We start from the raw sequence: 288,358 nt of genomic DNA, 5'->3' as shown, positions 1-288,358 counted from the left end.
ATAGCGAGTAAAGCTTCTCTTTGATCCACCTCCAAACTTTATTGATTGGCTACAAACGGAAGAGATTATTCTGCCCTAACAAAAACCACAGAGAGAAGGAAGTAATCAACAGAGGCAAATTAAGTGAGCAATTAGCCTGAAACCCTTCAGACCAGCTTTACCTTCATGCAAGGTCTCACCCGCACAATGCTAATGCAAGGATCTACAGCAGTCACAAGGTAACCCAGAAATCTGTAATCTTATTCTGCTCTAGATTTAAATCACTGTGGTTTATTCTCTTTTTCAAACTGAAGGGTGACACTGAGGACATCTTACTGCTGTGACAAAAAGAGATTGTGTCATGGGGGCTGGAGGAGTCTGTAGTAAGCAGGTGATCTTTTACTTTCAGTAATAGCTCAGCTTTCCTTACACCAGGGAGATTTAATGTGAGATCCTGAAACAGCTTCTAGGCCAACTTTTTTGTTTATTCACAGACAGATGCACAAATAGATAAGAGGCAAAGCCTGGACAGTCTGCTTAGCCATGACATTATGCTGCCTGGTTTTACTGTCCAAGCTTTATGAAAACAGTAGTTGTTGCAGATCCCTCTGATTGACGTTAATGGGAGGGGTGATGGTTGTAGCAACAGGACAAGGGGTGATGATTTTAAACAGGGTGCCCAGAGAAGCTGTGGCTGCCCCATCCCTGGCAGTGTTCAAGGCCAGGTTGGACACAGGGGCTTGGAGCAAGCTGTTCCAGTGGAAGGTGTCCCTGCCTGTAGCAGGGCTTGGAAATGGATGAGCTTTAAGGTTCCTTCAACCCAGCCTGGGATTCTGTGATTCTATGTCATGCACAGTATCTCTATGGGAGCAGCATTTCAGAGTTGGTGGTATTCCTCATACAAACATGAGTATGGATTTGGCTTGGCTTTTCCCCTATAGGGTTGTATTTTCTTCAGTCACTTGCTTTTTTCTAATGCAACCTGTGGCTACACAGATTTTTCACTATAGCTCCATTTTGAGTTAAGCATGTTGATGCAAAGAGAGGAGAGCCTGAAGTGCAACATCTAAGACTTTAGATACAAGCTCCTTTTATTTCTGAGAATGTATTGGCAATTTATTCTTTAGTTTATTAACTGAATGTCACCAGGGTACATCCTGTGACTCCACTTTTTTTTTTTTTTCTATAGAAAAAGAGCTAGAATAGAATACAGTAATGATTGGAAATCTGCATCACACAGCAAGCTGGAAACAGGGCTGCGTGTGTCTGTGGGGCAGCATCAGTACAAGGTCACACCTGAATCTGACTTGAGCACTTGATTTTTATCCCTTTTCCTTTACAGTAATAAGCTGTGTGATAGTTTTAAGCTTCTACAAGAGGAATATTATCATAGAAGCAAGAGGCAGGAGACCCCCTTGAAATTCCCAGCCATGCCACAGGCTCTCTAACCGATATGAGGTGAATTGTTCCCCTCAGTTTCACTGACTTGACATTAGGCTCATGATTTATCCTTGCCTCACATACTTACTGTTAAAGAAAGCTTCATTCATCATTTTCAGAAACTGCATTCTTGGATGAGGGTTTGGAACCAGGCAGCATTTCTGTGGTAACATAATGTTATTTGCACAAAGCAAGAAATGGTATTTTGGACACCCATTATCTTTCCATCTAGCTGTTGGTCATTCCTAGCTATTTTCTTATGCGGTGGCTGAGGGTTTTTACAGGAGTTAAGCATTCCACTTCTGGAGGCAGTAAAAGAAAAGGTATAACCTCCACTCAAGGAACCTGGTCTCATTTACCCTTTCTGCTAAAGTATCCCTGTGTGTCCTATGGCAAACTGGTTTGGGGTTAGGTAAAACTGTGTGCTAGATGTGCTACAGCATGATGCTAACATGCTTGTTCATGACAAAATTAGATGCCATAGACAAACACGAGGTCAAAACTCAGACACCCAGGAAGCTCATTGCCTCGAGGGATACATTCAGGGTTTTGATGTCAGATTAAATTCTGCCTTTTGGATCTGTCCCGTGCCTCATCTTGCTTTGGTTTCCAGTCTGCAAAATGGCAATAGCAGAATCTATCTCACAAGGAAGCTGTCCAGGTAAGTTCACATTAGAGATGGTGAAAGACTCAGATGTCATAAATGGATCTAAAATAAACACGCTGGGTTTCAAAGTTACACTGCAACCCGAATGTCTGTTGGCTTTCTCTTTCAGGATGGCCGGTGCTGGTGATGAAGGTTTCCACAACATGGCAGTTTCCAAGGAAGAAGGTGTTTCACTCTCCTGTTTGTTTTCATTAGCATTTAAAATTAGTTCTGCAGTGTTGGTGTGGTGACTGTGGTGACACTGCTGAGAGGTGCCAGGCAAAAGCAGTCTTATCAAGCATGAAAGATTAGCAGAAACTGAGTGTTGCATGGGCTCAAAAGGAATGAATCAGCCATGTTAGACCTGTTTCTATTGAGGTTTAGAGTGGGAAGAATGGTGGAAATAAAATGCTGTTGCAGCAGAAGAGAGTGTGGGAGACTTGAAGGCACAGGGGTGGATAGGGGATGTAAGACCTATCCACCAGGGAGTGAAAAAAATTCACTCCTTTAAGTTTGGAATTAAATCCAAGAGCAAAAAAGGATAGAAGCAGATTGAAAAGGGTGGAAGTGGATGGAAAGTGCTGTCTAGACAGGGAATAAGATTCATTCAGGATCCTGCTGTCTCTTTACTGTGAGTAGGTAGATAATATAAGGAGTAACTTCGTGGTCTGACAGTGCATGGCAGACTTTTCCACCCTCAGATCCATATGGCTGGGTTTCAGTCTCAGACCTGAAAAGCAGTTTTGCTTTGTACCTTGGTAGATAAAGAACCATCAGTTAATGAACTGATCTGTGATATTTGAAAGAAGTAGTTCCCAGGTATGCCTTTTGGATCGCTCCCTTCCCTCCATGGTTTGCAGCAGAAGGACTGGCAGTATTTGCAGCCTGTAGCAACCTGGGGTCATTTCACAAAAACTTTAGATTCTTAAAGCTGTTTGTTGGCAGAATTCACCTGTGATTTCCATACTCTCTTCAAGGTTCACCACCATCTACTTATGACATTATCATGGTGTCTCTCAGTGGAAGCCTCTTACTGTTGGTTGCCATCAGCGTAGCAATAAGTGTTCTCCGGAGGTGAGTGTTTGGGCAGTAGGAGAGGACCCAGGGCTGCCAAGGAAATGTGTGCAGTGAAGAATTCCTGCAGGAGCCAAGTGTTGTCAGGGATCCCACGGGAACAGACTGCCAAACCCTAGTGCTTCTTGGACTCCTCCAAGGCTCCTTCTCCATCAGCCCATCTCGGGGTGCATAATGGTGGCTCGAGAACTGCTATGGTGGTTGCTTGGGGAATATCAGTTTAAGGCAATGACATTTGGTTTTGGTTTATATCTGGTCCAAATTCTTTTTCCCGTTCCCAGACTTTATTTATATATGTGGACTGAAATTTTATTGAGGAGAAATAAGAGACCCAAGTCCTTCATTTCTCATTACTGCCAACATTTTCTGTTTGTTTTTTTTTCCAAGAGCAACCTGAGCTCACTGAAGAGAGATGTTCCCTGAGATAATTATTTCTATCATGAAAAATTATGTTTTGAGAAATCTCAACAAAAATTCTGTTCAACTTTAGTATGAATTCATCCAGGCAAATGGAGAAGAACAATGGGGTCATAAGACATGTTTTATACTAAAGGGCGGAAGATTGAGGGAGAAAAAGATCATCTCCATAATGACTTAAATCAGCTCTATCCCAGCTGCCAGTTCTGTGCTGCCAGTTCTGTACTCCCATTAGTTATATCCTATTATTAACTGAATTGCATCCGAAATACAAGCAGCTCTTCAGGGCTTGTTTTGCTCCGTTTTTGCCATGCCAGGTGCTGCACGTCGAATTACTCATCCAAAAATCTCAGTGCACCTGCGGTGGTGGAAAACACAACAGTGGCAAACAGAAGCTCTGATAAGATTTCAACGGTGGATTTCACTGGCCCCGTGTGTATCAGTTACATTTCTGGCACGAGAACTGTATCCCCGGCTGGAGTTTGCCATCCATGAAGGGATAAGTTCCATTGGTGAGCCATTGTTCTCCTTTGCTGTCTCAATTATGTGCCCCAATTCAGTGCCAGAGCAGTGATGACCCACAGCTTCTTCCACCTGTAGCTTTCTTCTGGAGACAAAAGGACTTTGGGGTGTATGCTGCGGAGCTGAAGGACTGACACGACTCACCATAGATTTGGACTGTGAACTTGTACTGCACCAGTATTGGAAAATGCAGGAAAATGGAGTTTTTTAATCAAAGTGGAATTTTTTAATCAAAGTGGAGAAAAAGCTGCCTAAGTAAATTGTGGCTGCCCCATCCCTGGAAGTATTCAGGTTGGACAGGCCTTGAGGAACCTGCTCTAGTGGAAGGTGTCCATGCCCATGGTAGGGGTTGGAATCTTTAAGGTCCCTTCCAACCCAAACCAGTCTGGGGTTCTTTTCTTTCTCAGCTGCCTTGGCACTAGGGACGCTCTCCTTCTTGCCAAGCCATTTAGTTTTCTCTTTCCCTCCATCTTTTTCCTTTTGCTGTTCTTCTGCCTGACAAGATCAATAAATTCTCGTTGTAGCCTTTGCGAAGAACAAAGGGCTGTAAAACTGTAGTGCTTTAACTTTGTTATTTGAATGCTTTTCCCTCTTCTGTACCTTATCTCTGTGATGTGTGGTGTTAAAAATTTACCATAAAGACATGCATCTTTCCATATTATCTCTTTCTGGGGGATGAGTCATGAGGAAAAAAAAGACTGGGGGGATTTCTGGTAATTTTTACAAAGATTTCCCAATCCCTCTGACTCACAGGTGAACCCCTCACGCTGTGCTGAGACCGAACCTTTTGCATATGGTTTCCTACTACGTATACAACTAACTCTGTGGCTGAGCCGAAGTTATTGGACAGACTCCAATCTCTTAAGGCACCAGGTCTGTGGTTTTGTTTTTGTATCTGCCCACTTTTACGGCCTCAAGGAAGGTGCTATCTATTAATCATTAAACTGAGCGCTCCAACCTTCCTGGCACCGATGACCTCTGCCCCTGGTGTGGCATCCGCTTGCTAAGGAACAAGCCAGGCCGTTCTCCCTGTCCAGGTGGCAGTTACAGGGAGCAGGTTAGTCTAGGATCTGGTATGGAGAGGAGTAAGTGTGCTCCTTGGATCAGGCCAGCCTTGTCCAACTCATCATAGAATCAGCTGCGATGGAAAACACATCTAAGCTCATCCAGTCCAACCATTGCCCAGCACTGCCAAGGCCACCACTAACCCATGGCACTGAGGGCCTTGCCTAAACAGTGTGTGAGCACTTGCAGGGACGGTGCCTGCAGCCCTGCCCTGGGCAGCCTGTTCCAATGCCTGAGCACCCTCTGAGGAAGGAATTGTTCCTCAGCTCCTTCTAAACCTGCCCTAGTGCAGTTTGAGGCCGTTTCCTCAGACACCCCTTCTCTTTGCTCTCCTTAATACCCCTGCTTGCTCTTCAAGCTGCTCACTGCACAGAGACAAAATCCCCCCTTTCAGAATTCACGGAGCTGTTCCCTCATCCTTCTCTAAATCCCTCCTTAAGACCTGCTGCTGCCTCAACGCCTGCAGATCCTGACTGCCTGCCAGCAGTGAGGCAGGGCAAAGCAGAGGCTTCTAATTCTCTGACAAAGTCTGCTTGGTTGGCCTGCTTTTGATATCCACCATCTTCCAGCTGAGACATGGTCTGGAAAATACCTACTCCTGTCATCTCGGAAAGGTGTCTATATGGTACTGAGCACAGCAGGCTTTGTTCCTGGACTGGCGTGTTCCACCATGAGCGCAATGCCAGCAGTGACTGGGGTGAAGATGCCAATAATCATAGTATAATATAACATAACATAATGTAATACTGATCTGTTGATTACTCCAAGATGAGCAGCAGTGTGTGTGCAAGCACATGCACTAGACAGTAAATGACATTTTAAGGCTGTTAATGTACAATAAACTTAGGAAATGACATCAATAAATGCAGGTGTAAATTCAGGATTTTGTCTTTGTTTTTCCCTTGTTCTTCAATCCCCAGGCAGTCCTTTTGTGTGTGAATTAATGTCCTCTGAAGGCACAAAGCTGGCAGGCTGTGTTGTGGAAAGGAATGGCTATTCACTGTCCAAATTAGGAAGGGAAGAGAGGGTACTGCACAGCATATTTAATGGCACGAGTAATACACAAATCTTTTCTGTAGCTGCTCAAGGATAAAAACCAGATGTACTGGTTCTTACCCCACACTCTCAAATGTACAAAATATGCTGCATTCCCAGTTTTGATAATTAAAGCAAACAACTTGACATTCAGTTGTTCTGTCCTGGTTACATACTCAATTTGTGCTTGCCAAAGATGCCTCATGTCTGTAGGATACATCATTAACCTTTGCAGTGGTTTCACAGTGCAACAAGTATGATGAATAAAGGATGACAAAGGCCTTAGTATAAGTGGGGCTTATTTATAACACCAAATTGAGCCACAGAACCAAAATTTTTGACATACACAGAGTTTTTCAGTTAATGGGAGTTTTTCATGGTAGAGATTGTTATGTGGAAGGCAGTTTTAAGGATTCTGTTCCTTGATTCAATACAGTTCCACAGAGTACAATGGTTCGTGACTGTTCACAGACCCATTAAGGTAAAACCACAATAGAGTGAGCTTCTTTCTGGGCTCTGAGGGTGGGTATTTTAAGTTTGCTGATTTTCAGCTATTGAGGGATGACCAGGGCCACTGGCAAGGTTCATCTGGACACACACATTTTTTAGCAACCAGTTAACGTGAAGCACTGAAAATAGTCTAATGCTGTGTTCCCAGTAAAGAGTCTTTTCACTGGTCATTAGAGAAGTCAAATAAGGGTGAAAGAGTTGCCACCAACAAAACATTTTCAGCTTGGGATGGGTTGGGCCCATTTCCAGCCTTTCCTGTGTCTTACAAACAATATTTGGCTGATAGTAGGCCAACTGCAGGGTCCTGCCCTTGGGCTGTGGCAATCCCAGCACAAACACAGGCTGGAGGAGACTGGATGGAGCAGCCTGAGGAGAAGGACTTGAGGGTGTTGGGTGGTAAGAAGCTTCCTATGACTTGGCTTCAGGGAGCACTTGAGCCCAGAACCCCCAGAGCGTGAGCAGCAGCTCAGGGGGGGGATCCTGCCCCTCTGCTGTGCTCTGGGGAGACCCCCCCTGCAGCCCTGATCCAGCTCTGGGGCAGCAGCACAAGAGGGACGTGGAGCTGTTGGAGCGAGGCCAGAGGAGGCCATGGAGATGCTGCGAGGGCTGGAGCAGCTCTGCTCTGGAGCCAGGCTGAGAGACCTGGGCTGGGTCAGCCTGGAGAAGAGAAGGCTCCTGAAGGGGAGACCTTAGAGCAGCTCCAGTGCCTGAAGGGGCTGCAGGAAACCTAAAGAGGGGCTTGGGACAAGGGCCTGTAGGGACAGGCCAAGGGGAATGGCTTGAACCTGCCCGAGGGGAGACTGAGCTGAGCTCTTAGGCAGAAGCTCTTCCCTGTGAGGGTGCTGAGGCGCTGGCACAGGGTGCCCAGAGAAGCTGTGGCTGCCCCATCCCTGGCAGTGTTCAAGGCCAGGTTGGACACAGGGGCTTGGAGCAAGCTGCTCTAGTGGAAGGTGTCCCTGCCCGTGGCAGGGGGCTGGAACTAGAACCCAAACCATTCTGTGAGTCTATGGTTCTATAATAGTGCCTGTAAAATATCTCAAGGAGCAAATTGTCAAAGCCAGTTCAGAAGACAAACTCAGTAAGATGGTGGCAAGTGAGGTACAGGGTGTAAGGATTGATGTCATGAGGATACTTCCTTTGATATTTACTTTCTTTGATATTTACTCATCAAGAATAAACTAATCTAATCCTGAAAACTTGCATGCAACAAGCTCGAGTCTTGTTGTCTGTAGAGGACGGTTATACCCGAGGAGCTGTGCTCTGTCTGGTGCTATGGAACAATAAACAGAGAATAAAATAATACCGAGGTCTTCACAATCCTTCAGCAGCCTGAAGTTTAATCCTTTGACATCTGTAAGGTGGGTTAAATCTCTCCTTTATGGTGATGGACTGCACTCTCCACATGACACCACAGGAATTTACTGCACTGAAATGTAACATCTTAATGAAGGAAAAATATAATGCTTTCTTTCTAATGCAAGCAACTCTATCTGGTTTTGCCTTCAACCATGATTCAGAGCTCCCGTAACTCATGATTCAGAGATCAGGCTCATGTGGTCGTTAAGTTGCCATGATAGATTTTACAATGGGGAAAATCACGTCAGGTTTATGTAAGCTTGATAGCAGCTGCTCTTTGGAAATACATCTTAATTATGGGTAAAAATACTGAGCCATAACTTGTATACTTATCTTAAAAACCTCATTTTTTTATCTCAGGGCTATAATTTTAAACATTAGCTCTTCACTGGGGTTAGTATTTATTTATAGTTGGATACGGTAAGGAGATAGCCCAGGAAGTGCTGCTTGAGGATGGTGGTTTTTAGATGTGCCTGTTAGTGACCCGTCATATTTATCTGTATTTAATTATAGAATTACTGCCATAATGCCCTAAGTCATGCCTGAGAGCAAAAGACAGCTCCATTTGTGAGACCACTATCTGCCAGCGCTCACAAGTCCTTAAAAACTGTAATAACCTTTGGGATGAAATCTTTCCAATATCGACTTTCTCTGCATGTAGGGGGTTTGGTAAAAATCAGGATCAGGTTTTCTTTCATGTATAGATACACAGAAAAAGATGGTTTGAATGGTTAACAAAAGCTTTTTGTAAACTTTGGGGTGAGCCTGGGTAAGTAGAAATGGCTCCATTTTGAAGTGTTAAGATGACAGGATTTAGCAGGTTTGTATCCATATCAGATTTAAAAATCTAGATGAGAAATACAGAAGTTATTTTGGTATTCCTGAGTGTGTGTTCATGGTGCTGGTGTGCTCGAGTGTTCCCTCTGTCGGCATGAGTTAAGTCAATCCTACACAAAAGTGTTTACAGAATCAGAGCCAACATTTGGGAAAGTTTTGAGCTTTCACGTAATAAAAGCCTCATCATATGCTTAAATAATATTATCTCAGTGGAATTGCAATAGATATTTTACTTGCTTCCCTGAATCGAGTTATGTTCCTTTTTGAGACTGAAATGTTAAATAATTTTGACCAGGTGACAAAGCTTTGATGAATAGGTTTGATTGTTTGTTTTCTGTTCAATGTCTCTTATTTAACTGTAGTAATTTGGAGGTAAGCTAGTACAGTAATATATGGTATGGGTCTGATGATCGGGTACCACTTTCTCTTGCTTCCAGTTCCAGCTGTTAAAATACAATGTTATTTGATAGTAATGATAATTTAGAGGCATCATACTACATCATCAGCTATATTATATCATTGACCATATTATGTCATCAGCTGTACTAAAGGAAGTGTTCTGGAAAGGAAAGAAGAAGACAAGAAGAAGCTGAGGCCTGGGTTACTTCACGGCTAATTTGCATGCTGCCTGAGCATCTATTGATCCCAATGCTTAATTAATCACTGAAGTATCAGGTCACCTCATGGCTGCTGGTGAGTGGAGCTCTGAACCCAGAGCTGAAGCACAGAGTATTGATAAACTGAATAATTTGCCCACATCATATAATTATGTCAGAAGTCTTTGGCAGAGGGAAGAACTGAGATGGGGCCTCCAGTACACCACATTAAGCACAAAGTTACCATTTCTATCATGGTGATGAGCCCAACAGCCATCACAGCACAGTGGTTATACAAATATTGTAGCCTGATGGAGTCATAAAAGCCATGACCACCAGGAGTTTGCATAGTGTAAGATCACTGAAAAATTAAATCAGCGTGATCATGCAAATTTCCACCTTCAGCCAATGGGGCTGAAAGATACAAGGGAAAAAAATGTGTATTTATGCATTGATAACTATACAGTACCCTGAGTTCCAGTTATTATTGTTATTTGGCCACAGGAGCAATCAGAGGCCCTGATCAATCCAATAGAAAATAACTGTTTTCTTTGGGATTGTGCTAAGAATCCTGACTTCTGCTGTCATGATGTTTTGGATTAACAACAGTTGGGATCTGAGGTAAACATGTAAAGGAATATCTATAGAAAATATACAGGGGAAAAAAACCTTGATATTGTCCATATGAAGTATATATACACACTATATATATAGTATGTATAGATGTATCTATACACATATATAATATATAATATATATATTATGAAATACAGTATAGGATCATGTAATCCCCAACTGGTTTGGGTTGGAAGGGACCTTAAACCAGTTCCAACCCCCTGCCATGGGCAGGAACACCTTCCACTGGACCAGGTTGCTCCAAGCCCTTCCAACCTGGCCTTGAACACTGCCAGGGATGGGGCAGCCACATAAACACATATAAATAAAATATGAGAAATACAACTTATAAAATATCATAGAATCATAGAATCAACTATGGAAAAGGTTGGAAAAGTAATTTAAGATCACCAAGTCCAACCTTTATCCCAGCACTGCCAAGTTCACCACTTAAACATGTCATTAAGGGCCTCATCACAGTTTGTGAACACTTGCAGGGACGGTGACTCCAGCACTGCCCTGGGCAGCCTGTTCTAATGCCTGAGCACCCTCTGGGGAAGGAATTGCTCCTCATCTCCATCTAAACCTCCCCTGGTGCAGCTTGAGGCTGTTCCCTCTTGTCCTATCAGTAGAATCACAGAACCATAGAATAGTTAGGGTTGGAAAGGACCTTAACATATCCAGTTCCAACCCCCCTGCCACGGGCAGGGACACCTCACACTAAACCATGTCACCCAAGGCTCTGTCCAACCGGTCCTTGAACACCGCCAGGGATGGAGCATTCACAGCTTCCCTGGGCAACCCATTCCAGTGCCTCACCAACCCCTTCTCACCTGGGAGAAGAGACTGACCCCCCACCTCAGTATAACCTCCTGTCAGGCAGTTGTAGAGCAGTAAGGTCCCCCCTGCGCCTGCTCTTCTCCAGACAAATATGTGTGCATGTACATATTTACATATTTATGTCCATAACGTTACATATTCATAGAAACATACAAATATGTAAATGAGAATACAAATGTAAAAATATATCAATGTGTAAGAATGTAAAAACGTAAATATATAACTCTACAAATACATAAAGATAACACCCTGTCTCCTCCAGCGGCTCACGCTGCTGACCATCGCTGTCGGGTTCGCGGGAGGACCCAGCACAGAGGCCCCGCCCCGTCCGAGCCCCCGCCCCTTCATGGTTCCCGCCTCCCCGCCACGTCGGTCGGCGCGCCGTGGCGGCGCTGGGCCATGGCGTTTACGCTGTACTCGCTGCTGCAGGCCGCGCTGCTCTTCGTCAACGCCGTGGCCGTGCTGCATGAGGAGCGCTTCCTCCGTCAAGGTGAGCCCGGGCGAGCGGGGCCTCCTGCGGGCCGGCAGCGCGGCCCCCGCCACCGCCCGGCCACCGCCCATGCGCGGAAAGGCCTCCGGGCTTGGCGGGGACCCCTGCCGCCTCACCGAGCCGGTGTGGGCATCAGTTGCGCGGAATGCCGTCGGGGGTTTGGTCCTGAAGTCCGGGCGGTGTCGCTCCTGTCGTTATTTCTTTCTTTCTTTCTTTAATTCCATTGTTTTAGAGGGTTTTTTTTTTTTTTCTGTGGTTTTAGATCCTTCCGCCCTTATCTGCGCCATACATCGCGATAGCGTGAGAGGGTTTCTTTCATCCTGTCGTTGCCCTTCTCTTGATGAGATGGCACTTCTCGGTCTTGGCACCCTTGTGCTTCCGCGGTACTGGAGAAATTACTGAGGCTGCGCATCCTCATTCTCAAAACAAAGCCCCACAAAGCACACAAAAGCCACGGACACAGAGATCTGCACAGCCCCAGGAAAAACGACCTGTGGTCCAGGGTTTCAGTTTCCTGGTGGGGAGAGTCCTGACTTCCCCAAGGCTTGAGTGAGGTTTTTGGCAGGAGTGCGGACAGTTATCCTGTTGTCCTGTTCCCTGGAAGGATTTGCAGGGAGGGATCTGCTCAGTTTGTGTTTCGGGTTTTCTTGTTGAGCAGCAGTTCGATGAAAAGGAAGATGTGGGGATTGGCAGGATGGGTCAAGTCTCTTGTGGGCCCCACGTGATTTGGGAATAACAAGGGAGATGGGAAAGGGAGAATAAATCTCTCGAATGTTGTCTGTGGAGAAAAACACAGAGATTGTGAATGGCTTGAACCTGCCAGAGGGGAGACTGAGCTGAGCTCTTAGGCAGAAGCTCTTCCCTGTGAGGGTGCTGAGGCGCTGGCACAGGGTGCCCAGAGAAGCTGTGGCTGCCCCATCCCTGGCAGTGTTCAAGGCCAGGTTGGACACGGGCTTGGAGCAAGCTGCTCCAGTGGAAGGGGTCCCTGCCTGTCACAGGGGCTGGAGCTGGATGAGCCCTAAGATCCCTTCCAGCCCAAAGCAGCCTGTAATTCTACAAATGTCAAAGGCCTCTCCCAGCTCTGTTCCTGAACATTCCCAAATGGTCAAGGGACTCAAAATTCCCTGGACCTGTTGCTGGGACCACATGCTTGGCCTTCCTGCAGCAGGTGGGGAAGGGCTTCTCCCTTGAAGGGCTTTGTAGACCTGCAGTAGCTCGATGTCCCTGTGAAAACCTCCCAAGTAACTGTATCTTTTTTTATTTAATAGTAGTCACAAAAATCACTGTCGTGGTTTGGAATTTGTGCTGACCCTTTTCTGTCATGTAGCTCCTTCCTCAGTGCTGAAGCATCATTTCATGCCCAACAAATATTTGCTGTTTTATCTTCTAGTAAAGAACCAGGATGTAGTTTGGTTTTATTTTGGAGGGTATTTTTAAACCCAGATACACTCCTTTGTTCTTCTGGCATGAAAAGCCTGTTAAAAAAGTAAGGGTTTCCTTCAGAAAAACATTGATCTGTTGTTAGTGTTACATTCATGAAAATGTTTTTTAAGGTTTCAGTACATTGTATGAAATTCCAATTGTAAACTAAAACTAACTGGTTTACATTAATTAAGATGAACCCTATTCAAGACAGATCACCCATTAATATTGCTGACAGCATTTGTTTTGTGGTTTGGTGTTTTTTTTTTCTGACGTGTCTGGCTGGACTTACGTGACACAGTTGGCTGGGGAAGCGATCAAGGGATTGGAGGATTCGGAGAAGAACCAGGAATTAAAGCTCAGCTAACGAACCTCATTCGATCCATACGAACTGTAATGAGAGGTAAGGCGTTGGTTTCAGATATTACTGGCTGTGAAGTTGCTGTGCTTTAATGAAATACCATCATTGTTTTCACTCTTCTACCAGACAGCTGCTATTTGTGCTCGTCATTCCAAATCTGTCCTTCCTTCATGTCTGGATTCTCTGTAGAAGGGCGCAAGTCCCAGCTAAGGTGCCCTAATTTGGATAAAGTTTAAAACATTCCCTTATTCTGGCTTGTGGTGCCACTGCTGTGTCTTGTCTTTCCTTGGAATTTGGGAGCTTGCGGGGAGGATCAGTCAGAGAGTGCAGTTATCTTCACCATTTGAAGTGCCTGGTGAGGGAAACGTAATTCCTGGTATTCTTAAGGGTAAGCCAGGCTTATATACCTCAAAAGATGAGGAGCAAAAAAAGAAAAAATAAAGATTCTTTAATTTGTAAGTTACTGGTGGTTTTTCCTATAAAGCACACCAAAAATTCTTTTTAAAGGTGATGATAAAGAGGAAGTAACAAATTATTTTTTTTTTTTGCCCACACAGAGTAAAAACTGATGCATTTCTTCTAAATCAGAGCAAAGCCAAGGCTGAAAACTGACTTTGAGATGGTTTGGTTTCATTTGGCGAAGGGGTTGTTTGGGTTAGAGTTAAAACATGATGGGCCACAGAAAAAAATTAATGATGTTGCTTCCTACTGATTTTTGGCTTCCTAAGTTTTGATCCTGGCTCCTTCCACTAATCCTGGATTTGGGCAGCAAAATTAAGTGCATTTTCAAGATTTTGATTGATTTTGCTCCTTAGTCTCCTGAGATAATGCAAAGTTCTGTCACTGGGATATGGAAAAGGAAATTTTCACAGTTACTCCTCTTCTTTCCCCACAGTGCCACTCATAGCAGTGAACTCCATTACAATCGTTCTCCTCCTGTTGTTTGGTTGAAGACACCCAGGGAAAAACATTTTGGATGGCCAAAGAAGCAAGTTATGAACCATCGCCACTGAGTTTTTGGGGATCCGGCACGGTTTAGCTGTCAATCTGACATTCAACTTAACATAATAAAGACACTTACTTCTATTTATCCTATTTTCTAATTGGAGTTTCATTACACAAGATACGGGGATCAATGCAACAACACTGCAAACATGTTGGACTATGACAAGTTCTGTTGCTGCCTGTTCATAGCGCTGGCTGTTGGTGTGCGCGTTGCCGGGTGTTGCCGCGGTTGTCGATCATATGCGGTTTTTAAATGTCTCATTCCTCAGGGATGAATTTCCTTTATTATCCTTCACAATTTGTTGTTAAATTAAAGTGGGTTTTATTCCACTTGCTACCACAGTACTGTTCAAGAGAATGCGAATTAGGCTCTGAAAACTATAAATCACTGAGGTCCAATTGTGATACTGAGAGATCAAATGTTACAAATTCTGAATTCCAGTTTTATCCCCCTCAATATTACAAAATGTTATAAATTAGTGAAGTTCAGTTGTGATACAGAGAGATTTGTGATATTGAGAGGAGATAAAGCATGTCATAAATTACTGAATTCCAGTTGTGATGTTAAGAGGAGATCAAACATGTTACAGATTTCTGAATTCCAGTTGTGATATTGAGAACAGATCAAACTGGGTAAAATCCTAATTCAGTTTACATTGGAAATCAAATTTTCCTGGTTTGATTGAGACCAGGATTTTCCCTCTGTGTTTCATAACCTTTTCAAACCAGTAATGGTGGCAAAGTAAGTTGAAATTGGGTGCAATTGCTATGCAAAACCTAAAAAAGCTGTACCTGGAGCTGGGTTACTGTGCTGATTTAGACTAGCGAGTGATATTAGTGACTAGTGTTTGTTACTGCTCTGTTAAGGATTATTATACATTTCTTAAAATGTGTGTTAAAAATTGTTTGTGGTGATTAGTGTGCTGGAAGTGGGGAACCATTTGTATTCTGAGCTTGGGAGGGGAATACTGTGCCCTTTTCAGATGCAGTTTTCGTTTAAAACCAGCGTATTTGCAGCTTCTACTGTTACTGCTGCTTCTTCCCTGCCCTCCATCTTCATTAAAGAAAAACTTGGAAGTTGAAACTGAGTGTGATCTGGCAGTTCTGTCGAAGAAACACTGCTAACTGCTTTGGTACAGACCTTGTCTGAGTTAAGCCTGTCAAGTTAGGTCCGATGTTAACAGAGCGAGTGTGGAATTAAGAAGGCCAATTCTCCTGTACCTTTTCAGAAAAGCTAGAACTCTTACATCTGTTCCTGTGCTGAAGTGGTTTAGCTATTGTAAAGCAGTTTATCATCTCTTCTTCCGGCGCCTTGATGACTAAAGCATATGCTCTTTGTATACAAAGATAAATCTGTGAAATGTGTAAACGATCTTCAATCTCAGTGATCTGCAGAGTAAAGATTATCCAGGAGGAGAGGTTTATGTTGTTTCCTGTTTTTAGTGAAAACTTGTCAATAAATTGTGAATTTCTAAATTAAGCACTCTTTCATAACTCACTTTATATCTGTGTACAGTGGGAGTACCTCAAAACTCAGCTCCATCCTCTTCCAGATACCAGACATACAGTTCTTACATAAAATACTCCTCTTTTTGTTTTTCCTCATGCCTATGGCACTTGCAACTATCATCACTATGAAGCTGTATATTGATTTATATAGCTAATGAGCCATAGTAACATTGGCCTGAGGCAGAATAGGATCGTGCTAGTCTTTAAAGTAGATCTATTATGAAGTATTTATTTGTAATAATCCTTGTGTAATTCAGTGGCAACGAGGGTACAGGCTCAATCAGTTATATCTGTCATGGAAACTGGACAGTTTGTATGTGGAGCAGATAAAACATGGAAGGTATACAAGCATTTTTGTAAAGTCATTGTAGAAAAAGCCATGGTAGATGTTTCCATGGTGGATGCACTGGATTGGAGCACTAATTTTGAAGCAGAGCTTGCATTCCATTTCCTTTTCATGCATACTGACTTAAAGGACTAGCTTGTTCTAAAACAAAGCCAGTACTAGATTACAGCTTTAAAAATGGATGAAAAGCAGTTCCCCCATCTTCCTGTCCTTTCAAGAACACTAAAGCGTCAATTTTTGTCTGACAGCACATGGGCAGATGATTTCCGAATCTATTAGGCATGTGCAGTATGAAGGAGCAGTGGCTCTGCGCAGCAGCAGTCCTGCGTTTGAGGCAAAACTGGGACACGTTTCGCGAGGCAGATGCAGTACAGTGATTCAAAGTGGGGCAGCAGCTGAAGATCGGCTTTCCCAGCTAATGAGCAGGAAAGAGGTCAAAAGGGTAGCGAGGAGAGAGGCGGGGAAAGGGGCGTAGAGAGCAACTGCAAGGGAGTAGCTACACTGCTGGTAGTGGCTTTGAGCAGGTCTGAAGCAAGGCTGCTGTGATGGAGTTCAAACAAGGCGAAGCAGCTCAGAGCTGGCTCTTAAGCAGGAGCATGCAGGAAGTGAAAAGCAGCCTGTGCTAATGTCATTTCGAAGCACAAACAGCATATTACGACTCGCACCTGGTGCAGGAATCACAATAACCAGAACGTTTTAAAGCTCAGGATGAGGATGGATTTTTGATGTACCATCACAATATAAACCCATGTGTACTTAACTCATCGATGTCCCTGCCCGTGGCAGGGAGTTGGAACTGGATGAGCTTTAAGGTCCTTTCAACCCAAACGAAAATACCCACAACCACACACGACACCTCTCGAACCGGCCCTACCTCCCTCCCTCGGCCCCCTACAGTGCAGCTCCACCCGCGCCGGAGAAAGGCCCCCGCTCTTTCCGCCCGCCCCTCAGCGGGGCGCCAGCCGCGTTGCCTGTCGGGGACACGGGCCCTCGGCGGCTGAGCTGCGCCGCTGCTGCGGCTACCGGCACTCGCGGGGCCAGTCCCGGCTCCGCGAGGACCCTGAGAGGCGGAGCGGCGACGGGCAGTGCGCAGGGGCGGCGGTGGGGCTGCTGGAGGCAGGTTAGTGCCGGGGAGAGGGAGTCACCGCCACACTGCGCTCCCCCCCCCCCGCCTCGTCCGAGTGGGCCCGCCCAACTTCTTCGGGCGTGAATGGGCGGGCGGAACGATCGCGTCACGGGAAAGGGGAGCCCGGCTGGCGCGGAGACTCCCCTGCTAGAGAATGGACTAGTCCACCTGCCCTTTGGGAGCTGGCGAAAGAGGCGATACCATCTCATTGTCTGGGGGTGGGGAGGGTACATGTAGCGTTTGTGGCTTCATAACCTTTCCAGTATGCGAGGGAAGGGAAAGGCAGCCGTCGTTGAAGACGGTGTGAGACAAGGGACCGGTCGCGGGGAGCAGGGAGGTCCATAGGAGAGGCTCTGTGGGGTGGCCCTGAAGCCTGCAGCTCCATCCCCTCAGGGCAGCCTGATCCTGACGTGCGTTATGGTTCGCCCATGGCTTTAGGGGATCCTGCTTCACTGCTCATTGTACGGCTGTGTCCTGACCAGCCTGAGTTACCGTGTGGCTTCATCCTGTGTGGCGGAATCCGGAGTGGTTTGGGTTGGAAAGGACCTTAAAGCTCATCTAGTCCCAACTCCTGCCACGGGCAGGGACCCCTTCCACTGGAGCAGCTTGCTCCAAGCCCCTGTGTCCAACCTGGCCTTGAACACTGCCAGGGACGGGGCAGCCACAGCTTCTCCGGGCTCCCTGTGCCAGCGCCTCAGCACCCTCACAGGGAAGAGCTTCTGCCTAAGAGCTCAGCTCAGTCTCCCCTCGGGCAGGTTCAAGCCATTCTCCTTGGCCTGTCCCTACAAGCCCTTGTTCCAAGCCCCTTTCCATTTTTCCTGTAGCCCTTTTAGGCACTGGGAGCTATTGCCAATGTGAAGTTCCACCCGTGTTAGGCTGCCGTTGTGAAAACTGAGGTATTGAAGGGTTTTTAATAAAAACTGCTGTGCTGTGAGCTCTATACTTAAAATTAGTCCATTCTGAAAACTGGCTCTGAAAATAACTTTCATACTGCCCAAATAAATGTACTGTGGAGACCCAATGGAGATGGATGGTAAAAGAGGTGTAAACCTCCCCCCCCAACTTTCTGCTAAGCTAGGATATTCTGTCCCCATCTGTAGCTGTGCTGGCCATGCAGGCATGGTGCATTTGCTCTGCAGTCATTGTCTTTAGCTAGAGAATTTATGTAATAACATCTTGTTCAGTTCTTTCTCAGTCCTCTTTTCGTCTCAGCATCAAAATTCCCTGTGCCAGGGTATAAGTGCCTGAGGGAAGAGAGGTTTTTTGTCATGGAGATAATGTGGAGTCATGCAAATTCCATTCTGTCTAGGCATTAAGTATTTTATCAGAGAAGATGTCTTAGAAACCTGGTGCCCTCTTTTCCCAAGCAATTGATAAAGATCCCTTAGAAGTTCTGTTACCAGCTTTATATCATAGATGTTTAACCTTGGACTGTGTAGCAACAGACAGACAGGAGAAAAGCTTCCACAGTGGGCTTTGGCTGAGAAATAGCCCAGCAGACTTGCTTGTGGAGTAAAATACATCCCTTGCAGCACACATAAGGAGAAGTACTAGTTCTGAAGACAGCTTTTTAGCCAGCTGACTTGTGCATGACCTCGCTGTTTTCTTCCCCAGTGCCTTTGCCCTCTGAATGCTGGCTTCAGCTTGGGGCTGAGTCTCATGGACCTATTTATGTGACTGTAGAAAAACTGCTTGACTGTCCCCTTTACAAGAGGAGGGGGTAACCGTTTGGGGTGCTGAATATCCCTGAGCGCTTCCAGTCTGACAGTCTGCAAAATCCATGCTGCCACATACACAGTCAACCATCAGATAGCCTGAGGTAGCTTACCCAAATTGTGTGGTGGGCTGCATCACCCTACGTCTTGCTTACAAAATTACAATTAACAATATCCACTTTTGCAGAGCATTTTGAGCTATACAGTTGGAACAGTGTATCATCATTTAGTAGCATTGCATTCATTTTCACTTCAACAGCGCTGTTGGTGTCAATGGGACTTGCTGGAATGTGTTTGCTGAGGCCTTGAACCAGCAATACCAGACCTAATGATCCTCTTCCCAACAGTCTCAGTTGTTTAGAGAATTTTTGACATGCACAAATAAAGGCACTTTAAAAACAAATAGCACCTGATTTCCATATATAGAGTCTTTGGGAAAATACCACCCCATCAATTATGTTTTTTTTTTAAACACTGCCTTTTATTTCTCTGTCTAAAGGGGCCCATTTAATACTGCGAGTAATGTTCTGAGTAGTGCCGGGCTTGGCACAAATGAGGCGCTTAACTGAGTTCCTTATTTTTATTATCCATTGTCTGCTAACCAGTTTTCTGTTGTTTCATTTATTTGCCCTCTCCCTGGGGAAGGAGGATGGCAGCTCGGCGTGCACTGAAAGCTGTCTTGGTGGATCTCAACGGCACACTTCACATTGAAGACTCAGCTGTGCCAGGCGCTCAGGAAGCTCTTAAAAGGCAAGTGACCTTTTTAGATTCCCTCTGATAGGCTATGGCAGCACTGTTTGCACAAAGATGCTTCTTCAAGTAGACAGGCCTGAAGCTACTGTGCTTTTTGTGCTTTCGTGGATAAGCAAACGTGGCCAGATTCTGCTTCTATTTACACCTGTATCAGTACCAAGAGAAATCACTGAAGGGCACTGAAAAGTTGCCTGAGCCCCTGCAGCTTTCCTAAGTTGTTCCGTAGGTCTTGTAGTTCTGAGTTTTGTGACGTGTCAGGTTAGATATTGTCCTTTCCAACCCAAATGATTCTATGATTTTACAGTATTCAGAGGCAGTACAGCCTCAGCCAAAGTGGAATGTAGTTCAGTTAACCCAAATCATCCCACGTACAGCAGTTACCTCAGCTGATCTGTTCCTTGCTGCTTTGTTTAATCACAGGAGTCTGTGTCCTTCTGTGTGTGGTAAGCTAAAGTGGAATAACAGAATAACTTGGCCTAATGAACAGAGCATCCTTTGCAGAGTTCTCATTTCACTTGGTCTTCCAGCCAAAGCTTTGCTTTATTATTTGTTAAGTTTCTGCTAGGTAAAGAGCCTCAGTTTGGGAAACATCTGATAATACAGCCCACCTTTTGTAGGTATTCCAGGGTGTTAATGAACAGGACAGTTTACTACCTCTTTTTCTAGTAATGAAAGGGTGTTTAAAGAAACTGAGACATAGTAAAATGACTTCATCTGGCCAAGTCAGTGTGGCACGATATCCAGCCCCAGGGATCCTTGTACCGTGTTATGAGACTGTTGGCCTGGAGAAGACATCTTGCAATAGATGAAGTAAAACACAAAGTGATTTATACTACTGTGGTGAGTGAGGGAGGATGCCTTAAGGTGCTGGGATCAGGAGAGAGGAATAGGGTTCACTTGAGGATGAGAAAGTTTTTACTGGAGTTGTATTGACTGCTTAGAGTTTTTATAAAGGTATTGGTCGGAGGAATAGTTCACAGAGGGGTTAGGAAACTCTGCATTTCTATTCACAAGTAGCTCTGTGGATATAGTTGTCTCGTGATGGTGTCCAATTGCAAGGAAGTAAAAACTGCTGAAGTCCTGGGTACTTATTCATCACTCATTCACGGAACCTTGTCTGCTTGGTGTTTTATGCAGAGGGACAACTTGTGCCAGGTGAGAGTCAATGTTCACAGAAATCCATATGTGTGTATATATATATACACACATATATATATATGTATATAAGTTGTCATATATCGAGAAGAGCTTGGTATCTGTTCTGTCTGCTGCTACTCCAACCCCTTAGGCAGTAGGTTGGACATAAAAAATGGCTTCTGTAGAATCAGAAGACACACTGTTCTCTAAAGTCCCTAATTCTCCTTTGTCTTTTGTTTCATTCCTGCTGAGACATGCCTGTGTGGGCCCTGTAATGGATTTGGCATGTGAGGGGGTCAGAGAAGATACAAGGTGCAGTCTGGTGCTGTTTCTCAGCTTCAGCCTGTTGGCACAAGTGTGGAGAGGGGGTGCCATTGCACTGCAAGGAACGGGCAGATCTTTTTGCATAGAGGTTTGAATAAAATATTTTCTCATATTCTTTTATGCTAATTCATGTCACTGTCCTTTCTAGAGAGAAGCCGGAATGTTTGGCGGGCAGGGAACAAATAGGTACATTCCATTTTTAGAGCTACTTTTCAGTACTGAGGTCCAAAGGAAGAAGAAAATTACAAATTTTTATTTTATTAGCAACAAGGAGACTTTTTTTACTAGTTTGTTTGTCTGAAGGGTCAGTGTACCTGAGAAACAAGAAGTGGCAGGTGCAAGCAAGTCTGCAGTATTGACCAACTTTATCCTGATGTTCTCCATGCAGCCTTGATGCTGGGATTTGTTTCTATAGCAACAAACAGAAAAGTGATGGTGGGGGAATAATTAAAGGGAACGCTGTTGAAACTGTCACTTAAAATTATTTGATTGTTTGGTAGCATGTACTGTCAGTGTAGGGCAATAATGTGGGTTTATGTGATAGCGGTGTTCCTCATTAAAGGGAGAAAAGGCTTCAGAAGCTGACACAAAACCACCACAAGGGTAAGGCAGGCTCCTAGAGCATCCTGCATCTCTGAATGAGACACAGTGCTGTGAAATTCACCCAGTAAGTGGAGTTCAATACATTAATTTAGCAGCAAGATTCTTTTGTGTATTTACTTTGGTTCAGGATGCTGCAGATCCAGAATACAGGACTGTTTTTTCATAGTGGCTTTCCAGTATTAAAGGGCCTACAAGAGAGCTGCAGAGGGACTTTTTACAGGAGGAAGTAGTGGTAAGACAAGGGGGAATGGCTTTAACCTGTCAGAGGGGAGACTGAGATGAGCTCTTAGGCAGAAGCTGTTCCCTGTGAGGGTGCTGAGGCGCTGGCACAGGGTGCCCAGAGAAGCTGTGGCTGCCCCATCCCTGGCAGTGTTCGAGGCCTGGTTGGGCACAGGGGCTTGGAGCAGCCTGCTCTATTGGAAGGTGTCCTTGCCCGTGGCAGGGGGTTGGAACTGGATGAACTTTAAGGTCCTTTCCAACTCAAACCATTCCTTGATTCTATTATGATTATCTAGCTTGAATTAAAAGGCTTTTCATACTAGTTGTTGTTGATCATAGATGTGTTTGGTACTGCTATGAAAATGGAGTTTAGAATCACCATTTTTTTCCAGACTTCTCCTGATAGAAGCAATGCAGGGGAGGCTTGGTCTTGTTCTGTTAGCTATAATTCTTGCCATCTGTTTCACATTACCCTCCAGTCCGCAGAACTTAACAACCTCATGGTTCTGGTGTGGCACCGTTAGTCTGGGATGTGTACAGTCTTTTCACCTGCATCCTTTAGATAAACAGTCCCTTTTCTGTCCCAGATTGATGTATGAGTGTGTAAATAGAAAGATGCTGTGGCCAATATGCCTGTGCTCCTCACCTATCAGGCTGCGTAGTGCTCCGGTTACCATTCGATTTGTGACGAACACAACGAAGGAGTGCAAGAGAGAGCTGCTGGAGAGGCTGACGAAACTGGGCTTTGACATTGCAGAAAATGAGATCTTCACATCTCTGACTGCAGCCAGGAACCTTCTGGAACAGAAGCAAGTGCGGCCACTCCTCCTGGTGGATGATAAGGCCCTGCCTGATTTCACAGGTAAGGTGATCAGAAAACAGTATGGAAGAAGTCACGGCCAGATGAGGAAACATAGTGCCCTCTGTTTTGTATGGTGACAATCATATATGTACTACTGGCCATGATGAAGCCTGAAATAAGGAACTCTCCAGAGTCATAAAGGTTCTTTCTTCTTTTTAAGTTACCGTAAAACATTCTGAAGTCATAGCTTCTTTGAGGAGTTGTGGAAATAGCAGCCAAAGCCTTCAAAAAGTTAGAATTTGTGTAAAACTTGATGGTTTTTATTACTTTACAGTGTAAAAAAACCCAAACTTATCATTAGATCATTGGAGATACATTGCTTATTTGTTTTATAGCAAGGATGTGTCAATTTGTTGGAAATAAACTTTCCCTCAGCTATTGTACAGAGGTTTTGCTCATAAAGAGCTGAAAAGCCAGTGTGTAGGCACACAGAGGAGGCTATTTCTTTCTTAATAGGTTATTATTAATCGTGAAATCTCAAAGTAATTATTGTTACTTACATTGTATTGAACATCTAGGTCTCATTCCATGTACTTTAATACCTTAACTGGTGACAGAACGTTCACCATGCTGACTTCTTTAGACTCTCCTCCCTAAAGACCTGGTTAAAATTCACTTTACTTGCAGATGATCCCATTTCACTCCCTCAACAATAAGGGCAGTAGAAGATGATATATTCTAACTTGGACAAATCTGGCAGGTGCCTGAAGCAATGGCAATTAGTCCTTGCCTTAACCACATTGTTTCAAGAGCAGTGAAGATACCCACATTTTTAACACACTCAAAGTTGAAAACTGTGCTAGTCTTTCATTTAGCTTCAAAAATGTGAATGGTTTACCGCTGCTCCCTGCCTCTTGCCTCATGAACTGAAATCCTTGTGGCAATTTAACTTATGTAAAATCTAATCATGCTAGGAGCCGGACATTCCCTATGAAATTTTAGTGCCATAGGCTAGTTGTTAATCTTCAGAAAGGTAAATGTTGAGGAGAAAAGCCTGTGTGGGCTCTGTGAGCAGTGAAACCTTGATAATATGTTCTACCTAACATGGCATCCAGAGAAATATGCCCCCAGCAATATTCTGTGTTTGTGTTCTTGGGAAGGCTTTCCTGAGTCAGAAACAGCAGAGACAGCAGCTATTTCACTGGAGGTAAATCAGTTTAATCTCCATGTATTTGGGATCTTTCCATCAGTTTCAGAGTAGCTAGTGCTAATTTTGTAAAAGATGGCAAAGTACACTGGTGGCATTATCTGTATTGCTGGGTCTGGAATGGATTATTTTGTTTCTTTTTGCTCTAAGCGGTTTGGCTCATATTTTCTCAGTGCTGCTCTTGAAACATTTAAATACAATGGAGAATGCTTTAAATTCCTCTTAATGGCTGCTATTGAACTATTCTTGGCTAATCTCTCCATAAAGTTGGTCACAGATGGATGAACGTAATCCGTTCTTGGTTAAGGAACCCAGATGCTCTTGAGTGGTGTCACAAACCCACACGGCATCTCTGCATGTACGTTTTGCTGCCTAAGTTAACTGCAGGACAGACAGCAAGAGACATCAGCTGCAACAATGCTCTCTGGAGACCCAGGAGCTCTACCTGTCCCAGTAAAGGTGTAGAGGATATGCTGTGTGAAGGCAGAAACCCGATGAAGTGCAGGATGCAGCTGATAACCTGTCATAAATAAAACTCTCTGGTAATCCTGTGTTCATGGTGAAGGATGGCAGAGTCAGTTCCACAGATGCTTTCCTCATTTCAAAAAACCCTAAAACTAGCCAGTATGAAGTGTCTGTGTCAGAAAATGGTCATGTTTCCTGTAAAGTGATTAATTGCTCTTGTTGACTCTATTGCTAAGTATGAATAACATTCAGTTCACTTCGAGTCATGTTTTGATTTTCCAGGGATAGCCACTAATGACCCCAACGCGGTGGTGATAGGACTGGCTCCAGAGCACTTTCACTATGAGATGATGAACAAAGCATTTCGGTAAGTTGAATGCCAGCCTGACTTGCGTTGGAAGCGACCATAAAGCTCATCCAATTCCAACTCCCTCCCAAGAGCAGGGGCTCCTTCCACTAGAGCAGGTTGCTCCAAGCCCCTGTGTCCAACCTGGCCTTGAGCACTGCCAGGGATGGGGCAGCCACAGCTTCTCTGGGCACCCTGTGCCAGCGTCTCAGCACCCTCACAGGGAAGAGCTTCTGCCTAAGAGCTCATCTCAGTCTCCCCTCAGGCAGGTTCAAGCCATTCCCCTTGGCCTGTCCCTACAAGCCCTTGTCCCAAGCCCCTCTCCAGGTTTCCTGCAACCCCTTTAGACACTGGAGCTGCTCTAAGGTCTCCCCTTCAGGAGCCTTCTCTTCTCCAGGCTGACCCAGCCCAGCTCTCTCAGCCTGGCTCCAGAGCAGAGCTGCTCCAGCCCTTGCAGCAGCTCCATGGCTTCCTCTGGATTCGCTCCAACAGCTCCAAGTCCCTCATATGTGTTTGCCCCAGAGCTGAATCAGCACTTCAGGGGGGTCTCCCCAAAGCACAGCAGAGGAGAATCCCCTCCCTTGGCCTGCTGCTCACTGTAGGGGTGTAGCCAAGCACATGGCAGGGTTCTGGGCTCAAGCACACACTGAAGCCAGATCATGAGGAGCTTCTCCTCACCCAATACCTCCAAGTCCTTCTCTGTGCTCTAGAAGTGCTTTTTAACTATGCTGTAGAGCCCAGGCTGAGTCATCACCTTGTAGGCAGCTACTGGGTTGATATCCAACATTAGATGAGGTAAATCTAACCCAATATGATTCCCATAACAAGAGACGTAGAGTAAGGCCATTCTGTAGGCTCCATTTGAAGTGACTGGGACTAAATTTCTCTTTTTGCATACATGGGAATTTGATGTCACATTTAAAAGAATTCTCTCAGGTGAGATTTTTCTTTAGGCACTGGAGCTGCTTTAAGGTCTCCTCTTGAGGAGCCTTCTCTTCTCCAAGCTGAACCAGCCCAGTTCACCAGCCTTTCCTCACATGCTGCTCAGTCCATCTTTCTGACCCTCCTCTGGACCCTCTCCAGCCCATCCACATCTCTTTGCATACCAATGTATATCCCTTGATCATCCTTGTGGCTCTCCTCTGGACTTGTTCTAACAGTTCCATGTGCTTTTTATGTTGAGAACGAATGCTAGATTTTGTTACCATTTGGGCCTTCATGAAAGTCAGTGGGAATTTTGTATTCAACAGAAGACTTCAGCTGTAAATTTAACATAGCATTTGTACTTTGCTCTTCGTTCATTCTGTAGGCTGATTTTGGATGGGGCTCCTCTTATAGCTATACATAAGGCCAGGTATTTCAAGAAAAAAGACGGCTTGGCTCTGGGGCCTGGACCTTTTATAACTGGGCTGGAATACGCGACGGACACCAAAGCAACTGTGGTGGGGAAGCCAGAGAAAACCTTCTTCCTGGAAGCTCTGCGGGGAACTGGCTGCACCCCAGAGGATGCTGTCATGATCGGTGATGTATGTATGTGGGGTATGAGTGCCATTATCACCTGCATTTGCCTGCGTTGTGTGTGGAGCCTCCCAAATGCTGCAGAGAGATCTTTCTAAAAGTGCTGGGATTAAACAAGGGGTGAAAATGGAACCATCCAACCTCGTAGGATTTTATTTGTAGTCCATGGGGGTCACTGTCTGATCAGGCAAAAGGCACTTAGTAATTCATTCCTTTGACGCTTTGTCTAGTAGGTAGCCAAAAGATTTGAGTCAGTATAGCTGCTGGAGAATGTTATGGAAAACTTTGTTAAGAAAGTGACCACTAACAGCTGATTTCCTGTTCTGCCCCAGGACTGCAGGGATGATGTTGGAGGTGCTCAGAAGGCGGGTATGCTTGGGATTTTGGTACAGACTGGTAAGTCCTCCACAGATCAGTTGTTTCAGGAGGCAGTGGTGCATTCCATCGTCTCACCCTGGGCGCTGGCACCTACTGTCCCCAAAGATCTGGTGCTTGTGCTTTCCAGACTCCTGCCATTGCTGTGGGTGAGTCAGGATCAGTGGGGGTAGCTGGTCTTGCAGATGTGAATTCTGTGCTCTAATGACTGTAAATCCCGAGCACTAATCAAAGAACAGAGAGAACTGTTACTGCGACATCTTAGATTGCCAAAATCAGTCATAGCAAAGTAACTTCTGATCATTCAGGAACTCTGGTGACATTCCCTAGTAATTACACTAGTGATTATAGAAGTAATTTTGCTTCAGAAAAAAGTGGAACATTAAGGGACTGACAGGTATTATCAGTATTAGTGATGGTACTGGGGACAGGGAAGGGGCCTTTCTGAGGTGGCAGCTGCTCATGCCACAGAGCCCATTACATGAATAATGGAAGCAAGTAATCCTACTCTTCCTCATAAAAAGCCAGAAGGAAAGATGGTAACATTATTATTTCAAGAACCTAGAAAATGAATATCTGAATACTCAGTGAAAGAACAGTGCCAGTACAGCAGAGTGAAACGGGTGCATAAGTAATTCTGAGCTAGAGCCACCACTGGAGAGCTCCTCAGGAAGACTCAGTCTTCATTTAGGGAATACTTTTGTTGGTGTATTTGTTGCAGAACCTCAGATCACAGAATCATGGTTTGCATTGGAAGGGACCATAAAGCTCATCCAGTTCCAACTCCCTGCCATGGGCAGGAACACCTTCCGCTAGAGCAGGTTGCTCCAAGTTCCTGTGTCCAACCTAGCCTTGAACACTGCCAGGAATAGGGCAGCCGCAGCTTCTCTGGGCAAACTGTTCAAGAGTTGGACATTTCCTCCTGCTGTGTCTGGCTGTTACTGATCTGAGAAGGCTGTAATGTTTGGGGGAAGAAAAGGATACTCACGGTACCTTGGTAAATGCATTACTTTGTTAATGTGTTACAGGTAAATATCGACCAGCAGATGAAGACAAAATCAATCCAGCTCCTTACTTAACCTGTGAGAGTTTCCCAGAGGCCGTGGAACATATCCTGGAGTGCCTGCTATGAGAAGCAGGGGGGTGCTATGAGGAAGGGAACAGTTAGTTTGAAGAAACATCTCTTTCACATAATTTCCTTTACTCTTGCTTCATAAAATTGTCACAGGATCAATGCATGCCTTTCATCAGAAAACTAGCTGTGCGCTCCTTCCACTCTCATTGTGAAAGGGCAGACGATCCACAAAGCCCTTCTCCTGTAGTAGTTTCAGGAGGATGTGATAAGGGACTGTGGACACTCACAGGGGAGACAGGCTGCAGCCTCCTGAATGACATGGGGAGCACTGCAGAGAGTTCTGTTTATTTTCAGTTTTCAAGAAATAACTGATGAAAAGCCCTGTCTGGAAAGTGTCATGGTTCTGCTGCTGAATGAGCTAAACTGAACTCCCCCTCACTGGAAGTACTCATGTAAATAAACCCCAAAGACTAACAGAGCCTCAGTCAGCCTGTATTGATTTCACTGAGGATGTCCCTGCTCTGCTCTAATTTAAAGGTGGAGCTTATGCACGTTTAGAAGTGACTTGAAAATATCACCATTGTTTAATAATAATTACTGTTGATATCTTTCCTCTCATTAAGAACAGATCCTGGGTTTTTTGTTTTGGAAATTTGCCGTAAAATTAAAAACTGTCAGCATTTTACAGATGTTTTAATTAGATGCTGTTATTAAAAAGAATGATACTGAAACAAAACCCTGGTATTAAATGCCTTTGAGACTGTGTCTTTTAAAATTAGACTTCATCGGGGTCCTATCGATGCTACAGTTGCAAAATGTCACTGTTGTTGGAGGGTTTTGTTTCTTTTTAACATTATGGTAAAAATCCCTCACAAGCCATGGGGACAGATTCCAGTTTTTACACAGTTGGTTAGCAGGAAACTGAAATTTAATTCTGCAGTATGCAGTGCTTCTCCTATGCATCAAATCCCCCAGTACGAACCAACTTTGTAATGATGGTAAATAGCTTTTCTGGTCCATTTGCAAACCACAATAATCCAAGTCCTTTGCAGTTGTTTTACAGTGCTCCCGAGTGTTAAATTATCAGATTTGTAATTATACATTACTGGATTATTAACCTTATTGAAAAATACAGTTTTGTGTTAATGAGCCATGCTTGTTCTTGTTAAGAAAAATCTTCGTGATGGATGAATTTCCTTACGTGACTGAGTGTGTGGCTGCAGTTGTACGTGGTGGATGGTTGCCTACGCTCACATTTAATCTCCCTCAGAGACAGGACACGTGAATGGAATACACTTTGCAGTGGAAACATAACTGATAAACCTTCCCACCTAATGACATAAGACATCTTTAGATACTGTTTGTGTGCCCTCATAAATTGTTAACCTACGGTTTTGAGTAAATCCACACTTCTCGTGTTCATGCCAGCAGTTCTGAACCTGTGTTGGTTTCTGCTTGGAGTACCGAAGGGAAGTCTGTGGCTTGCAGAACGAGATCCATAAGCAAAGTCCTGTGAACACATTTCTTATAAAGACTTCTGACAAACCAACTGGAAAGTAATACGTTTGGCACATCAAGGCTTTGATCTCGGCTGAAAACAATGAACTAATTAAATTTCCAAGGCACTGCTAAGGTGTTGAACTTTACTGAAAGCAGTTAACATTTCATTGCAAAGATGTTCTAGTGAGTCTCAGAAGTGGAGAATTCCACTAATACCACAGAATCCCAGACTGGTTTGGGTTGGAAGGGATGATAAAGCTCACCCAGTTCCAACCCCTGCCACGGGCAGGGACACCTTCCAGTAGAGCAAGTTGCTCCAAGCCCCTGTGTCCAACCTGGCCTTGAGCACTGCCAGGGATGGGGCAGCCACAGCTTCTCTGGGCACCCTCACAGGGAAGAGCTTCTGCCTAAGAGCTCATCTCAGTCTCCCCTCTGGCAGGTTCAAGCCATTCCCCTTGGCCTGTCCCTACAGGCCCTTGTCCAAAGCCCCCTCTCCAGGTTTCCTGCAGTCCCCTTAGGCACTGGAGCTGCTCTCTCTCGCTGGAGCCTTCTCCATATCGTACTGTTTATATATTATCTAATTATTTTTAAGTGTTGTGTTCCTTTTTTTCTACCCCAACCCTTCAACAACTGTTGTGAATAAGACGGAGAAACAATCAATTTTCTAAGTTTTTATACATAAAATTAAGGCTGGAGTCTTCATTACATAGCAACTGCCATTACATTAATTCCATGAAGAATGTTTCTGGAATGGTAATTAAAAATAGCTAATAAAAAATAACCAACACCAGACCTCCCACCATTAAAAGAAGGTTTCAAAAAGGTTCACCGGTTTTGAAAGCAAAGATTTTCCCCTGACTTTTGTGTCTGCATTCTCTTTCCTGGAAACAACAGCACTTGGATAGCAGAAGTCTTGGAAGTTTTCAATCTTTGGGTTTGGTTTTTTTTCCTTTTTAAACTGACTCAAATTCTCTCTGCCAAGCAGTGTACTTCTGGCTTAGATTCTTTGCTGATGGCTTGGTGTGGGTGATCACATCCAGGAAATCTGCTGTGGTAATCGTGTCTAATTGGATCACGGGTAAGTTACGGTTACCTGAAGAGAAGAGAATTGATTAAATACTGCTGTTATTGCCAGAAGACATTCTTTTATGTCCCTGCAGGTATTGGGTTTGCCTGACAAGGTTTTGGTAGTGGCTGGACTACAGCAGCAATACCTCTGGGGTAATGTGTTTAAAGAGGGGAAAAACCCCTGTGTAACTGCAGCTCAAGAGAGGAGTGAGAACATGTGAGAGGAACAGCCCTGCAGAAAGCATGGTCAGTGAAGGAGGAGGTGGGAGCTGCTTTAGGCTCTCAGGCAGAGGCTGTCCTGTGGTACAGACTGTGGTGAGGCAGGCTGTGCCTCTGCAGCCTATGGAGGTCCATGGTGGAGCAGATGTCCCTCTGCAGCCCATGGAGGCCCACACAATGGAGCAGGGGAATGCCAAAAGAGGCTGTGACCTCGTGGAGGCCTGCACTGGAGCAGGCTCCTGGCAGGACCTGTGGCCCATGGAGAGAGGAGCCCACACTGCACTGCGTTTGTTGTCAGGGGCTGTGATCCTGCAGGGGATCCACATTGGAGCCATCTGTTCCTGAAGGATGCACCGATGGAAGGGACCCCCGCTGGAGCAGTTCATGAAGAACTGCATCCTGCAGCAAGGACTCCTGTTGGAGAAGTTTGCCCGCGCTGGAGCAGGGGAAGAGTGTGAGGAATCCTCCCCTGAGGAGGAAGGAGCAGCAGAGACAACGTGTGATGAACTGACCACAACCCTCATTCCCCATCTCCTTGTGCTGCTGGGGGGGAGGAGGCAGAGAAACAGGGAGCAAAGATGAGCTCAGGATGGAGGCCGGGGTGAGGGAAGGATGGTTTTTAAGATTTGGGTTTATTTCTCATTACCCTGTTCTGAATGGTAATAACTCAAGCTCACATCCCCATGTCAACTCTGTTTTGCCTGTGGCAGTAAATGGTGACTGATCTCTCCCTGTCCTTAACTCAACCCAACGATCCTTTTGTGATGCTTTGTCTGCTCTGTCCAGAGGAGGAGGGCAGTGATGGAACAGCTTTGGTGGACACAAGGCCACCAGCCAGACTCAACCCACCCCACTACCTAATGCAGCACTTCCTATAGGAAAACAACAGAATAAACCCAGTGACATGAACTAAAAATTGTATCTGTGCACAGACACTGACAGCTTTAAACAGAGCCCTGGTTTTCAGCAAGGTCATCTTAGGTAGATGTTTAGAAATCCAGGGTTTACAATGTCTCCACGCAGATGACAGAGCTCCACCTGCTGGGGTTAACGGTAGCATCTCTAGAGTTACAGAGCTACGGCAGCACCTCCCAGAGTGGATTCCCTTCTCAGAGCTTTGGTACCTGGCTTATGATTTTCTAGAGCATCGAAGATTTTCCTCACAGGTCTCATGGCTGCTTCCTTGCACACGAGTTTTATGTCAGAGCCGGAGTACCCATCCGTTTCCTAGGATGGGATCAGAAGGGTACATTACAGCTTACAGATGTATAAATCGGACAGGAATGGGGCTTACGCTTTACATAAATATACATAAAATATCTGTAAATTATATTGTCTGCAATATATATCCATGTATATATATATATACACACATCTATATTTTTATGTGTACCCTCCCTTCAACATCACGTTGCTTGTTCTTGTTTTGAATGCTCACAGTACCTTCTAAGAGCAAGGAAAATACTGGAACAGGCTTCACTGGCACAGGCTGACAAAAGAAGTGATAAATGCTCCATTCCTGGCAGTGTCCAAGGCCAGGTTAGACAGAGCCTTGGGGGACATGGTCTAGTGTGAGGCGTCCCTGCCCATGGCAGGGGATCTGAACAACATAGAATCATAGAATAGTCAGGGTTGGAAAGGACCTTAAGATCATCAATTTCCAACCCCCCTGACATGGGCAGGGACATCTCACTCTAAACCATATTACCCAAGGCCTCATCCAGCCTGGCCTTGAACACTGCCAGGGATGGAGCATTCACAACCTCCCTGGACAACCTATTCCAGTGCCTCACCACCCTAACAGGAAAGAATTTCCTCCCTATATCCAATCTAAACTTCCCCTGTTTAAGTTTGAACCTATTACCCCTTGTCCTACCACTACAGTCCCTAACGAAGAGTCCAATCCCAGCATCCCTATAGGCCCCCTTCAGATACTGGAAGGCTGCTATGAGGTCTCCACGCAGCCTTTTCTTCTCCAGGCTGAACAGCCCCAGCTTTCTCAGCCAATCTTCATATGGGAGGTGCTCCAGTCCCCTGATCATCCTCGTGGCCCTCCTCTGGACTTGTTCCAACAGATCCATGTCCTTTTTATGTTGAGGACACCAGAACTGTACCCAGTACTCCAGGTGAGGTCTCACGAGAGCATAATAAAGGGGCAGGATCACCTCCTTGGACCTGCTGGTCACACTCCTTTTGATGCAGCCCAGGATATGGCTGGCTTTCTGAGCTGCAGGCGCACACTGCCGGCTCATGTTCATTTTCTCATCGACCAGCACCCCCAAGTCCTTCTCCTTGGGCTGCTCTGAATCTCTTCTCTGCCCAGCCTGTAGCTGTGCCTGGGATTGCTCCAACCCAGGTGTAGGACCTTGCACTTGGCACAGTTAAACTTCATGAGGTTGGCATCAGCCCACCTCACAAGCGTGTCAAGGTCCCTCTGGATGGCATTCCTTCCCTCCAGCATATCAACCGAACCACACAGCTTGGTGTCATTGGCAAACTTGCTGAGGGCGCACTCAATCCCACTGTCCATGTCAGTGACAAAGATGTTAAACAAGACCGGTCCCAACATTGATCCCTGAGGGACACCACTCGTAACTGGTCTCCAGCCGGACATTGAGCCACTGACCACAAGTCTTTGTGTGCCGCCATCCAGCCAGTTCTTTATCCACCGAGTGGTCCATTCATCAAATTGATGTCTCTCTAATTTAGAGACAAGGATGTCGTGTGGGGCAGTGTCGAACGCTTTACACAAATCCAGGTAGATGACATCAACTGCTCTACCCCTGTCCATCAGTTCTGTAGCCCCATCATAGAAGGCCACCAAATTGGTTAGGAAGGATTTCCCCTTAGTGAAGCCATGCTCGCTGTCACCAAGCACCTTGTTGTTTTTCATGTGCCTTAGAATACCTTCCAGGAGAATCTGCTCCAAGATTTTGCCAGGCACAGAGGTGAGACTGACTGGTCTGTAATTCCCTGGGTCATCCATTTTCCCCTTCTTGAAAATGGGGGTTATATTTCCCTTTTTCCAATCATCTGGAACTTCACCTGACTGCCATGATTTTTCAAATATGATGGCCAGCAGCTTAGCAACTTCATTCGCCAGCTCCTTCAGAACCTGCGGATGGATTTCATCAGGACCCATGGACTTGTGCACATGATCTTAAGGTCCTTTCCAACCCAAACCATTCTATGATTTTAGTACTGGGTATTTTCTTTCTAAAGGGAAATTTGCTGTAGGTTAAATAAAACCCACCTTTCTGTGTCCATTCCTGGCTTTCCTATTAATATAATACCTGTGTTTCCTTATTAACATCTGTGAAAGAAAAACTGAGCAGCGTTGTGTCTGTGAACAGGCATGAAGAGGGCCAACTGAGTAAGCTGCAAGGTATTTTCAAAGAATCTAGGATGTGACAAAGGGCTAAATGAAGAAAGCCTGGGTATCAAGTGAATCTCTTCACTGTCTAAATGCTCTTTTCTCCTGCAGCAGTGGAGCTGTGGCAAACCTTCCCTATACAATTAACTGTTCATTACCCTGATGAATTGGAAGTGCTCCCAGCCTGGTGAGAAGAGTAATAAAATATACTGCTACTGGAAGTCTCCCTGTATTTAAGGCTGAAAAGCTGGCCCGACTGAGGGGTTCAGAATACACCACTTTGCAAGCAGGGCTGTGAGAAACTAATGATCTCCATGGGCAGGAACATGCCTGTGAAACACTAAGTGGTGTGCCTCACCCTTTGGCTGGAGCCTCAAACTGAGCTGAGGTCCTTCCCCCATCTCCATATGTCACAGATGTGTAATTCCATCAGTGTGGATGATGAGTGTCACTTGCACATGGTTCCCACCCAGGAAGACCTGAAGCATCAACCCTAGCTGCAGTGCTGTCTCACCTGGCCCAGCAAGCTGTAGTCCAGGTCTGTTCTCAGCTCCACTGCTCCGCTGTTGCTCACAGGGGGCAGCCAGTGCTGGATCATCACCTGCCGTGCCTCTTTGCTAGGGAGGTCTACCAAAATCCTCTTCTCCAGACGCCGCAGCATGGCAGAATCCAGCTCCCTGCAAACAAAGGAGGAGAAGAATTGTCTCAGTGCATCTTATTGTGGAGACATGGCTTCGGCAGCAAGCTACTCGCTGAAGGGACTGACATTTTTGAACCCCACCTGCAACTGTGTCAACCTAATTTGGGGAAATAAAAAGAAGGAAAAAGAAGGAAAAGGTTAATTATCCAGTGTATTCCTCTTCAGTCTGTTAGTAAAGAGATGCTGGCTTGCAACAGGCTGAACAATAAGAAAGAGAACTTTTAGTTATCATCCCTGGATCTGGTACTCCTATGCAATAAGTCTAGTCAGTAACAACCTCTCCCTTTCTCCCTCTGCTATTAATTGTCTGTCTGGGGCACTGTCAGGACTAATTACTTGCTTAGTAGGTATAAAATACAGACTGGAGGTGTTGGATATGAGGGCAGTGTTTATGACAGAATGAGACGTCGATCTGAGACTGCTCCTGCAATACAGATTATAACTGATAAGCCAAAAGGAAAATATCCTTATAAAAAGGATGAACAGGCTGCATAAATGTGTCAGTGAGCCAAACCCCATGATGCTGTTAACATCAACACTGATAAAGGTATTTTACAAAAAAAAAAAAAAAAAAAAAAGGTAAAACACAAAAGACTGGGACTACTCTTCATTTTTGCTTGCTTGTGATGCACGAAGGAAGCTTGAAAGAAAAATGAATGTTTTTCTGTTCTTTTCTCAGTGTGTTTCATCACCATCCATGAACAGTCCTTCGGGCCAGTGTCCACAGATTCCACCAAGTGTCAGGAGTCCTGGTACACCCGGCATGCCAACTTCGCTCAGACACACATCCAAACAGTTCATTTTAATACATTTTTTTCCCCACAATTATTTTCAGTTGTTTGCACCTAACAGTAACACAACCAAACAACTGAATACAAATTCCTACTCTGGTTCATCCCTTGCCACTTGTGTAATGGGAATGGTCTATTAGTACTCCAATCATCAATACAATTTTCAACAAGAAATAGCTGTTAGTAAATATTTACTCAGTTATAAGTCTCCAGTGCCTTCCAGGAGCTGCTCCAAGCTAGTACCCTTCCAAGTGCTGTACCCGTCTTTCTCTATTGGCCCCATTCAGTCACAGGCTTGTTATTTCTGTTTAAAACACAATTCAGTCCTCACACCTGCTGAGAAACTCATCAAGGAGAAACTCGCTCCAATGTGTCTTGTGCAGACAGAAAACCGGGAGCCCCAAGCACCATTTCCACCCTTGTTGGCTGAGCAGGAGCAACCAGGGAGGGTTGTGTCTGTAGTCTGTGACTGCAGATTCACATAAATAAACCTGCCTCCACATACCCCAGTTCCCTGGGTGAAATCTTTTTGCCAGCAAGGCCAATATTTAAGCAACACTTCTTGTATGGAACTCCTCTTTAATTTACAGGGAGCTTGAAGCCAGGTCAAGACGGATCTATAGCACACCAACAGAACTTTATTTCTGTCACCTTTGGTGATTTGTCCTTTTTTTTTAATGGCAAATATTTTCTACTGGCCTAGCACATGATAAAGAAAACCAAAATGGGCTTCCAAATCTGCATATGGGTGCCTGCATTCCACAGACCTCAGCATGGCCAGCTCTCAGATCAGTGCAAGTAGAAACATTTTCTACTGTGATGTGGCAAGGCACTGGAATGGGTTGCCCAGGGAGGTTGTGAATGCTCCATCCCTTGCAGTGTTCAAGGCCAGGTTGGACAGAGCCTTGGGTGACATGGTTTAGTGTGAGGTGTCCCTGCAGGGGGGATGGAACTGGGTGATCTTAAGGTCCTTTCCAACCCAAACCATTCTATGATTCTATCCCTCTTCACAGAAAGGACCTCTTGGTTTGGGAAAGCTTGTTCCATGTGTGCTGAGCCAAAAGCAATGAAAGCAACAATCAGAAAACCAGATCAATAGAAGTCAGAGGACAACAGGAATTCACTCAAAACCCCAGAATTAAATACCATAGTTTGTTAATCAATGGTTGTTGGTATACTATTATTGATTTTTTAAGATGTTTAAGATGCCATCCAGCATTCAGTGCAACATGTCTCACACAGGGTCCCACCCAGAACAAAGAACCAGGTTAGTCCCCACTCTCCTTAAAAATGTATTTTTCAGCTCAACTTCTCAAAATTGCTTTACTTGTCTGGAAATAATTACTCTCTGGCTGACCAACCCCTTGGCTTATTTATCCATATTATCATCCTCTGCATAAACAGAGTAAAATTGGAAACTTTCTAGGTAAAAGAACAAATTCTGTGTATCAGTGCGTTTGGTGAGGGTGCTCATGAAACTGTGATCTTGGGGGTCACCCCAGGAGTGCTCTGAAGCTGCTTGTTGGCTAAAGAGAAAATTAAGACAGAATATTTTTATCTTAAGTGTTTAGGCTGTTGCTAAATTGTTTTGTTAGGAATCAAATGCACGGTTAAAGGACACTAACGAGAATACAATAATAAGCACTAAGCCAACCAAAATATTCTCTCAAACAACAGCCAACAGAAGTATTAAGAAATGCTCATGAAAAGACACCTGTAAAAGCAGGTGACTTTATGGAGCTTTCCCAGATTGACATCAAGAGGCATCATGCTACTTTATCACTCCCAAATTTCATGAAGATAAGCAAGATAAACATCTATTTTCATTTCCAGAAAGAAAAAGCGTAACAAATGTATCTTAGGCAGAAATTAAAAGACCTCAAGAACTCCAGAGATGAAATCCAAAATGGTAAAAGAGCTGACTGGTCCATAATTACTCCCTGCTTAGTGCAATCATCACTGCAGTGCTCTAGATGAAAAGGCACCAGGAACAAGGGAACTTCATCCCTCCTACTTCCCACCCTCCTGTGCAAATGGCCTGAGCAGAATCCACATAAACTGAGGGCTTGGTCTCACTCCATGTCTTAGGGCTTCCCCACACCATCCTCTGCTCTTCTTCCTCGCTGTCCTCCACCACACACCGTGCACTGCTAAAAGCGAAGGAATGGCTTTGTTACGGTGTAATCACAGAATCATAGAATGGTTTGGGTTGGAAGGGACCTTCAAGATCATCCAGTTCCAACCTATCTGATTTGGGTTTCACAGCCCACCTCTCCTTCTATCCATCTTGGCCACGTGCTCATAGCTCCAATGGGACTAGGCTCAGACAGAAGCAGAGTCTATCAGCCTGCTCCAAAGTTTCACCCACCATGAAGGTGAAGGAGAAGAAAGCAGCACTCCATGGAAGTTGAATTAAATGCACTAATACCTTAGGAAATATTCACTGCATGGTTAAGGATCACTATTTCTTTGTTAATGAGGCCTTTATTTAATTACATTGAACCATTTCAACAAGTAATTTGTCAATAGAAAGTGCCTTGCTGATGAGTAGCAGGAAGTGGGACTGGGCAGCAAGCATTGGCTGAAGGGGAAGATCAATAGCTGTAGCTTAAAGACAGAATAAAGAGCTTTGTTTAGGCTTCTTTTCATTCATCTAAAAGCAGCTTGGCACTAGTTTTTTTCCATGATCAATAAGTATCCAAGTTAAACAAATCTCTTGAAATCCAGCTTAATACCAAATGTTTGCAAGAACACAGGGCTATTCTGTGAAGCCACAATCTCAGACTGTGGTACTAGGGATTCTGAAACTTCGTTATGAAACATCCCTATGCAGCTGAAGTCTGCGTGTTACAGCAGGACTGAATGTCACCTAACGTACACAAAAATAATCTGTAAGCATATAGTTGATATCTTAAAAGGGGTTCAAACCCGTCTGACCTCTCTGGGAGCAGATACTCCCAAATTCCTCAAGGTTTAAGCTTCAATGACAATGTAAGATGCTCATGGCTTTCACTAGCTTTCCGTCCCCTAAACACCTTTCTAAGGATGCACACAGCCACATCTTAAAGCATGTTCTCTGCAGCAGGGATATTTATGCCAGACAGCCTAGTTTAAGAGAGGGCAAAACCCAACCTGCCCATAAGCAACACTGTGAAAGTCCAAAAGGAAATTCTAACCTCTCAGGTATAGAACTGTGAAAAGCCAGACCTGGCTTCTCACAGTGTCTCAGCTGCCACCCTCAAATCAACACAGACTGCTTTCTGTGGGAGGAGAAATCTTGTCATTTTGGGTCTTTCTTAAAACAAACCCTGTGTCATTTTTGATGTTTCAAAGAAGCAGTTTTGCAGAGTTTAGCACTTCAGAATTGAAAAAGGGTCCAAAATCAAATGTGTAAACCACTCCAAACTGTATTCTACACTTTCTGCACGACTTTCCAGAAAGAGTTTATTGATTGCAGAAGGCAGACACATGGTAACAACTCAAGCACAGGAATATCTTTCCTCAGAAGCAGAAAGAGGTCAGCTCCATGTTTCATTAACACATCTCCAAGATCCCTACATCTAGCATTAGCCACACGCTGACCTTCAGACCCTTTGCTGTCTCTGAACTCTTCTTCAGTGGGTTTCAAATACCCAGTTTTTCCTTTCAAACCGATGTGCAGGAGTAGAAAGACATGAATCCTCTAAAGACATCTGATCCTTTTTAATACTGCCATGCTGCAGCATCACATGTGAAGCTTTGGTGCTCACAGGATAATTTCAGAGACAACAGAAAGGTGCAAAGCACTGCTCAGAGTTTCTCTTTTTTAAAGGGTAGTGATACTACAGTATCAACATCTATAGCGTAAAAAAAACCCAATTGAGTTATTAATGTATTAATTCTCTTTCAAACTTAAACAGCTACTATGTGTGTGAACAGTTGTTTTTCAGCATTTTGTTACACAACTAGAATGCAACTGAGTCAAATTCTGCTCAGTTCCTTTCATGTAGATACTGTAACACAAAATGGGGTGGATTTTGTACTGATCTAAATTCATGAGTTTGTTCAAGACATAAATCCCCCAAACCAACACACAGACTCTGCTATTACTGCTGTAAGAGCCAGTGATGGGTTTGTATTCATGCTGTTGGGTCAGGGTAGGAACCACCCTAACTTGTACATTTAATTCCTACATGAATTTTAGGTGCCCATATAGCTATTCTCCAAGTTAAAGGGCCTGTAAGCCCTGGGCAGGCCATAGAAAGTGGCAGATGAAAGCTTCTGGTTATGTTGCCACTTTGGCACTTGAATTTCAGCAAGGGCTGTCGGAAGCACTGCTCTTTGGCTCTGTGGGAAAGTAAGATTTTATATAAGGAAGGAAAATGTAGAGGGAAAGGCAGACTTGTAGAAGGAGGTAGACTGGCTGTCCTCCCATGACGGACAGAAACTCCAGCCTTTACATTAGAGAAGAACTGTCTAATTCTCAACTGAGTCTTAGGTATTTATTTCAATTTGTCTAATTTTAATGAGGGATACCGAAGGGTTAACACACTGCCTGTTTTTATGCAGCAACTGTGTCTCTGTGCCTAGAAGACCATTTCCCTTTGGCTTTCTTACGTTCAGAAGAGAGAAATAATTAAAATTACCTTCCTGGTACCTAGATGATTAGTGAGCTACAAATCAGATTGTTAAAACTAGCTGTGCTTAACCAACAGCCATTGTTATTCTCATGTACCAACTGCAACCACTGGGGGTCGGACTAGAGGGTGGGCGTTGGACTAGGTCATCTCCAGAGATCCCTTCCAACCCTAACAATCCTGTAATTTGATGATGTTTTGTATGAAAGAGGAAGATATTTTACAATAGTTCAAATGAATGACCAAGTCAGATAAACATGCTGGCTCTGGCAGTGGCCATGGCACATGAGCTGGCCATTTTTTCCTGTATGTTGGATTCCCCTGAGCATCCACAGTTGTTACACTACAAATATTACCTTCTCACCCCATCCCTTCCTGTGTCTTGCCCTCAATACATGGCCTGCCCATTTTCAGTACAATGCGATGAAGTGCCATAGTTCCAATCTTAAAACTTTTATTCTTTTATTCTAAATGATGTTAAAGAAACTGGACCATTTTGTCCTTCAACTTTTCAAAGTCGCATTTCACACAAATAAAATCCAACATTCCTACTTATGGAATATCCTAAGTACTAGATGTTTTAAGCACCTTACAGTTCCAGGCTGAAACCCTTCTTAACTTAAACATAGTAAATAACTTGCCTATAAAGTCAAATACTCCATTTTAAATATTAGCAGCTGGTAAGACTAGCATATGTTGACTTTATTATGGATTATTCTCATGTGACACAAATAGAAAGAATTGTAGAGTTTAAAAGTAAAAGCTCCAAATTAATCTTTAAATGCTTTAACCAAATATCAAGGCTTTTTCTGCAGAAGTCTAAATAAAATCTTTATCTGTGCTTAGAAGCTCATGCAAATGTATTCAAAATGTACTCTCTGGATCTCTTACCATGGCAGATTGGAAGCTGCTAAAACAAATACAAGATCATCAGATCGGGCCAAGCCATCCATCTGCACCAGTAATTCTGTTTTCATCCGCCGACTTCCTTCATGTTCACCACTACCAAGATTCAGAGAAATATTATTTGCTCAGTGCATTAAAGTAATCATCTTTATTTATACAGTGTCATTCACAGCAACTGAGCCCTTGTCACAGTTTTGCCCCACTACAAAGCATTATTAAGCTCCATTAGCTAACATCTAAGCATTAAAAATCAAGCTTTCTAATGATTACTTAAATGGACTCTCTTCAGTGCATTAAAGTGAGGAGAATTCACTAGAATCCACAGAAAATATTTATTTTTTTATTCATATAAATCTCTACACAACACTGACATTTACTGGAAAACAGCTAAAGTTTGGTTGATCTATGTAAGGGAACATTTTTAATATGATAGTTGCCATTAAATAACTAACACAAGGCAAGCATAGGGCAACTACTGGCATTTTTCTGTGAGTTAATGCTAAGTGGCCATAAGAAGATTTTGAATTCAGTATTTTGCAAAATGTTCTATCAAAAGCGAACAGAAAAATATGTTATATTTAAATTAAAAATGGGGCAGACACCACATGGAAAGGATCCTTCCTCAAAAACAGAAGGGGAGCTTAAGCAAAGTGGTAAGAACTCTGGCCCTGATCCAGGTAACTGATTTTGCAGGAAACTGGTTTGAACTCTTGGTCCCAGATGTGGAGCTCTTGGAAATTCTGGGATCAAACCCAGAGAAAACATCCAGAGTCTTACATGGTAAAAGCTACAACTCAGGTTTAATGGCTTACTTCTGCAAAAGCACAGACACATTAGTGCCAAGTCAGTATTTAATAAGGATCTGTAAAAACAACTATATAATCTTGGATAAAAATCCTTACTAAAATACATAATCCAGTGATGGTTAAAAGTATTTATGAAGGCAAAATCTGGCTCATAATTAATAGCAATTAACTAACAATTATTACATGTTGTATCTTTACAATATGGCATATTGTGTTTATAAATCTTTGTGAGTATATAATTTACAGTACATGAAATCCACTGTAATGGGCTTCTAATGGATATAACAGTATTTTTATATTTCTCCTGCTTCTTCCCCATCCCAAAGTTTTTCAATCTGTTTTTAACAATAAACTGTCTATGCCCTGGATGACAATAATGACATCCTCCCATTCCTGCATCTGGAAGTCACAGCAACGCCGCTTAAATTTGTCCCATTAATGGAAATGTCATTCCACTGTGTACACCCATCTTACCCTGTTACACCTAAGCTTGTCCAGTGTCACAACATCAGCTGCTTCTTACTCACCTCAGACAAGTCATCTGTTGTTTCCTCCCCAAATTTCCACTTCAAATCCCTCATTTTGAAACACAGCACCACTGGTTACACACTCTTGCACTTCCCTTGTGCTACCAGTCTCGCTGAACCCATAGTCCCTTGCTAATCTGACACAACCTTTCACACTTGCGTTTCTACTGATCTCATCTATTGTGAATGGAACAACCACTACATCTTGCTCTTTAAATCCCCACAGCATATGCAACATTTCCATGAAGCAGTACTTTCAGAGCTGATTGACAGGCATTCTGACAGTAACACACTGTGAGGCTCTGACAGCTGACAACAGAACAAAAGAAAAATTGCTTAATAAAAAGTCAAGAAAATTAACCATTAGCACTCGAAGTAATTATAATGTCAATAAAGTCTAAAAGACATGTCTTCCAGAGACACAGTCATGCTCCTGCTGAAGTTGATAGAGTAGCCTCAGGCTCTAGTTTAGCTACGATTTATCTCTAACAGGTACACTCTGTGATTAAACATTGGTCAGCACCTGGACACACACAGAGTACTGAAAAGATGCAGTAGAAAGGGGAAAAATATTATCCTAAAGCCATAGGAAGTAGTCTCATCAGTTACCCAGAAGCAGTGCCTCTTTGACTCATAACTGACTCCAGCTCATCCAAGAAAATTGTGGAAGGAGCATGGTACCGGGCAAGCTCAAATAATACCTGTTTAGAGAGAAGAGTAAATGTGAAAGAGAAGATAAACTTACACAAAAAGGCATTAAGGACACTGGACAGAAGATAAATTTAACAGCATCCATTTTCTAAATTCCTAGGACAAAAGGGGTATCTGCTGGGAAAAAGCTCTGGGTAGGCTGAGGGTCCCTGAGTCCTCTCAGATTCTCAAAGGTCTGTAAAGGAAGTATAAAGAACACAGCCCTATAATCGTCTCTATATGTATATAGAGATAATAAATGCACTCATGGGACCTCACTTGGAGCACTGTGTACAGTTGTGGTGTCCTCAACATAAAAAGGACATGGAACTGTTGGAATAAGTCCAGAGGAGGGCCACGAGGATGATCAGGAGCTGGAGCACCTCCCATATGAAGACAGGCTGAGAAAGTTGGGGCTGTTCAGCCTGGAGAAGAGAAGGCCGCGTGGAGACCGCACAGCAGCCTTCCAGTATCTGAAGGGGGGCTATAGGGATGCTGGGGACTGTAGTGGTAGGACAAGGGGCAACGGGTTCAAACTTAAACAAAGCAAATTCAGGTTAGATATAAGGCAGAAGTTTTTTACTGTAAGTGTGGTGAGGCACTGGAATAGGTTGCCCAAGGAAGCTGTGAATGCTCCATCCCTGGTGGTGCTCAAGGCCAGGCAGGACAGAGCCTTGGGTGACATGGTTTAGTGTGAGGTGTCCCTGCCCATGGCAGGGGGGCTGGAACTGGATGATCTTAAAGGTCCTTTTCAACCCTAACTATTCTACGATTCTGTAAATATTTCTGGATAAATCCTATCAGAGTATCCTGTGAATAATGGGACAGAAGAAAATGATCATCAGAGAACTCTGGGAACCCCTCAATTGTTACGAGATTAAACATGTATCTTTTGTTGTTGCTCCATTTGTAGTTTGTTGTTGTTTTTTTTTGATATGGATTTAAGAGAAAAAAATACAAGTCATCTGAACCATAATGAAAGAAAATGGACTGGTTCTCTTGATAAGAATCAAGAGTTCTTTTGTTTTTCCTGGTGAAAGCAAACATAATCTTTAATCAAGATTAAAAAATAGAGCATAAAGCTGATACAAAAAATCTGGGTCTGCCATTGGAGAAAGAAATTTCTTCTATATTTCTGTGGACAGGCTTATATTAGAGGTAAGAGCATACTGTCAGTTCTTCAGTGAAGTATTCTTAGGGTTTTTAAATGAATATCACTAACAATATATATTAATTGAGCACTTTCTAATCTGAACACTTAAAAAAAAATTAAAAAAGATAAAATGCACCTTCTACATGTTGGATATGAAGCACAAGGTTTAAATTATTTGCCCAGTCTATGTTTTTATTACAAATCTGAAATACAAAAATCACATCAATACAGCTGAGAACTGAGGAAAACCCGTTGAGTGGACATGCCTACAAATGACTACAAAAGCTCACTTATCCCTCACACAATTTCAGAAGACTCCTGCTCCAGCCTCATGTGATTTTAGGATATAAATTCACACAATACTTCTCTTAGAGCTGTCCTGATCGACAATCTTATTTCATTGTTGGACTCTGCCAAAAACTCAACTAAAGGTAAAATGCTACAAGTTCAGTATCGCTGCAAACGCTGCAGCATGTTCACAAAAACCTTTTTGGATGATGGTGTCAAAAAACAGACTGTCCCTTCCCTATTCATGCCAGAAGGGAAACTTCTAGGAAGCTACTGAGACAGATTTCAAGAGAATCAATAACATAGTAGGTTAATGTCAGAAGAAAAATGTGCTATTTTAAAGGACAAAGGACATATGAAGAGTAATTATGTTGCAGACATTGCCTAAAATTCAAGAGAGATTAACAATGCTTGCAATGCTATTTGCCAAGTGCAATCTGTTACGGTTATTCACTCTCAAGAGCTCTGTATCCATCCGAAGTGCAGCCAACGAGATAAGCGTAAGGGAAGGCAAAGAGCTTAGAGATTTCTTACACCAAAATGGAGCACATTTATAACAGAGATGCTATATTGGGCAAGGATGCTACACTTGAATCCTTGAATGTTTTTGTACCACAGTAGAGCCATGCATGCTAATTGCTAGGCTATATGCAAAAATACATCTGCCCATTTACCATCAAACTACCTTCTTTTAACTATCATCACATCTGCATTTGACTGTAAGATCTTTGTGACACAGGAATTGTTTGCCAATTCTGTGCCCTAAGAACTAAGAATAGTAGTGAATTTGGGAATCCAGATAACATTTTCTAAGGAGACTAAGAGCCAACCCTTGCAGAAAGGATATGAAGTGCTTTGAAACGGTCGCTAAGCAGACATTACTCTACTTAGGAGCTCTGCTTGCCTGTCTGTTATCAGTAAGTCAAGAATAGAATCACAGAATCATAGAATAGTTAGGGTTGGAAAGGACCTTAAGATCATCTAGTTCCAAACCCCCTGCCATGGGCAGGGACACCTCACACTAAACCATGTCTTTAATGAAAACATATAAATATTGGCTTAGTAAAAACCAAGGCCCTGTCCAACCTGGCCTTGAACACTGCCAGGGATGGAGCATTCACAGCTTCCCTGGGCAACCCATTCCAGTGCCTCACCACCCTCACAGTAAAGAACTTCTTCCTTATATGCAATCTAAACTTCCCCTGTTTAAGTTTTAACCCATTACCCCTTGTCCTATCACTACAGTCCCTAGTGAATGGTCCCTCTCCAGCATCCTTGCTGTGTTAATCAGCTTCATCTTACACTACAGAACTAGAATTCCACAGCAAGAATCCATTGTGAGACACCTACAGAAGTGATGTTATTCCCATTTGAAGAACAAGATACGTGCTGTCCAATACAGGAGAGAGCATGAATGTCAGATGAATACTCCACTGTCCAGTTCTGTGCTAAACTCCAGTTCTTCAAGTGGTAACCTGATGTTTGTTATAGTACAATAAATGACAGATTAATTCTTACCCGGACAAGTTTTTCTGAATCACCCCTCCATTTGCTGACAATGGTGGATGCTGATATGTTGAAAAAAGTTGTATTGCATTCTGTGGCAACAGCCTTAGCAAGCAAAGTTTTCCCAGTACCTACAAACAACAGTGTTGAAGAAAGTCTCTAAAGATTTGTTTAGACTCTAAAGGCTGTTGATTCAGTCTCTAAAGAAATACAATGCAAACGTTTGAATAATTCCCCTCATTATACTACCAGTCAGATAGAAACAGTAAAATAGAAGTTATAGAAACATAGAATGATGTGCGTTGGAAGGGAGCTTTGAAGATCATCTAGTCCAATCCCCCCCAAGCTGATCATGACCATCTTCAACTCGATCAGGTTGCTCAGAGCCCCATCCAAGCTGACCTTCAGTGTTTCCAGGGATAAAGCATCTACCACCTCATCTTTACCACCTGTGCCAGTGTTTCAGAGTCATTCACTAGCCCAAATCTCCCTCCTCTTAATTTAAAATCATTACCTTTTGTCCTATCATACAGATTCTACAAAAAGCCTCTGTCTCCATTTTATTGTAAGAACCCTTTAAGTAGTGAAAGGCTGGAATAATGTCTCCCCAGAGCCTTCTCTTCTCCAGGCTGAACAAGCCCAGCTCTCTCAGCCTGTGCTCACAGCAGAGGTGCTCCAGCCCTCAAATCATTGTGGCCCTTCTAGGATTGCCTGGAGAAACTCAGGTAATACAGTGGTGGAAATGCATTCCTCAAATTCTGAAGTACTACATGCTGAAATGGTTTCATGCCTTTGCTGGCAAGTACATCTAAAGATTCACAGGAACAAATGGAGTTTACTGCAGTGACAGTCTTTGCAACCTGGCTCTGGAGGTACTTGTGCCCTCTGTCACTTTCCAGTCATCCTCAAGGTGATAATGCTTGTGTCAGAGTGGAGCATAGGGAGCAGAGAAACTGTGCTGACATGAACAACACTCAGATAGCACAGCAGAGAGCAAGGCTTCCACCCCATTTCTAAAACAACCCCCAAACACAAAAGAAAGAAAGAAAGGACAAAGGACACCTCCTCAAGGAAGTGAGTCCAGATTTATTCATATTTCATAAGATCAGGTCAAGCCAAACTTGATTACTATGGTCCAACCTGAGTGAAAACAGAGATATGAGTTCTCCCTCCTCTGAACCGTTAGTGTAAGTACTCGTTTTGGAAGATTAAGGTGTAGAAATGATCAAGGGTTGTGAGAAAGGAAAATGGACAGGTTTGAGTGCCAGAGATAGACATAATCATCTAACACGATCTCCTTTTATTTAATATTAGAGAACATGTTCTTCATTAACACGTTTGATTTAATTAGCATCAATGATTTATCCATGGGACAAAGCCAGACACAGTGATAAACAGGTGGGGTATAAGGCTCTCCATACCTGGTGGTCCATACAGCAATAATCCTTTCCAAGGAGACAGAATGCCAGTAAACAGCTGGGGGTACTGTGGAAATAGAAAAGTAGTTGAGGATTAAAAACCTATCAATTATAAAAAATGCAAGGGACTCTAACCCTACCTCCACTGCTCCTAACGTGTTCAGGAAATGTAAGAAATTTGAAGAGAGGGGAATAAAACCCCTCCAAAACAATTTGTGTTTGCTATTTGAAATGTGGTTTAAGTGAATTCTTCAAATGCAATTGGTTTGAGATACTCTTCAAGTCATTTTCCACTGAATCAGCCAAATCCAGCACCTCTTACATTACCAAAGGTGCCAAAAAACAAAACCCAACACTAATTCTAATATTGAACGGCCATTTTCCTGTAGGAGAATGGGTACGCCATTGTCAGATGAAACAGGAACAGAAACAGTTTTAACTGCCTACAAAAGCACTGAAATAGACAACCCTAAAACACCACTGTAACTACAAGGAAAATGCTAATGAGACAAACAGTGGTTTTCTCAAAACTATTTAGCTCCTTACCCTTATAGGATAAACAACTGCTTCCTTGACTAGTCTTTTAGCCGCATCCAGCCCAATAATATCATCCCACTTCACATTTGGATTATGGAGATAAATGTCCTGCAACATACACCACATCCTGTTAGTAAAATTTCTTCTGCATTTGGATAATAACCTCTAGCAAAGTAAAATAATTGACTCAGCTATAAAGAGTGCTATTAAGTTATAGAAACTGTATTATTTAACCTTATGTCCCAGGGACCTCCCAAAAGGAAAGCATACACAGCAATCATTTCTACAGAGCTGCTACACTGTGCCTTGTTTCCCCTCAAGCCCCTTGTTTCCCTAAGAGTATATATACTGCTAAATGTATATGCTGAACAGATCTGTTTCTCAGATCTGTTTTCTGACAGTTGCTTTTAGTAACTAACTAACACATGAAGAGCTACCATGACATGAATCTTCACCAACCCTAATATTTTGTCTCTTATGCTGGCAAGTACTGGATGTTTAAAAAGAAGTGTAAGCAACAGGAGTGACATGTTGGTTCATATTTACATTCACCAAAATCTGCAACCAAAGACTTTGATAATTAAAATTACATCTTAGTCTTTGAATTCAAACACCCTCTGACATTCATTCTTAGGCGAATTTCTCTTACCTCTGTTTTGAACATGTTACTCTGTAGTAACAAGTTCCACAGTTCAATCATATGCAATATGAAAATACTTTTCTTTGGTTTAAACTTGACACTCAGTAACTTTACGGCTTATATTCTTACAAGTAACAGCGAAAAACTGCTATTTACTCATACTATAGAAGACTTTGTATGTTGCAGGAAAAGCTGTGAGAAACTCTTAACAGGAGGAAAATATTCCCCTAAGCATTTATCAAAAGATAGTCGGTAATTAGTCTATGCCCTGAAGCACTTACTAAATTAATTTCATTTAATTCATCAAACTTTCAAATCTTCTATGAATCTTTACATTTGCTTTACCAATATTTTGTGGCTTTGAGTTCCAGAGACTAATTGTTCTGCACAGAATATCCTATCCTCAATACAAATACTTTGGATAAATTCTGCTCTCCAATGAAAACAGGCAGTCCCCAGAGACTGAAGAAAAATTATGTGCTTATATCCAAGGGGAAAATATGATTTAATACAATTAGGGAAAATATTTATATAGATTACACTTTCCCTTTTTATTAACAGCAAATGAAGATGAATCAAATTTCTGCTACTAAGTAGAGACTTCCATAACTGTTTCCAAATTAAATTAGATTGTATTGTAAAATAGATACCATGTGCTATTTATTTTTATTGATTTACACAGTGCTGATTACCATAGCAACTAGAAACATACTAGCGCAGTTTACAAAACTTACCATAATGGAAGGTTTAAAACAATTTACAAAACATACCATAATGAAGGCTTAAAACAAGCCTGTTGCTTTTTTCTAAGGTAGCAACAAGAACAATGTTCTTCTAAAGGTATACCATTAATTAAATTTTATTTAATTAAATTTAATGTAATGAGAATTGAATTGAAATTAATGAGCATTTTCTTACTTTAAGGTTGGAAATTTCTTAAGAGGTCAATTCTACTAAAGTGCAAGTGCAAAACTTGCAGACCAAGAATTTCAGCCATACATAGCTATAAAAAACAGTCAGCAAAAGTTTTACAGCTGGTTTTAAGTATGTGTGAGCAAGAGCGGATACCATTTCTGATGCTTATAGAAAGGAAGAGTCATAACACTATCAGATATTGTGATACTCCAAAGACAAGTGCCTTTTGGGTTTTGGAAAGTGATGCATGCAAAACATTTACCTGCTTCATAGCCACTGACCCCCAGTAGCCCAGGGCCTGTTTGCTAGACTTCACCTCAACTCATGAGTGAAATGAAAAGAGGCTGACAATATTGGAATTCCTTCCAGGTACATTAAATAATAGTTGATATTAGCTAATATATTTAAATATCTCTTTTCAGTGCTGTATATAGCAGTAAGAACAAAGGGAAAAGCTATGATAGTCTCATGTGTACAGCATGATTAGATTACATGTTTCCCATTAGAAAGGAATGGGCTTAATTACTTCCTCCCATCGGGAATCAGAAAGAAACATCATTACATAAAGAAATGACCTGCTGGGAGTTGCATGATAAGAAAACATCCTGCACATTCAAGAATAACCACTATCAGTGACAGCAGAAAGAAACAAACAGAATTCTCAGATGACAAAGACAACCACGATCTCTATAAAACCAAAATGGAGATCCAATCTTACTTTGCTTACAACTGTTGCAAGTTCTCTCATCTCACCAGTCATGCCAATAAAAGCACTAAGGGGTTTTAATAATCGTTCCTAAAAAGAAGACAAATGTAAGTTCTTGTCAGACTTCTGTTGTTTTTAAATAGATAAACTATGACATAGTTTCAAAAAAGCTGAGACATCATTATATCTACTTTGAAAGCTGGAAAAATATAGATAATAATTAAGATTTTGAAGTGAGCTATACCTGCAGTAACTCTTCTCATCTGAAAGAATCTAATCCTGAAGTAACATTAAAATGAGCAGTTCTGTTACTGCACACATAGTCCTAAATATGACCTACATATATTAAGAGTGAAAAATATCACTAGGGGTCACTGCATCATCACATTCTGTGTATTGACAGTCTGCAGACTGCCACCACCTAAGTTGGATGCACCGTCTGAGAACCTATGGCTTGTTTCAAGGAGTTATCAGTGAAAATTTCTCTGAACCACCCAAACTCTGTTCTTATCTCAGACAAGGTGGACACTAAATAACATATTGAATTCAAAGGAACCAGTATTTCACCCTCTGTTCTGCAGGTTTCTGCAGTATGTTTTTGGGATGAACCCAGGGGGGTTGGAACTAGATGATCTTAAGGTCCTTTCCAACCCTAACTGTTCTATGAGTCTATGATTCGTGTTTGTTGTCTTCTTCCATGTTCAATGACAACGTTGTTGTGGTATTTTAGTTTGCTCCTTGTTATGTAAAACAGATGCTCATATTCATTGGAAATACAAATAGAAACACTTACTGATGGATCCGGATCAGAGTTAAGGCTGTTCAAGACTATTCCATTTGATGATACTTTGACAGCATCCTGAATCATCCCATGGAAGTCAATTACCTGGCCCTAAAGGAGAAAATAATGTTGTGATAGGCTTTACAATGATGGTAACTATGTTGTTAAAACTCCACTGGTCCAAATTTTGCTTGCCATTACAGCAATGAGTTTCCTTACTTCATATATGGTTTTAAATATGGAAAAAACTGCCCCTGGAATCTATGGTAGCAATGGGAAAAGAACACGTATCTCAGTCATACAACCATTTAAGTGCTGAGCCTCCTATCATCTCATTCAGGAATTTGAAATTTATCTTCAACTTTAGCTATTATCACTGTTTTTTTAAACCAGAAATACTCCTCCCTCTTGATTATGTTTGAAGTACTATTTAATACAAAGAATTAATGCCCAAATAATAAAATTCACCCTTTGGCTAATTATATATGAAAATTTTATATAAAATTAAGATACAAAAGCTGGTATTAAATATTTGTGAAAAACTTTAAGTTTCTATAAGCATATTTCCATCATAAATCACATACTAGTTTTCCACCAACCCTTCTTGTGTGAGTGCCATCTCCTCCACTTCTGCTGATTGCCGAGATGCTTAAGCCAAAGTCAGATTGCTCCAGAGTAACTGCACTGTCATTATTCTACAGAAAAATAAATTTTAAACCAGACACGTTACCAAGTAGATCAGCTGCAGCCATTCCATTATGGGTATTATCTCATCTCTTCGTACATGCCCAGACAAACTGTATCGTTACATGGAAATTGCAAGAGTAATCCTGTATTTGTCAGACAAACACCATTGTGCATTAGTTAGACTTCATCTAACTGGTGACCGCAGTGGTGAAAACTGTCTCTGGAGCTCAGCATTCAAGCTATTTCATGCATGCAGCTCCCAGTTTAAGTTGCAGGTATCTGCATTTTACATAGCTATGAGAAGAAACACAGTGGAAACGACATCCATATATAAGGCACGGCATGCCAACTCAGAAATGAAGAGGTTTTTTAGATTCTAAGTTATTTTGACATACACTTCACAGCAGCTATTGCTGTAAAATAAAAAATCTAATGCTTGTTTTTTTTAATCTTATTTTTGAAGAGTGAAAACTGGTTACAGATGAGGTGCTCTCCATGAAGGAATACAGACAAGGACTTGAAAAAAACCCAGAGGTTGTCCTTCACCTAGTTCCTCAAAAGCTGTAACAGATATGGTGCTCGCCCACCAACCTGCTGTTCCTGTTCCATCCTCTGTAAAGGATGATAATAAAATAGTTTTGACACAATCTTACAAAAACGAGACTCAAAAACCTGAAAATTAGAAAGCCAAATTACTCCCCCAATCTCACACACCTTATGCACTGTGAAGATGCTTATAACTGACAGCAGACTTTCTACTTGCTTGGCTTGTCCTGCTTTCTGGCACTAAAGGATGAATCTAATGGGAAAACTCTGGTTGCTTTCCATATATGGTGGATTATATGACTCTTTTTCCTCTAATTTTTGCTTGTGACATGCTCCCCAAATCCCAGCCAGGAAGCATATTCTCCTTGCATTAGTCTTGCATTTATAATCCTTAAATTACGTAATTAGTAAAAGGTATTAATAACATAATTATTAATTGAGAAACTCACACCCTCTCGCTGCCTATAGCCTCTCAAAATAAAGTCACATTAATTTCAACAATAACGGTGCCAAGATAAAACACATGTAAACCTGGCTGGGTCTCTCCTTGGTGGAAGATCTGAATTCTGTTGCACTTCCAGATGAGGTTGTTAACAACGGTTGTTGCACTGTCAGATGTCTGAGCCTTGGGAGGTTCTGAAAAGAGCTTGCTGCCCTAGAATTAAAAAAAATAAAAATAAAAAATAAAATAATGAAAGACTTTCATAACTTTTTTTTTCCTTCAAAATACCAAGATTAAAAGGCAGTTTTCAAATAAAGCAGTATTGAGCTACCTTTGCTCCCACTGAAGTTAAAGCATCCATTTCAAAAACAGCAAAGTTCAATCTTACTGCTCTCAAATACGCCACCCCACCTCAGCCACACTGCAAAACCTCTGTAAGTTGTCTGGATCTCCATTTGGGAAATAAGTCTCTGCTTTCCTCTAGCAGATACAGAAAAAAGTACCACCGAGTCAGCAGTGTGACTCTACACTTTAGTATTCCTGTGGTACCACAACATTATTTTAACCATGCTGCATATTGCTTTTATAGGAAAATTTTCTGCACAGGAAAAAAACCCACATATTTCTCTTACCTTCTTGGTCTTCCCCTAGTTCTCAGCTGTTGTTTATTTTCTGCTGTGGCAAAATTAATATTAAAATGGAAAATAATTAAGGATATAAAAAAGAGCAACTTGATTTCCTCACCCCATTCAAACATACTTTTGAGCACACATTAATGACTTTGGAAATACTGCATAAACAGGAATAGCATGATTATAAGCAATACAAGCTTACAAAAGTGTTTTGAAAACAAACTGATATTGGAGAGAGCAGTTTGGCTTCAGGCTTGTTAAATTTTAGGTTAAATTCAGTCTTTGGTTTCTTTCCTTACATTTTAAAACCAGTATCATTTTCACTGTAAAATGGACACTACCAGAAATTAAACACTAACTTAAACTAATTTAATATATCACATGGAACACCTATTTAATCCTAATTTTTTTTTCATTGCCGAATTGGGAAATAAGAATTTGCCTTACTTGTCTTAATACTGATTTTATCATGGTTCAACATACCAAGACAGTATAAACACCACATTGCAATGGTGGTTATCAAACTATGTTTCAAAATCATTTCACCTATACAGGAAATTTTTTGTGTTTATCAAACATTTCATTTACCTGTGATCTGAAAGTTGTTGGAAGCCATATGAAACAATGACAACTGCTCAGAGACGTTCTCTGGTCAATCTTCCCCTTCTCTGATAACTTATATTTTTCTTACAAGACAAACAGGTACAGATGTTGGTGTTTTCTGTAGCTTTCAAGCTTTTCAAAACTGATTCTTACACAGTAGTTCTTATGGCTTCTATAAGTTACATTTTGTGCTCAACTACAAAACCACTCAGGCTCTCAGGGTCATAACAGAATGCTCATATTCTGATTTGCCTTATTCTGTATCATTCATTAATAACTCAGACTTCAAGTCCTATGGAGCAAATAAACCTACTACTTTTTTGGCACATTACGTTTAGGATATGAAAATGTGCAAAAGAGATGGTTAATGAGATGAGTGATGATAAACTTTTAAGCAATAGCTTGGATGAGCTAAGTTATAATATTTCATTGAAGTGGTTTAATTTAAAAATTAAATCCAAAATACAACAGACTTACAATTGCCTTCCCAGGAAAGGAAAGTGAATACATCCATGCCACAACACTTCGTGCTTACATGGCATTTTCCATGATCAAAGCACTTTTAAAAAGACAGAAAAATACAACCTTCTTGTTCCTCTATAGAAAGAGAGAAGAAAGAGCAGAAGAGCTCAAAGCCCCATGTCTCAATTCTTACATCATATGTGCTAGAACTATAGCTCTGTAACTGTAAGAGTTCAAACATTAAATGCTGATATACATGAGAATTCTGGTGAGCACATCAGGCAAATGCACATTTTAGGCTTTGGAAACAGTCTTTTATTTTGGAACACAGCCACATACCAGTGTCCAGGACCTTTTTGGTAATTTTAGGATACTTCTGAAATTTTACAAAGTAATAGTTTTCATATTCCATCAAAATTGTCTCAAGATCAATGTTGTCACAAACTTCAAAGCCACGTAAACTTAATTTCGTCTCTTGTTCCAAAGCATACGCAGCATCAACGTACCTGGTAATTAAATAAAAACAACAAACAAAACTGACAACTGTGACTCATTATCTTATTCTGATTGTTGAAAAGAAAAAGCAAACAATGACATTAGTATGCGTATGGTATTTTTAACCTGTTCACAACTATGTTTATTATAAAAGCATGAAGTTCTTTCCTGTAAGGGTGGTGAGGCACTGGAATGGGTTGCCCAGGGAAGTTGTGAATGCTCCATCCCTGATGGTGCTCAAGGCCAGGTTGGACAAAGCCTTGGGTGATATGGTTTAGTGTGAGGTGCCCCTACCCATGGCAGGGGGCTTGGAACTGCATGATCTTAAGGTCGTTTCCAACCCTAACTGTTCTCTGATTCTATAAACCCCATTAAAAAAACGCTTACTTATTTATATGAAGTATTTTTAAATTATATAGGATATTTTTGGCCCAGAAACTGGAATAATTTAGCAAAGTAAAGCGCCAAGATATATAATAGTAGTTTAACTCTTCCTCATATGAAACCGAAAGGCCATGCTGTCGACTCACCCAACAGAAGACAGAAGGACACATCACAAGAGGTCAAACATGCACAAACCTACAAATGTAGAACATTATTCTTTAAAAATAACATACCCTTTCTCCATTAAATAATGCAGAATTAGAATGAGGATATTTTTTCGACGAGCTTCTGTTCGCATCTCATCCTGTGAATTAACACAAAGCTCTAGATCAAATGTAATATTCTCTTTATTGCTGTAAACAGCATCTAAATGTAGCCTGTGGAAACAAACAAATTAAGACAACAGCATGCAAGAACTGTAAAACAACTCACTGTTAATAAACACAAGGAAAGCTGTTTTCAGTGTAATTTTTCTTACACATTATCAGGGCTACTGAATGGGTAGAAACCTTTTCCTAGGGAAAAGAACGTTACTTTCAAGTTGCAAAAAATAACTTACTTCCCTTACTATGGTTGTGGATCTCCAGCATGTCCAGGCTGCTGCGGATTTCAGGGTAAGACTCTTGCGGACCTCATGCACAGTGTCTCCAAGGGCTGTGCAAGGAAACCTCATGCTCCAGTTTGGCTGTGTCCTTCTCTTGCAACTAGAAACACATCTTCTGAGTGCTTGGAGAAGTGTGGATGGAGAACAGGCCTGGGATCTGCATGACTACACTATAAAGACCAGCTGTAATGCTGCCGGCACCTCCCATTTCACAGGCCTTGATACATAAGCACATGTGAAATAGAGCACATGAAGAGTTCATAGTCTGGGGTAACATCATGCTTGCCTGATTTTAACATATGATTGAAAAAAGTCAGGTCCCAACATGCAGAAATTTTAATATGGAATTAGTCCTGGATTTCTCCACACTGATTGGAGAATCCAAAGTTATTCACAAATGGCTCAGTGTTAAAACAAGGCAGCCTGAAATACCTCCGTCATCATTCAGAGAACCCACATCTGGGGAAGCATAAGTGCAATCAGTATTGAGTACAGAAAAAGGGGCAGTGGAAACAGAAATCTTCCACGATACTAGAATAAAGCCTTAATCTGATGAAACATGCCATATATGCCAAGTGTCTGCAGAGAAACCCTGAGACTTTAGGGTTGCAACTGAAGTTGCTATAAGGAGAGCTCCAAAAATCAGTGTATTTGCTTCAGTCTGCCTCATTGGGATTTGAAGCTGCGACCACAGGAAAAGCAGGTATGGCCAAAACCACATTTAGGCCAATGAATAACTTCCTTTCCCTTTTAGGGTGCTGGCATTCAGCACTGGGAGCTGCACTCAACGATCCTTACGGGTCCCTTCTAACTTGAGATATTCTATCATTCTGTGATTCTGTGATTACTTATAAGGACCCAGTGTGAGCATGAAAGGGTTTAGTGGATAGGGAAAGAGCAGTAGTTTCTGTTGGCTGCAGAGCACATATATATTCTTGATCACATTGCACAGCAATGCATACACAGACTCCCAATTTCACCCAGTTTCCCTCTCTTCTGTTCCAAATCGATCAGTGCCTGCATCCATTCCCAAGAAAAAGCCTAGCCCAAATGTTAGGAACCTACAGGTGACAAACCCACAAATCTTTGCCCTCTTCATACTGGAAGCAGAGCCCCAGCATCTGTAGCAATGGCTTCTGCTGCTCTCTGCCAATGCCTGGCACACAAACAAGCCAAAGAGTTAGTACTGGGCTTGTTTTTAAATCCCACAAGATGCCTAAATGAAATATTCACATGGAAAGACAATTTCTCTATCCTTCCTGGTCTCATTATAGCAAATTGCAGATACTGAAGAATTAAGGTGCAAAGGTGCTTTTGGGTGATGTAATTTGCTGCAAAACCAACTTTCATCTTTAGCATGCTTCTCCTTTGTCAGATTAGACCTACCTGCTCCCTCTGCTCTGTACACAGCAGTGGATATCATATAGTGTTCTGCTGCCAATTTAAACACTTGAGATAGCACAATCAGCGCTTATTTTATTTTAAAACTAATAGCTCTCCGTGTGTTTGCCAACCTGTAAGAAGCACGGGGCAGAGCAGGCAAAAGTTCTCACTGTCTAGCAGGTATTTTCTGGGATGTCTGCTTCAGACGTGGGGCCATCTAGTGACACAAAGAAGAAACGGATGGGGTTTGCAAAACCAGTGTTTCCTGGGAAGTGAAAAGTGCATTTGCATTTCACTTACAAATAAAAAGATTGGTAGAATCTTCATTCTGGTTTTCTAGAGATAAAACTCAAACTAGATGCAGAAAAGGGAAGAAATCATATCTCACTTCTAGCCTTTGCGACCTTTGATACCCCCTTGATGAAAGTTATGTGGTCACTGCTTCTGACTCTACAAGACCATTTACCTTTCAGCAGTTGTAGAGATTATTGTTTTAAACCATTTGGGGGAGTAAGAGTGCCGTGTAAATGCTTGAGTGAACTAGATAGGCTCATGAGAGGTGCTGCAAGAAGAAACGAAGCAATTCTGAGAACCATCATTAGCAAAGAGAAAACATTTATTCCTGAGAAAGGATCTTTTCCTTCCTACTGTTCTTTGGTGTTTGGAAAACAGATTTCGAATTGTGGACCTTTTACAATTTCTCTTGGATGATCTGAATCTTCTGAAGCAGGGTTGGAGGTGCTAGAAGGAAGCTGGAATCATAACTCCTGGAGAGTCCCACCTGTATGTTCTACATGCAACTGCTTCTGCTGTTCTATGCTGAGAAAAATTAGCTGTTGTGTTTACTCACATATCAAAGGGCAAGATCACAACTACCTCTGAATATTTAAAACAGTGTGTGAGAACACAATGGTTGCAACAGAAGACAAACACATCAAGCGATCAAGCGTTTCATGTTTAAGTATTTACATTAATACTCTGACAAGAGATGAACTGCATCTGCCTGACAGGGCTCACAATCCATGCTTGGAACTTTCCTTGAATCTGTATTCTGGTGTATCCTCCGCTGCTGTTCATCCAACTAGGTTACTTCTGCTATCCCTCAGGGCATTTGAAATTACAGTGATGGGCAGCATCTCAAATACTGTAAGCACAGATTTGCTTTGGGTATAGGATAATGCTGTGCCTATCTATGAGCAATCCACTTCAACCTTAACCTGGTAATGTTCTTGTTCTGTTGACCAAGCAGAAACAAAAGTGAACCTTTACATCAAAGAGACCCATCTAAAAATCAGAACAGAGTTTAGACAGAGAGGTTTGTTCTGTCTTTATCTCTTGTTAATAAGAATGCAAACAACAATGGCTAATTTTGAGAGGTCAGATATGTGTTCAAAGAAAATTAGCTGGATGTTAACCTGTTGATAACTGACAAAGAATTCCATGAGATTGGATGTGAAAAAGAGAACCAAGATACAAGTATCTCCAGTCCCGGTTCTGTGAGGTTTCTATAAAACAAAAAATTAAGGGCCTTTCAACATGTAACTGTTACAAAATTATAGGTCTTGTGAGTCAGTGGTGCTTGACCAATCCCAGAAAGCCACCTCTCCCAGCCATTCACCACTCCTACTTTACCATGGATTCTTTCCACGAGGTAGATGAACTTCTGCATGTGTCAGTGCCACCAGTAGCTTCAGCTGCCCACTCAAAAGACCTCTCTGCTAATGAGATAGGATCTCCTGTCCTGACTCCAGTTTATTCTCTAGGGACTGAACCCCACTGCAAGTATGTCCACATAACAATGTGCCTGAAACACTGGATGAGACCCTTAGTGTCATGGCTTACTGGTGGGGAGCCGGCAGTGCTGGGGTAACGTTGGACTTGATGATCTTGAAGGTCTTTTCCAACCAAAATGATTCTATGATTCTATAACACTGCCCAGGACTTCTGCTGTGCTTAGAGAGGAAATGGTAAATCTTACACAGCATGAAAAAAAATAGGAGCACTTAAAAGTGCAAAGTTACTTAAAATTCTGTTTAGCTTTATAGTGATTTAGCCTTCCTGTTTAATTAGTATCTAGAATTGCATGTTGTTTATAGCCACTGGTGCTTCAATAGATGTTTAAATGTTTAAAGTTTAATAAGCTTCCATTCTTAAAAGAACAAAAAATGTATGTAATTAAATTTTCAATCACTACAGGGGATTTTGGGGTCCATGCAATTAATAAAAGCTTAAGGCACTTAAGTGTGATCTTGTTTAAAAACTAAACAGTTGAGCACTTAACTAATTAGCTCCAACACTTATAGTATATTTTAGTTACTTCCAGCTTAACAAAAGTGTATATATTCCTTTCTTTGAGCTGTTTAAAATTAAACTCTATTAGAGATATGCATCTTTAAATGCCATTGTTTGCATAGTTTTTCCCATACCTTTTACTAAAACGCATTTACATTATAAATCAATCTGGTCTCCTGTGTAATTCCATTAAATACTGAAAGATTAATTTAACCCTATAATGCTTTATAATAATTTGATTCTGTATTTCTGCATTAATATATTGGATAGAATGAAGAAAAAAATTACAGAGTAAGTCATGGTGTAGGAAGCTTGGAAACATGAACAAGAAGAAACCTGAAAACGGGCTTTGGACAAGCGCCTGTAGGGAGAGGCCAAGGGGAATGGCTTGAACCTGCCTGAGGGGAGACTGAGCTGAGCTCTTAGGCAGAAGCTCTTCCCTGTGAGGGTGCTGAGGCACTGGCACAGGGTGCCCAGAGAAGCTGTGGCTGCCCCATCGCTGGCAGTGTTCCAAGACCTGGTTGGACACAGGGGCTTAGAGTAACCTGCTCTAGTGGAACGTGTCCCTGCCCGTGGGAGAGGTTGGAAATGGATGAACTTTAAGTTCCCTTCCAACCCAAACAAGTCTGGGATTCTATGTTACTGCAGTGCTGTGCCCTTGTACATCCAACTGCTGCAGTCAGATGAATTCAGAGGGATCTGTGGTTAGGAATTCAGACAGGAGGCAAGCAGTTAGCTCTACAATCACACAGGGTAATCTAATAATACATGCATCCCTTTCTTCTTTTGCCTTTGAGATCCCCAGATAGCTGCAAAGTATAGGCTTCCTCAAACTGGCACCATATCAGGGTAGAGAGAGTCACTGAGGCATGATGGACTTTCATAGTTTCCCACAGCTTTCCCTCTCCCCTAACCCCTAATATGATGTCTTTGCAGCCTCGCCAGGCTTCTTTGAAGATTGATGTCCAATTATTGTTTGGATTGCTGACAGTATTTCTTGAGAAACACACGCAGAGAAGGGAAATGGTGAGTTTTGGACGACATGTAACTTGGCTGCCAGTGAACAGAATTGCCCAGCACAAAGAAAAGGCACTTTTTTACTTTCTTCTCTCTTCAAATTATACAAACTTGCTATAAACAATAGAGTTGGCAGTTTCTCAAGAAGGATTACAAATAGCTTTCATAATTAAAGATGTACAGAAAGTTCACACAGATGTTACGGCTGTCCTAGTAATTACACTAGGATGCATATGGGAGGTGTTACACTTAAAGTGTAAAGATATTTACAGTCTGAGTTTGGTGTTCTGAATAGCAACCTTCCAATTTGTCCACCCATTCCAATACTTACATGCCATCTTTCATTAAGTCATGCTTCAATGCTAAAAGACATTCACAGACCACTGTTATCTCCCTTTTTCAAGAGGAACATTGCTGAAGCCAGGTTTTACGCTGTCAAGACTTTAGTAATTTGAAATGATACATGTTATGAACACATAAAAATTAATTGACATCAAGTATGGTGAATTATTAAACAATACAAATTAAAGATGTTGAATTCACAAATTAATTAATAAGCATTAACTCTCCCACTCATTTGTAACACTGTACTGCAGTTCACAATAGTATTACTTGTCAAGACCGATTTGCAGAACATATGAAATATTCAACAGTGAAATGCCTCATAAAAAAGGTTTCTTTGTAAGACTACACTGGATAACTGTAACCAGCTATATAGTTTTATAAGAATTTATATTTACAATGGAATTTATTTTTTAAAACACTTTCCCCTCATAATTACTAGAAAATAATGATTTGCATTCTGTAACACAGATCAAAGGGAAAATGCAGTACAGATAATGATAGGACTGAGTAACTTAGGATAGGATTGGACTGAGTTATTTAGTGCTACAAACTAAAAATGTAGCAGCCTAACTTTTACATACTTCACTGCAGTACTGGGATTTACAAAACAGAAATTAAATACCTAGGCTCTCTCCACAGAAGTCAAGAACCTTAGAGCAATAATTAAAGTAACCTCTTTGCAGTTTCAGGTTGCTCCTTAGACACTTACTGACATTAAAAAAGCAGGCTCCAAATTTCTGCCTCTCTGCAGAATAACTCCCTCTACTCTGTACCCAAAATATAAATTCTGATATTCGCATCCATCCTGCCAAAAGTCTACAGCGAAGCCAGACTACAAAGCAAACCAACCCATATCCGGTGAGAGAACTCATAGGGATGGGTTCTTCAGCTCCAGGTCCTAGTCTCAAAAATGTTTCTGCATTTAGCACTCAAAACCATCCTTGGGACCAGGGCCAGCCAAATCACCATTGTTGAAGTTACAAATCAGTCCCCTTTTTCTCGTTTTCCTTTTGCACATTAACACAATTTCAATACCACACCTTAGATCACCATTCTCAGTGGCTGTGATCTGAAGCTACTTTAGGGCTCAGAAGGATACTGCTGTAGGCTCCTTTTCTCAGGTACATCTATAACCTATTCATCTAAGAGTCCCGCATAACCTAAAACTCAGTCTAGAAGCCCCTCCCAAAACTAACCGACCCTGTCCTATTCAGCAGGAACGCGGATTTACTGTATGCATTCAAAGCGCTCAACACCTTTGTGGGACAGGTTTTCAGCAGTCCTGCAGTCTGTCTTACTCTGGCTAAATCTGACCAGCAGATGGAAGCAAAAGAACAGGTTAAGAAAGTCAGAAAACTGCTGCTTCTGGGATTCCTGTGGCTCGACCAATCTGTTGGATGGAAGCATGGCGAGGCAGTACGTCCTTGACTTGTGGGAAAAGAAGCTTAAGGGGGAAGGAACATGCATGGACTTGTCCCTTTCGCTGTATTTGCTCCTACTACAACCATGCAAAGGACAAGACCTGTCAGCAGCAAGAGGCCCTGCCCTGAGGACAGAACAAAAGCACTTCCATCCTGCAAAGGGAAGGGAAAGAATAAGTGGGAGTTGCATGATGCCCACCCTTAAGAGCCAGGACCGACATCATGCCGGTGACTCCGAGACCTCCAGGCCCGAAGACCAACTCCTCTCCAACCTCACCCCGGCCGCCATGACACAACCGCCTCCCCTCCAACGCATGCGCGAAAGTGCTACGCCACGCCTCCCTTCCATCCACACCCCCCCCCACCCCACCCCCCCCACCCCACCCCCCCCCCGTTTCTATAGCAACAGTAACGCGCGGCCCACCGGTGCTTACCGCTTCCCTCGCCTGGTAGGTGGCTCTCAGCGTTTCGCAGGGGAGCTCCATCAGGGTGGGCAACGGGCCCGAGCCCTGCCACGGCAGCAACAGCCAAAGGGGAAAGTCACGGAGAGCTCCGGGAGCGGCCTGCCCCGCACCCGGCGGAGGGCAGCGGGTGCCGTGACGCAGAGGCCCGCCCTACCGCCCTCAGCCAGCCAATCGAGAGGCCGAGGGGTGAAAGTTGCCGAGGAACTGCCCAATCACGAGTGGAGCAGAGGGTCGCCGTTTAACAGCTGGGACAAGCAGGGTAGAGGGGAGCTTGGGGCTATGTTCGGCTCTGGGCCGGCCCCTCACTACGAGAGAGACATTGAGGCGCTGGAACGGGGCCAGAGAAGGGCAACGGAGCGGGAGCAGGGCCTGGAGCACAAGGGTGATGGGGAAGGGCTGAGGGACCTGGGGGGTTCAGTCTGGGGAAGAGAAGGCTCAGGGGGGACCTGATCGCTCCCTACAATGCCTGACAGGAGGTTCTGGTGAGGTGGGTTGGTCTCTTCTTCCGAATGACAAGTGACAGGACAAGAGGAGATGGCCTCAAGCTGCACAAGGGAAAAATTTCTTCCCTGAAAGGGTGATCAGACATTGGAAGAGGCTGCCCAGGACAGTGGTGGAATCAAACTATGTAGACATGTTCAGAAACCATGTACATGAGGCCCTTAGTAACACAGAATCATAGAATAGCTAGGGTTGGAAAGGACCTTAAGATCATCTAGTTCCAACCCCCATGGTTTAGTAGTAGCCTTGGCAGTGCTGGGGAACAGCTGGACTTGATCTTAAAGGTCTTCTCCAACGTAAGCAATTACACGATTCCAAGATTCTGTGACAGCTCTAGAGAGCATGGGCACTCAGCACCACCCCTTTACATTTTTGCCATCCACTTTCTGTAGTGTTACATTAAAAACTAAATGTCTGTGGGTTAGGAAAGATGATGGAGATGCCTAAGGCTGGCCTCCAGCTGGCCTTATAAAGTTCTTTCCTTTAAACAGTGCACACATACAGAAATAAAATCTACCCATCTTAGCTGATCCCCTCCAGTTCTCTCAGTGCTTGCAAATCATATCCAGTTGTCCATCAGCAGCACAGGAGGTTGCTGAGGTGTAATGCTGATGAGTGTTATTGTTGCAATGCTGAGAGCAGTTGTAGGATGGGTTGTTAGGCTTTTTTGGCTGTTTTTTTTTTTGTTTGTTTGGTTTTTTTTGTTTGTTTGTTTTTTAACTGTAGCATGTTTTGTGGGAAGCAGGGAGAGTTTGTTTAGAAGATCAGATGTTCTGGGTCAGTTTTCTTTCCCCAAAAAGCCTACATCAATTTAGGGGGTAGAGTGATTAGCACCTGTAGGCTCCCTTGTAACCCTAATTAGGGCCTAATGGGGAAAAATTAAGCACAGGAACAGCTGCAGTAACATCCTCTCATATAAAACCATGATTGCTTTGAAAACAGGCAAGTTGTCTGCTCCTATAGTGGCTAGTTGTTTGGACGTTGCCATTTGTTCTGTAAATCTGGAAAAGAAAACAGTGGGAAATGCTGTAGGAGCTGCAACAGAGGATTCTGAGATGGAGGGGAAAGGAAGAATTATAGCAAGTATGGGGGGAATGAGGAACCATTGAAGTGCTGATACTGGAGGTAAGTCTTTTGAAAGTTTCATGGGAAGAGAGATTCTGGGGAGGTTGAAGGTTTGGTAAGCTGCTAAGATGGTGTGGTAACTGAGGAGTGTAAATCTGGAGTTGGTATGTGTGTGAAGATTCCCGGAAAAAACAGTAGGATATTGAAGAACTAGAACAAAAGGAGAGACTGATTGTAAGTACTGAAAAGAATAAAGGAGGGAAACTTGGACAAAATCCTGGTGTGGAGATAAGTTAATGGAGTGGGAGAGGCTAGGCCTGTGCTTCTGTGGATAGGACCTAGGAAAAAGCTTGGGGAGGAACATAAGTATTGAGTACTTGTTTTTTTTTTTTGTGGGCATGACCTCAGTGTTGAGTAGAAGGCAGCCTGCAAGGGAAAATTATGGGAGAACAAAATATGATGAAGAGAGGAATGTCAAGCACAGAAATTAGGATAATATGTAAACTCATCTTACACATGCAAAGTGTTAAAATACAAAGTATGGTCTGTTTGCTCTTATGCTAGTGGATGTTTGGGATGAGATGAATGGGAAAGTTGAAAGATGTTATGAAGTGAGTGTACGTAAGAGAAGAAATGCCAGGCTCTGGCATGAGCCTGAACACTTGATGGCTGTCTCAATGTATTTGAAGGAAGAAACATGTGAAGGGGTGTTCAGAGAAGGCTTTGGTCTGGCCTGTGCTGGTATATGCTTTAATGATCAAAGAGATCCTCACCTGCAGCTTGCCCCTTTGGGCTGGTACTGAATTGCAGTCAAAAAGATGTGTTTGATGGACTTGGGAGCTCAACTTGTGCAGTGGTGTTACAGACAGCATGCTTTGTTAGGCTGCAGATGCCTCACAAAGGGGGTCTGAAATGAGCAAATTCCCTATGTTTAAATGTTCAAAGAAATGGCTGCTAGATCAAACACAGAATCAGTTTATGTAGCGAAGGACTAGCTCGCTGTTGTTACGGCTAGCAGAAATAAGGGTTTATCTTGGACTATCTGGTAGTAAATGAGAAGGAAGGCCATTGCAAAATTACTACTAATAATGTTAAATATCTAGTTCTTACATTTCCAGATCTTGTGGTGATGTTGAATGACCATAGCCAGTGTGTTCGATGGGCACTAGTACCCTCTAGACAAGCTCAGTTAGTTGTTCCCAGCATTGCCTGCCCAAATCCCTCTCCTAGCACAGCACTGCCAATGTGTCCTCTCCCCTGGCCTATGAAGAAACTCCTTGTGTAGCATCCTCACATTTGCTTTGACTTGTCTTATGGCTATAGTTATCACTCCAAATCATCAATTCTGCAAAAATTGCTGTCTTTTGGTTAATATGGGCTAATACATTTTGCATTTCAGATCTTCTTCTCCTCCTTCCCCCCCAAAGGTCTCTTCAGCTTTGTTTTTGGGTTGGTTTGGCTGTGTGCCTGCTTGTTGGCTCAGTTTTTACTTTTTCATTTCTATTTTATTGCAATAAACCGGTTGTTTGGTTTAATGGCACTGTTGCCAATGAAACTGAATATTGTGACTAGGTAATTATTGTGACTAGATAATGATCTCTCGCTGCTTTTGAAAATATTCTCAGCTGCACCTCAATGTTTATTTTTCTGTAAATGTCTCAACATTTCCCTTACAGCAGGAAACCCATTATCCAAGTTCTGAAGCTTACAGTCAGTGACATTTTCGCTTCATTTTTTATTAATAAAATGTGTCACATCGCCGTTATAATGCAAATTATGAGAACGTTCTTGATGAGACGGATAAAGCTAAGAAAGCTGTAAAACTGCACCAAGTTTGACCTTTCCATTTCATGCAATGCAGTAGCAAGGCTATATTATTTGTTTTTCCTTCTTTATTTTAAAATGAATATAATAATAATGTTTAACGGCTGAGTACGTTCTCGTCGCTGTTACCTATGAAGGGAGGGAGCGCGGCAGCCCTGAGGGGGCGCAGGCCCGCACGCCTTTATGCCCGGCCGGGGTCCGCTGCGTGCCTGAGCCGCCTCTTCACTTCAGTCAGGCGGGGTCTGGGCACCCCGAGCGGCCCGGGTCGGTACCGCGGTGTGTGTGTGTACAGATAAAAGGCGGGTTTTACCTCACGATTCCCCTTCCCCGTCCCCCTCCAGAGCCGCCCCGCCATGCTCAGGCACGGAGCCCCGCCGTGTCCCACCCCTTCCCCGCTTCTCGCCGGAGCCGCCCTCCGCCGTCACGTGCCGGGGGCGCGCACCGGGTGCACGATGGTGGCGGCGGGGCCCGGCGACGGCGGCGGCAGCAGCAGCGGCAGCGGGTAGAAAATGGCGGATTTCGAGGAGCTGCGGGTGAGGAGCGAGAGAGGCGGCGGAGGCGCGGGTTGAGGTCCTACCACCCCCGGTCCCTCGGCCTTTCCTCACCCCTGGGTGCGTGCCTGAGGAGGAGCGATGAGCCCGGCCGGAAAACACCGGGGCCCTTCCCCGGGGAGGAACCGCTGTCTGAGGAAACCCTCCCTTGCACTGCCCCCCCTCCCCCGGGGGAACCCGGACAGGCCGCTCTCTGTTCCTGCCGTGTGGTGTCGGTACGGTTCTGTCTGTCCCCCCTCCCATCCCGCTCTCGACATCTTAAAAGCTGTTCCATGCGGCCCAACCGGCCGGGAAGCCGGGCCCTGAGCCGGTACCGGGGCTCGCATGGCGGCGGGCCGGGCTCCCTCGGCCTCAGGAGGGCGCAGCGGGGCGAAATGAAGGGAGAATGCTGAATAATTACCGGATCCTTGAACGTGCTAATGATTACTGAGTTTTGTTTTTTTTTTTTAATTCATTAACCGCTTTCTAACAGGGAAAGCTGCGCCTGTGAAGCGTAAAATCTTGTATTCCTTTTCCAGACCTGTTTTATCTGCAGTTCAGTGGCTTTATATTGCAGTCGTGGACTTTCTGTAGCAGCATTTTCTCTGTGTGTGTGTGGTGGCCTTTCGTATTTTAAGATGTGTACACAAAGAGCTGACTGCATCGTTTCTGTCTTTCCTCGTGTTTCGTGAGCAATCTGTGATTATCTTTGTTCAGAAGGAGCAGGTTGTCCTTCTGCAGCACCCACACCTGCAGAAGTGCCACCGAGGGAATGCTGCATGCACACTGAACACACCCCCTGCCCGGAGCTGGACTACCCTACAGAAGGAATGGAAGTCAGCTAAATAGGAACCTCTGTGAGTGAGGCTTCAGTGTACAAGAAGGTCTCATGGCTGAGTTGACTGTAGTCTGATCAACAGTGGGAAATACACAATTGCCAGAGAATTGCTTACACTTAAGCCTTGTTCCAGCACTTGCACTGCTTGGGTTGAAGTGGCTGTAGTGTAGCTTGGGAGCTCAGTTATAAAAATCTCATGTAAATAATTGAGTTTCTTTATTTGATTAGTTCTTTAACTCAGTTTTAAGGAGAGTTGGCTTATTTTATCTTAAGTTAAACTTCTTTTAAAAACTTTTACATGTTTGCACACTTTCTTGTTTAGTGTTCTCACCCATTTTCAGCTATGTTCCAAGGTCTCTGAAAGGGTTTTAGCTATGTAGGTGGCTAATATCCTGGTGTAAGCTTTGTAGCAGAGATAACTCTCTTATTAGTGTTGCTCCTCTTCTCTGGGCTTGAGCTAGAGCAGTGATCCTCATTTGCCAAGTGCTGTGATCACTTGTCTAGATGGTACTGGTAGTACTATCTAGAGTACTGATAGTACTGGTAGACTGTGCTGGGAATTGGATACTAAAATACCTTTGAAATTATATATACAGCTAAGTTGCTTGCTAGAAGTAACAGAGAAAGTATGGAGGGAAAAGAGGAATGGGTTTCAGGTCAAAAAAAACCCCAGGTGTTAGTAGTTAAAGATACTAGTCTGGATAAGTGTCTCTTGGTGTTCCCATTCATCTTACTTTTGAGCTAGGGTACCTGTGAAATGAATGTTAGCCTGGAGCCTCTCTAAGCTTCAACATCCAGCTGATGATAATTCATGGTCCTTTTTGGCAAAGCTCTAGCTGTTTTTTGGAAGAGAGTATAGTAGACTGCCTCACGTCTTCAAGGTCTTTACTGCCTTTAATTTTTAAGGAAGAATGTGTCTGTTTGAATACCAGGCACTTGGTCTGCAGATTTAAGGGCTTGGGTGTTTTTTTTTGTTTGTTCGTTTGTTTTTTTGTTTGATTTTTGTGGGTTTTTTTTGTGTGTGTGTGGGTTTTGTTTGTTTTTTTGTTATTTTTCCCCACAGCACCAATTATTCCTGCTTTTGGCCAAATAAGAGACACTCCTCCCTCCCCCACCAATAGGTTTCATTAATTGACCTTTTGGAATGATTTAAACTGCTGCTTTATAGGTTAAGGTACGGGACATTTTCATGGCAGTATTGTTTGCTGCTCTATTGTTGATTGTAACTTCCTTTCGTGAGTTCTACCTGCCTTGTAAAAAGCCACTGGGGCAATTCGGACAGTTGAATTTATTTTAGTACATTGTTAAGGACTGAATGCAGGAGGTGAGAGTTGTCTCTTAAATCCTGCTTATGAGGGAAACATGTAGGGGCAGCATTTTTCTGTTCTCGGGACAAGGGATTGTTTTAGTACTTGTTAGGATATTGCTATAGTCTGGGTCTTAAGGGTAAAAGTTCTGGGGAGCTGTGACTAAAAGTTTATTACTGAGAGACTGTAGTGAAAGAAAGTAGACTCAAAGGAACCTGCTGTTACATCATGCCTGTTGACAATCTGAAGTTTTCTTAAAGGATTCGGAAGCAGCTGTAACCATAGTCACTGCTTAAGCTATTGCTGAAAATGTCTAGTGTAAGGTTTACCCCTCCAGACCTTCAGATTAACCCCTGATTAATTAGTAGTACTTACTGAATTCTGTAATTTAGAGGTTTCTGGAATATTAGTGAGTAGCTGAGAAGCTTTGATGAGCGCAACTGTATCTTTCTTGTATTTTTAAGGTATGGTTACCAGGCCTTCTGTTCACAGCTGTGTTCTTAAACATGGCTCATAACTTTATCCATAATTTGCACTCGTGGGCAGCCCAGTGGATGTCAAAGGGATTACATGGGCATAGGCAGACATGGAACAGAAGTCAGCCGTATGGTGTGGAGGCCAGATTTGGCATGTGAACACAAAATTTGAACAGAATTGGCCCAGGAGAGGGGAACTACAGCTCCTTGTGAGAGCCATCTGTGAGACAACAATTCCAGCTCCAAGCAAATTCTGATCAAGATTTGGCTTGAAGCTACAGTTTGCATCACAGCAAAATACTGCTGTTAAGAGGATAGGTTGTATTTATTGCTTAGAGAGAAAGACAGTTTCTTGGGTCCCCTAAGTTTCTGCTGGCATCCTGACTCTAATTTGGAAACAAATAATATGTTATCCTTGAAACATTGCAGATCCCTAGTTTAGAAGATAAGCGCTTCAGTCTAATAGTTCATGTTTAGTTGGGTTTTGAAGTAATGTGTTAGTTTCATCTTTATGGACAACAAGAAAATCTCTTTATAGGCAAACAAATATGCTTGTGTCCTGCTTTCAGCTGTAACAGTTAATTTTCCTAGTAGCTGGTGCAGTGGTGTGGTTTGGCTATAGCCTGAAAATAATGCTGATAATGCAAGGATGTTTTAATTGTTGCTCAGTAGCAGTTACTCTGATAAAGGACTTTCCAGTGTTGAATGCTCTGCCAGTGAGGAGGGGCACCAGAAGCCAGGAGGAAGCAGAGACACAACCCGTGACCCAAACTAGCCAAAGGGGTATTCCATACCACAGCATGTCACGCCCAGTGTATTGGTCTGAAAGTGGCATTATGTCATATCTTTCTTGCAGTATGCATTCTGTGTTTTGGTGTTCATTGCTGTTGGGGCTTGGGCTAAGGTATTTGTTGTACTTTAAAATAGTGGTTTGTTCCCAGCATTGCCATCACTTCTATGCTTTATGAGCTATCTAACAGGAACTATTAATAATCATACCCCTTCCTTTTTCTCTTCAAAGAGATATTCCTCCTCATTTCCCCAACTAGGATATATAGAACAGTGTTTAGAAATTTGAAAACTTTTGAATATTCTTGGGATGCTGAAACTACCCTGGCCCTATTGCTAGGTGTTGGTATGTTGTTGAATATGGTTCATATCTTGCTTAGGGTTAAAAGCTACATGTGGCAGTTCCAACCTGCATGAAAAGCACTGTGGCTCAAAGGAGAAAAAGAAGGACCAGAACTCTATTGACAAGGAATTTGGCTACTTCAACTCCTGCAACACACTATAGCTACTCAGCTCGCAGTACCAAAGGTGTATTCCATACCATGGCATGTCATGCCCAGTATACGAACTGGGAGCAGTTACCCAGAAGGGCAGATGGCTGCTCTGATCGGTCTGGGTATCAGTCAGCCTGTGCTGAGCAATTGCATTGCGTATCACTTGTGTTCATAGCTTTCATTTCTTCTCCCATTGCTCCCTATTATCATTATTGTTGATATTTTTTTCTATTACAGCTGTATTTTACTTTGTTATTAAACTGTTCTAATCTCAGCCTGTGGACTTTCCCTCCCCATGCAGGGGAAGAAAATCAAAAGAATGTAAAGGGGGAGAGTAAGCGAGAGGCTATGTGGTGCTGGGTTTAAACAACAACAGTGTCAAATCTGATTTGTGTGACCCTGGCAATCAGTTTCAGGTCCACTGTGGGAAGAAAACCTCAGTGAGAAGAGATGGATGTATGCTCATATTTCCTGTGCAAAAGGGGAGATTATACAGAATTTACTGGAAATCAGGGTTTATGTATGGTGAAAGGAAGTCCTACTTTTAATTTTTGCTCTTGCACAGCCAGTACTGAAGTCATGAGATTCAAATGTGAAGAGCAGTATGGTTTGAATGCCATACTAAAATACAGAAATTGAAATTTCCTTCTTGTGTGTATTGGATCTTTTCATACAAGACTTGGTAGCTTTCTGCTCATCTTGCTTTATTTTTCCAGTCTGAATAGGCAGTATTTGCCTGTTTACCATGTGAAGCAGTGCTTAGGGCTAAATTGGTAGACAATAAATCAGTTTTCTTGTGTCCTTTTCAAACTCATTGCCAGACCCTCTATTGTATTTTGCTTTATTTTAGCCGTGTTAATAACATTGTATTGCATGTGTTTGATTTGATGTAAAAATCAAATACCTTTTGTTGATCTGAGGTGAACTTAAAATGGATAGAATAAATACCTAGTTTCTGTTGGTGTAGTGATACTTAAGTTGCAGTTAATGTTGCGTGTATTAAATAAGATATCCTGTGGTGAAATACTGTTAACCTATGAAAATATATTGTTATTTTGTATCTATATATAATTCTCCTTTTCCTCCTGATGCACAGTCACTTTTTCAGACCAGAGAGGCTGCAGAGAGTGGTACATTAAAAGTTTGTTGTATCTAGAATAATTTAAAATTAATGATTTTGCTGAGACACAGTGATGGGGGAGGAAAGAGTTAATGTAGCTTATTGTACTTAAAAAATGAGTCTGCAGTGGAATGGGTCAAGCTTTGTTTGGAGTGTCTAATGTGAAATGAATGCAAACATGTGATTTAGGATTTTCCCTGTTACATTAAGTACATGCAACTTGGAAAATCAATGACTAATTCAGGAGCCAGGCTAGAGGTAGTGCAAAGAAAAATCCCTACAATACTGAGGACCACCTCAAGACACAAATTGTTCTTTCTTACTGCTATTAGGCATCTCTAGCCCACTGTAAATAAGCATGTATGTAAATCTGTTGCAAAAGATGTCACAAATACGGTTCTCTGCTATGAGTGTCCAGAAGAGGTCTCAAAGGCAGGACTGAGGATTTGTGGGGTAGGACCTTTGTATGTTCTTTCAGTATAGCCTTCATACTCGGCAGAAAACGTCTGGAAGTTGCTGAGGCTGAAGCAGAGCTCTTAGGGGAGACTGATGAGAACTCTCGAATTGCTTCTGCTGGTTCAAGTATAGGGCTCAGTACTTGAGCCGTTGCTGTTGCCCTAGAAGCAACAGTTGTTGTTTACTGTAGACATGTCAAGAATTTAACAGACACTCTTGGTTACCTGTTATTCATACATGTAAGTACAGTGGCTGTTTCAGGTAGTTTTGCAGGGGGAGTGTGGAGAATTGTGTATCTCTTGAGAGAGACTTTTGTTCTTTTACTATGCTCTGGAACGTGTCTGCCCTTGATTTCAGTGGCATGTCAGTGTTTCCTGGACTCCTTAACATCTCCTCTAAGAAATGAATGCCATTCTACATAAACCTACGGCTTAATGCTTTAGAGCAATATTTCTGGTTATGAGTCATGCCTCCTATACCTTAGCAGTAAGAAACAAAAAAAAAACAAACCCTGTGAAAATTCTTATGACCTTCAAATATGAATTTGAGGGGAAAAAATGTTTCTGGAATATAGAAGTACTTGAATTATCTAGTTTGATTTCCTTCCTTAAAGTTCTGTGAAACTACTCTTTGTGTTCATGGAGGAACATTAAAAATGAAACGGCTCTGGTCTTCTGTATTAAAGCTGTGTTAAAAAAGCTTTTTCTTGGGCTGCACAGCTGTAAAGAACTTCTCAAGAGAAAATTGATGGCTTTTACATGACACAACTTGAGTGTCTAATCTTAATTCAGTGGTGTGAAAAGCATGTTAATAGCTAGGCTGTAGTCTTTTACAGTATTGTTGGAACTCCCAAAAGAAACTTAACTTGGTAGAGTTTGTTTGAAGTATTATCTGTCTGTCACCATGATCAGAAATGCTCTTAAGCATATGCTATGCCTCCATGAAAGAGTGTTGATCGTAACAAATGCCCACTTTGTAAATGGAGTAATAAGCTAAAATGTGTAAAGAATCACAGGATGGTTTGGGTTGGAAGGGATCTTAAAACTCATCTAGTTCCAGTCTGCTGTCACAGGCAGGGGCAACTTCCACTAGAGCAGGTTGCTCCAACTCCTGTCCAGCCTGGCCTTGAACACTGCCAAGGACAGGGCAGCCACAGGTTCTCTGGGCACCCTGTGCCGTCACCTCAGCACCCTTGCAGGGTAGAACTTCCTCCTAAGAGCTCATCTCAGTCTCCCCTCTGGCAGGTTAAAGCCATTCCTCTTGTCCTGTCCCTACAGGCCCTTGTCCCAAGCCCCTCTTCAGGTTTCCTGCAGCCCCTTTAGGCACTGGAGCTGCTCTAAGGTCTCCCCTTCAGGAGCCTTCTCTTCTCCAGGCTGACCAACCCAGCTCTCTCAGCCTTTCTGTAGAGTGGAGCTGCCCCAGCCCTTGCAGCATCTCCATGGCCTGCTGCTCATGTTCTGGGGTGCAGCCCAGCACACGGGGGGTTCTGGGCTCAAGTGCATGTGGCCGAGTCATTGGAAGCTCATCAGCCAAACCCCCAAACTCTTTCTCAGGGCTTCACCATCTGGTCTCCCTCTGCTTGTGTTTGTGTTTGGAATTCCTCTGACCCATATGCAGGACCTTGCATTTGTCTTTGTTGAACTCCATGAGATTCATATGGTCTTACCTCTCTAGCCTGTCCAGGTTCCTCTGGAGCCCACCTCTTCCCTTCAGCCAGTCAATAGCACCATACAGCTCAGTGTCAACAGCAAATGTGCTGACTGTGCACTTGATCCCACTGTTCATGTTGCTGAAAAAGATGTTAAACAGTGCTGGTCTCAACCCCAACCTGTGAGGAACGTCACTTGTCACTGGTCTCCACTTGAACATCGAGCCCTTGACTACCTTATCCTCTGAGTGGCCCATCCATCAAATTGGAGTGTCTCTCCAATTTAGAGACAAGGCAATAAGTGGAGTCCAGGTAGGTTGTGTTAGTTGCTCTTCCCTTGTCCACAAATGCCATAACCCTTTCATAGAAGGCCACCAAATTGGTCATGTGTGATTTGTAGGTCAGATTAGCTGTGTTTTCATGCATGTGGTGGTTGCCTTAAAGGGAATATACAGTCAGCTTCAGGAGAAAATGCTGCAGAAGCCATTGTTCAGTAAAACTCACTCATGTAAGACTTCTTCCAAAAACGTGTAAGATTTTTGCATTGATGGACAAAACTTACTTTTTTATACTCTTACATATTTTATAGAAGATAAGTATACCTATGTAAGATACTTATATCTTTTATACTCTTGTAACTTTTTTTATACTCTTCATTTTTAATGAAGGTGTTAATTTAAAATCTTGCTGACTCTGGTAGTGAAGCCAGCCTGTGTCTTCTAATAAAACAAAATCCATCTTCTAACGAAATGCTAATTTGTGGGGTTTCAGCATAAAATGTTAGCTGTTTCAAGGCGTGATTGACTGCACATTTCACCTTGATTAACTTGCAGGAATGCACAGAAGGTAGCAGGCAGGGTAAGAGGCAGTATTTTGCAGTACATGCTATTTCCTTAATCTCAGTGTAAAGGATTATTTTATTCATATGCATGCTGATTATGGAATCCAGAATCATGCTTACTGCCTGCCCCTGAAATAAAGGAGGTGATGTTGCTATCAAGCTTAAGCTGTCAAAGCAGGTAACATGAACTTCTCAGTAAATTCTTGAATTTCAGTATTGTCTTTTAACACAGTTTCTTATGTGGCATGACTATAAAGCTCTTAAAGTACTTCAAGCTGTTTTTTTTATGAATACTGAAACACTTAGTTTTCTTCACCCTGTTTGACTGTGAGACTAGGGAAAATTGGCGGGGGATTGCCAGGTGGAAACTAGCCTTCTCCAGCAGCTTGCAAACTGAATGGTGTTCTGTTTCTCTCTCCTCTTTTCTTGTATTGTGCTGTTGAGAGAAGCTGCTGGGATGAAATTAAGGTGACATCTGCTGTTGGCCTCTTCTTGAAGTGAACCACTCAACACCTCATGAGATGCTGCTTTCACTGATAGTTGCATCTGTGGTGTACTTATACATGAGGTATTGGGGGAATACCAGACTGCTGGGATAGCTCCCTGATAGCTACTTGATAGAAGCATCACTATTCCCAGACTGGCTGTCTAGAAATGTTGAAATAGGATAAACCTCATCCCATCAGCAATAAGGAAAGGTTGTGCCTCTTGAGAGTACTGACATAGTATTTTAGATGGTGGTCTTGATTTGCCTGAGTAATGTGGCCCTTGAAAAGGCTGCTTGCTCCTGCTGTCTAGTAATGGCACAAGAAGTTCTGGACAGGCTGGATGGATGGGCTGTGGGTGATCGTACAAGGTTAAACAAGGCAAAGTGTCAAGTCACTTGAGCCACAACAACCCCATGCAGTGCTCCAGGCTTGGAGAAGAGTGGCTGGAAAGCTGCTCATGGAAAAGGACCTGGGGGTGCTGATTGACAGAGCTGAACATGAGCAGCTTGAGCCCAGGCAGCCAAGAATGCCAGCAGCATCTTGGCTTGTGTCAGCAATAGTGTGGCCACAGGGCCAGGGCAGTGATCATCCGCCCTGTACTGGGCACTGATGAGGCTGTACCTCAAATCCTGTTCAGTGCTGGCCCCCTCACTGCAAGAGAGACATTGATGTGCTAGAGTGGATCCAGAGAAGGGCAGTGGAGCTGGTGCAGGGCCTGGAGCACCAGTGTGATGGGGAGTGGCTGCGGGACCTGGAGTGGTTTCGTCTGGAGAAGAGAAGGCTGAGGGGGGACCTTATTGCTCTCTACAATGAGACAATGAGCTGTCCTTCCAAGTCAGTAGCTACCAGAAAGGAGGTTGTAGTGATGTGGAGTCAGTATCTTCTCCCCAGTAGCAAGTGGTAGGACAAGATGTCATGGCCTTGAGCTGCACCAGGGGAGGTTTAGACAAGGTATCAGGAGAAATCCTTTCCTGACAGGGTTTTGAAGCCCTGAAACAGGCTGTGCAGGACAGCAGAGGACTGTATCATCCCTGGTGGTATTTAAAACTGTGTAGGTGAAGCCCTTAATGGTATGGCTTAGTGGAGTCCTTGGTAGTGCTGGGCAACGACTGGACTTGATGATCTTATAGGTTTTTTCCAACGCCAATGATTACATGATGTGAAGTTCAGTTTTCATCTGGCTCAATTCCCTGATCAGTCTTTCTGTAAAATCAGTTAGAATCGTAGAATAGTTAGAGTTGGAAAGGACCTTAAGATCATCTAGTTCCAACCCCATTGCCATGGGCAGGGACACCTCACACTAAACCATATCACCCAAGGCTCTGTCCAACCTGGCCTTGAACACCACCAGGGATGGAGCATTCACAACCTCCCTGGGCAACCCATTCCAGTGCCTCACCACCCTTGCAGTAAAGAACTCCATCCTTATCCAAGCTGAACTTCCCCTGTTTAAGATTTAACCCATTACCCCTTGTCCTGTCACTACAGTCCCTAGTGAAGAGTCCTTCTCCAGCATCCTTGTAGGCCCCCTTCAGATAACTGGAAGGCTGCTATGAAGTCTCCACGCAGCCTTCTCTTCTCCAGGCTGAACAGCCCCAACTTTCTCAGCCTGTCTTCATATGGGAGGTGTTCCAGTCCCCTGATATCCTTGTGGCCCTCCTCTGGACTTGTTCCAACAGATCCATGTCCTTTTTATGTTGAGGACACCAGAACTGTACACAATACTCCAAGTGAAGTCTCATGAGAGCAAAATAAAGGGGCAGGATCACTTCTCTCAACATTAAGGAGAAAACAGGGAGAAAGCAGCAAGGGGCACAGGGGGAGTTCTGACTTTTGGTGTCTGACTGCATGGTTGTGTTACAGCTTCAGCTGACATCCCATTTATGTTGGAATACATGGCTGTAAACATTGCAATAGTATAGTAAGGGTTAGGGAAGGTAAACCCCAAACATTGCGCTGTCAGATTTATTCCTTCTGAAATCAACGCCCAACGCTTTAAATATTTTGCATTGGACTACGATTTAAAAATTAACAATGCACTTCTAAGCTGTTTCAGAAGTATCTTTTATCATGCCAGATGTCTGCTAATGCCTGCCTCCTCTGTTAAGGTCTTAATCTGCCAGTCCTTGAATGTGGAGCTGGTATGGTGCAGCAGTATAGATTAAAGTTGGATGTTCCTTAATCTTTAAAACGTCATCTCCTGGTTATAGTGGAAATGTCACACAGAAATAGGAAGGTAGATGGCTTAGAAGAGTTCTGGATAATTTTATGCCTCTGAAGAGAGCTCTCACAAAAATTTAAGATCATGTGCCTGTGCCAAATTACTTGTTTGTAGTAATGGGGACAGAAAATCACCTCCTTCTCTGAGTTTGCTTTTTAATTTATTTTGTTTTTAAATGAGAATATTTCTGTTTATCGACTTCATAGATCAATCCTCAGTCTTCCACAACAAACTCTGATAAAGTAAATAGTATTGTTTTGTTTTGAAGAGATCTTTGTGTTCCACAATAGCAGAATGTAGTATGAAAAGGACAAGAAGCTTACTGTGACTCTCTGGAAGAATTAATTATGTTGGTTAAACAGTTTTTTGGTGTGATATGTACCTCTTAAAAACTGTGCACCTTGTTTTGCCATCCTTTTAGGAATGAGAACTGATGTGCCTGTCTCTGTTCGAGCATGTGTTCAACAGACTGCCCAAAATGAAAAATTAGCTAGGCAGTACTTAAACACTTCCTTATTTCTTAAAATGTGTTGGAAAAGTGGTGATAATACTGATTAATTTGGTTTTTCTTTATTTAATGGAGTGGAATATTTTGTGTTAGAGCTTATATTTCTACCTGTGAATTTAAAGTAGCACTGCCTGGGTTGCATTAAGGTTTTGTTGCTCTGGCTTGAGAGTGGGGACAATTAGAAGTCTATTAGAAGTTTATTAAATATAATTTAATAAAACCAAACTCAACTTTCAGCCTGGAAACTTTGTTTCTGTGTTTTAAACTAACTATACTTTTGCGCTGGGAGAGGGTATAGGATAGTACCCGAGATAACAAGTGTGAAACTAGAATGGTGGAAGCTCAGGTGCTTCACTGTGGTCCTCAGAATGTTCTGCTCAGGGTACCGTTTGTTCACTTGTGCTTATTTCTTTTTTTATAGAATATGGTATCAAGTTTTCGTGTTTCTGAACTACAAGTATTGTTGGGGTTTGCTGGACGTAATAAAAGTGGGCGGAAACATGACCTCCTGATGAGAGCACTGCACTTACTGAAGAGCGGCTGCAGCCCAGCAGTTCAGATAAAAATCAAAGAACTCTACAGACGTAGGTACCCAAGGATAATTGAAGGTCTTCCGGATTCATCGACTATAAGACCTGCTGTTTTCAGTCTGGATAGCAGTCCCTCTGTCGAGCCTGACCTGGGTGCTGCTGGCATTCACCCCCTCCCTTCTACTTCAGTCACATCTCAGTCTCCTTCCTCATCTGTCAGTTCTGTGCTCCTCCGAAACACTAAATCCCACATGCAGCGGCCATCCCCTCCGATTCCACCTGTTCATCCCGATGTCCAGCTGAAAAGCCTACCTTTTTATGATGTGCTTGATGTGCTCATAAAACCTACAAGTCTGGGTAAGTGTTTATTGGCTCTGTGTGTTGCTTAATTAATGGAATAGGTCTTGCTTGTGACAGCACTAACTCCAGACTTCAATGGCTTTTGCAGCTGCGGATAAGGGGAAATTCCCTTCTCCTCTTTAGCCTTACTTTCTCTTCAACACTTGTTCCTGAAAGTGCCAAGCCATGCTTCAGAAAATTGTGTCCTCTTTTCTAAATATTAGATGATTAAAGATCTTTGTCTTTTTTAATATTAAGTAATAGAGGAGGATAGTTTAGTTAGAAGGGACCTACAATGGTTATCTAACCGACTAAAGAGTATAAGTTAAGGGCACTGTTCAAATGCCTCTTAAACACTGACATGCTTGCAGCATTGACTGTCTCTAGGAAACCTGTTCCAGTGTTAGACCACCCTTTCAGTAAAGATGCTTTGTCATATCTAGCCTTAACCTGCACTTTTGGCTGAAAGATCTGGACCTTAAGTTTCTGCCTGGTACAAGCAAGGAACAGCTCTGTCAGGGCCAAAAGGAAAAGGATTTCAGTAATTACTAGTAATTAACAAATTGCAATAACATATTGAGAACAAGTTCTGTGGTTTGTTAATGTAGTATCTGCAGATACTGCATGCACATTACATGCAGGTCACGGTGACAGTTCTGCAGGTTCTGGTGTGTGGCACTGAAATAGTGCAGTGAAGTTTAGTACCTTGCTCATATTAGCACAGGCTGGAAGTTTCTCAGCCTACAGTTTGTTGCTGTACTGTTTGCTAAAATGGAGAGGGGACCTTTGTCTTCTGAATAAACAGGGATCTCAGTTTAGCTTTCTTAAAATGCTTCACTCAAACATAATTCTTCAGAATTATGTTTTGTCTTGAAATTCAACCTTTCTTACATTCTGTGGTTGCCTAACTATTTAGTAATGTAGTTTAGAAACACTTCAGCATTTTGTAAGCTGTCTTCATTCTTTTAAACATTTTAATTTCTTACCTGATAGTCTTTTAGCTGTGATTTGTACCTCTGTGGGGTATACTCTGATCATTGGTCACCCCCTAGTACCTAAGCAGCAAACATTACTAGCATTACTTACAATGCCTGCTGTCAATTCTGCTTGTGAGTAGTGACACCCTGTTAAGTGTTTGTATTGTACCTGTGTATCGGTACAATCACTGCTTTGGTGTTGGACAGCTCATGCTGCCACAAGCTTTAGAAAGATAATGTGTCAGTGTCACAGTGCCCTGGCTAACTCCTGCTTGCGTTCGCTGTGCGCAGTAGCTGAGTATCTGAATTAGCCTCCTGAATTACTCTGTGCTGTGGGACAGCTGCTGGCTTATAATTAACTGAACTGGTTGCCGGCCACGTAGTCACTCCATTCCATATAATGCAGCATATGCCACACATTATATTTCTGCTATGTGCTGTGCAGTTACATTTTGTTTCCTGGTCAATGATTTGTAGAGGTGGTTAGAAATCTCTCTACCAGCTGTTTTCCTAACTTTGGAAATCATTTGAAAAGGGTAATTTCCTTTTCTGAGAGAAGACTTCCTTGGGAGTATCACCATGTTATAACGTGTCTTGAGAAAGTTTCAGAAACCAAATAGGTAGATCAGAGAGCTAGGAGTGTGGTCTGCTTCACTGCAACTCTTTAAAAGGGATGAGTGTAGCTGTTCTTTAACATCAGAACACAAGAGCAGGCGTAGGTGTGGGGTTTAGTTTTAACCCACACTTGATTCAATAACAATATTTCCATGATCTTTTTTAGAATCATAGAATCATTAGAACAGTTAGGTTGGAAAGGACCTTAAGATCATCAAGTTCCAACCCCCCTGCCAACACCTCGCTCTAAACCGTATCACCCAAGGCTTCATCCAACCTGGCCTTGAACACTGCCAGGGATGGAGCATTCACAACCGCCCTGGGCAACCCATTCCAGTGCCTCACCACTTTTACAGGAAAGAATTTCCTCCTTATATCCAATCTGAACTTCCCCTGTTTAAGTTTTAACCCATGTGCTCAAGTAATATTTTAAAATATAAAATGCTCTGTGTGTGTGCCTGTGCACAATGTTGCTGTTTTGAATTGTTTGAGGAACTTCATGTGTATTTCTGCACCTGGGTCCTGTTTCATGTTTGTGTTCCTTTTGTGTGTGTGTTCTGGGCGTAGAGACCTTGTTTTCAAAATGTCACAGTGTACAGGGCAGTCTGGCTCTTCCAAATGTTCCTGGCTTAGTTGTGCTATTCTTGTGTTCATCCTTCTTGCTGGTTACTTTAAACTGTTGGACAAATCCAGTCTGCCTATATTTCAGGTCAAGATTTCTAACTTCTTGAGTCGGAGCAAAGTAGAAAAGTAACATCTGCATCCTGTGGACTCTTTAATACTAAAGTATTTCTGCCTCCCATCAATGACAGACAAGTAGGATTCTGATATAAAAATTGTATTTAATTTTTTTTTTTATTGCCAATGTTTCTGAGGGGTAAGTCCCAGACATGAAGTCTAGCTGGCTTCTCTGGCAATAGGGGTTGTGCTCTTCCCCTTCCTCCCCAAATGCTTTACTGATTCTGAATTGAGTAATTTTCCAGCTGTTCATTTGTAAGTTGTGGTGCACATTCCTGTAGTACATAAAAACAAACATCTTATGTTTTGTCAGGTATTCAGTATTACATTTGTTGCGTGTTTGTTTGAACCTTTCTCCTTGGGGAAAAGGGATTATAATGTGGCTTGCCAAACTGCTTTAGTACTGAAGTGTAATGTGATATTAAGCCACCTGAATATGGTTGAATGAATGAATTATTTGTTCCGTTGCTTTCCTCTTGACAGTTACATGCAGTTTAACCACAATTTGATTGTATTAAGTGACTTACGCCTTGTTCCAGAAGAGAACTCAATTGCAGATCCTGTTTTAATTAATGACTTTAATCACCATGCTTAAATCTCTCCTGTCTTTTTTGTGTTTTCTAGTACACAGCAGTATTCAGAGGTTCCAAGAGAAGTTTTTTATCTTTGCTTTAACACCTCAGCAGGTCAGAGAGATCTGTCTTTCCAGGTAAGTAAGAGTGTGTCATGGTGAGGAAAAAGTGTGGATTTTTGGTCCATTAATGCATCACATAAGCTCAGACATACAGTAATAAAGTCGGTATAACTTTGGAGAGGATTATATGTTCTGTTTTCATTAGGAACTACTGTACACAGAGTTTATGTGCATCAGGGAGAAATCCTATGCCATTAAAGAGATAGCAATTACTTGGTTCCAAATAATATTGTGACTGTTTAGAGGGGTGGTAAGCTTTTCTTCCCTGCATGCTTCCTGGCTGCAGGAATGGAACACTACTTTTATCTTTTATCCTGTGTTTCATGTTGTTGCAAGACCTATGGTGTAAGACAAGAGAATTCAAAGAGTATTTTGTTCTCTGTCAACATCATATTTTATTGTTGCTATAAACTCTTGACAGTGGGTGCTGATCCTGAAGTTCTGCTGAAATTGCAGTAGCTAAGCAGAGGTGCTTATAACACATCTGTAACAGATTGCTTATAAGGTCTGTTCACAGCTTAATAAAAGAATAAAAGCAAAGTCTAGTGATGTTGGGGCAGGTGTGCCAGTTCTTTTTGCGTACAGCTGGAATGTAACTTTTACCGTCTAAATAGGTACTTCTCTTTGTCACAGGGACTTCATGCCAGGGGGCAGGAGAGATTACACAGTCCAAGTTCAGCTAAGGTATTCTTTTCATAGTGCTCCCTTAATTATAATTAGCTAATGTAACAGAAGTCTAGATGTTTGTGTGGGTGTATCAATGTGGTGACACTTGAAAATGATGTTTTCTTTTTTGGGATGTAGGTTTTGTCTAGCAGAGACAAGCTGCCCTCAAGAAGATAATTACCCTAGTAGTTTGTGTATTAAAGTAAATGGGAAGCTGTTTCCATTGCTGGTAAGCTTGTTTGTATGTACTTGTGGCTGCTTTGTGACCTGTGGTGTATGTATTTTGCTAAAACAATCAAGCTGTTTATTGTTATCACACAAATTTCTTAAGTTACTAATGTTAGGCATATGCTGTGTGAGATAGACATTACTATTATTAATCTTGCTACAGCCACTACAGAGGTTGTGTTTTAGCCACCAACAGCAAACATCATCTGTTGCAGTTAACACAACAAAATAAGTCAAAAAGAAATCAGTATCTGCATGGGGGTCCTCATCATAAGTCTTGACTTGACTGGTAGGAGACGGTGATGATTGGCTTGAGTTCCTCCTCGTTATGAGGGAATGGTATCACCCTCTTGGGTACGTGTTTCTATGCTGCTCTGCGTCTGGTTAGAGCGGAATTCATTGTTGGGGTGAAGAACAGACACATCTGATGGTTCCTAGTATATGATGGTTCTGGAACAGAGCAGTGTTGATAGTCCTATGCTTCAGTGTTATCTGATGTTGTAAAAGTATGTGGGCAGGGTCACCTCAAGGCCTGAATATTATAGAAAAAGGGAAAAACACTCTCAGTTTTCTTAGAAGATCTCTGAAATGGGTATCTCTACAATGGAACAGAGAAACTTACATGACTCATTCTGGAAGCTATAGAAAATGGAAGTAGTAGTAGTACAGAGGCTTCTTTTCAGCACTGGATTTTGAAAAATGCTGTATAAGGAAAGGAGGTGTGACAGACTCTTTTTTCCAAATGTTTATCACCTTCTTGGTGTCAGATGTGTTGTCCTGTACCATGACATATGCAACCAGGGCTGCTTTTTTTGCCTCTACTCAGCTTAAGTGAGACTCTGTAGCTTCTCTTCCCCCTACTTCAACAATTGCATCACTATTCTTCCATCTGTCTTCAGTGTGTAAAAGGATTTCTTTTCAATGTTTTCGGGTGAATATTTCCTGCAAATGCCAGTTACATTCTCTGTGATAAAATCGAGGATTTTCTCCTTCTTCAAATTCTCTTCCTTTAAGCTACCCACCAAGAAGAATTGGGTCTGATGTTATCTTGTGGACATCAGTATCTTCTGGTTCTCAATCTTGCTAAGAAAGTTTACACCCTCTATGCATAACATATGTCAGTCATAGCAAAAATAGATTGTAATTGTGGATTGTTGCTTTGCTTTTGATATAAATCCTATAAGTTCTTCTTGCACATTGTAAGATGATTCTTTAATCTGTCAGAGAGAAACTTCAGGTGAGAGTGAATAAATGACAGTTGTCTTAGTAACTTCGTTTCCTCTCATTCACTGTGAGCTGAATGTCAAATGTGGTCTCAGTCTTAGTGCTCCTGCAAACTTTTTTTTTTTTTTGGTAGATTTGGTCGATGTCTGCATCCCTCTTGTGTTTCCTTTTTGTTGCAGAAAATGTAAGGTAACTTCTTTGCCTCAAAGACCACTATTGTCCAGCTCGGTAGTGTTGGTGTTAGGTAATTAATCAGTGCTGCCAACCTCAATTGCCAACTTACACAATTCTGAAGTTAAGAACTGCTCTGTTTTAACAGTAACTGTTCTGTACTTACATGAGTAAGTACTGTTCCCTGATATAGCATTTCATGCCACTGCAGGTGTCTGCATATTATTCTTTGTCATCTTGTTGGCTGCAATATGTACCAGAAACTTCAGTGAAATGCTGCCAGCACTGCTTCAGGTTGTACCAACCCATGTTAACATGGTGTTTTCTTGTATTCCTGCAACTGTCTGTTTCCTCCGTTTTCAGTGTTGGTTCTGATTTAAAAGGAGTAAATGCAGAACCTTACCTGCTGGTGTCTTGGCAAGTAACAAGGATTTTACACATAATGCACTACAGCAGGTGGTTCTCCTGCCTTCTTTTGTAGGCAGGACAAAATGTTCAAGTTCAAAAAGGTAAATTGCTTTTCTTTTCAGGTGGCTTCCACAGACCACTGTACATCTCTTTCAAAGGACAGAATCAAATATGTCAGGGCAGGTTGGAAAAGGCCAAGTAAGAGAGCAGTTCTGCTTCCTGTTGAACAATTTTCCTGGTTGTAGCAGATTCCACCTGCTTTGACTGATGGTTCTTAACAAGAAGCGAGGGAGACTTGAAGACTCAGATAATGTTGCCACTTGCTAGCCACTAGAATTGGCAGTCTGATTAAACAGTGCTGGTTGTGATAGGCAGGTAAAGTGCTGTTTACTTAAGTCTTGGAAGGCTAGAAAGGGAACGTTTAAAGTGTTTTAGGAGTATGGGATTGAGTCTGATCGCAGGGTCATTGCTCTGTGGAAGAGCACATCAGAAGCTTGACTGAAATGAAGCATGTGTGCAGCAGAATCTTGTCTCTAAAAAAGAAGAAATACAAGAGAACTTGCATCCTTCCTTTCTTGAAAGTAACACAGCTTCATTTGAGGTTGGAGACCAGCAGGTTTATTGTGGCTGGTACAGTATATGTGGAATTAATCTCGTAATTGCAGGGATGGTGTGTTTGTCCAGTTGAGCTCATTATGAAGTCACCATAGTAAGGAAAGGCCTTCTGTAGCAAAACATTTGGGATATATAGTCTATAAATGGCTGCAGCTGTTCTGTTTGATTAAAGAAATGGCAAATCAGTCTTTCTTTTAAGTCCCCATATATCTGCTCCCTCTGTTCTGCAATAAAGCATACACAGCAAGGTTCCTCATAACTCCTGGTCACTTTTCTGGGGTGAGGACCATTTTGGAGAGCGTCCTTCAGCAATTGCTGTCTGCTGCTCTGGCCTCGCAGACCTGCCTGTAGAAGCTCCATGACCCAGTGCTGTTACTGCAAGGAACAGTTCTGCCTAACATTAGTAAAGGGGAGTGGGGAGGCACAGCCAGGGCTTGGTTGTCAGGTGAGACGTGGATTTGGAAACCTAGGAAATTATGACCGCTGTCATCCTCCTTGGATTAAAAGCAGTGATCGTCCTTTGGTACAATTGGTTGAGGGACCACAGAGGCTGCTTATTTCTGTTTATTTCCAGACTGAGCATCTCTCAGAGTAACTCATTTTTTCCAAGCACCAGGCTGTGTGTGTTTCTCTGGGCAAAAGAAATGTATGTGTGTGTGTTTTCTGGCACATCCCTACTGGGAGAGTTTCTTGTATGGAAAAATTTGTCTTGAACTAAATGAGATCTGGCAGTCAGTTCTGTCAGAGACAAAGGGCTGCAATCTTCTGGTGGCATCCTTATGGTGAAGGATGGGTTGTTGAGGAGTGGACTGCAGGCTGGCTGTGCGAGCTCAGAACAGATTCGCAGATTTCGTGCTGCAGACTGGATTGTTTGCAGCATGAGATGAATAAGCTGTGTGCTCCGTCACAGCGCACGAGTACTTCCTGTCTGTGATATGCTGGAGAGTGTGTGCTTGCCTAGAAGCAAAGGGAACCGACTGGCTCCTGATCCTTGAGGGTCCCTTACAACCTGGTATTCTATGATTCTGTTCTGTGATTTGATCTGCAAGCATCGTAAAGGAAATAAAACTTCAGAAGTCATCCAGGTTCTGAAATTCATCATCAAAGCTGAGCAAACAGTATCTAGTTTATTTGGTTCGTGGAGACAACAGCTAAGCCTATTAGCTCTTAGAGCTGATGTAGAGCTCTTCTTCAGGGGCTTTGGTAGAGCACAGCCTATCACTACTGAAGCTAGGTGTAGCTGGTGCAAAGCACACATTGAGATGTGGAGCTCTTGGAACAAGACTTTGTTTCTTAAATAATTGAAGTGTTTACTAGGTGTGAAACTACATTAACTCCTCATTACTTGCTATATTTGTCACTAAAGGCTGTGTTCTTGAGTTGTTCTCTTGCAGTGGGGTGGAGAAAAAAAAAGGACAGAAAGCATCAACATTACTTTTCATGCTTCTAGTAAACTTACACCTGGCCATAAATTGCATTCTCTCCCACTTTTTTAGCATGTCCCTAAAACCACTTTAGAACAAAACAATGCTTTAAAATTGTGGTTGACTTGTTGGCATTAAGACTTCAAAGGCTGGGATTTCTCAGAGTAAGTGTTGAATTTGGACTCGAGCCTAGAGAGCCTCTAGGTTTACTTGCTTCCCATAGATCTGTTTAAAACTAACAAGCCTGCTTCATCAGGTTGCAGAGTACAGTGGGGGAAACTTGGGAACTCTTATTGTCTGTCCTGTTCTTTCCACAGGGGTATGCTCCACCACCAAAAAATGGGATTGAACAGAAGCGACCTGGACGTCCCTTGAACATAACATCTCTAGTTAGGCTGTCATCAGCTGTGCCAAACCAGATTTCCATTTCCTGGGCTTCTGAAATTGGGAAGGTAAACTGTGTGTTCTGTAGGATGTGGGAAGTTGTCTGAATAACCTCATTTAATAATAACCTGAGAAAGAATGCTCAGTATTGCTGGCCAGGTGTACACCAGCAAGTGTTTAGTATTAGGTGGCTGAACTTACAGTAAGTGCCAAGAAAGATCTGCTCTCAAAGTATGGTAGTTTATAGTAACATATATAAGATTCACGTATGCATGGCAACGACCTCCTTATGGAATACACATTAGAAAGCCAGCTGTTAGGGGCTGCCTGAAATGTGTGTCAAAACTATCTGAAACTACTTGTGGCATGAACAGTACAAAACAGTTCAGACATGACAAAATAACAAAAGGAAAACCTGCTTTCCTCCTTGTAGCCTCACAGTGTAAAAAATGGCTCTGAGCAACTTGGTTTAAGCGGTTGGAACTGGATGAGCTTTAAGGTCCTTTCCAACCCAAACCAGTCTGGGATTCTGTATTTTAAGGCACGTTTCACAATATCTGTCCATTAAAAAGCCAAAGAAAGAAGGCTTTTTAAACTGCAGATGTGCCAAGGCCGTGAGAGTGGAAACGTGCATTTGTTTTTGAGGGTTTTGTATTTTCTAACCAAGTAATAATAAGTAGTTTCACTGAAGCAATTTTTATTTCATAGGAAGAACTGCTCAATGGATATTTCCATCTCTGTTCTTCTGAGATTCCTTTTTTTTTTTTTTTTTTTGTACATGAAAATGGTTTCTCTCTGAGTCAGTTTAAAATTCAGCTTGCAAATACACCAAAAAAGGGGTGGAATTTACAGGCAGGAAGGGTTTCCTGGGGAGGTGCCAAGCTGTTTCTGGGCTTGACGGGTTTCAGACATGCTTTGTTGGACCCTACTTGTGGAGGTGTGTGTTTCTAAAGGAGGATGTTTGAGCAGTGTGTTCTTTAAGAAATGACCATACATCATGTGTGTTCTTTCCAATGAGAGTATTCTGGAAGTTTGGGTGACCTGAGGGAGAAGTAACTCAGTGTGGGGAGGGATGCAGAGTTGGAGGGGGGAAAAATGAAAATCGAAGCTTCTTCATAATTGAGTTTTAAACTTCATGGAAAGCTGCAGTGAGGGGAAGCATAGTGCACTTGAGGTGGCAGGAGATAAAGGTGATGGTGACTGAAACATACCTGTTGCTTCCTAGTGCCTACAGTCATTAGTCATAATTGAAAAGGGATTAGCCTTCAAAACGACTGTGTGTCTGTTTAGAAATCCCCCTATGGATTTAATAAGGAAAGGAAGGGAGAATGTGAAGAATTTCTGAATTCTTCCTAGGTTTGGGTAGCTGTTGCAGCAGCCATTTCAGCTGTTGGTAAGTCAAAAACTACACAGCTCTGTCTCTTGACGAGTGTAAATCCATCTGCATTCAGTTATCAAAGCAGTTTACTACTTTTTTCTTCAAAATCAAAGCCTGTGTACTGGAGACACGCCACATTTCAAAGTGACACTCCAGTATAAGCTTTTATACACTAAATACAATTTAAAAAAGAAACTGGAGAGAAAGCTAATGTTCAGGAAACAAGTGAAGGGCAATGCTGACAGCAAAGGTTTTATTTCTCAGAGGTGGAGGGATAGATCTATGCCATTGTTTTCCAGTCATAAAGCACAAGGATCTGGAAATGACAGCAGTGTTGTGTGTGGTCTTGGCCTGTCCTGCTGATCCCTGCTTTCTTTCTCCCCTCTATATTCCAAAACATACTGTCATGGAAGGAGATGAATTGGAGGTTGTCCCTACATCTCCCCTTGCACTGAGAGGTAGAGTGAGTTCTTTGGGTTGTTGGTGCCCTGCTCTAAGTATTAGAACTCACAAGGGAGTTGTCATGATTCGTCCTCATAAATAAAACCCCCAGGAACAGTTTGGAGTGGGCTTGTGGATGTGGTGTTGTCTGATAGTGGAGGGTTTCTGATCAAAGGAGGCATTAACCCCACAGAGGTGGTCAGCCTTGAGCAGATAGAATTCTTTCTGTGGGCAATAAACAGTGCAATGTATGGTCATTCTTTAAGGGGAGGGGGGAATTATCGGTTTGTTTTAGTGGTTTCCCATGCATTTAGATTACTTTATTGGCTCATCTGGGTAAGAGCTTGTTTTCCTGTGGGTGGTAAAGGAGGAGTAGGGTGGTACCAGAAAATATTGGAGCCATACAAAGATGGCTGGCAGGGAGTGATAATAAGAGATCACAGGTTGTGTTTGTTATACTGATGAAAACCATTATTATTTTGCAGCAGTGGGACTTGAAGAATTTTCACTAGTGACCTTGAAGGGAGACTAAACAAAAGAAGCTGGCAAGTGGTGTGAATTAGGGAAGAGAAGTGAATGCTAGGGAATGTAGCCAGCCTAGGAGGAGTGGGTATGGAGTAATGAGGCTTGACTTAACAGTGCAGAGCAAGCTGAGGAACAGGTACAAAGAAGTTGGTGCAGCTGCGTGCCATTTGAAGGTGTTGGGGTTGTACCTGAAAGACCATTCATCTTTTGTCACTTTGAGCTCCCAGATTGACACTGAAAAAAGGGAAGGATTTAGGAGACATGTGTGAGAAGTTCTCAAAGGCTGTATGCATGGGCAGGTGTGTTCCACTCTAAATCATCTTTCCAAGAAAAGAGCCCAGACTGGATCAACAGGAGAGTTCTAGCAGAGTATTGGACTCTTTCACAGTACCGAAGTCATCCTTTAAGGCTTTCATAACTGTGAAGCCCAAAATGGGCAAGTTTTTGTTTTTACTGTATGCTACAACTAGTGTAAACAGTGATCTGTTGTCATGGTGAAAGTACTGTATGAAACCAATATTTAATCTTTCATCACTCTCTTTGTAGAATTACTCCATGTCTGTGTATCTTGTCCGTCAGCTCACTTCAGCGATGCTCTTGCAGAGACTAAAAATTAAAGGCATCAGGAACCCTGATCATTCCAGAGCACTAAGTAAGTCATGCTAATTTGCCTGTCTGTACTTTGTGAGGGTGGTTGGTGGGTCTTTAACTGTTAATCCTTAGCGGATTTGCAGCATTCTGAAAGAAGTCCATGCCTGGAGTATCAAACTTCTCTGTGCTATTGCTGGGGCATTATGCACCTTTTCAGTGAGGGTACCTGTGCTGGTTGGGAGCACTTCTAAAGATCCTGTCCAAAATGTTCTTACTGGAATTCTATGAGCAGCCCTTATTGGGGTGGGTTGTGAGGTGCAGGCAGATGTTCTAAACTCTCTTCACTTGCATGTTTTGCTGATTTGTCCCTCACTCACTGATGATAGTTTTATTCATCTTTGTATGCTGGGCTGAGTTTGCTCTACTAACCATTGTGGCTGTTAATGCATCTGCTGCACATCAAACAATCTTGCAATGAACAGTGTTTGCCAGTTGCTTATAAATAGTGAAACTGTTGGTAGTTTGATATTGCTATGAACTAGTTTTCTAGGTGCTAAATTTTTTTAGATAGCTGGAAATAAAGTACAAGTATTGGCAAATCAAGATTAGCAGTTTAAACAATGTCTGTGTTGTAACTTCTTTAATAGTTAAAGAAAAACTAACTGCGGATCCTGATAGTGAGATTGCCACCACCAGTCTGCGTGTGTCTCTGATGTGTCCTGTAAGTATGGCTGGAAGTTAACCATATGCAGATCTGTATTTTCATCTTTCTAAAAGCAGACCCACTCATTTTGTATACTGATTCATTTATATAAAGTAGTGGGGAGAAGAGTGCATCTATAAGCACCTGATTATAGCAGTGATCAAACAAGTGAATGGAGCCGGTGTAATACAGTTAGAATCAAATTGCTTCTCGTGTGTAATGAGGCCTTTAGAAGGCATAATCTTGCATATTGAGGTGCTGAGACTTAATTGGGTAGGGTGACAATAATTAAAGGATTTGGTGATAAATAAAACTTCTGATAGCCTCATCTTGGTGGTATTGCTTATACTGTCAGCTGCTATGACAGACAAAATGATCACTGTGTAACAGGTAATGCTGCCTTGGGGTTTCTCTTCTTGGATAATAACTGGCCTTGTGTTTGTGACTGGTCTGTTAAACTAAATGTTAAAATGGGTATTTTGCCATTCTAATGTAACCTGAATTCAAACTCCCCTTTTAAATAGTTGGCTAAAAAATGGCAAAAGTGAGAACGTTGGTAGGTCTTTTTATTTCCAGGATTCAGTTTTTATTCACATTAGTTATTGGAAGGTCATTAGTTATTAGCAGATTCATTAGAAATGTTTCTGGCTGTTTTCAGTTCAGTGAAGACTTTGAGGATGGCTTTACTGTTTAAGAACAATGAAGGGTGGATTTGCGTGCAGTGTCCTTAGCACTGGGCACCTCTATGGAGAGATGAGACACACTTCACTGATTGCCTATAAAAGGGGCCTATTAAGAAAGATGGGGAGAGACTTTTTAGCAGGGCCTGTTGTGATAGAGTGAGGGGTGATGGGTTTAAAGTAAAAGAGGGAGATTCAGGCTGGATGTGAAGAAAAAATTCTTTACTGTGAGGGTGGTGAGGCACTGGTATGGGTTGCCCAGAGGCGGTAAATGTTCCAGCCCTGGAGACATTCAGTGCCAGGTTGGACAGGGCTTGGAGCAACCTAGCTGAAGATGTTTCTGCTCGTTGCAGAGATGTTAGGCTAGGTGACCTATGAAGGTCTCTTTCAATCCAAACTATTCTATGATTCTGTGCCTCTGACTTTGTTAGCCATTCAGATCTACTTCACTGCCTTCTGTTCTGACATTCTTTAAATGCCTCTCCTGCAGCTGGGAAAAATGAGACTGACAATCCCATGCCGGGCTGTTACTTGCACTCATCTGCAATGTTTTGATGCTGCTCTTTATCTTCAAATGAATGAGAAGAAGCCCACCTGGATCTGCCCTGTCTGTGACAAAAAGGCAGCCTACGAGAGCCTGATCTTGGATGGGTAAGAGACTGGGCTTGGAGATTACACAGTTAATTTTTTTACATTCTGTATGTGATAGCTACTTTTGCAGCTTTTGTGAGTTTTGGCCATTTCATACCATTTTTTTTTTTCATCAAAATACTTTGGACTGGGAGGGATCATTAAACTATGTTTCTATTCCCATGTAACAAACTACAGAAATTCATCTCCAGACTGCATCATCAAACTCCTGATCCTCCAGATCCTGTATTTCTTCTGGAGAAACCCAAATGTGACATCTAAGGGTTGATCTCCCTTTTACATAACCATTACTTTTAAGCTGTTAACTTTAAATTTTAATTTAAACCCATAAACAAGTGTCAAACTTGATTCACAGGATGGTGACTTCTGCTTTTGTATGAATTCTGTGAATTGCAGTAATGTCAGAGTGGAATATGGGTAGGTCAGGTTGCTCTTCCAGGCTTTGTCTGTGACACCTGTAATTCCAAGCTTTCAGATGAGATTAACTAGGGACAAAGTACATGCAGTGGGCTGAAGGTGTGATCATAATTAGCTTTTCAAATGTGTCTCCTTCTCACTTATGATAAAAAAACTCACCTGAGTCAAAAATAAAACCATTCACCTTTTATATTTCAGGCTCTTCATGGAAATCCTTAATGAATGTTCTGATGTGGATGAGATTAAATTCCAGGAAGATGGTTCTTGGTGCCCCATGAGGCCAAAGACAGATGCTGTGAAAGTCTCAGGTCCACAGTGCACTAACATAGACAGTATGTACATCTGGTGACTGTATGTACTGACAAAAGTCCTGGAGCCTTAATTGTGTCCTGTATAATTCTTACGGATATTGGCATTTTTTTGTGGAGGGCTTAATACGTCTTGCCATTGAAATGAAGAAAGGGCTGCTTCTCAAACAGTGTGCATTTTGGGTCTTTGCTCTTCATAATAGCTGTTAAGAGAACAGAAGGTTTCTTATTTAAGGTCCTTACACTGATAAAGGAAGACTACAGTTTGTGCTTTAATAATCTCAGCATGGTACAGAATACTAATAAAACAGTTCCTGGGCCATAACATTCTCTGCAGTAGCCAGGAAGATGAGCTAAAACAGGATTTGCATTCCTGGTCTGTTGCAGATAGAAATTGCTAATGTCAACAGCCTTTAAAACAATAGTGATACTTTATTTTCTCATTTAGGTCCCAGCGTTGTTAGCAAACAGTGTTCTGTGACAATGGCCAGTGAGGCAAACAAGAAGCAAGCTGATGTTATTGACTTGACAAAAGAAAGCTCTTCTGATGAGGACGATACTCCTCCCAAAAGGAAGTGCGTTTATAAGTCTGGAACACGTGGAAGCCAAGCCAGAGGGTTTGTCAATTTTAAAGTTAGTTGTTATTCTGTAATGTCTCAGATAAACTGATGCATAGCAGGTGGACTTGTAATCTCTGTTCGGGATCCAGCTCCACACTTCCAGAGGAGAATTTCTAGGCCTGTCCTTGTAGAAGATACAGTACCTTTGATACAGTACCTTTGTACAGGTGAAACACTATTAAATAGTTGTGCATCTCACAAGACTTGCGCTGACTATTGCTGTGTTTGCAGGGATATTTCTCCCTAGAAAAAGAGATTCTCCTGAGAAAGCAGATTATGCCAAGTGGAGGAGTTTTGTGCATTCTTGCTAAGTTAGTGTCATCATAAAAGCTTTTCTTTTGCTGTCTGTTACACCCTTGAATCTGCTGTGGTGCCCAGGAAACGAGGCTGCATTGCGTGTTTCATCCATCCTGTTGGTCTTGGAAGGGAGGCGCTTTGCTGTTTTAAATTAAGACAAGTTTTTCCTCCATCTCTCTGTTAAAATCTGGTACGTTGTGGATACTGTTGGCTGTGGTTATCAGTCAGTCCTGCATCTCGGCACAGTCAACAGCTTCAAGTCCCCTGTCAACTGATCCATCTTTGTAGATGTGCCAAACTTCAGTGTCAGGTATAACCAGCTTCTTTACTGTTGTGCTGCCCTCTGTCTTGTCGCAGTCTGTGCAACTTGGATGCAGTTATTTTGTGGCTTCCATAACATTCTTGCTCTTGGCCTTCTGGGTGCAGGAGACCTGCAGGGAGAGAGGGGCACTGGTTAGGCTCACCAGCAGTCGCTGCTCCGTGAGGTGGTGCTAGTCATGGCTTAGTGTTGCTGCCTGCATGAGGTGTGTGTCTGTGTCTCTCAGCATAGTGGCTTACATCTTGTACTAAAATAACAGTAATAAAACCCAAACCCCTTCTGTTTTGCTAGCTCTGGAAGTAATTAGTAGGTGTGCTGTGTTTCTAGTCTGCAGGAATGTGTGGTCTTTGGTGAGCAAATAGCTGGTCATCATCAACAACTTTCAGCAGTGATACTGACTGACATGCTGTTGCTTTTTGTGAGGATTGTGGAGTAGTCCTTCTGCAAAAGACTTTATTTTCTAAGAACAAAATAGCTACAAACACATCTCTTAATGAAGTTTCAGAAGGCACCAAGACTTCCTTCCATGCTCCCGTGTTTGAGATGGCTACCTGCAACCATAATTGTAGGAGGACTGAGTTTTCTTGTCTCTCTGTGACCTATGTATTTTCCTTGCTGTTTGGGTATGGAAATGGCATGTTTTCATTCTTCAAGTCAAAGCCAGGCTTTTGGGGAATAGATTACCTCCTGTGAACAGGGTTGCCTGAATGTTGGTTCTGGCAAAACTGTGGGATGCATTCCTGTAGGCAGAAGCAATGTAGGCTGAAGTGTAAGAGGTGCTTGAGAAGGAGGGTCTGAAATCCAAGCTTCTGCAGTCAGCAGCAGCATAAATGTACCAGTGCAGCAGTGTGGGAAGGAGAATGTGAGTAATACTCATGGCTAGAGTGGAGCAGCCAGGAGTGGGACTTTGGGTGTTTCTACCTGACTTGGAGCTTATGAAATAACTCTATGCATGTGGCTGAATGAGTGTTGTGTTATCTTTAACAGTGCTGCAAAGTAACTGGGCTGAAGGTGGGGATGCAGAAGGGTTTAAACTGGTTGCAAGCACCTGGAGAGCTGAACTTAGCTTGGGCTTAGCCTCTGAGTAAAGGTGGGTTTGGTGGTTAACTCTCATCTGTGCTCCAGGGGCTGAACAATGCTCAGTCATGCCCTTGGTGGGATGGGATAGCACCAAGCAACACTTTTAGGGAAAAATTCAGATGAGAAGTCTTCTGCTGGCTCTGCCTACCTCCAAATCCCTCTGAGGGTGCTCCTCAGATACAGAATACCCAGTTCTGTGTCTGAATGGTAGACTCCTATACATGACTCCAGCACTGTACTTTGTTTTAATGCCAACTTGCTCTTATGTCACAGCTGCTGTTGAGAGCCAAGATACGGTCATGTTATTATGAAGACTGTTATGAAAAAGGAAATTAGAGTGGAATACTGTGTAGTGAGTAGCCGTACTATAGCTGTGTTATCACAGAGTGATCTTGTGAGTAAGAGCGTGTGCTTTCTGCTCTGTAACTAACGGCCAGGTTGTTTGTAATTTCCCATGCTGTTTAAAACAGGGTGCTCATGTACCAGCCATCTACAGTCAGAGTGCCCAGTGTGACAACGGTCAATGCTGCTGCTATTCCTCCTTCATTAACAGACTGTCCAGTACCATTCCATCATCCACGAATTTCCAATATTTCATCAGATCTGCCAAGTAGGTGGTGGCTGTTTCTAATGTTTGAGTTTGTGGGGTGGGTGGAAATTGGAGAATTAATATTTATTGGTTTCTTCTTTAATGGAACAAGAGAATATGCAGTATTGTGCAGATGTGATACGTAAGACAGTCCAGTAGAGGCTGTTTTTTCCAGTTTCAGATTGCACTTGGCAACATTGATACGAAAAACATTACTTCTGGGGTACAAATTGGCGCTGTGGAACAGCAGCCAGAAATGCTCTTGCTGTATTCAGTTAGACTTTGAGTAAACATCCTGTTATTACGTACTGTAGATGAAAGGGAGAGTAGGTGCTTATTTAAGTCGCAGACGTGTGATGGCACTGACTCATCCCAATTCTAGACATACGAGATAGTTCTGTTAACTGATTCTAATGGTGCTGTCTAGACTGTATGAAAAAGGTTAAGGTGAGCTACAATATGTAAGCTGACCTCTATTGACTTTCTTTATCTAGACAAACCTAAATGCCTATGATGTATTCTTCAACACTGCTGCTAAATATCAGACAAGGTGGGGATACTGATTGTTTTCTATCCTGGCTCTTTGAAAAGAACACTGTATATAAGGGACTCTGGGGGTTCTCTTTGCTGGCTGTATGAACCCAGAGCCGAGGAAATGGTGACTTGTGGTGACAGGTGTCACGTTGGCCTCCTGTACTTCCCTTTCTTCCCTTCATTGCCTGTCTCCATTTCTCCCTGCAACATCTCTGGGTTTTTTCCTCTTCTTTCAGCACCAGTTTGGCAATGGGATGGATATCATTCCCCTTGTTTCTCTGTCCATTTTGGTTCCCTTACTGCTCCCTCCCTCCACTTCTCCCTTTAAGAATTCGTCCATCTTCCCAAATTGCGGAGTAAGCTGAGAGAATGGGAGTCTACAACTGTTGCCCATCTCTGTCAATTGAAACTAGAATGTACAAGAATAAAAGAAGCTGCCAATTCTCCAAAAGTAGCTGAGCTTAAACCTCCTTTATGATTTTTTTTTTTCTCTAATGGAGAAGGAGAGATGCCACTCGTCTGAACAGATTTGGAGGTGAAGGGAGAGGGAGGGAGTAAGTTTCCCATGTCTTTCTGTTGACATAGCAAACACAAGGCCAATATTTAGAAATAAAACAACAACAAAAAAAAAGGCTGTAATTTCTCATTGATTTAGTAATTTTAAACATCTTGCCCTAAATGCTTACACGCTAATGGTGTATAAAATGGACGCTAGTTGTCACTGCTCTTGGAGGATATACCTTGAACTACTTGTAGTTTCCTCTTCTTCATTCCTTTTATTTGTCTAGACACAAAACGGGGATGATATTAGAAATGTTTCCTTATTGGCTGCCCGTGGGTGGAGGAAGAGACCTGCTGCTTGTTTTTGGACTTGTGCATGTTGTGACTTTACTTCATTCCAGCATCCTTAATGTGATGACACTCTTCATGTCCCAGTTTGGCCAAGTCAGGTACAATATGCAGTGAAACTTGCATTATGAACCAACAGCTCCAAATGGCAACCTCCATCTAAGCAACCACATTGAACCACCCTGCAATATCCAGTGAATAATACATCATTATGTCATTCTCATTCTTAAAAAGAGCCACTTTGTACTAGATTACTCGTTTTGCTGCTGCCTGAAGTAGTCGTTGAGAGTGGTGTCACAGTGGTATATCCATATAGAAACTGTAACAAAATCTGTTCTATGATCACAAAGAATAGAAAGTTCCTTAAATTTGTGGTATATAAATAAAAGACTCATCCACTTATTATCCTTCTCTTCTTTCTAGGTTTGGATTTTCTTTCGCTTATCCCAGTAGATTCTCAGGTATGTTTCTGAACTGCTGGGGGTTTAATTTCTGTTTTTTGTGACATACTGCTCAAGTAATTCTCAGGGTACAGTTGCTGTCCATACCATGTTTGAGACCACTTGCCTAGACCTAACCACAACCCAGGACAATCCAAGAGGTGGTAATGAGAACACATCATAGGAGGATTCTGTTTAGCTGTAGTATGATTAAATCCAGACATCAAAACTCTGATAGTTAGCCCTTCTAGAGTGGAAACTAATTTGAATACACCCATCACATACTCTTAATTCCTACTGTGCATCTGTAGGCCAGACGGAGCCTGCAGGTATACTTTACCAGTTGTTAATTTTGATAACAGTAGGAGATGAGGTTCTAAAGAAAATGTCTTCATTAATTTGATGGGCACATGACTGCAAACTTTTATAACAATCCCTGTATTTAACACTCAAACCCAGTCTTTTGGCTTTGGATCTGAAGCAGACCTTCTGCTTTATCTTTGTCCCTAGAACACAACAACAGTAGGACTTTCCTGTAGGGTTGACTTTCTGGTGCCTTATAAACAAAGGCTGAACTTCCTCCTTCCCACTTAACTGCATCTTGCAATGCTCTGTGCCTCACCTTGAGATCTGAACTGCCAAATGTGGGAGTAACACGTGGGAGGCTGGAAGCAGGTATGCTGCCATAAAGTGTCCACTTTGGACAGTTCAAACCGTTCAGGCTCAGTTCCATGCATATGCCCACAGTTGGCACCCACAGGGTAAGAGAAAGTGAGATGTGACAAGCCTGTGTGTGCGCATGCAGGGGGTGCCTTACCCTGCCCTCCTCTTTGACAACTGGCAGCCTTGTGTTTCTGAGTGCTCAGAATGTTCAGCTGTGCTTTCAGGAGGCTTGTTTTCCACCTCAGGGACGTTAAACCAATTTAGTAATCTTTCTGAATCAGACTTGATCAGGGCTCATTTATCACAACTAAAATGTTTAGAGACCTGAACATATCATCATGGCATAGACTTTGAAAATGCAGCTGCTGCCCTGAGGGGAAGGAAATTACTCTGACCTCCACTGAAGTAGCAAAAAGCACTCTGCTGCCTTTCATAATGAAAGGAGCAGGCACAGGTGGTTGTGCCCAGTAGCTGTGGGCAGAGAACATTTTCCAAATAATAGTTTTCTTTTCTTGTGGATGTGGCAGTGTTTTTTTAACATGCTAGTAAGTGCTCAAGCTAGCCAGTTAGTAAGGGAAAACCAAAAAGAGGAGGAAGAGGGAGAAGTCATGGCCACAGTCTGCTTGCTCACTTGCTGGTTTTGCAGAACTCTGGTTCTTGCTGTGCATGTGTTATGTAATGCATTTTATGCCTGTTGTAGGGAAGATGTATCTTTTAGAGCATGCGTTTCCCTAGTGCAGTTGGTACCCTAATTCTTCATTGCTTGTTTCAAGCAGTACTGTCGTCCTATGTTTTTGGATAGTCTTTCCTCAACCTTAACAAGTAGCACACCTGGCAGCATCATCACGTCGACCAGTCACGACGAGAGCAGCACACATGTTAGCTCCTCCAGCAGGAGCGAGGCAGGAGTGATAACGAGTGCTCCTGACATCATCTCGCTGGACTGAGGCAAGGGACAGCATGCTGGACTGTGGGATGCATTGCACAGAGCTGCTGCTGCTCTCTCTCTGGAACTTCAGCACCTGGCAAGTTACTCTGATATTTATTGAAAGGATTTGCCTTGTGGGGAATGGAATAAATTCACCTACATTAGGACCATAAGTGATAGATCTTTTTTTAGTTTTCCTGTTGCCCATTGAATAGTTGGTATAGAAAAGGTACCTTCTGATCATGCTTTCATGCTTTTGGCTTGTTCTGGGGAAACTGATGACTTGTTGCTGGGTGGATTTAACAAATGTTTTTCAATTTTGTTGTAAAACACAGCAATAATGTAAAAACAAACTTTTTTAAATATATATATATATATATATGAAAAGGCACTTAACCACTCTGTAACAACCACCATGACCTGGACTTAGGTGCACAAGTGTATGTGTTAGTGACTTTTTAGTATTTTCACTGGGCCCTGTAATGAATTTCAAGACAATGGAGCTCTGTGAAATAGCCATGCCTTGAATTGTATGTCTCTTGTTCCTGGCTTCCCCCTTAACTTGGGGATATAGGGGAAGCCTCTGTAAATGAGACTTGTTTCTCCTTTTTGCTCCTGATTTCATGTTTTTCATAAAAGTAATAAAATCCTAAACTGTGGCTTCCTCTTGTACTGTTCTTTTGGCTGGGGAGGGGATAGATTATCTGTGCAAACTCTGCTTTATGTCACCTCTGCAGTGCACTGTCAGAATTGGGCCACCTCCCCACCACCAAAATCTCCAAACTGTATACCTTTGAGCTATAGTTGAATTTCTGGCTTGATAAGTTTAAGAGGTGATAGTGAAAAAAAAAAAAAAAACAAACAAACCCAAAACACAAAAACCCACCTTTAAACTCCATTTTAGATTATGAGGTCCTTGGTGGCCCTTTCTGAAGTTGCTGCCCCATACCAGACGACCAAGGGAAGTGCATGCTTCCTCTAGAACTGTAAGGAGGCAAAACAGGAATTCCTTTATCCAGTGCAGGAATATTTTCTACGATCTCTTGCTCTCATGGTTTCTGGTACTGCAGTAACTGCTGTATGCTGTTTGGGAACACCACACTCCCACTTGCCATGGTGGAGGCTTGGCTTTTAGGAAGATGAAAGCTGTTCACAGATGCACAATATTCCCACCTGACTGAAACTATTGTTACAGTGCAATGATACTTCTTCCCACTTCACACAGCCTTCTATCATGGCTTTTATAATTCAGTGGGAACACCTTCCTCCTGTTTTACTCCTCTGCAAATCAGCTGCTTCGCTCTGTGTCTCCCCATGGCCCTCTCAGGATAACCTCAGCAGTGCTGCAGAATAGGTTCCAGGAAAACCAAGTTCTATTCACAGAGCTGGAATAGTAGTATTGTTTGTGTAGGCTGCCATAGCAGCTTTTCCAAGTGTGTGTTTCTGCTGAGTAACTGTATTTGAGATTATTCCTTCTGTAATGGCCAGCTTTCAGTTTTCCTTGTGTTCCTGTTTTATTTCTTTAGTTGGATGTCTGGTGCTTTTTGCCTTCTGTTACTATTCGAGTATCTGAATGAAGTACATGGCTAAGAAATACTGAAGCAGGATGTATTGTAATTCTTGTCTGTCCTGTAGTCGTGCCTTTAACAGTGCATTACAATTTGTCTTTGCCTTGGAGCTTTTGTTTGTTTGGGTTTTTTTGTAGGATCTTCCACAGCAGCCTTCATTTGACATGTTGGTTTTAATATTGCCTATGGTTTTGATTCTTATCTGCTGATTTTTTTTACACCTGTTACAAATCAGTTTCTAGCATGACTTTTTTCTAGTAAAGCCATGCTGCTCATGAAGCTTTTTTTTCTGCTAATGGCTGGTGGTGTATCAGTGCTTTCTGCATCCCAGTTGCACAGTGACTTGAACTATTACAGTATGGAAAGAGGTTCCACATTCATTCTGAATGATATGTTTCAAACTGGCTTCTACTGCGGAAGATGCTAATTGTGCTCCTAATGTCCAGCTGAAGCATTCAACTGCTCAATAAGGGCAAGTGCCATTTGTGGGAGATGTGCTGTAGGCAATGGGTATTGGAAAATACGGCTGTAATGTTAGTAATTGTTATGTCCTGTGTAGTAGTTACTTCTCATGGCTAAGGCAGGGTTGTGTGGGAACTTTGCAGCTACATTTATCTTTAAACCTTCTAGTGCCATGACAGCAATGTGAAATGCGAACTCCAGCTGTTTGAGACCTGTCCATTTAGAGGAGTGCTATCCTGTTCTAGGTTGTGGTGCAAGACACTGAGGTGAACAATACTCTTTTCCTGCAGTGCTGATGTACGTGCAGTAGGTGATTGCAAGGCTTGTGTAGCCCTAAATCCTTTCATTCACTTGAGGTTCTATCAAGGGTTGGAGTACTCCAGTGCAGCCATGTCACAACCAGGAATTTACGCAGGGGACCAGGGAGTGTGACTTAAGTCTGTACCCCATTAGCCCAGCTTTGAACAAACCTGTCCATTACAGCTAGATGATTCTTTGGTCTGTTTTTCTTTCAGTAGGTTCTAAAGTGCATCAGGTTCAATGACTATCTTATCTCTTTTTTTTTTTTTTCCATTATCTGGTTACTGCTTTGAATCATAGAATCACGGAATAGTTAGGGTTGGAAAGGACCTTAAGGTCATCTAGGAACAACCCCCTTGCCACAGGCAGGGACACCTCACACTAAACCATGTCACCCAAGGTTCTGCCCAACGTGGCCTTGAACACTGCCAGGGATGGAGCATTCACAACCTCCCTGGGCAACCCGTTTCAGTGCCTCACCACCCTTACAGTAATGAACTATAGCAAATAACCCTTCCAACCATCTGCAGAAGGGAAGTAAATGAGCAGCATGCTGCAAGAGCTGTCCTTTTTTCTTTCCCTCACCCATTCATTTGCTGCCTCTCTTCCTGCATTTTCTGGCAGTGAGCTGGCTGCTAAATCCTGGTTACATAAAGGCTGCAACTGTACACCTGTAGGCCTGTCAGCCTGAGCCAGCTGATGATTTTCCTGCTTCCAGGTCAAATTGGTCTGAAATGTTCAAGGGCCTCACAGGCACGACCTTGCTGCCCAACAGTACAGCCCCACGGTGTTCTGCACATGTCCAGCAGCAAGAATTTGGGCGTTTTCCACACTAAATGACCATCACATTTAACTGTAGGTATTTCCTGTGCCATATCCTCATCTGCATGCAGTGTCATCCCCTTCTCCAGAGTGTTATAGAAAATTAGGGTTGGAAAGGACCTCAAGATCATCAAGTTCCAACCCCCCTGCCATGGGCAGGGACACCTTGCTCTAAACCATATTACCCAGGGCCTCGTCCAACCTAGGCTTGAACACTGCCAGGGATGAAGCATTCACAGCCTCCCTGGACAACCTATTCCAGTGCCTCACTACCCTAACAGGAAAGAATTTCCTCCTTATATCCAATCTAAACTTCCCCTGTTTAATTTTTAACCCATTACCCCTAGTCCTATCACTACAGTTCCTAATGAAGAGTGCCTCCCCAGCATCCGTATATGCCCCATTCAGATACTGGAAGGCTGCTCTGAGGTCTCCATGCAGCCTTCTCTTCTCCAGCCTGAACAGCCCCAACTTTCTCAGCCGATCTTCATATGGGAGGTGCTCCAGTCCCCTGATTATTCTCATGGCCCTCCTCTGGACTTGTTCCAACAGATCCATGTCCTTTTTATGTTGAGAACACCAGAACTGCACACAATACTCCAAGTGAGGTCTCACGAGAGCAGAGTAGAGGGGCAGGATCACCTCCTTTGACCTGCTGGTCACGCTCCTTTTGATGCAGCCCAGGATACGGTTGGCTTTCTGGGCTGCAAGCGCACACTGCTGGCTCATGTTCATTTTCTCATTGACCAGCACCCCGAGTCCTTCTCTGCAGGGCTGCTCTGAATCTCTTCTCTGCCCAGCCTGTAGCTGTGCCTGGGATTGCTCCCACCCAGGTGTAGGACCTTGCACTTGGCATGGCTAAATTTCATGAGGTTGGCATCAGCCCACCTCACAAGGGTGTCAAGGTCCCTTTGGATGGCATTCCTTCCCTCCAGCATATCAACCGAACCACACAGCTTGGTGTCATCAGCAAACTTGCTGAGGGTGCACTCAATCCCACTGTCCATGTCAGCAATGAAGATGTTAAACAAGTCCGGTCCCAACACCGATCCCTGAGGGACACCACTCGTAACTGGTCTCCAGCCGGACATTGAGCCACTGACCACAACTCTTTGTGTGCGGCCATCCAGCCAATTCTTCATCCACCGAGTGGTCCATTCATCAAATTGATGTCTCTCCAATTTAGATACAAGGATGTCGTGTGGGACAGTGTCGAATGTTTTACACAAGTCCAGGTAGATGACATCAACTGCTTTACCACTGTCCATCAGTTCTGTAGCCCCATCATAGAAGGCCACCAAATTGGTCAGGCAGGATTTCCCCTTGGTGAAGCCATGCTGGCTGTCACCAAGCACCTTCAGTGTCCAGTCCTGTGAAGAGCTGCTGCTGTGACTTGAGACTTTGCTATTGTAGACCAGTGTTTAACCACGAGTGTACAGGAATACTGATACTTTCCTGTGTCTTTAGATTGCTGATTTAGCAAGAATCAGATTTGGCAAAGCACTAGAAAGGCAGATTTGAAGCATGTGGATGTTACTATGCTATGTAAACTGAGACTGCAAGCTCAACGTAACACACATCCCACCAAGGCTGAGCTGTAACACTTCCTGGTTTTCCATGTTTGGAAAATGGGTCTCTTGATGAAATTGTTTTAAGCTCTAAGGACACTTGGAGAATGGAAAAAAACCCAAAATACTCAAAACCCAAATAAATTTACACAAACACATGTGTAAATGATCTTAGCAGTTACCACACTAATATCCTTTGACAAAGAAACCTCCTCCAAACTAAAACACGACGTTTCTTACAGTTCTATGTGCAAGGAGTTCCAAACACATTTCATGGAAGTGGTAAATGTCTGTCACAAGGTCACAGGATACTCCTGAACAGCATTTTGAGCAGGGAAAGGGGAATATACAAACCACAACACCAGACTAAGGGCTCTGTACCATGCTGAGATGTTAGAAGTTTCAGTACAGCATAAGAAGGATCCGACTATCATTTTAAAGACAGATTAGCAAGAGGGGGTGATGACATTTATGATACTCAGGCTGGTGCTCTGCTCTTAAAAGACTCAAATTGGTAACAAATTTTCTATCCTGCTGCCACTGAAGATGAATTCTTTCAGGCTTGTTTCAAAGGAAGACCTTGATTTATAATTATGGAAACTGGATCTCGTGTAGACTGGAAAGTCTTAATATGCCGAAACACTTTAACATTTTTTGGCAGCTTCTGGTGGCACAGAAACACAATAAAGTAGACAGCAGGAAAATACAGAGTAAACTCTTTGTTCTGAAGATGCAAAAGGGACAATAAGAAGCTTGGAGTTAATAAAACAGGAATTCTTCAGTCTCTGATGCTGCCAAGGTCTTTCTTTAATTGCATCTGGGTAACAAGATATCCTACCAAATGACTCATTTACAGGTAGATAATGCCTTGACCACACATGCTGGAGATCCTACCACTTGGGATTCTTCAGAAACATGTCCCATTTTTGTGTTCAGCCTACCAGCCACTACTTCTGGGCACTATAAGAAAAAAAGGTCAAGTTTAGAACAGAATCACACAGAATCACAGAATCCCAAGGGTTGGAAGGGACCTCAAGAGATCATCTGGTCCAACTCCCCTGCAAGAGCAGGGTAACCTAGAGTACATCACACAGGAACTTGTCCAGGCGGGCCTTGAATATCTTCAATGTGGGAGACTCCACAACCCCCCTGGGCAACCTGTTCCAGTGCTCTGTCACTCTCACAGTAAAGAAGTTCTTCCTGATGTTAACGTGGAACCTCCTATGCTCCAGTTTACACCCACTGCCCCTTGTCCTAACACTGGATATCACTGAAAAAAGCCTAACTCCACCCTCCTGACTCCCACCCGTTACATATTTGTAAACACTGATGAGGTCACCCCTCAGTCTCCTCCAAGCTGAAGAGACCCAGCTCCTTCAGCCTCTCCTCATAAGGGAGGTGTTCCACTCCCTTAATCATCTTTGTGGCTCTGTGCTGGACTCTTTCAAGCAGTTCCCTGCCCTTCTTGAACTGAGGGGCCCAGAACTGGATGCAATATTCCAGATGTGGCCTAACCAAGGCAGAATAGAGGGGGAGGAGAACCTCTCTTGACCTACTAACCACATCCTCACCAGTCAAAATACAGCCAGGCAGCATTAGACAACCCCTCTTGACAGCTCTTCTTGGTGTTTTTCTCATGGTGGCTCCTCACAAGTTTCTCTCCTGTGTAACAAGCGGCTTCATTCTTGCTTCTAAAACATCTTTCAGGAGCTCGGCCTGCCTTCTCTGCCTCATGTGACAATGAAGTTTCCAAGTACCAGACTGCAGTTTATATACACAAAGTGAGACAAAAGTGCGTATGCTCAGTGAATACTTTCAGCAGTCTTTGGGAAAGCAAGCAGAGTCCTCTAGTGCTTTGTAATGAATGTATTTACTACAGGATGCAAGTTTTACACAAACGGGATCTCACTGTACCTTCCATTAGAACTTCAAATGTGGCTGACAAGGAATCCAATGAAAACTGTACTTAAAAATTCCCCCATTTTCTTACAACCATACTAGTGAGCCTCCAAAGCTCTCCTGCTTTGTCATCATAGGTCTCATACCCCAGCAAAGTGAAAAGGCTGTCCATCTGCTGTTTTGTCCTTGTTCTTGTCTTCTCCAGCCCTCATGGCCAAGTCATGTTTTAAGTAACTGAGCTGGTAGACTTCCTGCCCACCACCCAGCACTGTAGTCTGGAATTATTTTTAAAGCAAGTTTTAAATCTTGCAGTTGTTTTGAAGACAAACTGGTATGTGAACAGCTGTACTGGGTGATAAATATTTTTAGCATGGAAAGTATTTTCCAAGCTTTTTCACAGAATTTAATTTACCAAGAAAAACAGTTGTTCAAAGCACAGAAGTTTATGTCTAAATAGCTTAAAAAAAAAAAAAGAAAAAAGCTTATTTCTAAAAGTTAAAAAAATCCTTGCTGCTTCTTCTGGTTATTTAGGATACCCATTGTTCTCCTGAGCATTTATAGTGACAGAAAGGAAGAAGGGAAATACCACCCCCACAAATCATAACTTTCCCAAAGGTACAGGCAATTCATACAGAACAGCATAACTAACCTCCCCAAATACATTTTGCTGGTTCTACTTAATCTTAACTTTGGAATGAAAAACCCCTTCCCACTCTTTGCCATCACTGATCTAATGGACATGGAACAGAGTTGGCATGGTTTATTGGGAAGAAAATAATTATGGAAACATGATTATGTATCTATCTGTTGCATCTCTGCTGTCGGCAGTGTCCAGTTTACAGCTGGATGTAAAAGACCCTTGATGATTTTAGGGGTCTTTTACAGCTGAAATGATTCTGTGATCTCATACGTAACACCACCCTGTTGCATACCTGTATTTCTAGCAGACAGATTACCTCCATAAGCCTGGTCTATGCTGTTTAGAGACATGCATAACCCTGCTTGCAGCAGGAATGATTTGCCCACTACCACACTAAATAGCATCAGTGTGCAGAGTGAGATCATGGGTTATCAAAACACTTCTCATGTTGTCCTCACACAGGACACCCTGCAGGAAAAATCAAAGGGGTGATACTCCTCAGGAATTTCTGAGACACTAATCTTCACTTATGGGGATTCTGGTCTGATTTAAGTCACTCCTGCAGATGCTTAACAGTTAGATTTGGACCAAGGCAGTGTATGCTATACACACAGCAAAGTCCTTCCAGGAAAAACAGCATCTGAGAACTCACACGTGGAAAAAACGTTAATATACTCACTGCGCTGGCTGTGGCTGGGGCAGAGTTAATTTTCTTTACAGTAGCTAGTATAGTGCTATGTTTTGGCTTTGTGCTGGGAACAGTACTGGTAATTGTAGGGATGTTTTAGTTACTGCTGAACAACACTTACAGAGGGCCAAGGCCTTTTCTGCTTCTCACCCCAGCACGCAGGATGGGGGTGCACAAGAAGCTGGGAGGGGACACGGCCGGGATAACTGACCCCAACTGACCAAAGGATATTCCAGACCGTATTACCTCTGCTCAGCATGTAAAGCTGGCAGAAAGAAGGGACACCTGCCTGACCATGGGAAGCAGTGAATGAATTCCTTGGTTTGTTTTGCTTGTGCGCATAGCTTTTGCTTTCACTCTTAAAGTGCCTTTATCTCAACCCACAATTTTTTCTCGCTTTTCTGATTCTTTCTCACATCCCACCATGGGAGAGTGAGTGAATGGCCTCACACTACCTCGGACAACACTATGTTCATTACACAGGTTGAGTGACACATTGTTCAGTGTGGACAGATTCCAACCAACGCACTACCCTGCTCTTAACCAGTTATCAAGAGTTTCTAAAGGCTTCACATGAATACCGCTCAGATGTGTTTTGGTAACACACGATACAACACACAGAACTACACTTGCCTCTTTTGTAACCCACTGGAAATCAGCAACACCACTGTCTTTGATTTCACTTGGATACTGGATACCTTCTGTGACGTCAATTAGGATATCTGGACCAGTACCGTCAAGTCTAAAGCACCAAATCTGACATGTCTCAGACACATCTCACTTGTTATTTCTCTGCCAGGTAATGTGTACGCTGCTCCAGTTCTTGAGAGTAACGGACTTCCTCTTTGCCTACATCCTCTGCCAGGCCATCAGGAAAAGGTCCAGCCTTCGTATGCAGCCTTTGCGTTCGGAGATTTGGATGACCACTCCTGGCTTGACTCAGCACCAACAGCCTCATGTAAGACACAAATGGGTCTCACTTCTGTCAAGCAAATCAAAGACAAAACCATACCAAGCATAAAGCTGATCATTTCCAAATACCAATCCAATGCCATTCAATAAACTGCAACTTCTCCTCCTAAGGCAGTGTGTTAATGGCAGGTTCACTCAGTCATCCCGGCATGCTCTGCTAGCTTCATCAAGGGAAACAACGTTTTCAACAACATGTCTGTGGTTACCACTGTTGTTCAAGTTATTTTTTGTGTTCACTGGGTTTTCTTCACATTCCTCTTAATTCTAAGGTCTTTGAATGTAATAATAAAAGATTTCTTATATTATTTAATTGGTCAAACTCCTAAAAGGTTTCAAATCGCTTTAAGGAAGATGATCTAAGGAAACCAACAACAGCATATTAAGATGGTATTTTGAAAGGTTAATACTTAGTCATATTCTATACACTGTGGTCCACAAAAATCCTTGAGTACCTTCACTGGAATACAAGCATGATCTTCTTCCAGATCTTTAAGGCAGATTTCTGGAGGCAGAGCCCCTTCTCCAGCAATGATGCATTCACAAGACTCTTCAATATTGCACTAGAAGAAGAAATTGTACGCAGTAAATCTTTTAAGAATTTATTCAGAAACGCACACAGACTAAATCAGAAAAATGCCAGATTGCAAAAGAGCTCAGACCCAAGTATTCAAAATTTAACAAATTATCATCTCTACATGGTTTCCAGGAATGCTCCAGAAGGAATCTCCTCACCAATAAAACTGGGTACTCTCACACTAAACAGTTTCTACTGAAGTAGCATTAAAAAAAGCAGAAGAAAAAGTACTGCTCGAAAACCCAGTGCTGCTGCTGTGTTTTCGCTTAGGATTTTCCTATTCAAACATCAGAATGTTTCTAAAAAAAACACAGAGGATGAGCAACTGTTGTTGAATACTTGTTTTATCCCCAGCATTTCCAAAATGGTAAGCTTTTTCACAAAAAGCAAAATTGCCTATTATTTGCCTATAATCCCTCTGAATTTCTGATTTTATTAAACAGGAAGAGAAGACTCTTACAAAGACACAGTATTTTCATCTCATTAGGATTCCAAAAGCGAAATGCAAGTATTTGCTTTTGCATGTATTGCTCTTCAAAAGCAATACTCTATTTCCATCTACCTTTGAATAGCTACACAGGATTTGGAGAAGGCTGAGGTTCTGAATGACTTCTTTGCCTCGGTCTTCTCTAGCAAAGGCTCTGACTGCACCACCCAAGTCTTGGCAGGCAGACACAGGGACTGTAAGATGAAGACCTTGGGCCCACAGTAGGAGAGGAATTGGTTCGAGACCATCTTAAAAATCTGAACGTGCACAATTCCATGGGTCCTGACGAAATCCATCCGCGGGTCCTGAAGGAGCTGGCGAATGAAGTTGCTAAGCCGCTGGCCATCGTATTTGAAAAATCATGGCAGTCAGGTGAAGTTCCAGATGACTGGAAAAAGGGAAATATAATCCCCATTTCCAAGAAGGGGAAAATGGATGACCCGGGGAATTACAGACCAGTCAGTCTCACCTCTGTGCCTGGCAAAATCTTGGAGCAGATTCTCCTGGAAGGCATGCTAAAGCACATGAAAAACAACAAGGTGCTTGGTGACAGCCAGCATGGCTTCACTAAAGGGAAATCCTGCCTGACCAATTTGGTGGGCTTCCATGGAGCTACAGAACTGATGGACAGCGGTAGAGCAGTTGATGTCATGTACCTGGATTTGTGTAAAGCGTTTGACACTGTCCCACACGTCATCCTTGTCTCTGAATTGGAGAGACATCAATTCGATGAATGGACCACTTGGTGGATAAAGAACTGGCTGGAGTGCCACACACAAAGAGTTGTGGTCAGTGGCTCAAAGTCTGGCTGGAGACCAGTTACGAGTGGTGTCCCTCAGGGATTGGTGTTGGGACCAGTCTTGTTCAACATATTCGTCGCTGACATAGACAGTGGGATAGAGTGCACCCTCAGCAAGTTTGCCGATGACACCAAGCTGTGTGGTTCGGTTGATACGCTGGAGGGAAGGAATGCCATCCAGAGGGACCTTGACATGCTTGTGAGGTAGGCTGATGCCAACCTCATGAAGTTTAACCATGCCAAGTGCAAGGTCCTACACCTGGGTGGGAGCAATCCCAGGCACAGCTACAGATTGGGCAGGGAAGAGATTCAGAGCAGCCCTGCGGAGAAGGACTTGGGGGTGCTGGTCGATGAGAAAATGAACATGAGCTGGCTTCAGTGTGCACTTGCAGCCCAGAAAGCCAACCGTATCCTGGGCTGCATCAAAAGGAGCGTGACCAGCAGGTCAAAGGAGGTGATCCTGCCCCTCTACTCTGCTCTCGTGAGACCTCACTTGGAGCATTGTGTGCAGTTCTGGTGTCCTCAGCATAAAAAGGACATGGAACTGTTGGAACAAGTCCAGAGGAGGACCACGAGAATGATCAGGCGACTGGAGCACCTCCCGTATGAAGACAGGCTGAGAAAGTTGAGGCTGTTCAGCCTTGAGAAGAGAAGGCTGCGTGGAGACCCCAGAGCAGCCTTCCAATATCTGAAGGGGGTTTATAAGGATGCTGGGGACAGACTTTTCATTAAGGACTGTAGTGATAGGACAAGGGGTAATGGGTTAAAACTTAAACAGGGGAAGTTTAGATTGGATATTAGGAAGAAGTGCTTTACTAAGAGGGTGGTGAGGCACTGGAATGGGTTGCCCAAAGAAGTTGTGAATGCTCCATCCCTGGCAGTGTTCAAGGCCTGGTGGAGAAAGCCTTGGGTGACATGGTTTAGTGTGAGGCCTTCCTGCCCATGGCAGGGGAGTTGGAACTAGATGATCTTAAGGTCCTTTCCAACCCTAACTATTCTACGATTCTATGATTAAGCTGCAGACAATTTTAGCTGTAAAACAAGCTCGTGCAGGATGATCATGTTTAAACAAAGGGTATGAAAACTGATGAGAAATTTTGTAACTGTTTTGTGGAAAAATTAGTATCTGAAGCTGCTTGATTCTGACAATTTCTTAGTCTAACAGCTGGACCACCAAAAGAAGACTTGCGATTGACTTTGTTTTAATTTACAATTCTCAGCTATGATATAGGAAATAGTATTTGTCTTTCTATTTTAAAACCATACTTTCAGAGATATCATAGAATCACAGAATGGTTTGGGTTGGAAGGGACCAAATCTTGGAAAGATTATCTGCTTCTACCCCTTTTATCATGTGCATATTCAGCACATTATAACATAATTAATTGTAGAGTAACAGAGACCTACATCTTTAGATCAGAAAAGAGCAAATTAAATGTCTTACCAGTCAGGAATAGCAGAAAGGCCATGCTTCTTGTGTAAGTGATGGAATCATAGAATCATAGAATAGTTAGGGTTGGAAAGGACCTTAAGATCATCAAGTTCCAACCCCCCTGCCATGGGCAGGGACACCTCGCTCTAAACCATATCACCCAAGGCCTCGTCCAACCTGGCCTTGAACACTGCCAGGGATGGAGCATTCACAACCTCCTTGGGCAACCTATTCCAGTGCCTCACCACCCTAACAGGAAAGAATTGCCTCCTTATATCCAATCTAAACTTCCCCTGTTTAAGTTTGAACCCATTATCCCTTGTCCTGTCACTACAGTCCTTAATGAATAGTCCATCCCCAGCATCCCTATAGGCCCCCTTCAGATACTGGAAGGCTGCTATGAGGTCTCCACGCAGCCTTCTCTTCTCCAGCCTGAACAGCTCAAACTTTCTCAGCCTGTCTTCATATGGGAGGTGCTCCGATCCCCTGATCATTCTCATGGCCCTCCTCTGGACTTGTTCCAACAGATCCATGTCCTTTTTATGCTGAGGACACCAGAACTGTACACTGCTCCAAGTGAGGTCTCACGAGAGCAGAGTAGAGGGGCAGGATCACCTGCTTTGACCTGCTGGTCATGCTTCTTTTGATGCAGCCCAGGATACGGTTGGCCTTCTGGGTTGCAAGTGCACACTGAAGCCGGCTCATGTTCTCATTGATCAGCACCCCCAAGTCCTTCTCCGCAGGGCTGCTCTGAATCTCTTCCCTGCCCAATCTGTAGCTGTGCCTGGGATTGCTCCCACCCAGGTGTAGGACCTTGCACTTGGCATGGTTAAACTTCATGAGGTTGGCATCAGCCCACCTCACAAGCATGTCAAGGTCCCTCTGGATGGCATTCCTTCCCTCCAGCGTATCAACCGAACCACACAGCTTGGTGTCATCGGCAAACTTGCTGAGGGCGCACTCAATCCCACTGTCCATGTCAGCGATGAAGATGTTGAACAAGACTGGTCCCAACACCAATCCCTGAGGGACACCACTCGTTACTGGTCTCCAGCCGGACATTGAGCCATTGACCACAACTCTTTGTGTGCGGCCATCCAGCCAGTTCTTTATCCACCGAGTGGTCCATTCATCAAATTGATGTCTCTCCAATTTAGAGACAAGAATGTCGTGTGGGACAGTATCGAACGCTTTACACAAGTCCAGGTAGATGACATCAACTGCTTTACCGCTGTCCATCAGTTCTGTAGCCCCATCATAGAAGGCCACCAAATTGGTCAGGCAGGATTTCCCCTTAGTGAAGCCATGCTGGCTGTCACCAAGCACCTTGTTGTTTTTCATGTGCCTTAGCATGCCTTCCAGGAGAATCTGCTCCAAGATTTTGCCAGGCACAGAGGTGAGACTGACTGGTCTGTAATTCCCTGGGTCATCCATTTTCCCCTTCTTGAAAATGGGGGTTATATTTCCCTTTTTCCAGTTCGGGAACTTCACCTGACTGCCATGATTTTTCAAATATGATGGCCAGCGGCTTAGCAACTTCATTTGCCAGCTCCTTCAGGACCCATGGATGGATTTCATCAGGACCCATGGACTTGTGCACATTCAGATTTTTAAGATGGTCTCGAACCAATTCCTCTCCTACAGTGGGCCCAAGGTCTTCATTCTCACAGTCCCTGTGTCTGCCTTCCAAGACTTGGGTGGTGCGGTCAGAGCCTTTGCCTAGTGAAGACTGAGGCAAAGAAGTCATTCAGAACCTCAGCCTTCTCCAAATCCTGTGTAGCTAGTTCACCCGAGAGCTTCCTGAGGGGGCCTACGTTCTCCCTAGTCTGTTTTTTATTTGCTATGTACCTGTAGAATCCCTTCCTGTTATCCTTAATATCCCTAGCCAAGTTTAATTCTAACTGGGCCTTAGCTTTCCTAACCTGGTCCTAGCTTCCAGACAACAACCCTGTACTCTTCCCAGGCTGCCTGTCCTTGCTTCCACTTTGCTCTTTTTCATTTGAATTTTCCTCAGGAGCTCCTTATCCATCCAAGGAGGTCTCCTGGCCCTCCTGCTGCACTTCCTTCTAGTTGGGATGCAACACTCCTGAGCTTGTAGCAGGTGATCCTTGAAGACCAACCAAGAGTCTTGAGGCCCCCCTGCCCTCTAGGGCTATATCCCATGGAACCTTACTAAGCAGGTTCCTGAAGAGGCCAAAGTCTGCTCTCTTGAAGTCCAGGGCAGTGAGCTTGCTGCACGCTCTTCTCACTGTCCTAAGGATCTCAAATTCACCATCTCATGGTCGCTGCATCCAAGGCTGCCCTGCAGTGCCACATTTCCAACGAGCCCTTCCCTGTTGGTGAGCACAAGGTCAAGCATGGCACCTCTCCTTGTTGGTTCCTCTATTACCTGCAGAAGGAAGTTGTCTTCCACACATTCGAGGAACCTCCTGGATTGGTTGTACCGGGCCGTACTGTCATTCCAACAGATGTCAGGGTGGTTGAAGTCACCCATGAGAATGAGGGCCTGTGAGCGTGAAGCTTTTCCTATCTGCGTATAGAGTGCTTCATCCGCAGATTCCTCTTGATCAGGTGGTCTATAACATATCCCCACAGTAATGTCTCCCATCGTTGTTTTCCCTTTAACCCTGACCCACAAGCTCTCTGTTATCTGCTCACCTGTCCCCAGACAGAGTTCCATACTCTCCAGCCTATCCCTAACATAAAGAGCAACCCCCCTCCACACCTGTCAGGCCAGGCCACTCTTTTCTAAAGAGTCTGTAACCTTCCATTCCAACACTCCAGTCATAGGAGCCATCCCACCATGTTTCTGTGATGCCTATGATGTCATACCCCTGTAGACGAGCACACATCTCTAATTCCTCTTGTTTGTTCCCCATGCTACGGGCATTTGTATAGAGGCATCTGAGCCGAGCTCCAAATGAAGCCAGCTCATTGCCTGGAGCAGCTGGAATATCTCTGCATTGGTCCAAGCATTTATTATAGGTGCTGGCAACTGACTGGGAGTGTTGGGATGGAATGATGCCCCCCTCCCCCAACACATCTTGTTTAAAGCCTCCTTAACCAGTCTGGCAAGCCTCCTACCAAATCTGCCCTTCTTTATCAGGAAAGTCAGGCACAGAAAGATAATCTTATGGCTTGTAATCCTTTGCCTTGAACTTCAGATCATTGCTTACCTTCAGCAGTTTGCCCCAGGCAAATGTCTGACATTTGATGTTTGAATGACACTGAGCAATAGCTTCAGGTTACATGTTTTGTTACCGAGGAAGCATTATTACTTTCAGGATGTTCTGCTTTATGAGTTCTCTCTCCTAGTTGCTTTTGCTGCCCTATTGGTTGGTCTGAAATAATGTCCCCAAAAGAAAAGGAATGAAAGACTGAGGGTAAAAGTGGACTGAGGAATAGCTCCTTCAGTTTGGCCACAGATCTGAACTGGAATAAATATTTGCAATTGTTTCATATCAAGACTGGTATTCTCCAAAATACGACTTCAGCCACACCAAAGTTTTAGTTTTCTTTACCATAATTTTACTCACTGGTCCAGTTTCACCCTCTCTGTAGGTGGAAATGATGACAGACAATTTCCACAGCACACTAAAATGTCTTGCTAAATTTCCTCATTGCAGCTGCCGTTCCAGTAAAGCACAATCCATTTTGTCCATCATCAGTATTGGTTTGATACATTCTGCAACAGTCTCTGCAGAACAGCCTCTGCCTGTACACAAACCCTTAAAAATATACATATAAACACAATTAAAACATTAATTATATATATGGCGAAGATCTCACTGTACTTTGTATAGTGGTGACTGGGAAACTCAAACTGGGAATATGGTGGTTGTCTCAGTGCTCCCTGAAACTGTTGTTACACAGTTGGTTGTATCGCTCCATTTTCTAGCTGAAAGAGGGAAAGAATGACAGGCAGCTCCAGTACCTAAGATTTTACTGAAATGCAGTTACTCTGCATACAACCCACAAGCACGATAGGAAGTGAACATAATCCTCCAAGGTACAGGAAGGGCTATGGGCTAAGACTGCAGATCAGAATTCATACCATTAGAAGTTAAAACTTTCAGAGAAAGAAGCTTCTTTCATCACTCATGATTCTTATTATTTTTGTTTAAGAGGAAGAAAATACACTGAGGCCTTTCTAATTAGAAGAGTATGCTTACCTGAAACACAGTCAGCCACATCAAGGACATCATTAATGACATGGAAGGCTGCTGTAACTTCAGAGGAAAAACAAACATGTCCAGGGGAGCCAATTAAGTTAATGAGATAACCTGAACCATCCTACACTGTTTGATGAAGGCCAAGTTGTTGTTTGAGAGTTCATAACACATAGAAATTGCCCTGTAAGAGAAGACAATTAATTTTAATAATTTAATAAGGTTTCATAATTTGCTGATTTTAAAATCTGCATTGGTCAGGCAAACAAACCTGCTCTGTTACAGTCCAAATATTTCTTTATGTATTTAAAGGAGTAATTACAGGACTTCAGTATTTCCATTTCTAAAGATTTTAGGATCTAAAATTTTGCTTTGGGTTTAATTAGGTTTTACTCTTACTCAAAATCAGCACCTCCAGACAGTACTCACAGAGTAATATCACTTTCAGACACTTACAAAGTCACACTCCAAATCACTTCACAGCTTCTTAACTTTGCAGTTGCAGACTTCAGAGTTCACAATAACAGAACAGAGCCCACTGCAGCGGCTTGGGGGCCAGAGTGCTGGTCTGTAAGCAAGCCAATAAAACAAAATAAAAATAAAAAAGGTTACTACTAAGAAACTTTCTGAAAGCACCCTTCTCCATAGTCAGAAGGGTTGCTAGATATCACTTAAAAGCTCTACTCCAACAGTGGACAGACTGCACTTCTGTAATGCACAGCTCCATTTACATGTCAACTTAAGAAAGACCTGATTAGATGTAATGCTTTGAGCAAACTATTTTTTTGTCTTCCCATTAAGAAGAAAAAGTGAGTGAAACCCAGAGAAGGCAAGAGAAAGAGAGAGAAAGAAAGACAAAGAAAGAAAGAGGAAGAAAGCAAGCAAAATGAAGAAAGACAAAGGGAAGGAGGGACGAAGGGGGAAAGAAGGGGGAAAGAAAGGGGGGAATGAAGGGGGGAAGGAGGGAGGGGGGCAGGGAGGGAGGGAGGGAGGTAGGGGAAGAAAGAAAATTCTTATGTAGACTTGATTGTTATCTTTCTTGCTCATTTTCCTGTGTGTCTGTGAACCACGTTTCTTTGGCTTTGTCTGATGCAACGCTGCCTGCTTTACACACCGAGGAGTCTGTCAAGGTTGATTTGACACGATTAGCATGAGCAACCACCCATATATTCCTAATCTTGGCCTTCTTATCCAGGATTGGTAGCATCTGGTCTATTGTGAAATGTACCTGGATGTGGGAGAAAAAAAAAGAACAAATCAGCTATTGATTCTTGTTAAAATCTATACAAGTTTATGTGTAATTTTAAACTTTTACTATTTGTTATTAAATTCAAAATTCAAAGAAGAAATGAAGTTATACTTTTAAGCTTATTATTATAAATAGCTGTTCACATTTTTGTCATGTTTTTGTAAGTATGAAGTGTGGAGGCATAACTTAAAACACAGCTCAGATTTTGTATCACAAAATGTCAACCACCACAAAACCAAAGAATCCACCTGCGGAGAGAGAACGGCTCATCCCTTCCAAATGGCACACGCAGGTTAGCACACTAAACTGCAAGCTGCAGCTCTCGTCAGAAATTCTACACATCTGCCCTCCATCTCCCATGGTTTTCCAGGTGAGCTACTCTTTCTGGTTTTGGGAAGAGGCTGGGTTTTCCCCTTCTGTAGCCAATAACTCTAGAAACTGAAGTCAAAAACCTTCAAGACTTCAATTATCCAAGTGAAAAATTTGTAGAGCTCCTCTCACAGATGATAACCCAGAAAGAACTTTTTCTTATTTCTGTAATCATTCTATTGTTCTATCTCTGTACTAAGAACAATTCTCCTTCAATTTGCAGGAAAGAACATCTTGACCTTCAGAAGCACTGGTAATTATCTATTGAGCAGAATGACAACTTAGCAAAGTAAGATGAGATCGTACTAATCTCGGTCTGTCTCATTCTGTAATGAGTCACCTGTAGGTCACAGGAGTACAGTTAATGTGGTTATTCTTGCCAATCCCTTTAATGTATGAAGTCCTTCATCAGGACATGGAAAAAAGACAGAACTGGGAGGAGAAAATGAAGGGGAAAGTTAAATAAACAAAACCAAATGTCATTATGCCACATCAGTCGTTTATACTAATTGCTCAAGTAAGAAATTTGTACTATAAAAAAGACTTAAACAGGCTCCTCATCTGTGCTGGAGTTGCAAATGACAGAGAAATAACACCAACAAAGGTTTCTAACACAGTCTGGGTATTACTAAGTGCATCTGAACACAGAGAACTTGTCTTCTTGCAAGGACAAGATGTTAATTAAAAAAAACCCCAAAAGTCCCAACAATTCATCCCTACTCAAAATATATGTAGGCGACAAAACAAGTTGTTGGTTTTTTGTTTGTTTGGTTGGTTTTTTTTACATGAACAGATGCATTTCTGATATATATCACTGCATAGTCTCATACTAACTTTGGATCTTAGGTTTGATTTTTTTCATTATACGTTTTCTCAAGAAAATTGTTCTTATTAAGAAAATGAATACTCAAAATTACATTAAGATAGCCAAGTTTCTTTTAGAGGTGAGAAATATACAAAATAAGCTGCAGCCTGGCCTCTTCCCCCCAAGATGTATTATTTCCCTGCTCTTCCCTACATTTACAATTTTTTTCCTATCTCCACGTCTGCAATGGAGAAAACAACCAACCCACCCCCATCTTCTTTCTGCTAAAAAAAAAATTAGTACAAACATAATTTTTAAGAGTATGCTTATGGTTTTGTCAGTGATCTGCCTCAAATGAAGGAAATTAATTTCTAGCTTTATTCTGCCAGGTTATTTTTCAGTTTAATAAAAGCCAGTGATATTTCGTTTTCTAGAATCTTCAGGCATGTCTTGGCATCCAAAGTCTCATTCACATCAAAATTTATATATTTTTTCTGATACCTGGAAATACTTGTTTTCCTTTCTTCTCTTTCTTTTCTATTTAAACAGCACCACTACTTTTATTTTCTACTTTCATCACCTTTCCTCTTTTAAATTGTATTGTGCTAAAAATCCCCAGTATTATTAGTGACAATTCAGTGCTAGAGCTGCACCATATACATTTAATTCATAATGTAAATAAACACTTCAGTGTAAGAAGTATGCCTGTGTATAACTCCTCTTTGTATTTGCTAATTACATATTTAATGGATCAAGTGAAATCTACTTTTGATAAATGCTTAACTAGCACAGATACCACATTTTGAACTGAAACCTGTATTTTTTCCATTGTCTCCCAGTACATTTATATACACAGGCTACACTGCAGTTTTCTTTTGGGGTATGGAGCAGAGATGACCAAAAAGGTTAATTTATTCCTCACAAAGGCCTTCTATGCATGACCATGTATGTTAATTCTAGATGTAAACATCACACACACGTTCCTTCAACAGAACTGGATGCTCTTCTACAGACTATTTATGCAATTATATAATCTGAGAGAGTATCAGGTTTGTAAAACCTTGAATTGTGTCTAAAAATAATGGAGCTCTCCAACTGGATTAATTCTCCCTCAATGTTACAAAAGTTGAATGAGAAGACATACACAGAGGTTCTATAACAGACGACATGAATGCAAAATGTTAGTTTTGTGGGTTTAGTTGCTTGGTGTTTCAAGAAGTCATTAAAATATTACATTGTGATGGGGCTGGAGCAACTTGGGTTTGAGATGGAAAAGAATTGCTAAGTCATGGTGATGGGAAGGAGAGATGAAAAGCTCTAGAGCAGGGTGAAGCAGTGCTGGATGGGAAGAGAAACACAAGGGGAATCTACAGCCAAGTTTAAGGGGTTAGATGGACTGTGGGATCCAAAGCTCCACAGTACTACAACTAAACAGAAATCACCACAGTAAAGGAGGTAAAGAGGCAGGCCTCCATAAGTGACCTCAAAGCTTCTGCTGGTAAGTCTCATGGCAAACCAATGCCAACAACATGAACTTATTTTTATTTCAAACTTTCCACCTCAACCACAAGACTGCATCTCTTGAAGGTCTAGTGTCTTAAAATACTACTGCATTAGTACTTTTGTCCAGGCCTATGACAGTGTATCATATGTGGGCATTACACTTTCAGCCTGTAAAAAGTTAATACTGAGAACCACATTTAGGTAAGTGGCACTCTTTTATTATTTCTTGGTTCATCCCTTGGCCTAAATGAGTATTCTTAAAGAGCTAGTGGACTTTTAATTCACTTTGTTAAATCACAGCAGCTGTTCTTGTTAATATAACTGGGTAAACCCTTCTTAAGTTTCTGCTAATTAGCTTGTTCATAAAATATACTATATTAGAAAAGATGAAAAGTTCAATCGAGCATTAATATTAATGTCTTAACCAGACCTTCTTGCAGGAACTTTGGGATTAGGTATTAATAAATGCTATTCACTTCCAAACATTTTACTTACCACTTCATTTACATAAATGCCAAACTAGTTTACCATATGTGCTGTTCTTTAAGAGAGAGGCACTGGCATAACATTTTTTTGGGTCATAAATGGAACTGAAAACACAAAGCTCCATTAAAAATTCATAGCTATTTTAATCTTAAATGTTTGCCATTAAAGAGCTGTTACAGAGTTTCTGCTCTGCTGTGACAGACAGCAACCAGATCAAAGTTACCTTGCTGTGAAGTTCTTGCTACGGGGGCTATGCTCTTCTGTGTGCAATAGCCAATGACAAAAACGTGAAGGAGATGAAAGCAGCGTTTTTAGAAGGTAGAAACTTCACTACTTTATTACAAACAGAACATCACTTCTGCCTAAACCCTGAAGTCTCATGGCCGCTACAACCTGAAAATGACTTTGCTTTTTTTAATTACTGCATTACATCATTTAGGTAGCCTAAACTGTGCTGTTTATACCTGGCCATCAGTAACAACTCCAGAGTAATTGCCTTTATCTCCTCCAAGGCATCTCTTGCTCTTAAAGATGTTCAAATTTGTACTACAACGAACCATTACACAGCTTCAATTCATAGACACATATTCTAAAAACAAAGAAAAACAAAACAGTAATATATATACAGTGAAAGATTACAAGAACTTAAAGGAGGAAGGAGTTCCAATGGCATTATCAAGAAACGCAAAAAAGTACATACATCTTTATCACAGAAACAGGGTGGTAAACTCTGATTCAGCACAAAAAAAAAAAAAAAAAAAGGCTCAAACCAGCCGAAACGTGACTGTGGTGATTTAAAATAATGGGGCAGGCTTGCTAAGGGGAAAAATACATTTAAGAACTAAAACAACTCACCCGCAGTCTTTCTAAAAGAGACTGATTTCTCTGAGAAACCGCTAATCTGATTCAGGTCAGACCATTCTACCTCGAGATGAATGCAGTGTAATGTATTCACACATACTTGAGCAACCAGCACTAGCGGAAGGTGTCCCTGCCCGTGGCAGGGGGTTAGAACCGTAAGGTCCCTTTCAACCCACTCTGTAATTCTATGGTATGCATGGCCTTTTTCCAGTCCTCCTACCGTTGTAAACGTTATAAAGCTGTACGCGCTAACAAAAGAACATGAGTGGGACAAGAACGCATAATCTCAGCAGTCCCCCAGCACGGTCAGGACCACCTCAGCGCTACCGCCCGCACTCCTGTCAATACCGGCAGAGGGCGGGAACCGCCTTCCCCCGCTCCTAAGTCGGACCTGGGCACTGAGGCAGAAGGAGGGAGAACTCTTGACGTACCGTGCCCCTGAGAGGATCAGCCGGGGGTGCTCTGCCCTGCCGCCCTTTACCAGCGCGCCGTGGCTGACAGGCTGCGCTGGACAGGCGCGGTGGGAAACATGGCGGCCATGCCCCCGTCGGTCCCGGCAGAGCGCGGCAGCCTCGGAGCACCGCTGTGAGCGGTGGCGTGGCCTCCCCTCCCGCCTGAGCTCTCACTCACCGTCGCAGCCGATGGCTCCGGATCCTACCGGCGGCCGCTGCCTCAGGCGGGAGGAGGGAACGAGCCCGAGAATCCCGCTCCCCCCGCCGAGCGCTCGGGGTGTGCCGAAGGGCGGGCCCTCTCCCCTCACGGGTGCCTGTCCCGCTCGGCCGCCGCCTGCTCCCGCTGTGATCTTCCCCGGAGGTGAGCTGCCCGCTCCCGCTGCGAGCCTCCCGGCCGCTCTTCCTCGGAGCTCCCTTCCAACAGCGTCCCTTTGACCCTAACGCCGCCATGGCCCCCGAGGGTCTCTCGCTCCCTCACACGGGGTACCGTCAGGGGGCGGGGCGGTGTACCAGGCAGAGCCGCCACCACAGGGGGTTATGGCTGCCCGCGGCTCCTTGATAGCCCGGTGGCTGTGGGGAGGTGGAGGAAAGCCCCGATTGCTACCATCGCGCTAGTGCGTTCGGGCTCTTGCCAGCTCTCGGGTAAACGTTAGGTGGAGCCCCTTCCCTTCCTTCAGCCAAGGCGGCTATGGTGGTTCTCCGGTCGGCCGCTGCGGTGGGTTTTTTTCTCTCCGGATGTTTAGTGTCGGAGCGGCAGGTTTGATTGTCTTGCTTTGAGCAGGCTTCGGTGCCGTAACCCCTCATTAGTCGCTTTTAAAAATAGGTTAAATGACTGATGGGTTCTCTGCTGAAACGTGAAGGTGACATCGCGTGCCTTTAAAAATAACTTCCTGTCATGGAAGACACTGAGGTAATAACAGCGCTGCACGTTTTTAACACAGAGGTTTAGTCGCAAATGTCTCTTGGAAATGTTGGGTAATTAAACTGTCAAGCACAGAGTGAGCACAAGGATACCTTCACTGAAAGCACCAACTTCTGGGATCAAACTAAGGGAAAATCTATAAAGTAATACTTCCTAAGTGAAGATAACAAGACTGTAGAACCAAACTGTTATATAAGCATATTACCATATTCATCAAATGAATAATGAAAAATTATTCATCAGGACCTGTAGGGACAGGCCAAGGGGAATGGCTTGAACCTGCCCGAGGGGAGACTGAGCTGAGCTCTTAGGCAGAAGCTCTTCCCTGTGAGGGTGCTGAGGCGCTGGCACAGGGTGCCCAGAGAAGCTGTGGCTGCCCCATCCCTGGCAGTGCTCAAGGCCAGGTTGGACACAGGGGCTTGGAGCAAGCTGCTCTAGTGGAAGGTGTCCCTGTTTCATGTTTAGAAACTGCTTCCAGCCTCAGGCATGGAAAAACACTGGCCTGTTGCTTTCAATAATGCTTATGCCCAAGCAGAACTTGCAGGATTTTACTGAATTAGAGAAAGTTTAATCGTTCAAATACATTTCATATATCAAAATAGCAAGAACAAGCATTCAGTAGGAGCAGAAACTGGGAGTGTGATTAGAAAATGTTGGCCAGCAGGTTTTTTTTATTTCTGTGGTCATAAATGGCCCGCAGGAGTCCAGAATTACACACTGCCTCACAGCTATTACTCATTTCATTAAAGTGTTTATTAAAGGTGTTGGTTGCATCATAACTCCTCAAAGCAATGCTGTAACAGAGGAAGACCTATCTCAGGCAGATGCTTAGCAACTTCACACTGAAGGTTGTAAGCTTGTGAGGTTGTCAATTCCTGTATTTGAAATAAAATGATTTGACCAAAGTCCTTTATGTGACCAAGAAAGAAAAGGGCTGTGAGGTCCAGAGAGACCATAGAGCAGCTCCCAGTGTCTAAAGGGGCTACAACAAACCTGGAGAGGGGCTATGGACAAGGGCCTGTGGGGGCAGAACAAGAGAGAATGGCTTTAACCTGCCAGAGGGGAGACTGAGATGAGCTCTTAGGCAGAAGTTCTCCCCTGTGATCATGGTGAGGAGCTATCACAGGGTGCCCAGAGAAGCTGTGGCTGCCCCATCCCTGGCAGTGTTCAAGGCCAGGCTGGATACAGGGGCTTGGAGCACCTGCTCTAGTGGAAGGTGTCCCAGCTTGTGGCAGGGGGTTGGAAATGGATGAGCTTTAAGGTCCCTTCCAACACAAACCAGTCTGTGATTATATGATTCTTCCCATTCAGCCCCTGTGACTTTACACCGCTGTTCTACTCGTCTCTTTCTTTTGAACAAGAAGAAATATTTTCCAGATACTTTGCTGATAAGTTTTTCCTACCCAAAGGCTCATTTTTCTTTTAGCATATCTTCCAGGGGCTGTGAAGCAGATGTCAGAGGTCTTCCTGTAATCAACCTGGTTGTGTCACAGTAGAGGAAAAGCCCTGTTATTTTGTTCTGAAGATCTGGGAAGCACTTACATGGGCTTCCTTATGCAGACTGAGCTCTGTAGACAGTTCTCTGTCAACATGTAGAGTTCTTTCTGAAGACCTGAGGGCTCATCACAGAACCAGCTTTTCCCTGTGCCTGTGTGCATGCATACCTGCTATTTTAGGGCCATTTTCACAGCTGTTGTTCAACCATGACCCTATAAATATGATTGAAATTAGCTTCATTTTCCTTTATCTTTTATTGTGTTCCAATTTATGCCAAACTCTGCAAGAAAACAAAGCTTTCAGAGTAGTTGAAAAGTTTCCAATTTAACAGTCTCCCTGAAAAAATAAAAACCTCAAGCCCTCAGTGTTTATTGGTTTGGCATCTTCATGGGTATTTTATTCTTTATATGACCTCCTTTCCATTTAAAAATGACAACTCATACATAAAGTACTTTTCAGCCTTTACACTACCCAAAGAATCTTCTTACAGGTGCCAACCCTTCCTTTTCCCAGTTTGTTTTTCCCAAGAACACATCCTCCTTTTTTATTTCTGGAGCAATTACTTATTTTCACCTTCACAGCATCACCTTCAGCAATGGGTATAGAGAGTGCTGTACTAGACCTCGTCTGATTGTATCTGCAGTAAAACAAGTCAATAGAGTCAGCTAAATAGTGCCTGAAGAATTAAAGTTGTGCCTATAGAAATAGCTGGCTGCTTGCTATTCAGTGCAAATTTTAAGGGTGTAAGTAGAATTGAAGCAATACATTATTGTTCTGCCTGGCTTCTGCACTGACTTGATTTTTTTTTATATGCTGTGGTGTGCCTAGGAGAATCTGAACTAATTTCCTTAATAATAATTGCTCTGTATTTAGAGAGGTGTAAATAAGAGTAGACTGTAGCAAGTTTTGGAGGTTTGGAAAACTGTGAAAAGAGAGGTTTGTAAAAGCTGTAGCTTCATGAAAAGAAGTTGCTCCAGATGCACTCATTATTGCTTCACCATTGTATTAGTGGTACAAAGAGGCAGAGTCTTTACTCACTATAATAAGAAAAAGATTGCTTTGTGGGTTTATACCTTTATATATCTGTGCAGCAGGAGCAGACATGATGGAACAGGAGAAGCCATTTTCTACTTTCAGTGTTTCTTTAGAGTTTTTAATCCATTTTTGCTTACCTGTTTTACTCTGGATCCTCTCTTTTTCATACATGTTGCATAAGTTCTTCGTATGTAGTGCCTGATGCACTTTGGTCTAGATTCTGCTTTCTGTTCAATTCAGATACATTTGTTTTTCTTTGTAGTGCATGGAGTACTTGGTTTTCCATGGCTGTAACTGAGAATGTCTATACAAATTAATTTTGATGACTTTCAGTAGTTTAGAGGATGGATGTTACCAAAGGTTGTGTGTAGACTTGTGTGGGCAGGCAGGACCTACTCTTGCATCCAGGTTAGCCAAGCAGAAGTCAGTTCTGATGTAAAGGCAGACAGCCTATCTGCTCCAGTTTTGAGCCAATAATGTCCCTTTTCTCAGGGTGGCGCTGCATTATCGTTACTGTATAGCTTCCACACGGGTATTGCTTCAGATCGTGGGAGTTTCGAGTGCATCTGAAGTGCTGAAGTCTACCTTTGCCTGCTTGTATATAGGGTTTTCTTCCAGAACACTTCAAATTTGAACCCTTTTTGGATAAGAATCTTACCTTATCCACCTTAGCCTTATACCACCTTAGCCAACAGCTTAGCTTGTTTACTAAAGCCAGGGTCTTATTTGTGTGTTATTCAAATGTGTTGACTGAAATACTTTCTCATTCACAGCACTAGTACTCTTAAGAAACTGCAGTTAACTCAGATCGAGTGGTAGCCTATTTGTTTTATTTAAAATTGCACTTATATAAACCAAATCATCAATACCTCTGAGGAGATCCTCTGAAGACAGCAGGTTTATCCATGTTTCAGTATATTACCTATTTGGATCCAATTTCTAGTAATGATGCATAAGCAGAATAAAAATGCAACTTTATTATTAAGCCAATCTAAAAGGAAAGCTTTCACTGTTGTAAGGTGCCTGATGGGGTTTACAGCTCTTTTTTTTACAGCTGATGATTCACAGCATTTTTGGACAACCAGTCCTGCAGATTTTTCATCAAGGAAGCAGTTGACCATTTCCTCAAAATACTACTGCGAATATTCTGCTTTGCAGTATTTCAGTATGGATAAAAGCCTCTGATGGATGTGCTTGTGACAGCAAAAAGGTACCTGACCAATACAGTGTTGGAACTTATGTGAAACTGATGCCAGTAAACCTTGTAAAGAGCAGAAAAAGTCTAAAATACTTGACTTTTAGGACTGTGAAAAGAAAATCCTATTAGTTGCAAGTTGAAGCTGAATGGTATATAATAATCTTGAAAGGCAGAGAATAATTTCACCACCAGCTTTTGGGATTTTGCAGCATAGCTCTGCTTTTAAAGCAGAAAGTTTTCTTAATCTGTTGCCATAGGTTTTTGTAATTTACTAACCTTTCATCTGGAGCAGCCTGTGGGTTTGAACTTTTGACTATCCCACTAAACTGAATTTCACACTGAAACATAGATAACCAAGGGTATATGGTTATATATTAAGTATTACTTTAACTTATTTCCCTTATGGGGTTTTTCCTAACAGCATGCAACTCGTTTAAAAGTATTAATCAGCAAGCTGATGAGTTCTTTTGCTACTTTGTTCCTTCAATTGTGCATTGTCTGTAGTCAAGCAGTCTCTTCAGATTTTGTCTGCACCCCAGAAATGCCTGGTTCAGTCTCAAAAAATATTAGACTTTTAAGAGAGTTGTGGGTCCTGCCTAGTGTTGGAAAGAGGCACTTCAGGAAGGCATTTCAGCTTTTTGTTTGTCTACGATTTGTTGTGGCTGAATGACTAGTAGAATATGCCACATGGTATTACTTCTGCTCCTTCACTGAATAGTTCGCAAGAATACACAATATTGATACTAACACATAAAAGCAGCACATGTGATTTTCCAAAGCACTGTCTTTGTGTTGCGTATATTCTGTTCTCCTCAGATGAGTGAGACTGAGGTTGTTATTGGTTTGAAATAATTTGTGCCCAAATGACTGTTCTTGAAAGCCCAAGTTGTAAAAATGATTTTTCTGCAAAGACCAGTATGTGTAAATTTGGAATGGATCATGATAGTTTGTGCTAATGAAACATACTTGCTTGTGTACATGCACCAAATTCCCAAGAACATGACTGGACCAAGTTAATTTGAGTTGAAAGTTGGTCTCCTAAATAGAGCACCTCGCTTGGTTTGGGAAGTGAATGATACTGCTTACATACCTTATCATAATTCTTTATTATGATGCATCTTATAACTAAGTACAGCTATTTTAAGTAATAATATTGAATATAGTGATATGGATGTAGAAGCAGTGATGTTTTATCAAAGACTCTGTAGTGTTCATTCAGTTCTGGTTATAAAATAGAGTGAAAAGGAAGGAAGTGTTTCTGTGCTTTGGGAAGAATGCAGGCAGGCTTTATACAGTGAATTAAATAAGGGATACCATTAAGCTTCCTGATAATTTTGCTACATTCAGAACATCTGCCAAATTGGACTGAAAAGGTCACATCTGTTTATCTGGAGCAAGGTACGTTCCGTAATTGATTGAAAAGAAAGGTATAAGCGAAGTGGCAATTCAATAACAGTGCCCTGAACAAACCCAATGCAGAAGTAAACACAATTTCAAGCAGCTCTGTCAGGAATGAGCAGTCTCAGTGAAACCACATGTACATGGTTTGGAGTCTCTAAGGAATTTCTAGATCTAGATCTTTATTACTCAGGTATAATATATATTACTCAGCAAACAGATGAAGACTGAAAGCTCCCAGCTTGAGCCAAACTCAGCAGCCATGTTCCTTGATAAAGCCACTGTGAGCACTTTCAATACTGGAATGAGGAAGTTGACATTTCAAAGCCCAGTTGTATTAGCCGCTTGGGTCATTCAGACTTTATCTCTGGCTAAAGCCTGCCAAGGCAGATGTGCCCCTTTGCCCCTTTCAATGGCTGTCATTGGTCTAAGGTGCAGTGTGATGGCTGGAGAAAGGGCAGTCTCACTAAAGGGTGTGGAACAATGACCACAATGACCAGGTTGGGCAGGACTTGAAGCAACCTACTGTAGTGGAATGGCTCCCTGCCCATGGCAGGGGGTTGGAACTGGATGAGTTTTGAGGTCCCTTCCAACACAAACCATGCTATGGAACCATGATTAACCCAGGCTGGTGAAGCAAATTCAGAGTTTCACCATCTTCCTCTCATAGCTAACTGCAATGAGTCTTGTAATAATCAGCTTTATTCACTTTTTTTGGAAAAACTGATTGGAGCAAAACAGAGCCAAGGTAACTCTCACAGACCTACTGTCAGGAAGTGAAAAGCATTACTGCTACAATAACATCACTGTTAAATTTTTATCTGATAGGATAGTTAAGTTAAAGAGCTTTCTGTGTAATCTTTGATTCTTCCAGGGACTCCCATCTTGTAACATAACTACTTCTTCCCTCACGCAGCAGCAGACATGAGCAGATACTGTAATGCTAAATGTGTTCACAGTAATAAATAGCATTATAAAAACTGACTGTAATCATGGGTAAAAGCATCTGTTGTGGTGCTGAACATTTTTTTCATGGTCAGTTCTTTACAAAACAGTATTTTTCATTTTACAAGCAGAAGGGTTTTTTTTATAATGTCTCTCTCCCCCAGTGCTCCCTTGAAAGCTGAAAAATAAACTGTACTCTTCAGTGTCTTTGATGTAGCTGTGATGCATCATGTTTCTGCAGAGCAGTTCTGTCAGTGATGCATGAGACAAAGTAGCATCCAAGCCATTCTTTCAAATTTTCATTTGGTCAAAATGCCAGCAGTTCATGTACCTGTTTTTGTCATTAGTTGGAACAGACAGGAACTGGTTTTTTATCCTTGGTCTGACTGTGTTTCATAATCAAATGTTCCTTTAAAACTGGGAAATTACATTAACATCAGAAAAAAAAAAGGCAGAATTTCTGTTTCAGGCACTGCCATATGTCTTTCCAGGTGGAAATACAACAGGATGCATTAAGGCAAGGATTTTGGAGGCGCCCTGTTGTTCTCGGCTTTTGGAAAACATTGCACTTCTGACTAAATTTTCCTTCTTTTGTCTTCTCTGGGAAGTCTTTCTAATATATATTCAGCTATTCTGCTTGTGCTAGGAATAGAGTGTGCCTCCATCTTCAGAATTACATGTTAGATCAGGTCCCACTTCAGAGAGAACTCTGGGAGAAACACAGAAACGGTATGAAAAATTTCCTCACTAATTGTCTGAACTGCCATTGCAATGTAGAAGAGGTTACAGAAGCTTGAATTTCAGTTGCCTGAATGGAGATATTAGAATGCTGAAATTCCAGGAGAAGGAATCTCTCCCCACCTTAAAGCAGTAGCTGCTCCAAAGGAAAATAGTGCTGGTTTTCAGCCAGTTTTTTCTCCCCATGCTGTAATGCTGAGCTCAGCTGGCTTGGTCTCAGGGCTTCCTTCCTAGCCTTGTAGGTGACTGTGTGGAAAGTGTTGAATGTCAGAATTTATTATTTATTGTTTTAAGATTCTTAGTGCACTCTTCAGGGCATGATGCTGCAGAGTGTTAGCAAAACCTGAGTTCCTATCATCCTGCTCTTCTGTGCTTGGCCAGGCTTGTGTAGGAATACACAGCAAGCTTCACATCCCCAGGGCCTTCATTTGTATAGAATCCAGTGAAAAGCTTCAGATACATAGAATCCCAGATTGGTTTGTGTTGGAAGGAACCTTAAGGCTCATCCATTTACAATCCCCTGCCACAGGCAGGGACACCTACCACTAGAGCAGGTGCTCCAAGCCCCATCCAGCTTGGCCTTGAACGCTGCCAGGAATGGGGCAGCCACAGCTTCTCTGGGCACCCTGTGCCAGCACCCTCACAGGGAAGAGCTTCTGCCTAAGAGCTCATCTCTTTCTCCCCCCTGGCAGGTTAAAGCCATTCCCTCTTTTCCTGTTCCTACAGGCCCTTATCCAAAGCCCCTCTCCAGGTTTCTTGTAGCCCCTTTAGGCACTGGGAGCTGCTCTAAGGTCATCCTGGAGCTGTATGTTTTTGTAAGTATAAACACATTAAGGAGTTAAAGCACAGGGAGAAACATATATAGCAAACCTTCACAATTCTGATAAGGCCCAACTTTTTAATGAGAAATGTTGAGAAACATTCCCATAAACTGTGGAGTTCTGAGGTTGCCTTTATTCTAAGGTAAGCTTATTATGGTGCCAAAGGGAGCTCCTTATGAACACCAGCTCTTCTCAATCAAGTACATACATGGGTGGCAGAGAAACATTTTATCCCTCCTATTCCCTCTTCTCCCAGGCAATCCCGCAAATTTGCCTGATTTGGGAGTTTTAATCTACCAGTAGTAAAGTTGCTGTAGGGAATGGTCATTAATTTCACTGTATTAAGAGTCCAGATTTAGTGGGGATGTGTTTTAACCAGAATGAGTTTCCCAGAGCTTGGGGAGAGTGCTTTCTAAGTGACAATGTCAAGTAAACATGCAGTGACAGAATACAGAGATTGCAGATTGTACCAGAAATGGAGAAGTCCTGCGGTGTAACTTCTTGTGTGTTAGCTTATTTATGTGAGCGATCTAACCAAGCTCATACATTCATCCAACTTTAAAACTTCAAAACTGATTTGAGGTGTAAAATGTGATGGAGAGTTGATAAAGCAGGGACATTGCTTGAGATGTCATCTGCAGTCTGCTCTTACAGTTCAGTCTCACTGGAGATCTACCTGGAGGCGTTTAGCAGGGGTAAGCTGCTTTGTGCTATGTGTTAAACAAACACTAGTAGGCAGTGCTGGCCTCCATTAGTCATTAATCTAATAGCCCAGATTCTGCAATTTTCAACCTTTTTCATGTTACCACGATACTCATGTGAATGGCTCCAAACAGGCCAGTGTTTGAGTCAAGTTACTCGTGTTTGCAGAATTAACCTGTAGATTCAGCATTTAACTCAAAATTCTGCAGGAAATAAATTTTCTGCCCTTTTTAGCAGTCATAGCTGTAAAAAGTTGCATTGATTTACTCTTTTACATTTAGAACCTTGTTCACATTTTAAGAGAAATAAACCTCTTCAAAGACAGCTTGATAGTAGAAATGCTTCTTAGAGAAGTTTTATTGGCTGCAGGGGATTTCGGTGCCACTGGCACATCTGGAAGAGCTTTTTAAAATCAGGCATTTAGGTCAAGAGTGAGGCTTCCCCGAACACAAACAGCTGTTTCTTGTCACGTAAGAGAGAAAAGCTGCAAAAGGAAATAAAGTACAGAGTGAATAAAACTGCTGCTCCCTGCAAACATCCCTCACGAAGTCTTGATCGCAGGAGGGCTTTCCAGATTGGGATGCTGGAGCCGAGGCAGGGGGTGGGTTTTGTGGGATGGGCTGAAATTTGACATCAGGAGGAATCTGAAACCCTGCATTGGTGGAAGCTGGCTGTGATGCAGAGGTGAAGGCTGGATCTAGCTTGACACTTAGGGAATGTGAAGGAGGGAGGGATTCAAAGAGCAAACGAAGAAGGAGTCCATGTGTGGCAGTGGAGGACAAACTGAGAGAAAGGGGTAAACTGGCACAATAAGAGGGCAGCCACAGCACGTAGAAAAGGTAAATAAGTAATCACAGTAAAATAAGGAGCAAGTTGGTTGAAAAATGCCTGGTTGCTGCTGCTCTCCTGGCCTGGCTGGACTTCTTAGAGATGGTATGTGCTGTTCTCACTACAGCACGTTTCTGATGCATTTATGCAAACCTTTATAGGAAATCTAGCTCCATAGTGGTAAGCTTTGCTAAAGGTAGTGCATCAACTCCAAACAGAAAATAATATTTTTTTTTCAAGCATTGATTTTTTTTTTTTCTTTTTAAGTAAGATACATTTGTATGGAAGTAAATGAGAATTCAGAGGCAGTTACTGGCACATCTGTAAGATGCGTGCATGTTATGGGAGGGGGGATTGCAGGCTAAAGATGACTTGCAGTTAGCTACTGAACCTCACCTGTGCTTTTACTTGCTTCCTTTAGATGTGTTAGCAAGCTGTTAACACCTGCACTGAACATACAATTGCCAAAAAATCTTAAGAGAATTTAACTAATAGTAGTTTTGTACGTTAGGAGAATGGTGTGAAATTATAGAGGTAGGAAAGGAAGAGGGATCATAATTGAAAATGGCTGTGTGATGAAGTGTAAATAAATCAGGAGTTAAACTAAGTCCTGTTAAATCTGACTCAGATATGATTTGCCTCAACTTGACTTCTCTGGAGTTGCAGGATGTTTTTTCCTGTGCTGCCTAAATAGTATTTGAACATTGTGCAGATGCTGCCAGGTTAATCAAACGAACAATCATTTGAGCACAAGCATGAGTTTTAGGGATGAGTGAGCAGGGCATTTGCTGAGGCTGTAGGTTGTATGGAACCCTGTTAAACTAGTGCAGATCATCCAGTGTGTGGATGTGAATGGGAGAAGACAAAAACTGAATTTTAGCATCTGACCCTACAGAGGTGACACTGGCTCTGCTTGAAGAAAGAGATCTTACTTCCTGTTTTCAAGTAAATCTTTTATCCACAGTCCAGTATTCACTATCAACCAGTATGCTGAGAGACTGCAGTAATGAATCTTTCGATCAAATCCAGGGAGGCTGCTAGCAGCACAGCACTTCTCTGACATTACACGCTCTAATTACATGCAAGGTTTGTAAGGGTGCCGAAACATCACAGAAAAGAGAAAAAGATAAAAGCCAAGATTTCAAAAAATGATGGACCAGGACTTACAAGAATAACTCCAATAGGGAAAATGCAGCTTGATTCATGAGCAAAAAGAAAAGAAATACTTAGTTATTCTTGTAGGAATGCAGAAACCGCAAACGCAGGCTGCAGTAATTGCAATTAAATGCACTACACAGGGATGATTCATCACCCGTGTCCTACAACAACTTTACTTTGGAGAACTAAATGACTCTCCAGCCATGCATTCAGCCCGGTGCTCAGCACTGTCTGGCACCCTGGTTTTGGGCAGAAGGCCAGCATACTGAAGTATGTGGAATCATAGAATCACAGGATGGTTTGGGTTGAAGGGACCTTAAAGTTCATGCAGTTCCAGTTCCCTGCCTTCCACTTCCCTGGTGTCCACAGGGGCACCTTCCACTAGAGCAGGTTGCTTCAAGCCCCTGTGTCCAACCTGTCCTTGAAGACTGCCAAGGGATGGGGCAGCCACAGCTACTCTGAGCACCCTGTGTCAGGGCCTCACTACCATCGCAGGGGAGAACTTCCTGTTACCTATAGTATGTAGAAGTACTTTGAAAGCAGCAAGTTGACCAAGCTTCAGGGAATTTTCATTGAAAGGTTGTGTGGTATTTGCAAATTTTTTGCTGACTACACTGAATGTGATGACAAAGATACAGCCAGGAGACTCCAATCTCCAGGATTTACATAAGAAAGGAAAATTGGAAAAATCAGAAACCACCCGTGTCATTAAACAGGTCATCTGTCCATTTTCTGACCTGTAAACGTGCTATGCTCTGGATGATACCTGGGCAGCCATGCATAAGGGAAGGGACAACCTTAAGTTGTTGCAAAGTTTCCAGACAGCTTTTAGAGTTCAAGTCTGTATGGACAATTGGATCAGTACAGCTTTAGCACTATAGACAGTATTGGTTTAAGATTTAATTAGAACAGGACCTTTTTACTGAATTCATGACAGCTTGTTGATTTTACCTCTAGCTCCTTTTTCCTTTTTCCAGCTTTTACTTGGAAATTATTTTTAAATTGAGATGTGGGAGGCGTATTAGGTCACTGAAAGTGACAGACTGGGGATGTAATCAATAGCTCATTTTTGAGAAAGAGGGTGCAAGAGGAGCTGTTGCAGATCAGGTGAATTGCTGTAATGGCACTCAGTCACACACCAAGAAAATTACTTCTTACTGCATTTGCTCATCATCATCAGTTGTAACCCTTAGTGTTCATTTACCAACTTTCAGTGATTCACTAAAGAACTGGGATGCATTTGCCTTACAAAACTCTCAAGAGTGTGATTCTTTCTATTTGGATATTAAGATATGCAAAGGATTGTTGTAAAATATTTAAATTTATTTTCTAATAACCATCAGTACAGTCTCTGGCAGGAAAATTATTAATTAGTACAAGAGACATAGCTTACTAAAAATCTCACTGGGTCTCTCTTGGTCTCACCAGTGAGGATGTAGACCCCCTGAGGAGCTCTTAGTTCTCTTTTTCAAGACAGAAGAAGTACAACCTCTGAAATAAAATCTCACCCTACTGTTTTTGCCCTTCAGTGCTAAGTTAGAAAAGCATCTTTCTGTGTGACAAGTTTAAACACTGACAGTATTTCTGCATTAGCTACTTTTGTATGGTTTGAGCAAAATGCCTCTTTTTGGACATGTAACGCTGGGCAAATCGGCAGTTTTGTGAACTCAGTTATATATATCCTGACTTGAGATCTGAGAAGGAAATAGCTGTTGGCCTGTTTTTGCTGGCAATGTGAGAACTATATGCTCAGTTACAAGTCCTGTTCTGCTGCTGCTCCTGCCAATACCCCATAAGTGATTTTACATATAAAAATTCTGTGTGATCATCTTTGCTGGAGGGACTCTATGTTCCATCTTCCAAGGCCAGGCTGAATGGGGCTTGGAGCAACCTGGTCTAGTGGAAGGGAGATTGGAACTCTCATGAGCTTAAAGGTCCCTTCCAACCCAAACTATTCTGTGATTCTATGATTCTGTGTGATTTTGGCAAGCATTCAGTGTTTTCTCATTCAGTGTTCCTGAACCATAAGCTGCTATGCCCTCTTTTAAAGCAGTTTCTTACTTTTCAATCATATTATTTTACAGTTAATTTAAAAATTCTACTACTTTTAATATTTCAATTCTGATACATTTTTCAGTATCCTAGTAAGGGGCTTTTATCTATAAATAATCTTTCCTTGCTAGTCATGTAGTTTATGGCATTTCTAGAATGTAACATTCTGTTCTGAAAAGAAAAGCAGCTATCAAGTTTAGTGTATGTCTGCTTGCACTTACTGATGTGAAGATAATAGTAAGAACCACTAATTCAATGGATACTTAATTTTTGGCAGTAAGACCAGTGGGATTTTCTTAGCATGGACAGCGTCCTAGACCTGCAGCTGCAATTGATCCACTTCGCAGATAGACAGCTAATAATAAAAATAATGAAAATACCAGTTTCAAAGAGCAGATTCAAGGTACAGTAGATATCTGTCCCCTTCATACCGCAGTAGATATATTCTGCAAGAAGTTTGTATTCTTTATGATGAAACCCCAAAACATTGCTGTTGTCTATGTTGCCGTAATCCACAGCTTTCAGAGACCTATGCTCTGGAATTAAAATCACCAGAAAACCAGGAATATTGTTTCTTGCAAAATAGTTTTTGCTCAGCTAAAGTGGCATGATTCCTGTTGCTTTTCATCTAAGCTTTTGACATCTTTTAAGGCTTAGAAGAAAATGAGAAGTATTATTAATTAGGTAAATGAATCCCATCTGCAGTGCTTTTCATTATCTAACAAAAAAAAAAACCAAAAACCACCAAAACCAGAGGTTCAGTTAAAGGTGAAAACAAATTGCTTCTGGTCCTAGACCTCAAAACTTATCATATTTTCTGGGTCATATAGCAAGTTATTTCTTACATGCTTTATTTCACTGTAGGTTAATTCCTGGCAGCACCACTCAGATAGATAGGGAAGAAAATCTGTCCTGAGAAAAACTATTTTGTAGAGTTTCAAAGCAGATTTATTAAGCGGACTGCTGGAAGCATTTATTCAAACATTGCAAGAGGCTCTTAGGAGAGACTGTGGAATCTCCATCTTTGGAGGTACTCAGAACTTCACTGGAGAAGATCCCGAGCAACCTGTCACAGTTTCAGAGTAGGCGTTGCTTTGAGTAGCACATTGGACTAGAGTGCCTACCAAAGTTCTTATTACTTCCATAAAGTAATCTGTGACCATACGAGATTTTGGCTCTACAAGTGTGAGAGTTCAATGGAATCTCCTACTTTTAGCCGAGTGGATGTGTCACCCTGATCCTAGTTCCCATTTCATATTCAGTGAGTGTTTGGCCAGTATTGATGCTCCTAGTCTATCTTCCTGTGTTCACGTTTTATCCATGAAACTTCTCCAGCTTGATACTTCTTCTATCTTCCAGGAATTTTTGAGTGAGGATGAAATTTTAAGTGATGACTTTTAAATTGAATTATCGCATTTAAATGAAACCATCCTATTTTCTTGGTTTCTTTCACTACCAGTAAGAACTAGAATACTTTTTTAAAGAGGAAAGAGATGAAACCAGAAATATATGAAGGTAGGTGGTTTGTATGGGTGACAATGTCATCTGTACACTGGGGTTAATCCATGTTAGGTATTGTAATTTTGGCTCTGCCACTTCCATATTGTGGGGTCTTGAGCAAGTCACTATCTTCAGATGCCTTTTCCTGCCCATGGCTTAGGAACAAAGCTTTCTACAATTAAATCTATCCGATGAGCATCAACCAGCTTGGAGATCAGGAATGTGGGAGTTCACTTAGAAGAGGACTGAGCTCAGCCCAGCCACCAGGTTACAAAGGTGGAGGAAGGCTGAGGTGAACCCTGGTACATAGCAATTTAGGAGGCTGCAATTTGTTTCCTACAGTTGTGTGTATATATATACATATGTATATATATACGCACACACACATATATATGCTTTCCTGCATCATTGTGTAAACTCATAGTGCCTCATTTTCATATTGAGCAGGAGTCAAAGTTTATACAGGGCTTTAAAAAAGAAGTGAATGAGGCTTTATTCACCTCTCAGTAATAAAAGGAACCAGAGCTCAAGAGGGGGATAGTATCAGGCTTGCTCATGACTAGCTAGGGGGTGGCACAAGAAGATTAGAAGGAAGAGGTGCTGGCTAGGGCCTGCACTCAGCTTGTTATGAGACATTCTAGCCACACTGGAGCACACTTGAAGTCATAGATGAACCAGGAGCTTCTGAGGTGGGATTGAGCGCACCTTAATCAAGTTTGCAGATGACCCCAAGCTGAGTGCTGTGGTTGACGCACCTCAGGAGTGGGATACCATCCAGAGGGACCTGGACCAGCTCTAGAAGTGAGTCCACATGAACCACATGAAGTTTAACAAGGCCAAGTGTAAGGTCCTGCATATGGGCTGGGGCAACCCCTGTTATCAGTAGGGTCTGGGGAATGAATGTCAAGACCCCCTCCCAAAGAGGAGGTGAAATCAAGTATTGATGATGAAGGGAGTGAGAGCAGCTGTGCCAGGAAGGGCTTGGAATGCTGGAGGATGAATGGAGTGGAGGAGATGACCCAGATTCAGTGTGCACTTGAGCCCAAACCCCACCCTGTATGCTGAGCTGCACCCCCAGAGCATGAATAGCAGGTCAAGGAAGGGGATTCTGCCTTTCTGCTGTGCTCTGGGGAGACACCCCCTGCAGTCCTGATCCAGCTCTGGGACAGCAAAATGAGAGGGACGTGGGGCTGTTGGAGCAAGTCCAGAGGAGGCCAGGGAGATGCTGTAAGGGCTGGAGCAGCTCTGCTCTGGAGCCAGGCTGAGAGAGCTGGGCTGGGGCAGCCTGGAGAAGAAGAGAAGGCTCCTTAAGGGGAGACCTTACTGTGGCCCTTGAGTACTTAAAGGTGGCTTAGAAGAAAGATGGGGGCAAGCTTTAGCATGGTTTGTTACAACAGGACAGGGATTGATGGTTTTAAACTAAAAAATTGTTAGATTTAGACTAGATATAAGGATTAAATTCTTTAAGATGAAAGTGATGAGGACCTGACACAGGTTGTACAGAATGTGGTAGATGCCCCATCCAGGGAAACATCAGGGTCAGGCTGGATGGGGCTCCAAGCAGCCTGGTCTATTGGAAGGTGTATGAGCCCGTGGCAGGGGGTTGGAACTGGATGATCTTTGAAGGTCCCTTCCAACCCAGACCACTGTATGATTCTGTGATACATCTCAATTGTAGCTGTAACGAAGCTCTCAACTAACCTAGTCATTTAAGCACTTTTGTGGTCACTGGGTAGAGAGTGGCACACCCTAATGGCTGGTTAGCCTGTCCGCCTGCCTTAAAAAGCAGTACAACATTTCTGAAGATGCTAGTTTTTATCTGCTGTCTATAGCAGGAGTTTGCTGAGCAGCTCTTCTAGACACCTATCACTCAGAGAGCTAACATTCCATCAAGTTAATTCTGCATTTTACACACCACACACATACTCTGAACAGACCCATAGCCAAAGCCAGCTTATGTTTCCTTCAGAAGGAAAGGTGGATTTAATTTTTTTGAGATTACAGTTCAGAAGAAGCACAATATATACCTAGATGTATATGTAATTAATGATATCAGTATTAAGCATTAATCAGACTTTTTATTTGCCAATTCTAATATAAATATTTTTTCTCTTTCATCTACTGTGACACCCAGAAAAGAAGAATAAAACATTGTTAGACATGTAAAAAGAGAACATTTGGATCATGAACTTTAGGAGCTGGGTACATTTTTGTGCAGGTTTTTTTTTTCCAGAAGGTAGTCTAATAGTCTGGTATATTATTTACAGTTAAGATATTTGAGTGAACGGACATTGCCTTACTTTTTTGTGTTAAGAATTATCCATGTAAGTTAAAAATACGGCTTGTACTTCTTCTTAATCTACGTGTGTGACATTCATTAGTTCCCAGGGAAACCATTAAGGTAGGATTTGACAAGTACAAAAGCGAAAATATGATAAAGCAGAGTTGGAGGCAAAATCTCTTATAAAAGCCACTAAGAGGGAATGAGTAACCCTAAGTATTAACTAGATTTGAGGTAAAGGTTCCCATTAGTGAATAAGGACTGAGAATTGATTCTGAAAGTATGAAACAAAATGATACAAAGCAAAGTAATTTCAGAGATGTGACGTGGTGTTTTCAGCCTGCACAATACTTTAATCCTCAGACCTACTCTTCTAAAACCGTCATCTGTGGTTAACCAGGATGTTCTTACAGCAGTGATTGAAATGGCCAATTCACTCCTTTAATTCCAGTCAAATTTTGCTCTCAGCTACACTGCTGTCCTCTGTATTTGTGAAGGTAAGATCACTTGGATCTTCCTTTGATTGCCAGCCAAATGAAAAATTGCATTTGTTTGACTCAGTACTCAAGCTGATTTGTTTTCCCTGTGGACATTCACTAGTATGTAATGGAAAAATCCAAACTACAATTTTTAGGTGCTTTAGAATTTGTTTTCAATGTGTTTTTAAGAGGTCTGGACAGGCTGAGTCATTGTTCCTAACCTAGTCCTGTACTGGAGCTGTTTCATAGCATGGGGGATTTTTCAGTCTGGCTTCTTTCCCCTACTCCCTCAGTTTTCCTTATGAAAGGCAGGAGGGATCACACTGGGTTTCTAGCATAATCCCTCCTGGGGAAAAACTGGAAGCCAGGCAGTGGTATACATGCTAAGTGACACAATTTCATCGTCACTGTCTTTGCTAAGGGGAAGTTGCATCTTTGTGCTATTGAACCCCTATAGTGAAGCTCACCATCCTTTTTGGGTCAGATTAACTCTTTCCTTGAGGCTAAAAGGAGCTGCCCAGGTGTCACGGTAGGCAGAGTCCTTGCTTCTCTCAGCAGCTTGGCACTAGTTTTGCTCTTTCTGCATGTAATAGTTGACTCTCCAGGCTCTGAAAAAGAGCTGTTACTGTCTGATACTAGACCAGCACTTGAGCAGTAGTCGAACTGGGTGGTTCTAGGTTGCTGTGTTAATTCTTTTAAGTTCAGATGATAAATTATGTGTGTGTTATCTTTGCTGTGAAGGAAGAAACTGGAATAAACTGCCATATCCAGTTTTGGCCATTGCATAACCACACTACAAGTCATCATCCAAAGGCTGGACTGAAAGAGTTAAGCTTGATACAAGCTCCTGGTGTTGGTAAATTGAAAGTTTGCCCAGCTGGGGATGGCAGGTCCGCTCCTCTCTGTTCATGGATGATGTGAAGGATGCGGCTGGCTGCTCATTCTCCTGTGTTGATTCATCCCTATTGAAAGTATCTGCTGCATGCTGGTATGTTGTGAACTCCCCTGTGTATGGTGTGCTCTTCTCCTTGTGCAATGATGCCAGGGGGACACACAGGAGCTGCAGTGCAGTAGAGCTTTGTAGTGGATGGGGTTCATAATCAGAGTGTTGTTCTAAAGGTTTTTAGTAATGGAGGTATCATGGATGAATTCTTCATCTGCTCTCACTAGGTGATATTTAATTTATCATCAGAGGGAGTTGCTTTTCAAGACTTTATTCCTTTTCAGCTCATGGCTGGAGATTTAAAAATAAAATTCACATCTCATTAGTTTCTTGTCACTTTGAGAACTCATTCTCTGAAACCCATGGTTATTTTGCCTGAATCTCACATTGTAAAATACAGAAGAGTTTGTGTCCTTCAGAGTGGCAGTAGCACAAAGAAAGCGGCCAGATGCCGTTAGCAGGCTTCTGCTGGGTTAATGGCCAGCAAAGGCTGGTGAAGACGACTGGAGCTTTCTAGCATCACTGTAATGATTTTGTACATAATTGACCATGTGCAGCTATGCAACATAAGTTGAGCTACACAATATCTAGCTCAGCCTCAGTATCACGTTGTCAGGCCTGTGCACCCACATATCCCTCCCCAGCAGCTTTCCAGCTAAGGCAAAGTGAGGCCAAGCACCCCTCAAGTTTACATAGTGAGGCTGTAGCTCTTCTGCGGTTAAAATCCTCCATCTCTATGTGGCTTTCTGTCTTCACCACTTGTGTGACACTTCTTTTTCCTTCCGCCTACTTGAACAGACTGGTTTTCCTGGAAGATCAGCCTGTGATGTGCAAAAATAAGGACATGATATGATGTCCAAAGATTTCAGCAGGGCTTTCTTGCAAATGCCACATATCACTTATTCAGGTGATCATTCTACAAACACTTGCAGCTGACAAAAGCCAGCACAGCTGCCACAGTCTGTTCTTACCACCCTTTCAGTTTCCCTGAAAACTAACCTTTTAAATTAAGTTATTTTTCTGTTTGGGTTTAGTTTACCCTGGATGACCTCTCTGGTAGTCAGGATGCATCCATGCAAACACTAATGCTGTGCAAGAGAAGGAGCAGTGCAACAGCAAAGACAAGTAGCTGAGAGTGGGACAGGTTTGTGTTTTGCATTGGTAATACCAGCTTAGGCCAGGTCATAATACTTGTAATACTGTAAAAAGACATTCTGTCTTGGCACACCATGAACATTTCCATAGAATAATGTAGTCTGGAACAGCTAGTTGGAAATGTTTACGAAAATGATACTTATTTCTCTTTTTTTAAATTAGGGCCTCTTGGACTAGATGCCGCACTTCCATTAAGCAACTGTGCAGACGTAAGAGAAGTGAAGAAAACCCTTTCTGTACCCAAATTGGTATAACTGAGTCGCTTCCAGAGCCAGAAGATGCTTTGTGACTCCAGGGTAGTCAGCGAGCGGAAACACAGTGCACAGATCAGGCTGTGGACACAGCAAATGTGAGGAGAGGAGAAGAGGCCCTGATAGAGGTCAGAGAGGGGAAGAGAGATGTTGTACTTTGGATGTTCAACTTGTCAGAATTTGTTTGGTGAATAAACAGAAATGTTTTCCAAAGCTCTTTTCCAGAGCTCCAGGCACATCTGTTACATGTTCAGAGAAGGAGCCAAAATAACACAGTTGGAGGAAAAAGTTAGCTCCCTAACTTCAAAAATGGAGAAGGAGCAATATCCACTTGTGGCTATCAAATGGAGAAGGAGCAATATCCACTTGTGGCTATCAAATTCCAACTGTGAGGGGGAAACTTCACCCTCTAGCCCACCCCAAAAGAATTGGGAGCAAGTAGGTTCCCAGTAGCATGTTCAGGAGGTTATGTTGTCATGGGTCCCCCGGAGAACAAGATCTGACCAGCTCCTTGGATTGTCTTATACCCAGCTCAGTGTCTGTTATACCAGTATAGCTCACTTTTAATATAAGCAGGATTTTCACGGGGAAATACAGATTTTTAGCAGTAATAGCCTGGTTGGAACCAATGAAGATCCAGTTACCATTCCTTTTTACTTGTCACCAAGCATCTGGAAATGATGCCCAAACAAATGAGTCAGGACAATGTAGGGCTTAAGATACCAACTGAGCCTTTGACAAGGGCTGAAATAGGAATGGGAGCAAGGAAAACATGGCAATGGCACTTGAAGCCCAGCAAAACCTCATCTGCACTAAAAGATGTCTCCTAAAGAACAGAGTCTCTTTTCTATGCTTGCTGCCAATTGTACTTGATTAATCAGTTTTCTGTGGGGGTGTTTTCCTTCATTCCTAGGAGCATATTTTTCCATAAGTGATATTAATATTCTTGCAGATAATTCATCGTCTGCAAGATCATGACTGTTCCAAAAAGTTGCAATATTTTGCCCTCATAAATAAATAAAATTCTTGTTGAAAAGCTATAAATAGCTTTTCAAGACATCAGCCCCACAGAGGTATTCGTTCTTTTAAAAGTAACCATCGTGTGCTTTCCTCCCTGCAAAAAAGGGGGGTTGGGGGATGGGAGTTAGGCTGGATTTGATCCTGTGGAGTTGACTGAGGTTTTCCTGCTGGAATCCATTAGGTAGTGTCAAGGCAGGAAGCATTTACACCTGTTTCCAATAGCTTCCCCACCTCCACAGAGGACATCTGTGGGAAAAAGCCCTATTCACGCTGGGGAAAACACATTTCTGTAATAGCTTCCCATCCCCCAGCCAGATGGGATAAAACTGAAGCAGCTGCAGTCCAGGTCCCATGAGAAATACTACAAAAAGTGCAATTAAAATAATTAGTTAATGCCTTTTTTTATCCAGTGTGGTAACAAATAGGGGAAAAAAAAAAGCCTGAAATTGCTGTTCTACATATCAGTCTAGTATGATGATAGGTGCTTCCTTGATCTAAGCTTTCCCTAGGGCTTTAAAAGAGCTCATGTGTGCTCAACCAGTTGCTGGGTTAAGGATGTCTGTTACCAATGGTAGCAGTAGGTTAAAGCCACTTGCACAGTAGATTTTGCTGTGAGAAGAACAACAAAAAGATATGTCAGAATTGATAATAAAATGATTTAGATTTTGCTTCCTCCCTTGGAAATCAAGTTTGCCTCCTATTGATTTAAGCATGTACAGTCTTAGGTTCTGATTAAGCAAAATTTGCTTGGTGAGTCAACTTTATGGGGGATGTACAAATGAAAAATACATGGCCAAATACATCCCTGGCACAACTCAATGAAATCTGGCATTTACCCAGTTGTTAGCTGCTTGTTGTTTGAGGGTTTCTTTCCTAACCTTCAAATGGTGCAGCAAGTGAAGGTTTCTTTTGCAGGCACTTTAATTGCTTTTCCTGACGTGTTCATAGCACATAAAGCAGTGTACCAGGAACTGTAGCCCTGGTAAATTGTGTTTGTAATTGCCATAGAAGGTTTTTAGACTGCAGCCAAGTGAGTTGACCGAACAATGAATGTAACCTAAAAACCAGGGCAGATTCTCTTCACAGTCTTTAGCTTCTCTGATTTCACTCTTATGTTTCATCCAGGGGCTGAATTATGCAAAATGAGTATTTTTTCATTTTATATTCCCATTACTGTTTCCTGCCATCTGGGGGGGGAGCCTGGAAGCCAGGCATCTTGATGAGGGTCATGAAAATAAGAGAATTTTGACTAATAAATGCTTCAGGTCACTCAGGCTGTTCCCATCTCCCACCTTCCTGACAGATGATTACAGAATAGCCTAACTGAGAAAGTTCTGAGCGTCTTACACAGTAATTCTGGGGTGTTAGTATGGAATCTATGTGGCTGTCCCATCCCTGTCAGTGTTCAAGGCCAGGCTGGATGGAGTTTGGAGCAACCTGCTCTCGTGGAAGGTGTCCCTGCCTGTGGCAGGGGGTTGGAACTGAATGAGCTTTAAGGTCCCTTGTAGCCCAAACCAGGCTGTGATTCTATGACTCCATAATGTGTCAATGCTCTTAGCCTTTCCACGCGTCATCAAAGGAGTTTTGAGTCTCAATAAGCTCAGAGAGTTCCAAAACCTACTTGCTATATAACTGCACATTTCCTTTTCATACTTTCAAATTATTTAATTTTTGTTGCTTTTTAAATTCTTTCAGTTCTAGAAGAAATGGTATTTTAAACTATCTGATTTTCTTCTATTGTCTGGAAATATAAGTCCACCCCCTCCTCACCCAAAGCCATTTTTGAATGTTGCTGGGGGGGTGAGGAAATACCATGACTTTCAGATTTGGCTTGCTTTCCTTTTCGTTGTGAAAGGAGGGTTAGTAGTAGAAGTGGAAGGAAGGTTTACAAAGAGTAGTGCTAGTCATGTGGACAGAACACTAGCAGCAAAACTGGTTCATGTTGTTTCATGAAAGTGTATTTTATTCATTTGCTGATGATCATCAACAGTAGCTTTGAGAGAGAGAAAAAAGAGGAGCAGAATATAACTGGGAATGTAGGTGAAAATCTGTGGCTTTGTTACCCTTCAATGGTAGGTGGCTGCTGGAAATGTGAGTTTCCGTGACAGTTCCACTGGAATTAATATTGGCCGTTTCAGTGGACTAAATATGAGGGGGAAAGAAAACATTCATAGCTCACTTCCTTATGTTATTTACTTGACATCAACTTCAACTTGTTTTCATGCTATTTTTATACTTGGCTCTCTCACCAGCATTTTGGCATCCACTATGGAGATAGAATCATAGAATGATAGAATAGTTAGGGTTAGAAAGGACCTTAAGATCATCTAGTTCCAACCCCCCCTGCCGTGGGCAGGGACACCTCACACTAGACCATGTCACCCAAGGCGTTCTCCAGCCAGGCCTTGAACATCGCCAGGGATGGAGGATTCACAGCTTCCCTGGAGAGCCCATTCCAGTGCCTCACCACCCTTACAGTAAATAACATCTTCCTTATGTCCAATCTAAACTTCCTCTGTTTAAGTCTGAACCCATTACCCTTCTCTTGTCACTACAGTCCTTAATGAATAGTCCATCCCCAGCATCCCTATAGGCCCCCTTCAGATACTGAAAGGCTGCTCTGAGGTCTCCTCGCAGCCTTCTCTTCTCCAGGCTGAACAGCCCCAACTTTCTCAGCCTATCTTCATATGGGAGGTGCTCCAGTCCCCTGATATCCTTGTGGCCTCCTCTGGACTTGTTCCAACAGTTCCATGTCCTTTTTATGTTGACGACACTAGAACTGTATACAATACTCCAAGTGAGGTCTCACGAGAGCAGAGGGGCAGGATCACCTCCTTCGACCTGCTGGTCACACTCCTTTTGATGCAGCCCAGGATACGGTTGGCTTTCTGGGCTGCAAGTGCACACTGAAGCCAGCTCATGTCCATTTTCTCATGAACCAACACCCCCAAGTCCTTCTCCACAGGGCTGCTCTGAATCTCTTCTCTGCCCAACCTGTAGCTGTGCCTGGGATTGCTCCGATCCAGGTGTAGGACCTTGCAGTTGTCATGGTTAAACTCCATAAGGCTGGCATCAGCCCACCTCACAAGCGTGTCGAGGTCCCTCTGGATGGCATTCCTTCCCTGCAACGTATCAACCGAACCACACAGCTTGGTGTCATCGGCAAACTTGCTGAGGGCGCACTCAATCCCACTGTCCATGTCAGTGACGAAGATGTTGAACAAGACCGGTCCCAACACCGATCCCTGAGGGACACCACTCGTCACTGGGCTCCAGCCGGACATTGAGCCATTGACCACAACTCTTTGTGTGCAGCCCTCCAGCCAGTTCTTTATCCACCGAGTGGTCCATCTATCAAATTGATGTCTCTCCAATTTAGAGACAAGGATGTGATGTGGGACAGTGCCGAACACTTTGCAGAAGTCCAGGTAGATGACATCAACTGCTCTACCGCTGTCCATCAGTTCTGTAGCCCCATCATAGAAGGCCACCAGATTGGTCAGGCAGGATTTCCACTTGGTGAAGCCATGGTGGCTGTCACCAAGCACCTTGTTGTTTTTCATGTGCCTTAGCATGCCTTCCAGGAGAATTTGTTCCAAGATTTTGCCAGGCACAGAGGTGAGACTGACTCGTCTGTAATTCCGCGGGTCATCTATTTTCCCCTTCTTGAAAATGGGGGTTATATTTCCCTTTTTCCAGTTGTTGGGAATTTTACCTGACCGCCATGATTTTTCAAATATGATGGACAGTGGCTTAGCAACTTTATTTGCCAGCTCCTTCAGGACTGGTGAATGGATTTCATTAGGTCCCATGGACTTGTGTATGTTCAGGTTCTTAAGATAGTCTCAAACCAGATCCTCTCCTACAGTGAGTCTAAGGTCTTCATTCTCACAGTCCCTGTGTCTGCCTTCCAAGACTTGGGTGGTGTGGTCAGAGCCTTTGCCAGTGAAGACTGAGGCGAAGAAGTCATTCAGAACCTCAGCCTTCTCCAAATCCAGGGTAGCCAGTTCTCCTGATAGCTTCCGGAGATGGCCCCCATTCTCCCTACTCTGTCTTTTATTTGTAATGTACCTAGAGATCCCTTCCTATGATCCTTAATATCCCTAGCCAAGTTTACTTCTAACTGGGCCTTAGCTTTCCTAACCTGGTCCCTAGCTTCCTGGACAACATCCCTGTATTCTTCCCAGGCCGCCTGTTCTTGCTTCCACCTTTTATAAGCCTCTTTTTTCCCTCCAGATTTCCTCAGCAGCTCCTTATCCATCCATGGAGGTCTCCTGGCCCTCCTGCTGCACTTCTTTCTAGTTGGGATGGAACACTTGCAACAGGTGATCCTTGAATGTCAACGAACAGTCTTGCACCCTCCTGCCCTCTAGGGCTATATCCAATGCAACCTTACTAAGCAGTTTCCCGAAGAGGCCAAAATATCCTCTTTTGAAGTCCAGGGCAGTGAGCTTGCTGCATGCTCTTCTCAGTGTCCTGAAGATCTCAAACTTGACCATCTCAGGAAGGAAGTTGTCTTCCACACAATTGAGGAACCTCCTGGATTGCTTATGCCAGGCTGCATCGCCCCTCCAATAGATACCAGCATGGTTTAAGTCCCCCACGAGGACAAGGGCCTGCAAGCGTGAGGCTGTTCCTATCTGTCTATAGAGCCCTTCATCCACAGATTCCTCTTCATCAGGCAGCCTGTAACAGATCCCCACAGTAATGTCTCCCATTGCTCTTCTCCCTTTAACCCAGACCCACAAACTCTCTGTTAACTGATCACCTGTCGCCAGACAGAGTTCCATACTTTCCAGCCTATCCCTAACATTAATAGCAACTCCAGATACCTGCAACTGAACTGGTCATCTCAAGTTCTTATTATAGTCAGGAAAAACAAAAGTATTTTTAGGATGTTAGTCACTTGACATAGCTTAGAAATTTACTTCAGGGTGAAAAGAACTGTTGGTCTCCACGGAGCGTATTGATTAGATCTCAGCTAATAACTGCATGGAGGTTTTCAGTAGGCTTATAGGCACATACATCTACATTTAGTGCTATTAGTTCCTAGATTTCCTGATTCCCATGAGGTGTGTATAATATCTGCCTGTCTTAACAAGAATATCCTGGGGCATGTCAGGTATTCGAGCATGGTGTGCTTAGGATCCTGTGCACAGGAATGTGCTCTTGCAGTCCTCAGAATGACTTAAGTCATACGTTAAAAGGCGGGAGAGGGTTATTTTGCCTTTGGAAATCTTCATACGGTTGTCCTTCTTACTCCTGCAATATACCTACGAGGCCAAGAAATGCTATGATTGCTAGTTCAGAAGTGAGGGAAGAGATGCTGAGGAGGGTAAAGATACTCATCTGCACCAGGAAGCCTGCTAAAACATGGACCTGAGCCCAAGCCTCCTCCTAACTAGCAAATGTTAGTTAGGTTAGGGCCGTTGTTTTCCTGTGGGATGAGGATAAGGATGAACTCAGCTTTTGGCTTGCTAGAGAGAAGTTAGGGTTCGATGTTAAAAAAAAGGGTTGTATAGTTCGGCAAAAATAGCAAAATAGTTAATGATTTTTTAATTTAATGTGTTTTAATATTAATAACATATTACAGTGAATGGGGTATGAAACACTTGGGGCTCATGTTTGGAGTCAGATTGTATGGGTATTGTTGAACTGTAGCTCTTCTGTAGGTCTGTACCTTTCCATTAGTTGCTGGGAAGATAACACTTTTAACGGGATCACAGACATGCCTTAATGGAAGAGTCGGGATTGCAAAGAAGGGCAACAGACATGAAATGTGGAGTTAGTGGCTTCCCTGAGTATTTTAGAGAAGGGTGCTATGCTGGTTCCTGGCAGCTGCTGATGAATTCAGGTATGCATTTAACATTCCAAAGTCAAGCTGTGCTCTGTGTAGGGCCTGTCAGAGGTTGCAGGGATTTACCATGTGTGTGGCCCAGAGCAAGGTACATATTCTTGTTAAGTTGGTGACTGTCTAAATGAAGATGATGTGTCACAGCACAGTGTTTATTGTGAAAGCACTGATTTTTGCAGTCCTAGTCAATTCCTCTACTTCATCAACTGGAAGGACCAATGCTGAGGAAAAGGCATGTCTTTCCTTCACCCAGAGGAGATGGATCCTATATGCGTAGACCTGAAGTACAGCTTTCTTGGAATCCCAAGCCAGATCTGTAGTGGTACGTATCCCAGGTGAGGGGAATAGCACCTGAACATAAGCTGTCACAGGGAAATCGATGACAGTACCATAGTTCCCTGCTGTGCTGAAAGGCCTTAAGTTCCCTGTTGGTTTGTATTTGAAATGGTGCATTCTTCCAGCTGAGAAGTGGAAGAACTCTACCCAGGACAGTGTATTGTGAGAGGTGGCTCCAGGACCGAAGGAGGAGAAGCAAGAGAAAGGTTGAGTTTAGAAAGCTGTAAATTAAAAAGGGCTAAGGGGCAGTCTTCATACAGCCTTTACACTTTTATTCTAATTTCCTTGTCTTTTAAACTTTAGAGCAAAAGTTTAACCAGTTAATAATGATGGTATGCAACCATATAGCATGTATCCTCCATAATCTCTTTGGTTTTGTCACGGTAGAAAATAATGGAGAATTTATCATGGTTATTGCCCCTTTTCTTCAGCAAATACTTTGTCTCTGAATCCAACACAGCTGAGCTAACAGCATATCTGTTATTTGCTAGCTGCTCTCATAGACTGCAAGGACCCACAAATAGTCATCATGGCTTGACTTCGCGAACGAAGATTTGGGAAGGGCATTTACCCACGCTTACTACAAGCGCGCTGATGACTAAGAAGGCCAATGTGGGATAGGCAAATCCGGCTACAAAAAGCACAGCAGAAGGTCTCCTTGGGTGGAACAGGTGGGACACGATTCTTCCTGTGTTGTCTTTTCTCCTCGAGACTAGTTCTTCGTGAACTCTCAAAGGAGTCAGCGGCATTATGTATGGTATGCCTCCAAGTCTCCCGATTGGAGGCCAAGGTGGACCACTGATGGTAGTCAATATGGCCAAGGCTAAGGTATTGTTTCAGGGAGTCCTTGTATCTCTTCTTTGGGGCACCTCTCTTGCGGCTACCGGTGGCAAGTTCACCATAAAACACGATCTTGGGGAGGCGGTGATCCTTCATCCTAGAGACGTGCCCTGCCCAGCGCAGTTGCAGTTTCAGCAATGTGGCCTCGATGCTGGTGACCCCTGCCTGTTCGAGGACAGTGACATTAGACACATAGTCAGTCCAATGGATGTTTAGAATTGTACGAAGGCGGCGCTGATGAAAGCGTTCCAGGAGTCGCAGGTGATGACGATAGATGACCCATGATTCAGACCCATATAAAAGAGTAGACAATACAATGGCTCTGTAGACACTGATCTTTGTACTTTTCTTCAGGTGTTTATTACACCAGACTCTTTTATGGAGTTTTGCAAAGGCACTATATGCCTTTGCTATTCTGTTGTCTATCTCTCTGTCGATCGTGGCATCCGAGGAAATGATGCTTCCCAGATAGCTGAACTGCTGAACTGTCTTAAGCTCTGACTCGCCGATGGTAATATGGGGATGGTGATAATCTTCTTGGGGTGCAGGCTGGTAGAGGACTACTGTCTTATTCAAGCTGACTTCCAGCCCAAAAACCTCAGCCGCCTCCGCAAAGCAAGATGTTAAACGCTGCAGAGCTGCTTCTGTGTGGGCAACAAGGGCGGCATCATCAGCAAAGAGCAGTTCACGGACAAGATGGTTTAGGGTCTTAGTGTGGGCCTTCAGTCGCCTTAGATTGAACAGGCTACCATCGGTACGATATCGAATATAAATGCCGTCTTGTTCGTCGAGGTCTGCTGTAGCCCTTTGGAGCATCATGCTGAAGAAGATTGTGAATAAGGTCGGTGCGAGAACGCAACCTTGTTTCACACCATTGGTTATTGGGAAAGGCTCAGAGACTGCATCACCATACCTGACTTGGCCTTGCTGATCCTCATGTAACAGAATAATCATTTTCAGGAACTTGGGGGGACAACCTAATCGTTCTAAGATCAGCCACAAGCCTTTCCTGCTCACAGTGTCAAAAGCTTTGGTGAGGTCAACGAAAGTTACGTATAACCCCTTATTCTGTTCTCTACACTTTTCTTGCAATTGTCTGAGAACAAATATCATGTCTGTGGTACTTCTATTAGCCCTGAAACCACACTGACTTTCAGGTAGAAGTTCTTCTGCGATAGCAGGTACTAGTCTGTTCAATAGTATTCTTGCAAGAATTTTACCAGCAATGGAGAGCAGAGTTATACCACGGTAGTTTGAGCAGTCTGACTTGACACCTTTTTCTTATACAGAGTGACGATGATTGCGTCACGAAAGTCTGACGGTATTTTGCCTTGTTCCCAACAGCACACAACTAGCTCATGAAATTTAGCGTGGAGTGCTTGGCCTCCATGCTTCCATATTTCAGGTGGGACTCCGTCAACCCCAGCTTCCTTGCCAGTTTTCACCTGCTGTATGGCCTTAAGAGTCTCTCCCATGGTAGGGGCTAAATCCAATTCGTTTTTCACCGGATGTTGCAGAATGTGCTGGATTCCTTCGCCTTGAACTACACGATTAGCACTAAAGAGGGTTTGAAAATGTTCAGACCAGCGATTCAGGATGGAGATTTTATCTGTAAGAAGCGTTTGGCCATCTGCACCAAGTCAAGGCTTTGAACCTGGAATGTGGGTCCATACACTGCCTTCAGAGCCTCATAGAATCCTCTGTGGTCACCCAAATCTGCACATAGTTGAGTCTTTTCTGCTAGGTTGACCCACCACTTGTTCTGGATGTCTCTAAGTTTCTGTTGGAGTTTGCTACATGCAAGACGAAAGGCTGCTTTTCTTACATGGCAGAGTGGCTGAGCGAGGTGTGCTTGATGAGCAGATCTCTTTTTTGTCAGCAATTCCTGGACCTCCTGGTTGCTATCGTCAAACCAGTCTTTGCTTTTCTTTGAGGAGAACCCAATGGATTCTACGGAGGACTGAAGGATGCTGTTTTTGATATGTTGCCAAAGCGCTTCAGGAGAAGAATCTGTAAGTTGGTCTTCAAGCCTAGTTTGAAGGTTAGCCTGAAAGCTGTCCCTCACTGCAGCTATTTGAAGATTATCAACATTGAGCCTCTTCCTTGGAATGCCGCCCCTCTTAGGTTTGGGCTTGAAGTGGAAATTAAGTTTGCAACGCACAAGGCGGTGGTCTGTTTGGCATTCTGCACTAGGCATCACTCTTGTCTGGCAGACATCACGAATATTTCTCTGGCGCACTGAAACATAATCAATAAGGTGCCAATGTTTAGATCGTGGATGCATCCAGGTTGTCTTCCAGCTGTCTTTCTGCTGGAAGATAGTGTTGGTGATGGTAAGCTGTTGCTCTGCACAGAACTCTAGTAAGAGACGACCGTTATCATTGCAGTTGCCAACACCGTGCTTGCCTAGTACTCCTTTCCAGGCTTCAAAGTTCTTTCCTACTCGGGCGTTGAAGTCACCAAGGATTATGATCTTGTCTTCTATAGGAACTTTCTGAGTGAGGTGACGCAGGTCGGAGTAGAATTTTTCTTTTTCTGCAGGGTCAGCTTGCAGAGTTGGAGCATATATGCTGAAAAGAACAACGTGTTGCTTACTGTGCAGTGGAAGACGTAAGGAGATAATACGGTTGGAATGACCTATTGGCAAATTTTCAAGTTTGGAGGCTATGGAGTTCTTAATCATGAAGCCGACTCCAGAAAGATGACTTTCAGTTTTGGGTTTGCCTGACCAGTAGAGTGTATAGCCAGCACCATGTTCTTTGAGGCTACCTTCCTCATGAAGGCTAACTTCACTGAGTGCAGCGATATCGATGTTAAGACGTGACAATTCATGGGCAATTAGCGCAGAACGGCGCTCAGGACGCCCACTGTTCACTGTATCAAGCATGGTTCTGATGTTCCAACATGCGAGTGTCAATCTGGACACACCTTTGGAGGCAGGTGTATGCCTTTGTCTCTTTGTTTTTAATTGACCGCAATAGAAGATGCCCGTTGGCCGCGGCTAGCCAGCCAGGTGGAGGGGGAGATGAGCTTTGGTTAGGCCACCTTTTCTAGGCCTCTCTCCATATGGAGCAAGCAGTGCTGTCCTTGAAAAAGGCTGCTTGGTCATTCAGGATGCTGCCGAACAAGACTGTCATCTCCTGGGTCAGACTTGAGCGACCAATGTCCTGAACCGCCTGCATGCAGGGTTGGGTCTGCGACTTCCAGTGCACCTTATCACCTGCCGTTTCATCCCTCGCCTGTCGCTGCAGGGCTTTGCAAGTGTGGGTAAACCCTTCGGGCCTGCGCAGTGGATTTATTTAGGTGAGGCACAGCGTGCGCAGAACTGGCCTCACCCTTTACACCTGAGGTTTATCTGCCAGGGCCTAGCGAGCTTGGACGGTGACAGCAAAGTCCTCAGGTCGTAGGTTTAATTAGAGTATCCTTCTCTTGGATGGCCTTACAGGGCTACACGAGCTCCATCTGCCCGGGTTTGAAGTTGGAGTTGTCCTTCTCCTAGGATGGTTGCCTGAAGGCTAGTGAGCCCATCCTGCCCATGGACACACTTTGTCTGACCCTTCATTTGAGAGCTGACTGGCATGGGAGACCCTACCGGAAGCATAAGCCACCACCAGCATAACTCCCAACTTCACAAGGGCACGCAAGCTCTTTCCCCACGACAAGGGGGTGTCCGTGAAAGAGATTACTAGTTAATGATTTTTGTTATCACCATCAGGGAATTGTTTTCCCCATCAATTTTCCAACTTTTGGACCTCTGAATTTTTCTGTGAATCTGACACCATGGTTCACTTTCTTCAGCGCTGCGTGGACTGCAGAAGAGGAACAATGATTTGGTTGTTCCTGTGTCCTCACATTTGTGAGATGGTAACCAAGATAACGTCACAAAATGAGGATACGAAATGCAGATACAGTATTTAAACTGATTATGAAAAAAGCAACTATCTGATACAGAACATCTTCATTAGTGACTTTTTGCTGTTAATGTTCCTACATACTGAATCACATTTAAAAGTCAGATTTGTTGAACACACTTGTAGATTCTGAGCCCAGACCACCATGTTTTTACTGTGCTTGAGCTCAGGATTGATTTTCCTCCTTTACCCAGGTCCAAAGCCTTACTCTCTCACTGCCACTAGCTATTTTCTTGCTGCTGTTTGCTCATGTGGATCTTACTTATTTTCATTTGACAGAAACTAAAGCTGCAGTTCAGAAAATGGTTTCCCAAGAGTAATTTGTTCCCAGCAAGACCTTTTTAGCTGCACAGTAATACGAAAGCATCAAAGTGCCAGGAGAACTTTTTAAAAATAAACTGCCCTGATGCTAAAATAAGCTTTAATTGATTGAGAATTGCACTGAGCCTGACAATCTCAACCATTTATTATTATTTTTTTCCTTTCAAGCTTCATCTTCATGTGATTAAAAGTGACTGAATTACAGTTCCCACATATCTTCCTACCCACACTGCAAGAAAAAAGCCCCACACACAAACTTCTTAGCTCCAGAGGAACTTCTGGGCACACATGGAAGACAATAAAAAAGCTGATTGCAAGTGAAGTCTAATTAAAGGTGATGATGATGGTAATGTTCTGCAAAATCGCCCCTGTTATGGCTAAATGCCATGCTGTGCTTCCCTCTCCTCAGAGGAGAGCTCTCCTGAGGACGCCTCTCCTCAAAAGCATTTCCTTAATGTTTTCATGTGAAGTACTGGGTCCTGTAGCCCAGATGCTATTGCAACTCCATCTGTTGGAGATTAATAATAGGCTGTGGACAAACTACCACTCTGTCTTCCCATTTTAGGTTTTTAAATGAAAAACACAACCAAGTGAATGTACTTCACCCAGCTGCAGTGCCAAACAGTCCTGTTCCAGGAGTGGTCTCTGCTACCCTAATACACATAAGTATGACCCAGAATTCATGGCAGATCACAGATCTAGAGTAAGGAATTTGGAAAGGTCAGCACTTTTATTAATAGCGATCTCTGTAACCACATGCAGGTCAGACCAGACACTGTGCAGAGCTTAAAAGCTGAGTCTACACCATTATAGGAGGAGCAGAAAGTTGTGCCTGGGCACAGTACTGTAGGGAGAGAGATTTCTTTCTCTAGGTTTAGTTGACCAGATTCCCAGTAAGCAGTTCCACAGTGCCCGAAGTGTGAAATAAAATGTGTTTCAGGAAGAGTGGAGATTTTTGAAGAAGGCAGAAAGCAGCTTTAGTATTATTTTTGAAATTTTTGATTTTTGTTACGCACTGAGCTAAGCATGGACCACCATGGGCTATTTAAAAAATCATGGTGTTTCTGAAAACATTGGCTTTGCCTAGAAGAGTCACTCAGGTAAACAGGTAGTCTATCCAAGACAACACTTGCTGCGTACAGGTGTGCAGTTGGTGTTGCAGGAGGACATGATGAAGAGTGATTTGAAAGATGGATGTCTGGACTGTTTGAAAGTTCATATGAATTGAAGCTGATGGTTAATTCAAGGGGAATATACTTTATTCCTTCAAATGCAAAATCAATGCAGTACTATGGTAAGAAGGCAAAGATAACTTTTCCTAAATCATTTTCTGTAATAGGTCTATTCTACATCTTGATTTTAAGCATAGTGTAAACTTTTTGAAGTAATTAATTAACTCATTATTCAGAGGAATATTTTTCTTTTTTATATTTACCCCCATTTTGATTAGTACTACTGACAGAGCAAAACATATTCCAGTATCACATTCATTGTCTCTATGAATGAAATCTAACTTCATATACCATATTACATTTTTTTTCAATATCTCAGATTAAGTTTGGTTTTTTTTTTGCTGTAAAAATGCATTGTTAAAATAGTGAAATAATTATTAATGGGCAGCATTAGATAATGTGTGATCCTTATTCTTACCATGGGAAATATTTGTTCACTGTAGTGTTAATGTTAGAGTATTTTCAGCAAAAAAGAAGTATCAAAGTTTTCATCTGCCATTAAAGTTGTGAAGTGAGTGCCACTGAGTCCAGCACTTTCCAGGCTTTCAGTAGAAGGCTCTAAGTGTGTTTTTGATGAAGTAGGTGGGAGTTACAACTTGCGTGGGACAGAAGCAAGATCACATTCCTGTTATGAGAGCAAGTGTTGGCTGTGAAAACACTCTGATCCCTACATGATTCTGCCAACATCTCAGTCCTGTTGATTCAGTGCTAAATCCTGGGCTTCCATGCAGTGCTCGGAAATCAAATTAATGCTTTTAGCAGATGACTCCTGTAAAAGCAATTTGGTCCTGTTTCTTTTTCCCTGCAGAGAAACTGAGCTTCCAATGCCCTCAGTTATTTGCAGGGTTGTTGTGAGCCTGTACAAGATCATAACAACCACACTAAGCTTCCTATGTTTTCTAGGAATCTGGAAACACCACTGGGAAAACAAGGCTGTCTCTGTCATTGAGCCTGGCTTAGTTTTGCATTTTGCTGGATGTTTTAGCAAGCCCTGCTATAAGGAACTTTTTCGAAAGTTAAACAGCTCTCTAGCTGTGGCAGTCCTTCATCAGAGCTTCCTACCAGTGAGAGGAAGACCCCATTCCTTTTCCTACAGAGGTGGTGTCAGCAGTGTAAAAAAGAGATATATTCTGCACTGGGCCATTTCTTCCCCAGAGCCTATGTGATCCGTAATTGGAAGGAGAGTGGTCACTATTCAATAGATGATGTAATGTGTATTCAGTGTACAGACCATATGTTATCTTCAGAACACTTCCTCCAATTCAGGCAGCTCCACAGGTAGGAGACCTGGTGCCAAATTAGCTGTTGTCATCTCCTCATGGCTTAGTCCAACTCAGAAGGAAATAAATGTTTACATCTTAGCTGAATCCTTTCAGCTTCCTTCACTTTAAGACATATGGATTTGTGGCAGTGAGGGGGGACTAGACATTGTGTTAAGCACTAGATTATGCTAATGAATTCATGTTTTATATCTGCAGAAGAATTAATATTGATAAGCATATGTTTATGAGTTTCATATTCAGCAGAACCTTTCAGGCATATACCTATGTGCCAGCGCTTTGCAGAATCAGGGATTTGCAGTTGACATGAGCATCATAGAAACTGTAAATGGACTTGGTTTGATTTTAATTTAGGGGAAACAATGAGATGTAAAAAGTGTTCTACTAAAGTCACAGCCTGTATTATTCTGCTATGCTGTGTGTGAAGTTCTTTAATTTGCATAACAGACATGAAGAGAAATGGAGAGTGGCTGAGCAGGGAGAGAAAAAACCCTGAAGAGGAATGTGACACACATTTTGCTTTACTCTGAACCTGTACAATACTGTGAGTTTAAATTGTTCAGTGGTTTATACAACCAACAGACAATCCTGCTGAGTTACTAAATGACCTTGCTTTCAGGTGGAATTAGAGTGCATAATCAAACACTGATTCAAATGAGAGGTTCATTGAAAGGAAATTCCCCATCAGGCCTGTCCATCACAAATTAAGTTTCCTGTTTCATTTGCATTAGAATATAAACTGCAGCTTAGAATTAAGGGCTATATATTGTCCTTCCAGCAGAGATGTGGTTGTTCCCTGCGCAAGAGAAACAGTCTTACTCCTAACAGTTTTTGTCCCTTTGCTAATTCAGCTTTCTTTGTGTGTCTTGGTGCTTAGCCAAGATTTCTTTCTTTTTGAGATTCAATATTAACTTCTTCTCCAACAAAAAAAAAAAAAAAAAAAAAATCTGCTTCATTTTTATTTAAGAGCAAACAATGAACTCCCATTGGAGGCTATGACTATCTGGAGCATGTTCATAGATCATAGACAAACATGTTCATGTTTGTCTTAGAGGACTCAGAGTCTCACTGCTCAGCTGGAGGAGTTTTCTTGTGATAGATTATCTCTGACGATATTTAGCAAGCAGCTCACATACAACAAATAAAGGCCAGCAATGCGTAAGACTTGCTGCTTCTGGCAGTTTCATATTACAATAAGCTGTGAGCAGTTCCATTTTGCCACTTTTACTTTAGCCTCAGAGGTCTACGCTCCAAGAAACAATACAGGAATACCCTTTCTGAGCTTGTGCCTGTCATGCAGATTATCCGTCTCCCTTTCAACATCTCATAAGAGATGTTTTGAGTGGCTCATATGAGTTAAGTGATCCTTTGGTGATGGAAAAGAGACCTTATTTACTGGCTTCTTGTGTTCTGGCGTGGTGCTGACTGGAGTTTAGTGTGATGTGGCCTGCACCCTGTATATGTTACTAGTGCCATTGTAGCTACATTGCCAGTTGCAGGGTCAATGCCTACATGATTAGCGCTCAGTAGTGTACACGGCATCTGGGCCCCAGTCATGTCCAACAAATCTGTTTGCCACACAACTTAATGTCCTTTTCTCCAAGCCCTTCTCAAACTCTGGAGGGGCTCTTTTGTTGCCCTTAAGTGCAGGCTGTAAAATCTCTGCAGAGGCATGATGCTTTCCAGAAGACCTGTAGTTGGTAAGTCAAACGCTCAAAGGGCCCCTGGGAATGAGTGCTGGCATTGCTTATTCAGCCCTTCTGCATGCACTGTGTGACTGTTTTCACTCACAACAAATATTGCAGGCAACCTTGAATAGCCTTTGAAAATCAGTTGGTAGACATCCTCTTTCTTTATGCTTGCGCAGAGCTGCTCTGCTTCCAGCTCTGCAGTGTCACTGTAGGACTAGGCTGAAGGCAGAAAACAGATTTGTTTTACATGCGACATGAGGAACGGTGTCTGTGCAAGATCTGGCACAGAAAAACCTCTCTTTGCGTTTTGCTTTAGGCTTGCAGCTCTCCTACACATAGGCCTCTCAGGTGCTGTATCTTCTAGCCAGCTCTGATAAAGCAAAGAAGGATGAGAGAACACAGCAAATCAAAGACAGACTGAGAGTGCGTGGTGCTTCCAGGCTGTTTACTGCAGCTCAGGCTGACCATCACACCAGGAAGAATAGCTGCTAGGCTTATGAGTTTGGTGTACTACAGCACAGACAGCTCAAGAAAAAATGAATGGAGGGAAATGTAGGAAGAAAGGCTGAATTTTCACCAAAACCTAGGTGATGGTAAAATCTGCAAAACTGTATCACACCCTTAGAAGGTCCTAAGAAGCCAGATTCTGCTCTCTAATACTTTGCTGTTATTGTAAAATAACTCCTGGAGCAACTGAGACAAATTTAGTGGAGAGGATATTCAAACCTCTCAGTGAAAATCTAAGAAATCAAAGTCCTAGAGGATATTCAAACCTCTCAGTGAAAATCTAAGAAATCAAAGTCCTAAGGACCTTTACATTCACGTCTGCCCTACTGGCCTCACCTCTCAGTTTCTCCATACAAATCTGCCTGTATAGCATCCTGTGGGGTTCCAGTCTGTGACTTCTGATGGCCATACTGCTTTTTCTGTTACAGAGAAGGGTGTGTGGTTAGATCCATCCAAATGGTACATTACTTACATAGAAACAAGCTCATATTATATGGGCTTACATGAACTGATTGTTCCAAGAAACGTATTTGGTCTTACGGCTGATGACTCTTACAAGAAGGAATCAAACTGCTTCTGCTATTTAATTTGCAGTCCCCTGGTATGTGTATTATTCCCAGTACAGTACAAATGAGTGCATACAACTGTTGTTTTTCTAACCAAAATACCATGTTTCTTTCCCTGATTGAGCAAGATGCTGAATCACAGAATGGTAAGAGTGTTCCCAAGGAAGTTTCAGTATTCAGGGACTGTAGCAACAGGATAAGGGGTGATGGGTTTAAACTAAAACAGGGGAAGTTTAGGTTAGATATAAGGAAGAAATTCTTCCCTGTGAGGGTGCTGAAGTGCTGGCACAGGGTGCCCAGAGAAGCTGTGGATGCTCCATTCCTGGCAGTGTTCAAGGCCAGGCTGGACAGAGCCTTGGGTGACATGATCTAGTGCGAGGTGTCCCGGCCCATGCCCGGGGGTTAGAACTGAATGATCTTAAGGTCCTTTCTAACCCAAACGAGTCTATGATTCTATGATCATGTGATTCTGTGTCCTTGCTCTCTTCTATTTTTCTCTGTAGCCACCGTCAGGGACAAGGCACTGGTTTGGATAATCTTTGACCTGACCCAGGATAACCACTCTTATTATATGCACAGGTGATAATTGAAGCATTTAGCAGGGTTCTGAATGCATGTGTGGGACCTTCAGAAGCGACTGAAGAAGCATCTATCAGAGGCTGGATCCCTACACCTTCCCTTAAAGTTAAGGGTGTTTAAAGGGCTGTTCTCCCCTGGGGATTCCTGCCTGCAGGAGTTCAGGGTGACCATGTGCTTACCTTAATCACTTTTCTTACTTTTGCTGCCTAAAATTAAGTAAGGCAAAGCTTGCTTGTCCTGCCTGAATGGCTCAAAGTCATGCTGAGGACTAGGCCTGGCTTTAGGAAGTGTAATGAAAGTGTTGTACAAAGTTACCTTTGTCCCCTCTTTGGGCAGCATGGTCTAGAGTGAGGCGTCTGTACCCATGGCAGGAAGGTTGGGACTAGATGAATGTCATTTCCAGCTCAAACTAGTCTATGATTCTTGCCATGCAGCACCAGTTACAGCAGAGACAATGTCCAGAAGCTGGGCTCCTGGCATGCTGCAACATTTTGCATACCCTGATTTAACTGTTGGAAAATTTATTCACACAAAAATCTTCCCATTCTCATAGACATAGGATTGGGGGGGGGCCCCCCCCCTCTATTTTGTTGTCAAAATCCTTTTCTCATCTGTTACTGGGGCAAAACAGCCTCCTAGCCAGGGTGTTTCATTCATGGATAGAGCTTTCATTGGAACGTGTTGTAAAGAAGCTAAGGGTTGGGGCCAGATTTTGCTCCCAGTGAAATCAGCAACAAAACTCCCATTGATTTCTCCGTGAGCTGTATCGAGCCTCTCCTGACAATGGGGAAATTTTTAGAGGAGTTACGGTGGCTGTGGACAAGGTCTTGTTGCTTTGCGCTTTCAAAAGAGGACTGTTTCTGATGGAGGAACAATCGGAATAATTGTCTCTTTAAATGAATGGTTCTCAGAGCCTGCACTGAGAGGCAGGCTCCCTCTCTGCGGCTGTGAGGCTAGTCAGAGCCTCCAGTAAATCAGCATGCAGGAACTGAGATCTCTGTCCTTGAAGAGATGCATAGTGACCTTGCTTGTGCTTACTCTGAAGGAATAACCCGCGGAAACACAGAAGCCCAAATAGTGAGCGGTGTAGGACTAACAGCAGTGCATTCTGCATATAAATGCTACAGTACCGAAGGGATGGCACGAACAGCATGCTGCTACACAAACTGCAGCTTTCCTGCTAGCCTGACCAGATTGCTGCTTTTGTTTCTTTTGCAGGGGGACTGAACGAAATCCTCATGATCGTTACATGCGTGTTCAATAATAGCACACCCCAGTCACGTCTCCTTGCGAGCACATTTTGTTGGAATCACTGAGCAGAAGCAAAGAAGAGCTGACGACTATGTGCTTCCAACGCAGGTTGCCGGAGCACTGTGCTTGCCATTGGCTGTAGTTCTCTGCTTTATTTGCAGCTTCCCCCATCTGGAATTTGAAAATGGGATTGAAGTAGATAATTGCTAGCAGCGGGTTTTCAAGAGAGGCTTAAAGGGAACAGAATGCCTCTTGCACAGCACAGGCTGCTTGTGCTGAAAGAGCACTGAGAGATGATTTTAGATTTTACCCACATCTGAATCTCCTGGAAACTTTACCATGGAAGCAAGCCATTACGCACAGTCCTGAAGTAAACATCCAACGGGGCAAGGAAGGGGCATCAGGGCTGAACAATGGGACACCTCGTCCTTGTATTGCTCACAGAAAATCCAGGAAGCATTCCTCTCTGCTTCCCAGCGAAAGGGGCATGAAGGTGACAATGAACTGAATTTTCCCCAGTAGCGCTTCAGTGGCTTTTAAGGATGGGATACTCTGATCCTTCGTCAAGCAGGGATTTGCTGGGAAACAGAACTTTGTTCTTCATATTCATCTGCGCCTTTGCCGTGGTCACCTTGCTGCAGCAGATCCTCTATGGGAGAAACTATCTCAAAAGGTAAGGGGGGGGATTTTATGGAACAGGAAAAGTTGTCTGACTGGACTGAGCTGAGATAGAAATCCAGCAGCACTATTATAACAGTTCAAATCACTTCTAGGTGATGTGCTGACAATATCTTGTCACTCTGGGAAGGTGCATCAGGCATCTGTAATGTCTGTTAGATTATTAATGAAGGAGAATGATGGGGAGAATATAGTGATTTCTGTGTTTCTTAGATTGTGTTTTAACCCTTAGCTGTTGTAAAAGTCCAGGTCTTACTTTACTTAAACTAGACTGACTTGCACCACTTGAGTGTTTGCCCCTGATCAGACCCTGACACAGAGGCTTTTCACCCTATATAAGTTTAGGCTGAAATGGCTTGAGAGGTTAAGGTAGCATGCTCATTGCCTGAACTTTCATGTCTGTAGAAACAAACATGGATGTGATTCCTAAAATCAAAGTGGCAATATTAATGTTCCAGGTAACAGTGGGAGCACTTTATTTTTCTCTGCTATGTTCTCATGAATTACTGCTGAGACTGCCTTGCTGTAAAGCACATCAGTCTTTGATCTAAAAGTGATGCTGCTCTTTTTACAGCAAACACCAGTGGGGATCTTCAAGTGTTTAACCTTGACCCATGCAGAGTTTATTTTACTTAAATCTAGTTTAAGTTATTACCGCTTGTACAGTTTTATAAAACAAACGTTTCTCTCACATGCTCTGAGGTAAGTGGGTTTCAGTAGCGTAGGCAGCTGCTGTGGAATTTTTTACTGGATTTTAGCTGCTTTTTTTGCCAGGAGAGATCAATGGTTTGATTCTCGCTTGGGTTTCAACTGATGTACTTGTTTGCCTTGTGCCAGGAGCAAGCAAAATGCTGACAAATCAGCAAATGTTTCTTGCTGGGAGGGAACAGCAAGCATGATATTAATATGTATAGACAGGAGTGTTGTAGTTATCCACAAAACAATTTGTGTGCCTTGCATAGAAATGAAGCCTTGGCTGGGGGACACTTTTTTTGGGCACCTCACTTTCAGGAAGATGTGACTCAGTTGGAAGGAGCAAGAATGAACAGAAGTTGTTCAAGAAAACTTGTTTGTTTGGCTCAGAGAAAACTGAGGGGGGATATAATTGTCTTGAAATACCCAAACTATTTCTATGAAGGGGAAGGTATTAAACCCATCTCTGTAAAGACTCACCACATGATAAGAAGCCATGGACTTAAGTTGCAGCAGGAAGGAATCTAACCATGAATGGAAACTTCTAAAGAAAATGGCTACTCAGGAGTTATAAAATCTTCATCTCTGGTGGCTTCAGGAACCTGTTAGGTAGATAAGGATAGTACTGATCTTCCTGGGTGTTGAGACGATGACTTTATGACCAGTTGCCTTATTTTCTCAGTTTTTTCCATTTGTCCTGGAGGTCTTGCAGCCCTATCAACATTTGCTTTTCTAAGTCAAAATGACTGCAGCAGGATTGGAGTAGTGACAAACAAATCCCAAGTATAGATTGAAATGAAAAATGGAAAAGGTAAAATCATGAGAAGATGCAACTAAAACTATTCCAGTGAGTGACCTCTGTGGCCAATCTCTGTCCTGCCTCATGCTGTGGGAGCCTCTCTTGTTGTCAGTGGGCTGCAAGGAATGAAGAAAGGGTGATGTCCAGTTCCCAGTCTGATTCTGAGCACCCTGTCATCAAGAGTGCTCAAGCAGGGAGATGTGCATACATTTTGTCACTTTGGATGGAAAACACTATTTTATTTTTTTTTTTTTAATTCCAGCTTATAATTGTTTCTTTCCCTCTTTTTTTTTTATCAGATGAAAAAGTCTCAAAGAGATTCCCCACCCCACTCAGTGCAGGGAAAAAAGCACTTTATCTCCTTTCTTCTTTGAAGTGGTAGTTCTCATCTTTCATGGAAATAAAAATGCAGGATGTGGCAGTCTTAGGTTGTCAGTTATTAATGACAGGTGATTTACACAGCAGCCTACATTGTTACCATAATATTATCACAAAGGTACTTTTCCACTTTCTCTTTCCCTCTCTCAGTCTCATGCCCTGCAGTACATGGTGGTGACCATTTCCGGGCAGTTTGATTTCCAGTCTACTCCATGCAGAAGTAGCTGTAACCTTTGAATTACTCCTTCCTTTCAGAAACATCCGGTGTTAAGTCCCCTGCTAGAAGCTGATGCCAGTTGTGACGTTCCTTGGACACATTATAGCTTGTACCTCCAGGGGCCACAGTAGAGCTGGTGGTTTTGGAGAGCATTCTTGCAGAGGGGAAGTGGGATATTTATAGCTTCGGTGCCGCTGGCCAAGCTGGAGCGTGGGGACGTTGCCTAAACCTAAAGCTATTTACTCACTAGAATTCAACATGCTGCTGGTTTTATGATACCCTTTGCTTGTATCCCAACATCTGCAATGATAACAGGCCTCTGGGCCTCTTCCCAAGGCAGTGGGAAGAAATTCCCCAGTATATTTAGAGAAACATGAAAATTGCCCAACCTAACACAGGGATAGCTTATTTCTCTGCAAGAACATGATGGAAATGGTTAAAGGCCAGCAAAGCAGGGGGAATCTGACCTAAAACAAGCATGGGGAATCTGACCTAAAACAAGCAGGGGGGATCTGACCTAAAACAGTATAGACTAGGGAATGGTCCCAATAAACTGTGTGGACAAACCCACCTTTTTCTTGGAGAAAGATGGAAAAGTTAACTGTATATAGCTGTAAGCTGTGCTATGACACTTGTCCTTGCAAGCGTGGAACAACCTGGTTTTACTGACATAAAAACCCACCTGAAGCTCTCCATGAAGGATGCCATGGAGGCTTGTGGTCCTGTGTTTGTCATGCTCCCAAACCTGGCTGTGGGGGTGGCAGGACTGCAGACAGGAGAGGGATGCTGCAAGACATAAACTCTGCTCGGTGAAAACTGATAAGGGGCCCAGGCTCTGCTCAAGTCTTCTCTTTCCCCTTAATAAGCTATTAATGAGTTCTTGGCATTGCTGGAAGAAGAGGAGAATGTAAGGATTGAATTTCTGGGTATTCACATATTTTTCACCCCCCATATAGTGTTCTCTGCTCCTTCCCCTGCTGTTTGGTACTATGCCATTAGAAAGCAGAATCTTTCCTGTATTTTTTTTCCCTTTTTCAGTTGTCCCCCAAGTGGGATGGATGTCGATGCTCTCAGCAAGGCCAATGCCTTATCACTGTATCCTATGAGAGAGTTAAATTACAAGCTGGAGAGTGTCATTGGGAAGCTCTGGTCTCTGTAGCCCCTGATCCTGAGTAAAAAGGATGGTGAAATGAGATATAATTAAGGGACTTTAATACGGATCTCTGGGGTAATTATTTTTATTTTAGGATTAATGTGATGATTAAAAATCCACTGCATTGATCTGCTAAAGTAGGTTAAATGCTGTGGACTTCTGCTTAAATCCAGAGCTGCCGCTTGCTTTTGTATTGACTCATCTTTCCAGTGCTCAGCTTTCAGCTGAATTTCCTTTTGAATCAGATGCTCAGCTGAGGGCTGGCTGGCCTTTTTTTGTGGGCTCCTGTTTGGCCAGCAGGGAATAATCCTGGATTACATCAGGAAAATGCCTCTACAGTAAAAAATGTTGAAAGGGTCTATATCTTCATCTCCCAACCTGTAGCATAGGAGAGATCAATAGGACAGTCCTTTGACTGCTTTGGCAGGGGAAAAGTATCAGAGCAATACTTCATTATATACTGATATTCTATTGGCGGGAAATTCACTGAATGCTGTTTTTTGAACAGCCTAACTTCTGCACAGGGTGCGAGTCAGCTGAAGAAGGGAATCTGCCTGTTTAAAACTGATTTTCTTTTTTTTCCAGCCAAGTGAGGAGAACACGTTTTCAAAGCTATTAAAGACTTTAAACAGAGGTTACCCTGAGGTCTGTCAAAGGGGGCATGTTCAATAACTCAAAGAATCACACAGCAAGAAACAGCAAGCCTTCCTATGCAGGCAGCCTGCGTTAGTTGAAAGCCTTACATCTTTTAAATGAGAATAAACCATCTCTCTTATGTGTGTGTACCCTATAATTAATATCAGCTGCTCATAACTTGAGGTTATACCACCATTTTGGTATTTCTGGAGCAGAATTTTTTCAACAGTTTTAAATCAATCCTCAAACATCTTTACCCTTTTCCTTACCCACGCAAGAAAGATAGCGTTTCTTTTTTTTTTTCTTTTCGTTTGCACAGAGTAGAAAAGTAAAGAATAAACCCACAGAAAATAAACCTGGACTATGACTTGAGAGATCATTTATTCTGTACCATGCTGTAAGACAAGGTCATGTTTTATACCAGTGACAGCAATAGTTGCAGTGTGGACACGGAGGCTGCATGTGGCCTGAGTTGTGTTTTCTCCTGAGCTGTGCTCTTGAGGAACTACAGCCACACCCTGCCCATACCTGGTGTGTGCTCCTCTGACCTGTTCAGAACACCCTGTGAAGATGCTAACCATGTCCTAAGACGATCTATTCCAGTGTTAAAAGTCTCTTTCCATTTAAGCATCTTTCCCAGGCAGCGTAAGCTGAAGGTCACGTTGTGAGTCATCTCTCAACATACAGCTCTGTGACCCTTCCATGTCTCACCAGAGTGAAATATTATCCCAGCAAAATACCATGGTACCCATGAGTCACTTCCATGAATCCCTCATGAGGCTGCAGAGCAGGTCTAGTTGTGGTTGTTTTTCCTTAGAGATCACTGGAAACTTCAGGAGACTGTAAATCCTTGAAGCTGTATACACCAATATGTGTATCTGTTGGATACGGCCATCACCATAAAGTGACTGGAGAAGCTGAGATTCCAGCCATGCTCCATGCTTTTCTTACTACAGGGTATTCCCAAGAGCATTTCAAGGGGATGGGGCACAGGGTGCTGGCATCCTCATCCTGCCTCACTGACCTTGCCAAGACCAGGAACTGAATCAGCTTTCCGAGAGATCTGAGGAGCACTGGAGGCTGTGCTGGGGGAGAGCTCAGAGGAGAGGCAGCAGTGGGATGAAGAGGGCAGAACGAGCAGGGAGCTGACAGATTAACTCAGCTGTCTGCAAAATCATCCCCTCTGGTCATTCCCTTCGCTTTCTTATTGCTGCTATTGATTGCTTTATGTAAAGCTTCTGTCTTCTTACAGCAAAAGAGAGAGCTCACAAGTACGTGAGCTCTGAAAAAATTTGTAAACAATCACAGCTGTACCATAGGCTGCAATAGAGACTTTCATCGTGAAAATTGTTCCAAAGCCAAAATCTTATCATATGATACTTGGAGTTTTTTTTCCTGATCTGTAGTATTAAACGCTTTTAAAGGAAAGCATCAAGTGGCTGAAGTTTTAGTAACAGAGTGTGAGGGTATGTTACTTCCTCTCTTGTGTTCCCTGATGCAGAAAACAGGCAGGGTTTGTGCGCCTGTTCCTTCTACATCTGCTTTATTCTAGCACTGTTGTGTTGCACCTCTGCCATTAAGATCATAAAATCACAGTAATGGTTTGAGTTGGAAGGGACCTTAAAACTCATACAGTTCTAACCATGGAAGCATTCTAGTGCTTATGCCCCACCCCTGGCAGTGTTCAAGGCCAGGTTGGACAGGGCTTGGAGCAACCAGGTCTAGTGGAAGGTGTCCCTACCCGTCAGGGATCTTGGAACTGGATGAGCCTTAAGGTCCCTTCCAACCCAAACCATCTGTGGTTATATGAGTTTTCACTGGGCTTTAGGAGCTCTACAGAAGCTTCTTGACCTGGAGTAGTGAATTACAGGTGCCCCATTTACCAGCCAAAGTGCGGCTTACTGATAATGCAGAGAAAATTAAATCCTAATTCTAAGTCATATAATACCCCATGGCAGCTTGCTTCAACTTTGTTGTGCGGGGATCTAGGCCTGCTTCTGTCCATGGGAACAGCTCCTTCTTAATATTTGGCTGAATATCTAGGCCAAATCTGCTTTCTGCTCTTGACCCAGATCTATTGCCTCTGTATGACAAGGTAATGGTTGAGTTATGCGAATGCCTTAGCATTCAAAACCTGTGAATCAAAGCCCTGTCATCCAAAGTGGTTTAAACCCTGTGACATTTCCTTCAAAACCATCTGTTACAACCTGCCATAATTTTGGGAAAACGAGCTCCTGCTTCTCTCTCTCTGTGTATGGGCAGGTACAAAGTTCAATCTCAGCTACACATGTAGAAAGCCAAGCCCAGAACCCATTCTTCATGATTTGAGCTGTGCTAACCTGTGTCCCTCCAGTCCTGTGCATGATCACATCCTCAATCACTGACCTCCACAGCCAGTGTTGCAGACCTCCTGGTAATCCAGTTTTTTATTTTTGACCTGATTGGAGTTTCCTGATCTTTCACTTGCTGGATTTGGTTTAGACGTAAACACTGTGCAAAGCTTTGCATTTTCTTACTTTTCGCCGTTCCTCATTCTTACCCTTGGTAGCTTTTTCATTTCATTTCTCATTCTTTAATTCAAGTGTATTTATTGCTCCGCAGTCCATGCCTCCCTCAGGCAAACTGTGAACTTAACCTCTCATTTCTTTGAGGCATCCTTCCCCTCCATTGCTTGCATCCATTTTGCTTTTTCATCAGTCCTGCAGATAGTCACTGTCCTGCTAAGCTTTCTTTATTTAGCTACTTTTATGCTTCAGTGCTCATGATGAAAACCTTAAAAGCAGCCTCTGTCACTGGTAGTTTCATGGCATTCTCCATAAGAACAAACACAGCCAAAGCTAGGCTTTTCATTGTCCTAGTTGAAAATCTTGGGCAGTCAGCAGTTTGGTGGTAGGAGATTGAGCCATTCACTTCTGTGCATGGAGAGAGGGAACTGCCTACCCCTGTGGCTGATGCTGGGTACAGGCACATCAACTCTAAATGGCATTTTGTTCATCATCTTCAGCATGAGCCCTTAGTGCAATTGGGGCACTGTGGGTATGCTGAAGAATATACTGCAGTGTAGGGGCATTTGACCTGATACTGAACATCATTAGCTCTGGAAAAGTGAGATGCAAAGTGATTAGCTCAGTCAGATTGCTAATGCTATGGTGAGATGGCTTGTGGTGCCGCCGAAGCATCAGGTTATCTTCGCAGTGAGCTGCGATCCCAAATGTCAGAATTTGCTGGTATCTGTCTTAAAATGTTTGGCTTGATTGTCATTTTTTCATGGTAAAGAAAACAGTCTGGCTCACTGTCAGATCATTATGTTGTGGCTTTTGAGTTGCCCCTAATTATTACAAATAATATTTTAATTATGAATAATTCTTACAAATAAAATTGTTGCAAATTATCTGTTACTCATTGGATGTTTATCTTCCAGCCATAGAGGAGAAAATGAAAGATTATATTGTTTTGAAAGGTATTCTTCGATATCCTGGATGTCCTTGTCAACACTGTGTTCTGTTTTAAGCAGAGCACTTGAGTTTTGGCATTGTGTCTGTTTCATGTTTCTTAGGAATTGATTTTATATCAGGTTTTTTGGATGTTGTATATGGATATCCGATTCAAAATTTAACCCAAACTTGAAAAGTGCTACATGAAACAAAACCCTTTTCTTTATAATAGTTGTTAGAATCCAGAAGCTTCCCACCTATGTTTCAAAATCTGTTCTTCGTGCTAGTCAAAATATACTCCTCCACCACTTTAATACTATCATTTTCCTGTAACATGCAGAGCCAAGCTTGTCCCTGATATAATATGGCCAAATGTGTGATGTAATCAGATGTGCCTGTTTCCAACATTCTCTATCCATATTTTTCTTCTCATGGGACCTATATTACTGGATTTCTTTCTTCTCTGTGAATATGCCATTGCTTCTCTTCCACATATTTTCATGAGACCCACCCCCCTGCAGTTCTGCATCCATCTATGGGGCAACAACACAAGAGGGACATGGAGCTGTTGGAGTGAGGCCAGAGGAGGCCATAGAGATTTGCAAGGGCTGGAGCAGCTCTGCTCTGGAGCCAGGCTGAGAGAGCTGGGCTGGGTCAGCCTGGAGAAGAGAAGGCTCCTGAAGGGGAGACCTTAGAGCAGCTCCAGTGCCTAAAGGGGCTGCAGGAAACCTGGAGAGGGGCTTGGGACAAGGGCCTGTAGGGACAGGCCAAGGGGAATGGCTTGAACCTGCCAGAGGGAAGACTGAGCTGAGCTCTTAGGCAGAAGCTCTTCCCTGTGAGGGTGCTGAGGCACTGGCACAGGGTGCCCAGAGAAGCTGTGGCTGCCGCATCCCTGGCAGTGCTCAAGGCCAGGTTGGACACAGGGGCTTGGAGCAAGCTGCTCCAGTGGAAGGTGTCCCTGCCTGTGGCAGGGGTTTGGAACTGGATGAGCTTTAATGTCCTTTCTGATAAAAACCGTTCCATGATTCTATGTTTATTATTATCTCTGTTGGCCATCATGCTTGTCTTCACTTGTGCACAGTAGTCTGTCACATTGGAGATTCCTGATATTCCCATTTCTTACCCAATTTCCTCTTGTTCTCTGATCCATTTTAGTGACTGTTTTTAATTATGCTCATCTGCAGGTCAGTCATGCATACCCCTGTTTTCATTTTATTTTCCATACACCCCATGGGCACAGTGAGTCATAGTTTCCTTATTTCGCAGAAGGAACTGGATCTTCAGCAAAATTAACGACCTGATTTTCTAATACCTAGCTGTTAACAGGCTAGGGGTATTGCTTTTCATTTGCAAAGAGAATAGTATGATCATTTAACACTGAAGTATTCAGTTCCTCCTCTTAAGGGCATGAGAATTATGAAATAGGGAAACTGAGATACAGTGAAAGGAAGTGATTTTCCATTGACTCTAGGAGCCTATGCATGACCTGGACTGTCTGTGTTTCCTGTGTTTGGGTAGTTCGAAGCCCTGTAATGAAACAACATGACCAGGCCTATAGAAATGTAATTATTACAGTATTAATGATATGTACAGAATTAATATGTATTGTATTATCTTTTAACTGAAGTAGGAGCTGGAGTAAAAAATGCTGGGCTTGCTGTCATCTCCTAAAGGCTTTTTTGATAGGAAGACTGTGTAGAGAAGGAATATGAGAACTGCTAGAAATAGAGTAGGACTAGTGAAGGCAAGTAAGAGATGTTGCTCAGAAAGAAAATTAAGTAATTTGTCTTTCTCTTGGGGACATTTATATCTTTCTTTCACTTTTCCAGAGGAGGAGTCTGTAGACTCCTCTGCTTCCCCTTGCTTGACCATCTGTGGTAGTCAAGCAAGCTGAGTCAGATTTTGGCTTAACTTCACCAGTACAAAACGACATTATTTTCTGTCTGGTTTTGCTTGCTTCTGGTTTTAGTCTTCCTCTGGCAGATGCAGGATGGGGGTAGTGGTAGCTGTCACCTTCAAAGATGAGTGGAAAGAGCTTGCTGGCTGGGATTATATGAGATGAGCTGGTGGTTTCTGGGGAATGTGTTGGCACGTGGCGGGGGTACTTTTCCATGCCCTTTCCTTGCACCACTTGTGTGATGCCTTTGTTGTCACTGGGTCCTTGTTACCCACAGATGTTGATCACTTCATTACTCAGCTGCCGTCCCCCAAACTGCTCTTATACCTTCCAAGCACGTGGGTCTCTGTTGAATAAATTCTGCTGCATATTCATGGCCTGCTCTCTGGTTAAAGCCCAGACAGGACTGCCAGCTGAGCTTGAAGTCCGTTGGGTCTTCCCTCTTCGTTAGCTGTAGAATAGTGCCCTTTTAAAAGCCTTGCTTCTTGTCTGAGCTGAATTGTCACCTTGCCTCCATGCTTTAGAAAGGTGGTGAGACATCCCCTGAGGTGGTATCTCAGTGGGATGGCAGCATGGATACGAACCTTCATGCTGCAATCTATCCACTTGTTCATTCTTGCTTTACAGTTCAAAAGACACATAATTGCTTGATATCCTCTGCTATTAAAACCTCCGCTTCTGCGGGAGTTGTCTCTTGTTTGGATTGCAGCAACAGGGTTTTTGCTTTTCTTCCTGCTGCTTCTTGACAGCTGGTCTTGACAAGCACTTCAGAATTACTGCTGTTTTGTTAATTTTCTGGGTTTTTTTCACCCTCTCCTGCTACACTTACATTGTGCCAGTGTTTATTTGACCACATACTGATTCAACATTTACCATTCCTAATTAGGATCAAAATATTGCTTTGACATTTACCTGAAACTCAAGGTCTTTATTGCTAAGACATCCCACTTCAAAGACTTTCTCTAATGCAAGGCACAACACTACCCATACTCTTCCTTGTTAGGGGTAAGTCCTGTGCTTAGTGATGCCCATAAATCTTAATGAGAAATTTGCTTACAGTGACTGGGCAGGACATAGCATCTCTGAACTAAGAGTGTTTCTGGTTATTGCATCTTTTATAAAGCATTTCCTTGTCATCATCATCATCACACACTGGGGAAATGTACTAATTTTAGAAGGAAATAGCATTAGGGCAAATTGAGCAAATGGCGAAGTTCCATCACTGGTAATCATTGGTAATGAACCCATGTTTAAAATTAGCTTTTCTGTTTTTTAAACTCTTTGACATGCACTGTCTAAATTACATGGGAGATGTCTATGTGTAAGTAATTTCCTCTGCTTCCCTTCTTTTATTTGTTCTTCTGCTTTTTCTCTTCCTTTTCTGTTTCTATCCTGCATGTGCTTTCCTAATGCAATTCTGATTCACAGTTTAATTCACCTCTTGTTTACCTATTTAAATGTAGTTACTGCGGGGAGTGAATTTAACTACAGTAATATGCCAAAGAAATATACTGATGGAGCAGTTGAAGTCTGTTTCCTACTTTCTCAGGCTGTTGCAGATTTGGCCAGACAGCTTTTATGAACGTTTACTACTGACAGCTGAGAGGATTAGAAAACTTTATGCTTTTAAATTGAAATCCCCCAACTCAAGGCTGATTGAAATCAATGTTAAAACTCTCAGTAATCTTGTTAGAATTAACTCAGGTCAGTGCTTTTTAAATGTCTCATTCTTGATTTCTACTCAGTCTGTATTCTACAAACCATTATTCATGGAAGTTCTTACTAGGAGGAAGAAGTTTATTGTTCCACCATGCCAGAAAAAGCAGAGCAGCAGCTTGGTCTCAGCCTCAGTCCTATAAGCTGTGTAACGCTTCTTTGGTAGTGTGTTTTGTGTGTATTCAAGTCTATGTGTTCTTAACCTCTGGAGTATCTGGAGTTGGAAGAAGAGCACCCTGTGGACCCCTTTCCCTGTCACAGTCAGGGGCAGACACGTGGCTTACTCCTGACCCTAACCTCAGCTCAGCACTTTGTGCTTTGTCCTTACCATGTTGAAGAGTCATACCTCGACCCTTTCTTGCCCATGTTAGATATTTTTGTACCTCAATTAGATCCCCTATTCTGCCATTTCAAAGCTAAGTATTTTAAGCTGTTCATCATAAGACATACCTACCATTCCTCAGTGTTAGTCTTCCTGATCTCCTCTTGGATATTACCCAAAATGTGCATGTCCTCCTTTAAACTTGAAGCTTCAGCTTCAGTACACCCTGTTCCCAAAAAAGGCTTGATGAGAGGAAGGCAGTAAAGAGTGGTTTTATCATCTCTTTTGCTTTATGGTCAGATTCACCCCCCTCCCTGGAGCATTTACTTAGCTTTACCTCCAGCTGTTACGTGTGGAGATGTACAAAGGGAAAAGACTTTACTGAATGTTTTAATTCTTCATTTCATCTCCCAGGATGTTGACTATGCTTTGGGAAAGTTCACCTCTGAAGGATACGACGACACCAGCTATTTATCTAGATTAATGCTGTTTCATATCTAAGCCCAAAATATCTAATTTAAAACCAATTAAAAAGTGCAATTCCAGCTTGTTTTTCCCACACTTCTACCCTTTCTTCCCATGTATCATTCAGTGCTGCCTTAGCAATTACAACATATTTTTAAGGCCATATATATAGATGCCTTTTAAAGAGACATGCACATTAAAAAAAAATGTTTTTCCCTATCAGTTCCAGCATGGCAAAAAATGTGTTAGACTGTGGTACATGGTAGATAATCACAAGTGTTTATTTCAACAAACCTAAAAGTGAAGGTGCCTTAGTAAAAGGGAGAATTCTCCCATGTTTTCTTCACACCATTATTCTACTCAGAATTTGTACCTTGAGCAGCCTCAGCTGATTAAAAACTCTCAGAACAATGTACAAATTGTGGGACTCCTGACAAGCCTTAGCACTGCATTACCCTATAGCCATTATACCATAACCTCTACACCATTTGATGTGATTCTTCAAATTGATCACCAAAGTAGCCTTCTCCAAGATGAATCTAAGATGTAAGTATGCAATATCATCTCATTTTTCTTATGGGGATCAGCACAGTCTCTTTGGCTTGTTTTGATTTTCTTGGAAAACAGGAGAATTGCATTAATGTATTTAAGTAAGAAATAATAAGAATGGATCTCCCATGAGCAAAAATTTGGCTTCCGTAATTTGAAATACTCCTTTTTTTACACTTAAAAGCAAAATTTGATTACAGGAGAACATGCAAGAAATGAAAATGCATTTGGAAGAGTCAGAGGAAGCTTTTTTAAGATTTCCATAGTGCTTCTCTCCTACCTTTTTTGTGGGAGGCAGCTTGAGAAGGGAGGGGAACAGCTTAGGACGGCTCTTTAACCTGCCAGAGGGGAGACTGAGCTGAGCTCTTAGGCAGAAGCTCTTCCCTGTGAGGGTGCTGAGACGCTGGCACAGGGTGCCCAGAGAAGCTGTGGCTGCCCCATCCCTGGCAGTGTTCAAGGCCAGGTTGGACACAGGGGCTTGGAGCAAGCTGCTCTAGTTGAAGATGTCCCTGCCTATGCAGGGATGAGCTTTAATATCCCTTCAACCCAAACCAGTCTGTGATTCTATTATTTTTAAGAACCAGTTCCACTAGGTCATGTGAAAATGCCCACACTGCAGATATTTAGACAAGGTTGTCTTAAACTAGCTGACAACCAGAAGTTACATGCATACATTTCCACAATACAGAACAAATGAACTCCTGTATGTTTTTGGAGCTGTTTAGAGCTACTCCGCTTCTCTGCTGCGGGAAGCCAGGAGTCATTATTTTCACACCTCATGTTGTTGTTCCTTCTTAATTTCCTGTGTTTGTAACTGCTGCCAATTGGCCTGGAGGATGGATGTGGTCTGAGAGATTTTCCAGCCGTTGTAATAAGCCTGTGGACCATGAAAACTAACGGGGTCCTAGTGAATGCCCTTTCATGTGGGCAAAGCAGGCTGGCAGATTGCTTCCTTGCTGTCCCTGCACAGCCCAACTGGGAAGTTAACTTTCAGTATTGGCAGCACCAAATGTTCACAACTCAGCTGCCAGGCTTCTGAAATCATGAAATTGGGTTAAAAAGGAGAAGATTAAAAATAACAATCTGCAAGATTCTTTTTCTTTGACTTCTAAGCTAAGGGAAAGACTTGACTTGTGTTGTCAAATGCTTCTTCAGACTCAGCCTTCTAAATTCATGTGAGATTTCCTCCCAACTCTAGGTGTAGTTTCCAGATGACTATAGGCATCATGGGTCTTGGAATGAATTTGTGAAAGTTTGGAAAACAGATGATGACTGTGATATGCATTGACTTAAAAATGTCATCTTCCCAAACAAAGAAGAGAAGCAATATACTGTGACTCAGAGAAGACATCAAATGAAAAATCCTTTGCTAGCATGGCCAAAAAGTCAGAGGGATGGCCCAGTGCCCAACACATTTAACATCTACTGTAGATGTAAAATTGAAGTTTGGAAGGTTTAGTTCTTTGGCCATGCCGTTTTCCACGTCTCCAGCTTTTTGCACCTTGCTCCACTCCATGCATATGTATGTTGTTTATGAGCACAGATGATTACTGGCCTCCCAGTTTGGCTGGGGAGTCTGGTATTGTTTTCAGCCAATGACTTGTAAAGTCTGTGGGAGGGGAAAATCGGTTCTTTCCACCTTGAGATGATGTCTTTTGGTTCTTGATATCTTACTGTTTTTGATGAATGTGTCGTAGTCATGTTTCTGTGTTAAGAAAAACGACGTTGAGAACTCATGCTGATAGACTTAATGAATGATATCGAATATAAACTGCCTCGTTTTCTTGTTAGAGGACTGCAGTTTAGCTGGCAGAATGGTGAGGAATTGGCAAATTGGACCGGCACCTTTAATTTCACGGATGACGGAGCAGTGAAGAGTGGCAGTGACACAGGCACCAGGTACCAACACCTGAGGGAATGACTAAAGAGACCTCTCTCTGTTTGTATAAAGCATAATGTGAGGACAGGCTGTATGAAAAATGAGATTTGGAGCCTTCTTTGGCTGCTTGGTACTACTCCCCATGGCACAGAAGATGCCAAGGATACACACGCATGTGCTGTTTAACCCCTTCAAGGCTTTGGAGCCTCTCTCTCTCTCTCTCTCTCTCTCTCTCTCTTTCTCTCTCTCTCTCTCTCTCTCTGTGTCGTGTTAATGACTATGGATCTGAAAGAGGGGGATTTTGAGTTAATGATAAGTCTGGCTACAACATATATTGCACATAAGTGTGTTGCAGATTTTATTTATCTATTTGTCTACTGTCTGAAAGGCAAGAATATAGTAAAATAAAATAGAACAGTATTATATAGATATATATATTATATATATAATATAGAACTAATAGAACTGGAGGTGAGACTGTGTGGTGAGTAACCTCAGAGCTATGTCATAAATTGTTTACTATTTACCTTTAATCACCTTTCTTGCTGTGTTAGACATCCTCTGAGGGTCTTAATCTGACACCCCACTTCAGGCTGTTGAAATGAATTGAAAACAAGCCTTCCTCTGATGAATAATTCCTTCAACGAAATGTAAAACTTGCAGACTGCATCTTACTGACCTGGTTTTACTTGTATATATTTATAGGTCTCCAGAGAGATGTCTAAAGTGGACAAAACTATTCATACGTATGTGGTATTAACCCATGTATATTCTATAACTACTCTTTATGTTTTAATTATGTAACTTAATACATAGTGTAGAGACACTGACAGCTCATTCTGTAGGAGTGATTTGTTGGATAAAAATGAAGGACTTTGAAAGCAAAAGGACACTGAGAGAATAAAAGTGCATTAGAATTGCAAGATAGCCAGTCTTCACGAGAGTAGTGGCCATATCAAAACCAATGAACAGTGAAGATTAAACGTCACATGAAAATTGTAAATAGGAGAGAAACGAAGAATGTCATGTTATTGATCTCAATATAAGCTAATTCAGACCTTAACTAATGTATGAAGTTAAAGTGTGGCTTGCAGTTGGAATGTTTTTACTGTGCAGGGGAGTTGATTACACAGCTTCAGAAAATGAGCCATTTTTCTGAGCCATTTCCTTGAGCCATTGCTCAAGCAAAAATACTTTTGCTTTTTATCTTTCACTATGTATTACAAATCTTACAACATCCCTGTGGGGTGTTGTGGTTTAAGCCCAGCTGGCAACCCAGAAAACATGCAGCCGTTCGCTCACTCCCCATCTTCTTCCCCCCAGGTCCCGAAGGGATGGGGAGGAGAATTGAAATAATGTAACTCCCACGGGTCCAGTAACTAAGGTGTGACAAAAACCCCTGCTGCTACCACCAATAATCATAATGATAAGGGAAATAATGAGGGAAAAGAATACAACCGCTCACCACCCACCGACTGATACCCAGCCCTCCCCAAGCAGTGATCTACCCCTTCTGGGTAACTGCCCCCAGGTTATATACTGGGCATGACATGCTCTGGTGTGGAATACCTCTTTGGTTAGTCCTGCTGAACCCATGACATGGGGAATCAGATAAAGCGTTCTACCTGGTGCAACTGCTTCCTGGAGCCCTGATTCCTCTGTTTTCTCTGATTTCTCTGTTTTACAACTTACTGGGATTTTGAGTCTTCATGCTTAAAGCATTTTCTGTTGCCAAGAAGCTGCCTTAATGATATGATGATCTTTCTGCTATATGGGTTGGGTTATGATGTTCTCTGCCATCGGTCCATCTGAATTGAAGATTTCAACGTAAGACTTAGATGGTGACACCACAGAAGCCTTTGACAGGCGAGAGAAGACATGAGCTTTACGCTTTTGGGCCTGTCAATTTGTACAGTGAATTCTTCAGTATGACAAATCTGGAGCTTTGTCCCCAGTGGGTACAAAACAGATGTGTAATCAGTTGGATTCATCAAAATCACATTTTGCAGACAAAATCACATTTTTCAGTAAGGCCTTGGGCCATCAGACCTCATTGGCCAGGACAGTAGCTGAGAATGTACTCACTGATGCTTGTCAGCAGCCAGTGTTGCTTTTATACAGCTACTGTGAAAATAAAAAAACACCAAAGTGTACCTAAAACTAGAAATCGGTATACTCTCCAATAAATCATTCTAGGTGACACATTGTACAGTAGGAAAATCTCTAAACAAAGATGCATGGCAATCTGTGGGAGAGATGACCTAGAAAGCACAGGGGGTAGTGGTGTTGATTTGAAAGTATGGTCTGCAAGGTGGGCTTATCACAGGTGGGTGAACAACCTGTAGAAGTACCCTGGATTTTCCTGTGTCATTTAGGGCTGTTTCTGCTTTAGCTCCTGCTGTTACACCTGCAGCTGTTGCAGCAGGGCTGTATTGGGTAGTATATGAGACCAGTTGTAGAGAGAGTAAGTAGACAGATGAGAAGGGAACAACATTAGCATTAGCTAATTAGCTGGAGTGGCTGTTTCCTCAATTCATACTGCTAATGTGGTATTGGGTAGAAGAGCCAAACAATCCTCAAATGATAAAGAGAAGGCTCTGGGAACACCTAAGAGCAGCTTCCAGTACCTGAAGGGGGTCTACAGAAGGAGAGGGGCTTTGGACAAGGGCCTGTAAGGACAGGCCAAGGGGAATGGCTTTAACCTGCCAGAGGGGAGACTGAGATGAGCTCTTAGGCAGAAGCTCTTCCCTGTGAGGGTGCTGAGGCGCTGGCACAGGGTGCCCAGAGAAGCTGTGGTTGCCCCATCCCTGGCAGTGTTCAAGGCCAGGTTGGACACAGGGGCTTGGAGCAAGCTGCTCTAGTGGAAGGTGTCCCTGCCTGTGGCAGGGGTTGGAACTAGATGAGCTTAAAGGTCCCCTTGAATGCAACCCACTCGGTTATTGTGTGATCTGTGTGTTGAGATGTGAAGACAGATCAAGATCAGAATGTCAGTGCCAGTTTGCCAGGAGCTGTCAAAGTCATTATGAAAAACATATCCTAAGGGTATCACAGCTACGGTCAACTGTACAAACGTGTAAACTGTGTGTGAAGTCAGGGGAGCAGATCAGACAGGGAATCTAGAAATGGAGCACCTCTGAGATTTGACAGATGGGTGAATACACTTTTCTAAGGTTACTTGTGAAGTACATATAGCTATCAATGAACTGCTTTTAAAGGACAGAAATACAAAAGCCATTCCTCTTATCTGGAAGATCACATGAATTTAGGGCTGGTTCATGGAAACACTTTTGTTGTTTTGTTTTTTTTCTAATTAAAAATCTTTATAGTTTGGAAGATAAGCAGGCTATCTTGGGAAGCTGACTTTGTCTTGGTGGATGGACATTTCTGATGCTGTTTATTATGGCAATCCAGACAGATTTGTCACACTGTAAAGAAACAAGCATTTCAAAATATCGTAGGTGGATAATCAGGAGGTTCATGGGTTAATAGCTTTTAACCTCAGTTACTTGAATCTCCTGGGATGCATGAGCTCTTGTACAAGAATTACAGCTCTTGATTTTTATTTTTTTTTTCATTACTCTGGTTCTTCTAGAAAGAAAACCATCCTTGCATTAGAAATGCCATTTCTGTCTTTAGCTTCCAGCCATTGGATTTTATTTTTCCTTGCTATACTGTACTAAAAAGCTTCCTGTCACTACTAATTGCTTCCTGGTACAGTGTTGCCCTACTCAGTCACCATATGTTTAGATTAAGCTTCATACGCCTCTCATACTTTTTAGAACCCAACTAATTTCTGCAGGTCCTTTTGTAACTCCCACCGACATCTCAAACCCTCAGAGATGAAATACCAGAACCGGGTGCAGTAATTCAGAAGAGCCATTACCACATAGTGCATACAAAGATGTATGACCATTTTCTCTTGCTTACATTTTTATGTTTTTACATGACAGTTTATAGTGACACATTTTATTCACAACTGCAACCATATACTGAAAGTTCATGATCAGTTAGACATCTACTAAATCAGGTAGCATTTTAGACAAAGATGGTAAAAAGTTTAAACCACTGAATGCCAGTGACATTGGCATCAATGGCTGGTCACCAGGAGAAATGAAAACCATCTTTTTTTGTATTTGTTGTCGCCAAGGAAGTAGTTGAATTATTTAATGAACCTACATAACAGAACACTGTTGCTTCTCCATCTTTCTTTGTGCCCACAGCACCTTCTCTTTCAGCTCGGTCTTTCAAGCACCATCTGCTAGTGGACAAGTCAACACAACTCTCAGTTGGCAGAAACACATGCAGCAGTGTGATTTTTTTTGTGCCACAGCCCGAATGAAGTGTAAATTAATCTAGGGACATAGAACATTTCTGCTTCACTTGCCAACTGTGAGAGCAGGGGGATCTCATTTAACATCAGTATGTCCACAGGTGTTTTCTTTTGCAATGTACAGTATGAAAGATTGTTATGAGTTCCATCAACTTCAGAGACTGCTCTTGTTCTTGATGGTAGTCAGAGACACTGTGCAGCTCTATGAGAGCAGAGCCCAAGGTTTCTGTTTCTGCCTGCCATGGACTTACCTGCCGCTTACAGAATCATTTAGGTCAGAAAGGACCTTTGAGATCCTCTACATCAACTTCTTTATCTACCAGACTGGGATTGTGCCTTCCAAATGATGTCAAAGTAATCTTAGGAGAATATGCCATGTCAAGTGGTGGGATCCATTCTTTGTGGGGAAAAAGCTCACTATATTGATGTCAGACCCTTAAATCTTTTGACTAAATCTTGTAGGTTTTGATGTTGTTACATAGAAATATTAGTAGAATCAAAGCGATTTAGTCACAATGGGCTCTCTGATAAAGTGATTTCAACGCCTAATTTGCTGTGCTCTGGATGAGTTTTCCAGAGCCCTTACAGCGATGATATGCTCTACCTCAGCTACAGCAGTTTGAAAATCCCATTCTAGCCTAGTCAGATGAATGTGAATCCCCATGTGCTTTGGGGAACGTGCTCTGGAACACTTGCTATGTTCCTGAGTAGCGGCGGTGAACCTAGACCTGCAGCTGGCCATGGGTCTGTCCATACTGATGAGCACAGGCACTGCTAATTGGACAGTACTCTTAGTATTTAGCAGAAGCCTGCACAACTTGGTTCATTTATTCTCATCTCTTAGTCACTGGATAATGTATATTTTTGGAAAGATCTTTGTTTTTCCTGCAGGGTAGGTGGAATCCTTCATGTTACACTCTGTTCTCTTGCAGCATAAGTGCTGCAGCCTCACTGCAAACTGTGCAGAACTAGTGCTGCAGGAATGATGAAAATGGAAAGGCAGCTTGTGCAGGAGAAAATGCTCTTGTTTAAAAGATGCTTAACACCCAATTGTATTTTAAAACCTTTGTTCAATATATCAGACAAATCAGTGCCTCAATCCAAGTGTCACTTGAAGGCAGGATTCATGTAGCCATGATCAAGAAAAGCTTACTTTTGTTCAAAGCAGGAGTAACCCAGCTGGAGATGATCAAAGACCTAAGAGTTAGCTGGTGTACTGGGAAACCAAATATGTCTTTCACTAGCAAGCTCAGTAAGCTGCTCAGCTGGAAGTGAGGTTGCAATCGGAGACATGAAGGTTGGAAAAGAAGTAAGGCTCAGTCAAAAAAGGAAAATTACAGAGTGAATAGCATCTCATTTCTGGGCATTCAGTGCTGAGAGCCATGAAAAAAGTGGTGTCCTCTCTGAGCACTTGCAGCTTGTGTGGTGTTCAGATATGGCATCTGATGTTTGGATTTAATGTGGATTTGAAAGCAACAATTGACTTGCATGGACACAGAGCAGTGAGCCATGGGAAAACGCAATCCCACGTGCAACTGTGCTATTTGCTGTGATTCCCTGTTGTGAAGAATCATGGATTATTGTGTTGGTTTTCCAGTAGACTTATGACCTTCTGTGGGTAAAAGCAGTTTAGATCTCAGCAGGGGAAGTGAAGGCAGTGCAGCGACAGGATATTCTGCTGGAGACACATCAACTCTGTTTTGTGGATTTAAAACATGACTGTCATTCTTATAAAGGTGAAACACAGCCCTTTTCTGTAGCACAAGGAGTAGTGTAGTCAGGTTTTTCACTTGTCACTAATCAAGGGCATAAATCAAAATAAACTGCAGTACACCCTTATATCTTAGCTGGATATCACACTGAGGAAGATGATGAGGAGGACAGTTCCCATTTGTGCTAATTAAGCTTTCTGACAGGCAAGTGTATCTTTGTTCGCAGGGAACTACATGGTTTAGAGTGGGAGTTAATAAGCAGAAGCAGCACTCAGAGCCTAGGGAGTGGGTGAGACTGATGCTTCCTCTGGGAGAGCATGTGGGGCTGGTCTCCAAACACTCCCAGAAGGACCAGACCCTGCTGAGCGGAGGAGCTGGTTTTAAAGGAAATCTGCAGGGGCTGAGGGAACCCATGTTCCTTGTGCTAGAACCCGGTGTGCAAAAGATGTGTTCTGGAGAAGTGCAACATGAACCACTTCTGCTGGAAAAGGTTGGCCAGTGGTCCAGGAACCTGCCTCTACTAATTTGCTTCAGTGTCTGTAGCAAGAGGGGGGATTGCTGTGAAGCAAATAAATACATGAACAACTCTCCTAGGAGAAAGAAAACAACCTTTTTCTAATAGTCTATTGACCAGATACTGTTTTGTGAATTCCTTGATGCTAATGTAGCATCATTAATGGTGGCAACCTTGGTGGTGCAGCATCAGCAGCGTTAACACTAAGGAGGCGCAGTGCCTGACTGCTTCAGATGTGGTTTTGGGGCTTGTGAGTGACAGCCCAGATGATGATTATTCAATGGCTTAGGCACATTGAGTTAGTTTCAGTTGAGCTTACCCTGTGGCCAGTAGCATCTTCTCCCCACTCAGTGCAGCTGCAGGAGGCACGTGTCCCATTGACAGTGTGTCATCCGGCCTGTTTCATGGATCCTCCTGCACTTCCGTAACATGCCAAATGGTGAATTTGACACTCCCAATGACTCTGCTAGAAAAGCTGGAACTAACTGTGGGAGTTAGAGACTTGCAGGACAGTTCTGTGCTTTTTGAAGCTGTAGTGTAATGGAATAACTCTCCTACACGTGTAATGCTGCCTTGCGGATTTCCTTTCAGACCCAGAAGTGATTTATTTTTACCTTGTACTTTCATCGTTACCCTTCTGCCTCTTTGGTAACATGTCTTTTCTCATTTCTATTTTCGGTTTGTGGCTTGTGTATACAGGCAATGATCAAAGGGAATGGCTGGGACTCAGGAAATTTCATCTCTGTTCCATAAAATGACACCTTTGTCTCCAGTGCCACGGACTGAAGCCAGCTTTCCCCTGCTGCAGCATTCCCATGTGATAGCATGTGCTGTCTAGTATCTGAGCTGCAGTTCTCTAAGTTAGCAGCAGAGCAAGAATTGAACAGGAAAGATAAAAATACACATCAATCTAGATTTCTGCCATTCTTACCTGTCCTTAGACACAAACAGATTCTGAAATCCAGTGTTATGTGGAAGGGCAAAGTCAAGGCTGACAGACGTTGCTTATGTCCTGAGAGGTAGGAGTGTTGTGTAATGTGCTGAGTGTTGCATTTGGATGTATATCTGCCATTAGCTAACATGTAGAACATGCACATTCAGGGTCCCAGCCTTGTCTGATTGCAAGGAATAAAGAATGGTTACACCAAAATACAGTAAGAAAACTGAGTATTGCAGAAAGACGAAAAAGTTTGTCTGGACTAGTAGTCAGAGGGGACTCCTTCACCACTGTAAAATTCTGTGACCAGGAAGAAGTCCTGTGGTGTTGGCTCCTGAGAGAGATTTCAGTGTAGTTTATTAATTTTATCTGGAGTACATCCGCACAAGCCTTTGGCCTGGTGCAGCCAGGTGAGTTCTTAATCTAATCTCAGTTGGAGCAGCTTTCAGAGTACAGAGGTTGCTCAGGTCCAGCTCAACAAGCCATGCACACAGAAGATGGTGCCAGTGCAATGGGTCTCATCTACTCTTTAGTGAAGGCTGAATGCCCAGGTGAACGATTGAGTTGGAAGGAGACCCCAAGCTTTTTGGTGAGAGTCCAGATGAAGGTTCATGTTACGTGTACTGTATCTCCTTTCCGGAGGCTCTGGAAATCTTCTCACACATTTGTCACTGTTTGTGGAGTGCTATAAATACTGTAATTTCATAGAATCATGAAATGGGTTTGGGTTGGAAGGAACCTTAAATCTCATCTAGTTACAAGCCTCTGCCATGGTCAGGGACACCTTCCACTAGAGTAGGCTTCTCATAGCCCCATCCAGCCTGGCCTTGAACACTGTCAGGGATGGGGCAGCCACTGTTTCATTGCCTTAAAGAATATGCCAACAGATTTCCAAATAGTCACATATTTTAAAGATTGCTGAGCTATTTGGTTTGGGTTTTTTTTTCTGACAGTAATCAGATTACCTCTTTATTAGGAATCTATGATGTTCTCCTCCTGCCAGATTCTAGGCATAGGCTTCCTCCTTTCAGTCTCAAGGTTTTCCGCCCTCACTGGATCACAGAAATGGTTGGTTTGGGATTTTTAAAAGCTGAGGTGGTGAAAACCTCAGAAAGAGGTGAGGGAGACACTTCCTAAAGCAGCCTCTGACAAGATAGAAACGTTCCTAATTGGTAGCAGATTGCTCTGGGAGGCTCTTTGGCTTCTTCCAGTCACATACTGTAGTCCCTTTCTCCCTTTTATGGGCTTCTCTCTTCCTTGCTTTATCACATTGGTGTCTGGATGTAATTAAAAGGCAAAATTCAGAAGCTGCTTGCTTTTAGATGCTTCTGGCCTTTGGATGCCCTGTTGCAGATACCTGGAGATGTTTTCTGGACACTCCCTACCTACAGTTCCCGTGGGGTGTGTAAGTGCTTAGCACTTCCCCAGAACAGATCAATTTTGGATCCCCCAAAATTTTGATATTAACTACAAACATGAACTGCTAAGGAAGCTAAAAAGTCCTTCCTACTTAAGGATCATATATTCAGAACTGAACAGACATTTGGATCAAACATGGTAGTATGTTAAAATGACACAAACCCAAAATATTACGTTTCTAGTGATAGTTTAAATAAAGCTCTTCCACAAATCTCATGTTTTTCTTTCATATTGAAAATTCAAAGCATAGTTTGGAGTTACAGCCTCATGAATTCTGATAATTTAAAGGATTCATCAAAATAACTTGCTCTAACCTTTATCATAATACCTACTCCTCCAGGTTGTTTCCTTGTATTTCTTCATTATGCTCATAACTGCTATGTGGGTATGCACAGGTTTTACGTATTAGGTTTTAATACAGACTTCTAATGATAAATGGTGAAACTGATACAGAGTTTGGTTTAAACCCTAAATATTTTTTGTCATTTGAATACAATCTCTTTGAATTCACTACACAACCTGGGCTTTCTCTGGCCCCTAAACATGAGTAGCTACCACTGTGTTTTGTTTCCCCTTCAGTCTGATGGCTAAGGCAGAGGAATTTAACAACAGCAAAAAAAAAAATTATGTCAATATTTTAATTAAGAACAGCACTGTCATGTGTTCTGAGCATTCAAATCCTTTCATTCTCAAAGCCAACTCGGTTTTTTGGAGAAGAAAATCCCAGGTTCCCATCCCCTCCAAATATACCGAAAGAGTAAATCCCAATTAAAATATCAAATGCATAGAGCTATGCAAGTCTCCACAGACAAGGTGCAGCCTCCAGCACTTTGCTTGCTACCCAAGAGCAAACTTTAAGGTACTCTTTTCAGCATATTCAGACACCAAAAGATGATGGGAGCAGTGTTCCTCAAGTGATCGGTGCTTTTCCCTGACTTTCAGTGGCAGCTGCCACGTGCTGACTGCTGGAAAGGTATTTGATCCTTGTTGGTGCCTACAAAAGAGATGAACTCCTGTAGAGATGGACAAAGTGGACATGGGTGTCTGTTCTACCATCATCAATGACATTGTGTTTTCTGTGAAGTAATAACGAGCCTATGGGCCAGAGAGCATAGTGTAAAGTTAGGCAAAAATCATAACTAACAACATTAAGCAAATTGCTGCTGATGGGTAAAGAAGTATGCTAGTCTAAGCCTTATTTGTAATCTTGTTTTTCTTCAGGTATTTTGAGTTTTATGAAGGACCTTTGGAATACAACTCTACTAAATGCTTGGAATTACGGCACGACATCATTGAGGTGAAGGTTTTATCTATGTAAGTATGAATGAATGCTTGCTAAAAAGAATCATAGAATCACCTTGTTTGGAGAAGACCTTGAAGATCATCAGCTCCAGCCATTACCCCAGCACTGCCAAGGCCACCACTAAACCATGTCACTAAGGGTCTAATCTACACAGTTTGTGAACACTTTCAGGCATGGTGACTCCACCATAGCCCTGGGCAGCCTGTTCCAATGCGTGATTATCCGCTGTTTGAAGAAATTTTTCTAAACTCCAGTCTAAACCTGCCATGGTGCAGCTTGAGGCCGTTTCCTCTTGTCCCATCCCTTGTTCCTTGGGAGCAGAGCCCAGCCCCTCCTGGCTCCACCCTCCTGTCAGGCAGTTGTAGGGAGCGATAAGGTCCCCCCTGAGCCTTCTCCAGGCTAAACACCCCCAGGTCCCTCAGCCATTCCTCATCACATTTGTGCTCCAGGCCCTGCTCCCACTCCATTGCCCTTCTCTGGCCCCTCTCCAGCACCTCAATATCTCTCTTGTAGTTAGGGGCTCAGAATTGAGCACAGGATTTGAGGAGCAGCCTCACCAGTGCCCAATACAGGGGGATGATCACTGCCTTGGCCCTGCTGCCATACTGTTGCTGATAGAGGCCAGGATGCTGCTGGCATTCTTGGCTGCCTGAATACAAGCTGCTCATGTTCAGCTCTGTCAATCAGCACCCCCATGTCCTTTTCCATGAGCAGCTTTCCAGCCACTTTTCCCCAAGCCTGAAGCATTGAATGGGGTTGTTGTGACCCAAATGCAAAGGTTACTTTTCAGGTAGGATGAAAATCATAACTTATAATGACATTGTCAAAACATACAAGGCTCAAGAGATCCCATCAATAGGTATTGCATCAAAAATTTCTGAGGCTAGAGGTTATCTTATATGTACAAGTAGTGACATCAGAATTTGACCTAAGGTCCATTTAAGAAAAAAAGGAGGCTTTTCACATACACTGAGGCATTTTAATCAGACCCATTATCAGTCTTTGGAATAAAATCCAGTTTAATACTCAATACCAGGTAATTAAAGAATAAGAACAGCCAGAATGACTCACAGCAAGAGTAAGAACAGCCAGAATGACTCATAGCTCTGTCATTGACAATGGCCAGTAGCAAAGGCTAAGAAATTAAACAAAAAGGTTAGCTGTACCTGATAACATATAGCATCATGGGGACTTGCTAGGTGGTAGATCCTGTAATAAGACTACAGTAATAAGACTACAGTAATAAGAGCAGACAATAGGCTTCTCTGTTAATTTGTTTATATCTTTTCTGAGCCCATTTGTATTTTTGACTGCCTCAACCAGCAATGAGTTCCACAACTTAATAACATTCAGTAAAAATAATGAAAATGTAATTAACAGAAACAACAAAATACCCAGAATTTGTTTTTTGTGGTCCCTTCATCAGGAAACTAATGAGTTGAATGAGGTGCATCCATGAATTCATAGTGATGGAATAGGGCCAAAAAGTGAGGTTGCCAATGAAACTCATTGGGCAGAGCATAGCAGAGTATTTTTTGCGTTGTCCTTTTGTATTTTCATCATTGCACTGAGTTTAGGTGCTGGAATTATACCTAATCCCTTACATATCTAAAACCACTGGGTTAGTAATCTTACAATCCACATACTTTATTAAGTTCTGTAAAGCACACTGAGAATCCTAGCTGAAAATGCAGCTATGCAAGTGCATAGCATTAAGCAGTGGAGGCTACAGAATATCAATTTGTTTCTCCAGGTGTGCATAATTTAGAGCATGTTTCCCTCACTGACTTCATGCACATAAAAATGTAGGTTATGTCCTTATTTTCTGCATTTGGTACTGGATGAAGGGAATACGCAACTAACAAATTTGCACTGCTTACTGACTTGCAGTGCTTAAACATAAATAGAAAGGGTGAGAATGTCACACTTCTGCCAGTGTTTTGCTGAAGATGGGGAGTTTTTAATTGTTTTTCTCCATACTTATCAGATAGTACAGTGAATTAGTAATTTTTCTTCTTCATTTTATCCACTGGCATGTAGAAGGTAGTATACTCCTGCTCAGCTAGATAGAGTTAGCTTGCTTTTATGGAGATGCCATTTGACATCAAGCTTTTTTACTATGCTAGGTTCTTCTGATGGGCTTGCTTCTAATGTGCTACATTTCCTAACTCAGTCCTTACAGTAATGGAAGATTTCCAAGTTAATGTGCTCTGGTGGGCTACAGAAAGTACAGTATGACCTAATTCCTGGGAATTCCTAAGTTCTACTCACTTTAAATATATAATTATCTTAAAGGTATTTGCTTTATTCAAACATCCAAAGCCCTCCCTGAAGACAACGCATTAAGATCTATCAGTCTTAAAGTAATTTCAGACTTCAGAATTTCCGGATTATGCAATTGCTCCCTAACTCTAGATAAGGCCTTCATTATCCTTGTTGTCCAAATACATATATGAACTCTAATGTTGAAGTGGTTGGAATTGATGATATCACCAAAAATATGTCATCTTATATCAGCCTAGTAGACATAGGAATGCCATTTTTTGGATATAGTTAAAAGTATATTTGCTAACAGAGAGGGAGGGAGAGATCCTTACGTAAAGAGCTTTTCATGTCCTCTTGCGGTCACAGATGCTTATCCCTACATGTGTACTCTTGCAATTTATAAAATGGATTTAGCAACTGTGCTGTTCTGTAGCATCTCACAGATTAAGATAACCTCACCAAAATGTAATGGTAGTTAGCCAGATTATCTGAAGTATCCTCTTTTCCAATACCTCCTCTGCCGGACCCATCTGCTAGGTGCAACTTTCCTTCCCAAAGCTGCTGTAGTTGCCAGACACTCATTAGCTTCCCAGCAGACTGTGGACAGACGTACATTAGATGTTTCTTGCTTGATACTGCTTTTTTTATCCTGAAGAAATGGAGAGTTCCTATCAGGGAATAGAAACTAGGCCCAAATATCTGGAGAGGTCCATTTGTACTTGTGTCTTCATGGTTTAGAGATGGTATGTCTGAGCAGAAGAGGAAATAAAATACTAAGATTTTGCATTCACTAGACTTTCAGAAGCAAGATCCCCTGGCTGCAGCTGTTTTAGGAAATGAAGCCTTTGTAACAAGCTGAAATTTAATTTTCTTTCTTTTTATGTTTTAGGGTGAAACAGACTGAATTGTTTGACAGATGGAAGAACCTACAGATGTGCAAATGGGAGATGAATGTCACAGAAGCTAATTTACTAAAGTAAGAATGGTCCACATTAGTAAGGCTGAGTACGTTTTACTTTAGTGTAAGTTTAGCTTCCTGTAGAGAGATCAAACCTTTGTATGGGTAGCAAAAGTAAGTGTTTAATCACTGTTACTGTTGGAGTGTCATCCTTTTGAATAAATACAGACTTTTTTCTGCTTAAAGAAGTCAACAGCAGCAGTGAAAGGGGGGCTGTTCTGGCATGTGGAACAGTCTTACCAGGAGAGGCAGGGAATCTGGTATAGGAAAGACTTCCAGGTATGATTCAGGCAGAAGTGAGGAAGAAGCCAAGCCTTAATGGCTGCGCCTAATGCATCAGCCTAACTCTCTGGTGGTGTAAAATTGGTAACATCATTGGCAAGACATCTAGTTTGTCCCTCAAAATGCTCAAATGGGATTTTCCTGTGGTGGTTTAGATACTGTCAGACTCTGTTTATGACTTTTTTATTTATTTTTTTTTATTAAAAGCTGTTACTCCCTGACTGTCTAGATACTTTAACTGGTCTTTGGAGACCTCTGCGGTCAATTACTGTAGCACTCTGTCTTCCTGCATGTGACTTCCTCTTTGCTGAAGATCCACCAGGATGCTTTCAAAATACAACTTTTGAAACTGGACTTGTGGAAGCAGTAGTAGAATGAAGCCAAACCAATATTTGAATGTTGAATGTTGATATATTTGAGGCCAAATTTGAGGAGGTCTAGAGAAAACACATTATTTCAGAGTAAGTGGAACATAGACTGGTTAAGTCTCTAAGTCACTGGCAAGATCCAGTTCTGTTGTTTAGAAAAAGGCCCCACAGTTTTCTCCTGAATTGTCTTGCGTGATTCCAGGAACTAGCTGTCATAAGTTAATGAGAGAATGTGAAAATGCATGTGCTGAGTTAGTCATTAACATCTTTAAAAATAACTAATTGTTAGTCCCAGGCTCATAACAGTTTTTCCAACGTGAGCTCCACACAGAAGTTTTTTAGGGATTTTAGTATACTTTTTTTTTTCTGGAAGTGACTTGATGGGCAATTGTCAGAGCCCGTATTGAAGACAGGAGCCATTCAGGATTACAGCCTACCATCTTGAAGACTGTTTGGAGTAAGGGAACTAGTGACTGTACCCAGAATGAAGCACATTGAAGTGTGGAGAGGAGCACATTGAAATAAGGTGGCCACCCCAGAGGTAGGGACAATCAAAAAGGACTATCTAAGGAGGACCGTCGTTCTGTCTCAGGCCACTAGCACCAGCACATTATGCAGGGTGCACTGTGCTATACACCCTATACAGTGCATTGAGACCTGTCTGCTTAGCATCCATCTGTTGGGGCCACATCGTGTTCCTGATGCACATATATAAGGTCAAAGGCAAAACTAAGACCTTTGAAAGTTTTTGAAAGACACCTCCACAAGCTGGCTGGCTGGGTTTAAACCACGACACACAGTTTTTGTAATCCACAGTTGTCTGGTAAGTGGGGTAGTGTCTTTAGGTCCTGCTGTATTTAAGTCCCTCCCTTGCCAAGTTTTCCACATCCCCAGATGAATACTTTAACCCCTACGTTTCTTGCCCAGTGATGAGTAAATGGTTTACAAAAGGTGAAAGACCTCTAAGCAGAGAGGGACTAATTCATTAAGATGGTTTGTAGGGACAGAAGCTCAGCTTCAGGGTCTGGAGCAGGGCATAATTTGCACATGTATTTCCTGCAGTCTAGAAAAGGCAGGTATAGAGATCTCATTTCTCATTTTCTTTTTTTTTTTTTTTAATTTTTTTTCCCTGTAAATTACTCACTCGGGGTAAATTTCACTAAATCTGAAATTTTCTAAAGGAAAATCTAGCTAACTAGCCAGGGATGGAGCATTCACAACTTCCCTGGGCAACCCATTCCAATGCCTCACCACCCTTACAGTAAAGAACTTCTTCCTTATATCCAATCTAAACTTCCCCTGTTTAAGTCTGAATCCATTACCCCTTGTCCTATCACTACACTCCCTAATGAATAGTCCCTCCCCAACATCCCTATTGCCTCCCTTCAGATACTGGAAGGCTGCTATGAGGTCTCCATGCAGCCTTCTCTTCTCCAGGCTGAACAGCCCCAACTTTCTCAGCCTTTTTAGGAATAGTAGTAATTGCAGCTCCTAAAGCATCCTTGATCTTATTTCTCTCTTTTAATTTTACAGGTCTACTTTGTCGAAGTGTTGCAATGCCCCTGCCTTTCTGTTCACCACCCAGAAAAATACTCCCTTGGGAACTAAACTGAAGTATGAAGTGGATACTAGTGGAATCTTCCACATCAACCAGGAGATCTTCAAAATGTTTCCAAAGGTGCCTCATTCTTCTGCCCATTTGAAGAATCAACTTCACTCTACTTGCTGCATTTGATACTATAGCCAAGCATTTAGCAGTTGGCTGGCTGACATTTCTACAAACTTCATCGCTTTTACTTTGAAAACATTTATTTTTTATATTATATTTTAGTTGATTATCCTATTGTCTATTTGTCATCTGCTCTAGTATGCAATATATATATATTTTCCTGTATTTATTACTGACCTAGTAGCAAAATGGCTAATGAAATGAGTTAAGAAAGCTGAATAAAAGAGACACTTATTGATCAGAACTTTTTTAAGGGCAATATTCATGTACAGTAAGTCCAACATTTGGGGTAGACCTTTTTTGAGGGCATGATTATTTTATAGTTCATATTCACAAAGACAGACTATTTTTATACTTACTTCTGTTTCTAGTTTATCTGTTAACAGGCTGCACAATTTTTAAATATATTCATCATAATGATTATTCAAAACCTTTTCATCAAATAATATTTGAACTTAGGGCCATTCAAAATTATAACCAGGTGGCAATTCCCATTGCACATAGTGACTGATATGCAGAAATGGGTTTATGTGACTGCTGTTTACTGTGGGGCACACCTCATGAATTTAAAATGGCATATTTGGAGGGGATAACTGAAATTTATTCTTTTCAGAAAGAAAAATATTCAAGTTAAGTACTTCAATTTGTGCCATTAAAGTTGTCCTTCAGGGTCTAACCACTTCTAATCCATTTGCTTTTTGAGCACTATGAATAGGTAGGGTAGTGCTATTATCTAAATGTACATCTGGGGAACTGGAGCAGAGCAGGGAACAGGCCTATATCCAGGAAAACACTTTAGCATCTGAAAGCGTGCAAAGAATGGATACATCTAAGTCTAGGAGTATTATCCACAAAACCGTGCTTTTCTCAGACAGGTGTAATTGCATGCCCTTTTGCCTCATGGGTTATGAATGCTGTGGAAAGATGCTAGGAATATGCAGCCAGAAATGTTATGCCACTATCGCATCTCTCTGTAGTTTGTGGTATGAAATTACTGATAAAATATGTATGTACTGAAACAAGTGCTCTCATGCTTACATAAGCACATCTCTACATATTCATAAGGTGTAGCATGGCTTGATTCTGCGTCACAGCCCTCTCACCCTAACGGCCCACTTCTCAGAGATGTGATTTTCACTCTCTCTGGCTTCAGCAGCAGCTGCATGTCTGCATATGAAGACATAATTTTGCTTGAAGATTACAAAAGGATGCATCCTACACAAGTCCAGAAAGGTGCCTGATTTTGGCCTATAGGCACTGCTGGTAGTACAAGTGCTGATTAATAATCGTGGGTGCTATTAGTACACTTAGTGGTAGCAAGCACTGAAATCTGGTCCAGGTTCTGATAAATAAGTGTGCCATGCTGTCTGACTTAGTATTCTTGGGCTTTACTAGCTGGTCTGGAGTGAGCAGACTTCTCAAAAGCAGGACATCAGAGTGTGAGGAGCGAGCAATTTGTAGGCAGCTCAGAAGGCAGTTCCTGGGGTATGCTGATTTTATGGTTCATGCCCTCATGTGGAAATCAAAAGGGAAAGCAAATTTCTAAAATTACTCCATCCACTATTAAGTCTGGACAAAATCAGGTTATTGTTTTTTCCCCCCTCTGAGTTATTTGCCTATACTATATCTAATTGCAGAGAAAACAACCCTATTCACGTGTATATCATGGGAATATTGCGGGACAGAACCAGTGTCAACTTCCTATGATTAGTGTGTCTGCAGCAAGATGCAGCTGCACCAAAAAAAAAAAAGGAAGAAGTAAAAAAGAGACTCATTGCCTCCATGTTCCGGGATATTTAACTGATTCCTTGCTGTGATCTTGCAGGATATGCCGTACCACCGCTCCCAGTTTAAGAAATGCGCGGTGGTTGGGAATGGAGGAATTCTAAAGAACAGCGGATGTGGCCGGGAGATTGACAGTGCAGACTTCGTGTTTCGGTAATCACCACAGCACCAATTTCATTTTTGCCTGTTTCAATGACAAATAAAGGACTGAAAGGTTATTCTCTCTCACATGGAAACATGGGATTTGCCAAACTGGCAGTATCAAGCCTGCTTTTTGCACAAAAAGTAATGTTTCAAAAACAGCCCACCTACTGTATAATATTTATTTTAAAATTTGAGGAAGTAGTTCTCCCTGACTCCATATGGTTAATCACTGATTTATTGATAAAGCATGATATCCTCTTTTGGAACATCCCCTGTACTCAGGTGATGATTTATCCTTCCATTGACTTCAGCCTGTAAGCAACATCCTGTGGATATGATGGGTTTATTGTGCAGTCCTAAACCAGAGGCACAACCTCTGTTAAGCAACAAGCACATAACATCTTGGCCAGTTGTTAATTGCTCCATGATGAGCATCTCACATGTCTAAGAGTTGTGCTTCTGAGGTGTTGCAGAGCTCCACTGGAGTGGAGCTGGATAATGGGAGTTTCAGTAATTGGAGTCTCCAGGGTGTGCAGGGATGCCTGAATAACTTTGAAGGCTGAGTGTCTTTGTATTGTGCTCCCCAAGATATGTGGAGTTATCCAGGTTTTGCATAAACTAGGATGTCCTACAATATGTGTCCCTGGATAGCAGAGTACAGCAGCACTTTTATCATCCTTAATATATATGGGAAAGATGTTTTAATTATTCATAGTCATGACTAATCCGTCTCTAAATCCTGTTTAGCTCTTTGCCTGGGTCATGCCATATGACAGATAGATCACAGATTCATGACCTGTTCTGTAGAAGAGAATAATATTGGGCTATTTTCTGTTCTTCTTTATGTTGCTGTTAGTTTAGAATAACTGTGCATAAATTAGTGAATTTATCTGATTTCATACCAGCAAAACTTAAGCCATATTTTGGCTCATTGCATTCTTAATTTAATTTGGCATCACATGATAAATAAAATTGCACAGGTCTTCCCTTCACTATTCATTGTTTTCAGACCCTTGTGTCTTCCTCTTGTGATTACTTTATAGGGAGCTATTGTCTTAGTTTTAATCTGTGAAACAGTCCAAGCTTTACATAATTTGCTCCTTAAAAGCCTAGTGTACCCCATATACATTACATAATTATCGTAGACTCCCTCCTATGGTATTGGCACATAGCTATCGGTACGGTTGAAAGGAGTGGTACATGTTACACATGAAAATGACAAGCTGATGAGTAGAAGTGGAAATATGGGCAGCAAATGTCATAATTCCTGTATAAGAATGGTGGTCCCTTTTTACCACTGTTACGCTCCCTCAAACTGTACCAAAACCAGATTAAAAAAGAGCTGATCGAATCACTATAGAACTTACTTAGAAATCGGATTGTTGTTGGTACCAGTGACTAACTAGATAGAGGCTTAAGTAGAACTGAAATTAATAAATACATCTGGACTTATGCAAAAGAAATCCCTGGTTCCCCATCTCCAAAATGCATGGAACCAGCATTGTGCACAAAGACATGCTTGTGTTTAAAAGCCTAAGGTCTGCTGACATCAATTTTAAAGCAACGCCTGTGTTTAAGGTTAGGTCTGTACACATCTACCTTCCAGTCTAAAACCAGTCCACCAGACTGTCAGGAATCACTATCTTGGTCACCAATGAAATAATTATTTGAAATATGTCAAAACCAGCCCATGGGGCACTGCTAACATTTGGTGATAACTTCAGGACATCTAGGAAAATCTTCTGTAGTCCAGAAGATTGTGGCCAACAGGACACAAACAGTATTTTTCTATGAAATAAATTATGATAGCAATTAATTACAGTACAATGGAATAGATAAACTACACACACATGAACTGCATTTACTGGTTGTTATTGTCTATCTCCATCTACTGGCCAGAGTAGAGATATGTGATGGAACACTGGGTGCATTTAGAGATCTCTATGCAGGGATAAATTTTTGGTCCTAGGACAAAAGTGCAGTTTATGAAGATTGTATCATTTTTGTGAGGAATTATCACTTTCAACAAGTTCAGTCTTTTTAATACTAGAATCCTAGACTGGGTTATCTTTGAAGGGACTTTACAGCTTATCCAGTTTCAGCCCCCTGCCATGGGCAGAGACACCTTACACTTAGAGCAGGTTGCCCCAAACCCTATCCAGCCTGGCCTTGAACATTGCCAGGGATGGGACAGAGTTTACTGTTCAAAAATATTGAAGTGAATTATTTGAAAACCTATTCCAAATATAATTTAATGAACACAGTGCACATTCCTAGTTGGAACTGGGGATGATAGAGGACTTAAGAAGGATGTTGCATGACCTACCAGAGAAGAGTACTGGAAATAGCATTGCCTATAAGAAGGGTGAGGTGGCTAAAAAAATTATCTGACCTGATAAAGAGGGACTCTCTGGAAGGTAGATGGGAAGCTGCTGACTCTGAGAAGGACTTTGGAGAATTTTTGCGCTTTCTTGTCCTCCCCACTCACCTTGTCCCTGTGAGTAAGAAATGATGCTGAGTGCTGAACGGTGCTATTGTGAAAACACTGAGCATCCGTTACCCTACCTTCACAGGTTTCTCCTGTTCAGCTTTGATCTTCAGAAATATGGACATGTTTGGGAATTAGGCACAGCAGTATTTTTGATATGTGGTGATCTCAACAGTGATGGCTTTTATAGAGGCTTGTAGATCAAAAGTTTTCAAAATGCCAGCAAGTATCTAACTGGCTGAACATGAGTGTAAAACTAGTTGCAAAGCCACTTACGTTGCCTCTGATAAAACACACCGAAGGGTTTTTTTTAATCTGGGTTTCCTATGGAAGTGAAGCTTCTGTGATCGGTTGTGTGTACATGTGTGTGTTTCAGTAACTGCAGCATCTCCTGAGGGATGCTCTAAATTTTGTATGATGAATCTAGGTCAAGGCCAAGGTGAGTGGAGGTTGGGCAAATTCAAGGTTTGCAAATCCTCACAAGTTTGCTCCTATTACCTTTTACATCCTCTGGTGAATCTGTAGAGTCTGAATTGCTGCTTTTACACTGCATTGGGAGATGCTTATATAGGGAAAAGGAAGGAAAGCCAATAGTTTTGGGTTAATTATGACTGGACTGGTTTGTCTCTTGTGGAGCATTTCTTCTAAATTCTTTTGGGTATGAAACAAAGCATGTTAAAGGCAATGTTATGGTTTGTCTATTAATTACTGAATACAGCTCAGCTGCTGCTGAGGAAGTCTTCGATTTTATAGGCTGATTATCCTTGAGGCTTCACACATTTCTCATCCTAAATTGCCAAAATAAATAGCATAAATAAATAGTTAAGGAATCAAAATGAGTGAGCATTGGCTACATAGAATCAAAAAATCGTAGAATAGTAAGGGTTGGAAAGGACCCTAAGATCATCTAGTTCCAAACCCCCTGCCATGGACACCTCACATTAAACCATCTCACCTAAGGCTCTGTCCAACCTGCTCTTGAACACTGCCAGGGATGGAGCATTCACAACTTCCTTGGGCAGCCCATTCCAGTGCCTCACCACCCTAATGGTAAAGAACGTCCTCCTTATATCCAATCTGAACTTCCCCTGTTTAAGTTTTAACCTGTTACCCCTTGTCCTGTAACTACGTCTGCAAAAAGACTCAGGGAAGATGAGAGATCTTAGCTCCATGTAACTTGTTACCTTAATGAACAGCTTGGGCATCAAGGTGTTTTGATACACTTTTAAATTCTTAGTCTGTTTCTAGATCTGTTGCTTGGAAGAAATGCTTAAATCAACTCTACTTTCTAGTCCTGAAAAGGTGCAAGGAATTTTCTAACTTTCTTACTGATTTCTTTCCTTTATAGATGCAATTTGCCTCCTATATCTGAGAAATACTTAATGGATGTTGGAGTGAAGACAGACGTTGTGACTGTCAATCCCAGTATAATTACTGAGAGGTATTTCTGTTTGGTTTTGGTGGGTTGTTGTTTGTTTGGGCTTTTTTTCTGTCTCTGTTGTTTTTCCAAATCTACTTTTCACTTAACTCTGTCTGTTACAGAGTTTTCTTCCCCCCAATATTACTTTCAGCTAACACAAGGAATCATAAATTTCATTCTGAATTGGTATATGGAATCAGTAACAACTGACAGAAATTTGTTACATACTTCAACCTGCACAATGGTGATAGAAAGTGGGAAGCTGATCAGCTAAAATTGGAACAGCAGAGCCGTCCTTCCCCTGGAAGGTTTGTGCCGTGCTTGCAAGCCTCTGGCAAATGTCTCAGAAACATTCAGGGTGGAAGCAAGCGAATCTTACCCTGAATGCTTAAATAAAGTAATGCACATTGTCCTCTGCTTTTTTAAAAAAGCCAGTTAAGCTTTGTAGACAGGATTGTCTGGGTGATTTTAAATTTGTTAAGGCTTTAATGATACCTTGCTGAGAGGTCTGAGATCATGGGACTAATTAGTGCCTTCCTTTATTGCTGGGGGAACGTGCTGCTTTTCTGAAGCCACCTAAAATAATTTGCTCACAGTTTGGATTTCTTTTAAATGTTACGGTTAGATTTTTTAGTCTTTTACTCTGCTTTGGTGTTTGCTGCTTTCTAATAGAGTTCTGCACTGCATAGTGCAGTATACAGCTGCAGTTTACATCCTTCTCATAATAAAATGAGAAATGAGACATGATCAGAAATGTTTCCAAAGTTTGTCAACTGTGAATGAATATATTGCAAGGAGGAGAATATGTATCCTTTTATCCCCTACATTTTTGCCCTATTTTTGACACTGATGTTTTAGCTAGAAATCTAAATATATTCCCCTTGTTAAAACTGAAACATCATTATCTCTTTATCAGAATTATCTCTTCATCAGAAATAGTTCAGTGAAAGCCCACTGGAGGTTTCTTGTCTACTGGGTCCAGACTGAGTCCATGCTGGTCTCACAATCTCATGCATCCTTTTCCCTTTAGATTTCATAAGCTGGAAAAATGGAGGAAACCCTTCTACAATGTGCTCCAGGTCTATGAGAACGCTTCTGTGCTGCTGCCAGCTTTCTACAACACTCGCAACACGGACGTTTCAATCCGGGTCAAATATGTCCTAGATGATTTTGAATCTCAGCAAGCTGTTTACTACTTTCATCCCCAGTATCTCATCAATGTCTCACGCTACTGGCTTGGCCAAGGGGTGCGGGCCAAGCGGATTAGCACTGGGCTGATCCTGGTAACTGCTGCCCTGGAGCTCTGTGAAGAGGTCCACCTTTTTGGCTTTTGGGCTTTCCCCATGAACCCCTCAGGGATTTTTATAACTCATCACTACTATGACAATGTGAAACCTCGCCCTGGTTTTCATGCTATGCCCTCAGAAATCTTCAACTTTCTCCACATGCACAGCAAGGGGATCCTGCGGGTGCATACTGGCACCTGCAGCTGCTGTTGACGGAGACATTTCTTATTCTGACATAAAATCTACAGTAACTTGATGCCTATGTATGGTGTAGAACATTTTATTACACCCTGAGATTATGCAATAATTGTTTGATACAAATTTCTTCAAGGCATTGCATCCCATAGGATCTAGGATACCAGCATCTTTCCTGCTAGCAGAGTTGGGTCTGTAACAGTTTAGGAGAAGCAAAACTCTTCTGCACCAGGGTATACACTGCCCTGAAAAGCAAATCAGATAAGAAGCACATTCCCAAATAGGTTTAGGGATAAACAGAGCACATACATATGTTTTATCATTTCACTATGAAGAAAAGAACCAAACTTTTGAGGGGAGAATCAGTGATCGAGAATTTTGGTGTAGACTGAATGACTTTACATAGGTTTCTGTATCAAGTATCCTGGGGCATTGCCAGATTTTATTGAAAACACTGTTCTCTGGCATTTGGGTTTTTGAAAATACTGTTTAGCATTATAGTTTTAAGGGGAAGTTTATAGCCTGAGGTCTTTCTTCTGTAATGTCACAAACTATTGGTGAAAACTAGCATATAGATGTGATTGATAGGAATAAACAAGATCACTTTATGAATATTTTCAGCGAGGATAGAAGAGAATTAAACTTCCATTCACTGCAACAGGTAACTGTTGATCATGGTGTGTAATTGTTGTAGAGTTTCTTCATCCTCCCTGTGTGTCTTGTATTTCTGGTCTCCTTTGCAGATCATATTTTCCTTTTCACTGTCTGCGATGCTTTCCTTCTAGCTAACACACGAGCCATGTGTGTACTTCCTTCTGCAGTGACTATCTGAGCTTCAGATTATAGTTCTTGTTGATGAAACGTGCTCCTTCACACTTCTGTATGCTTTTCTCAGGCTAAATAGCAATGAGATTATGTAGTTACGTTTCCTGAGCCGATTTCTTTGGTTCAGGTATCACAATACAAGATAGAAAGAAGCATTTTCTCATTGATTTTTGTTAAAGACTGTCATGAGTATGCAAAAGTTGACTCACTGATGTGCAGGTCAAGTTAGACACGTTCAGGTATCTGTTCAGGAAATGAAGTTAAAATATAGCAAAAATACTTTGTGGTCTAGATTATGATGCTTATTTTAAAATTATCTCAAGTTGTTAGTTGTCTTAATGCAGCAGTTCTGTATGTTAAGAATGTTATTAGGATAGTAAAAGGGCTGGTGTATTCTTGAGAAAGTTACTCTGCCAGTTTTGCCAAGCTTAATTTTTCACATGAAACAGTTAAACTGGCAAAATCCTGATGCAGAAAAGATGCCACATATTGCTGGATTTTATTTTGGCTGCCAAGCCATGGTGTTGTAGGCTGCTGGTATATGCTTTTTCATACTGGTATAACTGCCTACACACAAGGGTGAGGTTTGCTGTTTCAGCTGTGCTGGCATAGTTAAATGAACAGAGTTTCTTCTTGTATGTTGTTAGTGTGAAGCACTTGGGCTGTTGTCCAGTGCCTTGTCATGTCTTAGATTACAAGATCTTTGATCAAGGATTTGGAGTTTAAAGTGCTGGTTCTATATGAGGGATGCTTTTTTTTTTTTTTTTTTTGGGGGAGGGTGGGGAGAGAAGAGGTTATAAATCCAGAGCTAAACTTGAATTTCAGTTTTGTAATGCATGAATTCACAAAGCTTCTTCTAAAAGCCTCTGTGCTATGCTGAGAGCTGTGAATGTTGCTCACGTTACAGATAAAATGATCAGAAAGGAAGTGAAGCACGATGGTCACCGTTTCAGAAGTTCCTGCTGACCAGCAGTGACCTGGATGGTATGTGAGAGTGTATTTCCTTAACTTTACACGACACTCCAGAGGTCTGGTTATGTTAAAAGCAACCCATATCCTTGATAAAGGTGTCAGAACTCGCTTGAGAAATAGCAGCCAGGGGTAGGTGAAGGACCTGTGCTTAAGCCTTATATATTTGTGGTGTTGTGCTTTTGGTTTTAAAGGTACACTGTGTGTTACTGGGCACGCCTTGTATTGGCTAGCTGTGAAATATGCAGCCTGCTAAAAATGAACTTGTAGAGGACATGGCTTCCTTGATTTATATACAAAAGAGATCTTTGTCTTTGCTGTGTTTTGTACATTTATGTGCAAAGGGCTTTGATAATGAAGTGCTGTAACAAAAGTGGTATTTAGAGAGCAGTGTGACCCTGAGGGTTGGCCATCTTGATGTGCATTAAGCTTTATGATAATAGTAATGATGCTGGAGCTGATACCTAGAGCCCTTACTCCTTATTCTGCCTGAGTATGGGACTAGTAGTGACTTCAGTTACTGCTTTGCTGCTGCTGCTTTGCTAAGGTTACCTTCTTTAGTACAGGAATTTTTTTTACTATGGTGGTTGAAGTGAAAAAAAACAGGCAAAAGGAGTTTGATATGCTGTGAAAGATACTTCAGAAAAGATGGGAAGGCACTTGAGAAGCATCCGTATGTTGGAAAGAAATTGCTCAAATCCCTGTTTTATAGTTGCAAAAATCCTTTTGGGCTTTTTGGCCAGGCAAAAGGATAAGCAAAACTGTGATTACAAGGTCACTGACATTTCCTTTTCTTTATTTGCTTCATATAAATGAGCAATGTAAGTTCACCTAGGCTACACCATAGTAAGTGCAGATTTACTGTGTTTAGATTTTGATTGGTAGTAAATCTATAGCTACTATATTTTTTTAATGATTTTAAAATGTGTGTGCAGGATAAATGCACATATGCACCAAAGGCACGATCTTGCCACATTTATTAGGAAAGAGCTCCCACTCAAGTGGGTGAGTATTTTATTTGTGTAGGGACTGCAGAAACAGGCCCAGACATGTCTGTGAAGGTGTACATAGGTGTATGATTAGGTGTAAGGAGTGATTTGCAAGGCAGAAAGAGATATATATAAAATATTCCTTGAGATGAAATGCATGTTGCAGCATGTTTACTTTATGATTGTTTTTTCAGGTGTTACTCAAAAGATGATTGAAAAAGTGCGGCATTTGTCAGAAATGCCACATGCAGAAGCTTGCAGATATTTTTTTGGCCTCTTTACCTTGCACTGCGTGATGGAAAATCAGGTTTCTGCTGCTGTACTGCAGCGTCTGTGGGGCTGAGTGGAAACAGTGTGGTCTGAGGGTCTGTGGATGGACCCTACCATCTGCTCTCTTCTCCATGGGTAGTAGATAAATACTGCCTGGGAGATTTTAGCTACTCGGAGGTCACTACCTGTGCCATGTCACTGTGGGGTGTGTGAGCCAGCTTTGACCAGCCTGAGCTTCTGCCCGTCCTCTTTAAACGGGTGAAAAGAAGGGCTGTTGCAGAAAGAAGGACCCTCCTTTTTTTCTGCTATCATTCTTTTGTGTGATGAGCATGTGAAAATACTCTTCTGACATCAAGAATATATCTGAATTTGGGGCTATTTTGGTTTTCCTTCTCCCATGCAGTCAAAACTCCAAATGTCCAATTTTAACCTTCTTTTAACAATGGGATACATGAGTGATAAGAAATGACTGTAAGGAGGCCGGGTGTGTTTGCTGCACACTGTTATGGCAGGTAAAGGGCGTGCATACCATATTGTACTTTCCCACAGAAAAGGCTGCAGACTCCAGAGGTGTCCCCCAGTACAAAAATCTGATCCATCCAAGAAGAAATGCAGTCAGCTGTCTGGTATGACATCCTGAGCTCAAGCTGTAATCCCGGCTTTCTTGCTGAGGATATTAAATCTGAGAGAGGAAGAGAGAAAATTGTAATATCATGGTTTCATCTCCAACTCCTCATATTATTTAAAAGAATCTCTTAGGAAATTCCTGACATCTGCATACACTGGCAATGCAAATTGAGTTGGAAAATCCAACTTCTTGGATTTTTTAGAGAAGGAATGCTTCTCCTTTATTTTCAGGTCAGATGAGGAAGCTTATGAATCTTCCAGTGCTTTCATCAAAGGGAAGGAAGTATTTAGTTGATATAGTTTAGCTGCTTGCTTTTGATTTCTGAAATCCAACTTTGCTGATGGACAGAATGGATTAAATAGAGAAAGGGCCATTATAATTTAGCATATTTTCTGTGATTGCAACAGGGTTGTCACAGCCAGCTCATGAATTGCAAAAGGAGAGACATGCCTTGGCAGCTTCTCCTGCTGCGGCCTCAGAGAGGAGAGACACCATGGTTTCCTGGAAAAGGGGAGTACAGGAGATTGCAGCCAAGGTCCGGAGCCTTTAGCACTGTGGAGTAACACCACAGAGATGATAGATGAAGTTTCAAGCTTGCAACAGTCAGGAATAGCTATTTTGGTCTCTGACAAAGGCTGCCCCACACAGTCTTGACTGATGATAAATTAAAGGTTATGCTCACTTGGGATGGTTAGATGTAGATGGAAGGAAATCAACTCTAGGAATAGTCCACTCTGTGGGGGTTTGGTGAATCAGTGGAAATATTGCTCAGACATTGAAGGCAAAAACACTGGTGGTGACACAGCTATGTGGGTGTGCTGCTTGTTCCTGGCTCTCCAAAGAGCTATCTCTGGTTTGCATGTGAGGGAAACCAAGGTGGATAACACACTGAGACATGGAGTGAGAAGGAATCTGTCCTTTTTCATCTTCTGAGGCTTGGTGGCTCCTCAGCAAAGCTCTGGTTGTAGAGAGAACAAACTTGGGTAGTGAAGATGGAGAGCTCTGACATGTCTCTTTAGCCCTATCTCACTTGCATCCAAGTTTGCAGAGAACTTTGGAGCTTTGACAAGTGTATGAAGAAGATAACAGCAAATTCAGCAGTCCCTAAGGGCCAAATTCCCTGGAAATTCTGGAGTGAGCTAGGTTTTCAGGAGTAAAAGAGTCAGCATTTATGCTTGGGGCTTTTTCCAAAATCCAGTGGAGCCTGTGGAAAGTTCAGAGCAAGCCTCCAGAAAACGCCCTAAACATGGGCAGGAAGATCAGCCTCTTTTTTCATACTCACTTGATTTCAGATACGGTTTTTAATATATTGTAGATACTGTGCAGTAGTAATACTGTGTTTTTAATGGTGTGTGTAAAGAACAAATATATCTGGAAGCAGAAATGTTGTAACTATCACTCTTCTTTCCAGATTATAGCACTTTCCATCTTTTCAAACTCATCTATGCAAAGCATCTCATCATGATAGTGTAAATCACCATATGAAATCAGAAATGATCCCTCTGTACATGACTGTATGTATGCACATCACATGCCTTGAGAAAATATGTTTTTCTGGTTACTTTCAAATACCAGCATGGAATTCATCAATGATGTGAATGTGTTCAAGGCAGGATTCATCCCATTCCTTTTGAAACCACCACAACATTCACATTTGGCTCCAATAGATAAAAAACATCAGGTCCAGTGCCTGTAAGTAAAAGTCAGTAACCTGCATCTTCCCAAAATGCCTCCTGGAATATTATCATTTTATGTCTTGTGATTATCCTGTCTAATGTGGGTGAGGCTGTTGGGCATCCCTGTGTTGTCTGCGTGGTATTCAGAATCAACGAACAGTTATATTTAAGAGCTTTTTTTAAATGAAATTAAGGGAAATCTAAATTTATGCTAAGTGTTAAAGTGAAGGAGCTTGGGCCCCAGGCCAGCAGCACCTTCAACACTCCCCAGAGCCCTGAGCATCTGAGAAACATGAGAAAAGAGGGACTGGGCCACAGTGGGAAACTTAAAGAAAGGTAAAAGGAAAAGTAAAACTGCCTCAGCACTTCAAGGATTGAAAGCTGTAAATATGTTACTGACATGTCTGACTTTCCATTTAGAAACCTTAAATGTTCTTGGTGTTTGATCTTTGGGTAAACTGATGTACATTTTTAACTGTACTTATCATTGTAAAGTGTGTTAGCATGTAAAATGGTGACAAATTAAGCCAGCATAACCAGACGCTGCATTGGCTAGTTCTGGAAATGTCTGTTCTGTCTGAAACTTGTCTGATGGACCAAGACACTGAGGTATCTCCAGTGCCCCATATGGCTTATGAAGACTCTGGTTAGTACCTATTTTATCAATGGGGAGGAAGCAGAGTTGAATTAATCTCGATTTTTTAACCATGTATTGGTCAATTGATCACACACTAAAGCTGTCCCCTTGGAGACAAGGAAAACTGCCTGTGCCTGCTCTATGTGGGACAGGACATGGGGATACTGCTTCATTTCTGTGTCCTCCTTATCAACAGCCATGAGGTCCCAGAGCAAATCTCTGCATTCAGCCCATGTTAAGTTGTATTGGACAGCTGCTGCCTGTTGAATGTGTCCCCTGTTTTAACCTAGTGGAAAACAAATGCTTACCATGGAAATACTGAAGCAAAACTGTGTCTTCATGCCAGAGAGGCTTGTGGCTATTACAGATATAAAGCTTATTTCGTGTTTATTATTCTTGTAAGGTGGTGATGGTGGGGATGGAGAAATCTAAGCAGAGTCATGGTTGTTTCATGTTGATGTTAATCCCTCATGTCCATAGACTCACCTTTTTTTTCAGCCTACTACCCTGTAGTTTTTGCTTATTGTTTCTGTAGCTGTATTGTGGTTGTAATAGAAAGCCTATCAGTTGATGTAAGCCATAACTAAAGCAGTAATCAGGGTATTTTTTTTGTCTGTGTCACTGTGTTTGAAAGCTGATTTAATTCTATTGAATAAACCACTTTAACAGCTTTATGGGAAAGACAATCTTTGTGTCACTTTTTGTGCCTTCAAACTCATTTTGTATTTTCTCCTGTTTTGTGTGTTTGAACAGAGAGAGCTGGAAGCTCAACTGATAGAAATTGGTTCATGCAAGTAGAGAAGATGATATAACATCATATATGTTTACAGATATATAAAAATATATGTAGGGCTATACAATTATATAAATTGAGAATCTGGTATTTTGATCACTGGAAATACAATGTACATTCCTGGATTGTAGCCTAAAATATGTATGGGCAGAGGAGAGTAATTTATTACTGGAAGTAGCAATCTGTGCACGGACAACCTTTGAAAACCCTGTGCAATCCCCGGGTTTTGCCTGCTTACCATTTACTAACTTCTCTGTCCTTTATTCTTTTCAACCTTCACATAAACTCATCTTCCTTGGGTCTGGTCTATCTTACTAAGCTGCAGTCATACAAGCTTAGACTTCCATCAATATTCTCAGCACCAGGAGGATTAAATCATAAATGTAAGAATATGTACAGGGATATAGAATAGCAGATGGAACAACCGTGTATTTTTTGAAACTGGGTATTTTCCTATGGCATTCCTATTGTTCCTAGATTATAAACTCAAATAAAGAGTAAGTAATAGAAATAATACTATCTTGATATTAGCACTGGTATAGGGAAAATGTAAAATGTGAATGACTTTGGAGAGGGAAAGCTGTGGTGAATGCTGGAGGAATCAGTTCTCATTCTTGCTGACATTTAAACTGGTGGGTGTACTTCCTTCCCCCAGCTGCTTCTGATTATTGTTAGTGATTATTCAATCAAGAAGAGGAAACGTGGAGAGGGAAAAATGAATAGACAAACTGACACTGGATGGCATAATTGCTGTCTATCACATTGCAAATTGTTCAGCTAAGCAAGCAATCAAAGAATGGTTCATTTCCTAAAGACTGCAGCATCTGTCATTTTCCTTAGTGGCGTTTGCAGCCTTTCTTCTGAGAAAGTCTCAATAAGAAACCACAGTGAATTACAGGGTTGTTTTACCACAGTCTGTCTCTGAGACTGCCCAGGGGTGGCTGCTTAGAGAAAAGAGCAGAAGAAATAGGGAAAGTAATAAATGACCCTTCTGCTGGCATTCCCTCAAAGAGGTATTTGACAGTTTGTATTTTTGGCCACAACAATGCTATATGGTACCAAGGATCAGACTTTAGCTCTGTGCTTGTGTAAGTGGTTTCTTTTGCTTTTGTGAGCTGCTGCATTCTTCTGAGGGCACCCAGCAAGTTGTCTTTGTGTTGTGGGACCTGCTTAGATGAAGCCAGGGCAGATACTGGCCTCCCTTCTTCCACTACAGACATTACCTCTTGGAATAAAAGCTATATGAATCTCTATTTATCTTCTCCCCTCTTTTTTTCCCATCCAGCTCTAGAGCTGTGATGAGCATTGCTAACCATAATCTACTCCCAGGTGATGAAGTGCTAGCAGTCAGGTAATTTTTATCATTTAGTTCCTTGCTCTAAGGCTTCAGTCATCTCTAAGCCCTCCCAGTGTGTCTAACTAGAGGAATAAAAGATTTAAATCCATAAAGGAGCTATTATCAGTAGCAGAGGAGAACAATGGAAGGTGTTCCTGCCAGTGACAGTGGTAGGAACTAGATGATCTTGAAGGTCCCAGCCAACCCAAATCATTCTATGATTTTATGAAAGTAGCCCAATAAGTGTGTATTATTGCTGCCACTTTTTTTTTTAATGGAGAAGACACCCTAGTAATAAGGATGCCAATGCCAAAGCTTCCTAAATGTAGAAGTTCAGATCTCATTAATTCTTTTCTACACCTGAAAACACTGAGTTAGCAAGTTCAAGTTAGCAAGTTTAACCAATAATTGGGAGCATGAGTGTTCTGCTGAAGAAAGGAGATGTTTATGTAGACCTTGGAGACAATCATTGACCTCGAATTGTACTACTGAATCCACACAAATACTACATGAGGTAGAAAGGCAGAGATGCAAAACAGAGGTCCAGGGATGGGACAGCCACAGCTTCTCTGGTCAACCTGGGCCAGCACATCAAAGGGATGTGCTGAAGAGCTTCTGCTTAATATGTAATCTAATCTACTCTCTGTCACTTTAAATAATGTGGGCTAAAATCCACTGTTTTCCTTTACAGGGCATCTTTTGTTTGTTTTTGCATGGAATCAACCTCATCAGAAGTACTAACAGCCCAGGCTGTCACACTGTCAGTTGTTACACTCTTTCTGCCTTGCTGGACTTAGAGTCAGCTTTTGGAAAATGAAGTTCATCCTTTCCCCAGATGAGCTGAATGAAATGTCATTGAAGCATCTGAGCTGATGCCTGGAGCTTCACGGAAGCGTTTCATCTCACAGCCTGTTTGCTTAGTGGCACTTGATAAACTCTATGCTGCAGTCAGGTCAGGTGGGTAAATGCCTTTCAGGCAGTGGAAGTTAATCTTGGTAACATCCGTGTTTCTAGGCACCTTATTTCCCTTAAGAAGCTCTGAGGCACTGGGGGAGTCTGATAATTTTGCAAATTATTTACCACCTTTGCTGCTCAGTGCAAATTCCTTTGAGGGATATAGTGGAATACTTGAGTCTGTAATGCTGTGCTCTTTGGATGTTTCCATGAGCATGTGGCACAGGACGATAAATATGGAATATGAATCTCTTTCACTTGAAAAGATCAATAGCATTTTCAACTTCCTGTATGGGTGTTTGATGAAGTAATGTGTGCTGGGAATGTTTTGGGTTTGTTTTTTTATTTTGTTTCAGAAGTATCTCCCAAATAACATCTTTAATGAGCCTTTCTGAAACTTTTCATTTGGGAAAGGTTAAGCAACAGTGATGGACATCAGTATCTCTCTATGTGAACACTGATGAAGTAGGCCATTTGAACGATGGTGTCTGGGCCCATGTCAGGGGTTTGGAACTGGATGAGCTTTAAGGTCCCTTCCAACCCAAACCAGTGTGTGATTCTATGATCCATGATAGTTCTTTATTTCCCTGAAATGTTCCAGAAACTATCTAGGAAGAGATTGTCTCTGGGAGCACTCGCTCTCAGCCTTGACTGAAACTTAATGCAGGAGTTGTAAGGCAGAAGGGAGGGACAGACAGACAACAGGCAGGGGCTTACACAGCCCTTTCTATAAGACATCATGACAACAGGCACTCTTGACTCCAAATAGTAAGTACTTGCCCAATAACTGCTCTGTTAATACTTCTTTATCCTAGTAGATTTGCACACACTTTTCCAGCCTGATGCTAAACTGTTTGTCACACGGAAGAGGCTGATAAGACACATACAGATTCACTCAGTGATTCTCTTGGAAAAGTAGCAAGCATTTGCATCTTTATAAGCTCTTATCATTAAAGTTTTTGGGTGAGCTTTCAACCAGCTCACCAGATGCTGACTGTCCTCTGCAGGGGTCTCATCAGCAGTAGGGCTTTGGGGCACAGCTCATTCTTATCTTCCGTGTTGAGGATTTTTGTCCTTCCCTAGTGCAGATTTTTAGTATTGCTAAGCTTTTGCTTGAAAAATGTATTTTTGTAATTAGCAAACTTTGTAGCTGCTTGAACAAAAGATTTAATTTCTGGGTATTAATTAACCTATGCCTTAACAACTCATTTTCATCTATTAGTCTTTTGATTTTTAACGTTATACTAATAACCAGCAAGAAAAATAAAACAAGATTCATTCACTGAGCTATCAAACAGATGTTTTTGCAGTGGGTGCTTCAAAGGACATTAAAGTAGTTTAGCCCCATCCCCTTACCTTAGCCAATATTATTTTAACTTAAAAATACTATTTTTTGTTACCTACTTTTATACCATTATTATGGCTATTTCAAGTGGCTTGCTATGGAAAACAGTTATTTGTTAAAGGCTGTCTTCATCCATCCATAAATCATAAGGACTTAAATGGGTCTAGTTGGGTTGTTAGCCTTGACCCTCCTTTTTTTAACCAGATCATACTCTGCATAAGAAAACTGAGTGTGGCTCATCTCAGTGTTAAGTTTCATCATTTTTAAGTGACAAATGGGATCTCAGCCTAGCAGAAAATGGTTTTATCCAAACCTGAGGTCAAGGTTTTGCTTGTTGACCGTTTGAGATACAACCCCAATGTGTTAAGACCCTGATAAATGAAAAGGTGATTGATTGGCCATTGATTTCCAACAGTCTGAGTAGCGTTAATGAACTTAGCTGAATATTATTCATATTCTCAGTTTACAAATGGAAAAACAGAGAAATGTTGAGTCTGCACCTCCTGCAAATACAAACCAGCAATACTTAGTGTGAGATTCATCTTTCCTAATTTTAGGCATCTCCACTGTAAAGACTACAGGTGAGCTCCTTACCAAGGCTCTGTTTGTAGAAACGTGCCCTAAATTTGCCAGCTTAGGCCAAGCGTTGGTTTTGTTTGTCCAAAACGCCATCAGACTGATTATGGATTTCCTGAGCATGCCACATCCTGTCTTTCTTCTGTCCGCTCTGCAGCACCCTGGCAGGACTAGAGCTAAAAGGAAATGTCAACCTGTCCCTGTCCAAGGCCAAGGTTAAGTTTTGTTTTCTCCAAAATATCAAATATTATCTTTAAAGAGAAAAACCGAAGCAAAATTGGTCTGATCTTAAACCTGGAACAGCTCCCGTTTTGCATAACTACAGGAACAAAGTGAATATCTAGCTATCTGTAACAGTGTAATTAAGAAAGGTCATTCATCCCAGAAGAGCCAGCTTGTGTTGCAGAGCAGTTTGTGCTCATATGAGTTCCAATATTGGGATGTAATTGCTTTTCTGATATCAATGTATTATTTACACTATGCTACTGTTGTAACCAGTGGCAAACTCCTTTTGACTCCAGATCTGTTGTTACTGTAACGTATTTATTAGGGCGATGCAAGGTCAGGCTAGCCTGTTATTTGTCTGTAAATGACACAACTGAAACCAATAGTTTTAATGCTGTAGCACCAATGTGAGATTCAAATCAGGACTCTGGAGTATTAATTTACTTTATTGCCGTATCTTGATAGATGGTTATTAAGCACTTTGAGTGTTAATGTTGCTTCTTGATTTATAACACAGAGATGTATCTGAAGTGTTTCCTATGTATTTCTTCAGGAGAAGCATTTGAAGGGAAGACAGAGCAAGACACACACACCAAAGTTGATGAGATCAACAGTGACAGAGGCAACATTAGTCTTCAAACTCTCAGTAGAGTAGGTTAATACCTTTGCAACCCACAGTCCAGAAATCACATGTATATATATATGTAAATATCACCCTGCAGAAAAATGTTGGTGTGGGATTTCAGACAGTCTGATTCTTTCAAAGTGAAATTACAGTCTGGAATGGTCTGGGAGGAAGTGTAGGAACTTCATTAGCTTAAAATGCAGCTAACATCTAAGATATTCTCGCAAGCCAGTCAGTTTTACTGTGTTTGTACTGCCAGGTTGGATGGGGCTTGGAGCAACCTGCTCTAGTGGAAAGTGTCCCTGCCTGTGGTAGGGGGTTGGAACTGAATGAGCTTTAAGGTTCCTTCCAACTCAAACCAGTCTGGGATTCTATTCTATGATTTAGGTGGTTGCTTGGTATAAACGAGGGTGGTGCAGCAGAGTTACTCTGCTCTTTGCTGAATTCAACAGCTCAAGATTGCAATGGCCTTGCTGTTGGTGTGAGGAAACATCTTCACCCCACCGTTATCTTGCTGTCTGGCTTGAATGAGGGTAGTCCACACACTTTTCCACATTGCTGTGGTTTTGGGGAGTTTCCTCTGGTCGTGCATATATATATCTAGGAGGGGTAGCTGTTGATAGATCAAAGGGATGCCAAATTAACCACATTTAAAACTTTAGGAATTTCCCAAGCATTAGTTGTATTATTCAGTGAAGATATTAATGTATCTGAGTAGCATGTTCCTTCTCATGACCACATTTAGTGGGACTGATATGAAAAACACCCATAAAAACAGAAGAGCCAATCCAATGTTTGGCCACATACAAGAAACCCAGGGTGAGAAGGATGAGGTGGGTAGGCTAGTGCTGGGAGCTTGCCCCATGTACTTGGAGACTATTTTCATCCATAGGAAAAAAAGACCTTTTCCTTCATAGATTATTCCTTTATTTGTTAATTAGGTTCATGCCTCTCATTCACATACACACGTAAACACTGGTTTCCATTTGATAAGCTTGAGCTCATTTATTCTCCTTATGTCTCCACTACTCAACAATATTTGAATCAGTCCACACCTTCTGTAGCTGAATTAAATAATTTTCCACTTTGCAGATTATTCCATAACAGACTAACTTGCAAGTGTAAGAAAGCTGGCACATTTCCTCTTCTTCAAAAATAGACAATGATCAGGGAGAGAATTCAGGTTAGTGATGCATCCTCTCTGTTTAAAAAATCCACGTTGCTATATGTCATATTCTTTATTAAACTCTAGTGTCTAACTCTAATGGGTTAAAACTTAAACAGGGGAAGTTTAGATTGGGTATAAGGAGGAAATTCTTTCCTGTTAGGGTAGTGAGGCACTGGAATAGGTTGTCCAGGGTGGTTGTGAATGCTTCATCCCTGGCAGTGTTCAAGGCTAGGTTGGACGAGGCGTTGGGTAGTAGGGTTTAGAGCGAGGTGTCCCTGCCCATGGCAGGGGGGTTGGAACTTGATGATCTTAAGGTCCTTTCCAACCCTAACTATTCTATGATTCTATGAACTCAGACTGACTTTTGGAGTATGTGTACCATCACCACCTTAGCTTATGATTTATACCTGAAAGAGCAGGCTTTGAATTTCTGACTCAAAATCTTTCAAATACTTTGGTTCTTTAGCTCTTTGAAGAAATTTTGTTCACTAAATGGCTCCATTATTTGTTCATGCTTCGGTGTTTTTTTGAGTTTACAAAAGCCAATAAAGCAAAAAATGCTTCAATGTGTACACATAGGCACAAGCTCAGATAACTTGGCTGTGTTCATAAACAGCCATTTGTGGGAAAATGCTTTTTCATCATAACAAGTACACCACAAAAAGGCTTAAACTAAACCTTTTCTCTTGGAGGTATGGCATGCTGTAGAGTAAACATGCCCACTGGTCCACGCTGCATAGCTGACTGGCAGTGCAGAAACCCTAACATCCCCCATAGCACCCCGTGGCAGGGTTGGTATATGTAATGTCTTCAAGGTTCAGTATTAAAGCTTAAAGGTTGCTCTTCAAAGAAACTTCGTAAGATGCCACTTGCTCTAGTTTGCTGGTGGTCTGCAGTGATGGCTGGATCTTCGTGAAACCAGCTCTGTAATTCTTTATGTATTACTTTAATTACAGTGAAAACTTTTCTTTTTTCAAAGGAAAGTGCATCTACTGAGTTGTGACCTAAGGAAACACTGCAGATGGTGTCTTCAACACAGGATTGCTGGATCACATTTACCCAAGACTTCTGCACTGACCTAATCTTGCTTATATAGCAAAGCAGTGGTGACCTGCCCTTTGGTTGAGTGCGGGTCAATCTGGCCATCATGCTTCCCCCAGTTATCCTCTGTTCCTTTCCTCAAGTAGTAAATGCCTGGGAAAGAGGGAGGAAATCTGTGTTCAGGATTGATCACTGAAAAGCAAAAGACTACCTCAAGGTCCATTTAACTTCAGGACTGAAGGTATTCTCAGTTTATATGACAGACTCCATCAAACACACCTGGTTGCTGCTTTGCTTTGAGTATTCAAATTTTACTATTCTTTGTACGGATGTTGAAGTCAGAAACTGGAGGTTTTTTCCTCCTTTGTATAAAAACACAAAATAGATCTAGTCTGTAGTATATGGAGAAAGTCGAGGTGAGTTAAATGGGAGAAATGATACTATGGATGAAATGTGCAATGGCAGAACATCTGCTTAACATGCAATTAGTTATTCTTCCTTCCCCCTTGCCCTTTCCTCATGCTATTTCCCCCCTCCCCCCAGTCTCTCAGAGGTCAATAGGTCCTTGGTGGTTTCATATTTTCTTAAAGCCCTCATTAACTTCATCAGGGCTCTCAGCTGACTGCCTTTTGTACATAAATACCCTGGCTCCCGTCATAGCTGCCTCTGCCAGTTCCTCTGCTGAGGACACCTGAGACCTTGGGAATAACTTTTTCTCTCCCAAGTGGCTTTATTTAGCAATTTGCAACCAGGGCCTGATGAGGGGAACTGGCTGATCACCTCTACAGCAAGAGCAGTCACCATGTGGTGTGGGAATATGCTCCAGTCTGCTTCTGGGTGTGCTGGTAGGGTAATGATTTTCACCTTTCTGTCTATTATACACCACACTAGACATGAAAAGATATCTTTTGCAGGTGGGTTGGTCACCTATAACACACATGGGCATCTCTGTTCAGGTGTATGCATATATGTGTGTATGTGTGTGCACACCTGGGCAGCAGCTGGACCTGCAGAAAAAGCAGGACTCATAGCTTGGTAGATGACCTACTGATGGGAAGGACCTGACTTCTCATTGAAGTGTTCATCTGTGAGGATTTGGCTTGATGGTAGGTGAGCTGTGGCTGGTTCTTTCATAGAATAGAATCACAGAATGGTTAGGGTTGGAAGGGACCCTAAAGCTCTTCCAGTTCCACCTCCCTGCCACTTGGCTAGGTTGCTCCAAGCTCCTGTGTCCAACCTGGCCTTGAACACTGTTGGGGATGGGGCAGCCACGGCTTCTCTGGGCACTGTGTGCGCCTCACCACCCTCGTGATTGTGAGACATTCCCTGTCACCCGGAAACATTCAAGGCCAGGTTGGATGGGGCTCTGGGCAACTTGTTTAGATAGAGATCCCTCCTTATGGCAGGGGGTTGGACCAGATGAACTTTAAAGGTCATCTTGTCCGCTTGTTACAGCATATAGAGTATTTGTGCAGCCATGATGGAGTCACTTACAGACAAATAATTGAGAGGATACTTGGGGATGGAATTGGTGTGATGCACTTTGGGGAAGCTTATTTGCATGCCTTCTGCTACTTACAGCCGTATTCAGATAAGGTATAGAAAGCAAAAAGCTCTACAGGAAATAACTGGATCAACTCTGACAGCCTGAGAGTAAATCCATGGCATAGAAAGATAAGGGGTGTTCCTATTTCTAGAGTTAGGTCTGGATCCTGGTAACCCAGAGAGCTTTTCTATTTTTGTGTCAGCTGAAGAGAAGGTTTTGTGTTTATTTGGTGTTATCTGGGCAAGTTCAGCTGCAATGATTCTACTTTATCCTTTCCCAGACACACATATATACACTTGCATTCTTGCTTCTTGGCAGCTTGTAACAATGCCTCTAATCCTCCTTGGCAGAAATCTTCAAAACTAATTCTCTTGGCAAAAAAAAAATTGTTGGTGATAATCTTATTGGTGATGCAAGAACGAGGGTGAAAAAATACTTGAGAGAAGAAACTTTGGCCAGAACTTGACTTTCTTTCAGTGCCTTTCTTGAGTAGATTGTGTGCTGCAAAGTCTGAGCAATCCTTCAAGATAAGGATCCTTGGGTGGAGGAGGAGGATTGTATTATGAGCGGAAGTCTCATAAGGCACAGTACATTATACATACAGATATTGTATATAATAAAATAAATAATATTGAAAAGTCAGTACTGCTTGGATGACTTGGAGATCTGGTGTGAATAAAAAGGGAGCATTAAGCCCACTCAGCCCAGGTGGGTGTATGCAAACTCACAGATACCACCTGAAATCCAGTATCATGGTTTGGATGGGGGTTTGCAGAACTGATAGAACTGATCTACGGTCTGTGGAAGAGCTTCAGAAGGCTTTCTTTGTTTCCTTCCTAACAACAAGTTTTGGAAATCAATCCATTACTGGTGTTTTAAATGTTCTGGGAATGATTAGTGTTTTACAGGTGAAATGATGAAGATAATACATGTGTTTGTACAGGACTGCAAAAACAAAGCTTTGATTTTGTTTTATTTTTTTTAAGTTTTATTTTATTTTAAAAGGAAATAAAACCCAGCAGTCTTGCAGCTGTTCTCAGCTCTTGATCCTCTCTGACTTCTTCTGCAACAGAGTTAATGCACAGGATTTTCAGCTGTGGTCAACCAGTGGCTGATACATTGTCCTGAATACCCCAAACTGAAATAAAAGTATTTGGTGTGCTTCACTTCCCAGGTGCTGTGCAAAGAAATGATTGTTTTTAACAGCTGAGAAATGCACTAAAAAAGGACCCTAGCTTGACATTTGGCAAGACATTTGGCCTTCCTCTTAGAGGCCCTGTCTGGAAAGAGCTGGTTATTGTGTTTTCTGGGGTTTAGAGATGAAAGTAGCTGTGTCACTCTGGGTACTCCAGCAGGTGCTGGCAGATGTGTGTAAAGTATTAGTAGGCTTTCCTACTTTCCTTGCAGAATGTTTGACAGCTGTGTCTGGCTGTGATCAGAGGTGTTACTGCAAGCTGATGCCTCAAATCAGTGATGGAATATTACTCTGTTCATGGGGAAAAAGGAAAGAAGGACCCAATCCATATAGGAATTGCAGAAAACCTCTGGTAGGTTGGAGAACAGCATAAAAATGTGTGATGGACAGAAAGTAGTTCGTTCAGTAGGTGTCCACAGCATTGCAAGTTCTTCATTAGCACTTCTACATCTCCTGCACCTGGAGAAGCCAGGGCCACCCTTGCATTCTCTTGGATGAAATTCATCCTTGTGTGTGGTATGGAGACACATCATCTTGGTTGTCCACCAGACCTGGCAGAGGTGTGGGGTGGGTTGCTGGGGTGTCCATTCCAACCCAAACCACTCTATGATTTGTCTATGAGCAGGTATCCCTTGCTGGGGACAAGTCCACTGGTGAGGCAAGCGCTGCTATATTGTAATTGGTGTGAATGATCACTGGATTGGGCCCTGAGAATGGTGGAGTGCCATCAAGACACAACTGAGAACCCAATGCCAGGATCATGAGCTGTGGGTCATCTATGAAGTATTTGTATTGTGACATGCCTCTGCAGCATCGTCTGCTCACAAAGTGATTATTTTGGAGAGTGCAGTGTTGCAGGAGGCCATGTGTGTCACCAGCTTTAGTCCCAGTTTAACCCACAAACTACTTAATCCATGAAGGCCCCAAATACATGCTGAATCTAGCTGTGGGGTTTTCCCCATTACAGTTTTTTGAGGGGGCATTTGGGAATCTCCCTGCTGTGATGTTAAGAACCTGAATCTTGCTCATGATCAGCTTATTCAGGAGTCATCACTGCTTGAATAGTTCTTTATTTGTTAGTGAAGAGCACCTATTTGTCAGGGGAGAAGTGCATGCATGAGCATTCACACACCATTCAAGACTGGTTTGGGGTCTTCAAGCTATTTATTGGATCCTTTCTGTCTCTCTATATAGGCATGCCATGAACTGTTCTTATCTTGTTGTGTTGCAGCTTCTGATGGTTGTGGCCTCCATATCTTGTGGTTTGTGGATTTTGTGCCTCTACTCATGGGCAGAGCATGGGAGACTCTGACCAGGACACTTCTTGCCTAGGACATACAAGTCATAGACCAAGGATAAACATGACTCAGAAACAGCTAAAACATCAGTGTGTTAATGAGATTCTTCTCACACTAAAAACAAGGCAAAACACAGTGCCAGCTTCTAGGAAAATTACTAAGAACACTAACTCTATTCCATCCAAAAGCACAACTAGATGAAAGTCCACAGCTTATGGCCTCAGGCTTCAGCACATCTAGCTGCTCATGCTAAGCCAGTAAAGCTAAGTAAATAGCACACTAAATCACATAATGCTGTAACTCTTAAGTGGCTCAAACTATTTAGAACTTACTTATTTAAGTTATAACTAATGTCTCTCAAGATACTACACTCCTATTTCCCTGAATGCGGGAAGGAAGATGTGAAGACAGCAAACTTTGGGGTTTTGGCACATGCTGTTGCTGGAGAGTCAGTGAGACCTGTCCTGCATCCAGCTCCGGGGCAACAACAGAAGAGGAACATGGAGCTGTTGGAGTGAGTCCAGAGGAGGCCACAGAGAGGCTGTGAGGGCTGGAGCAGCTCTGCTCTGGAGCCAGGCTGAGAGAGCTGGGCTGGGGCAGCCTGGAGAAGAGAAGGCTCCTGAAGGGGAGACCTTAGAGCAGCTCCAGTGCCTAAAGGGGCTGCAGGGAACCTGGAGAGGGGCTTGGGACAAGGGCCTCTAGGGACAGGCCAAGGGGAATGGCTTGAACCTGCCAGAGGGGAGACTGAGATGAGCTCTTAGGCAGAAGCTCTTCCCTGTGAGGGTGCTGAGACGCTGGCACAGGGTGCCCAGAGAAGCTGTGGCTGCCCCATCCCTGGCAGTGCTCAAGGCCAGGTTGGACACAGGGGCTTGGAGCAAGCTGCTCTAGTCTAAGGAAGGTGTCCCTGCCCATGGCGGGAGGATGGAAATGGGTGAGCTTTAGGGGCCCTTCCAGATATAACTGTTCTGTGAGTCTGTGATAATTAATTATTGCAGCTCTTCTGGCCTCTGATATGTGGATATGGTATAGAAATCCCATCTTTCCTCTTGAAACCTTAACTTTGTTGGAGGACATGCATCGGGGTATGGCTGTTTACTGTTACTACATCAGTTATGGGTCTGAACTCTGAAAACACTTGTGAACACTTGCTACCTAATGTCAACAGTGGTACTGGCATCACTGGCAGCACTGAATTCTCATAGAAGTCATACTGTTTGCATTAAATATTAAACGTACTTAGATGTGGTAGCATGTGCGTATGTTTATATAAAAAATTAAAAATGGTGTCCTTTAGTTGCACAACTTTTAAGTAAACAGAGCAGTAGAAACATCTGTTAGCTTTGATTTTTAATTTACTGTGTAATAGCTTACATCATAATAAATGATGTTGTGTGATTTGGATATAATTTTGAATTTGTCAGGAAGCTTGCAGCCAAATCACTGAAGCTAATGGTAGTTCTGCAATCAGCTGCACTATGTGTCAGATCAGAGGAATCGTTACTGAATTTTAAGAGGCTGAATTATTCTGTTGCTTGTATTAAATCTTAATGCCATTTTGGATAACAGTAATGTTTTCCCTTGGAGGTATGTACTGAGTAGGGTTTCTGTTCTTGAATATAAGACCCAGACAGGGGTTTGGTGAAATTGCTGGAATTCCAATTTTAAAGGGGTTAGATGTATCCAAAAGTAATTTCAAAGCTGCTCTAAATGAAAGTATGTATTTCCCCTGCTGGATGTAGTGTTACAGTGGAGTCATTTTTATAAATTGCAACAATTTAATGGTGCACTGTAATCATAGAATAGTTAGGGTTAGAAAGGACCTTAAGATCATCTAGTTCCAACCCCCTGCCATGGGCAGGGACACCTTACACTAAACCATGCTACCCAAGGCCTCGTCCAACCAAGCCTTGAACACCGCCAGGGATGTAGCGTTCCCAACTTCCTTGGGCAAGCCATTCCAGTGCCTCACCACCCTAACAGGAATGAATTTCCTCCTTATATCCAATCTAAACTTCCCCTGTTTAAGTTTTAACCCATTACCTATCACTAGTCCTATCACTACAGTTCCAAATGAAGCGTCCCTCCCCATCATCCTTATAAACCCTTTCAGATACTGGAAGGTCTCCAGGCAGCCTTCTTTTCCAGGCTGAACAGCCCCAACTTTCTCAGCCTATCTTCATACAGGAGGTGCTCCAGTCCCCTGATCATCCTCGTGGCCTCCTCTGGACTTGTTCCAACAGTTCCATGTCCTTTTTATGTTGAGGACACCAGAACTGCACACAATACTCCAAGTGAGGTCTCATAAGAGCAGGATCACCTCCTTCGACCTGCTGGTCTCGCTCCTTTTGATGCAGCCCAGGATACAGTTGGCTTTCTGGGCTGCAAGCGCACACTGTAGCCAGCTCATGTTCATTTTCCCATAGACCAAAACCCCGAAGTCCTTCTCCTTGGGCTGCTCTGAATCTCTTCTCTGCCCAACCTGTAGCTGTGCCTGGGATTGCTCCGACCCAGGTGTAGGACCTTGCACGTGGCATGGTTAAACTTCATAAGGCTGGCATCAGCCCACCTCACAAGAGTGTCAAGGTCCCTGTGGATGATGTTAATTACAAAAAATGATCTACTGACATGGCTGACCTTTAAGGGGGTAGGGGGTAAGAAATGTTTAAATTCATCTAGAGATGGAAAAGGAATGGGAACTGCCCTGTGCTTGCTTATTCTGAGGGAGACTCACTTCCACAGACCTCTGCAAGATGTGCTGTGTGCATCATGAGAGCAGGATCTTGAACTCCCGAGGATGGGCTGGGACCCAGTAGATGGGAATATGTATACATGTATATATGTTCTCAGGCTTTCTGGAATTGATGGCAGGAGTGGTTTTCTTCTTCTCTTCCATGGAAAGGAACACCATGTTCTCTATGACACCATGACTTTTCATGGTGTTTTAGGCCAATTGATTCTGGCAGTCTCTTGTCATCCATAAGTTTCTATTTTTAAATACATAGTTTTTTAAAAGATCTCTTCCCATAAAGCACTTCTGGAGCTGAGAGCTTGCCTTGCTGAGTGGAAACAATCCTTCTAGCTCTGGGCAAGTGTTTTCCTCTGCTGAATCTGGTGCTTTGGAATTACCTGCCTGGTCCCTGGAAGGGAGAGGCTACGTCAGCCCAAGTGCCAATGTTAAAAACTTGTTCCAAGGAAGGGGGTGAGATAGGACTCGTTTGTTCATGTTTCTATCCCTGCTTTGCTAAGTCAGCTCGGGGAAGTGCTGTAACAAGTTCATTATATATCCCAAGCCCCACATTACATGTTCAGATGGTGGCAAAGCTTTTTTGCTTAACTACTTGCTGTAAGGATTGACTTGTGTTCTAGCTCTCTGACATGTTTGGAAGAAAACCAGAGATGCACAGCAAAACAAGAGGTTTCTATCACCTTTTATGTAGATGATGGCTGGAATGGGCCTATAGGGATGCTGGGGAGGGACTCGTCATTAGAGACTGTAGTGATAGGACAAGGGGTTAACGGGTTAAAACTTAAAACAGGTGAAGTTTAGATTGGATATAAGGAGGAAATTCTTTCCTGTTAGGGTGGTGAAGCACTGGAATAGATTGCCCAAGGAGGCTGTGAATGCTCCATCCCTGGCAGTGTTCAAGACCAGGTTGGACGATGCCTTGGGTGACATGGTTTAGTGTGAGGTGTCCCTGCCCATGGCAGGGGGGTTGGAACTGCATGATCTTAAGGTCCTTTCCAACCCTAACTCTTCTACGATTCTATGTCACCTGGACAGATCTTTTTCACATTGTTTCCCCAGACACAGTCCAGATGGGGCCTCTCTTGTCAGGGGCAACTGACCCAGTCTCCCTGTGCATTTAATGGGAATTTAAAATCATTTCTGTTGCCCTTGGTTAAATCAGCGTTTCATGGGCATCAACATCTTTTAGAGGAGATTTATTTGACTTTTTATTAGCCCACGATTTCCCATGGGAAATTAGGTTTTTATTATTCTCTCTGAAATCATTGACTCACTCTGTGTGGTATCTAACCCAGCAAAGCCTCTCACCTGCAAGAGAGCACTGGTCCATACCATCACTGGTGAGCTGGGTGAGCTTTCCCATCTCTCTCAGGCGGTACATGACAGCAATAGATATAATGGACTCATCTGGATAATTTAGTACTTGCTCAGTGTATTTGGTTTCTCTAGTGACACCCTGGCATTCATGCTTGACTTACCCACCTCTCAGATAATAAATGAAAGAGGTTTCACCTTGTTGGCAGCACTGGCTTTTGTCCCATTACATTTTCTGACATTGTATACTTGAGAAATTAAATTACCTAGTTTCCTGGCTAGCTCCCTAATGAATGCCATTAATTAATGTATTTTCAAAGGAGGAGGTGTTTTTACTCTTAAACTACAGGAGAATCTCTTTCCTTGGCAGTCTGTGAGCAGGGAGGTTGCACAGGCAGGAGCAGGTTGGTCTCTCTGTGGTTGGCTCTGCTCGGCAATATCCCATAGGCTTGTGCTTGTAGCTCTGCTCCCCAGGGAAAGGCTGACTGGAAAAGTGGGGAAGTGAGAGGTCTAGCATTTTCCCCATGTGAAGCACAAGTGGAAAGTGCTAGATGATTCCCTCTCTCTCCCCCATCTTCTGCATCAGCCTCTATTGTTATGAACAACCTCTGTCCCAGCAAGGACTGTTGATATTTCAGCCCTTATTCCTCATAGCCAACATTAAAATCCTCTCTTTTTTTTGTGCGTTTTAGGCTATGTTACACAGTCCTATCATCTTTTGCTCTCAGGCCTTCCTCAAGCCTTTAGAAGAGAAGGCAAGTACACTTTGCAGAAGGCTTCTCCACCTCAGTGCTCCCTACACACTCCCTTTGGCTTGTAACTTGTTTTATGGCACTTCTCAGGGGAAGAGCTAATCCCGTAAGTATCCAAGTTAATGGAAAGGATTATTATCTCTGCAGGTGATGCACCAGTGTAGCAAAGATGTGCTGCTTAGGATGTAGCTAGAAGGTGGATAGAAATGCAAGCTGGTCCTTTGGTAAGAATTAACAGGAGAGTTTGGATCTGTCACTCTCCCTCTTTCCCTTGTTTCTCTTTAAGTCTCTCCTCAGTGGAAGTGGCAGCTCTGCATATGGATGGACATGGGGTTGTAAACCCAAGCTGGGGAGAGGTGTGAAATGAATACACTTTGGAGATCAGGGATGAATTTGGGTCTTCTGGATGGGGAAAAAGGCACTTAGCTAGGGATGAAGATCAGGGCCAGGGCAGCGGGCACTGGCATGGTTGTGGTGTCCATCTGTCCTTATTAAAGATGGAACTGGAGTGAGCAGGGAGAAGCTCAGGGTATGAGGGATAGGCTGGAACATTACCTGGCCTGCACTGCAGATTCAACAGGGTGATATAGAATGACTTGATACAGGCTTAAATTCCCACTTCTGAGCCTTCCAAGGGAGAAGCTGGGTAGGACCTTGGTGTTGCAGCTGGTTTATGGGCTGTGGAGTCTGGGAGCTGGGTAGGAGCAATCAGAGGTGTGTTTGGGCTCTGCAGGGAGAAGCAGTCAAATGAATGCAGGCAGCAGTGACACGCTGAGTGTCACTGAGATAGGAGAAAAGCTCTCAGGTTTGCTTAGAGCTGCTCTGATTCAGCTGGCAGTTCAAGCAGTGATTGATCCCACTGACTTCAGTGTTTCTATTCATGCTTTAAACCTCACTGTGCTCAATACTTTGATAAACTGAATGCTTTTAGTTCTTTACCCTGCTGCAGTGCCTGAAGATAGCTGCTCTTCTCCTCATATCCCTACCATTTAGTCACTTCTGCTGCTGCCTCTTGTGGTCCACAGCATTCTTCATTGGGATGAAAGACCAGGGCCCTTTGAAATACTTAAAGCTGACATGAGTCACAGTATTTGTAAGGAATGCTGGATTTTCATAAGCCTTCTGGTAGAACAGATATGTCAGAAAGGTTTTAGGAAGCAAGGAGGTAGGTTGATTCCTCCTGGGGGAAACTTAAGATAACTCCTGCACAAGATGATGGAGCCTCACCATCTGTGGGGATGCTCAGTACTTGGTACAGAAGGGGCTGATGCTCTGAATCACTCTTCCCACTTTTGGAGGCTGGGCTAGTGTGTATTACGATCGAAAGGAGTAGGCAAATTACAGTCTCAGGGCTGAATCTCTCATTCTTTTGATAACAGTTTGAGTCCTGCAGATATTCTTTAGGGAAAAAGTCTCTTCAGTAAGAAACCATATTCAATACTAGTGACTGTAGCTAATGCCTTACTTAGGGCTGGCTTCACAGCTGGTTTAAATAGAAATAATGTCCTTTAGGTTGCTTAGCTGATAGTCTAATCCCTCCTGTGCTGGAGTGTACCTAGGTATGCTTGAGATTCCTGATGTGGGTCTTATTTTCTTATCATTTTGCTAAAAGGCAGTTGGAGAAGCATGTGAAAATGCAGTAAGCTCCTTTCCCATTTTTTCAGGCTAAAAAACTCCCTTGAACAAGAAGTCTTAGATTACATTCTTCCTAACCCCATGTTGCACAACTCCTTTGGTGAGAAAGTTCGAATTCTCAGCTTTGAGACCCCTCTGTTTTATGCCAGAAGCTTGAAATGCAGATTTTTTTCTTGAGCTTGTATTTGCTGAGTACATGTAGGCCCAGCTTGACTTTCTAAGGACACATAATCACAGCTGTAATCACGGCTCAATCTATTTCTAATGTTTGCTAATTAATTCTTAGCAATGCTTAAACCTTGTGAATTAAATTGATAAAAAAGAACAACTCTTTCGCAAGGCTTATGCACATGTTATTCTAAGGACTCTGTTTTATACTGGCAGCATTAAGATGCTGTTTCATCCCAGGCTTGTGGCTTTTAAAACAACTCATGGATGTGAATATGCTTTAGGGGGTTATTGCACGTATAACTTGCCAGCTTTGTGTATCTGGGGCATATCATAAGTGTTTGGCAGGACCCTTCAGATCAGAGCACCAGAGAAAAGTAGATGAGGGCATTACACTCTCCCATCACCTACTGATTTGAATTGGAAGCTTTGTCCTGTGAAAACCTCTGGGAAATGCTTGGGCGTTGGACCTGCATTGATTTCTGTGCTCCTGCAGCTCCTCTGGACCTGAAGCTGGGTAGGTAATGTTTAATGCTTGCTTGGCTGTTCCTAGGAGGTGCCAGGGATGCTGGCGGGGTCTGTGCTCTGACGTCTGTCTGTTCAGACAATGGGAGAGACTTAATTCTGAATTGTGGAATAATATCATAGAATCCCAGGTTGGGAGGGACCTCAAGGATCATCTGGTCCAGCCTTCCTTGGCAAAGCATGACATAGATTAGATGTCCCAGCACCCTGTTCATGTGCCCAGCTTTGGCAGAGTCACACAAATCCCTGCCATGACATGGACTTCCATCTTCAATCACCTGTTCTTGAAAGAGCTGTTGTAAATATATATATAAATATATATTTCGGTTTCCAGGCAAATTCTGGTAAGATCCCTCATGCTTTATCCCTGTTTTCAAGGCTAATTTCTTATTACCTTGTATAAGGCAATTTCATAGAATCCCAGACTGGTTTGGGTTGGAAGGGACCTTAAAGCTCATCCAGTTCCAACCACGGGCAGGGACACCTTCCTTCCACTAGAGCAGGTTGCTCCAAGCCCTGTCCAACCTGGCCTTGAACACTGCCAGGGATGGGGCAGCCACAGCTTCTCTGGGCACCCTGTGCCAGCGCCTCAGCACCCTCACAGGGAAGAGCTTCTGCCTAAGATCTTACCTAAATTCACCCTGTCAGTTTTCCCAGACCCGAGCTTGAGATGTAGTGTAGAAGCTGCTGGTTTGAGAGCTCAGGGTCTATAATCATGACCTTGCTGATTGGTGCCTGCAGCTCCCGGGGACCAGGAGCTGTTGCTCCTCCCTTGGTGGGACACAGCATCTCGCTGCGTTTTGCTAGAGAAATACTTCTCTCGACTAAACCCCATTTTGCCAGCAGAGGCCGTTATGTCCATACACTTGAAGGCAGCGAGCTCCCACTGAAGCCTCTGGGCACACGAAAACCTTTCCAGCCTGTCTGTGAGATGGATTGGGCTGTGTATCTCAGTATCCCCAACTGCCTCTTGCTGAGCTGTTGGGCTGATGGGATTGCAATGCAGATGCAGATAGAATAGAAGGGAGTAGTGAGGAGCCGTATGGGGATAAAAGAAAAAGCAAAGCTCTTAGTAGGCACCGTGAGGTCTGATGAAATCTGTAATGACTGATGCTCCAACAGTGTCAAGCAGCTCCCCCAGCATCTCCTTTGCCCAACCTGGTGTAATCTTGTGCATTTCTCGTGTACATGGGAGAGAAATGTAATGGCTTCATTGAAGGAAACCTTTGGTATTTACTTCTGTGGAATTAAATTGTTTTCTGAAGGAGATGGACTGTGTGTACATATATCAGAAGTATACAGTGTTCTGGGCTGCAGGGAGTACTATCGAGAAACAATCCAGAGATGGGGGCAGATTCTGCCCTACTGCAAACATGAACAGAACAAATATGAAATCTTGCAGTACTAAAGCTGAGGCTGTGCCTTTGGGGCTTGTAGCTGCCCTGGGAAGAGCATCATGGGCTTTAACCATCCCTGAATCTCTCCTAACTGTGGTCATTCAGCTAGAGCTCAAGGATGCCTTATTTTCCTGGATTATACCCCAACTTGCACCCCAGAGAAGCATCAGAGGCGGAAGAATAAACCAGCTGGTTCATAAAGCATCTGCTTTGCCTGGATCTGACCTGCATCTTGCAATCTGTCCTTCACAGTCAGCTTCTTCACCCTCACCTCCATGGCGTGTGTGGGCCACCAAAAGAGCATTTAAATATGAACCATGGATGGAGACATCATCTTTTCCTTTTAATTGCTCCCAGATTGTGCAATGAGGATCAGACATTTCTAACTGTAAGTGCAGAGGAGTATGTATTGAAAAATAACCTCTTCTGAAGTGAGAGGTTTCACTGCATCTGCCTGGGGAAGGATTCTAGAACAAAAGTTTCTTTGGGATATGCCACCTGTGTTGCATGGTGCCTGGGAACAGGACATCTGGATTTTATGTTAACAGGTGCAAAATAAGAACCACATAGAAGAGAATGAACTGAAGAAAATGTGTGTTCATGCCTCGCCTAATATTTACCTAATAATTATTAGTAATAATACTCTCATTACCTAATAATGGGATAATTCCAGTTTAAGTGCAGTAGAGGATTTAACATTCCAGGGGAAAATAAAGGCTCCACGTGAGTTAGGACCTCAAAGAGCCAAATTCTGACCAAATCTGTGATAATTCAAGAACCGACCCTGGGCTCATGGTGCTCTGATGAGTTCTGGGCTGAGTCCTTTTGGCAGGGAGGATTTGGGGGAATTCTCTTGTTGAATGGAGGGTAAGAGTAAAAACCCATATGAATACTGTTGATGGTTTTAACTAATGGTTCTCACAAATAGCTTGGTTGCTTTCCCGGTAGTTCTTTATGCACCAATAAATCCCATTGTTCTCCTCCCAGCTGTTATTCACAAAAAGAACAAAAGCAAGCTGGAGCGTTCCCTGCACATTTCTTTTTAATTAAAGCACCAGACGAAGGAAGCCTAAGGAGCAAAGCTTGAATGAGCCACGATGAATGTTTCTTCCTCCCCCATCGTTTTAAGCCCATTTGATAGGGGTGATCTGTTTCTGACTTATACCTGAGGTCCTGCTCTGCTGCATGAGGAGAACGTGAAGTGCAAGGCTAGAGGTAGCTCAGATGGGTGGTTCTCAATGGGACAACTACCAAGGTGTCCCACTGGTGCTTTTAGAGCCTCGAATCTTTCTTCCTCACACATGACTCATTATTTCTGCCCTCTGTGGAGCTGCATCAGCCTGAGGCTGCTCCCAAAGGTGCTCCGAGCATCCTAAAAATGCGTCTCCCAGTGCAGGAGGGGGAAAAAGGCATTATTTTCCCTACCCCAACAGCTCTGCTGTCAAAGGCAGGTAACTTACTACAGGAGCAGATATTAGCAAAGCTATTTTAGGGCTAGAAGGGACCAACCTTGCAACTGGATGTGTTGTTCTGGGTAATCGTAGTGCTGCCTTTTGGCTTTACATGTTGATTCTGTTAGCATTTTGCTGCCTAGAGCTGGAGCTGTTTGGAGCAGCAGTGCTCAGGGACTTGGTGTGATGAAGTGTTTACCTTGTGAAAGCATAACAAAGATATGAGCTTTGCTTTTCTGCACGATCCTGTGATTTTTCTTTTTCTGAAGGCATGTTTTTGTTCTGTTTTGTGGGATTGTTTGTGTTTTGGTGGACAGCATTGGCTTTTCTGTGGCCAAAACCTAAGTCCAGCTCCCAGCTTAAGCTGAAATGTTTGTATCTGTGATTTCTGCTGTGGGCTGAGGGCTGTCCCAGAGAGGAGAAAGTTAATGGCTATGAATATAACTGTGCTGCAAAGCATCTGTCTGGGGAAATGTGCTGCATCGCCAAATATCTCTGCAGAATCCCTGAGCAACTTGGGACCAGCAGCATGGAATGATAGGATCACACAGTGGCTTGGGTTCTAGTTCCAACACCCTGTCATGGGCAGGGACACCTTCCACTAGAGCAGGTTGCTCCAAGCCCCTGTGTCCAATGTGGCCTTGAACACTTCTAGGGGTGAGATATCCACAACTTCATTCACATGCCTGGATGGTGCCTTTTGAGCAGTGTGCCTTTGGTGCCTGCTGGAGCAACCACCCCATGCTCACTGTCATAAGTGCTATGCAGGGATGCACCCTGTGCCTTTCTGCTCCTTTCTATAAAAATACCTGAAAGTAAACACAGGATTTCAAGCACGGTGCAGTTCCTGTGGTGCTGTTTTCCCAGGAGTTTGGTAAGCGAGAGATGTATCATAAGGAACAAGAGTGAGTAATTTATTTTCTGTATAATTTTTAAGACCTTGGAAAAGCCATTCTTGTGTTTCATCCCAAACCTGTACTTTAACCTACTTGGAAGATGTCCCTGAATTGCTCACTTTATGATTCTTAATAGAAATATTTCCATTCAGCAGCCGACACCATAAAAACACTCAGTTTTTAAGAAAATAATATTAGTCACATTAAATTGTTGGAGACTGCTGCCAAACACCTGCTAAGGAGGGTGGAACACACTCCTGCCAATGATGGATCCCCTGGGCCTCGTGCTTCCCATCCACTCCTTCTCAAAGCAATGCCACTTCCATCCTGCTTGGGCTGCACATCCTGCCATCAAAATGTCTGTTATTCATGTTTCTTATAACCCACCACTGATGCCATCCCCTCCTTCCAGGCTTGCTCCTGGAAAGCCCCAGGTTTATCTAGGAATGGTTTTAAGTCATGTGAATTAAAGACTTAGGCTCTTACCTATACTTACAGTATCATTAACTTGGGCTCCATACCATCAAGCAAATTGCACTTAATTTATCATTTGAGGAAGCTGTGAGCTCAGATATCCCACAGGCAGTTCGTGTGGTACAGAAGGCTTTGTATCATCATCTACAGCCCTGCCGTAAATTCAGCTCTTGTTTCTCCCATTAGTGTGATTTAGTGCCAGGCTGACTGATCTTAGTTTACGTACACTTGAGCTGCACCAGAGCAATTCAGTATGGTTTTCTCTATTGCAGTTTTTAACAAAACTTCATTTTCTATGACAAATCCATAATGGCACCTTTGAAGAAAAAGGAATGTTTTTTCTTCTTTTCTCTTCCTGTTCCAAGTCAGACTTTAAATCATCTGCAGGGCTGGGTGCCAGCCCAGGTTCAGCAGTTGGGGCTGTGGTAGGGCTTGGACCTGAGCTGGTAGCTAAGGTGGGAACAGAGAGGTTGAAAGACCCTCAGTTCCTTCTGATGTCGCACTGGCACATTTGACTCTGGACATGGCAGTGAAGCCTCTGTTGCATGTGCTAGCTGTTAGATGAGCCCGATGCTGACATCTCTGCTGTGGTGTCCTTCCAGCCATGACATTAAAAACTTATTTTTGTCATCCTTAACCTATCTCACCTCAGTATTTGCCTGTCAGAGCTGTCAGATAGGCATATTTGTACTTACGCTCAGTTATTACTCCAAGTTTTATTTCTCTTTGGTTGACCAAGACGGGCTGTTGTAAGACCATCTTGTGTAAAGCACACTGAGTGTCTTGATTGTTGCATTTCTTTATTGAGCATCAATTTTCCATTCGACTGGAGGTAGAGGACAGTGGTGGGGATGGAGGAGCCGGATGCAGGATTGCGTTACTGATGCTATGAAGATCTCCAGACAGAGATACTGGAGGTGCTTGTTTTTCTGGTCATTGGCCTGGCTGGTCAAGAGAGAAAAAAATCCATGTAAAGCTGAGACCCTTGTTATCAGTAAAGTGATCCTGACACCATGAATAATGGAGAGGAAATACAGACCAGTGTGATATAGTTGCTTGATCAGTCTCCTTTTTCACCTGCCCATCCTGTCTTATAACCACATGACTGGGTAGCACTAAGTAATTTTTCATGAGGTTTTTGAAGCTGCCACATGTTATGAGGAGGAGAAACACCTCTCTTTTAACCCATCCTGAACCCATGTGAAGGATAAGAAATGACTTGACCATGCATCCTCATCTGACTGGTTTCCCAGGGAGCTACAACCTTGATTGGCACATCCTGATACCGTAGACCCTGATTGGCAACTGACCCTGAGTGGAAGTTGACGCAGCTCTGATAAAAAGAGGGAGTTCTCAACACAGACTAACAAATAAATAGTAATAAAGAAAAGGAGAAAACCCAAAGACCAAGAGAGACAAAAGAGAGAGGATGGTGCCTCAGTCAAGGAAGTGAAGGGAGGCAGGAAGAGTCAGAAGGAGGTGAGTTGTTGGTACCTGTGGGTTGTGAAGGACAAAGGACTCCAGGACGCACCTAAGCTGGTGGAGAAGAAGGACTCTGTGAAAAAAGGACAGCCCAGTTGCAGGTAGATAGAGGAGGACTAAAGGACATCAGTGATTCATAAAGGAGCCCAGTGGCAAAACTGAGGTTAGGGCAATTGGAGTGTTTTTTTAAATGTAGAGCTGAAAAACAATGACATGAAAGAAAAGACCAAAAATAACGAAGTAGAAGAGGAGGAGCAGGAGGAAGAGGAAGAACAGGTGGTGGAAAGGGTAGATGAGGAAAATGGGAAAGATGAAATCCAGGAGAAAAAAGGCAAAAAAAAATCAAAGTCTGAGGACTCAGAGGTCGATGAGGAAGTGAAAAAAAAGAAAAAGACCAAAAGAAGGGAGTACAGCAGCGAGGATGAGGATGACTATGAGCACAGGAAGAAAAAAAAGAAAAAGGGCAAAAAACACAAAGAAAAGAAGAAGAAGAAAGGTGACAAGTCCAAGAAAGGAAAGGCAGATGATAATTTTTTGGAGATGTATGAACAGGAGCTTCGGGACTATCATTCGGACTCTTCCAATGCGGCTGAAGATGAGTACAACAAGAAAAAAGGTCAGTTCTATTGTTCCTCATCTCCCCTCTTGAGCAGGCATTTATACTGTTGGCCCTGCAGATGCCCATTTCAGGACCCTTCCTGGGAGTGCAGGCACTTGTCATTCCTAAGTGGGGGATATTTCTAATGAATTAAGAATTTTTACTATGTGAAGTGGTACTGACAGATTTTGTGTCTCTATAAGCTTTTCAGTTCATGAAGTCTCTTTGCTGTGTGCATGGTACTGCTGTAATTACATTCTCCTAATTAATATTTGCATTGTGGTACTGTTCAGAAGCTGCAGTCAGCAGATTCCCTTCTTGTAAGCAGGATACATAGCACAGACACACAGTTCTACCCAAGCATATGCAGCAGCAGGAGTGTGCTGGTGATTTTGGCAATCAGATGAGCAGGCAGTGGAATGTTTAGGATTGATGTAGAGGCAGAAGATCCAGCTTGCCGCCTCTCTGGCTGTTGTAAGTAACCAAATATGCTGGGGAAATATTGCTAGTCATCCCTAAATCTTCATACCATGTCATTACAATAAATAGTCTGCTAGGTTTATATACACAGGGTACTTCAGTTGGAAGATGTTCAGTTCAGATGCATGGTATGCTGTGCAGTGACTTAAGGATATAGATCATAGAATCATAGAGTGGTCAAGGTGTGAAGAGACCTAAAAATCATCTAGTCAATCCCCACTGCCACAGGCAGGGACACCTTCCAGTAGATTGGGTTGCTTAAGGCAACAGGTCCAATGTGTCCTTGAATACTGCCACGGATGGGGCAGCCACAGCTTCTCTGGGCACTCAGTTTCATTAAAAGACCATGATCTGAAGAAGGATTGCAGCCATCAGCCTGGCAAAGTCTAGACAGCTTGTGGAAAAAGACTGTACTTGAGCATTTTATCTGCTGGGCTGCTGCTAGTAATCCCCTCCTTCCCCAGGAAACCTGCAGCACTGTGGCAAAGAGGTGAGGAAACTTCAAGGCAAAAGGCAATGACCCATGGTGTAGATCCATGGTTAAAGAAAAAGCCCCAGTAGGTAGGAGGATGCTCCTGAGCACAGTGAGGTTATCTCCTCATCAGAGAGGTGGGCAACAAAGAGGTAATGGACTGCTGAGGGGTGTCCATTACCTGGGCAACTGGATCTTGGCACGACTGGGGCAAGATGCTTACCCTCTCAGCACCATGGTCTCCTCATCAGTCAAGGGTAATAACGCATTTTGTATGTGACAATGTGGAGAACCGAGTGTGCTTAAGGAATCTTGTACAGCATTTCATGCTTGTAGTGTGGCTGTAGGTTAACTATAACTGATGACTTCTGTAATGGTGCCATATGGCTGTGATGGGAAAAGAAAAATGATTCAATTGCCTTGATGCAGAGAATCAAATTCCTCCTGTATATACTGTATTTAGGTCATTGCACACAACCTACTGCATTTATGATGGCTTTTTAAGGGGAGAAAGATTGTCTCCCCTCATACTACAATTTTTTTAATAGTAGAGGAATAACTTGCACTTTTCAAAGACAGGATTTCCAACACGTATTTCTGATAATCTTTCCATCATATTCTGCTTAGTTTGTCAACAGTTTCTGCATGGCAGGTAATAGCTTGTAGTTGAAACACAGAGAGATAAATGAAACAGGGATTTGATTCTCATAGTCCCTATCAGAAATTAAAAGCCCTGTTCAAAACCCTGCAACTTTGACAGCCCCAGGATCTCTATGAAAGCTGTCATTTAGCCATGAGTCCCACTGAACCAGTGGTTGTTCCAATGCATGGTGGACTCTCCTACTTGAGCTATGTCTCGGTATTTTGCATCCTCCATTTACAGATATTGATGGAAGACAGTGCACATGTACATGAGGGAAGAATAGGGGGGCAAGGAAGAGAAGAATAATGCTGGGCAGAACTGTCAATAAGCCACTGAGGTTTTCCACAAGTGAAAATCTGCCTCTGGGCCATTTGGCACCAAAAAGCAAAAGCTCAGGAGTAAACCCTAACTGTCTTATCCCCCTGCTTGAGTTTCAGCTACTCCCTCTGCCATGCATTGTGCTGCTGCTCTTCCTGTTTTGATTCATAACAGTAGATTTTTGTGTGTGTGACTCATTTGGAGGCTGCTGCTGCTTTTCTTCCAAAGGACCATTGAGTGAAGTGACTGTTGCTGGTCAGGGTTTTGAGAAACGTGTAACCTCTGCAAAAAGCATCCCAGAAGCTTTGGGATGTCATCTCCCTTTGGTACTGGTGAATATTCAGTAGACCTATATTTCAGTCTACAAGCTGTGATTCTTTTTGCAGTAAAAAGAAAAGAGAGGTGTTGTAAATGTTTTATAAGCAGGTAGTCAACGGCGCCTGTATCATCTGATGTCCTCTTTATCTTACTCTATTAGCAAACAGAGGCAGGGATGCCCCACATCGCTGTTGATTGATGACTGAAGAACAAGGCAAATCCAGCTCCTGGGGACAAGAAAACAAAAGATACCAAGCGACTGGGAGATAGTGTATTTGAGAAAATTATAGCAGATAAAGCAGGCTTTTAAACTAAATTGCAGCTGCTGTCCATTCCTGTGATCCTGGTGTTAATGAGATTGCTTATTTATTAATAAAGTATTTGCAAAGTCACTTCTACAGTGCAGTGTGGAGGCCTGCAAGCAGACCTTATTGCAGCCTTTCAATACTGAAAGGGGATTTATAAGAAATACGGCAAAGACTTTTTACCAAGGTCTGTATTAGCATGACAAGGGACAATGGTTTTAAACTGAATGACAGTGGGTTTAGATAGGACATAAGCAAGAAGCTCTTCCCTGTGAGAGTGGTGAGGCACCAGCACAGGTGTCCAGAGAAAAGATACTGTGGCTGCCCCATTCCTGGCAGTGTTCAAAGCCAGGATGGAAGGGGTTTGGAGCATCCTGTTCTAGAGGAAGGTGTCCCTGCCTGTGGCAGGGGGTTGGAATTGGATGAGCCTTAATGGTCCCTTCAGTCCTGGTTTAAATCCCTGACACCTTCCAACTCAAACCACTGTATGATTCTGCAATCTTGAATTGCCAATAATAGTGCAAACAGGGCACATTTTTTACGTAAATTTAATTGGTGGAATCAGTAGATTTAAAGTGCAGTAGGTATCCAGAGACTTCATATCGCACCCTGGCTGCCTTAGAATATCATGGAAGGTTCTATAGATACCAGCAAACTGAGGTACAGAGTGGATGTCTAAGGCCTGAAACCAGCCCCTTGAAGGAACCCCATCTCTTTCTCTATATCTTTCTCTTGATATCCCAGATCTTGTCTGTAATGGAGAAGAGGGAGGCTGGCGTGGTTATTGATCCTCCTGCTCAGAGTTGGGTGCAGAGAACCATGAAGGAATGGGTCAAGTGTTACATCTGTTTTCTGGGTCATTCTGCCAAAGCCATGGGTACATCTGGGTTGGTAGAAAGGAAGGAAATGTTTTCTTCTCCAAACTTGCTTTCATGCCACTAACTGAGCCTTCCCTCTGGCTGAGCTGACAGCTGCTGAGTTGGTGATTCCAGCATGGAGACATCCCTGGGTTGTGGCATTGGAGGAAAACTCCCTCTTATACTCTGCAAAGTGCTGCTGACTCGAGAGATCTTGGGGCTTCCTGTTTTGCATAGCTGTAGCTCACCAGAGGCATATCTCATCTCAGAGGAAATCAATCTTTTTGTGTTTTTCTTTTTGTTTGTTTTTTTTTTTTTCCTGCCAAGTTTCATGTCTGGATACAAGCAGTAGGTATCTTTCCTTCAAAGGCAACAAATCCTTTAGTGGAATTTCCTTGTCTTTGTGGAAGCTCTACTCTAGCATGTAGTCAGACCTGCTGCACTATGCTCTCCTGGTCACTTGGTCACCACCTTCACCATTTGAAGATTTAAACCCTTGCAGATGTCTCCTTCCATTTACTAGTGTATGCTCAGCAAGTGTGGCCAAAGTTCCCGGAACTTCTTCACTGAGGATGAAGTATAAGGCATTTCCATGCATGCAATTTATCAAAAGGCAGGTCTGTGTGACAGTAAATGGCTAGGAAAGCATAGCAATTATTGACAAAGACACTGTGGAGGTCCATGGCATGTATACACTCGCAGGCAAGGGAGCAAAGCTTGGATTAGCTCCCAGGAGAGTACTTTGAGGCTTCAGTCCTCTCTTCCAGGGACAGATGCCGAGACCACTTTGTATGCAACGCCACTGGTTTGTCCATATTGCATAGTGGGTGAAGCTGGGCTTCAGTGATGTTGGCAGTGCCAATAATAATCATAAAATGAAGAAAGCTACTCAAGAAATGCATGTTTTTGTTAACACGTTGTCTCAGATGGTGATGGGAGGGAGGAAAATGGACACTGTTGATTTGTAAATAGAAATACAAGCTGCTCATCATTTCTTTTGATGTGAGCCATCCATTTTATTGTGTTACATTTATCACATCATGTTCCTTTAGTGACTGCAGCAAAGGGTTACACACGAAAAATATTCAGGACATGCTGAGTTTATTGCTAACTTATGTTTAATGTAATTCAGCAGCAGAATGAAGAAGGAGAGCAAGTGCTGTGTGGTTGCCAGCTCTCTCCCTGTGCTATGTACAGGACCAGAGAGAGGTATCACATATTTTTATGATAGATGATTATCAGAAGCAAAGTCATCTCATCTGTTCACTACATCCACTGATCTTCCCAAACTGAGGTTTTGATGAATGTTCCAAATCAGGATAAACAAAGACTCCTCTTTGGAAGACAGATTTTTCTTCTTACAATTAAACTGGGTTGGGTCTTAGGCATAAAGCTTTCAGGGAAGAATTTTGTACTCAGTTTTATGTCTTGTGATCTGGTGGGACATGCAAAGCACGTCACCAAGAGAAGGTGGTGCTGCACCTGCCTTGCAAGCAGGTGAGATCCACCATGTCTCCACCTCAGCATTTTCCATAGTTACAAATCACTGCCTGAAATACGACTTTTGAAAAGGTTAGATCACTTTCACCCCAAAGCTATCAGCCTGTGTGACAGAACAAGCCAAATCTAAACTAGCTGTGATATTGAAGTGTTGATTAAGTTGCAGGAGCACATGTTGGCATTTTTATGTAGGCATCAAAAACTACCCCCCACTGCAAACCTGTGTAGCCCCAGTGGAAAGTTGCAGTTGCCTGGAGATGTTGTGCTGAAATAGGGTCCTACAAATTGGAAATGAGTAATTAAAATGCTGCAGATGGGGCCTTGCAAGGAATCACAGCAACTCTTTGTCGTCCATGATCAGCCATCAACCCGCAGCAGGGCTGCTACTAGTCATTTGTATGGAAAATCAGTATTGCAAAGCAGATGAGTGTGAATAAACCTTTCATAGCAAGCACTTGTTGGTATCTGAAGTTTTAAACCCTTGCAGATGTCTCCTTTCATTTACAAGTGTGTGCTCAGCAAGTGCACACACAGGGCTGGGGGGAGTGAGCTTTTATGTACCCCTGCCCAGGCAGGACCCAGAAGGCCCAAGCATACATAAGAGCCATCCCCGTTACTCACACAGGATCCATTTGGGATGGCTCAGCCCAGCTGCCAGCACCAAAAACAGCACCGAGGAACAGCTGTAGGCATGAGGCTGCCAAATGCTTGGCACAGCTGATGCACGGCTGATGCCTGTAAAACCCACACCCATGAGAATGCAGCCTTACGGCACTGCTGCTCTCCTCACACCCCAGATCTCATATCTGAACTGAATGGCAAGTTCAGTTTCATACCCTTAATTGCTTGTGGCTACTTTTTAGACTGAATGTTTGGGTTTGGACTTTTAACAGAAAATGTCTGAGAGTTCCCGAGGAGAAACTGAACAGGATTTCACTGAGAAGCAGATGTTGAATGCAGATCAAGATATTAAATTCTAGAAGTGTTTTCCCCAGCCTATGTGTCCAGTCAGCCTGGACTCAAAGCAACCAAGGTGTCCTCTCTGAGAAAGGTGACCTTTAGAAGATGCAGGACTAGAAGTTGATCACACTGGAATCATTCAAGAAGATCTGGGGATTTTTGTTTTCTGTCTTCCTCTTCCTGTCCTCTCTCCTTAAACTAATTAAAATTACTGTTTTTTAGAAAATCTGAGATTTGCCTGGGTAGCTTTTCATTCTCTGGCTGCAGAAAGAAAACTGAGGAGCTGCTTTTCCTTGTAAATGCAGCAGATTCCTCCACTGCTGCATCAAATTCCTGGTTTCAGGACTGCATTGATATTCTAAGAGTAATTGGTTTTGTTCTTGCTTATACTTTGTTAAGTGTACTTCTTCCAGGCTCTTTTTGAAGCTGTTTATCACTGTCTCCCTGAGTATTTGGACCAGTATCTGAACACTGAACACTGTACCATTAAAACAGCACAATTATTTCCATCCAAATGGAAAGTCTGACTAGAAAATTGTACTGAGCTATATGGGAGTGAGCACAGAGAGATAACCAGGGCAAACCTGGAGTCTGTGTCCAGCTTTGGGGCAGCAGCACAAGAGGGACGTGGAGCTGTTGGAGCGAGGCCAGAGGAGGCCATAGAGATGCTGCGAGGGCTGGAGCAGCTCTGCTCTGGAGCCAGGCTGAGAGAGCTGGGCTGCGTCAGCCTGGAGAAGAGAAGGCTCCTGAAGGGGAGACCTTAGAGCAGCTCCAGTGCCTAAAGGGGCTGCAGGAAAGCTGGAGAGGGGCTTTGGACAAGGGCCTGTAGGGACAAGTCAAGGGGAATGGCTTGAACCTGCCAGAGGGGAGACTGAGATGAGCTCTTAGGTAGAAGATCTTTCATTTTAAGTCAATCCCCACAGCTTCAGGTGAGCTATTGTATCCATCTAAGCTCAAGAAAAGCAAAAACTTCTGATAGGGTTGGTATCAAGACTTCTCCTTGTAAGCTACAATTTACTAGGGGTTCCTGTGTCAGTTTTCAGGGATACAACTAGGATATTACTTCCACATAACATAATTTTTATCTCGTTAAGGCCTTCACTTGTCTGACTATTGCTGCTTAAACAACAAATATTTGTTTATTCTCAGTGTGGTGCGTCTGCAGGTATGTCCCCAGGCATGGTCAGAGGAGTTTTTCTTACGCCTTTGGCTCTTCTTCCCTGCTGGACACTGCTGTCTAACACAATGTCACAGACACCTGAGTGGCAGCACTCACACACAGTCTGAAAATAATAATAATGATGGCTTTTGCTGATGGATTTATATGCATTGCAAGACTCACTAGATGCATACCACAAAGTAATTGTTCATCATTGCTGTAATTAGAAGTGGCTGTTGGAAATGATCAGTCTTTTTGGCACTTCATGCCCTGATGTTCAGATCTGCTGTATTTTTCCACACTTTCCCCGATTTTATAGGTGTCAATATTATGGTAGTATATCTATCAGACTTTCTTGGTGAACTGTAAGTATTAATCAGGAGATACATATAAAGAAGTAAGAGGTAGGAGTTGGGAAGGTCAAAAGTTATATCAATTCACATTATTTTTAAAATCTTTCTTTAAAGTGTTATTCAGGTTTTAGTAAGTGCCTCCATGACATAGTAAGTTGCAGAATTATGATTAATTCATCATGACATCTAATAATGTGTTTGTAAGGATAGGTAACACAAATAACTTGCTGTAAATAAAAGCTTCTGCAGGCATGGGTCCCTGCTTACCATAGAAGCACAGACTGGCTTGGGTTGGAAGGGACCTTAAGGCTCATCCAGTTCCAACTCCCTCCCAAGAGCAGGGACACCTTCCACTAGAGCAGCTTGCTCCAAGCCCCTGTGTCCAACCTGGCCTTGAACACTGCCAGGGATGGGGCAGCCACAGCTTCTCTGGGCACCCTGTGCCAGCGCCTCAGCACCCTCACAGAGAAGAGCTTCTGCCTAAGAGCTCATCTCAGTCTCCCCTCTGGCAGGGTCAAGCCATTCCCCTTGGCCTGTCCCTACAAGACCTTGTCCAAAGCTTTCCTGCAGCCCCTTTAGGCACCGGAGCTGCTCTAAGGTCTCCCCTTCAGGAGCCTTCTCTTCTCCAGGCTGCCCCAGCCCAGCTCTCTCAGCCTGGCTCCAGAGCAGAGCTGCTCCAGCCCTCGCAGCATCTCCATGGCCTCCTCTGGCCTTGCTCCAGCAGCTCCACGTCCCTCTAGTGCTGCTGGCCCAGAGCTGAATCAGGGCTGCAGAGGGGGGTCTCCCCAGAGCACAGTGGAGAGGGAGAATCCCCTCCCTCGACCTGCTGCTCACCCTCTAGGGGCGCAGCCCAGCACACATTTGGCTTTCTGTCAATGAGCCTCAAACGCAGCTGGTCTCAGGAACAAAAGGTGCTGGTTCTTCACTGAGAGCTGCCAGGGGCACAGTGTTCCCCTCTTGCAGGCGGTATGGCTGTCGTGTGACAACTGTCCCTGCTCATAGCGTTATCCAGTCCTCACATGCTGGTGGCTGTGCCAGCTACCGAACACAGTCCTGCTGGATTCCCTGCCTCCGGCTGATTGGTTCTGAAACTTGTTGTTGTCTGTGTTTTTTTATTCTGCAAAAACAACTCAGCTGTTCCTCACAAACAGACCCTGAGACATGTCTTGCCTTGCTCATCTCAGCAGCCAACCTGCAGCACCTCCTGGCCAAGTGCTCTGGGGAAGTCAGCAAAAAAAACGGTCTTTGGTGAAATTCCTCTTCCTCAAACATGGGTATTGGGGGTCAGGGCTGGCAGCAAGGAGAGCATCTCTCCTTGGTTGTGGTTGGCCTACTGCCTAGACAACTAGGAAGTGGGGCTCTTGTTTGAATCCAGTGGTGTGATAGACAGCAGTGAATTAGTTCCACTCGTATCCTGCAGGCACATTGCTTTACTACAGGCTTGATTCAATGCCACAGGTAAAATCAATACTGTATTTTACCCAGGCTGCACGATACACTTCCTGTTGGACAGCAGTACCTAATGTTCGTGTCCACAGTCGTGATTCAGAGACACCCCACATCCTGGCAAGCCCTCCTTGTCTCCAAAAGATAATGAAAGAAAGAGAACAGTTTTTTCTCACAAACGTTTCCCTCCCCTGGGGCACAGTGTTTTCCTCCAGTGCAATTTAGACTTGAGCAACAAAGATGTCGATTGCTAAGCTAATTCGTCTTTGCTGTTCCAGCAAAGAACTGAGATGTTTTTTTCTGGTAGTGCTAAGGAAAAAGCCCTTTTAAGTGATAGCTGGAGCAGCAGACATATCAAGTTTGGCTTCCTACAGTGTGTGAAAATGAAATGTTGATTTTGCAATACCTGATGAAGTAAAACAAACTCCAAATCTCAACTATAATGCCTGTGGGAACAGACAGGACAGTGTTCAGCTTTAGATTTGTATTTTAAAAGATAAATGATGTTTCAGAGCTCAGTATAATTCTGTTTGTATGCGCAAGTAGTAACTTTTGCAGGAAACCTCCCTAATTCATATCCATGCAGCATCTCAAAATGCAAGGTACTACTAATTCTGCAATTCTTTCTATAATGTATAGTAAAATGTGTAACAGTGTGCAACCGGTCCAGATATTCATGGAAAATATGTCTCTTTTGCTTTGAATAAAAAATTTGGCATGCATGCTGAACTCAAAAGCTGCTTTTGCTAAAGCATGTGAAGAGCAGGCAATCTCCCATAGTGTGTGAGGCCCAAATTTGTTCACACTTTGGCTAGTATGAATCCAAAGTATTGGTGCTCAAGTCAATGGAATTAGTCAGGATCTGTCATTCCCAGAGTGAATGAGAGAAGATTTTGACTCATTTTGTGTATGACAAGAGATTGTTGCCCAAATTGTGGATTGATAAATACAAGCTCTGATTTCAAACGTCCCTGCTCATGGTGGTGAAAGGATAGTCCTGATAAAGATGTAATTACAGTAAGTATTTAACTGGTGTGTTCATGTGCATAGAGCACCATTTTGTCAAACATACCCTGTAACAATCAGCACAGACCCTTAAAAACTTCTAGGTATTCTGCATACATGTAGTTGTCAAGGTTCTCTTCAGGTACTCCAAGCAAACATAAGCTGAAGTAGGAGCCTGAAGTGCTTCAGTGGGAGCCAGAGTGACTGGTGCTTTGCATGAATCAACATTAAGTGAATATTGAGAACAATCAGTGAATTTCCAACTGGAAATACAGTGAAGTGCAGACAACCATTACTGCTGCTGAGGTAAATGCACCCTGTCAGATACTTCTGAAAGTAGCTCTGATAGCCATAATTTCAAGCTGTGCTGGTTTGGGTTTATAGTCAAGATGAAGACAGCATCTTGCTGGTTTCTTCTGATAACCTTGGTGTAGGAGGGTTTAAATCTTGCTTACTTTGTGTATGTAGCCTGGGTTTGTGGATCTTTAAGGAAGCAGGAAGCAGTGAGGGAGATGAGGCTTGCCACAAATGAGGTGTATGATGATATTTGATATATCAGCTGGAAGAGGAGTAAACTTGCCACAAATGAGGTGTATGATGATATTTGATATATCAGCTGGAAGAGGAGTAAAGACATACTGGAGGAGGGAAAGCTGCCTTCAGGACACTGGTGCTTCTGTGCACACTGGGATGTCTAACATCTGCAGCCACCTTGGGGTTTTTACCCCATGTATGCTCTACTAAGCTAGCTAGCTTAGCTTGGCTTTAATTCCTGCTTTCCCTCTCCTTACCCAGACTCTCTTGATAACTCCTTGCTTTGCTGTCTTGTTGCACCTGTATAATTGTGGCGTATTGCTTAATTATTTTCTACTAAGGGCCACTTTCGCTAGAGAGTTAGGCATCATCATGAGCTCCAGCTCAGTTCTCCATATTCATCATATGAGAATGTGACCTGAAGGGCTCTGCAGTCACTGCCATAATTGATGCTAAGCAATCCCATGTTGGAGTCAGAAAAAACTGAGTTTATCAGACAAAGCACTCTTCTGCCCTGAAGATATTCCTCCCTTGTGGAGCTAAGGGAATTTTGCATGCTCTTAGCTAGAGGATCTCAGCCTCCACTTGTCAGTCTTTACAGCTTTACAGTAATTTTAGCAACTGTTTTGAAGTGAATATTTACTCTGGCCACTCAATGGACAGGTTTATACTATCAGCTCTTACTGCAAGACAGGGAAATGGATGTAAGTTCTTCCAGGAATACTGCAGCGAAACCTGATACTGATTTTATGCTGTCTGTATCTTGAGCTTGAAATGACCATTTCTTAATGCTTATTTTGAGCAAAGAAACTATGTCTGTTATTTCCATTATTGAGCTTGTATATGCTCATGAAAAGCAGTCCATAGCAAATCAATTCTGTTTTGCTTGCTGAAACTTTGACTGGTCTTTATACTGGATAGCTGAACAGTGCAGCCAGCTGGAGATTCAGTATCTACTAGATGAGATAACTGCATCAAATTCCTCTTGATTGAGGTAATATTTGGAACAAAAGAGCCTGTATCAGTGGCTGTATTTAAAGCTTTGTATTGACTCTGCCTAGCCCACTGGGAGAAAAGCAAGGTTTGGAGACTGGCCTGAAAGTCAAGCGTTCCCATAATAACACCACAGATTACTGTAAATTGACCATGGTCATTCAGAATAGGCTTACCTTTGTCCTAAAAGCACCTAAATGTAGGCGTCTTTTGGTGAGCAGTTGCCTGCTCAGCAGAATGATGTTCAAGCTAAGATCCAGTACTCTCCCTTTTCCTTTTGTGACCTCTCTTTGGGGCTCACTTATCCATGGTGTGTGATGAACTCAGCCAGCACTGGTAGGAAAAGTGTTGAGGAGTAGCACAAATGGGCAGGAGCATCCTTATATTTAATGACCTCACCAAGTCAGCAGCTTGGGTGAAGAGGCATGGACATTTGGAGCATCCTGTCCAGTTTGAAGGGAGGCAGATGATCAATGCCAGTGTCATGGTTTGTGCTTTATGTTTAACTAAGAAGGAAATATGGGCATCATGGCTGCAAAGCTATCCATCCATGGAGAGGCTGAGAGCTCTCTGCCAAAATACATCTCATTGTGCAAGACCTGCAGGAATGCATATAAAGGAGTTGTTTTTCACATCATGGAAGCCAAAAGTTATTGCAAAGTTTTGAAGAAAGTTCATTTTCAAGTCCTGCTGACTACGATGGGAAAAACTGTAAACTCTTGAGGTGTGCAGCTAACAAAACGTTGCAGTGTCTCGACTGTGGTCTCCCAACTGACTCTGGAGGAAATGTCAATGAACCAGCCCTTCCATACTCCACTTTGAGAGCAGACCTCTTTGAGAAGCTTAAAGGTTCCCTACAATATCTCTTATAGATGTCAGCTAAATGCAAAGTGACTACATATGGACATCTCATAAATAAGCAAGGGAAGGAGACTCTCTCGATGCACTTGGAAACTTCAAGGGTAATCATAAAATCCCTGTGGGTGCTTCCTTCATTTGCATTTAGTGATTGCTTCCACTGAGGAGTATAAATAATAGGATATAGCCAAATTTGGAGTGATACTCCAAAACCTTATTCTATCCTGAAAAACTTTGCTATAATCTCTCTTTGACTGTTGGACCAAGTAACAACCCCAAAAGGAATCTTGAAATGACTGTGTGCATTAATGTCAAAAGATGGGAAAATAGCAACCTTTGTATTTCACGGCTTTGCAAGGAAATACTGCAATTCGGTTGTGAGTTGGTTTTTGGGTTTTTTTTTTACCTTTCCATTTGACAATGTAAACTGGATGTACACTGGATTTGGAGAAGGCTGAGGTTCTGAATGACTTCTTCGCCTCACTCTTCACTGGCAAGTGCTCTGACCACACCACCCAAGTCTTGGAAGGCAGATGCAGGGACTGTAAGACTGAAGACCTTAGGCCCACTGTAGGAGAGGAATTGGTTCGAGACCATCTTAAAAACCTGAATGTACACAAGTCCATGGGCCACCAAATTGGTCAGGCAGGATTTCCCCTTGGTGAAGCCATGCTGGCTGTCACCAAGCACCTTCTTGTTTTTTATGTGCCTTAGCATGCCTTCCAGGAGAACCTGCTCCAAGATTTTGCCAGGCACAGAGGTGAGACTGACTGGTCTGTAATTGCTCAGGTCATCCATTTTCCCCTTCTTGAAAACGGGGGTTATATTTCCCTTTTTCCAGTCGTCGAAAACTTCACCTGACTGCCACGATTTCTCAAATATGATGGCCAGCGGCTTAGCAATTTCATTCGCCAGCTCCTTCAGGACCCACGGATGGATTTCATCAGGACCCATGGACTTGTGCACGTTCAGATTTTTAAGATGGTCTCGAACCAATTCCTTTCCTACAGTGGGCCCAAGGTCTTCATTGTCACAGTCCCTGCGTCTGCCTTCCAAGACTTGGGTGGTGTGGTAAGAGCACTTGCTAGTGAAGACTGAGGTGAAGAAGTCATTCAGAACCTCAGCCTTCTCCAAATCCTGTGTAGCTAGTTCACCCGAGAGTCTCCTGAGGGGGCCTACGTTCTCCCTAATCTGTTTTTTATTTGCTGTGTACCTGTAGAATCCCTTCCTGTTATCCTTAATATCCCTAGCCAAGTTTAATTCTAACTGGGCCTTAGCTTTCCTAACTCGGTCCCTAGCTTCCCGGACAATAACCCTGTACTCTTCCCAGGCTACCTGTCCTTGCTTCCACTTTCTATAAGACTCTTTTTTCATTTGAATTTTTCTCAGCACCTCCTTATCCATCCAAGGAGGTCTCCTGGCCCTCCTGCTGCACTTCCTTCTAGTTGGGATGCAACACTCCTGACCTTGTAGCAGGTGATCCTTGAAGACCAACCAAGAGTCTTGAGCCCCCCTGCCCTCTAGGGCTATATCCCATGGAACCTTACTAAGCAGGTTCCTGAAGAGGCCAAATTCTGCTCTCTTGAAGTCTAGGGCAGTGAGCTTGCTGTATGCTCTTCTCACTGTCCTAAGGATCTCAAATTCAACCACCCCGTGGTCGCTGCATCCAAGGCTGCCCTGCAGTGCCACATTTCCAACGAGCCCATCCCTGTTGGTGAACACAAGGTCAAGCATGGCACCTCTCCTTGTCCGTTCCTCTATTACTTGCAGAAGGAAGTTGTCTTCCACACAGTCGAGGAACCTCCTGGATTGCTTGTGCCGGGCCGTACCGTCATTCCAACAGATGTCAGGGTGGTTGAAGTCACCCATGAGAACGAGGGCCTGTGAGAGTGAGGCTTTTCCTATCTGCCTATAGAGTGCTTCATCCGCAGGTTCTTCTTGATCAGGTGGTCTGTAACATATCCCCACAGTAATGTCTCCCATTGCTGTTTTCCCTTTAACCCTGACCCACAAGCTCTCTGTTAACTGCTCGCCTGTCCCCAGACAGAGTTCCATACTCTCCAGCCTATCCCTAACATAAAGGGCAACTCCCCCTCCGTGCCTGCCAGGCCTGTCTTTTCTAAAGAGCCTGTAACCTTCCATTCCAACACTCGAGTCATAGGAGCCATCCCACCATGTTTCTGTGATGCCTGTTATATCATACCCCTGTAGACGACCACACATCTCTAATTCCTCTTGTTTGTTCCCCATGCTATGGGCATTTGTATAGAGGCATCTGAGCCGAGCTCCAAATGAAGCTGGCTCATTGGCTGGAGCAGCCAGAATATCTCTGCATTGCTCTGAGCATTTATTATAGGTGCTGGCAGCTGACTGTCTGTGTTGGGATTGAATGATGCCCCCCTCCCCTAACACATCTAGTTTAAAGCCTCCTTGACCAGTCTGGCATGCCTCCTACCGAAACTGCTCTTCAGACCAGCTCCACCAGCCCCCGCTAGACCTGGCCTACAAACTTGGGTCCCATGTTCAAGACACCCAAACCCCTGACTGTGACACCACCCTTTTAACCATTTATTAACCTGGCTAATCCTCCTAGCTTTTTTAGGTCCTCCCCTGTATCCTGGAGAATAGACGAAAAGACTATCTGAGCTCCAGAATCCTTAACCACCTCTCCCAGGGCTCTGTAGTCCTTCTTTATGTTCCCCAGGCTACTACTATCTATATCCCTAGCACCCACACGTATCACCAGAAGTGGGTAATAGTCCGTGGGGCTTACTAGAGCAGGCAGCCTCTCTGCCACATCCCTGATCCGTGCCCCCGGTAGGCAACAAACCTCCCTTGACACCGGGTCAGTCCGACAGACAAGTGCTTCTGTCCCTTTCAAAGTAGAATCCCCTACCACTATGACCCACCGCTTTTTCCTGACAGCACCAGTAGAAATCTTCTTTACTAGTGCATCACCCGGCTGTTTCTGGCACAAGTGCATTTCCTCATGAGCCCCCTGAAGGACAGCAAAGCGGTTCTGCGTGGGGGCAACAGGTTTAGGAGGAAGTCCCTTGCTTTTAATTGTCCTTTTCCTCCTTTTTTTGTTGGTTTTGTCACCAATTCCCAGCTTTGAGAGCTAACAACCTCCTTTCCTTCATGAGCTACAGGGGAAGCTTGAGAACTCTGCACAGTTTGGGCAGGGAGCAAGCATTCCTGCTTCCTCTCAGCTACCCTGACATCTTGTAGCCTATTAATAGCTTCCCGCAGCTCAGTCACCTGCTGCAGGAGCACCTCCACCAGGGAGCACCGAGTGCAGCCCTGCCCATTGTGCACCTTTCCCTCACCAGAGCAGCGCAGGCACTCTCTACACCCCGAAGTCTGCACTGCAGCCTCCCCTCTCATCGGCTCTGAGTGCCTACGGTGGCCACCGCCGGGCCAGCCAGAGCAGAGCTCCCAGACCGGGCCCTGGTCATGCGGTGAGTGCTCACCATCCTGCGCAAACTGCCTCAACTCGCTCTGTTCCCCACGCTCCTGGTCGGCCGTGCTCCCTGGGGCAGCTTTTTACCCAATCAGGGCTAGCGCCTTTGCTCCTGGCTCCGCCCCCTGTGAGTCACTGCTCGCGTCAGCTGAGCTGCCGGCTCCTGGGCAGGTCCTGTCGAGTACTTGAGGCTCCCTCGGTGGCTCTTGTCGCTCTCAATTGAGGCTCCTGACGCTGATCTCCCCCCTCTCCGGTGTTCAAGGCGTCCTCAAAAGTGAATAAACAAGTGCCCCTGTTAAAACCAAATTTGGAGATCCTGGAGACTTTGGGTAGATATTTTCCACCAGTGGAGGGGCTTTAGGGGCTGGCACCATTGCACTGTAGAGGTAAATTTTTGGTGAGCATTAACACCCATGATACTAAGAATATTGACAGTAGTGATGGAGGTGAATTCTCAGCAGGGAATTCAGATCTTTTGAGTGGTGGAGAGGGGTTTGAAAAGTCAAGACTCAAAATGAGGAAAAGATTGTAAATACCATGAGACCATCTGAAAAAGCAAGGAACTCAGTGGGAGGGGAGGACCCAGTTTGTGTAATGAAACATGTATGATACTCAAAATACTTAACTTCTGTGTTTTCTTAATCTTCCCCTTCACAGCTGGGGAGCCCTGCCTCAGCTGCACCGAAGTAGCAAAATTGATCTTTCTAGCCCAGAAACCCTTGGTTTGAACTGTGACTTCCACAGAAATCCAATTTCAAGCTTTTCAGCTAATTCGGCTTTATTGTCCCAAATCGCAAAGTACAAGATGTTTATGCCTGGGATTTACTAAGGCTGAACATGTTGTCTCAAAGTCAGAATATTCAATTATTCAAGAGCAAATTACCGGGATGGTTAAGAAATGTCACTAGTGTACAGTTCTTGTTGTCTTATACCATAGTTGCTGTTCCCAGCAAAGGGGCTTAGGGTACAGAATGCTGCTCCCCATTGCACAACAGTTGCTTGTTCTGCCTTCTGGGTCCTCAAGCTGCAGAGATGCTCTCAGCAAAGATGATATCCATCAGCTGTCAGTGGTTGATCACAAATAAAAGAAATGCAAAGAAAGCCAGGTTGGACAGGCCTTGGGGCAACCTACTCTAGTGGAAAGTGTCCCTGCCCATGGCAGGGGGCTGTAACTGGAGGAGCTTTAAGGTCCCTTCCAAGCCAAACCATCCTGTGATTCTGTGAAAGGAAACAATTCTGGACCCAGACCAATGAACTTCCATGCCTTCAAAGGATGTAGCTAAATAAACTGTCTCCAGGTGCCTTCTCCAGAAAGAGCTAGCTTCAGTGTTAGTATTAAACCTCTATTTTCTTCCTGCAAAGGAAGTCCTGACTTCCTGAACATCTCTAGGAAGCTCTGACATAACTGACTTGCACAGTGGCTGCACAACTGTACTGCTGGAGAAGGGGCAGCAGGGCTCCTTTCCCCTTCCAGGGGTGCACTGTGACACTTGTCAAACGTGGTGATGTGTTGATGTCATCAACCCAGGCCCTCCTTTCATCCCTCTGTGCAAACTTAATTAAAATTGTGCTAAACTCTGCATATGGTCAGTAAGGACATGTGCTACTTGGGCAGGGCTCAACACATCTATCCTGGTAAAAACTGATGCCTGCTTGCTGCAGTGTGTGGAGGCTAAACTTGGGGTTGTGAACCCATAGTGGAAATTTGGATGTACTCATGGTTTTTCTTGCAGTTGTGAGACTTCCACTGTGGGAATTAGAGAAGGGTTTTGATTTCTTAGAGGTGAGGGGAATATTGTGGCTTTTTGATGGTGCTGTCTTAGACACTTGATTTCCTTGTGTACCATCATCTCATCTGTTAGGAGTTAAAAAGTAGAAGCAGATCAGTCTGACTTATATCTTCTGTAAGGAAGTTTAGGTTAGATGTATAGATGGAGTGATGTCAGTGGCTGTAGAGGTGCAGCAGATCAGTTCAGAAAAGGGTTTCACTTGATGTAAACATGAGCAGACGTAGCGCGATAGACTCTGCCTGCCACATATGAGTCCCGGCATTTCTCTAGCAAGAGAAAAACAACTCACTAGAAAAACCTACCTGAGCTTTTGAAAGGTCTCTGCAAACTTAGAGTGTTGTAATTACTTTTTTTCCCCTCCCTTTTTACAGGAAAAATGCATTCAGCCATGTGCCTGCCAGGAAGAAATTGGGCACAACTTGTCCTGAAAACAGGAAAAGAGCTACATTTTGCTGAGTCTCTGTGGGAAGAGGGGGGAAAATGCATAAAAGGCCCTTTCTCAAATGAATGCTTGCAGAAGGATGTTGAGCTGTAATGGCCACTTCAGAAATGACTATAGGATGCTCTAACAGTCATAAGTACTTCCATGGTACAGATAAGTTGAATTTGCTTTGAGAGGGCCAGGCATAAAAGGCTGCTATAAAAGAGTACAGAAATATTATGAATTAATGGTGTAAACTCCCTGTTACCAAAGCAGAGTTGATACAGCACTGAAACACATGAAGCAATCAGTGGTGAATCACTGGGGCAGAGTGGATTACAAGTCTTCTTCCTGCTATTGACTAACGTGAGGACGTTGTCTATCTCCCCACACTACGCCAAACATCTCCCTTTTGCATGCGTGAATGCTAAAAGGAGGAAGGTGGAATGAAAACACTGTTCATACATATTATTCATGTGCAAGCTGTGGATTTCATATTCTTTTTTTTTTCAGAAGAAATCTCCTTTCCTTTAAGACCAAAAGTAATATATGCCAAGCCAATTAATTCTGAAAATTTACCAGAACACATATCATAGCTTATTGTGTTTATCATAATAATGTCCCCTTTCTGTCTTATTTATCTTTATGGAAAGGTGAGGTTTGGAAAATATTTGGAAATATTGTGCTACCTTTTTCTTTCCTATCTTGGTGCAATAGAGCTGCTGGAAACAAGGACCAATTTCTAATCAGTTTTCATAGAAGCCCAGACTGGTTTGGGCTGGAAGGGACTTTAAAGCTCATCCAGCTCCAACCCCTGCCACGGGCAGGGACACCTTCCACTGGAGCAGCTTGCTCCAAGCCCCTGTGTCCAACCTGGCCTTGAGCACTGCCAGGGATGGGGCAGCCACAGCTTCTCAGCACCCTCACAGGGAAGAGCTTCTGCCTAAGAGCTCATCTCAGTTTCCCCCCCTGAGGCGCCTGGATTTTGCCCTAGCTCTCTGTCTCCATGCTTTTCAGTTAAAATGGTAATTTAATTTCTTCTCTGTGGTCCTTTGAGGAAAGAGTGTTAGCGGGGAACAATGGTTGCTACTCGGAGTATAATTCCAATGCAGGTTTTGTCTCTTTTGAATATGTATGTGATGTAAAGAGGGAAAGATGGGCGCTAACGAAATACGTAACAGTTCTGATGCTCTCATGAAGAGGGCATTTCTACAGCATTAGTTCTGATTATTTCTAATCATGTACATAGCAGTCAGGCTGTGCAAAAGGAAATCACAAATGTTTAGCCTTTCCTCTAGCTTATAGGTCTGAGCCTGAAATATTAATTAGCTAATGACCATCATGTGGTCTAAAACCACAAAGAGGCCTTATGTATGCTTGGTTTGGCCATAGGCTAAATTTCATAATTTTTTCCAATTCCTCTGCACTGATCCAACCAAGACATGTAACCTGTTTTCAAGCCTTACATCTTGTTCTAAATTCTCTCATCAGTCTGCTTAAGAAATGTGTGTCTGACACTAATTTGAATCTATCTGCCTCTACATTGTTACCAATGGATCTTGTTGTCCCTTAATCCACTTGAATAAAAGTCTACTTTTAACTTGTGTGTCTTCCAAGAAGATAAATATGTGTAGTAATAAAGTTGCCACTCAACCTACTACTTGGAAAAATAAATTGGTAGAGCTTTGAGACTCTAAACATTTTCTTACCTTATTCTCATCATGATTTACCATTTGGTCTTTGGTAAAATTTCCAGAACAACCAAAATGAAAACTTTATAGCTTTAGTGATTGCTCAGCTTTGTACAAATATATTATCAAACAGGAAAGCATGCACTACTGACATGTGCATAAATGAAAAAATGGCTCAACAGCTTTAACACTTCACATAAATTCATCTGTTATCTGTAATACATGCACATGCATTATGGTAGGGAAGGTGATGTGCTCACAGAGAAGTGTTTTATTTGCAGTAAAATTTGTCCTACCTGCATCCTTCTCTTCTCAGGTAAAGTGTCCCCAGCAGTTTTGGTTTGATGTGATGACTTTCACCAGTTGTGTTGATCCTTAGCAGTGACTCTGCCCTCTCCAAGAGATGGGTTTGTTTCAGTGGTGGGTGCAGAGATCCATCTTTGAGGTCTGTCTTTCAGCTCAGGATTGGGGATGACCTAGATCTAAATGTAATAGACATTGAGAGGCTTACAGAGCTGGGTTTTTCATCCCAGAGAACAGAAGGCTTCTTAAGGGGAGACCTTAGAACAGCTTCCAGTGCCTAAAGAGGCTACAAAAAACCTGGTGAGGGGCTTTGGACAGTGGTCTGTAGGGACAGGCCAAGGGGAATGGCTTTAACCTGCCAGAAGGGAGACTGAGATGAGCTCTTAGTCAGAAGCTCTTCCCTGTGAGGGTGCTGAGGCGCTGGCACAGGGTGCCCAGAGAAGCTGTGGCTGCCGCATCCCTGGCAGTGTTCAAGGCCAGGTTGGACACAGGGGCTTGGAGCAAGCTGATCCAGTGGAAAGTGTCCCTGCCTATAGCGGGAGCTTGGAACTGAATGAGCTTTAAGTTCCCTTCTAACCCAAACCAGTCTGGGATTCTATGATCCTATGAATATACAAGGTGAGGGATTTCTCCTGTTGTCCTGATCTTTCTGTTCTCCTTCCACAGTCTATGAGGTGGTGACAGTGACAGGAGATGTCCGAGGAGCAGGAACCGACGCCAATGTCTTTGTTACTCTCTTTGGAGAGCATGGGATTACTCCCAAGACTCATCTCACAAGCAAGTGAGTATCTGGAAAGAAATCTGTATCTTTGAGGCCTGTATTTCAGTAACATTTATTGCACTTTGATGAAATGTGATATTGTGCTTATGGATGCAGAGGGAATAAATCTAAAAGGTATTTTGAGATCACCAGGGAAATCTGAATTTTTGCTGTTGCATGGTTCTTACAAAATCCCTTGCAAACCTGTATTCCCTTCTGTAGGTGGAAATATATGTTCAGATCCATATTATATGAAGCTTGCACTTGCAAGGTGTGGGGATACTTGCTTTTCTTAAAGCCTAAATTAGGAGCTCCCAATTTAGGAGATGAGAATATTCATTGTTTGTTGGAGTGGGCATGATGGGCCATGTTTCCATGTCTATAATCCCACTGAGGTCTCTATGCTAAGTCAGGTACAGAGATAAGTGTCCTTGAATGTTTCTGAAGAGTGACTCAGTGGGTTTGAAGTAATGTTGATGGGTAACCACCCACACCCAGCCACAGGAAATCTGAGGCGAGTAGAAATGAAAGAATTAAAGCTGATTCCAAATATAGACTGTTTCCATCCTGTCTGATGTATGCCTTATTGCACACCACTGTGGCTGCACATTGCTGGTGGTACTGCTCTGTTTTCCTCCAGCTGATGCCAATGCCACCCTCTGGCTGCAAGTTCTCAATTCTTATCATTATGTTGAACTTGGTGGAAACCGTATTTTCTAATTTAAACACCTACTGTTAGGCTTTTGACTCTCTCAATAGCTTTTATTTTTCTTGAATAAGAAAAAAATAAGTGGGAATTAGGGCCAGCAGGTGCTCAGCTCCCATGAAAGCAAGGTGACTTTTAACAAAGTCCCAGCTCTGCATGTACTAATTTCTCCTTAGGCAGATAATTACACTAAGATAAAGCAAAAATCCTTTCTCGATGGGGTCCAGGAGAGGCTGTGTGTCTCTGTCTTTTTGTGTTCTTATTGTTTTTTGGTTTTCTTGAAAATATGTTTCAGAATTATTAATCCTGTGCTAATGTCACACGGTAACTTCACATTTTCTCCATTTCTACAGCACCGACAAGAGGTACCTGCAGCTATTTTAAATTTTACCCTCAAAAGAGCTTCTCTTCCCAGTGAAGCAACTCAAACATGAGAGTCTGTAAAGAAAATGATATGGGAATGGTAAAGAAAATACATGAAATTTCAGCCCTGTTTGCCATATTTGGAATTCAGAAATTAGAGTGAGGCAAAGGAGTTATATCATCCCAGCATCCCTAGAAACACCAGTGAGATACTTGATGATCGTATATTGTGTATCTATACAAAATGCTTTCTCTCTGCCCTGTGATTTTCATCCAGACATCCCAGTGAACTTGTAAAGCAGAATACCATTTCTTGTGATTTAATAGTGGAGGAAACCGAGGTAAGGAGCTGAAAGACATAGCAGTTCAGTGGCAGAGCAGGAAGCAGCAGCAGCAGCTCTGAGGGGGAAAGACCTCCTAGCACCCAAACCTGCCTTGCTGGCAAAGCCATCAAAGCAGATTTACAGTGAATGTTCTTCTGGTCAGCCTTTACGTAAAGAGCCATTTCACTGTGAAAGTGCTCTTCTGCATGTGGCTGTGGAAAGAATCCAAGTATTATCTTAAAAATATAATACTATATGCCCTTTACAGAAGGAGTCACGAGATCCCTATAATAGATTTCTCAATCAGCTGTGGCTTTAAACAAGCTACTCATTGTAAATGTCATTTTTGCTGGCACTCTGGTTAATGCCTGCTCTTTCCTCCTGGATTCACCACATTTACCCTGTGAAAAAAAAAGAAGGGACATGCAGGGATTATTTTAGGTTGCAGCAACAGCAAACTGAGCTTGTTCAGACCTGGGTTAGCATTCTGGCTTGGTCCGTGTTTCTTCAGAGAGCAGATGGCTGTGGTGTTGGTGAGGAAGGATGAAAGGCATGGGAAGGCAGCCTTCTGCAGCTCAGGGCACTTAAAGCTGGTCCCGTAGGAGGTGAACGTTAGAACTGCAACTACAGCTTTCTAATGGGAATATCCCAAACATCAGCAAAACTTCTGTGTCTCTAAGCAAAGTCTGGTGTGTTACAGTGCGTCATCGAGGAACAGTGAGGAAAAAAGCTAGACTGAGTGTAGGAGTATCTGCAGATCTACTTAATTGATAGTCTTTTCTGCTAAATATGAAGCAAACCAACAAATAGTCCGTTTGCTCAAAAATTATTATGCAGCTTTGTGAATATGGCAAAAGGATGGAATCTCATGCATCTTTCAACTAAATGTTTACATGAGTTCACTTATGACTGCAAATGCATGACATTTTATAGGTGTTTACATTCCCTGTGTATGACAGAAAGCTAAAATATCATGCATTGCTTAAAGATGGCACTACCCCTTCAGCTTCTGGTTAGAATAGGTTTTTTATTTCTTATTTCTTTTGTGATTGTGTGCTGGTAGTGAAATACGTGATATTTCAGATCTTCTTTGTCATGCGTAGTAAAGGGAAGACACGGCAAGCTGATGAAATACGTGTTTTTAACATTGGCCAATAATAAGGTAACTGTGAAAAACAGACACAAATCTTCATCATGTCTTGTTAGAAGGTACATCAGTTGTAGAAGTGGCAGCACCCAAATTCTGTCCCAAAGGATGCATTTATTTAGGCAAGGAGGTTTAGCCGAGTAGTGTTTGCGTCTGGGAGGAACTGGAATTCCTCCGTTGCAGTCACAGTCTGCCAATCTGGTGTATGGCAATGCTTCCCCACTGGTGCTGGAGGTGGTGGATGGGTGCTGGCAAAGTGCTGCTTAGCCCCAGCCACTCTTGGCAAAATCCCACTTCAAAACCCAGCTTGCACAACATTCCAGGTCCCCCACCTGCCATCTTGCACCAGCTACAGCTCGGCCAGAAGCTAAAAGCACTATCACAAGTAAGTTTCTTTCCACAGGCTCCATCACAGGCACCTGGAGGGACACCAAGGCATTGCTTGGTGGTATTTTGGCAGTTGTCAAGACCTTTGCTACAGGCAAGAGATGCTTCTCCAAGGTCCAATGCTGGCCATGTGCTGATACAAACAGGGCTGATCCCCTATAGCATTTTATTTCTCCATGCTCATGTGCTTTCCACCATGATGAGGCTGAGGACTGGATACAGAACTCAGCTGGGAATGCTGCTGCCAGCTCATTCACAGTGCTTACTAGCAAATGTATTTATTTGTTGTTAGTGTAAACAAATCCACTTTTCAGTGTCAGGCTTATCTGGTCCAGCTTGTGACAACACAATAAATTCTCATGGAGAGAATTTTCCTTAAAAAAAGAAAAAAAAAGAAAAAAGAGATATAAAAGATGGAGCAGCAATGGCAATCTGAAAGAACGATGAAGTAACTGGTAAGTGACAGCTGGCTTCTTACAGGATTAGAGGACTCTTCAGTGGATTTTAATTGTTTCTTTATTTCCTATGCTGAATACCTTTAACTGGCAGTCTCTTCTACCTGGTCACTGCAAAAAGCTTTTCCTGTTCCTAATGCCAGCAAATAACACATGAATTGTGCAGTATGTACATGATGGTCTTCAGAGGATGTTGGTGTTTGTAGCTCTACTGCATCTAACAACTGTGGAGTTGCATAAGATCTGTCTTCGTTGTTTAACAGCTCTGGAATAAATAAACACCTTATTTGCTGTTAATAGTTAATGTAATAAGTTAGGAAGTGTTGGAAAGTTGGTACAGAAGGGACTGTTCAGGCAATGCAGCAAACAAACCCCAAGTTCAGTGGAGAAAGACTTCTCGCGTTGCTGCTGAAGCACTCATTCAGAAATGAGTTACACTGCTTTTCCTTTAATGGCACAGGATATTTCCCAGTTTAAAGCTGTTTATGTATTTAACTACTCTGATTTATGCCCATACAAATCTGCAGCACTTACACCTCACTGTGCAGACTTTATGATAAAGAGCAGTGTTAGGTGACAGCACAATTTGTAGTATATATTTACTTCTGAAAAAGAAACAAAGTGGGAAATTTCTTCATTCTCTCTCACTCAGGTTTATTGGTTAGCCTTTGTCTAACACTTCAGGAACAATATTACCTTAGAGGGTGCTTAGACAGCAGTGTTGAACAACCCAAAGATAAGACCTGGTAGCACTGGTGCGTATATAAATCATAATCAACCTGCAGCTATGCACATAGCAGCTGGTGGTACCAACTGCAAGGTTAAGCCTTAGTGGGAGAAAGAGGAATTTACTCAAAACAGGCAGACTTTTAAGGAAATTTAGCTGCTAGAGCAGGTCGCTGCTGATCAGGCATCAGCAGCATTTTTCAGCCTGTAAAACTTGCCCAGTTTTCCCCATGGGATGAATGTAAAGTGCCTTCCTGGAGCAAACTCGGCCTTCCTGCCAATCCTGCCCCTATCCCAGCTCATTAAATCTCTGTCTTAAAGATCCCTGAGCTCATTCTCACTAAAATTTTTAAAAATATTTCTTCAATGGAGTGGGATAGAATTTTTCATCAGAGTGAAATTTGCCCCCAGATCTGTCAAAAAAATTGTAATTTCATATTGGGACATGTAGAGTAACCTTTGCATTGTTTCCAGTGGCACTATCTGCTTTGTATGCAGTTTCACCAGAAAATATTAACCAAACAGTAAATAAAGAAGACATGAAGAATAGCTATGATTATCTGAATGGAATACCACTTTTTTTATTTTCTTTATGTAAATCATGCCACCAAAGCTGAAAAACTGGTATCATTGCTGCTCCATGCAGTGAAGGAGCACATATCCAACATGTGCTGTTAAGGCTCTCAAAATCTGTACTGGGAATGTTTATGGATAAGGCAGGAGCTGTTTCAGTGTGCCTTATGGCACTTTGTTAAGTTTCAGGGTAAGTTCAGCTAAAGGCTCTCGCAGTTCTGGGCCAGTGTTTGGCTCCTGGGTGTCATCACACTGCTACAGCCGTGAGCAATTTATCTTATTCAATTGAATCCTTTCAAGCGGGACCATTTTTTCACTAATTCTTCTGTGCTTGTTCAAGCAGGATTCCTTCTGCTAGTGAGGTTATCAGTAGGAAAAGAAAATAATGTCTTTGGTACAGAGACATTTGTATTTGCTGCGCTTCTCGGCTGGTTTCTTCTCCATCTGGAGTATTTTTGGACGTATGCTGCCTTATGCAGTATTTCCAGCTGCTTGCTGACTGATGTTGTCAGCTTCATGACAGTCTTGGCAAAGTATTTGCAGACCAAACTCTCTGGAGTATTTGTTTCTCCAGGAAAGAGGTTAAAGATGCTGCTATTTAAGCTGTGTGTTAAGAGTAAATATGGTTTGAACATACACATGAATTCGGAGATAGACATTTAACAAGAGCATGTAGTGACAGCACAAGGGGGAATGGCTTTAATGTGCCAGAGGGGAGATTGAGATGGGATCTTAGAAGTTCTTCCCTGTGAGGGTGGTTGGACACTGGCAGAGGGTGCCCAGAGAAGCTGTGGCTGCCCCATCGCTGGCCATGTTCAAGGCCAGGTTGGACACAGGGGCTTGGAGCAAGCTGCTCTAGTGGAAGGTGTCTCTGCCCGTGGCAGGGGGTTGGAGCTGGATGAGCTTTAAGGTCCCTTCCAACCCAAAGCAGTGAGTGATTCTGTATAGAATCATTTTGAAGTTAGGCTGCCTTTAAGTCCATCCAGGTCAGTGTCCTCTCTCCAGGATTAATCAATAGTGAATGAGAACAGAATAATAAAATAAACACATTGTAAGCATTTTTGCAGTATCTTTGAATCTCGTGGCAAGCTGCCGTCTTAGCCAGAGGCCTGAAAACACAGATTCACCCAGCCTATAAGGCATACTGGATAATCTGAGGACAAGGAAAGCTGTCTGTACTTTCAAACCATCTGTGCTTTCCAGCCGGGACAACAACGAGGATACAGCACTGCTCATCCGTGCTACCTCTGTATGTTAACACTATACTGCCCACTCCTAGGCCATGAGAAACTAGCCTCTCATGAGATAGCAGGTGAACTGCTCTAGGTGTCCCTAGAGAGTGACAAGCTGTGGGGTGGTCTTTGCTGTGCAAACTTCTGAAAGCATCCCTAATACCCAGCTCCTTCCTGATGCTGCTAAATGTCAGTGTCAGGAGCAGGCAGACCTGTGGGCAGCATTTCAGAGTGATACCACCAAGAATTGACTCTTTCTGATGATTAGCAGAGCATCATTAAAATTTTGTTTGAACTGACATCCATGGTAACACTTTGTGCTTCTGTGAAGCCCTTCATCCTACTTTTGCAGGCTCTCCTGTGTGTACAAAGCATCAGATAAAACACCTAATAGAAAGGCAATTTAAATGGTCATTAATGCAGTGATTCAAAGCTAAATTGGTTCAGGTTACTTCATCACTGCAAAAGGTTATTATTTTTATGCCTCTGCTGTGATCATACGCAGGTTTTCCCTCTGTTCCTGAGAGCTCAGCTCTGGAAAGGACGCTGTGAGCTGATCAGAAGTGATGAATATTTTTTTAAAAATACTCAAAATTTAAATTTCAATTGTGACCTTATTTAGTTGGTGGGATTATCTCTTGCTAATTCCATTTATATTTTTTTTAAAGTGATATACCAGTGCAGATGTTTGTGTACTTCTGCATTTAGAACTGCATTACTGAAAATGTTCTTGTTGTCGATGTACTAAACAGTAGTGAAATTCTAGCACTGGCTCTGTTGTTTGTGCCAATGGCCTGCAGAAGAGATGCATGCAATGGTTTATAAATACTATGCTCAAACTCTCACCACTCTTGTGGTGCTTTTTAGCAATGTGATTTACCCAAACAGGGACACAGAATCATTCAGGTTGGAAAAGACCTTTAAGATCATCGAGCCCAACTGCTGGAGGCTGATGAGTACTCTAAATCATTGTACATTTGCAGTACCACTGCAGTGCAACCTGCAGGCAATCATTTGAGTAAAAAAAAAAACGCCAAAAAAACAAACCTGAAAACAGCTTCAGATAAAAAAATATTTGAGAATTTCCTATAGTAATCTTCTTTGAAGCTCCTTGGATATTTCTTACGAAGGAATTGGGTGAAACTACAACAATCCATGAAAAAATAGAGCTGCTAAAGACAATTAAATAAGTGAAATAAAAAGCTGAGTTGAAACATATTTCTGAAGTTGCCTTAGCCTGCTATCCCAGCTGAATTATAGGGCTCTCAGAGGAATTCTGCTGATATTCAGACCATGACTAGCCATGCCCAGTGCCTGTGTGTGAACCCAGTCAAGCCTGAACACTGGAAATTTAGCACTGTGATTTCCAACTCGGATTTCTCCCTGCTTTAGTTGTCACCAGAGCTGTGCAAGCCAGCATGCTGCATTGTTTGGTGTAATGAGTTCCTCGTGGTAGTCAGGCTATGGATTTCTTACCCAGGTCAGATCAGACTCTAATAAGCCCCAGTTATAATTTCTCTTTCTCTCTCTCTTTTTTGGGGGAGAGGCTAAATTCAGTATAGTTATTCACTGTGGGGTATTCCCTCACTCTCTCTTCCCACAGCTGGCAACACTTGAAGGAAGGATTTTTTTTTTTTCCCCTAAGACATTCCGCTTTTCTGTGCTGTTGATGCTCCATATCAATCTCAAGGGAAGAGATGTGTCAAATTCTTCTTACCATTCAACAGCAAGAGTTCCCTTGAGTTTGGCTCCTGGGCTACATCATATTTACCAGTGCTTCCCCAAGCTCTTTCAAGACGCACAAAGCATCTGCCCATTGGACACTTCAGGATGCTCAGTTGATACTCCTCCAACAGAAGGTTTCCCTCTCACCATCCCAGCAACCAAGACTGCTCAGCACAGCAGTGAGACTGCCGTAGCACAGCAGTGAGACTGCTGTAACCCAGCAGCAACCAGAACGGGTGTGCTGAATGCTTTGGGCTAATTAGTCTCACTATACTTTTGTGGCATCTCTGTAGCAGTCTGCAGTACTGCATCGATCTCTGGAGCCAAAGCAGGGAGATGCTGCTGTCATTAAAATGATCGCTCAAGCCTGACAAACTAATTGCCTCGCACTCAGTGCCTGTTTTCTCTCTGACAGCCAGGTTGAGGGAGGCTGGGCTGGATTTAATTGTCTCTTGTCTTCACAGCAAGGTTAACTGTTTTAGCTTTTTGATGTAGCAGCGATGCTCCTGGTGCAGTATCTGGAACAGCAGGAGGGAAGAGGAGGAGGCTGCACATGCATTTGCAGAACACACAATGTAACCTGTAAACATAGGTACATGCAGGTCCTTCAGTGATGTGGAGAAGAGAGCTTTGCAAAGCTGATCCCCCTTGCTGTGATTATTAATATTCATTAACTTGATGAGTACAAGCTGCATGTCGCTGAGGCTTTATGCTTCTCAAGTGCTGTAGTTTCTTGTTCATTTTAATATGACTTCTGGGTTTTGCTGTGTTTAATCATCTGTAGCAATGCTTAGTGGCCCAGGTGAAATGGGAGACCATCAGGGAGGGTAAGTGGCTGTGTCTTCAAAGCAAGGATTTGTTTTTGCCTTGGTATTGTTCTTAGTGGTTTTGTGGAAAATAGGAGCTCAAAAAGGTGTTTGCCAAAGATCACTCCTCAGGCTAGAGGCAGAACTGGGAATTAAACTCTACAGCCACTGACCTGGGCCAATGTACTTAATATTGACATCCTCTTTCAGCTGTGAAATGCAAACTGCATATTTAACACTTCAGAAAAATGTCAGACTAGTCCCTGTCCTACAGTTGTTTGGCTTTGAGTGAGATACAAATTGTAGGAAGGAAGTTTTCTAGGGAAGGAAGGAAATTTCAATGGTCATTAAAATAGTGTTGGAGGATGGATGTGGAAAGAAACCTTTGATACAGTTGGGTGCTTTTATCTCTGGCTGAGCTCTCGGCAGATCTGCAGCTCTGCAGGGGAACCCACTAGGTTACGGAACCCCTTTACTCCATCACCAAGAGTGGGTCTGCTTGATGCCTGAAGGCTGGGACGGCAGGAGAGGATGTATCTAGGAGCTGGAAATAGAGATAAAAAGCATATTGAGGCCCTGTAAAGCAACCAAAGTGGGTGTTCAGGGCTTCAGATTCACCAGGGTCTTTCACATTGGTTGGCCATCAAGGGCTGGTTGATAAGCTCTGAGTCAACCTTTCCAAATGAGCATTGACCAGCTACCCTGTATAGGAGCAGCTGAAAACATCCCTGTGTTTTTTCCTCTTACTTCCGTATTTCAGCAACAGATGGGCAGAATGACATTTCTTGTGGTTGAGGAACCATAAATGAGGTGTTACGGAAGAGCTGGAGTTCTTCATCTAGTTTTTACTTCATTGATGCTGCCTTGAAATACTTTCACTAAAGGTTATTTTCAGACACCTCTGAAAGGCACTTGCTTATGAGCAAGTCTTACAGGCTCTGTGAGCTCCCCCAGCTCTCACCTCTACAGGCAACTTAGTTGAGGATTTTGGAAAACCTTAGTCATGTTATATTCTTGGAGGTGATATGGAATGTGATCCAAGCTTTGCATCTGCTTGGGCCAGCATTGCATTTCCCCCAAAGCTGCCATCTCACCTCCTAGAAGGACTCTTAGAGCTCAAGAAGGGAAAAAATCTGTTAAATGTCAGTACTTAGAGCATCTGAAACTTGTCATAAGGAAGAGGGCATTGAAAAGTAGGTCTTTCCAGGGCTAGGAATGACATTTTTTCATCCTTAAACACTAGTGCTCTGTCAGGCCACCATGCATGGTGGCTTTGCTGACAAAGTTGCTGTTTCTTTACCATAACTTTTGTCGCATGTGCATTACAGGAGCAGCACGGCCTTTGAGAGGAGTAAAACAGATGTGTTCCGAGTGAAAACCAATAATGTTGGACAAATAAAGAAAATAAGGTACCTGTACAATGTTGCTACCACAGTACCTGATCCAAGAGGTGCTAATTGAATGACAGGCTGTAGAGGTTTTAGTGTTGCCATGTTTTATTCATTACTTGTTAATGTGCTCCTATCAAGGTGAAGTTAAGGGGTGGTAAAAGCTTGTTTACTGCCTAAGATTTGAACTGAAGCATAAAATCACCTGCAGAATTGCTCATAGCTATCCATGCTCCCCATCAAGAATTGTATTTCTGTCATATGCAATCATGGAAGAAGGTGTTTAGGACTGGTTTTATGTCCCAGTGAAGGTAAATGGGGTTTGCTACCCTCTTTTGCTAAATTAGTGTGATGTAAATCATAATTATTATGTTTAACCACCATCTGACTGACCCATATAAAATAAAAAATTAGTAAGTAGTACAAAGGAAGCTGTGGAAACGGGAAGTGGTGGATAAAACAAAGCAAGAAGAGGAAAGAGCGGGAGGGATACAGAGTGGGATGAGAGCCACTTTTATTTTAGACATGAAGTGTAAGGTGAATTATGACACATACTGAATGAACATGCAGGTGTGTGTATGCTTGTGTGCATCTCCTTCAGATAACTGCCCACATATGCGCCTATGATACCTGCCCATAAATGTATATGAAAGGTTGTTATTTTCAAAATACTCTGTAAAAGCCCATAAGACCCATGAAAGATTTTGGGTAAGCAGGTATAAGCAAGCATTTTGGGTACAGTTGCTCTGGCCTTGCATAATATAAAACATTCCATAAAATCACAGTTCTAGTGGCTAGTCTTAACCAAAATACAAATCCAGGGTTGTTCTTCTCCTAGGATTGAGCATGATAACACCGGACTGAATGCAGGCTGGTTCCTTGACCGTGTGATTGTGACTGACATGAACAGACCTCACCTGCGGTTCTACTTCCCCTGCAACAACTGGTTGAGCAAGGAGGATGGGGATGGACTGTATGTCAGAGACCTCATCGGCAGCCTGAACCCCATGGATGTGCCCAAAAGTAAGGGTTTTCTGAAAAGCTTTGCTTCCTGGTGCCTTATCGGAAAGGACAGGGTTGTTTTCAGATTACTTCAGCCATGTAAAAAGTAATCATTTAGTGAATTTGTTTTCTTTACAGTCAGTGGAGAGAGAAATAAGAAGACACAAGATGCCTCCAGAGGATAATTCCTTCTTCCGATGTTAGATCTCAGCTTTTAGGGTGGGAAAAATCACTATTTAGAGAAGTTCTGCTCATTGGTTGAGCACCAAAGGATCTGTGGTGACTACTTTAAAGTAGATTAAATGGCTACTGTAGATGAGATGCATCCCACCCTGGAAGATGTAGCTGGTGTCTTTGTGTGCTATCAGAAGAGACAGCATAGTTGTAGTCCTGTGTATAAAGTGTTTCCAGGCTCTGGTGATGACCTGCAGGAAAATTCCATAAACAAGCCAACTGTCTTACTGTAATTCTATGCTGGTTTACTGTATATGTATGATATCCATATTGAAGTGGTGCCTATTTTTTCAGAGTGGTTTTAAGCTAATGATGTTGAAACGAAGCCAGGACAGCTTGCAAACCAGACGTACTCCCAAACTGATATCAGTGTGTAGGCCATGCGGTGATGTATAGTGCATGTAATGTGAGTGGGAAGATGATCGAGATGTGAAAGCGGAGCCAAAAAACCAGCCTCAGGTGGTATGTCAGCAGTTTATCTCCAAGTGCTAATGAGGAAACCAAGTTGTGTTTTCCTGATGAATTCACCAATGCTCTCCTCCTTTCTGGAAGCTTAATTTTTCGCTCATGAAGAGTGAAGTACCCCTTCCACTTGCCAAAGGTCTTGGGGAAAGGAGAAGGGAAACTTGTGGTTTTGTTTCACATATTTTGAGAACATGTAGTAGATTTCTTGCAGTAACATGGTTGATGGGACCTCTTAAGAGTTGGGTTGTTTTTTTTGGTAAAACCGCTTTATTGCCAGCCTTAACAAAGTGCTTTGAACATTGATAGATGCTATATAAGGGCAAAGTATTGTTATTTTTGTTGAGATGCTGCATAAAGTTAACAGAGAAACAGTACACTATGACACAATTTTCCATGAATTGTTGAATAATTTTGCCCTATTAAGATATGACCATCAGTATCAGTATGTTGAAGATGTAAGTATTGAATGTAAGTATTGCATGTATTGAGGTATTGCATGTGAGTTAGCACAGACAAATAATATTCATTGATAAGAAATATATGTGGGAGCATTTTATAAATGCAGACCTCTCCAGGGTGGCTGCCACAGGGGAGTGAGATAGCTTTTGGAGATGCTCTGCCAAAAGACCACCCAGTTACTGTTGGGGTTCTGTGTGCCAAAGTCCCTTTCTGATCTTTTATCTGTTCAGTTTGTGAAACAGAAGAGTTAAGGACACTCAAGGGGCAGGAGGGGTCTGAAGAAGACAGCAGATGAGTCAAAGCAATACACAATTAATGAGAGGTTCCCTAGAGGAAGAAGTTAACCATTCAATCTTAATGGATCTTTAAATGGCACAACAGTTTATCTGAACTTATTATTGCTCCTGAATGGGAGAGCTGATTCAAAGGAATGCATGTGATTTCCTCCATCCTGTTCAACACCTGTCTCTCAGCAGGAAGAGATTTGTGAGTTAAACGCTCAGCTGGTAAAAATCACTGCAGCTCCAACAAAAGTGCTGGAGCAAATTCACATTTCACCAACCAGCAAACTTGTCCTGAGCGTTCACTCTTCTGGTGAAGTGGTTTTGGTTAACAGATCAAAAGTTCACTACGTACTTGGTCCAGGACAAATACAAATTAGAGTGTCTCGTGAACATGAAATAAGAGATTTAACCAGGCATTTGTCAAAAATGAATCTGTTATCATTGCCTTTATCAGACAGAAAGGCCCACTTTAGATGGCACAGGCTGGATGCTCTGCGGCCCTCTATATAAATGCAGGGAGCTGGGCTAAGGCCAGAGGCATGGGTGAAGGGTTGGATGCTTTCCAGGCAGCAGATCTGAATCTGTAAGAGGAGAGGGGTAGCTTGGCTATCTCAGGTTGCAGTTCCCCTTGAACCATAATTAATGAAAGATGAACATTCCCAGACTGCTGAGGTGAACCATCAACTGAAAATGTAAATTTAACTGAATTCATTCGTCTTCCTCTAGATCTGTAAGGGTCTGAAATGAAATTGTGATATGATTTTCTTTATATATACAAGTAATTTGCCCTAAATTTGATTGGTTGGTTGGTTATGGGCTTTTTTTTTTGTGTGTGTATGTGGGTTTTTAATTTTGTTTTCCTTATTTTCATTCAAATGGATTAAATAGTTGTGTTTACTCTTTGAGTACTAATATTTTCTAGTCTACTAGAACAAATGAATAATTACGTGGTTTGGTGATTTTATGCACCTGTAAAGAAAGATTAATTACTCCCTCTTAAGTCTGTGTTTGCATTAGCAGTGTTCAGTGTCATACTCTTCTCCCATTTGGTCATGTCTCTTCAATCACTGTTCTCTTGTTTTCTTTAGTTCTTCTTTGTAAATCACCCAGGCACTGTTGTTACAGATCTCAGTCTCACGCTTTGCTTTCATGTTCCATTTGCTGCCACAGTGCAGTTTGGTTTTGGAGGTAACCAAACAAGTTTCCTCCTCCAACATTTCTAGCTTATGATGTTCTCCTCAAGAGTCTTCTCATATTTATCTTGAAGATTTAGCTTCCTGTCTTGAACTTGAGGTCACTGCTACGATGTGTATCATCCCTATGATACATGTGGAATGTGAACTAGAGAACAAATAAATAATTTTTTGGTCATAAGTTTGCTTTGTTGATGCAGCTGAAGCATATTTAAAGGGGATTATTAGTGCTTGAACCAAAACCTACTAAGCTATGCAGAGACTCAGCCTATTTCTTGGTGAGGAGAGGAGCACAGCCCAGCCAGAGAATCCCTGTGAGTCTGTGAGATTTGAAGAGGCTATTTTTAAGAAAAAAAAAAAAAAAGTGTTAAAAAAAAATAGTCAGCATATAATTGAAAAATTGGGAGGACACACACACAGAACAACAGTTCTTTTCATGATCCAAATAGAGTGATAGCAGATATCTGAATGATTTCATTTACTTATCTGAATAAAACTCCTCTTGTCAGATTCCCTGTTGAATGCCACACATTTCTCTAGGAAAACAGGTTGCATTTTAAGTGTTTCTGCGTGAATGATCCTCTATTCCCTGTATTCACAACCATGGCATCTTATGCCCATGGCCCTTTGACAGATGATAGTGCCACAGATTCTTATTTACCCTGCAGCTGCTCTTGGCGCCTGGATTGATTTACATTGCAGGTATTAATTACAAGGAAGGGCTATTGTTTAGGTTTATCCTGCTTCACTTGAATTTATGAAGCTTTAGGATTGTATGACTGTGGCTGAGCCTTTATGCAAGTCACTGACTCAAAACTGAAGTCAGGTGTTTTGAGTTTAGCAGGTTTTGGATCACTTTGAGGATGTCTGATATCCCACCAAAGTGATGGTGGGTGAGAGCATTTACAGCAGCTGCACTAATGAGAATTACTGATTCAATGGAGACACAAAGCAAATGGAACTCCGGAGCTTGTTCTCAGCAGTTGTTTGATAACTGCAGAATTACTTATACCACTCTGGGCACAGACACTTATGTCTCCCATTCCATGATGACTCTCATCTGGCTGGACTTCACTCACCTTTTCCCGATGGTCTGCATCCCCAGAGCCACTCAGCATCTGTGGCAGTTGGGACACCAGAGGTGTCTCTTTCTCCACCCCTATATGTGATGGGTACAGATTTTATCACCCAGCTGGAAAGCAGGGAGTCCTGAAATGCGGTCTTCAGGTGGATTTAAGAGTGCCTCAAGGCTTAATAATGCAATATTTTTGCATATGTTTTTTCCTGACTCATAAAAGCAGCTGAGGCTTGGTCAGGTTAGATGATGTATTAACTAACCCTTGGCCATCTTCTCTCTAGGATGACAACAGGCTGTAATTGCTATTTAGGTGGTCAAGGTCAGGCTGGCTTTCTGCAGCTTGGCCTCAGAACAAAGAAAAAGTTGCAGTTAGGTACCATCAACGCATACTGGCTCTACTTGATTACTCTTGAAAACTCTCCCTAATCAAAACATTTCTTTCTATAACATTGCTCTTAGACTGAGAGAAACTAGGAACAGTAATTTGAGAAGAAGACATGTAATCACTTGGTCCTTGTGATTGAAAACCTCCATGTTCAAGGATGCAGGTATCTGAAAATTAGTTGTCTTCTGTATGATTACAATTTATGCTAACTTGTCAAATTTTGGTTAAGGCTTGACAGCTTTTTTGCAAATGAGGTTTGAGAGACAAGGATTGACTTCCATCTTCATCTTCGAACATCAGTACCTGTCATTTTTTAAACCCATCCAGACAGCTTTTTCACTCACCCTTCCCCCCCTTGTTACCCTCCCCCTACTCCCAGGGGGACGGAGAGGAGAATCGAAAAGAATGCAACTCCCACAGGTTGAGATAAGAACAGTTTAGTAACTAAGGTATAACACCTGCTGCTGCCACGAATAATAATAATGATAAAGGCAATAACAAGGGAAGAGAATACAACACCTCATCACCAGGCGATCGATAACTCACCCCCCCAGCCCAACCAAGCACCGACCGATACCTCCTCCAACCCCTGCAGTCCCAGCCCTTCTGGGTAACTCCCAGTTACCTCCTGGGCATGATGTGCTGTGGTATGGAATACCTCTTTGGTCAGTTTGGGTCAGGTGTCCTGTCCCCAAGTCCTTGGCCAAACCAAAACATCATTGTTATCAGTTCTGCTCCCAGGCCAAAAGTCAAAACACAGCACTGCACCAGATACCAAGAAGGAGAAAAATAACTGCTACTGCTAAACCCAGGGCAGTACCCTGAAATAGTTTAGGATTGGACACAATGTGCATGGAGCAGCAGCTCATGTCAAACTGTTCCAAGGCTGCATTTTCACAGTGGGACAAAACCACATGTGAGACCTAAAACTGTAAAAGTTCTCCATTCTCTACTTTTTCTGGATAAAATTTAGTCTTATTTGGTCTATTGATAATGAATGTGTTGACAATGTGTGCGTTACACAGCATAGTCCTGAGGAGTAGGCAGTCACAATGCCCAGACCTTGAGGGTGGAAGAATCCAACACTGTAAATTTGCATGTATTTTTTTCCATAGTTCAAATTGCTGGGCACTGATCACCTATTGCTTTTGATATTATTGATATTATGTCAAAAATGGATCACAAGACCAAATCAGGTGTAGCTGTGCTGTATCTAGGTCTAAGTCTGTGTGGTCTTTTGCAGGCAGACATGAGTTTTCTCATGACATTGAATTGAATGATCGGCTGTTTTGTCAATTCTGGCCTGATTTTGGGGTTGATATGTAGTGTACTTGAGAGTTTGCATGGGTATGTCCTAATGTGTAACAGCTGTAAGTTCACACTGAGCAAACTGGAACTGGATTCCTGTGAAGGCAGAGGAGTGGCGAAATGTGCCCATGTGCTTGTGCGTGCAGAGGGTAGTCTTGCCTTTAAAATGTGAGAACAGTGTTATAATTACAAATGAGAGCAGTTCAGATGATCAAGTTGCAGGTCATCCTCAATCCATTAGTCTTTCACAACTTCCCTTGAATCATTGGTCAGTCGTCATTTGGGGCAGAGTTAATGAGATCACCTGAGGAGACTTGGAGAGTCAGAGGAGAAGACCACAGGCAGAGAAAGGCACAGAACAGTTTCCGTAGAAGGCTAGAAACACAGTCTTTGTCTGTGTTATGAATGCAATCTGTGCACATGAAGAAGCAGCCTGTGTTGGACTTCATAGAATCACAGAATGGTCTGGGTTGGAAGGGACCTTACAGCTCATCAAGTTCTAACCCTGCACTGCCAGGGATGGGGCAGCCACAGCTTCTCTGGGCACCCTGTGCCAGCGCCTCAGCACCCTCACATGGAAGAGCTTCTGCCTAAGAACTCATCTCAGTCTCCCCTCGGGCAGGTTCGAGCCATTCCCCTTTGCCTGTCCCTACAGACCCTTGTCCCAAGCCCCTCTCCAGGTTTCCTGTTGCCCCTTTAGGCACTGGAGCTGCTCTAAGGTCTCCCCTTCAGGAGCCTTCTCTTCTCCAGGCTGCCCCAGCCCAGCTCTCTCAGCCTGGCTCCAGAGCAGAGCTGCTCCAGCCCTCGCAGCAGCTCCATGGCCTCCTCTGGCCTTGCTCCAACAGCTCCATGTCCCTCTTGTGCTGCTGCCCTAGAGCTGGATCAGGACTGCAGGGGGGAGGTCTCCTCAGAGCGCAGCAGAGAGGAAGAATCCCCTCCCTTGACCCACACTCTGGGGGTGCAGCCCAGCACATGGGGGTGTTCTGACTTTTTTGCTCTCTGTTTTCGAGAACATCTGCACAAGCACACATAGAGTTAACATCCTCTAGATATTCTCTGAGGTTTTTATGTCCACCAGGACCTAAAACTCATATATTTGGTCTGGGAAGGTAAAAGTGAGCTGGGTTATTTCTTTCCTCTATGAAGAAGGGTCATGTTAAGACTTCACAGTTCATTGTGCAGAGTTTCAGTGCTGTGCACTGACCTGGCTGTGGCTTCAGGAAACACCTGGGGGAGCAGATATTGATGCACATGCTTGAATTCTAGTCAGTAGCTAAGTCTTTCCTGACCCAAAGGGATATGCATGTCCCTAAGGGCTGCACTGGATCCAAACTGAAGCTGTAGCCAATATTACTCAATAACATAGTGGTGCTAGAAGCTCTGATAAAGAGCAGTGTTTTGGATTTGAGGCACCAGTCAAAGATGCCCTGTGGGTTTGCAATCTTGTTTTATAAAGCAGCAGATCGGGAGAGTGAGACTGGCCCCTCTCCTGTTTCTCCTGAGTTGTGATATAGAAGGAGAAGTCACATATTGCAAAATTTCCTGATCAGTAAAACTAAATAACTATTTCTGAGGATGAAGAAGGGGAGGAAAAGAAATATTAATAGGTGCTATCTGCTCATCAAAACTCATCTTTATTTACATTAAGAACTGGAAGTGTATAATCAGCACAGGAAAATGCAGCTAAATATATTTATGAAATAAATATGAGTTGTTTACTTTTATATAATAGTGAATACCCCCTGCATTAAGGTTGAGGTCTTGGTGAATGCTGAGATATTCAATAAACAAGGTTTTTAGAGGGATCTTTTACCATCCAACTGATAACACTTGGCAAAAAATTACATGCTAACTGGCACAATAAGCACACAAAAATGCTTTCTCTACCCCAAAAAAATACTTCAGTTGGTCTAATAAGTATTTTTTTCTCCCTGAAAACTTTGCCCATCTCATATCACCATGTCTAAAATGAGGCAGATATGGACGTTTTGCTTGTAATGTATTTTTTGCCTGTTGTTTTGTCTCTGAAGATGGGCTATGAGAAATTGAAACACAGAAATAAAAAGGAACATGGGTGACTTGTAAGCCACAAAGAAGTCAAGATGTACAGAGCTTAGAAATGGATGGAAATTGAGATTTGTAATTCACATAAAGGACCTCATGTTTCAAGAGAAAAAAAAATCTGGAGAGGCATGAGACATCTCTATGTGCGGCTGATATACAGAACTGTATGTACTCAATACAAAACAGTGCAGCATGTTTGTGAAGATGGGGTATAATTTTGACCAATTATGTCTAGATGTTGTAATTAACTCAACCACCAGTTTTGAAAAGAGTAACTTTTCAAAAGTACCTTATGTATACAAAGCAAGACTGAAGTATGGTGATAATAGTATGATTTTAAACAATGATGTAAAGTAATTTCAGCCTTCATTCTGAGAAAAAATGTTTAACCCAAGAAGTTATTTTCCTCAATTTTGATAATAGCATACCTGGGCAAAGCAGAAACTAGATATTTCTATTATGAAATATCTGCCCTTTTTATTTTTTGTTTTTTTCTTTTCTTCCATGGGCTTTCACCTTGGGACTAAACTAATGAAAAATAATGAGAAATCTTGGAGAATTAGATGAATGTGGATTTCCACACTGCTATCGCAAGGTGTGTTACACCTTGCTAAGCTCTGTGCCCCTGCAACTAAACTGCTATTGTCTCTTGAGCAAGGTCATTTAAAGCTCACTTTAAAATGCCATCATCACTTTGAAGTCACAGTAGGAGCATCAGTTCAGCATATCCTATGAGCAAAGACTCCTGCATGTGGTAGATTGCCTCTCACAGGCTTTGCAGAGGGATGATCCAGGCTGAATCCTAATACATTAACTGTTTTGGTGCATACTTTGATTTCACGTAGGAGACAATTAAAATGGAGCTGACTCTCATTATCTCTGGCCTGGGTGGGGAGACCAAGCAGCTGAGTTCATTATAGGAGAGGCATCAGGCAGCACCTGAGGATAATACAATATTCAGCAGAGCAAACATGATAATTTCTTTTTCCCATGTGAGAGGCAGCAATAATATCTCTTAAGAACGCAGTTATAGAGAGCTCTTCTGGGATAAAAAAAATGCCAACCCAGGGTCACACCAGCCTTGCATCCTCGGTGCTGCCACTAACAACATGCACCCCAAAGCCATGCAAAGGCTCTTTAGCATCTCCCCCCCACTATCACCATGTTTTGGCAGCAGTGCTTATGGCCAAAAGCAATGCAAAGCTCTTTATTCATCCGCATACCCTGTGCTCAAGGTGTGCTTGTAATCTGCACTTCCAGTTTGAACCCGTGGGTTAAGGAGCTGTTCACCACCTCTGGAGGTGCATTTCATTAAGAAAGATAGTTGTCAGATACTCTTGATAGAGACTAATTATTTTCAAGCTCTAAACCCACCCTTTGAATTCAACCATTTCTTCGATGGGGGGAAAAATATTCTTCCTTAGCTGTGTGCAGCTGCTTTGTACAGGAACAGGCCACGCTTTTGAGGCAAAGCTCACTACTGGTGAACTCATCAGGGCTCCTCTGCTGCTCCAGAGGTTGCTTTAGGTTCTCACTATGTCTTGCTCTGCATAGCTGTCTCTAGGATCCCTGCTGCTTCAGCAGAGAGAGGTGTAATGGTTAGGGCTGGGTGAGATTTCTTCTCTGCAGTGTTTGCAGAGACTCCAGAGATAGTGCTGTGTATGAATATGCAGCAAGGCATCTCCACCAGAAGTTTGAGAGAAGATCATCTAGGAGGAGGTGTTGTTGGCTTGGTGGGATGGGCTCTCTCCCAAGACAGACGAGAACTGAATTCCAATGCTTGCTGGGAGGCTAGACCCCACATGTGCCCTGGCCCTGTCTGACCTTTCAAGATTGCGCTGACCAAGAAGTCTAGCTGTCGCTGAGGAATGTGCTGCTAGCAGTGCTGTAAAGGAGTTTCCATTTTGACAATTCAGTGCTTCCTCCATCAAGAAGACATATTGTCAGACAGTTCCTGGTGGGCTGGAATGACTGACTTGATATGACAGAGAAGAACTGAGACATATGGACTTTAAATCACCTTCCCAAGCTTGTGCAAAAAGTCTGTGGCAGACTCAGGTTGAAGCTGCGCCTTGCCTGCAGATCCAGGCACCCTCCTCTCCCTCTAATAACAATTCTTTCTGCTTTTCATACTAACCACAAATGTGTTTCTTTGCCAGCAGCAATTCAGAGGCAGTAGTGGTGCCTCTACCCTTCTTCTTCTGAAATCTGCCCACTCAGTGCTGAGCATTATAGGATGGAGCTTGTGCACCCTTGGGAGCACTGCGAAAACAGAAGGATAATTGCTAAAACTTGCCTTATGAGAAGAATCCATCGCTGTCTACAACTTCGTTCCCTGCTTTTAACCCAGTGTGTTTTGCTTCTGAAGGCTGTGACATTTCTTAGCTTCTGGATGCTATGCTGCTGCCCTGCTCCATGGCAGGCCATGCACATGGGAGGCAGGCAGGGATGCGTAGCAAGGAGCTCACTGTGCCCTCAGGGAGTAATAACTCTAGGTAGTGAAGCATGGTCGGCTTTGTTTTCCTGCCTAAATCTGTTGTTCCTGCTGCTACAGACTCAGCAGCTTGTGCATAAACACCCTAGTACCCCAAACAATATTAGTTACAAGATGTCTTCAGGCAATTCCATCCTATGGCATTTCAGGTGACCATGATATCATACTGCTTAGTAAACAGCATTGGCAGATCAATACCACATGGATGAACAGTCAGCTGTAGCTTGTAGGTAGAAGGATTTGGCTGGGATGTGTCCATGCATTTCTCATGGTTGGAGGCAGGAGAGAGGTTGCACGAGAGCACCCAGGAGGGATGGGTCTGGATAAAAAGGAAATGGCAGTGGGACCAGCCTCAATGGGGAACGTTAGGGCTAGGAGGGCTGCAGCTCCATGCCCTTTCTCCCCCAGGAGCAGTGCTGGAAGTGCCTGTGGCATCATAGCCCATGACTAAAATAAACACCTTGGGTCTCTGTGGAAAGAGCCCGACTATTCCACTGTGTGATATTAATCTTTCCTCTTAGATGCTGAGAGCTGTCACTGACTTGATTAGCAGCAGACAAGGTGCTTGACTGTCACACCTCTGCTGAATTCATGCAGTGGGGTTATATCAGTTAGTGCCACCCTGCTGCTTCCCAGAAATGGCATCCATGCAACGTCTCCAAATGCCTTCTTCAGACAGCTTTGTGTGTGTTGAATGAGAGGTGTCAGAGGAAGCTGGAGTGTCTCTAACAGAGCAGACACCCAACCATAAAGAAAAGGAAGGTGCTGTAACCTCACAGGACATTTGAGCTCGTCTGTTGCAACTGGAACAGGAAAGACAGCAGAAAATAGTTATGGTTCTCATTACTGAATTTGTGCTTTTCTGCACTTGGCATCTTGCAGTTCGTGCCTCTGAAGCTGGTAATTTTGCTTCTAGGAAGGCTTCCCTCTCCATGCCTGTGCTGCAGTGAGCATGCAGTGGAAGATGGAGTCACAGCTTTTACACAGCCGTACATTATAATTTTTGCATGTTCCCAGTGCTAGGAGAAGCACTTAGAAAAAAGATATCCAGGCAACATCTTGATCTCTATTTTGCAGATGAACTCAGAGGCATGTATTGAGATTAAAAAAAGCCAAGTGGGTATTTCTGAAAAGATGATGTTAATGTTTTAAATAATGCATGATTAAGGGCTTACAGAATAGGGAACATCCACCCATGCTTAAAATGAAGAGTGCTTGACTCCAGCCAGCTCTGTGCTTGGCTGCAATGACAGCCTTTTCCTGCATGCTTCTAGCAGCTGAATCCTCGCTGTCTTTTTGAGATGCGACGTCCCTTTCTATTTAAATTTGCACATCCACCATATAATTCTGCAAGATGTGCTGATGTGTGAAGCACAGAAGGACCCCTGAGCAGAATGAAGAGCCACTCTCTCTTCTCTCACTCTGCACTCACTCTCTCTGCTGCAGCTGAGTGTTGAATTGCTTGGAGAGGGAGAGAGCTGGCAAAAATTCAGCATGGCTCAGAATTGATCTGTTTGCTTCCTGAAGATGAAGGAAGTAAAATAGTCCTGCTCATAGAGCTGAGTGGGGCAGGTATGGGGAATGGCTTGAGTGCACAGTTTCAGAACTGGGGACTTACGAAAAAATTAAGGGGAAAACCTGGTGAGAACACGTTAGGCATGACCCTATGGTCTGTGAAGCAGGGATGTGCTGTGACCTAAGCCAAAGGCCACTAATGCTCTTGGAAACACTTCTGCAAGGAGCATGGAGATGTGTTCCAATGTTCATGGCCAGCACAAGCCATGCACCCAATCCTTGCTTGTATTTTAGAGGACAACATAAAACCCATGCAGCACAGTGTCCTGTAATTGCCACCAGCCCAAACTCTTATCCCAGTGCATCTCTGTGGTCTCAGGAATTAGCTCCACCATGGGGATCTTTGTGCTGACACTCTGACAGCAATGATGTGTGTGTACTTGGGATCACTTGTGATCCCTTGGGATCACTTGTTGTTCTGAGCAGGTTGTCCAATAATGTCATTTCTTTATATCACTTAGATTTGAAATATAGCCATGTTGAGAAATCTTTCAATTAGATTTGAAAGAGAATTTTACCAGTGTTTTTCTGGCTGACCAGATGTATTTCTGTGGCAGCTATACAAGGTGCCCTTCTTGTCCTGTTTTTGGTCATTGGGCACTGGTCTTCATGGACTTGTTCTCTACGTGTCCTGCTTGGTGCTCTGCATGTGTTCTGCCATCCTTCTGATCTATACTTCAAAGGCATAAAACTTGACCCTACAAGGGTAATTTAAGTTCAGTCACTGATGCTTGTCCTGGTGGTTCTTTTTAATCCCTTCAGGTTCTTCTGGCCCCTGAAATGCAGAGTAGTAAATTAACCACTGACATCAGAATAAATATTCTAGAGGAGGCACAAGGGGCAAACTTCTTGAAGAATGTGGCCTGTGGTTAAAAACCCCAGTGCACAATGGATCACATAGGTAGAACTGCTTAGTGGCCAAATGGAAGCTGTAAATTGCACCATCTAATGCAAATGAAATATTTAGGAGTTGGCATATTTCTAGCAGGTTGTTAGAGGAATGTGAACTGAAACAAAAGAGTTAAAGAGAAACATTAGGGCATTTTCCCCCTTGTCTGAGCCTGACTGTGTCCTCCCCTTTCTTGTTATTTAGTATTTATCATACTTTTATCATTATTGTTTTATTTGTAATAGCACGTTTTGTGATGGGGTGCCAGGAACTTCAGGCATTAAACCATGCTCAAGCATGATTTTCCCTTCTGTGTGGGCTCTGCCCTTGTACTCCTCAGCCCGGGAGCTGAGATCATCTGTATAATTCAGAGGATGGTACGACAACCGCTTCTCATACGATTGCTCTCACATCCTCTGCCTCAGCGGGAGCACCAAGGTGCCTGCTGCCTTTCAGACCAAGTTTTAATATACACTGGTGATGATGGAGGAGGCAGTTGACCTGCTCTAGGACTGGTAACCCAGTGTTTGTGATGGTCTGAGGACATTCATTTCTGGTGTTGGCTGGGGAGCCAAGGTTCTCCCCTAACTTTGGTCCTGCCAAAGGGAAAATGTTGCTCACCATGGATCATGGTGCAAAAGGTCTGCAAGGGAAGTGAGGTGCCCTGTGCATTTGTCTCTTTGGCAGAAGAAGCATGACCAGGACTCAGAAATAAAGAGGTGATGTAGCACAGAGCTTTCAGTATCAGCTAGCCAGGGCTCAGTAATACAGAGTACAGACGCTTTGTTGAAGGCATATATGACAGTCTACCTCTCAGTAGATTTTGCATTAATCTTCATTAGTTTTATTTTGTACCTTGCTATTTGTCTCCAGTGCTGGTTCTGCACAGAGTACAACACCAGACATCAGTCATGTCTGAGTTTGCTTGGAGCAACAATGTAGTCATAGAATCATAGAATCCCAGACCAGTTTGGGTTAGAAGGGACCTTATATCTCATCCAGTTCCAATGCCATGAGCAGGGACACCTTCCACTAGAGCAGATTGCTCCAAGCCCTGTCCATCCTGGCCTTGAACACTGCCAGGGATGGGGCAGCCACAACGTTTTTTAGTCAGGTAGACTTTGGTGGTAGGTTTTGAAAGTTGCTCATGTTTGGCCCAAATATAGTCACACTGAAGGCCAAGGGAGTTTTCTTGTTGGTTTCAGAAGAAACTGAGCTCACCCTTGCTGTCCTTTGGAGCCAAGTTAGTCCCACCCTGATCCATTGGAAGAACTTGCTTCTCAAAATCATTGACATGACATATGTGAAATGTCCGTGGTGTGGCTCACCCAAGTGATCTTCATGTTGCTTGGTGCCACACATAATGTAGCTTCATCCTGGGCTTTACTCCTGTTTCTCCATGGAATGGACTGAATTGTTATTATTTGGTTTTGTTTTTTTTTTTTGAACTGGGCAGAGTAACAGGGTGGTCACCTTCACATTTTTGTGCTTGTGCATTGTGCATTGTACTGACCTTTCCTCAAAATACAAGTTGTCACCAGCCAGGCAGCAACCATGTAAGCTAAGCTGCAAAATTAGTTCTAGGATATAATTAAAAATAGCTCTAGGATAGTACTTGGACCTGAGGGGTCAGCTCTGAGTTTGGGCACATGTCTGGCTCTGTAACTCATTGATGTTTTCGGAAAGCAAGGCTGTGTGTGGGTCTTAGTTCATTTAATGGCCATGTATCAGCATCAAAATTTTCACCTTCTTCTCATCTATTTCAGCTTTCAAGGCTAGGAACTAAGTGACCTGTTCCTCTTGCCTTGGGCAGTGAATATGTAGTTTCAGAGCTTTGCATATGGATTTTGTTCCTTTTATACAGTAGAGGGTCAGTGTACCAGGAGCCATGGTTCAGGCATGCTTTCAAGATAGCAGCACAGCCTGAATCGGTTTGTACTATTATGTTTTGTATCAAACTGCTGAGTTATTAATGTATTGGGATTTCTGCCTCTGTTCTTGCAGTCAACAAATACGTGGTCCGGGTTTTTACTGGTGAAGTTAGCGGCAGTGGAACAGATGCGGATGTCTTCATCAATATCTTTGGTGAGAAAGGAGACACAGGTATTCAAATGCAAATCATTTCCTAAAATACTTCTTCCTGCTTTGCAGGCCTGCTATCTGAACAACACACAACAGCAATCTGGCAAAGGCAGAATAATTTGGCTGAGTGAAGGGCACAACAAATGGTGGTGTTAGCTCTGGGGTTTCTCACATCCACAACTTCTGGAAGCTGCATCTGCAGTGCAGCAGTTGTGGCTGGAATGTGAGAATAACTGAAGTTACCTATCACCAAAAAACCCCAGACCCTTGGGAAACACAACATAAAGCACCAGTGTAAACCAGTGCAGTAAGTACCCATCCACTGAGGGATCCAGCACCAATGTGTATTTACAGTGCATACAGTCAAAGCTGCATGTCCCATGTTTCTGTGTCACTGGACAGATGATACTGTTTTTTTCAGTGGGGCAAAGGCTGTGACTGAGCCTTCTTGGCCATTTTGAAAGATAATCTAACCAAGGTTTCTATTAGCTGGCTTTAAGTTAATGGTGAGAGCTTATTCCTTTGTTCATTTAGGTATTTTTGGTTTTGGTTGTTTTTTTTTTTTTTTTCTGCAGATTGCATTGCAACAGTGATCTGGGAGCTTGAATTTGTGTTTCTTTAAAAATATTTTTAATTGACTAATAATAAAAGTTGTACCCAGACCAGAATCTATGGAAAAGAGTGTGTAAAAATTCCTGGAGACCTTGAGAGCAAATACTGTCTCTCTTCTATACTGCACCTATCCTGTCAGATTCAAGAAATAATGATATGATGTCTGCCAAGTGCCCTTGAACTGATTATGAAATGTAGTGGATAGGTCTCATCCTTGATTAATTCATCTGATCTCTCTGGAGACATCTGAAAGCTGGAGTCTAAATCTAAGCTGGCTGTCCAGGCACTCATATCATATCTACACAGAGAAATAGCAACCCTAGAAAAAGATTCATCCTCCTAAAGTAAGAGGGATAGATTTACCTCTAACACCTTTCTTGCACTGGTGCCTTGGGTGGGTTCAATCCCATTCCCAGCATCATTCACACATAAACAGTGCTTGATGCAACCTGGGTCATCACTTTAATAATTTTCATAAGGCAAAGCTCCTCTGAGATCAGGAAAAGCTAATAGCCCTGATTGGATCCCAATTTGAAAATAAATCCTTCCTGTGCAATGCAGCAAAGAATCCTATCCTGAAAAGTCAAAATCTGCATCTTGTGACCAAAGCCTGTTTTTAAACAGTTTAGAGATTTTTTAAAGACATTAAAAATAAAAGGGAAATGTGGTGGTTTGAGAAAAAAAGACACAAGAGCCATCTATATATATATATTTCTAAAAACTCTGAAAGCTGTAAGTAGCTCTGACATCAGAGTAAAAATCCTGGTCTTTTGCGTGCTCAAGAAAAGCTACCTTTTTTTATTAGAATATAAAGTTCTCTGTCTTAACCTTGAATCCTGGTTTCAGAGAGCTGTTACCTGGAGGGTATTTAATTCAGTCAGTTGTGACATTCCTAAATATTTCTTCACCTACAACACGCATGTGCCAGTAACCCCTTACTCTTTGTTTTTTAATCTCTTTATTTTTTCTCAGGTGTGAGGAAACTGGACAATGACAAAGACAACTTTGAAAAGGGAGCTGAGGACAAGTTCACACTTGATGCTCCAAATTTGGGAAAGTTAAGGAAAATTAATATAGGGCATAACAACAAGGGTGGCTCTGCTGGCTGGTTCCTTGCAAAGGTTAGTTACTTCTGAGACATTTAAGATAAGCATGTTGTGGAATCAGAATACCTCATTTGCTCTCTTGGCAGTCTGATGCCGAGAAATACAAGGATGTTTGCTGCCGAATCAGGTCCCTGGCTATGGAGGAAGGCACAAATCAAGTTTTCACCTTTCCAGAAGTATCTTCTCCAGCACTTTCTTTTTCTGCAGAGCCAAGGGGGGTTGATGAAGCACTGGCAGGAGCCTGGTACATGCCACTGTGGCGCATCTAAATCAGGTGCAGCAGATTCCAATTGGGTAGTTATAGAACGAGGGACGCTCTGGGTTAGGGTAAGTTGTTGAGCATCTCAGGCAGCTTTGTGGCAGTGAGAAAATCCAGCTGTGAAGATTTAAATCTGCCTGCTCTAATATTTCTCATGTCTCAGTCATTGCAGTTTCTTTGACAGAAGAGGGGGAACTGTCCAACCCCTTTGCATTCTCTTGACTTGACTCATTACCAAGATGGGAAAGATACCAGAGCCTAAGAAATATCTGTTGAGTCTGTTGACACTGGAAATTTGAAAAGACTTATAACCTGGCCACATTTAAGTGATTTATCATGGGCACAGCAAAAGAGATATACCTGCCACAAAGATACCTTTCTTCTACTTTCATCCTCATTTTAATCTCCTGCTCTAAGTCATGAAAGCTCTAAGCAGCTTTTAGTGGAATGGTTGAAGGAATATTTTAAAAGAAGAAATGTATGACTGCTCTTTCCTCTAATCTCATTTTCTTTCCTCTGCTGGTGTAATTTAACACAGCTGGCTTTAATCCACTGAAGATGTGACCCCAAATTTATAAATCCTGGATGAGAGGGTGGTTTGATGTATCACTAATGCAAATATTAGCACATACTTTTCCACCACCACCATATGCTGCACAAGAAATTTTTATGTTGGATGTCCACAAAAAATGCAGAGGATAAAAAAGAAAGCTGTTGTGCCCCGTGTAACAAATAGAGTTGAAGGAAAGGGAGAGGGATTAGAAACCCACAGAGAAGGAACCTTATTCTCACATTACAGATGAAGTCTACAGGACATGTTTTGCCTAAGACCCAAAGCCTGAAGTAGTGACTAGTTGCAGGCAACACGCTAATCCTATGTTCTGCACAGGAACAGCTCAGAGGTTAGTGATTAAGTAAAAGGCACCTTTTGCCTTGCAAGTTCAACTGAAAGCTTGGACGAATGAGCTGAAACATCCCAGTTATCATCTACTGTTGGTAGATATTTTTCTTTAATTTGCTCCAATACTTGGGGGTGCTGTCACTCCTGGATGGACCTGTTAAGCATCACTCAAAGTTCTTCTCATGTGTCTTGTATTTTCAGCGTGGTTTATACTCAGGGCTTTTTTTCCACCTCTAAATATATGAATAAACATATTAACAGGCACCCAAAGAGGATCAGATGGTAGAGGGGGGTCAAAGTGTTGATATTACTCCAATGCCTCATATATTTTAGTCTCTAACACTCCAGCACAGCACTGCTCGCTCATGCTGACAATCCCAGCCCTGGCAGACGCTGCTGTCTGTGTCTACAGAGACACAACAAGGATCAGTAACACTACAGGAAACAGCACAGTGTGGGTTGAGTGACAAGAGGGGAAGTTCTGGTTCCCAGAAATGGTTTCACAAATCTATCAGAAAGGACAGATTTCATATTTTCACTGTTTGCTGAGAAGGCAGAGAAAAGTGGCAATGACTTTCAATCCCTTATAGTGATTTTGGGGGTTTATTTCTTTGCCATGAAGGTGAATAGACATTTTTTATTTCTTCTTTTCTGGCTGAAAATATTCAGTACTCTTCAATGCTTGTTTAAAACACTGCAGTAACTCTATGACAAGATTCAGGAATACAGAACAAGATACTGGTAAGAAATCCCTTGGGAGGAGATGCAAGAAACTCCAAGCAGTTAACGTTAGTTTATCTAGCATTAAAAAGGAAGATTGTTTCAATAAAATTTGTATCTACATAGGTTCAACAGCCAAATCCTCCCAAATAAAAACTATTCCTACTGTGGGGTTTCTTAGCTGTCTTTCCAATGATTCCATTCTGGAGTAATCCAGTGGGATCACACAATTTCATTAGGTCACACAAGCTGATCTGATGGTCTTGATTTGTCCTGAAATTCCTTGGTATTATTTTATAACAAAGCTCTAAAACTGAGAGAGAAAGAAGACAGCCTGTTCCTAAAGTAGAACAAAGAGCTGCCATTCAGCTGATGGAGAAGGATAGCCAGCAAACGGGCTCTGGAGGGAAGGAAGACAGACCAGCCAGCTGGTCTTGCTAGCAGAGACATCTGGTCTCATACACGGTGAAAGATGCAGATTGAGTTCACTGGATAAAAAGAGAAAATAAAAAAGCCTGCTTTTTTTACTCACTGATTGTCTGAAATTCTACCAGTACTTAATTAGGGAGCAGAGAGGGATCTGCCTGACTATTGAATATATTAAATACCAGGTGAGAGAGTTTACGTGAAGCTTCTGCTCTTTTTTCACCCCTTCATGTAACATGATAGCTTTTCCCATGTTATTTTAAAAAGTGCTGTTTCTTTTCTCTTAGGTGATTATTGAAGACATTGGCAACAAATGTGTGTACCAGTTCCCAGTTGGACGCTGGTTTGCTTTAGATGAAGATGATGGAAAAATCCAGAGGGACATTCTTGTTGGGGGCACTGAGGCCACAGGTAAAGTTATGGGTTGAATCCATGGTGTGTAATATGGAGGTATTAAAAGCGTGATTAATGCTACTAGCTGTGCTTTTTTGAAGGTGGAATGTGTTATGCTTAGGGACACCTGCAGTGGACTGTCTGCTGGTGACAGTCTTTTGTGTGAGGGTCCATGAACTACCATTACATTTCCCACCTCCACATCTCACTAACAGAACTGCACAGGTCCTACAAGCTGATTTATCACTGATGATAAATCCAGGTTCAGCCCGGAGAAGAGAAGGCTCCAGGGAGACCTTACTGTGGCCCTTCAATGTCTTACAGGAGCCCAGTAAGAAACCTGGAGAAGGGCTTTGGACAAGGGCCTGTAGAGACAGGACAAGGGGGAATGGCTTTAACTTGCCAGAGGGGAGATTGAGATGAGCTCTTAGGCAGAAGCACTTCCCTGTGAGGGTGCTGAGGCGCTGGCACAGGGTGCCCAGAGAAGCTGTGGCTGCCCCATCCCTGGCAGTGTTCAAGGCCAGGTTGCACACAGAGGCTTGGAGCAGCCTGGTCTTGTGGAAAGTGTCCCTGCCCATGGCAGGGGATTGGAACTGGATGGGCTTCAAGGTCCCTTCCAACCTTCCAACCCAAACCAGTCTATGGCTCTATGCAAGGGGGTGATGATGAAAGATCCAGCTTGTACTTCAGCAAATCACTCATGAGGTTTTGCAAAGTGGATTGCTATTTCCACAGTCCCAAGTATGCCACACAGTAGTGGACATTGTACCTCAGGTTTTGTTCTGGGGAGCTGTGCATCCTTTTACAAAACAAGAAAGGCAGACCTGAGCCCTAGAAGGGGCATTTTTACCATTCAACATAAAATAAAAGTATGTCTCTGTTAAAAGAAACATGGATGTAAATTCAATGAAAGAACTTAATATAAGACAGAAGATTACTTGGATAGAGTTCTGCCTGTATTTATTTATTAGCATAAAAATGTTAACACTATGATCATGCACATGATAGCTGTTCTTTACTTCTTTGCAACATCTGCAGTCCTCATATTCTCCCCTCCATGGGCTGAAGGAATGTGGTCTGGGTGCACAGTTCTCACTGCAGGATGTGAGGATGCATGCCGTGAAAAAAATAGGGCAAGATGGGAGAGAAATCATAAAATAATACAATTAATTTACTAAAAGATTTTCCTATTTTTTACTATTCATGACTGGGCTTTTTTTTTTTTCCCTGCTCTCAGGAGTTTTATTGAAGATATTTGCATAGCGAAAGGTGCTTCAATACATTTTTAAACATAAACTTCAAAGAGAGGATTATTTGAAAGAGAATGAGTTCTGATGTTTCTACTTTGTCTCAAGTCTTTATTGAAATTCCTGGGTAATTTAGGAAAAGGAAGATCTTAGCTTGAGCCTCAACTGTCTTATACATGTTCCCTAAAACACTGTTATGGGTACAGAGGTGTCTCTTTATTTGGTATCATGATATAGGTCTAGTATATGGTTGCCAGTGAATGAGCCTTCTGGGAATTAAGGCCTGTAGGAAGAAATACTATCTTTCTTAGATCAACAATCAGTTGGTATAATTAGAGCTGGACATTAAAAAACCAAACTTTTATGCACATAGACTTCTTTTCAGGAATACTTTTATTTCTTCCAGCTGGGATCGTGCCTCTCCCAAGCTTTGTTTTGCTGAGATCTTTAGGGTCTCACAGTGACAGTGAAGTTCCTGCTGGCTTCCGCAGCATTGTAATGTTTGTGGTGTTACAGATCTTGTCACCATTGTTTAAAGCAACACTTCTTCAACCTCTGACTTTTTTGGTGCTTGGTACTTCTCAAAATCAAGTGACTTAGTTGCCAGTTCAAATTTTTCTCCTTTCTTCACCTAATCATCACCATATGGTGGTGGTAAAAAACCCTCACACATTTTCCATGTGACAGGGAGTCTGTATCCGCAAACCTATTTCTCTTGGACAATCTGAAGGTAGCTGTGAGTTTCTCAGAGGTATGTGTGGGACAAAGCAGAAGAAGCATTGCAGTCTGTTTAAGTTGAGAACTAAAAAGATCAGTGGAAAACCAGTAGAGCTCAGTGTAAATCCAATCAGAATTACTACTCTCAACTTTTTTTCCTCTCTTCTTTTCTTCCTAACTGAATTCCTGATTCCTTCAGGTATCGTGTACAACGTTGCTGTAGTAACAGGAGATATCAGAGGAGCTGGCACTAACTCCAAGATCCACGTAATCCTCCATGGGTCCAAAGGCTTAAAGAACAGTGGGAAGATTTTCTTGGAAGGAGGTGAATTTGAGCGTGCCAGGACAGATCTCTTTAACGTGGAGATAGCTGCCCTTCTCAGCCCGCTCAGCAGAGTCACCATTGGGCACGACAATTGTGGTGTCAGTTCTGGATGGTATTGTGAGAAGGTGAGGCCAAGCTGTTTGTCTGTAGACAGCTGTCAGCCCCTTTCCCATTCATGACCCCAACCCAACAACTAAATATGGCTAAACTCCCCCTGAATAAAACTGCATTTATTCAGATGAGGATATCCCTGGTTTAACAAGTCAATATTATGCATAATGCATGGTAGTAGCTGATTCTCTCAAAGACACACTAGATGCATAAGTCAATCACTCTCTAATTGGGTTGATTGCCCCTTTGCAGTAACAGAGATAGAGATTATTGTTTGCTCAGTGCCAAAAGCACCTTCAGATGTTTCCCCAAGGGTCCAGACAGAAAAGCAGTCTTGGATTATGCTGAGCATGTCAAAATTATCATCTATATTCAAACTTCTCTCAAGTTTTTAGATGCTGTTTTCGAGCTCAGAAAAAGAAGTGGCTAACCACAGCTGTTACTGGGAGGTAGTACAGCAAGATGTGATGTGAGGTCATGTACAAGATCAGCAGGAGGTAATTGGAGGGTAGAAAGGAAGGCAGCTGCATACCCTGAAGCTAGGAGTAAATACAGTTTTCCTGGAAAGGAAAATCAGTTTAGGATATGAGTTAGGGGCACGAAATTGCTCCGAGGGCTGGAGCAGCTCTGCTCTGGAGCCAGACTGAGAGAGCTGGGCTGGGTCAGCCTGGAGAAGAGAAGGCTCCTGAAGGGGAGACCTTAGAGCAGCTCCAGTGCCTAAAGGGGCTGCAGGAAACCTGGAGAGGGGCTTGGGACAAGGGCCTGTAAGGACAGGACAAGGGGGAATGTCTTTAACTTCACAGAGGGGAGACTGAGCTGAGCTCTTAGGCAGAAGCTCTTCCGTGTGAGGGTGCTGAGGCGCTGGTACAGGGTACCCAGAGAAGCTGTGGCTGCCCCATCCCTGGCAGTGCAGGGTTCAAGGCCAGGTTGGACACAGGGGCTTGGTGCAACCTGCTCTAGTGGAAGGTGTCCCTGCTCATGGCAGGGGGTTGGAACTGGATGAGCTTTAAGGTCCCTTCTAACACAGACCATTCTGTGATTCTATGTGCTTGAAGGCTTTTTGTATCTTGTGCTCCCTTCAAAACCCTACTGTGCGCTGTTGTGGTTCAGGGCATGTGCTGCACACTGACACAGTACTGACTCACTGCCTGTTCTCATTCCCTTCCCCTTGTGGTGTTCTACCTCTTCTTTGCTGACCCATTTTGATCTACTTCTGGAAAGTAGAAATAACAGCACAGATGGGTTCTAGCTGTACCCTAAATCGAGAATTGTGCAATCAGTCCAGTTCATGTTGGTCCAGAAAACTTGATTTTTTGTGAGCAAAAGCAAGATTTCTAGCTGTATCTTTGGTTCAGTTACTTTAGTTTTCAGTATCAGGGTGCTGTGAGCTGCCTGCAAAAGAATATTCACCTTCCCAGTCTCTTTTCCTAGGTGGTGGTTTATTGCCCATTCACTGGTATTGAACAGACCTTCCCCTGTGATAAATGGCTGGATGAAGATGAAGGAGATGGTCTTATAGAGCGGGAACTCTATGAAATGGTCTCACTACGCCAGAGAAGACTGAAAAGTAAGTACAAGTGCCCAGGAGCCTCCTGAGATCCCCATATATGCGACAGCAACCTGAATGTCACCCACACAACATGACATGTAGTAGACCTATGGTCAAGTAGATGCTCAAGGAAATCGAGTCCTGCATGAGTATCAGCTTTGAACATCCTGGTTTGGGGAGTTTAAAATGAAACTTTAAACATATTTTGAAGAATTTCAATCATTTTCTTAAAGGAAGAAGTGGGACCCGGCAGCCTTCCTAGGTTCACTGGGCTTTGGGCTGCCTCTGCTGACATTTCACCTTTGCAGGAAAGCCAGGGTGTGTATCTTATGACTACAGAAGCAAAGCTTTCTTGTTCCGTATAGAATCAAAACCTAAGTATAATAAAAATACAAACATGGAGGAAAACAGGAAGAAAACCCAAACTCTTCCCACTAACTTCAACTTTTTAACTCTTGGCCTAAGAGAAAAAAACATGTCTTAGTCCTGTCCAGTTACCGAAAGTGCCTCCTGAGGCACACCAGTGCTTCATTTGAAGCCTCTCTTTCTCTAGAGGGAGGCAATGGCACACGTTTGCTGGGAGGTGTTGCTCTATAATAGCTAGGGCAGGATACCAACATGTCCATCCATCCACACACTGCTCCAGCACCCAGCCTTGCTTGCCACACAGAACAGATCGCTGCCGTCTTGCTTGTACCAGTGTGTATGTGTAAGCAGAATGTTTTAATTAGGATGATACATCCAGTTTAATCGGAATGCTTCGGGTGGGCTCCTGCTTAAACAGCAGTTCATTTAAATAGCTTTGTCTAAATGTTAGTCAGTGTTAGAACCACGTTGCTTCTCTGACTCGGTCCATTTAACTAAAGCCTCTGCAACCTCTAACCCTCTATTATCAGCTCTGACTGTTATTGACAGGCTAATTCCCTTGCTGCTGCAGTGCAGGAGATAGAGAGCATTAGCCTTGAGAAATTTGTGACCTTTATCTGCCAGATTTAGAAGCGTAAGACTTGGAGTTAGAAAAGACCTATTATGTCATTTTGCCTATCTCCCCATGCATACAGGACTGTCCGTTTCTGTAGAGATGATCAAAGCTTGGTTCAACCTCACTTTGGGTATCCATGGTGAAACGGCTGCCTGCACAGCGTTTGCAAGCTGTTCCCCCTGTGGACTGCAGCCCATCATATAGCTTCTATTTATTCTCAGCCTTTAATTTTCCCCTTGTTGTCTCAAATGCTATCCTGAAAACTGTAATGCCAGGTCTAGCCCTCCAGGGTACAAACAATCCATGGTGTTTGTGCCCTGGGGAATATTCACTGTGGTTCTGAGAATTTCCAATCTGCTTGTATCCCTTGATGTGAAGGGATAGGGATTGGGAATGTGCCCAGAGAGCCCTGGAAGGATGAATGTGGGTATTTGGGGATATGCTTGGTCTGCTCCAGCAGCTGCAGACCTAGCTCACCCACTTTTCTCCCTGTGTGGCTTCTCCCCGATATCCCGCTATCAGGAACTTAATCCTGGTACAAGTTCCCTGTTCCCCATCCCTGCATGCATTGCTCATCCTTTTCTTCAGCAGGATATCAGGGAGGCCAAACCAGAGAGATGAGAGAAGTTTCTGGTGTCTGAGTTTCCCTTGCTCTTTTACCCAGGGAGAGCAGGGCTGCTGTATCACATGCCACACACAAACTTGCCTTAACTTCATTTCTGCTCAGATAAAACTTGCTGATGTTTTTCAGGAAAGAGTGGTCATGAACATCATGCATATAGGGGCAAAACTTTTTCTAGAAGAGAGTTCCTTCTTTCCCCTCAGTAGCTTTTCCCCCTTTTCCACAGTCAAGTGCTGAGTACATCAGTAAGGATCTAATTTATATGCATGTCATTTTATTTTTGTATTCCATTCTGGGCTGTGAAGGTCAAGCCATGTCAATCTGGGCTCTGGCATACCAAAAGAGTGAGCAATTCTTTCATTAAGATTTGTTAATAATTCAGCTGATGTCTGAGTCAGGAAAGAAGCCTGTTCCCTCTTCTGCGGGTGCTGCAAAGCCTACAGAACTGAAACACATTATTACCGATAAAGAATGCAGATGAGGGGCTCTTTTGAGGAAATAATGTCATCTTTACATAGGCAACCATCCCCTGGTATGAAAACCATGATAAAGATTCTGAAGGTGGACTGCTTTTACAGGCAAAGTATGGGGTGAAGACTTAAGAAAGGAAAATGTTGGAGCTTTTACCCAATCTTTGGGCATGTTGCTTAGAGTAGCACAAGTATTAGTTGAAGTCAGGTAGGATTTAGGCATGTAAATAACTTCAAAACTTTTGAAAAATACCTCTATGTTGCTCTGAGCATATTTGCCCCACATGGTGCAGACTGGCTGGAGATACCTGAATGGGATCTTAGACAGCCTGTCCTGCAACAGCCATGTCTGGAGTAATTGATCCAACTTCAGGAAGGCTTGTTAGCTCAGGATGAACTCATACATGGCCATACCCATACTCCTCGTTGCTCCAAACACAGATCATCTGGAGCAATTTTTAGGAGCTACCTGGATCTGCTTTGCACCATACACAAGTAACTGGAGATGTGTTGACAAAAAGAAAGCTGACTGTGTACTTAAACTACAGAGATGAAGTACATCCCTGCATTACCCTGTTAGAAATGTGTGACACAGAAGAATATGGTTCACCATGAAAGTGGTGATTCATGATTTATCTCATTTTATTTTAAATGAAAACATAGAATTAGATTTCCAGGCAATCTCATTTGTGTATATCATGTAGCAGCTTGATCATGTTTGTGCAGAAAAGGATAAAATATCCTGAAGACTGTCATGCCATCCTATCCTCTTCCAGAGGAAAGAATGATAACTGTAGTTTTTACCTTAGAAATTACTTTTTAAACAAAATGTCTTGAACTTTTCTTTGTAGAAAGCCCCTGGTCTCTGTGGATCTGGACAAGTGACATCAAGAATGCAGGGACGGATGCCACCATCTTCTTCCAGATTTATGGAGACAAGGGGAAGTCAGATGAGATGAAGCTGGACAACAATTCAGACAACTTTGAAACCGGACAGACTGACAAGTTCATGGTACGAATCTTATGCAAGTGGTAAATTTGGCTTGGTATTGTTTCCTGGGGCATCAGCTTCAGCCCTGCACACAAAAAGCAACAGCATGAAGTCTTTACCTCAGTAGATCCTGCTGAAGTGGAGGTGAATTCATTCAATTTGCTGGTGATGCAAATTATTCATCCACCCATTTAGGCCATGTCTTTCTAAAGCTAGTAATTTAGCTATTTTTTTCCCTAGTGCCTAAGAGGTTATTAGCTATATACAGAAGAATTACGAGTGGTGTTTCCTCTCCCCGGTGATCTGGTCTTCAGCCTCCTTGGATGCGAGCTTCCTTGAATGTTTGGAGCTGAGCTTAAGAACTTGTTGAGTTTGGAGCCTAGAGAGGGTCTTCTTGTATTTAGCAACAAATATGCTTAAAAGTTAACTGGGGACTGGTCAGAGAAAAAAATAAGAAACAAACAATTTTAATGCATGGCTGAAGGCAAAAGTTTTACACTCTTTGCAGCAGCAAAGATGCTGCAGCAGACAGATGCCTTCTGGAGGAATTGTGGCTGTGCTTTGTGGACCCTCTTTGAGAAAGAGCTGAAGTTTGGGAACTGGCTTTAGTTCTTACTGGGATGAGTGGTTTCAAGCAGCTGTCATGATCAAAAGTGTATGGATTAAAATTATATGCTCTCCTCTCCATAAAAGAGAAGCATCAAGCTCTTAGCAGAGTAGAATTTATTACTTTTAAAGAACAAAATTTAGGTTTTTTAGTTTAGTTTTAGACTCCTCTCTGATTTGGCTCTAAAAAGGTGTCCAGAGGTGTCCTTTGTGTACTTGCTTTTCTGCCTTAAGAAATGGATAATGCATTTTTAATTTCTCCCCCTTTATAGATTGAGCTCCCTGATCTGGGCACGTTTTATAAGCTTCGGATATGGCATGAGAAAAGAAATCCCTTTGCTGGCTGGCATCTGAACAAGGTGAGGGGATGGCAGGGGAAGGTAGACCTGGAAAGACAGATTAGTTGCAGTCCTGGGTCACTGCATTCCCCAGATGGCAGCTAAGTTTGATATGCAGTCATCAGAGGTGCCTCCCTTTACAGACGGTGCAGCCCTAGGGGTGGAAGTGGAAATCCTACATGAGAACAGGATGTGGAGAGAGCACATCATAGCATTCACAAAAATACATGGGGAGACAAGGGTTCATTGTATGGTTTTGGAAGAGATTTCTTCTCCCTCCTCTCCTTTTCAGTTCAGCCCAGATATGTGTGGGAAATGAGAGCAACGGGAAATGGTAGCTCCCAACAGCCCAAC

The 288,358-nt window shown here is 42.8% G+C and overlaps 6 protein-coding genes across 23 annotated transcripts; 5 read left to right on the top strand and 1 right to left on the bottom strand.

Annotated features, from left to right (window-relative positions):
• Positions 1-11,264: 11,264 nt before the first annotated feature.
• On the top strand, positions 11,265-14,525 carry IER3IP1 (immediate early response 3 interacting protein 1). Its single transcript, XM_061362294.1, has 3 exons — positions 11,265-11,422; positions 13,146-13,247; positions 14,101-14,525. The coding sequence occupies exons 1-3, from the start codon at positions 11,332-11,334 to the stop codon at positions 14,154-14,156; spliced, it is 249 nt and encodes an 82-aa protein (XP_061218278.1). The 5' UTR covers positions 11,265-11,331; the 3' UTR covers positions 14,157-14,525.
• A 5,026-nt stretch (positions 14,526-19,551) lies between these two features.
• HDHD2 (haloacid dehalogenase like hydrolase domain containing 2) lies at positions 19,552-28,483 on the top strand. Its single transcript, XM_061362295.1, has 6 exons — positions 19,552-19,656; positions 22,596-22,804; positions 24,699-24,783; positions 26,072-26,288; positions 26,613-26,676; positions 27,684-28,483. Exons 1-6 carry the CDS (start codon positions 19,556-19,558, stop codon positions 27,785-27,787), a joined length of 780 nt encoding a protein of 259 aa, XP_061218279.1. The 5' UTR covers positions 19,552-19,555; the 3' UTR covers positions 27,788-28,483.
• A 1,405-nt stretch (positions 28,484-29,888) lies between these two features.
• Positions 29,889-62,803, bottom strand: KATNAL2 (katanin catalytic subunit A1 like 2). Of its 10 annotated transcripts, none has more exons than XM_061362286.1 (16): positions 62,618-62,803; positions 55,355-55,425; positions 54,582-54,748; positions 53,178-53,220; positions 52,635-52,758; positions 51,455-51,565; positions 50,883-50,981; positions 50,102-50,179; positions 47,838-47,936; positions 47,295-47,358; positions 45,886-46,004; positions 42,846-42,937; positions 40,889-40,999; positions 34,405-34,567; positions 31,642-31,744; positions 29,889-30,323 (listed from the first exon to the last, which is right to left on the bottom strand). In XM_061362286.1, exons 1-16 carry the CDS (start codon positions 62,666-62,668, stop codon positions 30,184-30,186), a joined length of 1,635 nt encoding a protein of 544 aa, XP_061218270.1. In that variant the 5' UTR covers positions 62,669-62,803; the 3' UTR covers positions 29,889-30,183. The 10 variants fall into 10 exon arrangements, with proteins under 10 accessions (XP_061218270.1, XP_061218272.1, XP_061218276.1 ...); XM_061362288.1 differs by having other exon boundaries at positions 51,470-51,565; XM_061362292.1 differs by having other exon boundaries at positions 55,355-55,498; positions 62,618-62,740.
• Positions 62,804-66,229: 3,426 nt separating this feature from the next.
• PIAS2 (protein inhibitor of activated STAT 2) lies at positions 66,230-99,438 on the top strand. Of its 5 annotated transcripts, none has more exons than XR_009726809.1 (14): positions 66,230-66,570; positions 78,175-78,640; positions 81,577-81,661; positions 82,280-82,330; positions 82,451-82,541; positions 86,700-86,834; positions 89,657-89,762; positions 90,349-90,422; positions 91,575-91,735; positions 92,351-92,484; positions 92,909-93,077; positions 95,247-95,386; positions 96,688-97,209; positions 98,628-98,738. XR_009726809.1 is itself a non-coding variant. In XM_061362280.1 (14 exons), the coding sequence occupies exons 1-14, from the start codon at positions 66,547-66,549 to the stop codon at positions 98,796-98,798; spliced, it is 1,803 nt and encodes a 600-aa protein (XP_061218264.1). In that variant the 5' UTR covers positions 66,234-66,546; the 3' UTR covers positions 98,799-99,438. The 5 variants fall into 5 exon arrangements, 4 of the variants coding, with proteins under 4 accessions (XP_061218266.1, XP_061218265.1, XP_061218264.1 ...); XM_061362280.1 differs by having other exon boundaries at positions 66,234-66,570; positions 92,909-93,035; positions 97,172-97,209; positions 98,628-99,438; XM_061362279.1 differs by having other exon boundaries at positions 66,235-66,570; positions 97,172-97,209; positions 98,628-99,438.
• Positions 99,439-121,072: 21,634 nt separating this feature from the next.
• On the top strand, positions 121,073-204,794 carry ST8SIA5 (ST8 alpha-N-acetyl-neuraminide alpha-2,8-sialyltransferase 5). Of its 4 annotated transcripts, XM_061362276.1 has the most exons (11): positions 121,073-121,245; positions 121,708-121,794; positions 128,526-128,608; positions 160,143-160,848; positions 174,904-175,011; positions 185,125-185,217; positions 188,361-188,447; positions 190,613-190,757; positions 192,634-192,746; positions 196,574-196,666; positions 197,676-204,794. In XM_061362276.1, exons 4-11 carry the CDS (start codon positions 160,718-160,720, stop codon positions 198,142-198,144), a joined length of 1,239 nt encoding a protein of 412 aa, XP_061218260.1. In that variant the 5' UTR covers positions 121,073-121,245; positions 121,708-121,794; positions 128,526-128,608; positions 160,143-160,717; the 3' UTR covers positions 198,145-204,794. The 4 variants fall into 4 exon arrangements, with proteins under 4 accessions (XP_061218260.1, XP_061218259.1, XP_061218262.1 ...); XM_061362275.1 differs by lacking the exon at positions 128,526-128,608; XM_061362277.1 differs by lacking the exons at positions 121,073-121,245; positions 121,708-121,794; positions 128,526-128,608 and adding an exon at positions 158,085-158,213.
• Positions 204,795-212,869: 8,075 nt separating this feature from the next.
• LOC133217138 (lipoxygenase homology domain-containing protein 1-like) lies at positions 212,870-288,348 on the top strand. 2 transcript variants are annotated; one of them, XM_061362298.1, is made up of 12 exons: positions 212,870-213,028; positions 250,193-250,307; positions 260,058-260,138; positions 260,956-261,140; positions 275,552-275,650; positions 277,214-277,362; positions 279,941-280,064; positions 282,210-282,460; positions 283,878-284,013; positions 286,511-286,564; positions 286,921-287,081; positions 287,939-288,348. In XM_061362298.1, exons 1-12 carry the CDS (start codon positions 212,986-212,988, stop codon positions 288,107-288,109), a joined length of 1,569 nt encoding a protein of 522 aa, XP_061218282.1. In that variant the 5' UTR covers positions 212,870-212,985; the 3' UTR covers positions 288,110-288,348. The 2 variants fall into 2 exon arrangements, with proteins under 2 accessions (XP_061218282.1, XP_061218283.1); XM_061362299.1 differs by lacking the exon at positions 286,511-286,564.
• Positions 288,349-288,358: the final 10 nt, after the last annotated feature.

Source organism: Neopsephotus bourkii, unplaced genomic scaffold, assembly GCF_033783945.1.
Source record: "Neopsephotus bourkii isolate Nb327-2 ecotype Australia unplaced genomic scaffold, CSIRO-AGI_Nbou_v1 NB_1113, whole genome shotgun sequence".
Taxonomy (NCBI): Eukaryota; Metazoa; Chordata; class Aves; order Psittaciformes; family Psittacidae; genus Neopsephotus; species Neopsephotus bourkii.
Note: the sequence above shows the minus strand (reverse complement) of the source record. Positions and strands in the feature narration are given on the sequence as shown.

Excerpts from the sequence above, each read along its gene's own strand:
- PIAS2 (XM_061362279.1), top strand. The coding sequence starts at position 66,547 with ATGGCGGATTTCGAGGAGCTGCGG. Across the intron at positions 66,571-78,174 it reads CGGATTTCGAGGAGCTGCGG|AATATGGTATCAAGTTTTCG; the intron begins GTGAGGAGCGAG and ends CTTTTTTTATAG. Across the intron at positions 91,736-92,350 it reads GAGAGCCTGATCTTGGATGG|GCTCTTCATGGAAATCCTTA; the intron begins GTAAGAGACTGG and ends TTTATATTTCAG.
- HDHD2 (XM_061362295.1), top strand. The coding sequence starts at position 19,556 with ATGGCAGCTCGGCGTGCACTGAAAGCTGTCTTGGTGGATCTCAACGGC. Across the intron at positions 24,784-26,071 it reads ATGATGAACAAAGCATTTCG|GCTGATTTTGGATGGGGCTC; the intron begins GTAAGTTGAATG and ends TTCATTCTGTAG. Across the intron at positions 26,289-26,612 it reads ATGCTGTCATGATCGGTGAT|GACTGCAGGGATGATGTTGG; the intron begins GTATGTATGTGG and ends GTTCTGCCCCAG.
- KATNAL2 (XM_061362283.1), bottom strand. The coding sequence starts at position 55,794 with ATGAGGTTTCCTTGCACAGCCCTTGGAGACACTGTGCATGAGGTCCGC. Across the intron at positions 53,221-54,581 it reads CAAAAAGGTCCTGGACACTG|CAGAAAATAAACAACAGCTG; the intron begins GTATGTGGCTGT and ends ATTTTGCCACAG. Across the intron at positions 46,005-47,294 it reads ATTGCTGTATGGACCACCAG|GTACTGGGAAAACTTTGCTT; the intron begins GTATGGAGAGCC and ends TGTTGTTTGTAG.
- ST8SIA5 (XM_061362275.1), top strand. The coding sequence starts at position 160,718 with ATGGGATACTCTGATCCTTCGTCAAGCAGGGATTTGCTGGGAAACAGA. Across the intron at positions 185,218-188,360 it reads GAGGTGAAGGTTTTATCTAT|GGTGAAACAGACTGAATTGT; the intron begins GTAAGTATGAAT and ends TTTATGTTTTAG. Across the intron at positions 188,448-190,612 it reads ACAGAAGCTAATTTACTAAA|GTCTACTTTGTCGAAGTGTT; the intron begins GTAAGAATGGTC and ends TTAATTTTACAG.
- LOC133217138 (XM_061362298.1), top strand. The coding sequence starts at position 212,986 with ATGTGGTGTGGGAATATGCTCCAGTCTGCTTCTGGGTGTGCTG. Across the intron at positions 275,651-277,213 it reads TGGTGAGAAAGGAGACACAG|GTGTGAGGAAACTGGACAAT; the intron begins GTATTCAAATGC and ends ATTTTTTCTCAG. Across the intron at positions 280,065-282,209 it reads TGGGGGCACTGAGGCCACAG|GTATCGTGTACAACGTTGCT; the intron begins GTAAAGTTATGG and ends TGATTCCTTCAG.
- IER3IP1 (XM_061362294.1), top strand. The coding sequence starts at position 11,332 with ATGGCGTTTACGCTGTACTCGCTGCTGCAGGCCGCGCTGCTCTTCGTC. Across the intron at positions 11,423-13,145 it reads GGAGCGCTTCCTCCGTCAAG|TTGGCTGGGGAAGCGATCAA; the intron begins GTGAGCCCGGGC and ends TACGTGACACAG. Across the intron at positions 13,248-14,100 it reads CATACGAACTGTAATGAGAG|TGCCACTCATAGCAGTGAAC; the intron begins GTAAGGCGTTGG and ends CTTTCCCCACAG.